A 288,358-nucleotide genomic window follows, 5' to 3' on the forward strand; every position below is an offset into this window, starting at 1 on the left:
TGCTCAGTTGTTTAAACATAAAAAAAAAAAAAATAATAATAATAATAAACAAAACCAACTGTTTTGTTACTTTTGTACCTAAGCCTATAAGCCAAAAATTTGATAATTTTGAGATTTCTACTTTTTATTATTATAAAAAAAAAAAATTTATTTTATTTTTTTTGAAAAAACCACACATGGACAGTACACTTTTTATTTTCACTTTATTCTTTGCCAAGGCTCCTGACTCCTGAATACTGATGGACAAAACTTTGTTAACAATTTTTTTTTTTTGTTGATAAATTATGATTCAATTAATTAGGACCACACACTCTGCACCAAAAATGTATTAGAAGTTAATCACGTGAAACAATAGCTTCAGCCTTCTTCTTTTTTCACGCCTAACCCCCCCCCCCCCCCCCCCCATGACACACTCATTCTCTCTCTTCTCTCTCCTCCTCTCTCTTTCTTTTTCTTTTTCTTCTTCTTCTTTCTGGCGAATCTGGCTTTCTCTTTCAGCCCCTTTTTTTTTTTTTTTTTTTTTTCTTCTTCTTCTTCTTCTCCTTTCTGGCTTTCTCTTTCAACCTTCTTCTTTTTTTCTTCATCTCCTTTTTTTCATTTATCTCAATTAGTCCATCCCCCGTGCTTCTCTCTCTCTCTCTCTCGACATCTCAATCATAGCCCACCCTCATCTCGCCCCTTCTGCCAAAACCTAGTCTCTCCTTTCTTCCTCCCTCCTCCACGGCCTCAGCCTCCCCAAAACCCAGCCTCCCTAAACACAGAAATCCCACCCAGCGAAAATTTCGCCGAAATTTTAAGGTTTTCGGGGAAATTTTTGAAATTTCGGCGAAATATTTCGAAATGAAAACGAAAATTATATGTTATTGTGATAAAATTTCGCCCTCTCCAAAAAACGAAACACATGTTTAATAATTTTTTGGGAAGATTTCACCGAAATTTTTGAAATTTTCGAAATTTCGGCGAAATTTACCGAAATTTATCAAAATTATCGAAATTTTCATATTTTCTCCAACTTCAGAAATTCACCAAAAATAGCTCGAGACTCTAAATAATTCACCGAAAAATTCTACGGACTCGTATTGATGAGTACTAGTTTCCTATAACTTAAAATAGTCAAATTGCTTTCAAAAAAATTATGAAAAATCCTACTCTTATAATTTAATTCTGAAAAAAATAATAATCGCCAAATTCTTGAACTTTCATTTTCTAAAATTCATTTCCACACAACTAAGCTCTAGAACCACAACCAAAGGTCTAAGTTAGTTAAAAGAAATTTAAAGAAATTTCTAATTCCATTAAACAAACCTTAAAACAAATTTGAAAAATTTAAGTAACAAAATTACTATAAGCCAAAATTTGGGTTGTTACACTTAGTGAAGACAAAGCTTGGCTAGGTAAGAGACATGGGAAAAAAGAAAGGAAAGATCAAAAAAAAAAAAAAAAGACTGAAGAGAGAGGCATGGGGAAAAAGAGTAAGGAAAGAAAAAATAAGAAAAAAAATGAGGGGGGGTTTGGGGCCTTTGGGCAATTGGAAAGAAAAAAAAAGGTTTGAGATTTCTTTTAGTTATTTTAAACCTTAAACTTTAATACATTTCTATATAAAAAAATAATTAAAAGTATCATAAAGGACTTAAAACCTAATATCCTAAAGAATATAGAGTATATAGGGTTTAATGTATAGATTATAGAGTATAAAGAGTATTAGGGTATATAGAATATATAGAGTATTAGGGTTTAGATTTTAGTGTATAATTAAATTATACAGTATAAAGAATATACTAATTTTGTTTATTCATTATACTAATTTTATTTAACAGTATTTGCTCCAGCGCGCATTATATTTACCTTATATCACATGAAACCTACTATATAATTTGATTTCTTCAATGTTTTTTTATCAATTTAGTAGATAATATATTAAATAAACATATGGTAAAGTTTCATTCAAAATTTTCGTATTTTGATAGCAATTTCCGTCATTTCCATCTAATTTCTGTCGAAATTTAAAAATCTTCGAAATTTCTATCGAAATTTTCTCGAAACCCAAAATTTTATTCCTTGCTTATATGCACACTCAAACAATTACAAAATCACCCTTCTTACTTAACTAACTAACCACTTTACAACTACCTAACAGCTTGCATTAACAAACTAATGCTTAGTAACTAAACTCAGCTGATACAAGCTTAAGATCATTAAATACAGTATTAACCTCTATCATTAATTACATATTATATTAATTCATGAGTAGACTGTCCTTGAACCAATTCAACCAACTAACTCACTTTTCCATGAAATCCATAACGTTTTGTTTTGCCCAAATTTTACAATTTAGCGTTTGGCAATAATTATGAAGAATTTGGCCAATTAAAAAAAGAAGAAAAAAACGAAAACGAAAAACTAACTAGCATATACATTCAAGAAGACATGTGGTGTACACTAAGCCATATAGATATGCGTGATTAATTCATCAATAATCATGTATATGGTGACGTGGAAATTAATCTTTAGAAAAAGAAAGTTAAAGAAGTAGGCTGCCAATATGTAAATTACTTTAAAATGAATGTGTTAATATTAATTCTCCTCGATCAGTTTAATATTCTGAGTTTGAGAAACCAAACAGAAGTAGCAAGGCTTAAACCCTAAAGATTGCTTTCAAAATCCTTCACCGTGCATAAGGTGGTAATCAATTAATAAACAAACCGCTAAGATTAATAAATAAAGATTAATTGCATAGAAATTAAGAAATGAAGTGAGAGATGATAACGCGATGATCGGTGGGCATACTCCGTACCGAGAGAGTCACCGCCGAACGTGGAAGGTGGCCTGAGTAGCCCCTTGGTGGTTGGAGGAGAGATCCCAACCAGAAGCTCCACCAACAGCCGAAACGCAACCGAACAAGATCGATGCGAATATCACCACGATCGCCTTCACTGCCCATCCTGGTCTCAATCCCTTCATTTTCCTTTGAATCGATCGATCAAATTCTAGAATACAAATCAAATTAAGCACCACATTAATTCACCGAATCAGAAAACTTATGGTCGATTAAGCTAGTTACATGCATGCTATCAAAGATTACTATACTATGTGTGTGTATGTGTATATATATATACAATTTACAGAAAAAGAATCGATCCGCATGAATTCCCTGGGAACTTCTATAGTAAATTAATGGAATATACAGAATTGTGATCAATCAAATATTGCAAAACCCTGGTATCTATTACCAGTCAGAATTGGACCATAACGGAATTTCGGTATATACGGGCATCATAATATCAGATTGGGGGGGAAGATTAGAATTAGAGATTGATAGAAAAGCAAGGATATGGGCTCGTGTGAGTAGGAAACAAAAAATATCTATTCTAGTTCTATCATTAGCTATGGGTTCGAATCTAAGAGAAATTCTCGAGAATGTTTGCTACCCTGAAATTTTCTTGTCTTTCCTGAATAGACAAAGGGCGTGCAGTAATCAACCCAGCTGCTGTGGAATGCAAATCACAACTTCTGTGCACGTTCTTGTGTCTCCAAGGTAAGGGAATTGTTATGAAAGTCAGATCCCAAGATTTCCACGATCCCAAAGCTCCCAGACTCTTTTGGTGAATTGTCTAAGGTTGAGTTACTGAAGAGTATATGCACGAGTGTTTATATATAAGTCTACCATCAGACTTTCTCTTTTTCTTGTGGTTTCCTAGAGAGAGTTATCAGAAGTGTGGTGAGATTGGGTCTCTGTTTGAATTCAAATTCAAAGACCACAATCCTCATCTGCCATCCTTATCTCTTAACTGAGATATGGGTTTTATCCAATCAGCTGAGACAAGATAGTATCCACCCCAAGTGGGCGGATGATTATTGAAATTACATAACAATAATTTCAGATAATTGTAACATCTCCCACTCGCCCACACAGGGCATGAAAAACACATAAGCATTCTCAATCTCTTCAGTACTCAATCCCTTCATACAGGAGATGGGACGTGCGACCTAACGAGAAAGAACGTACAGCTACGGGAGCAAGATTATTAAGTCATCACCTGACTAACAAAAATGCTACACCCAGAAGCATCTCGTATATATATATACCCCAGATAACTTGAACTACACCAAATGAAACACTCTTAATCCCTCATAGAAGCAATGTTACATCCCTCAGTATGTAATGTACTCATGACATACGTCGATAACTAATACAACGTATTCGGTGGCCAGCAATGAGTCATAAGACATGGTGTATTATCACAATTATCTTCCTTACGCACTTATGTCAATTCAATTAGACTTGACCACTTTCCTAGACATGCCCCTTAAGACCATATTAGTGAAGGTCCTAGTAAAACATGCTAAAGTAGCGTCATCAAGTATCCTCTGCATGACATATGCTTAAGTAACAAAGGGTAAAAATAAGATCAAAATAATGATCCAAGTGGCTCACACAGTGATGAAGCAGGGATTCATTCATCACTCCCACTATCGGTCAGCTATTGCATATACAGTATAAAATATATACTATGACGTATTCTCATAAAAAGAGCATGTCACGTGTCTAGATGATAGACGTACGCCATACAAACCTTAGTCTAGTCGCTATACAAGCGTCTAACCTGAGTTTTTTCAGCCCAGTCGCTCTCTAAGCGCCTGCCTGAAATCTCACGTTCGGCTCCAATAAGGCAACATAGAGTCATAGACAAGATCTCTATGATCGACCTTTGGTTAAGGTCTCATCTTAGCTCTGTCTAAGGCGACATATGATAAACATAGGTATATTATTATTGCTTGCCATCTTGGCGCCAAAAAATATATACACGTCCTAATGCGCTACCTCTGCGCTCAAGGACTTAGATGTCTCATCTTGCTCGCTACCTCAGCGCCAAGGCGAATCACCCGTGTGAGCAGGCTGATCCAAGCCTTGTGACATTTATCTAAAGTGCGTAAAATGATTATTCAAAAACAACACAAAGTAATGAATAACTTCTTATTAACAAACAAATAAAGTCAATTACAAAGAGGCAAATTAAAACACATCAAATCCTACGTAGTCCCATACTCCTAATATGAGAAAGGAATACATCCCTGGCAATGGACTTAGTCAAAGGATCATCAACCATACTACCAGTGGAGATATGTCTCAAAACTACCTCACCCTTCGCAACCTTGTCTTTAATAAAGTGATAACGGATGTCAATGTGTTTGGTTTTTCCATGATACTTAGTGCTATCTGAATAAACAAGCACAGGCTCCATAGCACGAGCAGTAATACCTAATCGTCCAAGGAATTTCCTTAACCAAACAGCTTCTTGTACAGCAGCCGAGCAGGCGACATACTCAGCCTCCATTGTGAATAGGGCCACGCAAGTTTGTTTCTTGCTACTCCAAGAAACAGCTCCACCTCCAAGGATAAATGCATAACCTGAGGTGGACTTGCACTCATCTCTATCATTGCCCCAATCTGCATCGCCATAACCTATAAGTCTTAGGTTCCCACCATGGTAGCAGAGAACGAGGTCAGAGGTTCCACGTAAGTATCGTAAAATCCGTTTCACCGCTTTCCAATGAGTGGGACCAGGGTCACTTTGATAACGGCTGACCATACCAACTGCGTAACAAATGTCTGGACGCGTACACAACATAGCGTACATCAGACTCCCAATCGCAGATGCATAAGGCACTGTGGACATATACTCTCTTTCTTTATCATTCTTAGGACATAAATCAAGGGATAAGACGCATCCTTTCTCCATAGGAGTGTCAATGGGTTTGGATTGATTCATGCGAAAACGCTCAAGGATATTCTTAATGTAAGTCTCTTGAGACAAACCCAGAAGTTTTCTCGAGCGATTTCTCATGATCTTAACTCCCAGCACGTAATTTGCTTCTCCCATGTCTTTCATTTCAAATTTAGAAGACAACCACTTCTTAGTGGCGACAATAGAGTCCATATCGTTTCCAGCTATGAGAATGTCGTCAACATACAAGGATAGGATAAGAATACTTTTCTTGGACCGTTTCAGATACACACAGTGGTCTTCTTCAATCATCTTAAAACCCAAAGAGACGATTGAATCATGAAATCTAATGTTCCACTGTCTAGACGCTTGTTTGAGGCCATAAATAGAACGTTTTAAGCGGCAAACTTTGCGCTCTTGTCCTTTGACCTCAAATCCAGTTGGTTGATCCATATAGATCTCCTCGTCTAGTTCTCCATTGAGAAATGCAGTCTTTACATCCATTTGGAAAAGTTCCAAATCCAATTGTGCGACAATAGCCAGAAGCAGGCGAATGGAGACAAGTCTCATCATAGTCTATCCCCTCTCGTTGGGTATAGCCCTTCGCCACAAGACGCGCCTTATACTTGTCAATTGAACCATCCGCCGTGCGCTTAATTTTTAAGACCCATTTGTTTCCAATGGTCTTGCGCCCAGGCGGCAGGTCAACTAACTCCCAAACCTTATTCTTGTCCATTGAGCTCATCTCATCCTGCATAGCAGCCATCCACTCATTACTGGCTGAGGAAGACAGCGCTTCTTTAAAAGAAGCAGGCTCATCTACGTCCATTGGCAAACATACGAAGGCAGTCCCTTCAACCTCAAAATGTCGTTTGGGAACATTTCCTCGTTTGCTCCTTCGTATTTCAGGATCTTGAGAATCTAGTGGTACACTCTCACTAGGAAGAACACTCCCACTATCTTCAGCGATCACAGGATTAGGAGTTAATTCCCCACCCTCGCTTGAAGATGGTAAAATGTCATTGCTTACCTCCAACTCACGGGACTCTATTTCAGTCATTCCTCCATCAGGATGTTCACCCAACAACACATAGCCTTTAGAGTTGTCACAATACCTTATAAAGATATGTTTCTTAGCTCTTGGGCCTAACTTCCCATATCTATGAGAAGTGTTATGAACAAAACCAGCTGAACCCCAAGGGCGCAAATGCTCCAAATTGGGCTTTTCGCCTTTCCATAATTCATATGGGGTTGAGGAAACTGACTGAGAAGGCACTCAGTTAAGGATATATGTCTCAGTCAATAAAGCATCTCCCCAAAAAGATATTGGGAGGTTTGCCTACGCCATCATCGACCTAACCATGTCTAATAATGTTCTGTTCCTTCTCTCAGCTACACCATTTTGTTGAGGTGTATAAGGAATAGTAAGTTGTCTGCGTATCCCCTTATTTTCACAAAATTCTTTGAACTGCTCAGATAAGTATTCGCGTCCTCGGTCAGTGCGAAGAGTCTTTAAACTCTTCTCTGTCTGATTCTCAACCTCTGCTACAAAACGCTTGAAACAATTCAAGGCTTCATAGCGGTGAGCGATCAGATACATATAACCATATCGCGTATAATCATCTATAAATGTTAGAAAATAAGAGGCGCCATGACGTGCCTTCACATTCATAGGTCCGCAAATGTCAGAGTGAACTAACTCTAGCGGTTGAGATGCTCTTACAGCCTTACCAAAAGGCTTTCTGATAGCTTTACCAGCCAGACAACATTCACATATTGGTAGGTCGACCTTAGCGAGTGAGCCCAAAAGGCCTTCTCTAGCTAATCTAGTCATTCTATCACGACCTATATGCCCAAGTCTAGCATGCCAAGTAACTGAATCAATACTAGCATTAACTACATATGATAAAGAAGAGTCGGAATTATTTAAATCCAAATAAAATAAATTATTCCTTATAAAACCATGACCAATTATTGTTTCATCTAAAGAAATAGATAAAACACTGGAAGAAAAATTGAAACAATATTCCTTATTCAAAAATGATAAAACTGAAAATAAATTATGTTGAATTCCAGGAACATATAGAACATCATGCAAAAGCAATTTGCGCCCAGTGCGCAGCTGAAGCTGATATGAACCAACTCCTAATGCCTCCAAATGATTTCCATCACCCATGAACACGCCATGGGTACCGCTTGGAACTCGACGATAATCTATGAATCCTACTCGATCTCGCGTCACATGTCTAGTTGCTCCTGTGTCTACAACCCAATCAATGGATGTATAAGCAACTAAAACATGAGAACTTACACAAATGTAGAGAGAGTTTGGATCATAATGTACCTTCTTCGGCTCAGTACAATCACGAGCGAAGTGGCCCATTTTCTCACAGTTATAGCATTTGACCTTGGACATATCTTTCTTCCCACCACGCTTGCCTCTGCGCTGCTTGGTGCCTTTATTAACCTTAGCAGCAAGGGCCTTCGCCCCACCCTGCTGGAATGCCTTTCCTTTGTCATTTCGCCTAGACCTATTTGTCTTACGCGAGCCACCTTGGGCGACAAGTACAGTAGCATTGGCAGCCTCTTTGCGCTCTGCTTCCAGCTCAACATGTCGAGAGATATCAGAAAAATTCTTGATACTCTCATTATGGGTCATGATCTGTTTCATAGGCCCCCATGATTCAGGCAGTGATCGGATGACAGCTTGAACTTGTTGCTCATCACTGAGATTGTTTCCAGCAGCTCTGAGGTCACGAATTAGACCAGACATCACCCGAAGGTGTTCAGCCATCGAGTGCTTAGGGTCCTTTCGGTACACCTCAAATTTCAGCACTAGGCTTCTGAGCCGAGTGGTAGAAGTACCACCAAAAGCAAATCTCAGCTGGTCCCACATATCCTTGGCAGTTTGGAAGTTCTCATACTCTCCAATAAGATCATCAGACATGCTGCTCAACATAATAAAGCGCGTGCTGCGATCTTTCTTAAACCAAGCATTGTAGGCCTCAAGTTCACGGCGGTGCTGGGCTGTTGTCCCAGTTTCAGGTTGGACAACAACATTGGTCAAGGTGTCCAGAAGCTCTTGCTCATTAAGAAGATACTGAATCTTCCTATGCCATATGTCATAGTTGGTTCCAATGAGCTTCTCACCCTTAGTGAGATCAGCAACAACATTTTTTGCAGCCATTGAATCTAGACAATATGCGAAAGATTTGACATTAGATTTGTTAAAATTACACACTTTCTATTTATTCTAAAGTTTAATTAAAACAACTTCTTTTCCTATGATTTGAGATCGAAAAATTGCTGTGCTCATAATCATCACTCAAAAAACATAGGTCCAAAAACAATTTTAATTCATCTTTGAAATAAATATCTAAGCATGAGTTCTCAAAAAAAAAACATGCTTCTGTCCATATAACTTATTTAGGATGCACATTCACAATAGCATATGAGTTTAGATGAGCCAAGCATGACCAAAACATAAAATTAAATATGGTATGTAATACATCATCAGCCAAACAAATCACTACATTTCAAGTTTTGCTCAGCACCCATCAAAAAAATAATTTCACAGAGAGTATAAAAAGAAAGACTCATCTTTTTATTTATTACTACATTTCAAGCATATATATATACGATATGCACAAAAGAAAGACTCTCTCTGATGGTTCTTCAAAGGAGGAAAGCCAAAAACATGCATCTTATTAAAGAGGCGAATCATCGAAGATGAAGCTTGAGGAAGTGAAATAGACTATAAAAGGAAGCTCTTGAGGAAGTGAAATAACATATAACATATATATATAAGTCAAGATCTATATATATATATATATATCAAAACTGCACAGAATCCTCCTATTTAATCATCAGATAGCATATTTCATAACAGATAGCATATTTCATTTCAGATAACATATTTCATATAGCATATATATATATATCAAAGATATGCATAAAAGAAAGACTCTATCTGATGGTTCTTCACAGGAGGAAAGCCAAAAACATGCATCTTATTAAAGAGGCGAATCATCGAAGATGAAGCTCTGATACCAATGTAATAGTTATATCAATGCAATAGTTTACATTCCGTAATGTAACAGTTGACATCTCATATAGCAATTAGTACAGCAATCGAATGTCAATTGGAAATCAAATGCCAATTGGAAATGAAACTCCAGTTCAGATTACTTACTGTGCGGAAGCGTCTTGAATTAGTGTAATCACCTCGATGTTATGGCCTCGACGTGCAGTAATCAACCCAGCTGCTGTGGAATGCAAATCACAACTTCTGTGCACGTTCTTGTGTCTCCAAGGTAAGGGAATTGCTATGAAAGTCAGATCCCAAGATTTCCACGATCCCAAAGCTCCCAGACTCTTTTGGTGAATTGTCTAAGGTTGAGTTACTGAAGAGTATATGCACGAGTGTTTATATATAAGTCTACCATCAGACTTTCTCTTTTTCTTGTGGTTTCCTAGAGAGAGTTATCAGAAGTGTGGTGAGATTGGGTCTCTGTTTGAATTCAAATTCAAAGACCACAATCCTCATCTGCCATCCTTATCTCTTAACTGAGATATGGGTTTTATCCAATCAGCTGAGACAAGATAGTATCCACCCCAAGTGGGCGGATAATTATTGAAATTATATGACAATAATTTCAGATAATTGTAACACTCCGTACCGAGAGAGTCACCGCCGAACGTGGAAGGTGGCCTGAGTAGCCCCTTGGTGGTTGGAGGAGAGATCCCAACCAGAAGCTCCACCAACAGCCGAAACGCAACCGAACAAGATCGATGCGAATATCACCACGATCGCCTTCACTGCCCATCCTGGTCTCAATCCCTTCATTTTCCTTTGAATCGATCGATCAAATTCTAGAATACAAATCAGATTAAGCACCACATTAATTCACCGAATCAGAAAACTTATGGTCGATTAAGCTAGTTACATGCATGCTATCAAAGATTACTATACTATGTGTGTGTGTATATATATATATACAATTTACAGAAAAAGAATCGATCCGCATGAATTCCCTAGGAACTTCTATAGTAAATTAATGGAATATACAGAATTGTGATCAATCAAATATTGCAAAACCCTGGTATCTATTACCAGTCAGAATTGGACCATAACGGAATTTCGGTCTATACGGGCATCATAATATCAGATTGGGGGGGAAGATTAGAATTAGAGATTGATAGAAAAGCAAGGATATGGGCTCGTGTGAGTAGGAAACAAAAAATATCTATTCTAGTTCTATCATCAGCTATGGGTTCGAATCTAAGACAAATTCTCGAGAATGTTTGCTACCCTGAAATTTTCTTGTCTTTCCTGAATGATAAGGAGAAAAAACACATATTGTACAACTTGAAATGGCCGGAGGAAAATTTTCTGTCACTTTCTCGGGAAAATTACTAATAAAAGAACCAGAAACTAGAATCGAATATGCATGCTTTAACTGTATAATTATAAAAGAAAAATTATATATATATAACTATATAAAGAAACAAGAAATGGAAACTACCTGAAGATTCTTGATCCGTTGACGATGGTGATGATGAGAGTATATATCAGCTCGCAGAAGAGAAATTAAGCTATATAGAATGCGAAGCGATGGATTAGAGAGCGTAGTGGTATATGTACTCTCAACTCACCCTGTTTGCCACCTTTTATAGAGAGAGACATTTAGAAAGAGAAAGATAGAGAGGCGACATTTTTTGTTACAGCATTGCTCGTGAGAATTCTGTTATAAGCACTGCACATTCCCCATTTCTGTTAGTTATATTTATGGCGCGTGCAAAATTTAAAGCACCCCAAATCTTTTTCACCAATCATCATTAACCTCATAATTACTTAATTATATACCATTTCTGTTCTTCAAAAAAACAAAAAAAAAACCATCATAATATAACAAACACTTATGCTGGACACATTAAATTATTGTATTAATGTACCCCAATATTTTATTTGTTTAAAGTAAACAATCTCATATCAAATTTGGCGGGCCACGCTCTGCTTAATTATAAAGTGTAGAAATAATGCTACAATTACCATATTATTCACCAAGTTTTTTTAATAAAAAATTGTAAATGCAGTTCATTTTTATTTATCCAAATTTGGGCACACTTTCCACTTCATTTATTTTAAATGTGTAAAATAGTAATAAGATAATAAATGAGACACCAACATGCAATTAGCCAAACCTCTAAATCTTATATCTAATTTGACAATATTTCATTTGTTTGATCACAATTTTGTCGATCATAAACCTCATTTATATACAACAACTAATAATCAACCATTTCTCATGTGTCACTTTCGTTGATAATCAAAATTTGAGATATATATAGTAGTTAGTGTCTTTAATTAGTAATATTATTAAATTATCGATCACTAAATTTTTATTAAAAAAATTTGTAATTCTCATTTTTCGTATTTTATTTCTGAGTTATTTGATCTCTGGTGATTTTTCTAGACTTATTTTAATTTTTGGTGATTTATCATTTGACTTTTAAATGTTATTTTGAATTTTTATTTGAAGAATTGGAATTTTCACAAAAATTCTGGAAATCAAAAATCAATTTTGAGGTCCTAGGAAAATAATACTTGTCTCTACAAGTCCGTAGCATTTTACGGAATATTTTTTGGAGTCCGGATGTATTTTTGGTGAATTTTTAAATTTGGAAATGATTTTCAAAATAAAAGAAAATGCGGAAAAAAGAAATTCATGCGGATTGCTGACGTAGTGCAACCTTGAACGTCAATCACGGACGATTCGACGAACATGAACTGGCCCTTGTATGTATACACTCAGACAACGTCTTCGGTGTGATCAAATTTCTGTTCGCAAGCACTAAACGATGTTAAATCTGGACAGTCACTAAAAAAAAAAAACATGTTAGGCGATGAACATAAATTCGTCGCCTAAAGACACTTGAAGCGACGAATTTTAATCTTAGTCACCTAAACCATACATGTTTAGGAATTTTCGTCGCCCAAAGTTTCCTTAGGCGACGGATCCAAACTTTAAGATATCGTTGCCTAAGGTCACGCGCCAAACTGATTAGTAGGTCAAACTTTAGGCGACGAATTTTAAGATTCGTCTCCCAAAGCTGCCTTAGACGACGAGATCTTAAGGTCAATTTGAATTCGATGAGTGAAGGTACGTTATTTTAAGTGGTGGTGGGTCTTGTTTCCATTTGAATTCGATGTGTGAAGGTACGTTATTTTCTATTACAAAATTTATAAATTTCATATAGGATTTGGGTTTAGGATTTAGGGTTTAGGGTTTAGGATTTAGGGTATAGAATGGCTTATGGAGACTGCATATTAGGTTTTAACTTTGAAATTTTGGACATAAAGCCGACAAACCAGGTAAATGAAAATATAGGTTTTTTTTTTTTCTGTTGCAAATTCATATAGGTACAGGTAGAGGTGAAAAATTCATATGGGTACAATGTACTTTTTTTCTTGTTTCAAAATTCATATGGGTACGCTTTTTTAGGCCTGTCAAAATGGCCCAGGCCCGATGGGTCGGCCCGAACCCAGCCCTTTTTTAGGGCTATGGGCTGGCTTGGCCCAATGTTTTGGGCGGGCCTAGCCCGGCCCGTTGTGTCAAGGGTAGGGCCTGGGCCTTACATTTGTGGCCCTAGGACGGCCAAGCCCAGCCCGATTATTTATTAAAAATAATATTTTTTAAAATAAATAAATAATATTATTAGTCTTAGAATTTTGGTCAATTTATTTATATATTATAATTTAATTCATTTGTAACGTCCCGAACTTCGGGTCCATAACACACTGAAAAACCTTACCATTTAAACCCATTTTCAAAGAATGAGCCATGCACTTAACATAATAAAATAAATACGTTTAATAAATCAGAGTGTGAGCCCAACAACATTTATGTAAAATCACTGTATAAAATCAGTTAAATCAAAATAAAAGGGATCTCATTGCCTCGTTTTCTCCTCACTGCCTCCTCAACCCGTTTAACCTGCAAAACACAAACAACCACACTGCACCATATCCATGGTACACCTGGTCATTCAAACAAACAATCCGGTAAGCTCACTAGAGCTCGTATGAGTGAAAAGACAAAATAATTATCCTCAATTTCCATACTCAATAAATTATCCACAATAAAATCCATAATTACTCAATCACATAACAATTTCATCGCCAATCATCCAACCATCAAGATAAACAACAGTTCCTCATATTCACATCAAATTCCACCAATAATAATCATCGTTATGGCAATTCCATTGCCTAATCATCTAACTATTAATTTCAACATCAAACATTTACATCCTAATTAATAACCTCAATGCATAATCACCATCATTTTCATCCTCAAGATTTAAGCTTAGACTTTACCAAGTCCTAGCAAACAAAAGCAATACAACACATAGTACAAACAAACATATATCTAATTTCACTCACATCGCTCTTTGAAATCCTCCAGCTTTAAAACCTTTTCTCAAATCCATTTTTAAATCATCTCAAAACTGTAAATCGACCTTTGAAGAACAATTAATACTCTCAAAATACTCCACAACTGAAACCTCACTCCACAAACTGTAAATCACTCGCCACTTCCCGTGCAGAGCGAATCGATGCACAGGCAGGCAGGTATGCTTGCCACTTCTTGTGCAGAGCGAATCGATGCACGGGTAGGCAAGTATGCTCGCCACTTCCCGTGCAGAGCGAATCGATGCACAAGCAGGCAGGTATGCTCGCCGCTTCTCGTGCAAAGCGGATTTATACACGAGCAGGCAGGAATGCTCGCCACTTCCCGTGCATAGCGAATCGATGCACGGGCAGGCAGGTATGCTCGCCACTTCTCGTGCAGAGCGAATCGATGCACGAGCAGGCAGGTAACTAGGCTCGCCACTTCCCGTACAAAGCGAATCGATGCACGGGCAGGCAGGTATTCTCGCACAACCACAATCACAACATTCTCGCAACCATCTCATAACTTTCATTGTTTCACAATGTATAAATGCCCCTTGTAATTCTTCTCAGAGGATATAAATTTTCTTAGGACCTTTTCTACATAATGGGATTGAGTGAGTATATACCCATCAGAATTTCTTTGAATTCTTACTCCAAGAATAATGTCTGCTAGTCCCATATCTTTCATATCAAAATTGGAATTAGCATTTTCTTTGTGGAGTTAATCACATCTTTATTGGTTCCCATTATGAGCATATCATCCACATATAGACAAACAATTATATAAGCATTTTTGTTTGCTTGATGTAAATGCATTTGTCACATTCATTGATGGAAAAACCATTCGACATCATAGTATGATCGAATTTTTCATGCCATTGTTTTGGAGCTTGTTTAAGTCCATATAATGACTTAACCAATTGGCAAACTTTATTTTCTTGACCCTTGACAATGAAACCTTCCGGCTGTTCCATATATATTTCTTCCTCTAGTTCACCATTTAAAAATGCCGTTTTGACATCCATCTGGTATATTTCTAGATTATGTAGAGCAGCTATTGCTATTAGCAACCGTATGGAAGTAATTCTAGTTACAGGTGAATATGTATCAAAGAAATCCATATCTTCTTTTTGACGAAACCCTTTAGCTATGAGACAAGCTTTATACTTGTCAATGGTTCCCTCTGGTCTTAGTTTCTTTTTGAATATCCATTTGTGTCCAATTGGCTTATTTCCAGGTGGTAAATCAACCAATTTCTATGTATTATTATGCATAATGGATTCCACTTCACTTTGAATTGCCTCCTTCCAATAAGTTGTTTCTGGTGACTCCATTGCAGCCTTATATGATTGAAGTTCTTCCTCTGTTAGGAAAGTCATAAAGTCAGGTCCAAAGTCCTTTGCAATTTTGGCTCTTTTACTTCTTCGTGGTTCAAAATTGTGTTCTTGAACCTCAGAAGTTGTGGCATTATTTTCGTCATTTTCAGCAAGCATTTTCCATCTTCATATACTTGTTTTTTTACTGGTATATGACCCGTCTTTGTATGGAAAAATATTCTCAAAGAATTCAGCCTTAGCAGACTCAGTTATAGTATTTATATGTATGTCTTCAATTGCTGGTTTGTGAACCAAAAAACGATAAGCAGCACTATTATTGGCATGACCAATAAACACACAGTCCACTGTTTTTGGTACAAGCTTTTGTCTCTTTGGTAAAGGAATTTGAACTTTTGCCAGACAACCCCACACTTTCATAGTTTTATATGTAGGCAACCTTCCTTTAATTCCAGATTTCATAAGGGGATTGGTCACTCTTTTTATGAGGAATTCTATTCAAAATTGTGTTTGCTGCAAGGAGGGCTTCACCCCACAGATTATGTGGTGCACCAGAACTAATTAACATGGAGTTAATCATGTTTTTCAAAGTTCTATTTTTACACTCAGCAACTCCGTTTTGCATTGGAGTATATGGTGCTGTCGTTTGATGTATGATTCCATGAGTAGAACAAAATTCAGCAAACTCATTGGATTCATACTCACCACCTCTATCAAACCTAAGAATTTTAATTCACTTGTCTAGTTGATTTTCAACTTCAGCTTTGTATATTTTGAACATATTCAAAGCTTCATCGATCTTTACTGTTAATCAAATAGACATAACAAAACTTGCTACAATCATCAATAAAAGAAATATAATAGTTCTTTCCTCCTCGAGTTGGAGTTGATTTAAAATCACAAAGATATATCACTGTGAATTAATCCAAGGACTGCATTTGTTTTTCCAACAGATTTATAGGAATGCCTTGCATATTTAGACTCGGTGCAAATTTCACATTTAGATGTATGATTCATTGAACATTTTGGCAAAAGGCCTAAACTAACCGTTCTTTGTAAAGAACGAAAGTTAACATGGCCTAATCTAGCATGCCATAATGTAGATGACTCAAGCAAATAAACAGAAGCACTAGTGCTAGCATTCTTATTAATAGCATCAATAGGTAGTATATTAAATTTGAAGAGCCCCTCAGCTAGGTAGCCCTTTCCTACATACATCCCACCCTTGGTGAGTACAAACTTATCAGATTCAAAAACTAATTAGAAACCCTTGTTGCTAAGAATAGAACCAGAAACTAGATTCTTTCGAATCTCAGGAACATGCAGCACATTTGTAAGTGCAAGCTCTTTGCCAAAAGTGAGTTTGAGAACCACTTTTCCTTTTCCTTCAACAACAGCCGTACTAGCATTCCCCATATACAGATTTTCTCCACCAGAAACTTGTTCATATGTTGCAAACAAATTCTTTTCAACATAAACATGTCTTGTTGCTCCTGTGTCAATCCACCAGTTATTGGAATTAGTCATTAAATTGACCTCAGATACAACAGCAACAAAGTGATCCTCTGCAATGTTTGCTTGGTTGGAAGGTCCAGCGTTCCCATCCTTCTTGTTGCGACAGTCCCTTGCTCTGTGTCCAGGCTTCCCACACACCTAGCAGCTTCCGTTAATTTTCTTGAAATTTTTAAACTTTGGTGCAGTGAATGCTTGCTTTGCAGCAGCCTTCCCTTTGTTTTTTTTGAAGCAGAGGACGCTTTCCCTTTGAGGTGCTTCCTTCAATGATGTTGGCTCCTGCCTCCATTGACACATCAGTCTTCTCATTTTTGCAATGATCTTCTTCCACATGAATTTTGAGAACCAACTCACCCAAATCCATGTCCACAGTTAGATGCTTAAGGTATATCTTAAAATCCTTCCAAGATGGAGGTAATTTTTCAATAATAGAACCAACAAGAAAATTCTCGTTTAGTTTCATACCTTCATCATCTAACTCATGAACAATGATCTGGAGTTCTTCAACTTGCTTGACAACAGACTTGGCATCATTCATCTTGAAATTAAGAAACTTCCCAAAGACAAACTTCTTTGAACTTGCCATTTCAGACTTGTACTTTTTGTCCAGAGATTCCCACAACTCTTTAGCAGTCTTGAATGATGAATAAACATCATACAAGGTGTCATCCAGAGCATTCAGATGTAGTTTCTACAAAGAAACTCGTTGTTATTCTAGGCTAGCTTCTATGGCCTTCAGAGTTGCATCAGGAATATCTCCCTCTTTTGGTGCTTGGGGAGGCTCAGAGGTAATGACATTAGCCAAGTTAAGAGTTGTTAGATAGAACAACATCTTCTGCTGCCATCTTTTGAAATCAAATCATGTGAATCTCTCAGGCTTCTCAACGTGTGACTTTACACCACTTGAACTTGATTGATCCATTTGAAAGTTTTTCTATCTTAGATTGTAAGGAACAATCAATTAATATGAGATATAAGTATTATTGAAAAACTGGAATCAACACTTGCAGTAGCAATAATATATATATCAGAAACAAACAAAAGCTAATATATATTAAAATATATGACATATGTAGTCAACACGTTATTATCAAATCACAATACTAATAATAAAGTATAATGATTCAACTACAAACTATAATATAAGATTAGTAAAAGCAACTACTATTATTGTATATATATTACAACTTCAACAATATTATAGTATATCTATCTATATTAATGATGTTATCAAGCATAAGTTACAATTGCAATAACAATTTTATATCACATATATCAAGTATGTAAGCCAACAAAACCTTCCGAATTTCAACAATAATGAAATCGGATACAACCAGAAGTAATAAGATAAGAGTAGGAGTGAAATTGGAAATCACTAACTTGTTTAGATTGATAGAGGCTTGCAAATGCAATCTCCTAAGACAGAAAATTCACCCTCTACACCTTGTGCAATAGATTCTTGGATGCCTATCTTGCAGGATACAACTATCAATTCGACTCTTTGCACGCAAAGTCGAATTCTAACAAACTTTACTTTATGTTTCTCTAAGAAAGAAAAGAGGGAAGAGAGTTGGAGGAAAAAATTAATTCATCTGGTCTGGTATGTTGTCGTGTTTATAAAGAGATGATCTGAGCAGTTGTGTCTGATCATTTCAACAAACCGTTGTAACTGGTGTCTGATCATTTGAACAAACAGTTGAAACTGATTGTTTGAATTTAAACTATTAGTCTCATCTCTTCATTGTAACTAACTTGTCTTATCCTAACTGATAATACCACAAAACCAAAAGATGCAATTTTGTTTTGCTTCTTTCGTAAGTCATCAGACCAAGGCTCACCTACTAACACAGGTGACTAAAATATATGTTCGATGTGGGAATTAATCCAACAAGTTCCAACAGATATATCAACTTTCACACCAAATGAGAGAGAACGATTATTGTACATAAAAATTGAAGTAGAAGTTCTACATATAAATGTAAAAGCCATAAATTATCTTGTAAAGAAAGCAACTAGCAGTATTATAGCATAAAGAAGTTCAAGGACATTAACAGAAAACAGGGGAGGTACTGTCATCTTCTCAACAAAGAAATAAATCCCTATTTTAGCAAACCATTGATCACAAAAGTTATAATATCCTTTAAGTTTTACATTTAGATCAGGATCGATGAAATAACAAAACATAACTCATAGAAGCAGAATAGCAGATGAACTGAAGCAGCAACAGAATTGCAGCAGTCCATATAATCAATCAAAATATTTCATTTTCTGCATTCATGAAATCACCATAACCATTTAAAGCATTTGCGCCCAAAAAGCTTCTCAAGGACCTAAACCAAATACCCACTCAAACATGTAATTAAATCTAAATAACCCAAAATTAAAAATTCTGCAATCAAAAGCATAAAAGGAAAACATAAAAATCAAAAGGTAGTACAACAGCTTAGTCAATTACTACAAAGCCTTGTACATTAGTTGACTAACTGAAAAAACCCATGATTCATAAATTAGTCTGGCTCAATCCATACCTTTTTTTTTCCAAAACCAAGAAAATAAGAATAGGACATTAATTTGGAGGTATTATAACACACTTTATCCACACACAATCATATCCATCATAATATGTGACCCGACGAACAAATAATTAAACTTGAAAAATCAAACAAATAATTCTTGGAGCAAAAACAGGACCCAAAGTGATTGAATTCACCTTCCTCTAAGCCAATTTTCACAGCTTAGGAACTTCCTCCATCAATCGAGCCTTGACCCGATGAACCTCCGCATTCATGGCAACCACAACAGCCCTATTACTCTCCAATAATGCCATATCCGCTTTCTGAACATTTGAAAAAAATCAAACACGCATTTTCTGAGCAACCAAACAAAAAATGGAAAGAAAGAGGAACCTGTTGAGTGGCCTGGATCAGGTCCTCGAACTGGGCATAGAGGCGAGCGAAGGCATTGTCGGCGTAGTGGTTGAGTTGGCCCTGCTTCTCGATGTTGTACTTGTCGTATTTCCTGCATACCATTTCGACTCAGGAGAGGATGTCGATGACGCTCATTTTCTTTTCCTCTCAGAGAGAGACATAATCGATCATCGCGAGAGAGAAGAAATAGATTTTCTCTCTCCTTCCAGAGGCATTGCATTTCTGCTCTTTGTAGATCTGTTGCAGAACGGGGGGAGAGAAAGGGAGAGAGAAAGATGGAGAAGGAGACGAATAGAGAGAGACAGATAAAGAAGGAGGGAGACGGAGAAGGAGGGAGATAGAGAGAGACGGAGTGACAGACAGAGAACAATGGAGACGGATGTGAGGACCGTTTTGGTATAAATTGGGCTTCCTTCGAACACAAAAAAATAAAAAACCTAGGTCTTAAAATTAGTGAAAGCCCAAGATTAGACATTATAATCATTTACTTTTAAATAAAGAATGCTACTATTTGCATACCTTTTTTTTTTTTTCTTTTTGCACACCCCACTTAAAAAAAAAAAAAAAAACTAATCAAAGAAAAAAGACCAAACACACCCTCCCTCTCTTTCCCACTCTCTCATTCCCACACCCAACACACCCCCCCCCCCCATCAATTCAGACCAAAAAAAAAAAAAAAATACAAAACCAGCAACCCCTCCCCTTCCCTCACCGGTCACCCCGACCATCTCCCTCCCCCAGCCCAATCTATCTCATTCTCTCTCCTAAAGCCACTCTTTCCCGAACCCACCATCTCCCTCACTCTCTTTCTCTCTCCTGAGCCTCACTTTTCTTCCTTGACGCCGTCGGAAACAATGAACTCACCGAAGAAGATGGTGGTTGGTTCGGTAATAAAATTTTTTTCAAGTGGTGGCTGGTACCGCCGAACAAAACCATAGGTTTCGGCACTGGCCCGCCGAACCAGCCACCATCTGCGTTTTTTTTTTTTTTTAAGGTGGAGAAAGAGATAGAGAGGGGGAAAGGGAGAAGGTAGTCGCAATCGGAAGGGCAGGGAGAGGGTGGGCTGGGGTTGTTGTTGGAGCTGGACAGAGACAGAAAATGAGGGAGGGGGTGGTCAGTGAGGGAGGGAGGTGATCAGGGGGTGAGGGAGAAGGAGGGGCTGGGAAGGGGTGGGTCGGGGTTGTTGTCGTCGGAGTTGGACAGAAACAGAGGGAGGGAGGGAGGGAAGGAGGGAGGTGGCCGGTGAAGGAGAAGGAGGGGCTGGGAAGGGGTGGGCCGGGGTTGTTGTCGCCGGAGCTGGACAGAAACAGAGGGAGGGAAGGAGGTGGTCTACTGGTCGGTGAAGGAGAAGGAGGCCGGGGCTGGGAAAGGGTGGGCGGGGGTTGTTGTCGCCGGACAGAGACAGAAAGGAAGGGAGGGAGGGAGGTGGTCGGTGAGGGAGGGGGAGGGAGGGAGTAAGGTGGTCGGTGAGGGAAGAGGGAGGGGTGAGGGAGAAGGATGGGCTGTGTATGTGGTTTTTTTTTTTTTTTTTGATAGGGTGTGTTGTGTTAAATTTTGTGAAATGAATAAAATAGGGGCATTAGGGTAATTAGAGAGGTGTGTTAAGAGAGTTTTTAAATTTTAAAAGAGGATAAAGGGTGTGTAGGAGAAAAAAAGAAAAAAAGGGTGTGCAAAAAAAAAAAAAAATGATGTGCAAATAGCAGCACTCTAAATAAAAGCGCCTCGTGTATAAGCACTCCAAAATAAGCCCTTATGTTATTCAATTATTTCACAACAGTTTGTTTATTTTTCGCTTACACGAGTTTTAGGCTGTTTAGGGTAGAAACCCTGCAACTAAACCCTGTGACCCTTTCTCTCTTTCCTCACTGGAATTTCCAAAGATTAAAGAAGCAGTGGTAGCCAAGTGGCTGTAGAAAACCCAAATAAAAATAATAAAAAACAAGAAAACAAAACAAAAGAAAACCAGAAACCCATCATATCTGATAATCGATTGGGTGATCAACCATGGCGAGCAGTAACAATGGCGGAAGCGGAGGAGAAGATCAGGATCTGCAACAAGTGGAGGAGCTTAGCAAAACCCTTAAAGAAGGAGAAAGAATTCTCGCGCCAACCCGACGACCCGACGGTACGCTCCGCAAACCCATCCGGATTCGGGCTGGATATGTGCCCCAAGAGGAAGTCGCCATTTACCAATCCAAAGGTGCTTTGGTATGATATCATTCCCTTTTGCTTACAAAACTCAGGAATTCTTCTAACTCTTATGCAATGTTTGGCTGCTGAGAAATCAAAAGAGAAGGGAAAAAGTATAAGAATTTTATAAGCCCATGTTTTCAATTAGTTTTTCTGGTTGGTGGAAATGTTCGAAGTTAATGTATTGCCTGTTATTTGAGTCCAAGAAAGTTGGGTTTTATATGAAAAGTAGGGTTTCTGTTTTTGTAATGCAGTGGAAAAAGGAGATGGCCTCGCAGGCTGGACCTCCAGGTTATGATGATATTTCTGTGGATGCAAAACCCAAGACTAAGTCGGTAAAGAGGAATGAAAGAAAGAAGGAGAAACGGCAACAGGTATGTCGGTTACTGAGCTACTGCCTGAGCTTTATTGCACTTTGTGTTTTGTTCTTTTATTTCTCAGTACACATTGTTCCTGGTTAAACGGAATTTGTAGACTTTAGCTAAAATCCTTTGTGCTTTGGTTTGTTGTGCAAAGTTAGAGAAACTACTAATAATTACAATTTTTTTAGTTTAATTTGTGTTTGTGTGTCAGAGAGGGGTTGATGGCAAGGTTCTGCAATCATGCTCTTCATGAAGCCAGAACTTTTGTGTGATTTAGGAGAAATTTAGAAGTACAGACAACCTTATTTATGTGTGGCCGCAGGTATTTTCAGGATGACTAATAATGTTGGCACCAGACTGAGCAAAATACGATGTAAAATCAATGAAGATTTTAATAATGAAAACTATTAAGACTCTCTTCAGTTTAGCCCTAGCTGACTCAAACCCTTTGAATATCTAATTACTCTTTTTTCCCTTAAATAGGTGCCAAATGGAAGCAAAGGGACAACCTTTATGCTCGCTTCACATTTCTTAATTTTCACCCTTGCAGTTCGCCAACATTTAGAAGCACTGAAACATGTCTGGCAATGATAAAAACCAAGCCTACGTATCTGAATCATAATTCTGTATGGATGAGTGGAGCTCTCTTGGATTAGTCTTACAAGTAGCACCTTCATTAGAAATGGTACATTTTCTAAAGATTAGGTTGTCCATTGTTAGAATACTAATCAGTTAAGAGTGAATAAGAGGAGAGTGCTTGATGTTAAATCTTTTTATATGGCTATGTTGAGGTGTTTTCATGCCCTTTTCCTTGGAAGGCAGATTCCCCTTGTCACGTTTTCTGTTTGGACAACTTTGAGAAAGATCATAGCTTTGGATTATCTGGTCAAGAGATGGCATGTGGTTCTTAATTGGTGTTTGTGTAAATATACAAAGGAGAACTCAGAGACTGTAACTACCTCTGATTGCATTTTCCTTGGCCCTCATGGGGGTATATCTTTTCTCTCATGGGAAATCAACATGAATGGTAAACAATTTTGAATTGTGTACGTCTTTCTTCTCCCAAAATATTCGTAATAGTTCTCCTATCTATTGTATTCCAAATATCCTAAATAGAAGCTTTCAATTGATGGAGCTTTTTCTATTTCTTCAATTAAACTTCTTGAGGGTTTCTCTGGTATTTTTATCTTAACTCTTAGGAAAAAATACTTTAGTTATACTTTCGATAGAATATACTTCCCTTTTTATTTATTTATTTTTTTTCTGTTTTCCTTTTCGATAGGTGTGATTGATGTGATTTGCTCTAGGGGTGCTGCTACTTGTTTCACTAATGATTGGGTGGTGCAGGTTCTCCATTACAGCATTTTTTTAAAAGATGAATTAGATAGGGATTTGATTGATGCTTTAGGGAAGTAAGTTTTAAGGGTGGAATTAAGATGAAGTAGTGGTGGTAACCAATCCATTATATGCTGCTTAGAGGTGGGGGCTGGGCGAGTTTCCAAGTGTATTGGGATTTAAGATTTTAGAAATTATTGGCATATGCTCAAGGTTGAAGGAGTTTAGAATTTCTAGAATATGTAGGCTGTGAATAAAATAGGATTTAGAGGCAATTAGGGAGCTGATCTTGTTAAATTTGGTTGCAGAATTTTCCAGCAAAGGAAATTTAGAGCTAACGATTGTAGATAGTTGGGTTTTTGATGTTTTAAATGCAAAAGAAGGAGGGTTTAATTTGGGGTTGTAAAGAGATGTGAAAGGAAGGGCATTGCTCAGGAATTATGAAAAGTATGGGTGGACAATAATGTGAACAATAAGAGAGAAAGAAAGAAGAAAGGAAGAGAGTAAACGAACTCAGCGGAATTCTTAAATTGATCCAAAGACTCAACTTCATTGCTCAATACACCAATAATTTCTAAGATTTAATAAATGATATAGATATTAAATTGACTTCTCTAGGACTGGGATTCCTAATTTGACTAGTACACCAAGCTATATAGGTCAAATATAGGCCCATGAAGTATGGTTAGTAAGGTATTTTTGTGAGTGCTTCTCTTCGAAATGCTGAAGTTAGTACCATCTTGTTAAAAGCACAAAAAAAAAAAAAGTGTATCCTACATATTTACCTAACACCACTTGCAGGGAAGCACCATTCTCTAACCCCAAAAATCACTTTTGTCTATTTCAGTCAAACACTGCAAAGAGTGCTTTTGGTTATTAGAAAATGCTTTTTGTCCTGTCATAAGCTCTCCCAAACACTGCCATTGGCAACTAAGGTTGATGCTGATAAATTGCCTTAAATCTCCAAAATACACGCATTACTTAATAGACCTGATGAAAGCCACATATAAAATAAAATATACTGATATTCTCTCTACCGTGAAACTTACTTTTGGACCAGAAATTTGTTGATGTTGTGGAACTCAAAATGTTTATTTTTTTATTTTTGTCCAAAAAACATTTATCTTTAAGCTTAAAAAAAGAAAAGGATATTTCCTTCTAACCAATCTAACACTTTTGTATCATCATTATTTTCTTCATTTTCTTGCTCATCTATTCTATAGAAACGAGATTAGATTTCTTCTGGAGAAAATTTTAGTGATTTCCATAACAGAAGAAAATCAATGTTATTTAGTACCCCTATTTTAAGTTCACCCCTTTTAGGGTTTTATTTGGGGTGTCAAAAGGTTTTAAATATTTGAAAGGCCCCAAAAGTTTTAAATATTTGATTGGGGCAACTGTGTGATCCATCCCACTCTAGATCCACCTGTGCTTCTCGATATTATACCTTGCCATTTTACATCCTCAACTTCCAGCCCTTCTGATTTTTTCCTTCCAGGATAGAAATTATGATTTAATAATGTTTCAAAGGAGCAAAAAGAATAGGTAAGGATCCATTTTTTCATCCATGTGTTCAATGACTTATTTAATAATGAGGAATCATCTTTGTTCTTGTTTGCTAACAATGCAGTGGAAATAAAAAACACAGTTATTTGGAAGCTCAATCTTACACTAACAAGTAAGAACTTTTCTTTTTAAATGAAGCAAAAAATGGTTTTCACAAAGGACATACTTTTTCTGTTCTGAACTCAGGCATTACTCTTAGTTGAAAGATAATTATAGTTTTTGGCATCAGTGTAAATAATACCAAAATAGTAGTTCATTGTGATTTTCAAAGTCGCTATTTTCACTCAAGCTTCTTGTTTTCCTTTGGTTATCTCTGTCCTGCAGGCTGCTCTTGAAAAGGAGAAAAACTTGGAACAAATGGAGGGTGGTGGGGAAACAAAGGAAGTAGAGGTACCCGTTGAAAATTTCGGTAATGTATCAGGATCTGTTGAGTCATTGACAACTCAGATGAACGAGCTAGGTGTCTCTTCTAATCCTTCTCCAGTTACCCCTCCGCCTGACTCAACAGAGGATTCGAATCCAGAAGGTCCGGTTCAAGATGTTGATAAAAGAATTCGAGCTCTTAAAAAGAAGGTATTATATATCATCCATTTACCTTGGCCTGGAAATGATATTGACTATCTGTGTTCCATGTTCTAGTAGGACTGTGAAACTGCTTTGGTAGTCAAGGAAATATGTAGCCCATTCCTTTTGGCGTGTCATAATTTTCTTCCTTTTATGTCAAATTGTCAATTAAACATCACAATCTTTGGGTGCCTAATATTCATGTCTTTTAAATAATATCCTCTAGTAGAAATGTAGAATAATTATCACGGCCAAACACTTGAGAATATAAGATCGTAAGGTTATAAAAAAATTTGTTTTATTGAAGAGTACTTGAAAGAAAAGAAACCAATACCATATGATGGCTTAGTAGAATAGTAGATGCCTTTCTTTTGCTTTAAATACTGTCCAGAAATCAGGTTGCCTTGAAATTAAAAATTAGCGAGAAGAAAATGTGATGATGACAATGATTGGAGTTGTCAGCTTATTTTTCGTTTGACAAAAGTATTCTTGGTTTGATGACAATACTTAGCCAGCCTTCATCTCATTTTATTCCTTTCCTGTCTGTTAGATGCCTGCTTCATTGTTAGTTATATAAATTAGTCCTGTGTACTGCAAAGTGATTACAGATTTTTGCCCTCTTGTTGTAAGTCTACAGTTTTGTGTTTGAAAAGTTATGCACTATGTTTTCACTTACATGAAGGATAACTTATGCAGATTCGGCTTACAGAAGCTCAACTACAGAAAACTCATAAGCAAGATATGAAGCCAGAGCAGTTGGACAAGTTGACAAAACTGGAAGATTGGCTTAAGGAGCTAAAGCTTTTGGAGGATAAAAAGAAGGCTGAATTGACTGCATCATGAATGAGGGTCTGTGTTAGTATCAAGAAACCATGTTTTTTTCCATTTGTGTTTTTCTGATGAAGACATGAATGCTGAATTGTGGAAACAAGTTCATCTATTCATACTGTGCTCTAATCAGCTTATATTGTGCTTTATATGAGCGTATGGGTTCCAATTTTGCACCTTAGCCACCACTCATAGGGTATACTGTACCATGTCTATTCATCTCTATGGTGTTCATTTTGTTGGTCTCCCCTCAATTTTTTGGCATGCCTCATGTGATACATGTATCTTTGTTGTGGTATTATAATTGTAACCTGGTGTTTTCAGATCAGTATGGTCTTTTAGTCCTAACCAAGAAGATATCTGAGGTGAGAGCCATATCTTGCTTATGGGTCTTGTCTGTGATGTGATATACAAGACACTCTAATGGCCATAAGGTGTGTATTAATCATATATGTATTTTTTTTTTTTTTTGGCCAGAATCATATTAGTCTGCATTGATTTTGTATATTAGAATATGGCTAAATTGACCATCTGTTCTAACATCTAATTTGGGTGCCTTTGGGTTTCTTTTTTTCTTTTAGTCGAAAGGTGCCTTTGGGTTTCCATGTTGTCCTCATTCTCTCATGTTCAGCTAAGAATGTGTTGGCAGAGGAAAAAGGCATGGCATTATTAATCAAAGTCGCTATGCTATCCAATTTGGCCGAGTTGCAAAACATAGTGATATGATTGTGAAGAATAGATAATCCATTTTGGTCAAATTTCGTTTTTGGTCCTTGTAGTTTGGGTCAAGTTCCATTTTGGTCCCTTTCAATTGTGTTAATTATGTTCATGTACTTTCCTAATAGGTGAAATTTGAGAACACATGTATAATTTCGTCAATTTAATCAAAAATAGTATGTGCATGATTCAAGGTATTTTAGATTGTGACAATGATGTTAAACCACCCAAAAGCCTAAAATACTCACCCGAGTGCTTCACATGCTATTTTCGTTGAACAAAATTGTCGAAATTTTGCATAGGTCTTCAAATTGGAATTACAAGCACAAAATAGACAATTGAAATTAAAGGGACTAAAGTGAAACTTGGCTCAACATACAAATATCAAAATGAAATTTGGCCATCCATTTTTGGTTCTTTTTGCAGTTGTGCTTTAAAATACCATAATACTAATGACAGGTAAACTGTGCTATAAAGTACTTTCATATCATCCCGTACGGGTTTCTCTGTCTCTTATTTTCCATTAAACTACTTCCCTTCATTTTGTGATGAGAAATTCCCAAACGAAAGCTATCCTTCCATCTGATGCATTATCTAAAGGGGGTTAAACATTGAATTATTTATACTTATACTCAAGGTTTATCGTATTTTCATATACACTCTAAAATTTCAAAAATTACACATACTTTTTGAGGTTTTAAAATTGTTGCACATAATCCCTTGTAAGATAAAACACTAGGCCATAATAAGAGGAGATGTCCAAATAAGAATGTTGGAGGGGTGCAAAGAGGTCGTGTGAACTTTTTAAAAGAAAGAGAAAGAGTGAGTGAAGGAGTCAATGCAATAAGGGGAAGAGGGTTATGTGCAACAGTTTTGAAACCTCAAGGGGTGTGTGTAATTTTTGAAATCTTAAGGGATATATGTGCAAAGACGATAAACTCGGTAAACATGCTACAGATTTCATAGTTTCATTATTGGATTAGCTTATTGTCACACCTTAAAATGGGGTCTAGCACTTTGGGCATGTGGCAACCCCATATTGGTCTTTAATCTCGACATACTCTCATTAATCCTAAGTAAGAACATGCCAAGATCAAAGATCAATGTAAAACTTAAAATTTAAATAAACTAAACTCCAAAACAATAGGGAATTTTTTTAAATTTTTAATAACAAATAATTAGAGTAATACCGAAAATGAAAACTTTGTAAAATGGTGAGCTTTTAATTATTTATTTTCCAAGATAAATCAATTTCCAAAAATAAAGATAGACTCTTTGTTTTAAAATCAATAAACAAGACATCTAGGAGTGTGTATGGTTTGAAAAATCAAACCACAAAAGCATAACCGTAACCAAACTAACCTTTTCGAAATAGCCAATTTGATAACCAAAATCAAACCAAGCCTAGCCCAAGTCGACTGGTTTAGTTAACCAAGAATATCGATTCGGTTGGTTCGGTTATCCGAAAACCGGATAACAACTGATATACCCTAAACGTCATACCCTATACTATATACCTTATCGCATATACTCTTATAGCATATACTAGTATACTCTATACCAATTACCTATATTATTATACTCTATACCCTAAATCATATACCTTTAATTATAATTGTTTTAGTATATATATACCCTAGTAGTATAGTATATATATACCCTAGAAGTATAGTATATACAAACTATAAATTATAGACTAATCCTGTAACGACCCGACCCAAATTTTTACAAGAAATTTAAATTTTTATTTAACTATGTTTTTAAGAGATATTTTTTAAGGTGTGGAATTTCATTTTAAAGATTATGAGATTTATTTGGAAAATAATAAAAAAAAGGGTTTTGATTTAAATATTTATTTTTGTTTTAATTTAAGCTTGACCAAAAGTTGACTTTTAAAATAAATGGGTTTTCGACTTTGACCTTGGGTCCATTAGATAGGTTTCGATCCCCCGAGTTCATAGACACGTAGCACGCTTCGATCCAAGTTACGGTTTGAAAGTTATGGGCGTTTAAAGCGAGGGGCAATTTCGTAAAATGACAAAATTGGGGTAAAAGAATCAGACTTTCTAGAAATTTCTCTCTCTCTCTAGAATCTTCTCTCTCTCCCTTTTTATTCTCTTTCTCTCTCTCACTCCCGCACACCCCTCTTTCTCTCTCTCTTCTTTCTTCCGCACCCCTCCCCGGCGCCCACAAACCAGCAGTCACCACCCTCGCCGTCGACCACCACTCGCCGGCCAGCCTCACCAGCGTGACCCCACCCCACCGCGCCGACCACCACCCCCCAGTCACCCCTTGCAGCCCAGCCCACTTGCGCGAGCGAACAAGGCCAGAGGAGGTCCATTTGCCACCGCCTGTAGTCGCCGGCCATTCTGGCCACTTGAGACCTCCGGCGAGCCTTCCCGACGCCGCCCATCTTCCCCGACGCCTCCTCCAGCTAGCCCAGCCACCTCTGCACGCGAATTCAGCCCGGAAAGGGGAGTGTTGACCGCTAGCTTCTCTTCCCTTCTCCGACCAGTTTTCCGGCGCCAAATCACTTCCGTCTTAGGTGGGTTTCGTTCCTTTTTCTTTGGGTTTTCATTCTCTTAAGCTTAGGTTGATTAATTTTGAGTAATTGGAAATTTGAAATTTTGGGAATTTTAGCCATTTCGGGATTTCTTTGGGTTTCTGGATTAGGGGCGATTATAGTTGTTATTTTGGGCAATTTTATCTCTAGGAAACCAAATGGATGTTTGGAAGTAAAGATTTAATAGATTTGAGAAGTTGGTTTTGTAAGGATTGGAACCCATTTCGGGTTTGCTGAGGATTGGCTCAGTCTTGGGGTAATTTTGGTGTGGTTTGGACAATCTCATGTTTAGGAAAACCGAAATTGGATGTTAGATGTGAATGTATTTGAAGATTGAGAAATTTTTGGGCTTGAAACAGCCACATTGGGCAGCAACCTCTATGGTTTCGAAACCCCCACTGATAATTCATACTTTTAGAGTATTTATGATAATTGGTTGATTGGGTTATCGTTAATAGTCACAGTGATTGTGGTTAGGTGGAACCGGGAAACCTTAGGGGCGTTTGTGGAAGTGTTATTGGTCGATTCGTGTAGATCGTAACCAATCGCATAGGAACGAAGTCGAGTGGGACGTTAGACTTTACGCACACATCCTTTAGAGGTCGTAAAACCGAGACTAATCTATATTTTGTTGTTTAATTATAGGCGAGACGACCGTGGCTCGTGACGATCCGGCGGAGGATCAAAGTTAGGATTCTCACTGTGAGTGGACCTTTCTTCCTTAAAATGATTTATGAAATTTGCATTTTTATCTTGGTTAATTGAATTTGTTTTAGTAATAACAAATGTGAGCGAACTTTGGTTTTCAAATAAATTCATAAAAGATTTCATTAATTCTGTAATGTATGATAGCTTAAATTTGATTTGGGATTTGAAGAAAATGTTGGATTTCGGATTTCAATGCTTCATAAGAAAGTTTTTTTTAAACATATATTTACATGTTGGTTTTAGTGAGTTGTTGGACTTTGGGAAAAGAATTTAATTTCTCATTTTATATACAAGGTTCATTTAATATTTCAGTTTTGTCGAAAAGTATTATTTTGATTTATGTATATCGATTTTTATTTGAATTTCGTATGTTAGCTTATGGATTTTAAGTTCCTTTTTGGGAAAATATCTTGATATTTATTCTTGGTGGAAAAAGGATTATGATTTGGTTATGGAAAATGGTTTTCAAAACCACCCTTTGCAGTACCCTACAGGTTATCAGATTTAATAGGTCTTTGGGACCCATCACGATGCACATATAGGCTTTGGGCCGTGTGTCGGGATGCTTCGCCCTTTGGGGGCCGCTCTGCGTGCACGTACGACCAGGATTTGCCTGCACGTGCTGATTTTATTCACACGTGTGTATGGCCAGGATATTGCCTGCACGTGTTGGATTTACTCCACACGTGTGTATGGCCAGGATATTGCCTGCACGTGTTGGATTTCACTCCACGCGTGTGTATGGCCAGGATTATTCAGGGTATATAGCATGGTGGAAAATAAATTTGGTTATTTTCAAAAATTATCAAATATGTTTTTAAGTGAGGGATTTCTTTTGAATTCCATCAAGGTTGTTGTTACGATGTTTTTACGGTTTGGTTGTTTTAAGAAATTGTTTTCTTGAGAAAATATATATCGTTTTATGAGATTCTTTAAATTTAAATAAACTTTATGGTTTTAAAACTGGGGGATTTCAGAGAGTGACGAGAGGTCTTGGTGCTAAATGTGGTTTTGAAAGATTTTCTGAAAAAGAAAGTTTACTTTTATTTTCGTTTTTATTAAACTGTCCACTCACTGAGTTTGTCTCACGGTTTATTTTCTTTTGTCTTAAATTGTTCCCCCCAGGTAGTAGCTTTGGTGGAGGTCGAGCCAAACGCGTCGAGGCATAGCATCCATTTTTTCATTCCCGGACCCTGTAGGCGCCATGTTTATTTTTGTAAAAACTTATTAGTAGCTCTGATAACCACTCCTAAGGTTTAAGTTGGATTTCTGTAAAATTGTTGGGTCTGAGACCCTATTTTGGCTGTGGTAGAGGTGGTTGCTGTTTAGAAGTGCATTTTAACAGGTATAAGAATTCTGGGTTAGTCCATTTTCAGGGGAGGTTCTGCCGAAATTTCGGTAGGATTTTCTTTAAATTTGGATTCCCGCAGGACCTCTTCGGGTTTCAGGGTGGAATCCGGGGGCGGTCCTGTCAAATCCTATATATAAAGTATAAACTATACTATAAACATATACTATAAACCTATAAACTTTACTATAAACTATAATAAATATATACAAACATATATAAATTATAATAGGTATAAACTATATAAACTTCTAAACTATATAGTAGTATAAACTATAAAGTATATAAACTATAATAATCATATACAAACATATATAAACTATAACAGGAAATTTGGTTTACTCTATAATAGGTATTGAAATCATATATAAACCAATTAATATATAAAAATGAACATATATTATAAGTGGTGGTTTGGTTCGGTTAAAACCAAAAATTTCAATATTGAAAACTAAAACCAAACCACTCATCATTGGTTTGGTTTGGTTTGTTATCCGAAAACAAAAAAACAGACCAAACCAATCCGATCGGTTTGGTTCGATTCGAAACTCGATTTTTCGGTATTTTTGCACACCCCTAAAGACATCTAATAAGAAATTGAAATCCAAGTGAGAGTGAGAACTTTAATTTAAAATCTAATTTTTTTTTTTTTTATATTTTTTTGTGTAAAATGAATCAACATAAAGAAGTATCAAATATTAAATAAGTAATTGAGTCATACTAATCCTTAAATAATCAAATTCACAGATTTCTCAACTAAAATAAAAATAGATAGTAACAAACTCATCCATGATTGGGTCATCTTCCTCATCACTTGAATATTTGGATGTGGGTGGTGTTGGTATGCTAATCTTTGGTGAATTCTCTCTACTTCCAAACCTTCATCCTTCGTTATCCGAAATCTCTATGAAGCTAACCATTCTTTTGTCCTAAAAGTTTCCTGCAACTTAACAAATTGTGTAGAGGTGAGCATCACCAAAACAGCTGATCACACACTCAACTAGTCCAACAAAACTCAATTAATTCAATACAATCAATTCAATAACAAGTAGGATATATCAAAGGCTTAAGTCCATGCCGAAATGGCCATTGCCAAAGAAAATAAATTAATAATCAAATGGTAACCTATTTAAAACATTTAAATATAAACCAAAAAATTATTTCTTTGAAAAATAAACATATCCATTTCAAAAATCGAAACCACAATTATACAAGCACAAGTATAATCAATTTCAATGCTAAAAAATACAATTTTACAAGCATAAAGTCATGGCTATAATTCCCAACATAAAACCATGCCTTTTCAGGTTGGGTATTATCAAACCATCATGCATCCATTTTTAATATGTATCCAACATCATTAATCTCATGAAATGCATATGCATGTTAAATTAAATAATGATGCAAGCGTACCTTTTTCTCCATGACATTGCAAACCTGTCAAAGTTCATAAACAGTGGACTTATTCCCTCATTTGTAAAATTAATTACCGCTATCCCTCATATCTTACTAAAGAGTAAGATCTATATATGGAGATGTTCTTTCATTGAAGTAAATAAAAACTCATTTACTTTCCCTCTAGCATATTCTTTATTTCTCATAACCACTCTAGACAACACATGTATGCATACTTTTAGGGAATTGAACCCAAAGATAGAGTAAGAACTATACCCCCTCATCTCTAATTAGGAAGTCCAAACACTTAAACCACATTAGTGTAAACATTCTTAATTCAATAAATATGAATTCTAATGTATGCCTTGGCAGCCCCCATGCAAAGCATGACTGCCCCTCAATGCTACATATGTATAAATGATGTCATATGAACATGAAATGACAATCCAATTATATAATCAATTCATTCCTTTCATTAATCATATAACATGTTTTATATCTCAATAAGTATAAAACAATATAGGCAATTAAAAAAACAACCAATTTTAGATTTAAAAAGCTTAAATCCGAAACCAATAACAAGGCCAAATAATCACATATTTCTTTTATTTGTTCAATCCTTTTTTATCCTTTAATCTAGTTTTTGAACTTTAGAACCTCCAAAATTAACAACAAGGTAAAAATTCATCCTTAATATTTTCGGGTACCACCAATTATGCAAGTCCTAATTAGTTTTAAGTCTAGGTGATCTAATACCCTTGCAAAACCACATTAAAATAACATGTAGTTTATTACTTTCCAAAATAAACCAATTTAAGTCCAATTAGAACCTTAAATCCTAAGCTAGTTTCTTTAAAACTAAACATGCAAACCTAGTAATTAAATTATCAAATAAATTCACTTAAGTCCACTCATTGATCCTAGAACAAATAGATTAACTCATTTCATCCTCACAATGCAAGTTGAAGTCATCAAGATGCATATCAAATTCAATTAATTCTCGGCTTCAAAGCCAATTGATTACCACATTTTAATACTAATTTAAAAATAAATAATAATTTCCTTTCAAGGTCAAATAATCTATTCAAGTCAAACATGGCAGCCAAAAGTACATCAAACAAATTAAAACATTACTTTGAATCCAAAACAAACATTTAAAATAACAAGCACATCCATTAAAATTATATTGAAACATAGAGTTTAGAAAGGACTAGCTCCCCCTACCCCAATTGAAGCTTCTCGTCCTTATGGTGATCCACCAAACTGAAAATCAATCTCAAAACACAAGGGAATTAGATTTTACATCCTAAAACTCAATGGGGGTTTTCTAGGGTTTTGATGTCGTATTGTCTAAGTTAAGTGGCATCTGAGACCTCTAACCTATAAATAACCATCCTATGACTTCAAACAAGTTCTAAATCATGTATGCAAACATAAATGGAAATTTAAAAATCAACACATAAGCCTTGGCCGAAAATAGGTATGCTGAAGCCTAGTTTTTATTCAAAACCATGGGGTTTTGACAACCCAAATTTCATTCCATAAGTAAATAAATTCTCTCATGCTCATAGATCAATCCTATGAATGATTTGTGACTTGTGTGAACCAAGCATTTAGGCCAAAAAGCCTTAATAACAAAAATGGCATTTTTGAGGTATGTTTGTTCCTTTAAAATCGCAAATGGGCAGCACCTACTCCCTGATTTTTATAAAATCACAAAAAAAATAATTGGAATGAGTTTTTCACAGGCATTTAGAAGACATACAAACACTAATGCAAAAAAAATTTCAAAGCAATTGAAGTTGTGCAAGTATGGTTTTTGAAAGCCCAAAGTCCACACCATGCAGAAAGATGATTTTGCTGGATTTTTACTGTTCACGCGAAGAAAATGCTCTTTTCGGGTTTAAGGCTCCAAATCAAGTAAAACCAATTGGTATAAATCAAAAATCAGTCCTACAATCTACCATGATGATTTCAAATCAAGTCTCTAAGTAAAATAAAATCCGAGTATGCAAACCTCAAGAATTTTCTTTGAAAAAGCTAAAGAAAATAGGCAGATTTTAGGCAAACTTTAAAAATGCATAACTCACTCAATATAAATGGGATTTGAATGATTCTTAGCTTGAATGAAAGGTGTATATGTCTAGTTTTATGAACAAAAATAGTTTTGCAAGATTACATCCCGATTGTTACAAAAATCAATTTTTTGTGATGCAAGGTCAGAAAATCCAAAAATAGCCAAACAAGGTTAGGTTATGAGACTCTTGGATATTTTTTTGGATGCACTTAACCCTAGCCATTCAACAAGGTATGAGGGTATTAAAAATCAAACTTAGAGGGTAGGGTGAGGGTTTTTACCAATTCTTGCTGAGTTTCCCAAAGAGCAATGCAAGTTGAACTTCTTCTTCCCTTTTCTTGGGTTGACCTTCCTCTTTGGCCTCCCTCTTCTTCTTCTCTTGTTCTCTCTCTTTCTTTAACTCTTTCTTTTTCTAGAACTCAAAAATTTCGTGGGTTGTTTGGTCTGAACAGGAGTTGATTTTATATAAGGGTTCTTGTGTCTGTTGAAGGGAAAACTGAAAAGACACTTCCTTTCTTACGTGAGAAAGGTTTCTGACAAAGTTTTGGGCTGTTTGTCAGAACTTTTGGTTTCCCAAGAGGCTTCTAATTAGTTGGCCAATCCCTTTGACCCTTTTTAATTGAGTGTTTAGCCTTAGACTCTAGATTAAACAGCCTAATAACCAATAAAAGGTTTTTACTTAACCCAAGTCAATTAATTAAAAACTATCATGACTTTTTATTGGGTATTCTTTCCTTATTGTCGAAAATCCACTCCATCTCCAGCCCTAGTCATATCCTTCATGCCATGCAATAGCCATCATTTTAATTTCTTGCTCAAGTAATCTAAGTTTCTAGCCCTAGTGGTCTAGTTTGGTCAAAGAAAATAGGGTTTTAAAGTCAATTTGCAACCCTTGATATTTCTAATTGTCAAATCATATTTCTAAACAAATTATAAGTCACAAACACAAGCAAGGGTGTGTGTGTGTGTGTGTAATCCGAAAATGGTCACCTAAGTAACCAAATAATTATTTAAAATCATGTTACTTAAATTAGGTGCCTTAAAACAATTCTTGGATGAAATAAAAACATACAAGTTCTTTAGCATTCCTTTGGATTTCGAAATTACCAATTGAATGGTCAAAGATCATATTCATCATCCAATTAACTAAGTGTAAGTAATTAAGTCAATTTAAGCAAATATAAGAGTGTTTTTGCATTAAATCCGAAATCACCATAAGTATATGAAAATAAATATGGTTCAAACAAGTGACATAATTTCAAATAAAGCATTTAAATAAATGAAATTCCATAAACTTGTCAATATGGAAATAAATCCACATTTGTGTTTGAAAGAAGTAACAATTAATTTCTAACTAATTTCAATTAGCCTAGTAACACTCATAACCCAAAATCAATAAAATTTGGGGTATTACACTTACATTACCAAAGGTTAGAGAAATGTTGTAGATCTGGGACTAAAAATCCTTTTTATGTTTTCAACGAGAAAACAAATATCAAACTTTGATGCCTCTGCCAACAGAGTTCTTGAAAGCAAGATTCTAGTTCTTAAAATCCCAAACAAAAACAAAATTGCTTCACTTAATGTTGTGAACAGCTAAAGGCCTGACAAAATCCTAACCCCACGGTATGAAGCCTCAAGAAAACCAGCTAAACCCCTCAGGCTTACGACCAATGGAATGTGTATCACAAACAAGTCAGAGCCTTTCGGTCTTTGAGAACTCCCGAAGTCCATGTAGGCCATGACCCCTACCAAACAAGATTTAGGGCTTTTGTTCTGCATAACAGGCCAACCACTTAAACAAGCCAAAAGGATATGTCCCTCAACCCATCGATCAATAGACTTTTGCAACAGACAAAAAATGAACCCTAGATGCATAGTACTCCCACTTTGATGACCGAAGCCTCAAAGAGAATTTCTGATAATTAATTGTACTTTCCATGGGGGGCATGCTCAATCTAATTAAAAAAGCCTAGAATTTTTAGATATTTGCTGACATTTGGTTAATAGAAACAGTGAAATTTGTTACAGTAACCAAAGATTTTACAAAAACCAGAAATACAACAGGTCAACACATATGGACCAAAAGTTGAAAGTGCAATAAGTTACAAACATCAGCAAAGCGATAAACCTAACTCAAAAATGGTGAAACGGTCTGCAAGAGAACAGGGGTAATTAACTACTGCAGCACCATTGTATTTCTTAGCAGTGCAAAGACATCATCATTCCCCACAACCACTTTCATTACTGTTGTATTCAAATACATATGGATCTCATATCAGCGCTTATGAGGATTCAACACCTGAATCAGCAAGTCCTGGAACATAGAGATCGAATTCACCAGGGCTCCATCTGCAAATTAAGTGAAGTCGGAAGGTAGCCATCTTGCTTCCCAACAAACGCTGTGTATGAATTAGGTCACTTGCATATTAGTTTCTATAATATTGTTTTTTAATGAATTTAAAAATTAATAGAAAATACATAACAACAGACAGCAACAGGAACAATAAGGGCAGCAGTAAAAACTAGAATTAGGGGTGGCATGGACAATATTAAAAAATGCAACATTTTGTGTGCTTGAAACTCAAACAAACAATTCTCAAAATAAGAAACTCAAAACTAACAAAAACGAAATAAAAATAACTATATATATATATATATATATATATATAGGCAGGATCAGGTTCAGAAGTCCAGAGCAGGCTGGCATTTTTTTGCGCTAGACAATCATCTGGCAAGCCATGGCCAACGGTCAATCAGTCGGTCAATGCAAAAAAAGTGAGCTTGAACAATATCAGATGAACAATATCAGATTTCATATATATATATATATATATATATATATATATACAGGGAGCTTCAAGTGTGGGATATATATCCTAAATGGCATTGCCCACTTACTCTCAAAGTAAATAGAAGATTCTGATCATTGAAAATAAAAGTTATACCTTGCTTGCATGGAAAAATGGATCTCAATTTGCTGATTAATGGAAACAAAATGGCATAATGCAACTTAAGTTGTATGCAAAACCAATATTGTCCAATGCAATTTTATGTATTTGAAACTTGAAAAGATCAAGAAAATAAACAAAATCTATATCTCCTAAATGGCATTCTACACTCACTTTTAGGTACATAAAGCTCCAGATCACTTCAAAATAAAAGTTGTACCTTTCTTGTGTGGCAAAATGGAACCCAATTTGAAAAATTGATGAAAAGAATGGCATAATGGAACTTAATCTAGCATCACAACATTTTGGGCTAATCCAAACTAGGATTAAAGGTGTACATATTTATATTTATATATATATATATATATATATACATACACCAAATACAGTTGATGGAAACGATGTGTGCATGACAAAACAGAGCACTACAAGTAAACCAACAAAGGATTCCCAGGTTTATAAAAAGAAAAAGAGAGAGAGTGCATTTTGGGCTAATCCAAAACAGGATTCAACAAAAATAGAGTTGATGAAAACAAGCACTACAAGTAAACCAACAAAGGATTCCCAGGTTTATAAAAAGAAAAAGAGAGAGACTGCATTTTGGGCTAATCCACAACAGGATTCAACAAAAATACGAAATAGAGTTGATGAAAACAATATGTACATGATAGAACAAAGCATTACAAGTAAACCAATAAAAGGAGAAAAGTCATCCTATTCCAAGGTAGGGAACCTAATACCAACAACAACATAAACTTCCAAGTCATGTAATATGAGAATGAAACAAACCAGTATCCGAGCTGACTCAGGTGACAAAGGCTTTCCTTCGTCACAAACAAGGAAGTCTGAAACAAGCTCCACAACACCTGGCAAGCATAAATAACATAAAATGGTTTACATTTAGTCTTTTCTGGCATGCATACAAGGACTAGCAAACATAGAAAGCAAATAGGTACCCTTGTTCAAACGAACAGGCATCCCTTGTTTTCGTAGAAAGGGCTCCATCTCATGGGTGAACTGCTCCAAAGGACCCTCCTTAAGCTCCACCTGAAACATTAAAAATCAAATTCAAGAGGTCATGATAGGATAATTGAAAGTTATCAAGTAACCTAAAAGCTATAACCTCAGAAATAACTCTAGTGTTTCAACCCTAACACCACAACTGTATGTCAGAATCCTACAGATATCAAATTCTACATCTTTCCTACAGATATCAAATTCTTTATCTTTAGCTACTAAAACCAAGCCAGACACCAGATTGCAGATATATTTGACTGCTAAGATCCTACATAATTTACTTATAAGACTAATTACACCATAAAAAATCTCAAATACCTTCTCTGTCGCAATGCTTCCTGTCCTTGCAAAGTCATATTCCTCATATTCATTAAATAACCTGCAAACATAAGAAAGTGTTAAAAATACAAAAGATTAAACCAGATGTATAACCACTTAGAAGAAATTTAAAAATTTGAAACTTCAAAAAGTTAATATTCCAACTCCCGAGGCACACCTAAAGATGAGAAAAATTATATTTTGCAAAATAATAGAAGTACCAAAGCTCTTCATTATTTTCTAGTTCGCCTTGGCTTTATACACTTGATCCCAAGAAGCATTAAGTTCCTCAATTTGCAGGCCACTCCCCAATCCTTTGTATGATTTGTTCATTCAAAATTAACTATTAATAAATTCTTTCTTTTCCTTCCAAATGAATTTAAAAATTATAAGGAAAATAACCATAAAAGTTACCCCAATATTCATTTTTATTTCCACTATTTTTCCAGGGGGTGGGGTTGGAATGTCAATGAGGTTTTTACAATATAGATAATGATGTATGTTTTTGTATCCACATCAAGGCAAAGCTCAAATATCGATCTCATATAATTGTACATCATACATTCCATTATATTTCAATAATGTACAAAAGTGGGAAGTGACTTATAAAACTTCATATCTGCCATCTTCTCTAAGTAGATAATCCAAATTCCGCAAACATAAGCTTGTAAACATGTCAATCATTGGACAGTTACATTGCTTAAGGTAAACAGAAAATAAGCTAAATTTTGGAATTCTACATTGAATGTTATTCACAGTTTCCTTTTTCTAATGTTTTCTTGAAAACCAAAAGAAACATAAGGAATTGAAAACACCGAAAATATGAACTTATTACCTTTCAACCTCTTCCTTTGGCAAATTGGTAAAACAAAGTCCAGTATCTCCATGCAGAACCTAAGAAAAATCAACAAATGGTGCAAGACATGAACTTCAACTAAAACAAAAGAGGACACTAGAATCCTTGGCTGCATAAAAGGCTTACCTTAGAAATTTTGTACATGCCCGGTCTGATCTCATCAGAAGAAGATCGACCTAGAGAAATTTGCATGACCTTGTTTGAACCAAGGAAAAATCTGAGAACAATAACGAAATCACTCATCATACTCATGCTCATGATGTTGAATTCATGATTGAGAAACTTTAGAGCATATGTGAATATACTTCAAGTTGGTAAAATTACTTTACTACTTTTTTTTTTTATAAGAAACAATCTTTCATTAAACAAAAACAAACCAAGCAGTGAACAAGTTGTCCACTAGCCTATAAGCTGCTACTAAAAATAAAGAAAAGACAAGAAAAACACATAAAATTACTTTACTACTGACGTCTTAGGATTATGAGAAATGGAACATCCAATTTGATTATCAAGAAATATTGAAATGTAGTCAAAGTAAATTCCATTTAATACAAGTAGTGGGACTTTTGACACATATAAATAGAGCTATTAACTCTTTGATGTCATAATTCTTCTGAAATATAACTGCAAACAGTCGTACTCGACATTAATTAAGTGCAAACATCAAACTGCACAAAAAACCTATTTCGATGTTATTAACTGCAGAGATAAGTAGTAGTACCAACTCACTGTTTCATGGAATTTCTAAATGAAAATTTTTACTTCAAATAATTGCATATTTACATTAGCACAAATAAACTGAAATAACCGTATGAGAACAGTCATTTTACTCCATAAACAGGATTAGTTTTCTCAAAGCTCAATTAGAAAAGAAAAATGACCACTAAGACGAAACAATGCCTTCCTCAAAATACCTGTTTCATAGAATAATCATAATTCCAAAGCTAAACAAAGAAAAAGACAATATCATCACACTCAAAATAAGATTCCCAACAAACATACAAATGAATCATTTGTGCAACTTTTTATAGGAAGAAGATCACTTCTCAACCAACAACTCGATTTTAAGTATGTTTGGCTGCCACTATAAGAGCGATTTGAAATCATTTTAAGCCCTTAGAACTTGATTTTGGAAAAAGCTACAATTCCCATCTTTTCCTGAAGTTAAATTTTTCCACAGCTTCAAAAGTCTCCAGCTACTGCAAACATCTACAAATCCATAAATGTTTCTCATTCTGTGATATCTTATTTGTTAGCTCAAATTGTTTTGGATAACGAAAGGAGGCAAGAAACAAAGAGGGCAGAACTAATCAGCAGAAAACTTTCTCTAGGCCCACATTTTACGTCTCTTTAAAAGTTGAGAGATATGGAAAGACTTTGAGAGTTTTAAATGTTCAGATTACAAAAACACCCCTATCCAAAGATACTCATAGCTTATTCCTTGGACAACCAGAAAAGCACAAGGAAGTTTTAGCTTCTCTACTTCTCTCTGTCATATCTCTTCTTTCTCAACTTAAATTTCCAAACATACTGTAAATAAACGGCACTCTCCTCAATTAGGAGCCAGATGAAAGTAAATGAAATAAAACATTGACACAAAGTTTTAGTCAACCCAATTAAGAACCTAAAACTACATGGTCAACTGGGGTTCTTAATTCTTTTGGGGTCCAAAAAGACGAAAGTTAATTCTTTTGGGATCCAAAAAGACAAATCAATTGCACCAAACTTCATAATGCAGGTTTCTTTTCTTTTCTCTAAATTTCACGACATATGTACTGAGTTACAACAAAAACAAAAGGGGCATTATGAAAATGAACTTGCCTGCTGGTTGATTTGAGCTGCTCTCTGAATTCCTTGAATTTGAGATTTCGCATGTTCTCAAAGGAGAACACATAAACTGAATTGTAATCTTCAACAGCTTGCCTTATCGCATTTACTATTGCTTCTTTATGTTCCCTTCCCTTCTTCTTTGTCTTGGATAATGTAACTGCATTCACAACCCCAATCAGTTATGAAATGGACCACAACACTATTCATACCATTCTCGGATCCAAAAGACCAATCATTCAATTGCTTGCAAGGTGAAAGAGTCGAAAGAAAAAATCAAAATCAAAATTTTTATAGTATTGATAAAGTCTTCGTTACTGAAATTTCTAGTTTCTAAAATTTTACCACATTCTGTCAGCAGCCAAAAACTTGTAAAAAAAAAAATAAAAATAATAATAATAATAATAATAATAAAACATTGAAAACAATCTCGAAAGTCTCCCCATTCCTACTATGAAGATCAACTGCAGCAATGGACACACAGAAAGCGAATTCTCCCGAGATTGGGTCAGGTTTATATATCCTATAGCCTTTAGTGTGGGTTTCATATTGAAACCGCATAAACAGAGAAAAAAGGTAGAAACAAGTTTCAAAATTTCAAACTCAAATTCAGTTGCATGGTAAACAGAATGAAAAAAATTATGTAAGGCCAAAAAGTTATATAACTCTTCTAGCTCTCTAAGTTCTTTTCAATTCTTAACAATTATGGCAAACCCAAGTCTAGACTGTTATCTTTGCTTCTTTTACATAACTCCAAGACAAACCCAAGTCTAGACATGATGTTTCAGCTGAGAGTTAGCAACAGCAAAAATGTAATAATAAGAAAATAAAAGGATTCCAGTTTTCCTTAAATTTTCTCAGGAAACAAACAAGACGAAGAGAAAAGGTGGACCTGGGCGATCGCGCTTAGACTTTGGCATCTTTTAGGGTGTGGGCGGCTTCTCGTTAGCTCTCTGCTTTGCTTCTGCAACTTCACAACCCCAACGAGCGGCAAAAACCCTTTTATCATGCTACTAGGGTTTTAATTAAGCAGTGGAAGCCGGGTCGGTTAAGCCGGGCCGGGTCATAGGTGGATAGATAGAGTGTAGCGTTAAACTGTTACCTTTGATTTTAAGTTGGGTTTTTTTTTCATATTTAGTACCTGAACTTTGACCATTGTCTTAATGTGGTACATAAACTTTTATTTGTCCCAATTGAGTACCTAAACTTTTATTTTGTGTCTAATAGGTACCAAAATGAATTTCTGTTAAAATTATCAACAAAAATTAGGGGCAATATAGTCACTTCAAAAAATTTATTTTTTATTTTTAATTTTTAATTTTTTTTGTTTGTTGTGTGTTTTTTTTTTTAATAATTTTAAACATATAAAGAAAATAATTAAAATATACTTTGACTATATTGCCCCTAATTTTTATTGACAATTTTAACAAAAATTCATTTTGGTACCTATTAGACACAAAATAAAAGTTTAGGTACTCAATTGGGACAAATAAAAGTTTAGGTACCACATTAAGACAAGGGTTAAAGTTTAGGTACTAAATATGAAATAAACCCTTTTAAGTTTTTAACACTCATTTGAAACTAACGGAAGGTTGTTAATTGTCACATTAGTGAATGTCTGAGTGGTTAATTGTTAAAAAAAAATTTATAGTTGGTATTTGCGCACACCCTCAATAGTATGAATGGTATTAGTGCAAAAAAGCCTAAATCATCATAACTTGATTTTTGTCTTCTCAATTATTTCTCACTTAATAATAAAACATTATAATAAATTACCTCTACCCCCATAAAAGCTAACAAATTTAACTACAAATAGCTAATCTAAAACTTAATGAGAAGGACAATAAGTCTATCAAGACTTTATCGTCTGTTACACATTTACGCTTTTTCTCTTTGTCCTCTTTCTCTCTCTCTCTCTCTCTCTCTCTCTCTCTCTCTCTCTCTTTCTGTTAATTTTGTTGATGAAGCTTTGTAGACCGTAGACGATGGAAATGGCAAATAAGGACAGATTCACCACCTTCATCATCCAAACAAACACCAATTCATCGCATCATGTTTTAATTTTCAGGGAATTTTATCTCTAGCTTATTTTTCTGATGATTTTAGAAAGAAAAAAAGAAAAAAATTTAGAATTTTTGTACAGACAAAGTTGGATTTTCGATTGAACTTGGAAGAGCGAATTTGTCCGATCGAAGCCGTCACACTGTGAAGAAGATGGAGACGTTGAGATTAGACTGAGAGAACAGAGAAAATGCTCAAGGGAAGGGATTTGGTGCTTGAGATGCAGATGAAAGAGCAAAAAAATGGAAGAGGTAACTCACTCGTTGTTATCCCTATTAGTATTTTAATTAGGTTCGGACTAATTATATATATATTTTATATTTTATTATATATTATATAAGTTATATATATTCAATAAAAAATGTGTAAACATTTTCTACACTTGCTGGGGTTCGAACCCAAGACCACTTGATAACAAGACTGTCTTCAAATTCCACCCTGGTACCCGAAATGATCCTGTGAGATCTAATACCAAGGAAAATTCTACCGAAATTTCGGCAGAATCTCTCCTAAAATCGGACTAACTCATACTTGTAAAACTCGTAGAAAAACACTTCAAATGTTCAACAACCACCTTTACCACAACCAAAAGGATCTCCGAAGCAATAACCATTCCACATTTATTAATGTTATTCACCCAAACTCAGGTTTGTTAAAGCATACTAAATTAACTTTACATAGCAAGGTATACAAACTAATAGAGGAAATTATTGTGCTCAAAAATACCGATGAACTAAAATTGGGGAAGATGTTGCCTTGACATGGTATGGATCAACTGTAACGACCCGACCCAAATTTCACTAAAAATTTAAATTTTTATTTAGCTATGGTTTTTTTTAGAGGTTTTTAAAGGATGTTGAATTGTATTTTAAAGATTTGAGATTTATTTGGAATTTAAAAAGGTTTTGGGTTAATTTTTAGTTTTTGTTTTAAATTTGGCTTGACCCAAAAGTTGACTTTTAAAATAAATGGGCTTTTAATTTTGACTTTGGACTCGTTAGATAGGTCTCGAACCCACGAGTTCGTAGACATGCGGCACGCGTCAATCAGAGCTACGGTTTGAGAGATACGAGCGTTTGAAGGGAGGGGCAAATTCGTAATTTTTCTTGAGTGGGTTTTAAATACCCAAAATCCAGAAATTTCTGGAGGACTCTCTCTCCTCTCTCCCCGTGCTCTCTCTCTCTCTCCCGCGCGTCTCTCTCTCGCTGCAACTGTGCAGCCGCCACTGTCACCGGCGCGTCCGGCCGTGGCTGACGACGGGACCGGCCCAGATCTCCTCACCGTCCCTCCCTCTTCCTTTCCCTGGCATCGGTTCAGCCCATGAATTCCCCAAACCAGAGACCCAGTTTAGGCCGTTTGTAGCTCCGGTGGTGACGCGACGGTTCCGGCGGTTTCGCAACCCAGCTCTGGCCCAGAAAGCTCCCTCTCGTCGAACCCGTCACGACGGTACCCTCCGATCATCCATCGGAGTTCGCACGACGGCAAATTGACCACTCAAGGCCGGCGGCTTCCGCCGCCGATTCCGGTGTTTCCGGCGAGATTTGGCCCTCGATCCAGTTATGAGAAATGATCCTCTAGGTACACGGGCTCAGAAAATCTCATTCCCGATGCCGTTATGCTGCCGGATTTGGTATCCGAGCAATGGCACTGTGAAGGGTATTTCGGTCTTTTACGTAGTTGAACTGTAAATGATACTTATCGGATTTTAATGTAGGGTATTTCGGTCTGTTCTGTGTGTTTGTTACTTTATGTTAGGAAGGCTAAGGGTAGGATTTGGATCATGAGAATGAATTGATGAGGATCTGAGATTAAGGAAATAAATTTTGAATTTTAGAGTTTGTCCTGAGGATAATTGCTGAATTAGGAAAGAAATGTTTATTGTCGAAGTAAATAAATGATGATTAGGCGATTATTATACCGATTTGATCGAATTGAGTATTGAGAAAGTATTAGTATGATTTGAGTGACAAACAAGTGAAGGGTCGTGAGTAGAAATCAATCTCGGAAAGGTTTCGGTGTAGTTCGAAGCAGACAGCGAGTGGACTTGGTTTCTTGAACGTTTTTATTTATTTCATGGATTTGTTCATATTTTATATCTTGAGTAATTGATTTATGAGTAGTGGGTTAGATTTTGTTTTTCTTTGAAATGATTTTTCATGAACTTTGAGATTTAAGTCATGACTATTATAATGAGTTTTATCCACATATGATGATTAGTGAGTTTGATCTTGATTTTAAATTGATTATGGGTTTTATGTGGTTATTTGCCTAATTAATCATTTGAAAAATCAAATATGAGATTTTATCTAGTTTCTTGTTTTATATATATACGCACGGATTATTGCATATTTTTATTTATGGTCAAACGTTTTGATTTGGTTTTATGTATTGGAACGTAATTTATTGAGTACTATTTTACTAGTTGTGTTTATAAATTTTGATTTGAGGATTAAAAGTTCTGAGAATGCTATAAAGTTATTTTCTATTGGTGGAATAAGAGATTTGGTTTGGTTATGAGAAATAGTTTTAAAACCACCTTTTCAGTACCCTCCAGGTTATCAGATAAATAGGTCTTTTGGACCCATCACGGCACACATATAGGCTTTGGGCTGTGTGTCGGGATGCTTCGCCCTTTGGGGGCCGCTCTGCATGCGTATGACAGATTCTCGGCTCTGCGCATGTATGACAGAATACATGGCTCTGCATGCGTATGACAAATTCTCGGTTCTGCGCATGTATGACAGAATATATGGCTCTACATGCGTATGACAGATCCTCGGCTCTGCGCATGTATGACAGAATATATGGCTCTGCATGCGTATGACAGATTCTCGGCTCTGCGCATGTATGACAGATTCTCCGGATAACTGACTGGTGTGTGTTTTCAATTCTTAAGTGTTTTAAGTGATGAGTTTATGACAGCAAAAGTTTTTAAGTAAGACGGTTTCAGTTGAACAGTTTTATTGATTTTCAATATAGTGAGAATGTTTGAGAAGAAAGTTTTCAGCTCAAGTTATTTATTTATACTGACAGTATCGATTTCAGTTTGAGAACTTGGATTTTCAAAGTTTGATTTTCAGCTTCGAATTTTATTATTTTACCGGGAAATGGTTTTAAAAACTGGGGGATTTCAAAGGACATCGTAAGGTTTTAAAGTTAAACATGTGTAAAAGGGTTTTTCTGAAAAGATATTTAATCTTTGATTTTCGTTTCCATTTAACTGTCCACTCACTGAGAGTTTTTCTTACATTTTGTTTTTGATGTCCCCCCAGGTAGTAGCGATCACCGAGGTCGGACCGTACCACGTCGAGGCATTCGAGTTCTCGTCTCCAGCTTATAGATATATTAGGATTTAAGGTTTCCCTTGAAATAAATAAAATGAGATATAATTGTATAGTGGATTAGATATGCTCTGATTGGAGTTGTATTACTTGTGGTGAGCTTGAGATCTTATTTTTGGTTGTGGTAGAGGTGGTTGCGGTTTAGAAGTGCTTTTTAATAGGTTTTAGAATTTCTGGGTTAGTCCATTTTCAGGGGAGGTTCTGCCGAATTTTCGGTATAATTTTTCCTTAAATTTGGATTCCCGCAGGACCTCTCCGGGTTTCAAGGTGGAATCCGGGGGCGGTCCTGTCATCAACCTTAGCGACCTCTAATACCTGGGGTGTAATGACCCGACCCAAAGTTGACTTTTAAAAATAATGGACTTTCGTTTTTGACTTTGGGCACGTTGGAAAGGACTCGAGTCCACGAGTTCGTAGACACGCGGCACGCGTCAATCGGAGCTACGATTTGAAAGATACGAGCATTTGAAGGAAAGGGCAATTTTGTAATTTTGTAGGAGTGGGTTTTAAATACCCAAAATCCAGAAATTTCTGGACATTCTCTCTCCTCTCTACCCGATCCTCTCCCTCTCCCGCGTGTCTCTCCCTCTCTCACTCTCGCCGATCTACCACCGGCGCGTGGCGGCGCGTCCGGTGGCGGATGGGCTAGGTTTTCGGCCCACCAGCATCGCCGCCCTCTCCTCTCTCTACCCCTGGCCTCCGTCCAACCCAGAAAAGCCCCGAAAACCCGAAACCAGCCTAGACCCGATTTGAGCCTCGCCGTCGATCTGACCGTTCCGGCGAGATTTGGGTGGCCGGACCCACTGGGTCTTGTTCGCCTCACCACGGCGAGTTCAGCCGTGGTGTCTTCCTGCTCCGATGATGCTCCACGACGGAACAATGAGCTTGGGAAGCCAAGTCGGCCGCCAGCTTCCGCCGCCGATTTCGGCCATTTCCGGCGAGATTTGGCCGTCGGTCCAGTTGTCAAAAATGATCCTCGAGGTATGGGCCTTCTTTTCCCCTTGTTACTGCGTGCCAATTTTGAGAATCTAAAAATTTGGAACTTTAGGGCTTGTACCCATTTCGGGTTTGCCTTGAATTGAGCCTACTTGAATGATTTCTGAGTTGTTTTTCATCCAATTGAAGGTCCTAGGTTAAATTTGGGTTGATTTTTAGTTGAAAAACCATTTTCTTAGATTGTGCCGCCGCAGCCACCACTGCCTCCGCCACTTGTGACGGCGGGACAGTGGCTGTTTGTCTCTTTTTGCCCACTTTGAACTTCTAGGAGATCCTTGGAGATTGTTTAGTGAGTTTCTGTGAAATTTCTGTGTTGTATAAGCCGGGCAGCCACCGTGTGCGGTGGCGGCCGCCCGTTTTGGACGATTAAACGACCAATTGTCAATTATGTATATATTTAAGTTGGTTGTCTGGTCTTAACAGGTACATGGGCCCGGGAAATCTCATTCACGATGCCGTTATGCTGCCGGATTTGGTATCTGAGCAATGGCATCGTGAAGGATATTTCGGTCTTTTACGTAGTTAAATTGTGAGTGAAACTTATTTGGTTATTCTGTTGAGTACCGTAGATGAATTGTCTGTCTTGTTTAATTTGTTGCTTTTTGTTAAAGAAGGCTAAGTATAGGATTTAGATCATGAGAAGGAATTTACGAGGATTTGAGGCTAAGAAATAAATTGGGAATTATAGGGTTGCCCTGGGGATTAATTACTGATTAGATGAGAAACGTCTATTTTCGAGGATCAAGGAATTGATGATTAGGCAGTTATTATGCAAAACGATCAAATTAATTAGTGAGGAAGTGTTGGTATGGTTTGAGTGGTAAACAAGTGAGGAGTCATGAGCAAGAATCAATTTCGGAAGGGATTCGGCATAGCTCGGAATAAACTTTGAGTAATAATTAAGTGGTTGACTTCTCATGTCGAATGGTTTTGTGGGTGGAGAGTAAATGTTTAAGAAATAAATTTTCTGACAGCAAGTGTTGATGGTGATGCATTTGTAGAGATGAATTTGAGGAGAAATACAAGGGGCATTTATACATTGTGAAACAAAGATAGTTTTGAGGATGTTGTGTGAGAATACCTGCCTGCTCGTGCATCGATTCGCTCTGCACGAGATGTGGCGAGCATCCTGCCTGCTCGTGCATTGATTCGCTCTGCACGAGATGTGGCGAGCATCCTGCCTGCTCGTGCATTGATACGCTCTGCACGAGATGTGGTGAGCATCCTGCCTGCTCGTGCATTGATTCGCTCTGCACGAGAAGTGGCGAGCATCCTGCCTGCTCGTGCATTGATTCGCTCTGCACGAGAAGTGGCGAGCATTCCTGCCTGCTCGTGTATAGATTCGCTCTGCACGAGAAGTGGCGAGCATACCTGCCTGCCCGTGCATCGATTCGCTCTGCACGGGAAGTGGCGAGCGATTTACAGTTTGTGGAGTGAGGTTTTGGTTGTGGAGTATAAATTGTTCTTCAGAGGTCGATTTACAATTTTGAGGGGATTGAAAAATGGATCTGAAGGAAGAGATTTTGAAAGTAGTTTGAAGGCTGGAGGATTTCAAAGAGCGATGTGAGTGAAATTAGATAGTCTATTTCGTTGCTTTGTGTGCTTGTGTGCATTTGTTTGCTAGGATTTGGTTTGGCTACGACTTGGTGAAGTGTAGGCTTGAATCTTGAGGATGGACATTGATGAATGAATTATGCATTGAGGTTATGAGTTAGGAAGTGAACGATTTGAGATTGAGGTTAATAGTTGACGTTTAGGCATTTGAATGGCAGAATGTTTTATTATTATTATTGATGAGATTTGATGTGCATTGAGGAGTTTTTGATTATCTTGATGCTTGGATGATTAGTGGTGGAATGTTTTGTAATTAAGTAATTATGGATATTTTGTGGATTATTTTTTGAGTTTGGGGATTTAGAAAATTATTGAGGACAATTACTATGTCACTTCACTTATACGATCTCTAGTGTGCTTACCAGGTTTGTCGTATAACCTCGTATACCATGGATGTGGTGTAGGATTTGTGTTTTGCAGGTTGCATAGGCTGAGGAAGCAGTGAAAAGAAGACGAGGTGGTGGGACCCAGAGAGATTTATTAAAAATGTTTTTGACAGAATTATATTTATTTATGTTGTTGTGCATGGCTCAAAAGTAAGAGAAAATAGATTTAACAGTTTGATGTTCAGTATTTTCATGGGCCCGAGGTTCGGGGCGTTTCATGGGGGAAATGTTAAAACAAAAAAATGAGAGAAAACTTTAGATAACCCAGTGAGTGGACAAAAATTTAAAAGTAAAGCATTAAAATTATTTATTCTTTCAAATTCATTTAAATAAAATTTTACTCTAAGACCTCACGTCACTCTTTAAAATCTCCCAATTTTAAAACCATTTCATAAATCCATTTCAAAATCTCCTTATAAACCACAATCATGCTTAGGGTATGAGGAAAGCGTATGAACATGAAATATTTCAAAACTTCAAAATGCCCAATGCATAAGAAAACTCGTAAAATAATAAATGTATAAGAATCTCAAAAGAATGTCATGCCATAACAAAAAAAAAAAAAAAACAAAAAAAAAAAACTCATCATATGCAAAATGTAAATAAATCATTCAACCGGAAAACCACTATGAAAAATATTATGCTTAAACATAAACCACAACTGATAATCACTTTCTGAAAATAAGAATACGTAATAAAATCTGTAACTGAAAATCATTCTCTAAAAATAACAAGTTCTCAAACTGAAATCGATATTATAAATCTGTAAATAAATATATTAAACTAAAATCTTTCATCTCAGATAATTCTCAATATACTGAAAAATCAACAAAAATTGATATCTCAACCAATGACCCTGAAAACTCACACCACACTAGTACCCGGAAAAAACTGCAGGCAAATAATCTAGCCACATCCCGTGCAGAGAAATCTCAAAGCATAGGCAGACTTATAATCTAGACACTTCTCGGGAAAACTTACGATCTAGCCACTTCCCAAGAAGACTCATGAACTAGCCACTTCCCGTGCAAATACACGGGCAGACTCATCTGGTCATACGTGCACACAGAGCTGTTAGCTCCCAAAGGGCGAGGCATCCTGACACACGGCCTAAAGCCTATATGTGTGCCAAGATGGGTCCCAAAGGCCTATCTGTATCACTGTCATGATAAGGGTAGAAGGGTACTCATGTGGCGGTTTGAAACCGCTGTCAAAAACTCAATTACAATTATGTAAATCAAAATTTTCCCAAAACATTTCACCAAAGCTCATAAACCCTGAATATTGAACTCAATCATAAATCCACTTAAATAAAATCGTTCTAAAATCATGAAAACTGCTTGATCAAAACCATTTCCAAGAAACTTGAAATTTAATAATAAAACTTCTCAAAATAAAATGTCAAAATCCATGTTTATCATTAAATTTTCATTACTAAATAAATATGGAAATAGTATATGAAATTCCTTAAATCAATAATAATGAAATGCTCATGCATGATTTTCACAAGGATACTTCTCAAAACTTTTAAAGCCAAAACCATGTTCTCAAACTCATCACTCTTTTTCCATGAATATTTTTTATAAACAAATTCTCAGCTAGAAAATCATGAAAATTCCCAAGAAACTCCAATTCGATAATAATGCCAAATAAAATCATATAAACATTTGATCTTGTTCATGGATTATATGCTAAATATTTAAAATCATCAAATCATTTCAAAAACCAAAGTCCAACTCACAATTTATTATTTCTCAATTAAAACTCAAGATAATCAATAAAACAAATCATAATGTTTATAAAATACTTCTAAAACAAAAGTCCACTCACAAATCATTTTTGCTCAAATGAACTCAAGGTAACCAATATATATCAAATCACAAAATCATAAAACATTTTTTAAAATAAAAGTCCACTCACAAATAGGAAGCCTAGGTTTAATCCTCCACTCTGATGGGTCATCTCTGCTCTCAGGGTTGTTGCCTATAAGAGAGATGATAACATATGAAATTAGGCTTGGTTCAATCATATTTAATGTGCATGTGTAAATCTAGACACTTCATTCAACCTTTCTATTTTCAACAGTAAATTTCTAAATTCTTTAATCCCATAAACTCAAATCCAATATATATCTTTCCCGGCTCAAAATACAACACTCAAACTTTTTAATCCATCAATTTTACTCAAATAAACTTCATGTACGATATACCTCGGCCGGGCTTTGTTCGAGAGGCGTTTCGATACCTAAAAAGTATACAATTAACGTCTAAATTGAAGTTTTGTCAACTCGGATAACTTCCAACTAACCAAAATCAATAACCAACTTAATTTGAGTCTTAATTTTATGTTATCCAAAGGAATTGACGGCTAGGTGGTCGGAACCATCGCCGTCGCCACCCACAATGGCGGTTCCTAACCCAAATATCATAAATTCTTCAAATTTATTTAAATTACCAATTCTAATCATCAATTAAATTTTCTAAGGGGTGGAAATTGTCCAAAAGATATCGAGATTAAGCCCCAATTTCGAATTCCAAAGGGAACCGAAATGGATGTTAAATCCCAATTTCAATCTTCCACAAATACTTAAAATTAATCCACCAAACTATAAGGGAATGAAAGCCCATAAACTAGAGAAGAAGAAACCCACCAAAATTTTGGGTGATCGGAGCCGAAATTTGGCTGGAAATTGAAGAAGAAACCGGCGGCAAAAGGTGTCTTCTGGGCTGTTTCTGTGCACGCAGGAGGATGAAGGAGGGACTGAGGGAGATGACGCTGGCGTGGGGGAATCATCGGTGGTGGCCGGAGTGATATGTTCATGAATTCACATCCTTTTATATTCCTCTTACTTAGTTTTTGTGAGTTCATTTGAATAAATACTTTAAATTTCATTTAGTTGTGTTTTTGGCTTTCAAGCAATAAATTATGAAATTGCACCATTTATTCTCCTTAATAGATTTTGACATGAATCCAATTGGAGATGGAAGCTAACACCTTGAAGTTTTCACAAATTTAATTTTGTGACATTTGAAGACTTGTATGGTGTTCATTTTGAATTTCAAAGTCAGCCCAAACTGCACCCGAGTAGAAGTAAGTCACCTCTATTGTTTGGGGCATAACGTTTTGGTCCGAGCTTAGATTTGGGCAAGTGACCTATGGTTGGAAAGAAGACATCCAAGGTTTTAATTTGATATATTAAACGCAATTTTTTGGGTTGTTTTGGGCACTTAAATTGCATTGCAAAAACAACTTAGAAATCCTATCAGTAAAAGGACAAATGGTCAAAAAGGCATCTTTGCATTTTGGGTAAAAGCTATCACATGATTTCTCATCCTTCGAACTTTATGCACTTAAGGTTTGCTATAACATGAATCTTAGGTAGTTAGCTATTACCTTAGTTTGGGTAGTTGCTAACATGAATGTGGATATGCTCTAATTCACCTTGGCCGGGGGTTAGAAGGGAATCTAATATATCTAATATGGCATAATCAATTAATGTATTGTTTGTTGCATGAAAAAGTTAGTGTGAACCCCTAATAACCCCAAATCCTTCATCATCATTGAATTTAACTTCTACTTGAATTTTCTTGCATTTTCATTAATTAGTTTCGAATTCTAGTAATACTTATCATCAATCAACTAAACAACAACTCAAGACTACATATTTTCACATACCATTATGCATAGTCTTGGCTTTGCATAGTACATAGTAGGTTGTTTGTTAGTTTTATAACCCTAAAATCAATCTAGCTTGTGGTTGAAGTCCCAATCCAATTTCTTGGGTACGACAACCCCCTACTTCCATTTCCATACTAAAACTTGACAACCTTGCACTTGAGGTAGAGAAATCAACACGGAGTGGGGCTTGGGTGTGCTCGCAGATGGGAGCTCGGTTGTGGGGGTCGGGCTGGTGTGTTGTGTCTTTCTTCTCTCTCTCTTTTTTAACTTTTCTAAACTGAAAAGTTCCAGAATATTCTGGTTTAATTTTGGGTGATTAATTCCAAAATTTCCACCATACCCTCATACTTCCCACACTGATATATTCTCGTACGAAACTCCGATTCAAGATCTGTTTTCGCCTATGCGTTCGTGAGCTCAAACTCTATTTAACCATGCCAAAATCACATTTTTTCAGGTATACATTTCAATTTATTTCCTTGAAAGCCCAAATTTTCCAAAAAGGGCATAAACTCTATCCAAAAATCTCCCGACAATTTACATAAAATTTCTTTGGGACCCACAACTTAACTTCCTTCTGCGCTTCTTAAGTCCACAACAATTAAGAAGTCAAATTTCTAGTGAAATTTGGGATAAGTTGTTACACTTGATCTTAGTCAATTTGTGAATTCCCACTACACCAGTTAGCCACTTGTGATATTCAAATACATACAATATATTTATAAGCATACTGATACTTGGATGCTTTTTTGGATAAATAATCTTTGAATGATTTCCTAAAACATAGACGGTTCTGATCATTGAATGGTGGGCTCAAGATAAGATGATGTTCTCATTTATATGTTATATAGGGTATAGGGTATAAAGTTTATGGTTGCTTAGGGTATTAAACCCCAATTTGCCCAAACCCCAATCTGGCCAAACCCCAACTGTGAGACCCCGTATTTTTACTGGGGATTTTATTTAATTATTTTTGTGAAGTTTATTTGATAAACAAAACGTTTTAGGTTAATTAAAATTTTTGTTTTAAATTAGTTTGACCCGAAAGTTGACCTTGTGTTTTATTAGGCTTTTGGTTTCGAACTTGGATAGGTCTCAAGCCCACAAGCCTGTAAACAAGAATCATTCGTGAATCAGAGCTACAATTCGGGTTTTAGGAATGTGTGAAGTGAAAGGCAGTTTTGTATTATTACAATCAAGATATTTTGAAATTTAAAATTATTTTTAAATTAAAACAAAAATTCCTCACTTTGACGTACACTTTTTTCTTTTCATTTTTTTTTCTTCTTATCTCTCTCATCTCTCATGTGCTCTCCTCCTTCTTTGCAACTCTCTCTCTCTCTCTCTCTCTCTCTCTCTCTCTCTCTCTCTCTCTCTCTCTCGCATTGGCCCTTTAGCTGGCAAGTGTGGTGTCGTCCGACCACGGGTGGTGACGAGACCGGTGGCCAGAGGCTTGTCGTCCTCTCCTCGTCTTTCCCATGGGCTTGGATTGCCCATCCAGCCACCGCTGAGGAAGGATCGATGCAAAGCAGAGCTGATCCCCTCCTCTATTGACTTGCCTTTTCTGGCCATCATGCTCGCCTCCTCCTTCTCTCTCTCTCCCTCTTGTCTCCACCTCCCCAAATCGAGCCCAAACCCGCTGTGGAGAATCGGACCGAACCAGACCTAAATGGTTTGGTTTGGTTTTCTCTCCTCCCTCCCTAGTTTTCAGCACCGAACCGGACCGGGGAGTCACTTCCGGAGTGGCACACGGTTCTAGGGGAGAATCGGGCCGAACTGGATCGTGCCCACCCCTAGATAACCCAGTTGTTGATGATCTGGATTGAGGTCGTGGGCGTGGCGTGGGCGTGGGCGTGGGCGTGGGCGTGGGCGTGGCACTTGCAGCTTGTCAGTTTCAGCCTTGCTATCTAGTTTAGATCATTTCTTTGGATCAGTGGTGGTATTTCTTCTTCGTCCTTGTAGGTGGCATTCCCCATCAGCTACCCATGAGTCCAGTTTGTTGCACCACTTTATAGATGGCTGAGTCGCTTTGGCATGAGTTGCAATATCCTGGCATCTTTTTTATTTCTATATTTATTTACTATTTATGTTGTTTATGGGTTTAATGTATATTGAACATATAACCCTCTCGTGACACAACGAAAATCTAAGGGATTCAAGCAAAACCCTAAAAGTAACAGATTCTGGAGTCCACCAAAGAGATTGAGAGAAAACCCTCGTTTTTAATATTGATAAACTAATATTAATCCTCCAGGCAATTGTAAAATTGCTTAAATATGTTTAGGAAAACCCTAGGGCTCTAACAACCTCATAACTAAAGCCCACGGACATTAGGAAACCCAAATAAAATAGAAGCGAAAATTAATAAAATGTCTGAAAATTTAGAAAATAATTAAAATGTTGTTTTGAGGCCATAAACGAAAGAATTTGGCCAAAAAATGAACGGGCTCATAATCATTATGAGTCTTGTAGATCTTGTCGTTTCCCTTGAAATTGATATATTATGTGCCCAATTCTAACACCAAAATATTCTTTACTGCCTTTTATGTCGCCATATTAACTGTATATGATTTGTTTCTTTATTTCGTGTCTTCTTGCTAATTTTCAGCCGCTTTCTTTTCCTGGTTTTATTTTTCTTAAATCGAACCCTAACTCGTCCTACATCATCTCGGGTTGGTTTATTTCTAATATATAATGAGGTATATTAAATAATTTATTCTGTTGCACTTTACTACTCTGATCCAACTGAGTACAACACCGAAAAGGGCTAAATCGTTTTAAGGAACTTGAGATTGTAATACTCGCAGGTAAGGAGTATTATAGTCTCGGGGTCTTTAGAACGGGTGCCGCTGTTACACTACCAGTTCTGGGTGTGACAATAAATGAACCTCAAAGTTGACCCATATGTGAATATATGAAATATTGCCTATCATTTGAGATCCAAATTTGGAGTATAATATATATTATACTTCACTAATTGCCCTGAAGTAGGTTGAAAACTGAAATGAAACTAAGGAATGAAATTTGTATTTGGATGAGAGTGGGTAGACATTAATACTTGTCATTGATTGACAGCAATTCATGATATATGTGATGAATCGAAAAATTTTGTTCAATCTTTATCACATAATTAAAAAGAAATAAAGATTCATTAAACTAGCTTGATTATTCACCAAAGAAAAGAAAATAACTAGCTTGTTCATTATGCAATTTAATGTCTTTAACTAGTAATGCAGGGTGAGTCGATCAACTGTAGAGCTGGCAACAGGTCGTGTTTTTGCGGATTCGGGTCAAACATAACATGACTCATTAAGCCAACGGGTAAAAAAAATGCCAACACGAACACGACACAAAAAATAACGGGTGAACAGGACACGATCCGTTTCACCCGTTAAGAAAAAAAAAATTTCAATAAAAAAATTTAAATTAAATGTATTATATTACATAAGTAAATAAATTTTATTCCATAAATGTATAGTTTAAACATTACACATAAGAAAAATCTAAAAAATGTGCAAATTAAATGATTAATATCATAAGAAAAAATCAAGTCAAATATATTTATTTCTTAACAGGTCACTAACGAGTTTTGCGGGTTAACACTAACACGACATGAACATTAATGGGTCACTAACGGGTCCACACAATTTCAACATGACACGATAAATTTGAACCCGAACACTGAATTTTTCGTGTCGTGTTAACGAGTCGGATAAGATATTGCCAGGTCTAGTCAACTCAACTGAATTACCTTATCATATTTTCCATTTGAGCGTTGTCTAAGTTGAATAGTCCAATTATCCCGCCATTGACACTTTTTGATTGACTAACTACATTTTCCGCACTTGAAGTCGATCATTTGATCCTTAGGATTTATTCTAGTATGTAACCACATATGCAAGCAAGTGAACATATATATATATATATACACAAGTATGCTTTAAAACTAATTAGTTAGTAAATTAATACAAAGCTAACCACCCTGTTGGGCCCACCGGAAAATGTAATCTCAAAATCTAAACCGTTCATTTTTTAGACCATACTTCAAAGATCATTTCTGTAAAAAATCTCAAAAATCGAAAGTCATTTAGCCATCTGATTATAATAACAACTATTTATATGTTTTTATCAAAAACAGTGATCGTCTATTTATTTGATCACAATTAGATGACTAAATGATTTCCAATTTAGTTGATTTTTGCAAAGATGATCTTTGAAGTATGACCTAAAAAATAAACGGCTCGGATTATGAAATTAATTATGTGGTGGGCTCAAAAGCATGTTTAGCTTCGTATTAACTTGTTAACATGTTAGCTTTAGAGCACTCCTCTCTATATATGCATACATATATATATATATATATGCAAGGGCCTTCCAATGAGGGATCCCTCATTTAGCACTAAATGAAGGATGTCCTTGTGGGGTCCACACGAGTCGTTTTGTGTTGATTCGAACGTTCATTTTTTACATCTACATTGATAGATCATCTTTGCAAAAAATCAGCCAAATCAGAAATCATTTGCCTATTTAATTTTGATCAAACAAATAGACAGTTCCATCGAAAATATTTGGTTCGTTTATTTGTTTGATCAAAGTTAGATAGACAAATAATTTTTGATTTGGCTAATTTTTTGCAAGGATGATCTGTCAATGAAGATGTAAAAAATGAACGGTTCGGATCGACACAAAACGACTTATGTAAGCCCCACAGGAGGATCCCTCATTGGAAGGCCCCTATATATATATATAATCCTTCTCTAGGATTTACTCATATATACATATAATCCTTCTCTAGGATATATCAGTCATTCTCTGGAGAAGATGTTGGCATTTTTCAAAATTTGTGGATGTCGACACAATGCCGACATGGGGTAGACAATGTGTTGACGCAAAATTTCAAAATTTGCTGTAGCACATCATCTGTGTCGATACATTGTCTATCCCATGTTGGCATTATGTCGGCATCCGTAAATTTTGGAAAACGAGGACATCCTCTCTAGAGAAAAATTATACGTGTATATATATATAGACACGTTTGAAATAATGCTTTTGATTCATAAATATATTTATGAATCAAAAGCATTATTTCAAAAAGCAGTTTACCGTACCTGCAAGTTTGAAGTATATGTGAACAAGATACAATTATATACATAATTCAATTAATTTAGAAATTTTTTTTTGATGGATCTTTAGGCATCCATCTAGTACAAAATATCATAATTTTTTTTTTGTCAAATAAAATATCATAAATTTAAAATTTTATTTTTTAAAATATCATAAACTTAAAACATGAAAATACATTTTTGGTTTACATACAACATCAAGGGTTAGTGTCGTGGCCCATATAGAGAAAAAGCATAGGAAAAGGTTAAAATGTAAATGTCAATAGTTTGCTATATAATTTCCAACTTTGTTTCCATAATTTAAAGACAAATCACACCCCAGTAGTTCACATTAATTAGAACGTTGAAATCAAGCATGAATCTCTAATCTAACTCAATCAATAAAATGAATGGAACTATGACGTGGTCATCCCTAGATTCCGTAATTTCTAAACAAAAACCTTCCAAATCCATATCACTTAAGTAATTTCATATTGATATCACTAAAAATATATTTAGAGTTAGATAGCTTTCCTTAGTAAATATATATCCCTTAGGAATAGAAAAAAAAAATCAATTAAACTAGCAAGCACACATTCAGTTTGTGGAAGATTGCTTTATTACATGTAATTGGAAGTGGAATTGTTCTCATCTATAATAATTTCAAAACTTTAAAAGTCCCACACATATATAAGAAAGTAGACATACCATATTCTTTCCCACTGGATCGAGTAACTACAGAATCACTAAAAAGTCGGTATGATAGTGGATTGCAGGAATTGCCTCCGTCGAATTTGTTTCCACTTCCTTTGATGGTCTTGGTGAATGTTGCTTTAGCCAAACATATTACAAAAGTAAAATAATTTTTCCGAGAAATATTATGTAATTTGACTAATTAAAAACTTGATAATCAAGTCATTTACAAAGACATAACTCAATTTACGACATAACCAAGTAATAATTAAGACAAGGTTTAAATAGAGATGTTGATGCAAAATTCCCGTAAGGTAGATGCAACAACTTAGGGGTAGTGACCTGGCTGATCCAAAGTCCTGCTAGATGATGATGATGTGATCTTCCTGTAGACAAACACAAGATCAAAGGAGATGGACCGGTGTGGTACCAGCCAAACACGCTCCGATGATGAAGTCAGTGATGTGTGTTTGATGGTGTTTGAATGGAAGTGAGGAAGAACATGTGATGAACTTGGGAGAATGGGAAGAACAAGGCAAATGTTCTGGGTTTATTCTCAGCAAGTCCAAGTGTGTTTTTGGTAAGCCAAAGTTTGTGCAAGTGTTTGCTTTGTGATGGCTGGATGGGTGGGGATCCTGGCTTTGTGCATATAAGTTGGTTTATATAGACAAGGGAAGGTGTGGAGAGTAAGTTACCTGCATGTGATTGAGTGGCTGAGAGAGATCCACGCGTTCGGTCATAACTAGTAGCATGCACAGCTACTCACCTCCTTTGCATTCAATGCTGCATTGAATGCAAGGATGGAAGATCAGGTGGAATGCCCCAATAGTCATGGCTGTGAGCTGGAATGTCTTATCTGTCAGAGAGTCACGTCAGGTGCACTTGAGTATGGCGGTTCGTCCCAACGTGATCTTCTTTAGGATGGCGGTGGGAGGCCGAGCCGATCCGAACACATGTCCTCACGTGTAGACGTGAAACCCATGTGTGATCGGATCGGATTTAGACAAGTCGAAGCCGATTAGGTAGATAGTGCAGTGATCCTCTCAAGTGAAATCCGGCCGCAACTAGGTTCTGAGATGACGATCACCAAAGCCGAGCCGATCCGAACTGGGAATGGAATGGACTGAGTTGATGTGGTGATGTGGAGATCCACGTTTGATCGTGATCGGTCATTGGTCCGGGCCGAGCCGAACCAATGGTTGAGATGATCAGGTGGTGACAAGATTGTCGAAGTGCGTCTGATCGTGATCGGTCATTGGGCCGGGCCGAGCCGAACCAATGGTTGAGATGATCAGGTGGTGACAAGATTGTCGAAGCACGTCTGATCGTGATCGGTCATTGGGCCGGGCCGAGCCGAACCAATGGTTGAGATGATCAGGTGGTGACAAGATTGTCGAAGCACGTCTGATCGTGATCGGTCATTGGGCCGGGCCGAGCCGAACCAATGGTTGAGAGGATCAGGTGGTGACAAGATTGTCGAAGCACGTCTGATCGTGATCGGTCATTGGGCCGGGCCGAGCCGAACCAATGGTCGAGACGATCAGGTGGTGACAAGATTGTCGAAGCACGTCTGATCGTGATCGGTCATTGGGCCGGGCCGAGCCGAACCAATGGTTGAGAGGATCAGGTGGTGACAAGATTGTCGAAGCGCGTCTGATCGTGATCGGTCATTGGGCCGGGCCGAGCCGAACCAATGGTTGAGACGATCAGGTGGTGACAAGATTGTCGAAGCACGTCTGATCGTGATCGGTCATTGTGCCGGGCCGAGCCGAACCAATGGTTGAGATGTGACTGGAGAAAGATGATCTCCAGATTTGAGCCGAACTGATGGTGTCCGAAAAAGATAATGTAACGCCCCGATCCTAAGGCCCAAAAATACACTGAAACTTTGTCCTTTAAACCTCTTTTCAAAGAATGAGCCATGCACTTAACATAATAAATAAATACATTTGATAAATCAGAGTGTGAGCCCAAAAACATGTGTGTAAAAATCACTGTATAAAATCAGTTAAATCAAAACAAAGTAGGTCCCACTGCCTCAACTTCTCCTCACTGCCTCCTCAGCCTGCTTAACCTGCAAAACATTAACCACACTGCACCATATCCATGGTACACCGGGTCATTCAAACAAATAACCCGGTAAGCTCACTAGAGCTCGTATGAGTGAAATAACAAAATAATTATCCTCAATAAAATTCTCAACTTCCATACTTAATAATAATTCACAATAATATCCATAAATATTCAATCACACAATAATTTCATCACCAATCATCCAAGCATCAAAATAAATCATAAATCCTCGAATTCACATCTTAAATCCCATCAATAAATAATGATCCTCATTCTAGCAAATCAATTGCCTAAACGTCAGCTATTAACCTCAATCTCGAATCATTCACATCCTAACTCATAACCTCAATGCATAATCCATTCATCAATTCCATCCTTAAGATTCACGCCTAGACTTACCAAGTCCTAGTCAAATCAAGTCCTAGCAAACAAATGCACACAAGCACACAAGCACACAAAGCAACGAAATAGACTATCTAATTTCACTCACAGTTTAACCACGTAAAATGACAAAAATGCCCATCTTGGCTCCTTTGCTCGGATCTCAAATCCGGCAGCATAACGGCATCGGGAATGAGATTTCCCGAGCCCGTGTACCTGTTAAGACCAGACAATCAATAAATACAATTCAGAAACACAATTGGGCCACTGAACGACCGAAACGGGCGGCCGCCACCACACACGGTGGCTGCCCCACCCCAAACAACACACAAATTCACACCAAAAACAACGACGGACCTTGAAAAGACTCCAAGAGTTTCCAAAGAGGCACAACGACCGAGAAAAACCACCAAAATCGCCGTCACACAAGGCAGAGCTACAGTGGCTGCGGCTGCAAAATAGGGAATTCAAAATCGAATCACAAGTGGGTCAAACTAAGTACATGGACACGAAGGAGACATCGAGAGGAGCCAAAACGATACCTGGGTCGACGGCCAATTCTCGCCGGAAATGGCCGAAACTGGCCGGAGAAGCCGTCGGCCTTGGAACTTCGATTCGCCGTCGTGGGAGGTTGTCGAAGCTAGGGAAGAGTACGGGGAGGCTCGCCGAGACGAGAGGGAGAGGATCCAAGTGGTGGGAAGTCGCGGCGTCGCCGGAAAATCGAGATCGCCGGCGAGGAGGAGCTCAGCTGTTCTGCGTCGTGTCTTCGTCGTGGGTGATCGGCCGGAGAAACGGAGGCCACTGGGAGAGAGAGAAGAGGGAGGCGAGTAGCATGGGCCAAACACCCAGCCCAGCCGCCGCCGGACGCACCGCCACGCGCCGGTGGCAGGAACGGCGAGGGTGAGGGGCGAGAGAGAGACTGACGCGCGGGGGAGAGAGAGAAAGATAGAAATGAGGAGAGAGAGAGGAAATCTGACTTTTTGGGTTTTAAAAACCACTTTCGTAAAAATTACAAGTGTGCCACTCGCTTCACATGTCCGTATCTTTCAAACCGTAACTCCAATTGACGCGTGCCGCGTGTCTACGAACTCGTGGGTTCGAGACCTACCCAACGGACCCAAAGTCAAAATCAAAAGCTCATTTGTTTTAAAAGTCAACTTTGGATCAAGCCCAATTTAAAACAAAACTTAAAAATTAAACCAGACCTTTTAAATTTCCAAATAAATCCCCAAAATCCTTAAAATAAATTCGCAAAATATTTAAAATAACTACTTAAAAAAATACGGGGTCTTACAATCTACCCCCCTTAAAAAATTTCGTCCTCGAAATTCCCAAGGGAAAGTAAAAACAAAACAGTTTCACACAAACACAAGCAAGCACAACCAACAACAATTCACACTTCAGAAAAACTCCTTTAGTTCAAAGAAAACTGAGAATAACGCAAGCAAAACAAAAAGTAAAATACGAAGACGAATCGAAACCTTCACTTGAGAACTGTAGGTAACGAGCTTGTCGTGTTCCATCCGCATCCGTTTTCCAAGATCTTCGAGTGCATCCAACTTGATCTTCGATTCTTTTGAGTAGCTTGCCTCAATCCTCGATGACTCTAAATTCTCCTTCTTCAGAACTTTCCTCTTCATGTGCGAGTCGCTCAACCACTTCTGAAGCGTTGCCACTTGAGATCGCAAAACAGTAACCGCTGAGTTCTAGCAACAAAACAACAGCCAAGTCCTACCTAGCTACTACCTCGAAAACCCTACTTACTCGGCGAACTAACTCTTCAACCAACTAAAAAGTACTACTCCACTAATTCTCTTGAACCTTTGGTCTCTAACTAATAATCTTACTCAAACCTTCCAACTCTTCTAAATTCAAACCTCTTACTAAGTCTCCAACTTCCAACTTTCTTGAACTTGCTGAGGAGCAGAGAGGCGATGGCAGTGCAGGGGACATTTCTCAAAACTTTCTCAAACATTTTCATGGCTCAAATAAAATACATTTCTGAAATCACTTGAAAATCATTTTCTTTCTCAAACTGGCTTTCACAAACATTTTCTGAACTGATTTTCTCAAACTGGTTTCTCAAACACTTTCTCAACTGATTTCCTCAAACTTTCTGTAACATCACCATTCCTGACCCGGGCAGTGTGGGATCACTCACTTCACCTCACCTGGTAGCTCGCCACTGCCTCGCGCAGCCGCCCACTCAGGGTCTTGGTCCCTGGGTCTTGCAATCCACACACTTCCGGCCGGGTCTAGCTCTGATACCATTTTGTAACGCCCCGATCCTAAGGCCCAAAAATACACTGAAACTTTGTCCTTTAAACCTCTTTTCAAAGAATGAGCCATGCACTTAACATAATAAATAAATACATTTGATAAATCAGAGTGTGAGCCCAAAAACATGTGTGTAAAAATCACTGTATAAAATCAGTTAAATCAAAACAAAGTAGGTCCCACTGCCTCAACTTCTCCTCACTGCCTCCTCAGCCTGCTTAACCTGCAAAACATTAACCACACTGCACCATATCCATGGTACACCGGGTCATTCAAACAAATAACCCGGTAAGCTCACTAGAGCTCGTATGAGTGAAATAACAAAATAATTATCCTCAATAAAATTCTCAACTTCCATACTTAATAATAATTCACAATAATATCCATAAATATTCAATCACACAATAATTTCATCACCAATCATCCAAGCATCAAAATAAATCATAAATCCTCGAATTCACATCTTAAATCCCATCAATAAATAATGATACTCATTCTGGCAAATCAATTGCCTAAACGTCAGCTATTAACCTCAATCTCGAATCATTCACATCCTAACTCATAACCTCAATGCATAATCCATTCATCAATTCCATCCTTAAGATTCACGCCTAGACTTACCAAGTCCTAGTCAAATCAAGTCCTAGCAAACAAATGCACACAAGCACACAAGCACACAAAGCAACGAAATAGACTATCTAATTTCACTCACAGTTTAACCACGTAAAATGACAAAAATGCCCATCTTGGCTCCTTTGCTCGGATCTCAAATCCGGCAGCATAACGGCATCGGGAATGAGATTTCCCGAGCCCGTGTACCTGTTAAGACCAGACAATCAATAAATACAATTCAGAAACACAATTGGGCCACTGAACGACCGAAACGGGCGGCCGCCACCACACACGGTGGCTGCCCCACCCCAAACAACACACAAATTCACACCAAAAACAACGACGGACCTTGAAAAGACTCCAAGAGTTTCCAAAGAGGCACAACGACCGAGAAAAACCACCAAAATCGCCGTCACACAAGGCAGAGCTACAGTGGCTGCGGCTGCAAAATAGGGAATTCAAAATCGAATCACAAGTGGGTCAAACTAAGTACATGGACACGAAGGAGACATCGAGAGGAGCCAAAACGATACCTGGGTCGACGGCCAATTCTCGCCGGAAATGGCCGAAACTGGCCGGAGAAGCCGTCGGCCTTGGAACTTCGATTCGCCGTCGTGGGAGGTTGTCGAAGCTAGGGAAGAGTACGGGGAGGCTCGCCGAGACGAGAGGGAGAGGATCCAAGTGGTGGGAAGTCGCGGCGTCGCCGGAAAATCGAGATCGCCGGCGAGGAGGAGCTCAGCTGTTCTGCGTCGTGTCTTCGTCGTGGGTGATCGGCCGGAGAAACGGAGGCCACTGGGAGAGAGAGAAGAGGGAGGCGAGTAGCATGGGCCAAACACCCAGCCCAGCCGCCGCCGGACGCACCGCCACGCGCCGGTGGCAGGAACGGCGAGGGTGAGGGGCGAGAGAGAGACTGACGCGCGGGGGAGAGAGAGAAAGATAGAAATGAGGAGAGAGAGAGGAAATCTGACTTTTTGGGTTTTAAAAACCACTTTCGTAAAAATTACAAGTGTGCCACTCGCTTCACATGTCCGTATCTTTCAAACCGTAACTCCAATTGACGCGTGCCGCGTGTCTACGAACTCGTGGGTTCGAGACCTACCCAACGGACCCAAAGTCAAAATCAAAAGCTCATTTGTTTTAAAAGTCAACTTTGGATCAAGCCCAATTTAAAACAAAACTTAAAAATTAAACCAGACCTTTTAAATTTCCAAATAAATCCCCAAAATCCTTAAAATAAATTCGCAAAATATTTAAAATAACTACTTAAAAAAATACGGGGTCTTACAATAATCTCTCAAATTCCTGGTGGATCCCAATGTCGGTTCGGATCGGACATGGATAACCCGGAGGTAAGAGCCGATCTCAGATGTACATGCATGTTGTTGGCATTTGCTGAGCTAAGATGATGACACAGATGGCTGGGTCTGACCAAGTTGACCATCAAAGAATCTGAGCAAAAATGGGACCTGGTGTGCCACGTGTTGGTCTGTGTTTGGCCATTGAATTCATGTGGATTTATCCACAAACAGGAGTCCCCCAACTTCCGATCCGAGCAGACTTGTGATGGATTGGAAGTTGAAAAAAGATGATGACCTGTAAGAAGTGACATTCGGCCTGACTTGGCCATTATGATAAAATGCAATGATAATTCCCAACTTGTTTTCGGATCAGCCTGATGTGCATGATGAAAATAAGTAGAAACTATAAATCCCTGATGATCTCAGATGGGTTTGATGTGTCCATTGAGATATTAGGAATTTTGTTTTTGAGAAAAAATATTCAAACTTACTTTCAGATCGGCTCGGTATGTACGATGAAAGTTTGAGTTTGAGGGTATATTTTTTTTTTTGGAAATATCATGTCGAACGTTAGGACTGTAGAAAGTCACTTCGGCTCGGACAGGGGTTTTTATAGACCTGATGAGTCTTTTCCTGTTGGGCGCCGGGACTGTGGCTAGTCGCTCCGGCTTGGACCAGGTGTTTTTAGCTTCAAAATCTGAGAATCAAAGTGGATCTAGATGTGTTCATCTATATTTGTCGAAAGAAGATCAGATCGGATAGTCCCCGATCTTGATCAAGTCAGAGGAAATGTTTAGAACACCATTGTAGAACCAGGCGAACACTTCAGTATTTGTGCGTAGGTATGCAAGTGTGTTTGAGCACTGAGCCGAGATGATCTGAGTCTTGGGCCGATCCGAACAGGTTGGTCCGATTTCTCCTCGAAAAAACCGGGACTTCTTCCCAATCCCTAATAGGAAGAGGCCGAACCGATCAGGTAGATAATGCAGTAATCCTTTCAAGTGAAATCCAGCTGTGACTAGGATTTGAAATGATGATCACCAAAGCCGAGCCGAGCCGAGCTGGGATAACCAAGAAAGGATGAACACTCAATTCTTAGAATATCCTCAGATCGGGTCGGATTGGATGTGGGGGATCCGCCGGGATGATCCGACCCGATCTGAAGGGCCAGAGGCGAAGTCGAAGGTCTCAGCCCTCAACCAATATGAGTATCTCTGGTTTCAACGGTGTTGGTGGTCCTCCTTGGGTCAGTGATCTTCACCCTTGGGGCTCCGGTCAGGAATTGATTAATCTTGCCAGCTCGGGCGAGAGTCTCTATTGCGTCGCAAAGAGAGTAGCAGTTGTTCGTGACGTGACCATGGTTGGAATGGTACCTACAATAGATATCTTCCTTGATTTTGTCCTGAGGTGGACCTCGAATCTCCTTAGGGACCGGGAGCAGATCCTTGATTTTGGAAAAGATATCCTCCAAGCTTGTGTTCAACGGGGTGAACTCAAGGTACTAGACGTAACGAGGCTCCCCGCTTAGGAGTTGGCTTGACTCCGCAGTTTTGGTCTTCTTCCCCTGAGACAGGCGATTAGGGTATGAGGTTTCTTCCTCCTTCCGCTTGGGAGTTGACTGGTTGGTTTTCAGTGCTTCCACTTGAGCGTTCCACTCTTCAGCTCGAGCCCATTTGGTGGCTTCAGCGGAGAGCTCGTCGTAGGTGGATGGAGGGTTCTTCATCAGATGGGAGCGGAGTCCCCCGGCGAGCAGACCTTGCATAAGAGCGTTCTTAGCCGATCTGTCGTCGCAATCATCACACTTCGTGTATTCGATGTTGAAGCAGATCAGATAGGTCTTAAGGCTCTCCCCTTCCTGCTGTTTGATGAGTGACATATCGTTCAAGTTGTAGAGTCATTCGGATACAACCCGATATCTCGTCAGGAAGGCTCTCCGGAGATCGGAGAAAGAGTCAATGGAGTTCGGCTGGAGAGTTCGAAACCACCCCCGAGCCGATCCCTTCAAGGTTGAAGGGAAGATTCTGCACTTCGTGGCCTCAGATGCCTGGCGGGCCTCCATGGCGTATCTGAAGCTGTCAAGATGATCGTAGGGATCTCTAGTCCCGTCGTACTGATCCATCTTGGGGGGTTTTGTATCCCGAGAGACCTCAGCATCCATGATCCTGCTGGTATATGGGAGGGGGAGCTCTTCCTCGTGATCGGTTCTACCGATGTACCCCCTGGAGACCTAGACTTGGCCGAGCCGATCGTGGACACTCCGGATTTGGCTTTGGACCAAAGTCCGGACAAGATTTTCCACATTGGGTGGGGTCGGCTCGGCCGCAGTTTCCCCTGAGCACTCGGTCCGGTTACCGAGTCTCTCGTTTACCGGCTGACGAGTGATCCTCTCACTCACCGGACGTCGGTCGGACATGACCATGGTTGGGCCGAGCCGATCCCGTGTAGGTTGTCTGCAGGTCTGGGTGCTGGAAGAGGAAGGTTCGGGCTCTTCTTCCGGGATTACGTTCGGCTGCGGACCAAGTCTACTCCTGGTTGGATTTCTTTGTTCGGCCGATCCGGTCCGTATTGGGTTTCCGAGTAGAGTCCCCAGTCTGGTTCGGATCGGCGATCTTGGTTCCTCGCTCGGATCATCATGGTAACTTCCGGGAGGTGAAGTAGAGTCTCTGACATAGGCCTGACGTTTTTGTTGGATGATCTGCCAAGCATTTAAGAACTCAAGCTGATCAATCAAGGGCATACTCTCGAAGCCAAGGAATGAGCAATCGATGTTCCGTCGGCAAGGGTGATTGTCGATGTCAGCCTGAGTGACTTGTGGGGGACGAGCTGGAGAAAGAACCTCGGGATCAGCTCGGGTCATTCTCGTGTTATTGCCGATCCGAACACTCATCCCTTGCTGAGCTCGGAGGCGTTGCAGTTCGGCGGTCTGTTCTGCCTGTTTAGTAAAAAGCTCATTGTTTTGCCTAAGAAGTTCGTTCTCAGCAGCAAGTTGTTCTTGATTTACCCTTCTCAAGAGCCTATTGGTAGCTCTGAGATCGGCTGGGTCATTGCTGATCCCAGCTCTTCCAGAGGGATTGGCTCTTCTCGTCTTTTCAGGTGTCTCAGGCTGATGTTGTTCATCATTCTGGGATCCTCCTGAGGAAGAGCTACTGTCGCGAAAGATGGTAGTCATGATGACTTGTGTGAAGGAAGAGCTTAGCACTTGTGGTGATGAACACAACGGCTGAAGTCGATCTTCCCACAGACGGCGCCAATCTGTTGATGCAAAATTCCCGTAAGGTAGATGCAACAACTTAGGGGTAGTGACCTGGCTGATCCAAAGTCCTGCTAGATGATGATGATGTGATCTTCCTGTAGACAAACACAAGATCAAAGGAGATGGACCGGTGTGGTACCAGCCAAACACGCTCCGATGATGAAGTCAGTGATGTGTGTTTGATGGTGTTTGAATGGAAGTGAGGAAGAACATGTGATGAACTTGGGAGAATGGGAAGAACAAGGCAAATGTTCTGGGTTTATTCTCAGCAAGTCCAAGTGTGTTTTTGGTAAGCCAAAGTTTGTGCAAGTGTTTGCTTTGTGATGGCTGGATGGGTGGGGATCCTGGCTTTGTGCATATAAGTTGGTTTATATAGACAAGGGAAGGTGTGGAGAGTAAGTTACCTGCATGTGATTGAGTGGCTGAGAGAGATCCACGCGTTCGGTCATAACTAGTAGCATGCACAGCTACTCACCTCCTTTGCATTCAATGCTGCATTGAATGCAAGGATGGAAGATCAGGTGGAATGCCCCAATAGTCATGGCTGTGAGCTGGAATGTCTTATCTGTCAGAGAGTCACGTCAAGTGCACTTGAGTATGGCGGTTCGTCCCAACGTGATCTTCTTTAGGATGGCGGTGGGAGGCCGAGCCGATCCGAACACATGTCCTCACGTGTAGACGTGAAACCCATGTGTGATCAGATCGGATTTAGACAAGTCGGCCAAGCCGATTAGGTAGATAGTGCAGTGATTCTCTCAAGTGAAATCCGGCCGCAACTAGGTTCTGAGATGACGATCACCAAAGCGAGCCGATCCGAACTGGGAATGGAATGGACTGAGTTGATGTGGTGATGTGGAGATCCACGTCTGATCGTGATCGGTCATTGGGCCGGGCCGAGCCGAACCAATGGTTGAGATGATCAGGTGGTGACAAGATTGTCGAAGCGCGTCTGATTGTGATCGGTCATTGGGTCGGGCCGAGCCGAACCAATGGTTGAGATGATCAGGTGGTTGACAAGATTGTCGAAGCGCGTCTGATCGTGATCGGTCATTGGGCCAGGCCGAGCCGAACCAATGGTCGAGACGATCAGGTGGTGACAAGATTGTCGAAGCGCGTCTGATCGTGATCGGTCATTGGGCCGGGCCGAGCCGAACCAATGGTCGAGACGATCAGGTGGTGACAAGATTGTCGAAGCGCGTCTGATCGTGATCGGTCATTGGGCCGGGCCCAGCCGAACCAATGGTCGAGACGATCAGGTGGTGACAAGATTGTCGAAGCGCGTCTGATCGTGATCGGTCATTGGGCCGGGCCCAGCCGAACCAATGGTCGAGACGATCAGGTGGTGACAAGATTGTCGAAGCGCGTCTGATCGTGATCGGTCATTGGGCCGGGCCGAGCCGAACCAATGGTCGAGACGATCAGGTGGTGACAAGATTTTCGAAGCGCGTCTGATCGTGATCGGTCATTGGGCCGGGCCGAGCCGAACCAATGGTCGAGACGATCAGGTGGTGACAAGATTGTCGAAGCGCGTCTGATCGTGATCGGTCATTGGGCCGGGCCGAGCCGAACCAATGGTTGAGACGATCAGGTGGTGACAAGATTGTCGAAGCGCGTCTGATCGTGATCGGTCATTGGGCCGGGCCGAGCCGAACCAATGGTCGAGACGATCAGGTGGTGACAAGATTGTCGAAGCACGTCTGATCGTGATCGGTCATTGTGCTGGGCCGAGCCGAACCAATGGTTGAGATGTGACTGGAGAAAGATGATCTCCAGATTTGAGCCGAACTGATGGTGTCCGAAAAAGATAATCTCTCAAATTCCTGGTGGATCCCAATGTCGGTTCGGATCGGACATGGATAACCCGGAGGTAAGAGCCGATCTCAGATGTACATGTTGTTGGCATTTGCTGAGCTAAGATGATGACACAGATGGCTGGGTCTGACCAAGTTAACCATCAAAGAATCTGAGCAAAAATGGGACCTGGTGTGCCACGTGTTGGTCTGTGTTTGGCCATTGAATCCATGTGGATTTATCCACAAACAAGAGACACAATATCAAAACTTTGATGCACGTATATAATCAAATTAAAATGAATTTTTCATTGTCTGCACTCAGCAACAAAACTAATAATTTCATTAATTTGCAAACACATTACTTGAAATAAATTAGAAGTAGGACTATAGGACAAAATGATTCTTGAGTATAATATTAGGCGTACCATGTTGGTCCTCATAGTAAAAATTGTAGTTTGAAAGATAGTGGTACTGCATCAATCTTGTATTTCGTTTGCTCTTTCTCTTATGGCCTTGGTTAATGTTTCTTCAACCCAACATATATTACAACAATAGATAGCTTTTCAGAAACATATATATGTAATATTCCACTAAAGATTAGGTAATTAATTAATTAAAGGGTAATGCTAGAGTGCCTTAATTGTGCCCTAATAACATGGAATTGCCACATAAGCATTTACATTGACCTTAATTTCCTTTCAACTTCTTAGTTACTGTACATGAAAAAGGGATGGAACCATGATCCACTAGAAATAGAGCCAAGAATTGATCGGTATACTGGCCTTTAAAGCTAATTATGACTACAAATTCACTACAAGAAAACTGTCAATAAATATCACCCATTTTATATCATATTTGAAATCGACTGATATTATAAAAATTATAATATCAGATAATTTTTTAGCTGATTTCTAAACTCTATTAGAAATCACATGATCTTTTTCAACTGATATATAATATTTTTCTTTTTTCTAGAATTTATAAAGACATTAGTCTAAACTGTCAACTGATATTATAAGTTTACGTATCCTCCTGCCACCCAAACACACCTAAACAAACCTGATATAAAATGTTTTTGTTTTTTTTATATTATTAACATATCAGTTTAATTAAAAGTCAACTGATATCTTAACTACATAAGTTGACCTTTGACCCAAAAAAAAAAAGTTGACCTAAAAGGAAAATTAGGACCACACACGCGGGCACAACACCTCACTCAAACGCACCCACACTCAAAGTCGCACATTCGCACCCAGTACGCCTCCCTACTCCTGCTCGATCTACCAGCGACTGTCGTTGGTCGCCAGAAAAGCTTCTCCAAATTTCAGGCTTAGGGTTGCGGCGTCGACTTCCAATTCGAAAGGTATGTGGGTTTCCCTGCATTCTCTGTCTTCCATCCTTCTCTGTCTTCAATTCTTCTGTCTTCCAATTCTGTTCATTTAGGGTTTCAAATTTATTTGATGTACTTTGATTTTAAGCTTTTAATTTTTTTAATTTCTAAGAATTTCCCACATCAATTTTGGGTCTGAATGTGGTAATGGCTGGGTTTTGGGATGGGTCTGTGGCTTAGAGCAGTTTTGCGTTTGATTTTGTGGTGGATTTGGATTCCACTGATTTTTAGAGTCACACACTCGCACCCAGTACGCCTCCCTACTCTGCTCGATCTACCAGCGGCTGTCGTTGGTCGCCAGAGAAGCTTCTCCAAATTTCAGGCTTAGGGTTGCGGCGTCGACTTCCAGTTCGAAAGGTATGTGGGTTTCCCTGCATTCTCTGTCTTCAATTCTTCTGTCTTCCAATTCTGTTCATTTAGGGTTTCAAATTTATTTGGTGTACTTTGATTTTAAGCTTTTAATTTTTTTAATTTTTAAGAATTTCCCACATCAATTTTGGGTCTGAATGTGGTTATGGCTGGGTTTTGGGATGGGTCTGTGGCTTAGAGCAGTTTTGTGTTTGATTTTGTGGTGGATTTGGATTCCACTGATTTTCTATTTAGTACACTTGCTGAGTTTTAGGACTCATAAAATACAAACTGTTTTCGAAAAATAGATCAAGCTTCAGAGAGTGAGAGAGAGAGAGGCAATGGAGGTGGAACTGAAGGAGATGCTTAACAACCTCGAATCTCTGAAGTAATCGCTAACTGATCCATCTCTTCGTGCTCCAATCGATAAGGTAATTTCTCAATTCTGAGTCATTTGGATCCAAAACTGAAATTGAGCTTTAGTCTTGGAGTGTTCTTGTTTTGATCGGACTGCTTGATTTTGGCCTGACATTGATCAATTTCAGATTTAATTGTTAATCATTCATTTGAAATTAAACATTCTGATTAAACAATTGTTTAACTGTTTAATCAGATATAAACAGTTGAGATGCACAGTGGTGAGATTTCATCTTTTCAGCTGTATATATATATATATATGTATATGTATGTATTTATTTATCTATGTATGTATGGACGTTTACATGTATAGTCAAGCATACTCACATTTGTTAGACATGCAAACTTTGTTTTGCATGATTTGCATTTCATTTTTAATCATAGTGGAAAATCATTGTGGTATCAAATCAATTTTGACTGCCTAGTGCATATTTATATAAAATAGGAATGTAAAGTCAAGGATATTCTCCCTCAATTCTTTTTTTCTCTGTCTTTCATTATAATTTAGACACTTCTGTTGCATGGTTACTTGGTCCATCTGCATATTCATTATTTTTCCTCGCATTTATTATATATCACTCCAAATATCCATTATTATTTATCAATTTATGTGTGTGTCTCGAGGGGTGCATCAAACGGCAAGTTTAATTGGCAAGGAGAAGGTGGAAATTAATAAAGCCATCGGTAATTGGTCGATTTGCAGATTATATTCTTTCAATAATTGGTTGATTAGGTGTTCTATATGTGTTTTGAGTTGATTTGCATATTATAATCTGCAACGATTATGAAGATGGCTTGTTCGTGGTCTAGTAAGTCATAATATTTTCTTACTTATATGTGTACACATGGGATGTAAAATTAATTTCTTTTCTGGGTTGTGGTTGTGATAATTGGAATTGGTTGTTGATCTCTTTCCTGATTTGAATTGGATTTTTATTTGAGGTGAAAGAATTAGTTCTATTGAATTCTGCCATTTGGCTTTGTTTTGTTTGGTTTTTATTCTTATGCAAGAATTGTGAAGTTGGTTTGTAGCTTCTGTTGGTGTATGGGTTGGGTTGTCTTGATTGTTGTTTTGCAGGTCAGGCTGACTGAATTAAGAGTCCAACCGCCTTTGTGCGAAGACACACCTAATGTTGTCCATGAATTAAAAATAGCAAGTAACATTCTTGACCCAAATCTATTGCTTCTTATTTTTCTATTATGCAATCCCTTAGACTTTATGTTACACCATATTAAATAAGCTTTTATAGTTCATTATGTAACCTAATTATATTTTACCAATAGTGTGTCCTAGTTTCAAGATTACTTATTCCATATTTGCGTTTCTACTTATATGCTTGCCTCTACTGAGACATACTAAGATACTGAAGTTATGTGATGGAAGAATTAACTTCCCTCTACTTGTTTTTTTAATTTTCTATTTCTATTTGAGACTGTTCTAGGTTATATAAGCATCAAAAGGGTTTTTTTGGTCATTTTAATCAAAGGCACACAAGGGTTTTGAGTAACTATATGTGGAAGTTGTTTACTTTTCCTTCGTATTGTAAGAGTTTTGAGTTACTTGGCTAATAATTTGGCATTGTAGCTTCTCACTACCATAAATACTTTTAATTTCCAGTTGCTTGTAGTTGTTTTGAGTTAAATCTTGGCCTTTGGGCTGTATCTAAGTAGCTTATCAAGAAATTTGGGACTTAATTGGTTTTAAGTCATTTTTTTATGAGTGCTATGCCTTTACACAAGTTCTAATGGTAATAGAAAATGTTTAAGTATTAATCTTTGAGAAGATTACGTGAGAGTTTTGTATGACTAGTAAAGATAACAGTATAAACTACCTTCCTATTAAACTGAAAACATGAAGAAAGAAATGAGTTACTTAGGTGTCCTACTATAGTACTTTAATACTTGTTTCCTCACCTCATTCTGCTTTTTTTTTTTTTTTTTTTTTTTTTTTTTTTTTTTCACTTTGAGTTTCATGGTAAATTGTATAAAAAAAATAACATAATTTTTGTTTATTTATTTCTAATCTAGTTATTACTGAATATGAAGCCATTTCTAAATGTACCTGCCTTTCCATTTGGTCTTGCTTGTCCATGATTTTATAATGTTTATAAATGGCTTAGTAACTTTGCTAAAGCTTCATGAATTGGGTATGTCAAAGTTGTAGATGAGTATCATAGTTCATATATTTTCTTGGTTGTGTTGTAAATTAACAACTCTTGATATTTTTAACCTTGTCAAAACCTTAATATATATATATATATTCATCACTATCAACTTTTTTATTTTTTATGTACAACATTGGATATAGATTCTTTCCTTGTGTGTATTGTTGTGATTTTGTTTTAAATCTTGGACCATTTGTTCAGTATATTAGCCAATAATATTAAAGACCATTGCATTATGCTTTTGTAGGTCTAGTGTTCATGAGAAGAGCTTATGTATATTTAGTCTCAATCAACACAACTTTAAGATGTGAATGATTCTACTCCACTAGCTAGATGAAGTTGTCTACTTTTGTATCTTCAAATTAGTACCATCAGTTATACCTTAGTAATTCTTTATGTATTTCCTTAACTATATAACTACTTGTTGGATATTATATTGTAATCCCTTTTTGGGTACTTTGAATGTTATTGGTGCTTAAAATATGAAATATATGGGAATGAAAGATTTTATACTTGCACAAATTTCAGGCCATTTCAAATTACAGGCACAATTGTATATTTAATTCATTGATATCCTTTTTAGGTGAAAAAAAAAACTAATATATATCATACATTCCAAATCTTTCTTTAAAACTTGAAATAATAAACAATATCAGTTTTGGTCTAAAAACTGAAACGTTATGTTATTTTGATATCAGATTCTCTCTCAGACCTAATATATAAACAATATTTAGATATCATAGTATGTTCCATACCTGATATTGATATTGAGATTACATATCAGATTTTATCATATACCTGATATTGATACCAAGATTTTAAATCATATTCTACCTCAAACTTGATATTGATATCATGGTTTTATATCATATTCTACCTCAAATACGATATGCATTGATCAGAATTATTGATATTCGGATTTTATAGATATAAGAAATAATATCAAAAATGATATATAAACAATGTTTACATATCAGTTTAAAACTGATATCTAAAATGTGAACATTAGATATCACGACGCGCTATATCAGATGGCTACCCAAATAGATATCAGTCCACGACTGATATCTATCGACATTTTTGTTGTAGTGTCTATGAACCAAAGTGAGGGAAAAGAAAAACTGCAAATACATAGCCATTTGAAGGGAGAAAGAGAAGTTGTGGCGGTGATGTGAGGTTGAAGAAGTCTTCTTTCTATTGGGTGCCGAGTTTCTATTTAAGGAGTAGTCAATAGATTGATGTTTGGCTTCTCACAATTCCTTTTGTTGCCTGATACAGTTTTCTTTATTTGTTACTAAATTATTAAATGAGCTATTTAATTTAGACTTGGGTTTTTTGTAATCTTGTACTTTAGATGGGTGTTATCGAATGCAAAGATCAATAGATAGAGAGAGATGCAACAATTTAATATGAAGAAAGATAATGGACTTCTCTATTAAAAAAAAAAAAGAAAGAAAGAAAGAAAGACTTCAGATGGAACATTGGGGAAGAAGACTGCATGAGAATGATAAATAATTATTAATTTAATTTATTTATAATGATGTGGTTGTTGAAAAGACCATTAGATTATGAATAGTTATTGTAGCCGTTTGATTTTTAATTGGGCAAGATAGACTTTTAATAATAATAATATTAATTTAATGTGAAAAATAAATAGTGACGTGGGCAAATAATTTTGTTGCATCAGATTAGGGCCCAAGATCTTTTCCCTTAATTAAATCCCTTAAATGAAAATAACTCTATTAATATGGTATCAACAAGTAAGACAAGGTCTAAATGTAGACAAAGTATTATACCATGATGCGGGTGGACATAACCCAATGCAACCCGACCAACCTAACCAAAATGGGTTGAGTTGGTTTGGTTTCTAACACCCAATTTAGAGAGGTCGGTTCTGTTGAACCATAAAAATTCAAAAAAATAAGGATAGAGCCCCACGTCAGATAGGTGGCTGGTGCCAAGTTGGATAAAGGAAAAACTGTGCATCAGCTTCACATTTTGAAATGCATGAAGTTGATAAATATGGGACTTCTATGATAAAGGATAATTGAGAGATAATTATCAACTTTGAACTGAAGATTATCAATCCCTGATAAGATCAGTTTGATTTCAAATGAGTTATCTCATCACATCCTCATCTCTTAGCGTCCCATAATGCCTATAAAATGAGGTGAGCAACTTCAGAAAGGGGGATCCAGAAAAAGAGAGAGGACGCCAAAAGGCTGAGGAAAGGGAGGTGTAGAAAGCAAAAGAGCAGTTGACAGAACAAACATTGCAAGTAGCTGTCCTTCTATGCCATTCATTTCATCTCTGTTTTGGGATTTAACCAAAATTCTCCTCTAATGGCATGTTGAATAAAGCCTTTGGATTCGTTTAGAATCCTCTCAAGACGGCCTTTGGATTCGTTTAGAATCCTCTCAAGACGGCCTTTGGATTCGTTTAGAATCCTCTCAAGACGACTTTTGGATTCGTTTAGAATCCTTTCAAGATGGATCTCTCATATGCCTCTCCCCCATCATTCAGCCACAAGCTCTGAATGGAGTCACCCAAAAGAAATGATCTAAAGCGATACTTATGAGCCTCTAAAAGAAATGATCTAAAGCAATGCTCATGAGCATTGCATTTCCTGTCTTTGAAATTGTTAGGTCTAAGACCCTCTTTGGTTGTAGTAGAGGTGGTTGATGTTTTAGAAGTGTTTTTACAGGTTTTGAAATTTTTGAGTTAGTCCATTTTTAGGAAAGGTTCTGCCGAATTTTCGGTATAATTTTCCTTGATTTTGGACCCCATAGGACCTCTCCTGGTTTCAAGGTGGAATCCGGGGGCGGTTCTGTCAATTTGGTATCATAGTATTAGGTTTTAGATTCCTTAACTCTGCACTGATTGTGCATCCCCATTTTTTATAAGTGTTTGGTTTTCATTTAGGTATTATGCCTCCTCGACGTGGCCGACTGCTGAAGACCCACCGTAGGGTTGCAAAAGGTGTCGATGAGACGGCACAGAGTTTTGAACAGTCTATTGATAGGCTAGCTGAGGCAGTGACTACTGCTGTTGGCATTAGGGCTTTTCCTGAGGGAGAATACAACATTGAGCATGCCCGTAAGCTGGGGGCCTCAAATTTTTCTAGTACTTCGGATCCCAGCGTGGCTAACGAGTGGATGATACAACTCGAGAGGATCTTTGAAGTTATGGGATGCCCCGATGACCAGAAATTGGTCTTTGCTACTTTCCTACTAGTGGGTGATGCTTATCACTAGTGGGACTCCGAGCGTTTGGGACTCACGTCAGCCGACATAACTTGGGACAAATTTAAGAGAGTCTTTTACGAGAAGTATTATCTGTGGGTTTATTGTGATGAGAAGAGGGCTGAGTTCCTGAGGCTTAGACATGGATCTATGTCAATAGTAGAGTATGAGAGAAAGTTTACTGAGCTTTCCAGGTTTTGCCCAACACGTGTGGCAGACAAGGCAGATCGATGCTCGACATTTGAGAAAGGTCTGAGAGACTCTATTCACATGGTGGTTACCACAGCAAACCACTCTACCTTTAGTTCTTTGAGGGATGCTGCCATGAGGGTGGAGAGATCTTTAGCGGAGCGGAGCAGGAGTGAGGCGAGACGTCGCCCTCACCAGGGTACTTTTATGGGTGGCCCTAGTCAAGGACCATCCAAGAGAGGCAGCTTCAGCTCTAGTTCTTCTAGAGTAGAGGATTCAGAGGTTACAGACAGAGTTCTGGTGGCAGTGGAGGATCTAGGTACAGTCAGAGTTCGAGTCATCCTCCAGGGGGTAGCTTAGCCCGAAACAGGGAACACTTGGGTAGACAGCAGAGTCATACCAGTGGAAGTTCACATGCCCCATGTCGCGGTTATGGTAGGTTCGATAGTGGGCCTTGTCAGAAAGGTAGTACTGGGTGTTATCAGTGCGGACTGATGGGCCACATTCGAAGGGATTGTCCGATGTTGCGACAGGGCCACATTCGGAGTTTCAGGATCAGCCATTCATCAGGGACAGACTTTTGGAGCACAGAGTCAGGGTCAGGGAGCCGTTCAGACTAGGGGTGCCACGTCTAGTAGTGGAGCACAGTCTAGTCATGTTGGTAGAGGTGGAGGACAGCAGAGGGGTCAACCAGGACGCCCCAGAGCTCAGGGCAGAGTCTTCGCCATGACGCAGCAAGACACTTTGGCTTCACCGGACGTCATTATGGGTACGATTTCTATTTTTGGACAAAATGCATGTATCTTAATGGACCCTAGTGCCACACACTCTTTTGTTGCACGTAGACTTGCTTTATCCGCCGATAGGGTATTGACTTCGTTGGAATTTTATTTAGTTATAGCTACACCCGTTGGGGTTTCACTCTTAGCTTGTTAAGTTTTTAGATGGTGACTCATCTTGATTGATGGCCATGAACTTGAGCCATATTTGATTATCTTGGACATTTTTGATGTTGACCTTATATTGGGTATGGATTGGCTTGCTGCTCATCATGCCTCTGTTGATTGTTTTTGGAAGATAGTGACTTTCAGACCTCCAGGGCGACCAGAGATTGTTTTTCATGGTGAGCGTAGAATCCTCCCATCTTGTATTATTTCAACTCTAACTGCTAGACGTCTATTACGGAAGGGTTGTACGGGGTACTTAGCCCACATCATTGATAGTCGAGCTAGTGAAGTGAGACTTGAGGACATACCTATTGTACAAGACTTTCCGGACGACCTTCCAGGTTTGCCTCCGGAGAGAGTGATCAACTTTGCTATTGACTTGGTTTCTAGCACGGCACCTATTTCCTTAGAACCATATAGAATGGCTACAGCCGAGTTGAAAGAGTTGAAAAATCAATTACAGGAATTGATCGAGAAGGGGTTCATTCGACCTAGTGTTTCTCCTTGGGGCGCACCAGTGTTGTTTGTGAAGAAGAAGGATGGAACTATGAGATTGTGCATCGATTACAGACAACTTAACAAGGTCACAGTGCGGAATCGATACCCCTTGCCTCGTATTGATGACTCGTTTGATCAATTGCAGGGCGCTAGGGTATTCTCTAATATTGATTTGAGATCGGGTTATCATCAATTACGAATTAGAGAGACTGACGTATCCAAGACTGCCTTTCAGACTCGATATGGACATTATGAGTTCTTAGTCATGCCATTTGGGCTGACTAATGCCCTAGCAGCCTTCATAGACCTTATGAATCGAGTTTTCCGTTCTTACCTGGATCGATTTGTCATTCTTTTTATCGATGACATATTGATGTATTCTCGGAGTGACAGAGATCATGTGGAGCACTTGAGAACGGTTTTGCAGACTTTGAGGGAGCATAAATTGTATGCCAAGTTCAACAAGTGCCAATTTTGGTTGGATAGAGTAGGATTCTTGGGACATGTGATTTCAGCTGAGGATGTTTTTGTCGACCCACAGAAGATTGAGGTAGTTATGAATTGGGAGCGTTCTACTAGTGTAACCGAGGCCAAGAGTTTCCTTGGTTTGGCAGGTTATTACCGTCGTTTTGTAGAAGGGTTTTCCAAGATAGCAGCACCTCTTACACGGTTGACCAGAAAAGGAGTGAAGTATGTGTGGACCAATGAGTGTGAGCAGAGTTTCCAAGAGCTTAAGAACCGACTGACTTCTGCTCCTGTTTTGACACTTCCTGATGGCAGTAGTGGATTTGTGATTTACAGCGATGCTTCACGCCAAGGCCTAGGTTGTGTGTTGATGCAGCATGGTAAGGTTTTTGCTTACGCTTCTAGGCAACTCAAAAAGCATGAGTTGAACTATCCAACCCACAATCTAGAAATTGCAGTAGTTGTGTTTGCTCTTAAGATTTGGAGGCATTATTTATATGGAGTGACTTGTCAGATCTTCACCGATCATAAGAGTCTTAAGTACTTATTCACTCAAAAGGAATTGAACCTGAGACAGAGAAGGTGGTTAGAGTTGATCAAGGATTATGATTGCACTATTGAGTATCACCCTGGGAAAGCTAATGTGGTGGCAGATGCTCTTAGCAGGAAGACATCAGGCTCTTTGGCACATCATAAGGAGATACACCTACCTTTATTAGTTGAGTTGAGGACTTCAGGAGCTACCTTGGGTGTAGATCGTTTTGGAGCCTTGTTAGCTAGCTTTCGAGTAAGACCAGTGTTGATTGATAAGGTACGAGAGGCACAGCTTCAGGATCCCGTGTTCATGAAGCTAAGGGATGAAGCGGGAAATGGGTTGAGAGCCAATTATACGGTTAGAGATGATGGAGTTTTGGTCATGGGTATGAGGTTGTGTGTGCCGGCAGATGAGGCGCTCATGAGGGAGATCATGGAGAAGGCTCACAGTTCAGCTTATGCCATGCATCTGGGTAGCACCAAAATGTATCGTACCCTCAGAGAACATTATTAGTGGCCAGGGATGAAAAGAGAAATAGCAGAATTTGTTGCAAGATGTCTGATTTGTCAACAAGTAAAAGCGGAACGCTAGAAGCCTTCAGGACTCATGCAACCACTTCTGATTCCCGAGTGAAAGTGGGAGCACATCACCATGGACTTTCTATACAAACTTCCACGTACTCAGAGTGGACGTACACAATGGTATTTGGGTGATTGTTGATCGACTCACGAAATATGCGCACTTCCTACCCATTCTTGAGACTTACCCTTTAGACAAACTGGCGAAATTATTTGTCAATGAGATTGTGAGATTGCACGGTGCCCCCTGTCTATTGTGTCAGATAGAGACTCACGGTTTACTTCACGATTTTGGGAGAGCTTACAGCAGGCTTTGGGTACAAAGTTACATTTTAGTACTGCCTTCTACCCACAGACCGATGGTCAATCAGAGAGAACTATACAGACCTTGGAGGACATGTTGAGGTCTTGTGTATTACAGTTTAAGGACAATTGGGATTCTCATCTACCATTGATGGAGTTTGCCTACAACAACAGTTATCACAGTATAGGACACTTATTTGTTGGGACGAAGTTGGTGAGAGAAAACTCATTGGGCCAGAATTTGTACAGATGACATCAGAGAAAGTACAAGTTATTAGGAGCAGGTTGAAGGCAGCTCAAGATCGACAAAAGAGCTATGTGGATATATGCAGGAAGGATCTTAAGTTTGAGGTGGGTGATCAAGTATTCCTAAAGTTATCACCTTGGAAGGGTGTAGTGCGTTTTGGGAAGCGCGGGAAGTTAAGTCCTCATTTCATTGGACCTTATGAGATTATGGAGCAAATTGGTCCAATTGCCTATAGACTTGCTTTACCTATGGAGCTCTCTCGGATCCACGATGTGTTCCATGTATTTATGTTGCGTAAGTATAGCCCGGATCCTTCTCATATTTTGGAGACCCAACCCGTTGAGTTGAGATAGGATTTGTCTAATGAGGAGCAACCTGTTAAGATTTTGGATCTTAGAGAACAAGTACTTCGTACTAAGACCATTCCTCTGGTTAAAGTTTTATGGAGAAACCACACAGTGGAAGAGGCAACGTGGGAACCGGAGGAACAAATGAGAGCTCAATATCGACATCTCTTCACATGACAGGTACAAATTTCGAGGATGAAATTTTCTTAACGGGGGGAGGTTGTAACGACCCGACCCCAAGTTCTCTTTTAATAAAAAATTAATCTTATTAGGCGGACTTTATTAAAATTTTGGAAGGGAATTCTAGTGTTTAGAGGGGCGTTTTAAAAAAATTCAAATTTGATGGCCTTTAAGTTCGATACGGCTAATTAGAACTTGATTTTCCAAACATGTAGGCGAAAACGGTATTCTAATTGGAAATTTTGGTAGGAAAGGTGGAGAGTTTTCTAGAAAGGGCAATTGGGTAATTTCAAAACCCAAACACCACAATTAAAATCAGCCCCCTTCTCTCTTTATCCTCATTATCTCTCTCTCTCTCTCTCTTTCTCTCTCTCTCTCTTCATTTTCTCTTCTCTCTCTCCCCGCACTCTCTTTCTCTATCTGCCTTCACTTCCCTGCAACCACCCATGCACACCAGCTGCCACAGCCACCACCACCACCTCGCCATCGACCACCACTCGCCGACCCAGGGCCCAACCGCGCCGACCACGACCTCCCTTGTAGCCCAGCCTTCACACCTAAGCGAACAAGCCAGAGGAAGCCATCTGCCACCTCCAGCTGTCGTCGGCCATTCCGGCCACCTAAGACCACCGGCGATCCTCCCCCGACGCGACCACCTCCCCCGCCCACTCCTCCAACTAGCCTAGCCCGCGCACCTAGAAAACCTAGCGGTTTGGCTCCCTTCTGTCTCGCCAAATTTTCGATGGAAATCCGACACCAATCACCTCCATACCGGGTGGGTTTTCCTCCATTCCTTATGGGCTTTATTTTCCCTTTATCTATCTTGACCAATTTTGAGCATTTAAAAACTTGGATTTTGATGGATTCAAGGATCATTTCGGGTTTACTTTGAAAACTGGTTTTAGGGATTGTTCTTGGACAATTTTTGGGTAATATCCACCCCTTTGACTCCAAACTGAAATTTAGAATTGAAAGGTTTGAGGAACTTGGAGAAATTGTGAAATTTAGATTTGGTGCTGCCACTTTAAGCGGCGATAGCGGGGGTTCCAACCACCCAGCTGCCACGTAAATTTACCTAGTGCTATTTTGAGTACCAAAACTAAGTTGGTTAGTAATTTTGAATAGGTGGCTGCGACTTGAGCGATGAAAGTTTCAATTTGGCTCGTGATCGGACACTTTGCGAGTATCGTCTTTAACTCTCGGACAACCCCAAGTAAGGTAGACCATTTGCAGGATTTCTTTTGATTTTGTGGTTGAAGTTGAGGAAGTGGGTGTCATAGTTGGAGCCAGGACGGATTTGGAATAGGGTGAGAGTGTATAGTTTAGAGAAAAACGATTTTTAACTAGTAGGAAGAACGTGAGTCGGGAGGAATGTTTAGGCTATGACACACACACACACACTATTAATTTACGTAAATTGAGACTAATTTCTTATTTTATTGGTTATTGTATAGGCGAGACGACCGTGACTCGTGACGATCCGGGGAAGATCGAAGCTAGGGCTATCTCTGTGAGTGGACTTTTGTTTCTTTAAATGATTTATGAACTTCGTGATTTATTTTGGTTATATAAATTTTAGTTGTGAAGTAGAAGTTTGAATGGACTTTTGGTTTTCTAAAGAATTCATGAAAATTCCATCAATCATTTCATACTTAATATTTTGGAAATTTATTTTGGGATTTGATCAATGGTATTAAATTTTGGATTTCAAATGTTATTTCAAATAAGTTTTCTTGTTGGACATTAGAAAGGAAACTAGTTTCTTATTTTTATACGTATGGATTATTTCATATTTTAGTCTATGGTCAAAAGATTTGATTGGTTTTATGTGTTTGAATGAGATTTATTAAAGACTATTTTACTAGTTGTGTTTATGCATTGTGGATTGAGGATTTAAAGTTTCTGGGAACGATAAAGATATTTTCTATCTGTAGAAAAAGATATTACGTTTTGGTTATGGAAAATAGTTTCAATCACCTTTTCAGTACCCTCCAGGTTATCGGATTGGATAGGTTATTGCGACCCATTACAGCACACACATAGGCTTTGGGCCGTGTGTCGTGATGCTTAGCCCTTTGGGGGTGGCTCTACGTGCACGTAAGACAGAATTTCTGGCTCTGCATGCGAACGACAGATTCTCGGCTCTGCGCATGTATGACAAGTTCTACGGGTAACTGACTTGGTGTGTTTTATTATAAATGTATTATACGGTTTTATTGCGATCGTTTATTTTAAATTTATAAGCTACTTGGAATTTTAATGTTTGAATTTTATTTGATAAAGGGTTTATACTTCGGTTTAGTTTATTGAATTATGATAGCAACTTTGAACGTGTTTCTGAAAGCGTATTAAAACTAGAGAATTTCAAAGAGCGACGTGAGGTCTTAGAGTTAAACATGTTTGTAAAGGGTTTTTCTGAAAAGATATTTAATCCTTGACTTCATTTCCATTTAATTGTCCACTCACTGAGTCTATCTCACAGTTTTTCTTGTCTGTCTTAAATTGTTTCCCCCCTGGTAGTAGTTTCGGTGGAGGTCGAGCTAATCACGTTGAGGCATTTTACGTCCATCTCCCTACTCGGACCCTGTAGGCGTCATTTTACTTTTGTAAAAATTCATTGTAATAGAATAGTGGCTCTCATAACCACTCTTAAATTTTAAGTTTATTTTCTTTGAAATTGTTGGGTCTGAGACCTTTTTTGGTTGTAGTAGAGGTGGTTGATGTTTTAGAAGTGCTTTTACATGTTTTAAAATTTTTGGGTTAGTCCATTTTCAAAAGAGGTTCTACCGAATTTTCCTTGATTTTGGACCCTACAGGACCTCTCTGGGTTTCAAGGTGGAATTCGGGGGCAGTTATGTCATGAAGGCCCCATTTCCTTAAAGATTGACTAAAAAAAGAAAATGCATAATTTAATGATATCCTAGAAGTGTTCAAACAAGTCCATATCAATATCTCCTTCTTAGATGTTGTAACGACCCGACCCAAATTTTCACTAGAAATTTAAATTTTTATTTAACTATGTTTTTAAGAGGTTTATAAAAGATGTTGGATTGTATTTTAAAGATTTTGAAATTTATTTAGAAAGTAAAAAGGGTTTTGAATTAAAGTTTTGATTTATTTATTTTCGTTTTAATTTAAGCTCGACCCAAAGTTGACTTTTAAAATAAATGAGTTTTCAATTTTGACTTTGGGTCCGTTAGATAGGTTTCGATCCCACGAGTTCATAGACACATAGCACGCATCATTCTGAGTTACGGGATGGAAGATACGGACGTGTGAAGTGAGGGGCAATTTTGTAAATTTATAAAAGTGAGTATTTAAACACCCAAAATCAGAAATTTTTTTTTCTGATTTCTCTCCATCTCTCTAGAATGTTCCACAATATTCTCTCTCTCTCTCTCTCTCTCTCTCTCTTTATTTCTCTCCCCGCACACTCTCTCTCCCGCAACCACCCCTGCACCCACAACCCAGCAACCACCACCCACCCTTGCCGACCCCTGGCGCCGGCGAACACCCTCAGCCGCCGACCACCACTCCCCCGAGCCTACTCTCTCTCTCTCTCTCCCCGTGTTTCCTCTCTCTTTCTTTTCTCTGTGCGCAACCAACCCTGCGCATCAGCCAACGTCCATCACTCAGCCGCCGTCTCTCTCTTCTCCCAGCCATCTCCAGCCACCTGAGGTCACCGGCGTACATCCCCGACGCCTACTAGCTCGCCGGCCACTCCAACCAGCCCAGCCCGCGCGCACAGAAATCCCAGCAGTTTGGCTCCCCTCTGTCTCGCCAAATTTTCGGTGAAATCCGGCGCCAACCACCTCCGGTGGGTTCTCTCCCTCTTGATGGGCTTTCAATACCTTGTGTTGTGGCTGTTTAATTTTGAGTTTATATTGAAGATTGAGTTTGGGGATTTTGAGCCATTCGGGATATACGAGAATTTCAGTTTTAGAAGGATGTTCTTGTGGTTTTATTTGGACAAAATTCTTCCCCATAAGACCTTAGGAATGTTTAGAATCAGAAATCTAGAGTAATTTGGAGGAATTTGTGCAATATAGTTTGGTGCCGCCACTTTGAGCGACGACAGCGTGGGTTATGACCGCCTGGCTGTCACGAAAATTATCTAGCGCTAATTGGGGTGCTAAAATTGAATTGGTTGATGATTTTGAATAGGTGGGTGCGACTTGAGCGACGAAATTTCAATTTGGCTCGTGATCGGACACTTTACGGGGATCGTCTTTAACTCTAGGAAGACCCCAAGTAAGGTTAGGCCCCAAGTAAAGTTAGGCCACTTGCCGGTTTTCTCTTGAATTTGTGGTTAAATTTGAGGACGTGGGTGTCGTAGTTGGAGTCAGGATGGATTTGGAATAGGGTGAGAGTGTATAGTTTAAAGAAAAACGATTTCTAACTAGTAGGAAAAACGTGAGTCGAGAGGGACATTAGGCTACACACACACACTCTTTAAATGTCGTAGAACCGAGGCTAATCTATGGTTTTATTGTTTTATTCTATAGGCGAGACGATCGTGGCTCGAGACGACCCGGAGGAGGATCGAAGTTAGGATTCTCATTGTGAGTGGACTCTTATTTCTTTACATGATTTATGAAATTCGTTATCTATTTTTGATATGTCAATTTTTAGTTGAGAAATTGAAGTTTAAAATAGATTTTTGGTTTTTCTAAGAGTTTATGGAAATATCACCAATTAATTTATATTTAATGTTTTGAAGTTGATTTTGGGATTTAATTAACGGTATTAAATTTTAGATTACAAATGTTACTGCAAATAAATTTCTTCTTGTTGGATGTTAAAACTAGTTTCTTATTTTTACACGTATGGGTTATTTCATATTTTAGTGTATGGACGAAAGATTTGATTTGTTTTATGTTTTTGAATGTGATTTTATTGAGGACTGTTTTACTAGTTGTATTTATGAAATTGTGTTGAGGATTTAAAGTATTATTTTGATTTATGTATATTGAATTTGTTTCGGATTTCGTATGTTGGCTTATGGATTTTAAGTTTCTTTTGGGGAAGTACCTTGATATTTATTTTTAATGGAAAAAGAGATCTATTATTTGGTTTATGAAAAAAATGGTTTTCAAACCATCCTTTGCAGTACCCTTCAGGTTATCAGATACATAGGTCTTTGGGACCCATCACGGCACACATATAGGCTTTGGGCCGTGTGTCGGGATGCTTCGCCCTTTGGGGGCTGCTCTGCGTGCACGTATGACCAGGTTTGCCTGCACGTGCTGATTTTATTCACACGTGTGTATGGCCAGGATATTGCCTGCACGTGTTGGATTTTACTCCACGCGTGTGTATGGCCAGGATATTGCCTGCCTGTAATTCCACACAGGTGTATGGCCAGGATTATTCAGGGTATATAGCATGGTGGAAAATGGAATTGGTATCTTCAGAGTTTAAGTATGGATTTTAAGTGAGAAATATCTTTCGAGTTTTATAATGATTTCGATTTTATTATTATTTTTACGACTTTGTTAATTTAGATGGCTGGTTATTGAGAAATGTGTTTTGAGTTATCTTTTCCTTGAGTTCCATGAGTTTTATAACATTCTTAAAGCTTGGAAATGGTTTTAAAACTGGGGGATTTCAAAGAGTGACGTGAGCTTTTAGAGCTAAACGTGTTTTTTTGAAGGTTTTTTTGAAACAGAAATTTTACTTATGTTTTCGTTTATTTAAACTGTCCACTCACTAAGAGTTATCTCACGTTTTCTTTATTTTGTTTATAACATTTTCCCCCCAGGTGTTATAGATCGCTGAGGTTGGGCCGTACCACGTCGAGGCAGGACTTTCAGTTCTTCGGCGTCATTTCCCTTAAGTTGTGGAGATAACTTTTATTTTGCAATGGAAGTTTAGTTTTGCTCTGATTATCATGTGCCTTGGTGAATAAGAGTTTTTTGGTTGTGGTAGAGGTGGTTGTTGATTTAGAAGTGCTTTTAACAGGTTTTGAAATTTCTGGGTTAGTCCATTTTCAGGGGAGGTTCTGCCGAAGTTTCGGTAGGATTTTCCTTGATTTTGGATTTCCGCAGGACCTCTCCGGGTTTCAGGGTGGAATCCGGGGGCGGTCCTGTCAGATGTCATCCAACAAGTGCCCTCTTATGCCAAATTCTGGAAAGACCTGTGTACGTACTATAAAAACAAGAACCAACGTTCCAAGGCAAGCCTTTCTCACCGAACAAGTCAGTTCAATTATCGAGCATCAAATCCTGGTTAAGTACAAGGACCTCGATTGTCCTACAATTGCATGCACGATATGAACTCATCATATAGGAAGAGCATTGCTAGATTTAGAAGCAAGCATGAACCTTTTACCATACTCCGTTTATGTGCAATTAGGCTTAGGAGAGATGAAACCAATCTTGGTGACTCTCTCTTTAGCGGATATATATATCGGTTAAAATTCCTAAGGGGATGGTAGAAGATGTCTTGGTCAAGGTGAATGAATTTTATTTTTCTATGGATTTCATTGTGCTAAACACCCAACTCATGACAAATGCTTGTGATCAAATTCTGGTAATTTTAGGACGTTTATTCTTTGCTACTGCCAATGCCCAATTTAATTGTAGGAATGAGGTCATGAATTTGTTGTTTGGGAACTTAACTATGGATCTTAATATTTTTAATATAAATCACCAACCACAAGAGAGTGAGGATAGCATTTGCGAGGTTAATCTAATCGAACAAATAGTGGTAGACTCTTTCCATAAGGATAGTGTTGAGGACTCACTAGAAGCATGATTAGCCCACTTTGTTTGTGACTTTGATCTTAGTGAAGCTATAAAAGAAGTCAATTCACTCTTGGACTCTACACCCATCATGAATACCACCAATTGGAAACCTAGGGTATAATCTCTTCCTTTTTTCTAAAAATTATCCACTTCCTTCCACCATTGGGCCACCCAAGCTAGATCTCAAACCATTACCTGATAACCTCAAGTATGTGTTTTTAGGATCTTCTGATACTTTGCCTGTGACCATAGCCTCCGATTAGATGTTGAGCAAGAATGTAAGGACCCGTTTGGTAACGTTTTACAGAACGATTTTTGAAAAACTATTTTACAAAAATTAAAACGAGAAATTAAATTATGCATATTCAAGATTCAAGATTCAAGATTCAAGAATGCGTTTGGTAGCATAATCTAAAAATATTTTATAATAACAAAACAGTAAAAACGTGTTTGGTATTAATATGTGAAAGTGACAAAAAAAACATAGCAACAATATCTTAAAAATTATACTTTAAGAAAATGTATCATATAATTCAATAAATATTATAAGTTATTTCTTTTATAAATTAATTATGTGATTCCCTGGACTTAATAATAAGACATTTTTATAATCTTATTAATATGGTTAGAAATAGTGAACAGAACTTTCTAGCAAAAACTCATAAGAATCATATCAGCCCTTCAAACTTTTTCTTCACTGGAATATATTAGAAAGAGATCGATGTTTGTAGCTCTTTGCTTCCCAATGCGAGTGATTCATCATATTAAAGCTGAGAGCATATGGATTCACCGTTTGTTGAGCTCAATTTATAACATATTTCATATCTTTAAAACTTTACATTTTAGTCCTTGAATGTTAGCAATTTTAGTATTTTAATTATTATTTTAACTAACTAATTAATATTGGGTAATTTTAGTTTTTATCTAATTCCTTAGATCTTACTAGGTTTATATAGAATTAATTTTTATGAGTCTTGATTATTTTTAGAATTAAAGTTTTTATTAATTAGTATTATTTAATTTTGTAGGTTTAATCAAAACAAGAGAAGAAAAAATGGCCCAAAGAAAAGAAGAAATGCAGCCGGCCCAGCCTAGAAGGAAGAAGAAGAAAAAGAGTTGCAGTCGGCCCAACCCAGTGGAAGCCGAACAGTCACTCGCTCAGCAGCCAGCCCAGCTCGCTTCCTCTCTTTCCATCAGCTCGACACTCGTCCCAGCAGCAGTCACGCCCAAATCAATTGCTTTGATTAATCTTGCCGTCATCGAATCAGACGGCGACACCTGGCCCACTCACCAGCTTTCCTATTTACGCCTCTCACTTTTATCTCATTAATCCTCCTCTCCTCGAATCAGTAGGCGACATGTGACGCAGCAACTCCTCTCTCTCGCGCTTTCCTAAGCACCAACATTCTCTTCTCTTCCTCTACACACGCGACACGTGTTGCACAGCTGCCTCCAGTCTTTCCCTTGCTGGATCACCTCATGTGTCGCCGCCTGTCCAAATTCCAGACCCTTCCAGCCTTTTCTAGCCCTCTCTCTTCCACATTTTGCTGTCCCAACTGTCAATACCCCCACCGCCTGATATTTTTTACCATGAGATTTCTCTATCAAAGTCTTTTGGCTATGATCTATGAAAAAGAATAAGAATGTTATTTATTTTGTTACACTTTTATTTAATGAAATAAAATTTTAATTCATATATCTCTTTTCTCTTCTCTTTGTCTTGTATTTACCTTATGCTATTTAGTTATTTATTTAATATTTAGTTGCTTATTTAATTATTTTTTGTTCTCTTTTAGTTCAGATGTTATTTTATTTTATATTATTCTTTTATTTTAGTTCTAAGCTCATGGGTGGTCACTAACCACCATGAATATTATCAAGTTGAGACTTCTATGTTAATTTTTCTCTTACCTAGATTCTACAAGTTCTAAGATCTTGTTTATAAAATGATAAATAAACTATCTTTCACCCATAATGTCATATATTATGGGTAGATAGAGCATCTTTCCACATTTTTGTTTCATGATATATTAATCTTTTAAACACAAACTTTTTTTGAATTCTAGTTGTTCCTTAGTTTTTGGTTCACTTAGGTTGCTTAAAGTTTGTATTTTTAAGCAAAAACAAGGTCTACCATTTAAATCTTTAATTTTTGTGCTCAAATCGATCATAAATATCTTTGGAAGAGGGCATCAAGTTGACTCTTGGGTGCCTTCCTTTTTGAGAAATTACTAAAAACCTCACTTAATGTGTTCATAGTGGTGTGAAACCTTAACCTTGGTTTTTATACTATTGTTTAATTTCCAATACTAAAAAGTTGTCATTTTTCCTCTATAGTTTTAATTTTAAATTATTGCCCCTTTATTTACTTTATTTTCCTTTCATATACTTTATTTGCTTTATATTTTAGTTGTATTTTGTTTTAAGTTACCTCACAAACCACAATCTTGCACGCTAAGTTAGTTTTAAATTTAGTGTATCTTTTTGCAACACTCCTTGAGATTCGACCTCATTAGTATACAACCTTACTACAAGACTCGTATATTTGTAAGTAAATAAAATTTTACATTAAGTTTTTGGCGCCATTGTCGGGAAGTGTTCAATACACTAGTTTAGGCTCTTGTTAGTTTAAATCTTCTACCAGCTTTTATTTACTTTGCTTTTCTAAAAAAAAAAAAAAGAAATATATATAAATTCGAATTTTCCTTTATTTTTGTATTTTATTTATTTATTTTCCTTGTTCTTTTTCCCACTTTAATAAGTGCCTAAAAAAAAAAAATTTCTTACACTTTTTTGCATCTCTTCTCTTGTAGGTTCCAAGAAAAGAAAAGAAAATTTATATTTATCACTTTTTGTTTGTTGTTTATTTTAAGTAGTTTTGTTTATTTTGTGCTTCTGATAGTTATAACCAAGGAATAAAATTTTGTTATTAAGGGGTATGGAAATTTTAACACCATACCAAATAAATTTCAAAAAATTTCGCAGAAATTTTCTGAAATCCTAGAAATTTTGGCGAAATTTTCGATGTAGAGGCCGGAGAGAGAGAGGGGAGGCAGAGACTGGAGGGAGAGGGAAGGAGAGCACCGTCGCCGGAGGGAGAGAAGAGATCGGAGAGGATGTTGCAGAGCCGCGTCGTCGTCGGAGGGAGAGGAGATCCGAGGAGGGAGAGGGAAGAAAGAGATTAGGAAGGGAGGAGGGAGAGGGAAGAGAGAGATTATGAAGGGAGAAGAAAAGAAAAACTGGATAAAAAAAAAAGAGGAAGGCCACTGCCTACTAGAACTGGAAGAAGACGAAGATGAAGGCCACTGGGGGTAGAAGAGGAAAAGGAAAGAAAAAAAAGAAGAGAAAACAAAGGAAAAGGAAAAAAAAAAAGGAAAGAATTTTTTTTTAAGGTAGATTGAGATTTGGAGTCTTTAGGCAATTGTAAAGAAAAAAAAAGGTTTGAGATTTTATTTGGAGTTTGATTTGGTTATTTTGGTGTTTCGTTTAGTTGTAAACATAAATTATGAAAAAGAAATTTATTCCCTTATCATGAAGTTTCATTTCCTTAATTTTTGGTTTTCCAATTTCGATAATTTGTAAAATTGAAATTTTAGGTAAACTGTTATCACCGCTGCTGCCATCAGATTGATTCTATTTTAACCTAATTCGGCTTAATTTAACTATCGAAGACAATTTCCAAGTCTCTTTGAGTAAGCTTTCTACTTTCCGTTGCCACATTGGTGATTTATTCGTGTAATTTTATTATGTAATTATTAATTAGTGAAGTATTTTTTTAACAGTATTGTCTCCAACGCGCATTATATTCATCACATATCACATGAAATCTACTATATTAATTGATTTCTTCAATGTTTTTTTATCAATGTAGTAGATAATATGTTAAATAAACATATGGTCAAATTTCATTCAAAATTTTCATTTTTGATAGCAATTTTCGTCATTTTTGTCCAATTTTATCGAAATCAAAATTTTAATCGAAATTTCCGCGAAAATTTCCGTCAAAATTTCCATCGAAAATTTTCTCGAAACCGAAATTTTACTCCTTGGTTATAACTTCTTGCTTTTATTTAAAATATTTATATATAGTTCCTCTTTAGTTGTAGCTTCCATATCTAGTATTTAGCATGATCTTTTATTTTTTTTACCACTAGCTTTGTCTACTTTGCCATATTTTGAAAAAAACAAAAACAAAAAAACAAAAAATACATAGCATATTTATTTTTTTGTTGTTTTTAGGTTATTGCATCTAGTTTCAACTTTTGAATTGTTCTTCTTGTTTTCATTTATTGTTAAAAAAAATCATATCTTTTGTGTTATTTAGTATAAATTGTTTAGATCTTATTTATTTTTGTTTTGTGCATATTGTTCATTGTAACTTTAGATAAGGTAATTTTTATTTCCTCTTGTTTCATTTCTCTTTTCCTATTTCCATCCCTTGTTTATTTTTATTTTTATTTCTATTTCTCTTTCTCCTTTTGTTGTAGTTTTTGTATTTATTATAGTATTTTTCTTTTTAGTATTTGCATTGGGGAGAAGTTTGCAAAGGTGTGGATCATCGAGAAAGGGGAATTGCTAGCAAAAGTTTGGTTGCCTTCCCCTAGTATCTTATGGCTAATGTCACCACACTACTAGTATACTCTAAACTTTTTATTTTTTAAGCTTTCTTGAGTGATGTTTGTCTAACTTGTGCATTTACAATTCCATATATCTTTGCTTTGTTGATTTTTGCATTTTTCAATTAACATCCTTGCATAATCAACTAGTAAGGGCATTCACCCCCAACAAGATAAGGATTGGATTTCATCACCACCTCCTTACCCATCTAGGCTAAACATCTCTTGCATTCGTTAATCTCAAACTCAATTAATTAAAATCAAGTAGACATTGGCCAAAGGGTTAACAAAGCTCATAGGACCCTCTTGGAATAAGCCACTTAGTGGATACTCCGGTGAGTGTTCGAAAAAATATAATGTCTAGAAAGGTTCTTTAAGGTTGCAATCATCTTGATGCTTAAAGCGGACTGGGTTTTAAGAGATACCGTTTGTGACTCCTCCACCCCCTCCGGAACCAGATTGGTTGTATTTTTGAGAGCCTTATACCGGTATGCCGCTAATTTGCTTTGAAAGAGAGGATGAGCTTGTCTAGTGCTTAATTAAGATTAGAATTGTCTAAAAGACATCTCTCAAGGCTAAATCAAAAATAATTGAATTGCTTGTTTGTATTAACTCTTTGTTGTGTGATTATTGGTTTTTGATTGCTTTGTTTGTTTGTTAGTTTGTCCATATTTTCGTTTAAAAATGGTAGTTAATTAAGTTAAAAAAAAAATTTGAAAAAAAAAATGAAAAATTCTTTTCTTAAAAGCCGTCTAGTGTATGTTTGGTCCATGTTCATTGAATCACGATTTATCACCTGTTAGACATTTAAGACAAAGAATTGAACCAGTAATTGAAATGGGTGAAAACAACATTGAAATTCGGCCGTTGAGAGAGTATTTTGCTCTCGTCATCATAGACACTCCTTCTCTTGCATAGTGTTGCCCACACTACCGCAACCCATTTTGAGATTAAACCTCACATCTGTCAATTGTTACCTTCCTACCACGGATTGGATTGAGAGGGCCCGTACACAAATGTTAAAGAATTCATTGAAATTTGCTCAATCTCTAGATACCAAAATTTTCCTGATGAGTTAGTGTGTCTCCGTTTATTCCCATTTTTTGTTAAGGACAAAGTGAAAGCTTGGTTGAACTCCCAACCCCCCGGTTCCATCACCTTATGGGATCAACTTGTTAAAAATAATTTGTCAAAATTTTTCCCAATGTCTAGGACTAACGCGCTTAGGAGAGACATTTCGGAGTTTAGACAAAAATACAATGAGCAGTTTTATGAGAGTTGGGAGCGATTCAAGGATTTAATTTTGAGATGTCCTCACCATGGTTTCGAGACGTGGTGTTCGGTGCAATACTTTTACAATGGTTTAACTCAAATAAATCGCAATATGGTAGAGTCCATGAAAGGGGGGGACGGGTGCGTTTTTAAATCTTAGAGAAGAGCAAGCCTATGATTTCTTTGAAAAATTGTCCGAAAATTCTCAACAATGAGATTCTCCAATCTACATGATAAACAAGCCAAAGAACCAAAGCATGGGGGGTTGTATGAAGTGAAAGGCGCTGTAGACTTAGGGTCTAAAATTGAGAGCCTAACTAGAAATGTGGAGTCCTTAGCCTTAAGTCAAACTATGAGTTCTGTTAACCATGTCCAAACTGAGGTTTGTTCTCATTGTGCTAGCCTAATGCATAATGTTCAAGCGTGTCCTTCCTTATATACTTTTTCTGAGAGCAATGTTGAGCATGCAAATGCTCTTAACAATTTTAGGAAGCTGTTTGTGAACCAAGGCACCTTTTTCGAGACTTACAACTCCAATTGGAAGAATCACCCAAATCTTTCTTGGAGACAAGGCCAACCCCAATCAAATTTAGGAGGAAATTCAATGCCAAACAATTCATTTCATCTTCCTAATCCCTCAAGGCCGAACAATTCATCTTATGTTTCCCATGTTCCTCACCCCACTCCACAAAGTGTTCCCCCACAACAAACTTCATCATTACCCTTAGAGGACACTCTCCAAAAGTTTATGCAATTGATTGGTCAAGCCTTTGTTGAGATTAAAGCTTCCACCCACCAAAATACACAAGTCATTGCGAAGCTAGAACATCAAATTGGTCAATTAGCTAACATTGTGGGAAAAAGGCAGGGTCTCTCCCCTCAGTGAGAGTTTTTCGCTCCTAACATTCTGTTAGGGTTTTTTCATCCCTAACCCTTGTTAGGGCCTCTACGGTGACGGCGAGCACTGGCTTCTTCTATGAAATATTGCTTGGCCTCCACGACATACACAGAGCAGTAACCAACATTTAGTCCCACTGCCTCTTCCAATCGAAACAGCGACCGGTGCGGGATGGAAGAGGTGCAGACGAGTTTTGCCAAAACCTTGATTCTCACGGAAGACGAAATTGATGAAGCACCTGTGGGTGAGATGGAAGCAGCGATGAATACCGAAACCCTCCGCCTGAGTGTGGTGGCGCAAGTACTTACTCTGAAACCTTTCAACAGGAAAGCTTTTAAGAACACGATGATCAAACTATGGGACACACTTGGTGTGGTACATGCAAAGGACTTGGGCGAAAATTTATTCCTTTTCACTTTTGCTTTTGCCCAAGATAAGAAGATGGTCATCCAACAAGGCCCTTGGACTTTCGATAGGGCTCTGGTGCTTCTCGAAGAACCAGACGGCACGATGGCCCCGTCGGCTATGATGCTAAAGTGGGCTGATTTCTGGATTCAATTGTATAACATTCCACTTCTTTACATGACAGAAGCAACTGGAAGGGTTATTGGAGATGCGTTGGGAAAGTGTTTAGATGTGGGTGATGGTATAGAGGCCGATCTTGTGGGAAGATTTCTGAGGGTCAGGGTTAGAATGGATGTGACGCGGCCCCTACCTAGAATCAAGAAGATCATATTGGAAGGTGGAGGCACCCATATTGTTGAACTGCGTTATGAACGACTCCCCACCTTTTGTTTTGACTGTGGTAGACTAGGTCACACTTTCAACCGATGTCCTATATCTACTGCAGCTCAAAAGAAGGATCTTGACAAACAGTGGGGAAAATGGCTGAGAACTAAGGTGGAGTTAGGAAAGTCTAAGGTCTCAGAAGATGGGCAAACCGATGAGGAAGATGAGAACGTGGCAGGGGAAAACAATCGGGCTGAATCTAATGTGCCAATCTTGGCAGATCATGGTGGGCGCAAGAGAGCCGAGAGAGAACGCACCCCCTCCCCATCGCTTTCAACGACCCCCTCCAGCACTATTGCTGGAACAACTGCTACACAACAAAAGGACGATAATGGGCTAACGGTACAATTTGCAGGAACCTTTGACAGGGGGGAAACAGAACGACATGATCACAATGGGGGGAGCTCCAAGGGTATTCAAGCTACAAAAACAGCTGCGGAGATGCTTAACTCTCTTGGAAAGGAAAACGCCAATACTAAAACTATCACAACCCACTCGCAGTCGCCCATACTGACGAGGGTTGATCCAACACCTCCTGCTGAGGTACAGGGGAAGGGAAATGAGGCTGTTACACGGGAGTCGGAGGATACTCTTTTATGCACTCTTCAACAACCAAAAATCTCGAAGGCGGCTTACGGGGGAGGCCGAGGGAAGGGTGGCCCAAAACAAAACAGTACAGCACAGGTTGAGGGGTCAGCTTTAAAAGCCACAGAGGGGAGCCGGATTAAAACTAGGGCTTGGAAAAGGCAAGCAAGAACAAAGGAGGGAGATACCTCTATTCCTCTTAATATAGCGGCCGTGACGGAAAGGAAGAGGAAAATTGATAAAGAGATTGAAAATACAGAAAGGAAGCTGAAGAAGAGCAAGACCCTGAACGATAATGAGACGCACCACGTGGTGGGACCGGACGCTCCGGCCCACCACGAGCAATGAGGATCCTCAGTTGGAATGTTCGGGGTCTCCGGCAACCTCGAACATTCGACTCTCTCAGGTTTGTGCTGAGAGATAAACGTCCGGACGTCATTTTCTTAATGGAGACGAAAATGACGGACAAACAAATGGAAAAACTTCCAGGGCGACTTGGTCTAAAGGGTGGGATTCGGGTGGAACGTCATGGTTTAGGAGGTGGTTTAATAATGCTCTGGAAGTCTGGGTGGAATTTAAAACTACTGAGCTCTTCTACAGGTCATATTGATATGCAAGTTGAGTCACCTAATGATTATAATCTGCGCCTTACAGGTTTCTATGGCCACCCATCTACGGCGGAGAGACGCCACTCATGGGAATTGCTTCGACGTTTGAATGGAGTCGGTAATGGAGCGTGGCTGGTCATCGGTGATTTTAATGAGATTGTTAATGCTTCAGAGAAGGAAGGTGGGCGAGACAAGGCGGAGTACCAAATGAGGGATTTCAGAACGGCACTTATGGATTGTTCTTTGGAGGAAGTCCCATTTCGGGGCACTCCTTTCACTTGGGAGTGCTCTCGAAATGGGGCGATCTTTGTGCGAGAACGTTTGGATCGATGCGTAGTAAATCATGCTCTTCGGGCACACTACCCACACATCCTCACGCACCACTTGGAGGTTCCTGGTTCTGATCACATACCGATCCTTACTGAAGTTCTTACACAGGAGGCCAATAGATATAATAACAGACGAAGCCGAAGATTTTATTTCGAAAAAATGTGGTGCAGGGAAGCTAGCTGTGAGCAACTTATAACTGATACTTGGAAGGGGAGGGTGAATAATGGGGAACAAACCCCGGCTGGTGTGCAACTCTGTGCACAAAAACTACAGGCCTGGAGTCGGGATTTTTATAGTGTTCGGAAGCGTGAAATTAAGACCCTGCAAGATGAACTTGGCAGAGTTAAAATGGGTCTCCAGAACGCTACAAGTTTTGCTCAACAAAAAGACTTGGAGCGAAAGTTACACAATTTGCTTGCAACAGAAGAGGATTACTGGAGACAACGATCAAAAATTATCTGGCTTAAGGAGGGAGATAAAAACACAAAATTTTTTCATGAACAGGCAAAGGAAAGGGGAAGGCGAAACCTCATAAAAGGGCTTTTTAATGAGCACAATGATTGGATTGAACAGGAAGAGAGGGTTGGCTCGATGTTCTGTGAGTATTTTAATTCCCTCTTCTCTATTACTGGTGGTATAGACATACAACGGATTTTGAACACTGTTGCTCCGAGAGTTACTTCAGCTATGAACGCCCGTTTAATGGTGCCTTTCACAAGAGCGGATATAGAAGAGGCTTTAGCGCAAATGTACCCTACAAAGTCACCCGGATATGATGGTATGCCCGCTCTCTTTTACCAACGATATTGGCCGGTGGTGGGAGATGATATCTGTAATTTTTGTCTGAATATTCTGAATGGAACTGCTAGTGTTAGAGGGGTCCATCACACTCTTATTGCTCTTATTCCAAAGATAGAACAGCCGCAATATGTCACCGATTTCTGGCCCATAAGTCTCTGCACCACCCTATACAAGCTTGTCGCTAAATCCCTTGCAAATCGACTGAAACAAGTTCTACCACAGGTGATCTCAGACAAGCAAAGCGCTTTTGTCCCAGGCAGACATATTATGGATAACGTGATGGTTGCTTTTGAAACCACCCACACCATTAAACACACTTCGGAGCTGGAGCCTCCAAAGATGGCTATAAAATTGGATATGGAAAAAGCTTATGACCGGGTCGAATGGAATTTCCTTGAGGCAATAATGCTCCGGCTGGGTTTTCACACGAGCTGGGTGAACAAAGTAATGGATTGTGTTACTACTGCATCCTTTTCTGTATTGTGGAGGGGTGCGCCCCTGGGACACATTGTCCCTAAGCGTGGCCTCAGACAAGGCTGCCCGCTGTCACCCTATTTGTTTCTCTTTTGCGGAGAAGGTCTCACTAGCCTTCTATGCGATGCCGAGAGTACCGGAGATATTATCGGCGTTCGTGCAGCTCCCCTAGCTCCTCCTGTGTCGCACCTCTTTTACGCGGACGACTGTATCATCTTCCTTCATGCGACACCTAAGGCCAGCTGGGTGGTCTCACAAATTCTAAGGGTTTATGAAGAAGTTTCAGGCCAAAAAGTTAACTTGCGAAAATCTGCTATCTGTTATAGCCCTGGGACTGACCACCTTATCAAAGTTATTACTTCCCAAGTGCTTGGCATCAAGATCACTGGCTGTCATGAGAAATACCTGGGACTTCCAACAGAGGTTGGACGAAAAAAGAAAAAATTGTTCCAACCTATAAAAGACCGAATCTGGAAGAAGCTACAGGGATGGAAGGAAAAATTACTTTCCAAGGCTGGGAAAGAGATTATGGTGAAGTCCGTAATACAAGCAATGCCCACTTATTATATGAGTTTATTTCGCATGCCTAATGGAGTCCGAAAGGAAATTACCTCTCTCATATCGCGGTTTTGGTGGGGAAAGAGACATATGAAACAAGGTATTTATTGGCTCAAGTGGGAAGCGATCTGCAAGCCCAAGAAAGAGGGCGGGTTAGGCTTTCGTGATTTGGAATGTTTCAATAGAGCTTTGATTGCCAAGCAGGGATGGAGGCTAGTTCAGAATCCAACTTCACTTATGAGTCAGGTACTAAAAGGGAGATACTACCCGACTGGATCCTTTATGGAGGCGACTATTGGCACACGCCCTTCACTAATATGGAGGTCTCTTATTTGGGCTAGACAGTTGTTGGAGAGGGGTCTTCGTTGGAGAATTGGAGATGGTATGTCCGTCAATATTTACGAAGATAAATGGCTACCACAACCCACAACCTTCCAGATACAATCACTCCCTTCCCTCCCCACTAATATGCGGGTTTCTCGGCTTATCACCCCTGAACGGCGATGGAACTCTGCTCTCATTTATGATCACTTTCGATTAGAGGAAGCCGATATGATCACTAGCATCCCCCTAAGTATCTCAGCACGACCTGATCATCTAATATGGCACTACACAAAGAATGGGCTATATAGTGTTAAAAGTGGATACTGGCTGGCGCTTGCTATGAGGCAGGAGGGCCAGGGCAGCGACACAGTGGCTAGGACGGCTCATGTAAACATCTGGAAAGACATTTGGGCTTTAAAAGTGCCTGGAAAAATTCAACATTTACTCTGGAGATGCAGCCATGAGACTATTCCATGCAACTATGCCCTCTACAGACGCACATTAATTCCTAATCCCAGGTGTATGCGGTGCGGGGAGACTATTGAGACTGCATTACATGCAATATGGAGGTGTCCTTTGGCTCAAAGACTTTGGCAACTCTCCGCTCTCGGCAATTTAATTGACTTGGACTTTGAGGGGCGCTTCGATGTATTCCTTCGGCATGCTATGATGGTGTTGACTGACAATGAGAAGAACCTTTTTGCTTTCTTATGCTGGGCCTCATGGAATGCACGGAATGACTGGGTGATTAATGGAATCCACGAAGATGCAGTAGGGCAGTATGATCGGATTCAGAAATTTGTGGAGGACTACACAGTGGCAAACAATACAGAGGTTCTATTCCCTCAGGCTGCACCACCTCAAAATCGATGGGAGAAGCCAATGGAGGGTTGGTTCAAAATAAACACTGACGGAGGGATGAAGCCAAAGACCAGAGGGCGTGGACTTGGTGCTGTCATTAGGGATAGTGCAGGGCAACTTGTGATTGCTGCCACCAAATCTATTTTCGGTGGCTACTCGGCGGAGGAGACAGAGATAATGGCTGGGATTTTCGGGCTACAGCTGGCTCAAGATCTGCAGCTCACTCAGGTCATGTTGGAGATGGATTCCTCACAGGTGGTACAAAGAGTTAATCGGCAACTCCCCTCAATGGCAGCTGATGGGGTTATTATCGAGGATCTCAAGACTCTATTGGCGACTTTTGATCACTCCATGTGTCAATTTCGTAGGCGTGAATCTAATAATGTCGCTCATTTATTAGCTCGTTTTGCTTTGTCTAACCTAGGGTGTTCCTTTTGGTTGGATGTGAACTCGGGACCTTCTTGGCTCGAGCATGCTTTGTATGAGGATTCCTCTCATTAATAAAAATTCAAAGCAATTTCTACAAAAAAAAGCTAACATTGTGGGAAAGAGAGAGAGAGAGAGTGAGAGAGAGAGAGAGAGAGAGAGAGAGCTAAGGGAAAATTTCTAAGTCAATCCATTCATAATCCAAAGGGTCAATTCCATGTTGATGCATCTAGTTCATCTAATACGTATGAGCATATCAAGTCAATCACAACCCTTAGGTCAGGTCAGCAAATTGATAATAAGGTTTAAATGCCCAATTTGGAAAAAGAAAATGACAAAAAATGAAACAAATGAATTAGGTGACCTAGAGTCTAATGTTGATCATAAGGTCAAGTCAAAGGAAAAAAAGCCTTTAATTGTTGATTCTTCTCCAACTCTTGTGTCCAAAGCCTCATTTCCTCATAGATTGACTAAGACAAAGAAAAATGCATAATTTAATGACAGCCTAGAAGTGTTCAAGAAAGTCTATATCAGTATTCCCTTCTTAGATGTCATCAAACAAGTGTCTTCTTATGCCAAATTCTTGAAAGACCTTTGCACCATAAAAAGGAGAATCAACGTTCCAAAGCAAGCCTTTCTCACCGAACAAGTTAGTTCAATTATCGAGCATCGAATTCCGGTTAAGTACAAGGATCCTGATTTTCATACCATTGCATGCATGATAGGAACTCATTATCTAGGAAGAGCATTACTAGATTTAGGAGCAAACGTGAACATTTTACCATACTTGGTTTATATGCCACTTGGCTTAAGAGAGATGAAACCAACTTTGGTGACTCTCTCTCTAGCGGATAGGTCGATTAAAATTCCTAGAGGAATGGTGGAAGATGTCTTGGTCAAAGTGAATGAATATTACTTCCCTGTGGATTTCATTGTTCTAGACATCCAACCTATGACCAATGCTTGTGATTAAATTCAGGTAATTTTAGGACGTCCATTCCTTGCCACAGCAAATGCACAAATTAATTGTAGGAATGAGGTCATGAATTTGTCGTCTGGGAACTTAACTATAGATCTTAATACTTTTAACAAAAGTTACCAACCACAAGAGGGTGAGGATATCATTTGTGAGGTTAATTTAATCAAACAAATAGTGGTAGACTCTTTCCATAGGGATAGTGTTGAGGACCTACTAAAAGCATGTTTAGCCCACTTTGATTGTGACTTTAATCTTAATGAAGCCATAGAAGAAGTCAATGCACTCTTGGATTCCACACTCATCATGAACACCACCAATTGAAAATCAAGGATAAAACCTCTTCCTTTTTCCAAAAATCCTCCACTTCCTTGCACCGTTGAGCCACCCAAGCTAGATCTCAAACCTTTACCTGATAACCTCAAGTATGTGTCTTTAAGATCTTCTAATACCTTGCTCGTGATCATAGCTTTCGATTTAGATGTTGAGCAAGAATGTAAGCTTGTGAAAGTTTTGAGGGAACATAAGGCAACCATAGGTTGGTCTATTGCTGACATCAAAGGCATTACTCCATCCATTGTCATGCATAGGATCCACTTAGAGGACAATACTAAGACTTCTCATGAGCCCTAAAGACGTTTAAATCCTGCCATGAAGGAAGTAGTGAGGCATGAGGTTTTAAAATTGTTGGATATTGGTGTCATTTACCCCATTTTCAATAGTCATTGGGTAAGTCCTGTCCAAGTTGTTCCAAAAACATTTGGCATCACCGTTGTAAAGAATGATGACAATGAATTGATTCCCTTGTGAGTGCAAACCAGTTGGCGTGTGTGCATAGATTATAGGAAATTGAACGTGGTCGGTCACTAGGAAAGACCACTTCCCTCTTCCTTTCATTGACCAAATACTTGAGAGATTAGCCGATCATGCTTATTATTGTTTCTTTGGCGGTTATTTAGGTTATAACCAAATCCTCATTGCACCCAAGGACCAACAAAAAACCACCTTCACTCTCTTATTTGGTACTTTTGCTTACTGTTGCATGCTCTTTGGGTTATGTAATGCACCCGCCACTTTTCAAAGGTGCATGATTTCCATTTTTTCTGACATGGTAGAGTGATTCCTTGAGGTTTGTATGATGATTTCTTCGTCTTTGGATCTTCTGTTGATGAATGCTTGCATCACCTTTCATTGGTCTTAATTCGTTGCAAAGAGAAAAATCTTGTTTTAAATTGGGAAAAATCACTTCATGGTCAAAAAAGGTATTGTATTAGGGCATATCATTTCTTATAAGTGAATTGAGGTTGATAAGGCTAAAGTTGATTTAATTTCTAATTTTCTACCTCCACTGTTAAGAAAATTAAATTATTCTTAGGACACGCCGGTTTTTATCGAAGATTCATCAAAGATTTTAGCAAAATTTCACGTCCCTTGTGCAATTTACTTGCCAAGGATTCCTTATTTGTCTTTGATGATGATTGTGTTCGTGCCTTTGATAAACATAAGTCTTTGTTGACCTCCGATCCCATCATTTGACCTCCCTGTAGAGTGAGCCCTTTGAGATTATGTGTGATGCATCCAATTACGCCGTAGGTGTCGTTTTGGGACAACGAGTTGGTAGGTTGCCCCATGTCATTTGCTATGTAAGCAAGACCTTCACTGATGCTCAACTCAACTATTCTACCACTGAAAAAGAACTGTTGGCGGTTGTCTTTGCATTAGACAAGTTTAATTAGGTCTTATCTTTTAGACACTAAGGTTATTGTTTATTCCGATCATGCGGCTTTGAAATATCTTTTGTCTAAAAAAGATGCTAAACCCCGCCTAATTCGTTGGATCCTTTTGCTCCAAAAATTTGACATTGAAATCCGTGACAAAAAAAAGTCCGAAAATGTGGTTGTCAACCATCTTTCTAGGTTGATTGTTGAGTCATGTGAGGAGTCCATTCCCATCTAAGACATTTCCCGATGAGCAACTTATGCATGTTTCCCAAACACCATGGTATGCGGATATTGTGAATTTTTTTGTCACTAATGAAATGCCTTCCCATTGGACCAAGCAAGATAGATCTAATTTTCTAACTATGGTCAAGCATTATTTTTGGGGATGATCCTTACTTGTATAAATATTGTCCCGATCAAATCATTAGCAGATGTGTCCCAAATAATGAGCAATCCAATATCATTTCCTTTTGCCATGACCATGCTTGTGGAAGCTACTTTAGTGCTAAGAAAACCGCCGCCAAGATCCTTCAAAGTGCTTTCTATTAGCCTTCCCTTTTCCATGATACCTATGTGTATTGCCAATCTTGTGAGAGATGCCAGAAGTTAGGGAATCTCACTAGGAGAAACATGATGCCTTTAAACTCAATCATTGTTGTAGAAATCTTTGATGTTTAGGGCATTGATTTTATGAGATATTTTTCTAATTCCTTTGACAATTTATACATACTTGTGGGTGTGGATTACATGTCCAAGTGGGTAGAAGCCATTATTGTAATTTCTGAGATTAATTTGGTAATAATTGAAATTGGGTGAAGAAAGAGCGGAAGGAAAATGAACAATCAAGTTCTATGTTTTCTATCTGTATCCCGTGTTTTTCAAATACGGTAGAAACGTCTATGACATGTTTTAAAAATTTACTCATAGAATTGGATTTGTATTCTAAAAATGATACCCCTTGCATTCTATAAGTATTTTTGAATTTGAAAAACAGAAAAATGTTTTGCAAAATGTAACCAAACGGATCCTAAGCTTTTGGAAGTTTTGAAGGAACATAAAGAAGACATAGGTTGGTCTATAGCTGACATCAAAGGTTTTTCTCCATCCATTGTCATGCATAGGATCCACAACACTAAGACTTCCCTTGTGTCCTAAAGACGTCTAAATCCTGCCATGAAGGAAGTAGAAAGGAGTGAGGTTTTAAAATTGTTGGATGTAGGTGTCATTTACCCCATTTTCGATAATCATTGGATGAGTCATGTCCAAGTTGTCCCTAAGAAGTCTAGGATCACCGTTGTGAAGAATGATGACAATGAATTGATTCTCATGTGAGTGCAAACCGGTTGACGTGTGTGCATAGATAAAGGAAATTGAACACCATCTGTAACGCCCCGAACCTCGGGCCTATAAACAATCTGAAAACCTTGTCATTTAACCCTTTTTCAAAGAATGAGTCATGCACTTAATATAATAAATAAATACGTTAAATAAATCAGAGTGTGAGCCCAAAACATTTATGTAAATTCACTGTATAAAATCAGTTAAATCAAATTAAAATGGGTCTCACTGCCTCGTCTTCTCCTCACTGCCTCCTCAGCCTGCTTAACCTGCAAAACACCAATAACCACACTGCACCATATCCATGGTACACCGGGTCATTCAAACAAACAACCCGGTAAACTCACTAGAGCTCGTATGAGTGAAATGACTTAAACAATAATCCTCAAATTATCCTTCAATTTTCATACTTAATAATAATCCACAATAAACCTTATAATTACTCAATCACAATATAAATTTATAACCAATCATCCAAGTATCAATATAAAACATAATTCCTCAAATTCACATCAAAGCCCACTAATAATATTAATAATCATTCTGCAATTCAATTGCCTAATCGTCAACTATTAACCTCAACCTCAAATCATTCCCGTCTTAATTTAATAACCTCAATGCATAATCATCCTCATTTCCATTCTCCAACATTCAAGCCTAGACTTACCAAGTCCTAGTCAAATCAAGTCCTAGCAAACAAATGCACACAAGAAATCCAATAGTTAAACTAACTAATTTCACTCACAGTCTAACCACGCGAAAAGACCGAAATGCCCTTTTTCGCTCATTTGCTCAGATATCAAATTCGGCAGCATAACGACATCGAGAATGAGATTTTCTGAGCCCGTGCACCTGTTAAGACCAGACAACCAACAAATTCACAAACCAGAAATACAAATAAGCCACTGTGTTAGTTTCTAGGATTTGTTATATTGGCTATTTTCCTTGTCAAAACAATTGTATTTATTTGTATTTAATCACTCACAAGCTTTAGGCTAGATTAAGGACAAGTTCAGCTGCATTGAAGAAGTCAAGAATGAACAAAGACACAAGGTATACTACACTTCATTCATTTCATGAAATTAATAGTTTTTTGTCTATTTGACTAGTCATTCACTGATCATAAAGAACAATGTTTTTCACGTACAGTGGTTGATACTTAAGTCACAGTCACTACAGTGGGGCCATTTCGGGTTTTACTTTTACAGCCCATTTCTTTGAAAGCCCATGTTCTGTTTTTTACTAAACATGCATGTGCATTGCACATGGCTTGGTTCCCCTACTGTATCAATCAGATCTGATTGCTCCTTTGCCATTCACGCCACACACCTTCACACATCAGCACTATTCATCATCTTCCCCATTTCTGATTTTTGCAAAATAAAGCAAAATTCCTTTTTACAGCTCCTCATTCCTATCCTTAGTAATACTAGGATACCCCTCTAGGACAAAGAGAATATGCCCCTCATTCGTCTCTTGTGGACAGCCATTGATTGGCTTCACGTGGCTCGGGCAAACATGAAAGTTGCGTGGGTGTGTACGGGTATAAGGTGCATTCTGTTCAGATTTTTTTGCTGGGCGTATGAGCATTTTGGGTATGTATTTTTCGGGTTTCATGCCTGGGTATTTTTGAGGTTAAGTGCTCATCTTTAACATTTTCAGAAAATGGTCTTTTAATTCTTGAAAAATCAAAAAGATTTTCTGAACTTGTTTTTTTGTTTCATCTAAAATTCTAAATGGGTTTGAGTGTTTAAATCTTCTTATACATTCTTCAAACACATTCATTTTAGATTTTAGTTGAAGGATTCAATATCAACCTTTTCATGCCTATAGTTTGAGAAGGTTGATCTTTGTTTTAGAATCCCACATTGGCATATCATGTTCATGCATTGATGAATCTACTGGGCTTGGTGCGAATTGGTGCCATGGGTTGATGAGCTTGGAGTGGAGCTGCCTTCTTCATGAATGACCGATTGCCTTGCTTATGGAAGTTGCACAAAGGGGTAAGAAAGCTGCCACTTAGTCTAGGACTTAGTGATTGAGCTTGTGTGCTGTGTGCTCCCTTTGTATTGAACTTCTTATTTAGTGGATTGCCTGGTCAGCTGGATAGACCCCCAGTTTTTACCCTTTGTGGTTTTTCTGGGTGAACATCTTGTGTGCATTTGTCTTTCCTGTTTGTGTTGTTATGCTTACTGACTCACTCAACTTTTAAACACAAATCTGTACTGTAGCTATATGCTTGAAATTGATATATGCCTTATATAACTGTCTAGCTAATCACACACCACTGTAGTTGTGGATAACACTGGGATGCCTACTGTGATGGGTCCTCTGAGTGTATAGGATGTCACTTGATCCTTGGTGTGTTTGATTTGTGTTGTTTACAGAAATGATTTTTGGTTTTTAGAAGTCAATCTGGAGTTTCATATTTTCGTTACTGAACCGTCTGAGTTGTGTTTGTTTGACTAGTTCGTGAGTGATCACATAAACCAAAAATTGGGGTCCGATCACTGAAAGTGAAATTAATCAAGTTTATTAAGTGAACAGATCACCTAAATTAAACTTTTACACTGATTTACCGAAACGAGCGGCCGCCACCACACACGATGGCTGCCCAGCCCCCAAACAACACAGAAAATGCCACAAAACTCACCGCCGGACCAGGAAAGGCTTCTGGTGGTTTCGAAGAGGCATACCGACGAAGAAGACCACCCAAATCCCCGCCACACAAGGCAGAGCTACAGTGCACGTGGCTGCAAAACGATGATTTTGAAATGGATTCGTAATTGGCTAAATCCTCCAACACAGAACTGAAGAGCATGAAGAGAGGAGCCAAATCGATACCTGGGTCGAAGCCAAATGTTGCCGGAAACGCTCGAACTCGCCGAAACAGTCGTCGGCCAGAAATCTTTCGATCTGCCGCCGTGGGAGGTCGCCGGAGCTAGGGAAGCACATGGACAGACTCGCCGTGACGAGAGGAAGACAACCCAGGTGATGGGAGGTTGCGTCGTCGCCGGGAAAACGAGATCGCCGGTACGTCTATATTTCAGCTTTGACTCGTGCACTTCAAGAATAATTTTTGATCAGTACATAAGGAGTTGAGATCGTGAAGTACTTGGGTGTTTGAGTTTAGTAAAAAAATTTCGAGGTTATGAGCAGGGGGTATTTAGAGTACTATTTGATGCATTTATAGATCAAAGGGTTAATCAGAGTGGCGCAGCGGAAGCGTAGTGGTGTACGGTCTAGCCATACGAGTAGAGGTGGAGAACAACAGAGAGATCAACCAAGACGCCCTAGAGCCCAGGGCAGAGTCCTCGTCATGACGCAGCAGGACGCTTTGGCTTCACCGGATGTCATCATGGGTACATTATCTAATTTTGAGCATGATACGATTTTTTCGATAGACTTCAGGACACACACACACACTCTAGTTTGGCACGTATTCTCGTTTTGAATGTCGATAAGAGATAAACTTTCTCGATTGGTGGGTTAGAGTGGTTTTCAAATGATTTAAAGGTTTTAAATGGATTTATTTCGTAATGGTTTTATTCTTGAAAACTTTATCTAGGGTTTGGCGTTCTATCACATTTTCAAGTTTTTATTTTTAAGGCTTACTTAATTTATTTATCTCGAACGGAAGAAAATGCCAAAAATTCACACATGTTTTAACTTATGGTTCCTGAAATGAGGTTTGATTTGATGGGTGATGAGAAGTTGCAACTACAATTCACTTAAATTTAAGTTTTCTACTAAATTTCGAGGACGAAATTTTTTTAAGGGGGGAAGGTTGTAACGACCCGACCCAAATTTTCACTAGAAATTTAAATTTTTATTTAACTATGTTTTAAGAGATTTTTTTTTAAAAGGATGTGGAATTGTATTTTAAAGATTTTGATATTTATTTGGAAAATAAAAAGGGTTTTGATTTATTTATTTTTGTTTTAATTTAAGCTTGACCAAAAGTTGACTTTTAAAATGAATGGGTTTTCGATTTTGACTTTGGGTCCGTTAGATAGGTTTCGAGCCCACGAGTTCATAGACACGTAGCACGCATCGTTTCGAGTTACGGTTTGAAAGATACGGACGCGTGAAGTGAGGGGCAATTTTGTAAATTTATATAAGTGGGTTTTTAAAATACCCAAAATCAGAAATTTTTCTGATTTCTCTCTCTCTCTCCAGAAAATTCTACACTCTTCTCCCTCCCCCTTTATCTTTCTCTCTCCCCCCCGCACTCTCTCTCTACTCCCTCTCTTTCCCGAGCCCCACTCCCCTCCCTTTCTCCCACCGGCGCAGCAGCTCCGGCCACCTTCCCGACGCCCCAAGACCACCGGCGAGTCGGCGCCAACCCCCCAGACCAGCCCCCTTCGCCAGCCAGCCACCACTTCGACGAGGGCCACAACACACAGCCTGCAATCCACCGCTGCACGCACCTGCCTCAGCCACCCAGCCGCGTCCGATCACTTTTTCGGCGACCTAAGGCTCCGGCGAGCCTCCCCCGACGCCTGCTAGCTCGCCGGCCACTCCTCTAGCCAGCCCAACCCATGCGCACAGAAATCCCAGCGGTTTGGCTCCCCTCTGTCTCGCCAAATTTTCGGTGAAATCCGGCGCCAACCACCTCCATACCAGGTGGGTTCTCTCTCCCTCTTGATGGGCTTTCAATACCTTGTGTTGTGACTGTTTAATTTTGAGTTTATATGGAAGATTGAGTTTGGGGATTTTGAGCCATTCGGGATATATGAGAATTTCAGTTTTAGAAGGATGTTTTTGTGGTTTTATATGGACGAAAATCTTCCCCATAAGACCTTAGGAATGTTTAGAATCAGAAATATAGAGTAATTTGGAGGAATTTGTGCAATATAGTTTGGTGCCGCCATTTTGAGCGGCGACAGCGTGGGTTCTGACCACCTGGCTGTCACGTAAATTATCTAGCGCTAATTGGGGTGCTAAAATTGAGTTGGTTGATGATTTTGAATAGGTGGGTGCAACTTGAGCGACGGAATCTCAATTTGGCTCGTGATCGAACACTTTACGGGGATCGTCTTTAATTCTAGGACGACCCCAAGTAAAGTTAGGCCACTTGCCGGTTTTCTCTTGAAATTGTGGCTAAAGTTAAGGACGTGGGTGTCGTAGTTGGAGTCGGGATGGATTTGGAATAGGGTGAGAGTGTATAGTTTAAAGAAAAACTAGTAGGAAAAATGTGAGACGGGAGGGACGTTAGGCTATACACACACACTCTTTAAATGTCGTAGAACCGAGGCTAATCTATGGCTTTATTGTTTTATTCTATAGGCGAGACGACCGTGGCTCGTGACGATCCGGCGGAGGATCGAAGCTAGGGCTATCACTGTGAGTGGACTAACTTTTAATCTTTTTGAAATATTTTATATGTTGATGATTAAATTCCATTACTTAGCTATATTGAGTTTGAATTTAAGCTAAAGGATTTTAAGTTAAAAATTTGGTTTTTAAATTCTTCTTTCCTAAATTTAAAATTGATATTTATGGTTTTTGCATTTCAAAGTTTCGTGGATTTATGAATTGGTTTTGTTCAAGAAAGTTTAGAAGGATACAAAAAGATTTGAGTTTTATATGTTTACGACGCGGTTGTGGAAAATGGTTTTCAAACCACCTTTGCAGTACCCTCCAGGTTATCAGATTTAATAGGTCTTTGGGACCCATCACGGCACACACATAGGCTTTGGGCCGTGTGTCGGGATGCTTCGCCCTTTGGGGGCCGCTCTGCGTGCACGTACGACAGAATATCCGGCTCTGCGTGCGTACGACAGACTCTCGGCTCTGCGCACGTAAGACAGAATTTGTGGCTCTGCATGCGTATGACAGATTCTCGGCTCTGCGCATGTATGACAGATTATATGGGTAACTGACTGTTGTGTGTTTTCAAATGTTAAGTATTTTAAGTGATGAGTTTATGACAGTAAAATTTTAAGTAAGACGGTTTCAGTCGAACAGTTTATTGATTTCCAATATGTTGAGAATGTTTGAGAAGAAAGTTTTCAGCTCAAGTTATTTATTTATAAATTGACAATATCGATTTCAGTTTGAGAACTTGGATTTCAAAGTTTGATTTTCAACTTCATATTTTATATTTTACTGAGAAATGATTTTAAAAACTGGGGGATTTCAAAGAACATTCTAAGGTTTTAGAGTTAAACATGTGAAAAAGGGTTTTTCTGAAAAGATATTTAAATCTTTGATTTTCATCTCCATTTAACTGTCCACTCACTGAGCCTATCTCACCGTTTTCTTGTTTTGTCTTAAATTGTCCCCCCAGGTAGTAGCGTTGGTGGAGGTCGAGCCAAACGCGTCGAGGCAAAGCATCCATTTTTCATTCCTGGTCCCTATAGGCGCTATGTTTATTTTTGTAAAAACTTATTGTAAATGATTAGTGGCTCTGATAACAACTCCTAAGGTTTAAGTGGGTCCGAGACCCTTTATTTGCTTGTGGTAGAGGTGGCTGAAAGACTTAGAAGTGCTTTTTAACAGGTTTAGAAGTTTCTGGGTTAGTCCATTTTTAGGGGAGGTTCTGCCGAATTTTCGGTAGGATTTTCCTTGAATTTGGATTCCCGCAGGACCTCTCCGGGTTTCAGGGTGGAATCTGGGGGCGGTCCTGTCACTAATCATCCACATCCATGAATTGTTAAGAAAATTAGATCATTCTTAGGATACATCGGTTTTTATTGAAGATTCATCAAAGATTTTAGCAAAATTTCATGTCTCTTGTGCAATTTACTTTCCAAGGATTCCTCATTTTTGTTTGATGATCGATGATTGTGTTCGTTCATTTGATAAACTTAAGTCTTTATTGACCTTCACCCCCATCATTAGACCTCTCGTGTGGAGTCAGCCCTTCGAAATAATGTGCGATACATCTAATTACGCCATAGGTGTCGTTCTGGGGCAATGAGTTGGTAAGGTACCTCATGTCATTTTCTATGCAAGCAAGACCTTCACTGAGGCCCAACTCATCTATTCTACAACTAAAAAAGAACTGTTGGCGGTTGTCTTTGTGCTAGACAAGTTTAGATCTTACTTTTTAGGCACTAAGGTTATTGTTTGTTTCGATCATGCGGCTTTGAAATACCTTTTGTATAAAAAAGATGCTAAACCCCGCCTAATCCATTAGATCCTTTTGCTTTAAGAATTTGACATAGAAATTCGTGACAAAAATAGGGTCCGAAAATGTGGTTGCCGATCATCTCTCTAGGTTGATAGTTGAGTCATGTGAGGAGTTCATTCCCATCACCAAGACATTTCTTGATATGCAAATTATGCTTGTTTCCCGAACCTCATGGTATGCGGATATTGTGAATTTTCTTGTCAATAATGAGATGCTTTTCCATTGGACAAAGCAAGATAGATCTAAGTTTCTTGCTATAGTCAAACATTATTTTTCGGATGATCTTTACTTGTATATTGTCCCGATCAAATCATTAGGAGATGTGTCCCGAATAGTGAGCAATCCAATATCATTTCCTTTTTCCATGACTATGTTTGTCGAGGCCACTTTAGTGCTAAGAAAACCGCCGCTAAGATCCTTCAAAGTTGTTTCTATTGGCCTTCCATTTTCCATGATGCCCATGTGTATTACCAATCTTGTGAGAAATGCCAAAAATTAAGGAGTCTCAATAGGTGAAACATAATCCCTTTAAACCCAATCATTGTTGTAGAAATCTTTGATGTTTGGGGCATTGATTTTATGGGACATTTTTCTAATTCCTTTAATTTGTACATACTTGTGGGTGTGAATTATGTGTCCAAGTGGGCAGAGACCATAGCTTGTAAAACCAATGACCAAAGGGTAGTGGTGCGCTTCTTCAATGAAAACATTTTTACTCGATTTGGGTCCCCACGCGCTATCATTAGTGATGGTGGTAAGCACTTTTGTAATAATTCATTTGAACACTTAATGAAAAATTATGGCGTCACCCATCGAGTTATTACCTCTTACCATCTCCAAACAAATGGTCAAGTAAAGATTTTTAATAGAGAGATTAAGCATATCTTAGAAAAAATAGTCAACCCGTCCTGAAAAGATTAGTCTTTGCGACTCATTGATGCGTTGTGGGTTTATTAAACTGCTTTTAAAACCCTAATTGGAATGTCTCATTATCGCTTAGTTTTTAGGAAAGTATGTCATCTGCCTGTTGAACTGGAACATAGAGCATTTTGGGCCATAAAATAGCATTGAAATATTTTAATATTTTAATTGAATGTTTTAATTTTTTTGTAATAAATTGAGTGATTTATTTTGGAGGTTTTGTGAGTCCCTTCAATTTTTGTGTAATCGTCGTCATTAGTGTGTAATAGTTTTAATCTTTATTATGTAACCTTTATAATGATTTTCATCTTTATTATAGCCGTTACTTTTAGGGGCTATAATTCATCTTTTCTTTTTAATAACTTAGAGAGATTAGATTTTTTTTACTAAAAAGAGAAAACCTACTCAAATTACGTGTGTTTTTCTAGCCAAAGAAGGGTGTTCTCTTGGTGGAGCTTTGGGCTCATCCACTAGTGCAAGTCGGTGTGAGCTACACAACATTTTGAGTTGGGTTGTTGTATCTTGGAGGGGACAAGTTAAAAGTGTTTAATCTGATGCACCAGTTCGTGGTCTTACCAAACCGCAGAAGGCTTGAATCTCCTTAAAGAAAGCGAGATTTCCACACCTCAGCCTTATTGTCAACATGCTACTCGAAGACAAATTTATATTTTCTAATATATATTTTGTATCTTCTACATCAATTTTAAAAGATCAAACATAGAGCCTACAATCGAGAAACCGTTGGAGAATGTCGAAGATCTCAACAAGCCTTTCCGATTCAAGGGAGCACACTTCAAGAGATGGAAGAGAAAAGTGTTGTTTTATCTCAACCTTCTTAAGGTTGCCTATGTTCATACGGACAAAAATCCAAGTAAGGAGAATACCGAAAACATGAGAGATGATGAACTTCTTGATCATGAAGAAAAAATCCAAAAGTTTGAAAATGATGAGTATAATTGTCGGTATTATCTCTTGAATTGTCTAGCTGATCATTTTTATGATTATTATGATACTACTTACTCTTCTGAAAAGAAGTTTTGGAAAGCCTTTCAGAGCAAATATGACACCGAGGAGGCAGGTGCAAAGAAATATGCTACAAGCCGTTTTTTCCGCTATCAAATGGTGGATGGAAAATCGGTTGTAGAACAAGTCCAAGACTTCCAAATGATTGTAGCTGAAGTCACATCCAAAGGCGTTAAAATTGGTGACAACCTCGTTATGGCTAGCATCATTGACAAATTACCACCTTTATGGAGAGAGTTTCAAAAAACAATGCGTCACAAGCAAAAAGAAATATCCTTGGAGAAATGTCATTATGCAAAAGAACAATGGTAATTTCTTCAAGGTAAATCTAGTCTCTTCAAATAATAATTCACCCAAAGGTCATTTTCCTAAAAATAATAATATGTAGCCTAAGAAGAAAATTGTGAAAAAGTTTTCTAAGCCTTACCAACCAAATAAAGGAAACCCAAGGCAAGTTTCTACTCCTTTAATTTGTTTTGTTTGTGGCAAAAGTGGGCATATTGCTCGAAATTGCAGGTACCGAAAACGTGAGCCTAATCCTCAAGCTCATGTTGTCGAAGAACCGTTTACGGCAATGATAACTGATGTGAATATGGTTCATAGTGTTGAAGGATGGTGGGCAGACTCTAGTGCCAATAGGCATGTCTACTATGATAAAGATTGGTTCAAATTGTATACTCCTTTTAAGGAGCCTAAAACAATATTGCTTGGTAACTCTCATACAACTCAAGTGCTTGGAAGTGGTGAGGTTGAACTTAATTTCACTTCTGGAAAGGTGTTGACTTTGAAAGATGTGTTTTATATTCCTTCCATGAGGAAAAATTTGATGTCAAGTTTTCTTCTAAACAAGGCTGGTTTTAAGCAAACTATAGAGTCTGACCAATATGTAATTACCAAGAAAGGCCTCACAAAAGTGTTGAAAGAAATACTGAGTTATTGGAATTGATTCATACAGACCTATGTGAATTTGAAGGAATTTTAACTCGTGGAGGAAATAGATATTTTATCACTTTCATCGATGATTTTTTTAAATTTACTTTTGTTTATTTGATGAAAAATAAAAGTGATGCTTTTAATAATTTAAAGAGTTCCTCCTTGAGGTTGAAAATCAATTTGGTAGAAAAATAAAAAGACTTTAAGAAGTGATTGGGGGCGAGAATATGAGTCTTTTGAGTTTAATTCCTATGTTCAATCTTTAGGAATAATACATGAGACAACTATAACGCCCCGAACCTCGGGCCAATAAAAATACTGAACATCAAACTTTTAAACTAGTTTTCTCTTTTCTTTTGAGCCATGCACATAAATATAACTAAAAACAATTTTACCAAAAACATTTAAACGAAAACATTGTGTAAAAAAAATTAAATAAATCTCGCTGAGTCCCACTGCCTCGACTTCGCCTCACTGCCTCCTCAGCCTACTTAACCTGCAAAACACCAACAACCACACTGCACCATATTCATGGTACACCGGGTCATTCAAACAAACAACCCGGTAAACTCACTAGAGCTCGTATGAGTGAAATGACTTAAACAATAGTCCTCAAATAATCCTTCAATTTCCATGCTAAAAAATAATCTACAATAAAATCTATAATTACTCAAATCGCATAATAATTTCATCAACAATTTAATCCAAGCATCAAGACAAATATAATTCCTCAAGTTCACATCAAATCCCACCAATAATATTAATAATCATTATGTAATTCAATTGTCTAATCGTCAACTATTAACCTCAATCTCGAATAATTCACATCCTAACTCATAACCTCAATGCATAATTCATTCATCATTGTCCATCCTCAAGATTCAAGCCTAAACATTGTCAATTCCTAGCCAAACCAAATCCTAGCAAAAAAATGCACACAAGCACACAAAGCAACGAAATAGACTATCTAATTTCACTAACTATCTAATTTCACTCACAGTCTAACTACGCGAAAAGACTGAAATGCCCTTCTTGGCTCCTTTGCTCGAATCTCCAATCCGACAGCATAACGGCATCGAGAATGAAATTACTCGAGCCCGTGTACCTGTTAAGACCAGACAATCAAATAAATACAATTCAAAAACACAATTGGGCCACTGAACGACCGAAACGGGCAGTCGCCACCACACACGGTGGCTGCCCCGACTTAGAACAGCACACAAAACGCACCAAAAACAACGATGGACCTTTGAAAAGACTCCTGGAGTTTCCGAAGAGGCACAACAACCGAGAAAAACTACCAAAATCGCCGCAACACAAGGCGGAGCTACAGTGGCCGTGGCTGCAAAATAGGAGAATTGGAATCGAATCATAAATGGCTCAAACTAAGTACACAGACACGAAGGAGACGTCGAGAGGAGCCAAAACGATACCTGGGTTGACGGCCAAATCTCGCCGGAAATGGCCGAAAATCGCCGAAGAAGTCGTCGGCCTTGGAACTTCGATTCGCCGCCGTGGGAGGTCGCCGGAGCCAGGGAAGCACATGGGCAGACTCGCCGTGACGAGAGGAAGACAACCCAGGTGATGGGAGGTCGCGTCGTCGCCGAAAAAGTGAGATCGCCGCCGGAGCTCCAAGGATCGGCCTCAGCTGGTTCGTGAGTTGGAGGAGGTTTCTGGGTTGCGCCGCCACCAGGGGGAGGAAGAAGGAAGAACGGCGAGGAGATCTGGGCCGATCCCGTTGCCAGCCATGGCCGGACGCACCGCCACGCGCCGGTGGCAGGCGCGGCGAAGGTGAGAGGCGCGGGAGAGAGAGAGAATGGGATAAAAATCTGGTTTTTGGGTTTTAAAACCCCTTTTGTAAAAATTACAAAATTGCTCTTTACTTCAAATGTCCGTAACTTTCAAACCATAACTTCGATTGACGCGTGCCGCGTGTCTACGAACTCTTGAACTTGAGACCTTTCCAACGTGCCCAAAGTCAAAGACGAAAATCCATTAGTTTTAAAAGTCAACTTTGGGTCAAGCCTAATTTAAACAAAAATTTAAAATAAAATCAAAACCCTTTTTATTTTCCGAATAAATCCCAAATCCCAAAATCCTTAAAATAAATATTCAAAATATTTAAAATAATTATCTGAAAAATACGGGGTCTCACAACAACACCACCATATTCTCCTACATCTAATGGTGTGGCAGAGAGGAAAAATAGAACTTTGATTGAGCTAACAAATGTCATGCTTATTGATTTAGGTGCTTCCTCTAATCTATGGGTTGAAGTAGTTTTAACTGCTTGCTATGTGTTGAACAAGGTGCCACACAAAAAGGCCAAAATTACACCTTTTAAGGTGTGGAAGGGCCATAAATTTGAGGTATTTTAGAGTGTGGGGCTTTTAGCTTTTGTAAGATTAACAGACCCTAAAAGGCCCAAATTGGGTGCTAGAGCTACTACTTGTGTTTTTATTGGTCATGCTTTGAATAGTACAGCATACAGGTTTCTTGATATTGAAAATAATATTATTATTGAATCAGGTGATGCTATTTTCATGAGGAAAAATTTCCTTTCAAATCAGAAAATAGTGGGGGTCAAGGAGTTAGAGAAAATGTCTTTTCTGAACCTAGTTCCTCTACTCCTAATTTACAAAGTCAAGATAATTTTGAAATTGAACCTAGAAGGAGTAAAAGAGCTAGAGTTCAAAAAGATTTTGGCCCTGACTATTATGTTTATAATGTTGAGGAAAATCATATTACTTTACATAAAGCTTTATCATCACCTAATGCTATATTTTGAAAAGAGGCTGTGAATGATGAGATGGAATCACTAATTTCTAATAGAACATGGAAATTAGTAGATTTACCAACAGGTTGTAAAACTATTAGGTGTAAATGGGTCCTTAGAAAGAAGCTCAAACCGGATGGAAGTATAGATAAATATAAAGCCAGACTTGTTGCAAAAGGCTTTAAACAAAAAGCTGATCTAGACTTTTTTGATACTTTTTCTCTGGTTACTAGAGTGACATTCATTAGATTGTTGATTGCTATTGCTGCAATTTATGATTTGATTATTCATCAAATAGATGTAAAAATAGCTTTTTTGAATGGTGATTTAGACGAGGAAATTTATATGGACCAGTCCAAAGGTTTTATTGAACCTGGCCAAGAGAACAAAGTGTGTAAGTTGACTAAATCTCTTTATGGTTTAAAGCATGCTCGTAAACATTGGCATGAAAAATTTGATTCATGCATAATAAAAGTGGCTATAAATCAAATGAATGTGATAAATGTGTCTATTATAAGTCTTGGAAAAATTCACATGTTATTATTAGTCTTTATGTTGATGATTTACTTATTTTTTGCTCAAATTTATTTGTTATTGATGAAACAAAAAATATGCTTAAGAGTCATTTTGACATGAAAGATCTTGGTGAGGCTAATGTTATTTTGGGCATGAAAATGACAAAAACATGTGATGGTACTTTTCTTGATCAGTCACATTATGTTGAGAAAATTTTGATAAAATATAATTATGTTGACTGCAAGCATGTGACTACTCCTTTTGATTCTAGTATTCATTTGTTTCCTATTAAAAATGAAATTGATGTGATTAATCAAAAGGAATATGTTAGCATAATCGGTAGTTTGCGTTATGAAACTGATTGTACTAGACCTGACATTGGATATGCAATTGGAGTACTTAACAGGTTTACCAGTAAACCAGATAGAGAACATTGGCATACCATTAAACAAGTTATGAAATATTTACTTGGCACAAAGAACTATGGATTATTTTATCAAAAATATCCTTATGTGCTTGAAGGTTTTAGTGATGCCGACTAGAACACTTTGTCAAGTGATTCTCTTTCTACTGCTGGTTATATTTTTAAATCAGGTGGTTGTGCTATTTGTTGGAAACCAAAAAAGCAAACCATTATTGCTAATTCAACCATGGAAGCTGAACTTATTGCTTTGGCTTCAGCTGGTGAAGAAGCAAGTTGGTTGAAAGATTTGTTGTATGAAATCCCATTATGGGAAAAACCAATACCACCTATTCTAATTAATTGTGATAGCACTGCTGCAATTGGCAGAGTGAATAATCGTTATTACAACGGTAAATCCAAACCCATAAGAAGGAAGCACAGTACTGTGCGATCTTATTTGAAAAGTGGTGTTATTACTGTGAATTATATTAGATCGAATGATAATCTTGCATATCCATTAACTAAGGCCTTGACAAGAGAAAGGGTTTGGAATGCATCGAGGAAGATGAGATTAAAGCCCATACATTCATGAGCCATATATGAGGACACCCAACCCGGTGATTAGAGATCCTAAGAACTGGGTTCAATGGGAAAAACAAATCATAAGGTGGCTATAAGAGATGCACTATTTTGCTCATCCTTATGGTGTAAGTGCATATATCCTGTAACGTTATTGAGATTGAGCTTATTTAAACTCTTAATAAAATCTGTAGCTCACATGAGTGGGATGTAATAGTTACAGGAACATCCTTGACAGATTTTACCTATGTGAGTGCGAGAGTGGGGCGCTCTCTATGAGAATTGGGCTTATTCTCAAATGCGCTCATGAAAACTGGGATCAACACAAGGCCGTAATGTGCTAGCTAATAAAGCTCATAATTAATACCTGAATTATTATGTGTGAGCAGTTATTCTTAATTTCCCTAAAGCAGTGATAGTTCAAGTCTGAGACCACTATTAACTCTGGAGTAGGAATTGTTGTTTCACTAATGAAGGTTCAATGCAGAGTCACACCTCCATGATGCATAATGATTCCTCTTTGGCCGGTAATTTCTTTTCTTTATTTTTTATATTAAAATGAGTGGGGGATTGTTGTAACATTTTAATATTTTAATTGAATGTTTTAACTTTTTTGTAATAAATTGAGTGATTTATTTTGGAGTTTTGTGATTTTCATCTTTATTATAGCCGTTACTTTTAGTGGCTATTATTTCATCTTTTCTTTTGAATAAGATAGAGAGATTAGATTTTTTTTACTGAAAAGACAAAACCCGCTCAAATTATGTGTGTTTTTCTGGCCAAAGAAAGGTGTTCTCTTGGTGGAGCTTTGGGCTCATCCACTAGTGCAGGTCGGTGTGAGCTATACAACATTTTTAAGTTGGGTTGTTGTATCCTGGAGGGGACAAGTCAAAAGTGTTTAATCTGCTACACAGGTTCGTGGTCTTACCAAACTGCAGAGGGCTTGAATCTCCTTAAAGAGAGAGAGATTTCCACGCCTCAACCTTATTGTCAACGTGCTACTCAAAGACAAATTTATTTTTTCTCTTATATATTTGTATCTTCTACATCAAATAGTTTAATTTTGCTTTATACAAAGCAGAGACCCATAAAAAGCTCTAGTTAAATGAGCTTGAGGAATTAAGGAAAGATTCTTACATTGTGCTAAAACCTACAAGGACCGTATGAGGTGTTCTACGATAACTACATTTTGAGGAAAACATTTTCATCTAATCAAAAAGTCCTTTTTATATAATTCTCATTTGCATTTGTTTCCTGGAAAATTGAAGTCTTGTTGGACTGGTCGTTTCCTTGTTCGCACTGTTTATCCTCATGGGGCGGTTGAAATTGAAAAATCCTAACAATGGTGATGTGTTTAAGGTCAATTGTCAAAGATTAAAACCATTTCTTGAGTTCAACATTCTGAGGTTAAGGAGGTCTTGCTTTGTGATCTGGTTTATCATGATTGATGTTCTTTGATTAGCTAATGTTTTAGGATTTTCCTTTGCTTTTTTTTTTTTGTTGTTGTGTTGCACACTCTCTCATATCTTTGGGAATTATCATTCATTATTTGTTGAGCTTCATTATTGGTAATTTCAAAGAAATAAGTGTATCATCTTTTAGATAATTTCTTGTAACCTTCTTCCTTCTTATTTCTTGTCATTGTTATGTTCTTCATTTCAAAACATTGAGGACAATGTTTGATTTAGGTTTGGGGGTAGAGTTTTGAACTTTCTAATATTTTCTTAGTTTAACAAAATTTTCTTCTATTAAAAAAAAACTTGTAGTTTTGTTTTTGTGTTGATTGCTTCACCATGATGAGATTGACTTTCTTGCATTCAATGCTTAGCTTTAGGAAATACATAATATTCTACTTTAATATTTTAGCAAAATAAGAATCTCTCTCATTAGATTTCATATTATTTTTATGATAGAATCATTTTTCAAAGTTCTTGAACTCAGAAAATTTACATTCACATGAGCCAACAAATGCATTTTAAAGTTAAAGAGTGAAATTTGCATTTTGCGATCAAGGATGTGGTAAGTTACCACAAACTTGATCCTGAGTTACCAATAACTTGAGCGAGATATCAAGAAGTGGTAACTCATCTAGATAGGAATTTTTTTGAAGAGTTACCACAAACTTGATTCGGAGTTACTAGTTCTTGAATAAACGCTCAAGAATATAGTAACTAGCAATCAAGAATGTGGTAAATTACCCAAAACTTGATTCAGAGTTACCAATAACTGGAGCGAGCTATCAAGAAGTGGTAACTCATCTAAATAGACCTTTTTTAATTTGAAGAGTTACCACAAACTTGATCCGGAGTTACCAGTTCTTGAATAAAGGCTCAAGAATGTGGTAACTAGAATGTGGTAAGTTACCACAAACTTGATCTCGAGTTACCAGTTCTTGAATAAACGCTCAAGAATGTGGTAATTAGCGATCAAGAATGTGGTAAGTTACCACAAACTTAATTATGAGTTACTAGTTCTTGAAGAAACGCTCAAGTAAGTGGTAACTAGCGATTAAAAATGTAGTCAGTTACCACAAATTTGATCCTGAATTACCAGATTCTTGACGGTATTGTATGCTTGTAGTCATTGTAGAATTTCGCAGTATTTCATACCTTTGTTTTAATTCCAAAACCCCAAAAGTGCTAAATTTCTAATTCTTCCTCCCTTTTTCCCTAGATCTATTTAGTTTATAGTCTATTGCATTTTACCTTATTTTCTTTGTTTTTTATTTCATCAAGAACCAACCATCAATCTCTTCAACTAGGTTAGGTTTAAAGTACGTAATATAAGTTTAAACTTGTGTATCTTTTTATTAAACACTTTTTTGGGTTCGACCTCGTCAACACTCAACTTGAATTTGTTTGATCCAAGCTGAGTTAGACACAGGTAAGGTAACTTAAAAACTCACTCAAACCTCAGTTATTTCATTTCTCACGTTCACTCAATCTAGCCCTTCACATTTTCTCTCAAAACCAAACACTCTCATCTCACTACTCATTTTCGGACAGTCACCTTGTGAGCCAGATATGACCACTTTCCAAGCTCTAAATGAGAAAACTCAAAATTTGTTTCTACCCTCCAAAAATCAAATCCATTCATTGAGTTATGAACCCTGTAGATTCTTCGTACTGGTTGTCACTCGGAGAAGACCCATTTCAGATTTTGGCTTTAATCTTCCTTTCCAGCCAGCCAATCTTCGAGATTTTTAATTCTCAAACTCCTAAAAAGTCAGAAATATTCAAGTAATGTTCTTGCATGTTGAAGATTCTTATTCAAATCCATAAAAGTTCATACTTTCTTTCATTTCTAAACATGAAAACTCATAAAGTCCTTGTTTTTGGTCTTGCATGTTGAAATCAAGGGGTTGCTCATCCAAATTCCAAACTTTCAGGTAAGGATTGGGACTAAATCCGATTGTATCTTGTTACCTTTGATCTTTGAAGTTAGATCCTAACTAGCCAAGAGGCTTCTCAAACATGCAAGGCAAGAATCAATGGCTAGAAGTGGAAATAAGACTCTTTTGGTTTCAAGTTAGCTATTAAGGCATATTTAAACAAGGTTTTGGGTGAGTTTTTTTGTGATTCTTAATTTGTTTTGAACTCTTTGGGAACCTGGTTTCATGTTGAGAATTTATTTTGAGTATCTTTTTAGTGAAAAAATCCCAAAATTGTGTTTACTTGTTAAGTTAGGGCATAACAATTGTATATATATAGATCTTGGGAATCCTGTCGTGTAAATTTTTTGTACACAATGATATTTGTCACTCAAAATGGGTATTTCATCACAGTTTAAAATCAGAAACTATCGTTTTAGATTCTCTACAACAACGGTAATTCCACAATACCTGTTGTCTCGGTGACTTATATACTAATGACACTGTTGTTCGCCACGTACATACCTAGACGATGGTATCAATTTTTAAAAGTGTCATTTAGAACCATTGTAAACAATGGTTTTGTATTAAAATGTAATGTTAATAGTCATATAGATCAACATATAGTCACTAAAACCATTGCCTAGGTGGATTATATACTATCATTTTGTTAGTTTTGTTTTTATTAACATACAACATTTTTTATTAATTTCATAGTATCATTGTTATTTTAACAATAATTTTTGAGGGCTACTATTTGCACACCCTTTTTTTTCTTTTTGCACACCCTTTTTCTCTTTTTTTCTCCTACACACCCCACACACTTATTTCAAATTCAAAATCTCTCAACACACACCCAACCCATTACTAAAATACCCTCATTTCATTACACACCCTTCTTTCTTTCCCTCTTTTTTTTCTCACGTTCACACCCCCCTCCCCCTGTTTTTTTTTTTTTTCTTCTTCTTCTTCTCCAACCCTCCCCCAGCCAGCCAGCCCCTCCACCCAACCCACCTAACCCCTCAGCCCCTGCACCGACCCCCCCCCCCCCCCCGCAGCACCACCTCCTCTCTCTCTTCCCCAGCCCACCCCAACCCAGCCCCGACCCACCCACTCAGCCCCTCACCAGACCACCTCCTTCCCTCCCGCACCCCAGCCCTGTAGCAGCACCACCTCATCTCTCTCTCTCCTCCCGCGCGCAGCTGCGCATCCGTTCGACACTGGCCCGCCGAAAATGTCACACTCGTTCGGCAGGCATCCGCCGAACGATGTGAGTGTTGTTCGGTAGGTACCCACCGAACATCAAGGACCCGTTCGGCAAGTGCTCGCCGAACCAGCTACTCGGAGAGAGAGAGAGAGAGAGAGAGAGAGAGAAAAGGGCACGCCGGTGGTTGGAAGCCGCTGCGCGCGGTGGCTGGAGGGCTGGGGTGGTCGGGGCTGGGTTTGGGTGGGCTGGGGCGGGGCTGGGGTGGTCGGGGCTGGGTTGGGGTGGGCTGGGGCGGGGCTGGGGTGGTCGGGAGAGATGGTACAGAGAGGGAGAATGGTGGTGGGCGTGGCTGTGCAAGCTTGAGAAAGATGGAGGGGTGTGTACGGGGGGGGATGGGAATGGGGTGTGTGGGTGTGTGGGTGAGGGGAGGGTTAAAGTGGTCTTTTTCTTGAGGCTTTTTTTTTTTTCAAAAGGGGTGTGCAAAAAGAAAAAAGAGGGTGTGCAAATAGCAGCCCTCTAATTTTTTTAGTCATAATATTGCTGATATTCACTCAAAATTGATAGAAAGTAATTTTGATATAATATTAAAATTCTTTCAAATGTATAAAGCCACAATATTAATGTAAATTTCAAACTGTTACCCACTAGAAATCAGTAGTTAGATTCCTTATTTCGCAGCAATCACACTCTTTGGGGGGACTTGGTATTGACTCTGACTCCGATTTCATTTTTTAAGTCATGATATTGTTGATATCCACTCAAAATTGATAGAAAATAATTTTGATATATAATATTAAAATTCTTTCGAATATATAAAGCCACAATATTAATGTAAATTTCAAACTTTTACCCACTAGAAATCAGTAGTTAGATTCCTTGTTTCACAACAACACACTCTTTGGGGGGACTTGGTATTGACTCTGACTTCGATTTCATCTTGAGTCATAGTTTCATACCAAAATTACCCTCAAAACTTTTTAATAACCTAAAATATAATGTACTTTGTACAAGGATGTTCACTAATTAAACGTACTCTAGATTAGATTTTAATTCATGATCATTAGTAAACGCATGAGTGACAATCATCTAAATTTTCATTGTGATTCTAGATCGTTAGTGAATAGTTTAATGGGAATGACTTCTCCCCACTCCAATTTCTTCTTTCCCCCATTCATTCTCTCTCCAATTCTAGATTAATACAAATGCCCTCAAAGTGTCACTGTGATGGAAAACACATAATTTTAAGAGAAAATTAGGGCATGTTTACCTAAAGGGAATGAGTGTAACGCCCCGAATCTCGGGCCCATAAACATACTGAAATATCAACCTTTTAAATCTGTTTTCTCTTTTCTTTGAGCCATGCACATAAATATAACTAAAAATAATTTTACCAAAAACATTTAAACGAAAACATTGTGTGAAAACAATTAAATAAAACTCCCGAGTCCCACTGCCTCGTCTTCTCTCCACTGCTTCCTCAGCCTGCTTAACCTGCGAAACAACCATAACCACACTGTACCATATCCATGGTACACCGGGTCATTCAAACAAACAACCCGGTAAGCTCACTAGAGCTTGTATGAGTGACATAACAAAATAATTATCCTCAATAAAAATCCTCAACTTCCATGCGTAATAATAATCCATAATAATATCCATAAATATTCAATCACACAATAACTCCATCACCAATCATCCAAGCATCAAGATAAATCATAAATCCTCGTATTCAAATCAAATCCCATCAATAAATAATAATCATCATTCTAGCAAATCAATTGCCTAAACATCAACTATTAACCTCAATTTCGAATCATTCACATCCTAACTCATAACCTCAATGCATATTCCATTCATCATTGTCCATCCTCAATATTCAAGCCTAGACTTTACCAAATCCTAGCCAAACCAAATCCTAGCAAACAAATGCACACAAGCACACAAGAAAACCAGCAAAACAGTTAAACTAACTAATTTCACTCACAGTGCGACCGCGTGAAAAGATCGAAATGCCCTTCACTGCGCCAATGCTCGGATATCAAATCCGACAGCATGACGGCATCGGGAATGCGATTTCCCGGGCCCGTGTACCTGTTAAGACCAGACAACCAAATAAATACCAATCAGGAACACAAATAGTCGCTGAACGACCAAAACGGCGGTAACCACCACACACGGTGGCTGCCCAACCCCAAACAACACACAAACATCATCAAATTCTCACCACCGGACCAGGAAAGGCTTCTGGAGGTTCCGAAGAGGCATACCGACGAAGAAGACCACCCAAATCGTTGCCACACAAGGCGGAGCTACAGTGCACGTGGCTGCAAAACGATGATTTTGAAATGGATTCGCAAATTGGCTAAATCCTCCAACACAGAACTGAAAAGCATGAAAAGAGGAGCCAAATCGATACCTGGGTCGAAGCCAAATGTCGCCGGAAACGCTCGAAAATCGCCGGAGAAGCCGTCGGCCTAGGAACTTTGATTCGCCGCCGTGGGAGGTCGCCGGAGCTAAGGAAGAGTACAGGGAGGCTCGCCGCGACGAGGGGAAGACAACCCAGGTGGTCCGGAGTCGCGTTGTGGCCGGAAAATGCAGATCGCCGGCGAAGCTCCAAGGATCGGCCTCAGCTGGTTCGCGGATCTGGGGAGGTTTCTGGGCTGCGCCGCCACCAGGGGAAGGAAGAGGGAAGGACGGCGAGGATTTCTTGGCTGGTCCCGTCGCCAGCCACGGCCGGACGCGCTGCCACGCGCCGGTGGCAGATCGGCGAAGGTGAGAGGTGCGAGAGACAGGGGCGCGGGGAGAGAGAGAGAGAGAGAGAGAGAGTGTGTTATAAAAATCTGAAATTTTGGGTTTTTAAACCACTTTCGTAAAAATTACAAATTTGCCCTTTACTTCAAAAGCTCGTAACTTTCAAACCATAACTCCAATCGATGCATGCCGCGTGTCTACGAACTCGTGGGATCGAGACCTTTCCAACGTGCCCAAAGTCCAAGGCGAAAGCCCACTAGTTTTAAAAGTCAACTTTTTGTCGCGCCCAATTTAACACAAAATTTTAAAAATTAACCCAAAACCTCTTTAAATTCTAAATAAATTCTCAAAATCCTTAAAATAAATTCTCAAAATATTTAAAATAAATCTTTTAAAAATACGGGGTCTTACAATGAGAATGGGGGAATGGGAATGATTCTCATTTCATTCTCATTCCTGTGTTTACTAACATTTGGGAATCATTCTCATTTTCATTCTCATTCATGTGTTTACTTAACAGTTGTGAATGTGAATCATTCTCATTCCCTTGTTTACTAAACTTGGAGCGAAAAGGGAATGCATGTGGGGCCCACCAAAATCAGGAATGAGATTCCTAATTTTGGGGGAATGGGATTCCTTAGGGGGGTCCCGGAATGAGGGAGGGGGAATCAGAATGAAATTTTCATGTCCAAAATGCTCCCACATTTTTTATGAAAAATAAAAAATATCCTTTATTTTATCATTTAAAATGAATATTTAAATAAATATTCATCTTTTTTAATATTTATCATTTAAAAAATTGTGATTAATAAATATAATAGAGTAAAAAATTGATAGAAATATAATGGATTAAAAAAAGAATTAATTATCCTAGGCTACCTTTTACTTATTGTTTTTACTCTCCAGTACAACAATTAATTTTATTTAACAACAAGGTAAGTTGCAGCTACCTGATTTATCTTGAAATATGATCAATTGCCATTTTATTTCCTTTTTGTCTTTCTCTTTCTTCTCTCTCTCCCCCCGCTATGTCTCTCTTCTCTTTCATCTTCATCATCTTCTTGTTCTTCTTCTTTGCAAAGTAAGCACCTCTGGGATGAACACCACCACCACGAGTAGCGCTGGTGTCAACGACCTTGAAAATCTCAACGCCGACCAAGAAGCAATGGATATGCTCTGAGCTCGATCGAAGCTTTTGGATCTGCTCTGACCATTCCGGCTTCTCCTCGATTGGGCATGATCACAGATCGTGGTAGACTCCTACTTTGATTTCATATCAGTAGAAGGTTCTTGATTTTTTTTTTTTTAAGCTCAGTTTCTGAAACTGCAATTTCTAGAATGTTGTAAGTGAACTGAAACTGCAGTTTATTGGAGTTGCAGTTACTAACTGCAGTTTCTGAAACTGCAGTTTATTAGAGTTGCAAGCTTGCAGTTGCAGTTACTAATTGCAAGTGAAACTGCAGTTTATTGCAGACTTACAGTTGCAGTTACTAACTGCAGTTTCTTACTGTAGTTTATTGGAATTGCAAGCTTGCAGTTGCAGTTACTAATTGCAATTGTAGTTTTTTTTGTAAGCTCAGTTTCTGAAACTGCAATTTCTGAAACGTTGTAAGTGAACTTAAACTACAGTTTATTGGAGTTGCAAGCTTGCAGTTGCAGTTATTAATTGCAAGTGAAACTGCAGTTTATTGCAGACTTGCAGTTGTAGTTACTAACTGCAGTTTCTGAAACTGTAGTTTATTGGAATTGCAAGTTTGCAGTTGCAGTTACTAATTGCAAGTGAAACTGCAGTTTATTGGAGTTGTAGACTTGCAGTTGCAGTTACTAACTGCAGTTTCAGAAACTGCAATTTATTGAAGTTGCAGACTTGCAGTTGCAGTTACTATAGATGGAACTGTAGAGATTGAACCTCTTTTTTTCGTTGTTGATGTAGTAGTTGCATAAAGATGCTTGAGAGTGAAGATGAACAATTGTCAATTTGGTAAAGTTGAAGAAAAAAATCGATTTGGCCAACAAAACAAGGTGTCTGCATGTTATGTTTTTGGGCTGGTGGAAAGTGTCCACATGTTAATAGAAATGGATTGAGTGTTTTTTGTTAATGTTTTGCTTTATTAGTACCTTATAATTAATAGACTCTTAAAAAAATTGTGAATATTAAATAGTTGATAGAAATAAATTGTAAATATAAATAGTTAGCAAATGGATTAATAAATAAAAATATTAAAATTGTGAATATTAATAAATACAAATATTAAAATTGTGAATATTAAAATTGTGATTAATAAATATAATGGATTAATAAATAGTTGATAGAAATATAAATAGTAGTAAAATGAATTTTATCATTTAAAAAATTGTGATTAATAAATAGCATCTAAAAAATATAATGGATGTTGTAGAAGGACATTTTAGTAATCAAACTCATTTTTATTATGATTCCTACTAGTTAGTAAACACGTTTATGGAAATCAACTTTATTTTCATTCTCATTCCTAACAGTTAGTAAACACGTTAATGAGAATGGCTGATTTCGATTCCTATTCATTATGATTCCTTCTCATTCCAATTTATTCTGATTCTTTTCATTCAAATTCCTTCTCATTATGATTCCTGCTTATTCTGATTTCTGCTCATTCCGATTCTAGTTTAGTAAACATGCCCTTACAGCTTACACCCTTGAGGTTTTATGTGTTTCACAACTTGCACTCTACTGTTTCATTTTTTTCAATTTAGTTCATAACATTTTGATTTACTTACAATTGACTACTGCTGTTTGTTTGATCATCTAATCAAGTATTAACTAATGACGTAGCAATTGCGGGTCCCAAATTTTTTCTAACTTGTAAACCTCCCAAATTATCCCATAGGAAGTGTTTTAGTTTTTTTATTATGGATTTTGGTTTTTCAACAACCTCCAAAATGCATATTAAACTTGATTTAACAAAAATGTCCATGAAGAGAAGTTATTTGGTCTTACATAGACAAAAATATGGAACTGGCAACTGTCACGTCATTAATTAATGTTTGATTAGACGGTCAAGGCATACGGTAGTAATAAACTGAAAGTAAATCAAAATGTTAGATAATAACTTGAAAAATTGAAATGATAGGGTGCAATAAAACACCTCAAACATTAGGGGTGAAAGTTGTACTTTGCTCTAATTTTAAGTATGTGTCCAACTTCATGCAAACTTTAAAATGAAAAAATAAAAATAAAAAATCAACCAAGCCCTTATTTATAAGATCCTACATTGACTACAATCAATGGGTTATAAATTTATAATAGGAAACCCCCTTCCAGCTGTATGGGAACAAAAAAGATTATAAAAATGAATAAAACAAAACAAATTGACAATCAGACAAAGTACAATTAAAAGATACTACCTAGACGAGTAGCAAGAGTTCGTCCTTTACAGAAGAACACAAGAAAGTGGAACATGAGACAAAATTAATGATGATTACAACTTAATGAGCTTTTCAATACAGAGCATTTTACATGATTTCATATACTCTCTTGAAAATGCTGTTCACAACCCAGGTTTTTGCATATATGACGAATGAAATTAGCTTTGAGAACCAGGACAAGAAATCTAGCAGCCTTTTGATTCTAATAGAAAGTAGCAAAAATTTTACAACACCTCTTTGCATGACAGGTGGAAGCAAATGCCCATTGCTTAGCAAATAGAAGTTGATAGAGGGGCATTGAGCCACGCTCTCCATGAGCTTGTATAAAAGAGGAAGGTTTTGAGAAACAGAATATGGTTGTCGTTGAATGTTCATTCCCTCTTATCTTCTTCTGATTCATCTTCATCAAAATCTTCGCTGCTTCCAACATTCTTCTCTTGCTTGACTAAGCTGATATCACCTTCTGGTTTGCCCGCAGTTAGAGATTGAGATTCTTCATCATCTGATTCTTCTCCAGCATTCTCAGAGTAAGCATACCTATGTACAGTTGGCAAAACAAATCAGCTCAGTAATGTACAAGGGAACTTGAAAATTGTATGCCATGAAAACATTTGCCTAAACGAGCCATAATGTCAGTTATATTTCATGTCGTTTAACTGGCCAGAGAAAGAAGAGGGGCTATGCACGGGGAAAACTTTCATCAACTGTATTAAAAAAAAAAAAAAAAAAGGACCATAATTAACTAAAAAAGCATGCAGACGATTGATGCTTTGACATAATGCTTTAGCTAAGAAGACTCTGTTATGGGTAGCAATACAATCTCCAGAAAAAGATGCAACTGAATCTAAGTCAGCTACATTCCTAGCCCACTCCTCCATAAAGGATGTCTTATTGACCTAACAAAAGGGGATGAGTTCTTCTAATTCCTTCATCTTATACGTATATATTTTTTCCTTCTATTTGAGTAGTATTAGCACATTAACATGTGCTTTGCACGAATTAGAGTATAACAAAGAAAAGAAAAGTGAAATATGTTGTTCTTTTTCTTTCTTTCCGATGTACGTTTGTTCTTGGTAACTAATTTTCATGCAACTCCCCTACACTTGAATTATGGAGTATGGTGATAAAAGATTACTTATCTTTAAAAGGTACATTACGCATAAAACAGAAACATATATCAAATTTACACTGTTTTTTATTAATTATGAAGGTTTTATATTTTCAGATTTTAAAACAAGAAATTTCAATACCAAATCAAGTGATTTAGTTGATTTATTATCAAGCATTAAATTTCTTAATAGAACATATATTGATTAAGGTTCCTAGTTGAGAAGAAAACCATAGTTGAGAAGAAATGCAGTAAAATATAGGAAAGTAAATTTTTGATTAGTGTTCTTTTTCCCCAAAAATATCATTTGATTGGATTTGTGGGATGGAAAAGTCCTGCCTATTAAATTATGGCTCCACAAAGTATCTCAAAATAATCCACAGCCTTGTCTGTCTCCAAAATATAAGAAACACTCCACCAAGTATCATGCGTCCCCTGATCCTTGCAAATATACTATCACAAGCCTCACATGGAACCAAGATAAATAACACCAGCAAATAACCTTTTGAAGGCATATTACCACAATGATATCATCCTAAACTGACCCTCCCTCCCAACCCTAAACCTACAGTACTTAAGAGAACTCATCCCAACTCCCCACCATTTTCCACCAGACTTACTAGATCTCTCAACTACAAACCTCCAAAGACATTTCCCAAATAGAGCCTTATTGGAAGTACTGATTGTTCAGAGTATTGTGATTTTAACTGACTATGAAACTGCTGCATAATGAGCTCACTTTGGCCAACCAGAAGTTCAGGAGACTTTATAGACAAGGAAAGAAAAGAAACAGAAGCATCCTATTGATTGGTTTAAAATTAAACATTATAACGCACCGTTGAGAGCTCTGAGAAGGTGCCCAAAGGTAGCAGATAACACAGAGCAATGCAAATGCAAGAATATCCCAGAAAGCAGTGATGACCCAACCAGTCTGCCACCTCTCATTGAATGGATCAGTTGCTTTAAAGTACACCTGCAGGTGCAAGCTTGTCAAATTCATAGTAGTTTAGAAAAAGATAAAATATTGAAACGATGAAACATAGGTATACAAAGAACCCATGTTTTGAAAAAGTACGAGAAAAAGAAACAGAATGGGGAAAGGGAAAGGAAATAGAGAGAGATGAGTCAATTGCATATTCTAACTAAAAATGGGCAATCCGCAAAATCATTTTAATGAGAATTAGGGAATTTTCATTTCTTTATATTTTGTGTCCGAGGTACCAGCTGTATAACTCTCCATGGCCAATTTCACAGAGGGGGACTTGATGGGGATTATGCTGGCCTACACACTCACTTTAGGCATAGGCACAAAAAAGTTGATTAGGCTATTTTATTTAACTTATATTTTCTTTTAATATCATTTACTAATTTAATACTTCCTCATTCTTTGGGGTTTTATTTTGGATTTCCCATATAAATAGGCCACCCGGCCCACCATCTTGTTATCGAATCTAGCTTGTGCCTATTGATTTGATAATACAAGATTAAAGTTGAATAAAGTTCCTTTAGTTTTTTTTTTTTAATTAATCTCTTGGTCTACATCACAATACTTCAAAACATCATTTTGGGATGATAAAGTTCCCCTTCACTTCAAGGTAAAGAACTATAACGAACCTAAGAGAAAGCAGCTATTCATGACATAAGGTCCATGAACCAACAGAACTTACAGAAAGGTAAACGAAATTATGTAAGAATGATATCTATCAACTGGGCCGAACTAAGCTAAAATAAGTTGAGCTTTAATTTTTAATCTTGCATGATGTTATTGAGAGCCACCTGAATGCAACATGAAGTCATACCAAAGCAATGAAGCTCATAGAGAGGTAATATATCTGTCAATCAGAGACATGTTTGGAGGAGAAGCAGATGCTGTTCCAGGTTTTTCAGTTCTCATGGAGGTCAATTCTGAGTGACTGCAGCTATTTTACAGCTTTAAAATAGCCTCTCTTATGATGCATTAATCGGAAAAAAAGAAAAAGAATGAAATTAAAAAGTTCAAAATAATAAAATTAAGTAAAAGACCTCATATCAGGTTGTAAAAGTATTTCATACTTCAGAAAAATCTATCTATTGCAAGTTTTGGTTTATTCTTCTCAGTAAAATCAAGTCAATACATATGGTAAATGTAACCGGATTTACTTTCTTTGGGTGATCTTGATGAAATCTATTCTTTCATGCGCAATCCAGAGAGACAAGAGAGATTTTGAAATAAATAAAAAGCAACCTTCCAGATTGCACTAACATAAATACACATGCATATAATTTTTAAGATATTCAAATCCTCAGTAAAGATGAATTGATCCCATTGCACACGTATTTACTAAAACCATACCTCATAAGCTATCCATGCAACTGAGGCAATGACTGCCACTGCTAATGCATTTGAGAACTTCCTATACATATCCAATTTAACAGAGCTTCTCTTTGCCTGGAAAAGAATATATAGTTCAGCAACTAAAACTTTCATGGTATGGAGAGAAAAGAAAATTGAAAGTGAACAATGCTATTGCAACTTAAATAGAAGAATTTAAAAGGCAAAGCAGAAACCACAGTTCTTTAATTAAATTGATTTACCTGTAGCTGCTCTAGTGTTCTTGAGAGAGAAGTAAAAATCCACAAAATCAAAAATGCGTCCAAGAACGCATCAGGAAGAACTAGAAATAATCTTGCTCTTCCTGACACGTCATTGATTGTCCCCACATACTCAGTAATATTAAGCAACTCTGTTGCCAGAAAAAATGTTATTCCAAGAAGAAGAACCTTTGAGGTAAGACCCCCAAGAGTGGGCCGTACTACACCATAACCCATTGAAACAATGAGAATAAGAAGACGGGAAACTGTTTTTCTTACAGCTCCAACTGTCACAACCAATGTTGTAACAAAAACTGGCCTCATCCCTGTATAATTAAAGTTTACATAATCGATATACCAAAGAATCATCTCAAACAGTCCAAGTGCAATAACAGCCGTGATGCAATGCTGAAGTTGCAGAATATCCTTCCAAAACCTCACATACTGAGTGAACCAAATTACACCAAGCAACACATAAGCAAGTGACATAAACACATAAAACTTCATTAGTGGAGCCATTCGACCAGGTAGATAACCATCGGGATTTCTCCACAAAGTCTTCCCACTCATTATAAGCTCCTTCAGTTTTGGATCGCATGCTACGAAAAACAAGTTATACATCCCAGTTTTTGTGATGAAAACCTCTTTATACTCCATATTGGCATATAGATAATTCCCACTGAATTGTACATTTATGACAATAGGCCAGTTAATATCTGTTGCAGATGGTCTCCTAATGACTTCACCTTGTTTACAACCTTCCATCTTAGCAAGATCAGGGGTGCAACATATAGCTCTTTGTCCTCCATAAGCAGAACCACCAATATTATTACGATCAGCTGCCTCAAAAATTATAACTTGTACCAACCCAGTACTATGCTCCATGTCTGTATGCTGGTCAGCAGCATCCTTGCTCCTCAAGAAGGTGATATTCTCGAATCTGTTCCACTTGAAAATGTCAGAGACAAGAGCAATGATAAAAGATTCAATTAGAGAGGAGAAACAGGTAATAAAGGAGCAATGCAGGCATACAACAAGAGTATATATGCTTCCAAATAAATTCATGTCATGTAAATGCAAAGAGGCTACAATTTAGTTTGACTTTCTGCAGCATATAACGGGTGCAGTGTCTCTAAGACTTCAGGCCAAAAAGTGTCTCTCAGATATTCAGATCCTTGCTAACAAAATGATTCTGCGCTTCGTGAATGGCAAGGTGAGGTCACTTAGAGACTAGGAAATGATGCTCACACTAAAGAAAATAGGCATTTAATAATAGGCCCCTGATAGGTATTTATTTTATTCAGATGTCTGTATGTGCTGATTTAAAAATTTTCAGTCCCTAGCCAGTGCCAACCTATCAGTTTATACCCACTGTCACTGCACTTTTAATGCCACTAAGTGGCAGTTATATCACTGCAATTACATGGATCAATCCCTGTCACGCAACACAGAATCTCAGGGGGAGAAAGTTATAAAATGCCGAAACTTTTGCCCTTAAATTTAAATCACCGCATGCACACTTGTGAGCACAGTAAAAACCAATCATGGACTAGGCAATAAATTTGTATAAAGAAAACTAACAAGGGCCGCATTGGTTGCATGAATATAGAATCCTCGACAAGGGTATTATAGGCCTTATTACAAACATCTAATTTAATTTCTTTGAAATGAACTGATGTGAAATAAAGTTTTACACCCTGTACTCATGGAGACAATTCCCAGAAATCCCTGTTTTCCTGTTCTTTGATGCCACGAGATCATAGTTCCATATATATTTTCTTCGATAAGTAGTTCCATATCATAATCCATATCACCATCGACAGTCATCATAAACTCTAATGACTTGGTAAATTTACTTAAATAAAGTACATATTGGTGCTTGCAGTGGAAATTATTTGATAACTAATTTGCATTAAAAACTGTATTGGGAAGCTACTAATTAAAAGCCCAAGGTTATAAGCTGAAAACTTAAATCTTGAACATTGTACCATATCCCTATGATCTACCCTGAGATTGTTACTACTGTTTTACATAATTTCCCACTTTTGGTCCATCTCCCATTCAGATAAATTGAACTAGGATGAGAATACACAACAATTTAAATCTAGGACACATTTTCTTGGCTACTAAACAAAATTGAAAAATCCACTTAAAAGTTGAAAATCCAAATCATGTTTTGTTTCATATTCCAATAACCCAGAAACCGAATGCAGAAATCATACTCTCAAGCAGGGCCTCAGATCTAACAAGAAGCTGAAAATGAAAGACGCGCATGCAACATTACCGAATATAAGAGCGGGCATCGTCGAGGGACAGAGAGGCGGCGATGCCTTCGCTGCCGCCGGAGAGAAGGTAAGCGTTGCCGACTTCTCTGAAAGTTTGGTTGTCGTAGATGTGAATTGATGCATTGGTGGGATTTGCAATTAATGATAATAGGAGGAGAAGCAGTGACCAGGTCAGGTAAATGCCATCGCTGCTGCTGCTGCTTCTTCTTCTTCTTCTTCGTTCTCGCTGGATTGTGAAATCCATCGTCTTTAGAGTTGCTGTGTTTTGGTGAATTTGAGGCTTAAACTGAAGATTTGAGAGATCCGGCGATGGCGATGGCGATGTTGGAGTGAGAGAGAAGCAATGTTCATGTCCCTCTCACTGACTCTGTCGGCCAGGCTGGAGTTAGATTTACGGGGCCAAATTGCCACCTCACCGGCAAAATGGTTTTTATTATGAGTCCATTAATTCCAATACATGACAATCCAAAAATTTAAATGGCTGAAATACATTCACAAATTATATAGATTATATTTTAAGTTGGTTTACAAATTATAAAATATTTTAAATTTCTTCATTAATTATAGGATTCATTTCAAGTTGGCCGTCAACTACACATACTAAAATTTGAACACATGACCACTTAAGGAAAGTCAAAATGTGAATTCCACTACATCATTTAACCACTTGTGATATTAAAGTACATAAAATATATTTATAGGCATACTAATATTTGAAATATAATAATTTATAAAATTAAATATATTTTATATAGCATTTCTTTTTTTGATATATTATTTTAAGCCTCTAAATAAATATTATCATTGCAAAAAGTCTAAAAATATTACTAGTTTATATTTTGGCTTATTCACACTATTGCCCCCTATAAGATACACTTTTTTTCACTTTGCCCCCTGAAACTTAAATCCTCTCAGTTTGCCACCTGAACTTCACAAAGTTGTTACAAAAGACCCTATGCCGTTAACTCTGTCAATTTTTCCGTTAAAATAGCTGACATGGCACCTATATGGCATGAGTGAGACCCTTTTTTAGTTATGTAAGATCCATGTAGACAAGCAAAATTATAGAAAATTGACATGGATCTTATTATTTTTAGTTTAAAAATTATTTTTTTTGTCCACATGGATTTTACATAACTAAAAAAGAGTCTCACTCATGCCATATAGGTGTCACGTCAGCTATTTTAACGGAAAAATTGACAGAGTTAACGGCATAGGGTCTTTTGCAATAACTTTGTGAAGTTCAGGTGGCAAACTGAGAGGATTTAAGTTTCAGGGGGCAAAGTGAAAAAAAATGTATCTTACAGGGGGCAATGGTGTAAATAAGCCTTATATTTTATATAATTTATAGTTTCTAAATTGTAAAAATATTACTAAAAGTCCAAAACGATAATTTATAATTTATATACTAAAATTATTATTGTATGGGTTAATTTTTAAGGTATAAGGTTTCGAACCTTATGGTTTAGGGTATAAGGTTATGGTGTAGTGTGAATGCACTTTGACTCTCTTTAAGTGGTCATGGGTTCGAACCCTAGCATGTATTGAAAACACCTTATACTTTTTTTTATTCAATATATATAACTTTTTTATAATATATAATAAAATATATAAATAGTCCGGACCGGTCCCCTTTTTTTTCATCAACCCAGTTTTATTTACCATTTTGTATGTTTTTTGTTAGTTAATCGAAAATTTTGAAATGCTTTATAGTTTGTGGATCAACTTGAAATGAACCCTATAGTTAATAGGGAAATTTGAAATGTTTTATAGTTCTACTTGAACCAATTTAAATTATAGATAACATTCTAGAAGGCCAAAGATAAAGAAGCCAGCGAAAAAACAAACCACCACGTGTCAAAGATAAAAAAAATTTCTAGCGTGTCCCTACTAATTCTTTCTTCAGTTCCGGGCTAAGAGAAAGCAAAAAACCAAAATAAAAACTTGAAACTAACACAAGCCCAACCCACCTAAAATTAGAGCGTGAAAGTCAACACAAACTTTGCAAAATCCATCTCAAGATAACCCTAAACTCATAATCATCTACTTATAAATTTGCAAAAAACATGAAATTTATGAGTTTTCTATTCTTATTTTGTTCTCTGTCACTTCTTGATGCAGAACAATTTCACAAAAAAAAAGTTTTTGAGTTTTATGTTCAAATCTTTAAAGTACACACCTAGAAGAACTTCATAAATAAGGTAAGATTTCAACAAAACCCATGTACAGTTTTAGAATTGAAGATAAACTCAACAAAATCGAGTTCAAAGAGTATGCATATTACAAAGACTCAAGAAAAAGGAAAAATACTATTTTTCGTGAAATTGTTCTTTATTTTTCGACTCTGATCAATTTTTTCGTTTCTAAATAACAAGAATGATCAATGTAGAATTATATTTTCAATAAACCTAAAACTTACTTCTTCTTTTTTTAATCTTTTTCTATAATTTCCTTTCCACACCCAAAATAGTTATTATTCATTTGAAAATCCAAAAATCCATTTACAGTTTCAATCTTGACAAAAAAAATGACATGCAAGTTATGCATATTCAATAACATTAAAAAAAAAAAAAATCAATATTTCTTAAAGGTTTAATTTCCTTATTTCAAGAATTTGACATTGGGCTGTGCTAGGGTGCCCTAATTGTGCCCTAATGACATGGAAATTCCATGTTATTAGAGTATTTAATATTTTTAAATACATCTCATATTTTAATTTCCACGTAGACTTTTGAAAAAGACTCATTTAACCTTTCTTACAATTTTACAAAATTTAAATGAAAAAATTATAAAAAGAGAAAATTTAAGAACAAACTAAAATAAGAAAAGAAACCCAACAAATCTGAGAAAAAAAATTTATGGAAAACAATCCAGCCACTGTAGTATATATAGTTTCAGAAAGATCAAAATTTTCGAATAAAATGGTAATTGCAATATATATATCAATATGTTTCCATTGATCAAACTTTTGAATAAAACATAAACCTAATCACCACCCAATTATTGGAGTTGGATGCTAGTGGCCACCCCACTTCTTTTGTAGGTCGGAGGAAACTAGTTGTAGGGGATTAAGAGCACTCCATGATTTCCCATTTGATGGCATACATATTATCATGGACATGACCATTGGCATGTAGTCTTTCAAATCCAATTTCCAAAGAGCACAGAAAATGGCGGATTGCAGATCAATGAGCCTTAAGTGCCAAAAAATTATAAAATCTTTGCAAAATAAAAATTAAAGTACAGCCCTTGGATTTGAGTTGGGTGAGATGGTCTTTTAGAAAAAATTATATTAATTTGATATAAAAAATAATTAATGATGTGTCTAAATTTTAAAATAAATAAATAGTGACGTGTACAATTTACTTTACCACATAGGATTAGGGCACATAAATGTTGTGCCCTAATAGGGCACAAAATCTTTTCCCTTTGACATTTTAGTGCTTGTGTTTATGAAAAATTAAACTATATATTTGAATGGTCTTTTTTTCAGGATATAGAAAGAACCAAGATTTTTGGGGCTTCAAAGAATTACTAGTGTTGCTTCTAATTTCTTCATATTTGAAGAAGGTGAGATATCAATTCTTAGATGGATTGTTAGTGTTTTTAGGTGTTAAAATTTGGTTTTGGGAAGAATATGTGTTGTAATACATACTCCTTAGTCAATCCTAATTGTTCTATTTCAACTAACCTAGAAGATCATCCTATATATGTTGGTTTTAAAGCTTCCAATTCCCATCCTAGGCTACTTTCATTAAAATGTAACACTTTGTCTAATAGTTTCAATTTGTCTAACAATTATGTCTCAATTCCTAAAAAAGTAAAACTCATTAAATTTTTGTACCACGTCTGATAGTTTCAACTACACTTGCTTTGTATGTATTTGCTTTAACATCCTTATAAAAGATTTCTTATTATGCAGATGATAGAAACAAATGAGACTCCAACAAAGGGAATATTCTAAATAGGGGCAAGGAAAATTGTTTCTAGTACATGGGAGGCAATAAGGGCATCCCCTAGAATAAAGAAACTCAAGGAAAATGCAGAAAAAAGGGATAATGAGGAACCTCTGCCCGAACAACCTCCAAAACAAAACAAAAGAAGAAAGTTAAACAAAAGAAGCCCCAACAACCTCCAAATTAAGTCTTAGAAGCAAGCCACCAAAAAAGAGACAACAAAAGCTTCAAAATCCAAAAAGGCATAACGTGAAAACAAAAGCATGATAAAAAAGCAAAAAGTCGTAATCCAGACTATATCCAATACAGATCAAACATGAAAACATTTGAGAAAATTATAAGGAGCCACGAGACAACAATTATGCAAAGAAATGATGTTCAAGAACTGTAGGAAATATGTGCCCTAAGGCCAATCATTGCCGACCTTAAGGACAACATTTTGGATAGTCGTCCGTCAAATAGACCTATTAAGACAGATGATACCTTGAAGCTATTTAAAAGGAGAGTATAAGTGGAATAAAAGTTTGTTATCCACAAGACTTATACATCTCCATTAATAGTTCTTAAACTGTTCCTGATTGAAGGGATTACTGTCTAGGAAACAGTATATTCGAGTGAGATCAGTATAGCTCTTTAGTCTACTCAAATGTGGAGGTGATCAGTCTCAGATTGCGCATGTAGAGTAGGGCAAAGAGTATGGGTGCCTATAGTGAATGGAGTGAAACACATGTCAAACAACATCTCATTAGTTGTAGTACATTTGAAATTAGTCTTTAGATCTGAGACACCATCGATTGTCTTATAAAACTAATTGATGTACTTTGGTGGTGCGATGCACATGTATCAAGGTACAAAACTCGGTAAGCTCATAGAGCTCATATGAGTGAAATAACTTAAGCAAAAATCTAATGGCATAAATCAACATTTCCTCAATTTCACCATAATTAGTATAATCCAATAATAGTATAAAAATCCAAGTAGTAAAATTTTGGTTTCGACGGAAATTTTGGCAGATTTTTCGATTAATATTTCGATTTCGACAAAATTAGACAAAACTGACGGAAATTGCTATCAAAATTAATACGAAAATTTTGAATGAAACTTGACCATGTGTTTATTTAACATATTATCTACTACATTGATAAAAAAAAAATTGAAGAAACCAAATTATATAGTAGGTTCGGAATTCCCTTCAAAATTTATTTGAGATTCTCGGAATAAGATTTGGAAACCTAGACAAAGAGGAAAATTGACAGAACCGCTCCCGGATTCCACCATGAGACTCAGAGAGGTCCTGTGGGAATCCAAAATCAAGGAAAATCATACCGAAAATTCGGCAGAACCTCCCCTGAAAATGGACTAACCCAAAATTTATTAACCTATATAAAAAACATTTCTAAAAACATCAACCGCCTCTACCACAACCAAAAAGGGTCTCAGACTCGCTCACAAAGCCAAAACAATAAGTTCTTATTCACCAAAGCACATGATAATCAGAGCATAACTAAATTTTCATTACAATATAAAAGTTAACTCCCCAACTTAAGGGAAATGACGCCGAAGATCTGAGAGTCATGCCTTGACGTGGTACGGCCCAATCTCAACGATCTATAATACCCAGGGGAAAATGTTATAAACAAAATTAAAAAAATGTGACCTAACTCTTAGTGAGTAGACAAAATATAGAAACAAAACATTTAAGTTATTCATCCTTTCAAATTCCTTTAAAATCAAATCTCCTCTAAGATCTCACGTCACTCTTTGAAAATCTCCAGTTTTAAAACCATCTTACGATCTTTAAGGATGTCATAAAACTATTTAAACTCCAGAAATTTAAATAAATCAAAATATAACTTCTCAATAAACAACCTTCTATAATAAAAAAAGTCAGAAAAACATTATAACAGAAATCCTGATAAAACTCAAAAAGGAAATTCTCAATCAAACTCATATTTAATAAATCCTGAAAATAACAATTAAATCCCACCATGCTTATACCCTGAAAAACCTGGCCATACACCTGTGTGGAATTCATGCATCGCACAGGCAAGCGATACCCTGACCATACACACGCGTGGAGTAAAATCCAACACGTGCAGGCAATACTGGTCATACGTGCACGCAAAGCGGCCCCCAAAGGAGAAATTTCTTTTCCCACTGATAGAAAATATTTTAATATCCATACGCGTAATGCAAATCTCAATTTAAGTTCAAATAGTATAAATTCAACCAATTCTTTTCGATTAAAATCGAAGAAATAAATAGGTCAAAAGAGAAATTAAGAAGCTAGAATCCTTTCCAAAAGAGACCCATCAATTTAAACAATCTGTCAAGTGAAACCATATTTTAAAACTTATATATGAGGGAAAATATGAAAAACCGAAACCTGACATTTATTTATCAAATCTCAGATCAAACTCAAGATGCTTAACATAATTAAAATAATGAAATTTCATAAAATTCGTTTGATAGGTCAAAGTTCATTCACATATATTATTTCTCAATCCAAAACTCAAATAATTAATATAAATCACGTATTTCATAAAACATTTAAATTCATGAAGTTCCACTCACAAAGATAGCCCTAGTTTTGATTCTCTGCCGAATCGTCACAAGCCACAGTCGTCTCGCCTATAAAATAGATAATAAAATAAAATTAGTGTCAACTCGACCACATTAAAGGTGTGTGTGTGTGTGTACGAAACCTAATGATACACATGTCTCTCGTCCGACACAACGATTTACGACTCACAATTTAAACTCACAAACACCTCCTCAATCACTCCAAGGCTTCTCGGCTCTAACCAACATCACCCAACCATCCAAACAACTCCTAAACTTAAAAGAAAATCTGCACAAGACTTGTTTGAGTCGAAAAGCTCGTTTTAGAGAAATTTGGTATCGGCCAACTCTCACATTTTCACCCCAAAATAGCATCGGCTTGTCCAACCACACTCTACATAGTCAAGCTCAAAAGCCCACTCAACAATTGCCCTAAAATAAACTTGCAATCACAAAATGATAGTGGGGTTTGAATTCATAGTGGGTGCCGCCCAAAGTGGCTGCCCCAAAACCAATATTTAGCCAAAAATACAAATTTCCCAAATCCACTTAAACTTTCACTTCTAAACAACAATTGGGGATCCTGGGGATGAAATTTGTCCAAAATCATCACCAAAACTACCCAAGACTCAGCCAAACCTCAGGAGACCCGAAATGGGTTCCAACCTTATAAATTCAACCACCCAAAACTTAAATTCCTCTAAATTTAGTCTAAATTTTGGGTTCTAAACGACAAATGGGTATCTCAGGGGTGAAATTCGTCTAAGAAAACAACAATAACAACCTACAATCCGAAAATTACAGAGGAACTCGAAATGGCTACAATTCCCAGAAATTTCAAATTCCCAATTACTCGAAATTAATCAACATAAGTCTAGGGAAAAGAAAGACCAATGGAAAAGGAAGAAAACTCACCAAAAATAGGAATGAAAGGAGCTGGGATTTATCCGGAATTCGGCGAGGGAGAGGCGGCAGAAATTGGGCATTTATGGATGATTTCTCGTGCACGTGGTGGCTAGTCGGAGATGGTGGCGGCTGGGAACTGTTGGCTGGCTGGTGGGGTTCATGTTGGTGGGTCATTGTGGCCGGCAAAGGCCAATGGTGGTGGCTAGGTTGGTGTGCGCAGGGGAGGGGATGCGGGAGAGGAGAGAGAGAACGTGCAGGGGGAGAGAGAAGATGAGAGAAAGAGAGAGGTTAGGGGAAGATGGCCGGCGCCGACGAGAGGGCTTGCCGGTGGCCTGGGCTGGTCGGGTGGTACGTGGTCGAAATTGGAGGGGCTGGGATGTACTGGTGCGTACAGGGGGGTGCGGCAGAGCAAAGAGAGAAAGAAAGGGAATGTGCCGGAGACAGAAAAATGAGAGAGAAGGAGAGAGAAGGGTGTAGAAAATTCTAGAGAGAGAAAAAAAAATCTGATTTTTGAGTTTTAAAATTTTAAAAGACCTAAAATGCCCTCTACTTTGGTCATCCGTAATTCTTAAACCGAAACTTTGTTTGACGCATGGTTCGTGTCTACGTGCTCGTGAACTCTAGACCTTCCTAACAAGCCCAAACTCGAAATCAAAAACCCATTAAATCGAAAGTCAACCTTCAGGTCAACAAATAAAAAAATTAAACTAAAAACTTTTTTTTCTGTCAAACAAATTCTCAAAAAAACTTCCAAAGTAATTTAGAAAAAAAATTTTGAGGTCGCACAACGGAATTTCCTTGAAAGCCTCTTAAGACCAAGGTTAAATAAAAATTCAAATTTCTAATGAAATTTGAGTCGGATTGTTACAAAAATGTATAGGACAAATAGCTTATGTTCATCCTGCATCTGGTGAATTGTATTATTTGAGAATGCTTTTGAATTTGCAAAAAGGCACCTTCAATTTTGATCACATCAAGACTGTTAATGGCATTCAACATTTGTCCTATCAATCTGCATGCAAGTCTTTAGGTTTGTTGGGAGATGACAAAGAATGGATTGAAGTTTTAGAAAATGTTGTTAGCAAAGCTTCATGTTCTGAATTAAGGCAATTGTTTGTAACAATATTTGTTTTGTGATGTGGCAAATCATCAGCACCTTTTAGATACTCACTGGGAAAACATGTGTCAAGATATATTGTACAAACTTAAAAAAACTTTTCTCATGCCAAATCTGATTATGCCAGAATTTGCTTGAACACTTCTAGGATGTCATTAAATTGTGCATTTTTCTTTGTCCTAACCAACATATGAAGAAATGAGGCTTTGGACACAAGAGTTGGAGAAAAATCAACAATTAAAGGCTCTTTTCCTTTTGACTTGACATTATGATCAACATTAAGCTCTAGGTTGCCTAATCCATTTGTTTCATTTTTGTCATTTCATCATTTTCTTTTTCAAAATTGGACATTTGAACCTTATTAACAATTTGCCTACCCGACCTAAGCGTTGTGATGGACTTGACATGCTCATGAGTAGTGGATGAACTAAATGCATCAACATGGAATTAATCATTTGAATTAGGAATGAGTTGACTTGGAAATTTGCCCTTCTCTTTCTCTCTCCCAGAATGGTAGCTAACTGACCTATTTGATGTTCTAGCTTGACAATGGCTTGTGTATTTTGGTGGGTGGAAGCTTTAACCTCTACAAAGGCTTGACCGGTCAATTGCATGAACTTTTGGAGAGTGTCTTCTAAAAGTGATGATGAAGTTTGTTGTGGGGCATCACTTTGTGGAGTAGGATGAGAAACATGGGAAACATGAGAATATGAGAGATTAGGAGGACGGAATGAATTGTTTGGCGTTGAATTTCCTCCTAAGTTCGTTTGGGGTTGGCTTTGTCTTCAAGAAAGATTTGGGTGATTCTTCTAATTGGGGTTGTAAGTCTCGGAAAAGGTACTTTGGTTCACAAACCGCTTCCTAAAATTGTTAAGGGCATTTGTATGCTCAAAATTACTCTCAAAAAAGCATACAAGAAGGACATGCTTGGACATTATGCATTGGGCTAGCACAATGAGAACAAACCTCACTTTGAACATGGTTAACGAAACTCATGGTTTGACTCAAGGCAAAGGCCTCCACCATTCTTGTTAGACTCTCAATCTTAGACCTAAGTCTACATCGACATTCACTTCATACAACCCCCTACACTTTGGTTCTTTTGCTTGTCTATCATATGGGTTAGAGAAATATCATTGTTGAGAATTTTCGGACAATTTTTCAAAGAAATCATAAGCTTGCTCTTCCCCTAGATTTAAAAACGTACCCACATTCATGGACTCTACCATATTGCGATTTATTTAAGTTAAACAATTGTAAAAGTATTGCATCAAACGCCACGTCTTTAAAACAAGGTGAGGACACCTCAAAATTAAATCCTTAAATCTCTCCCAACTCTCATAAAATTGCTCATAATTTTTTTGTCTGAACTTCGAAATGTCTCTCCTAAGCGCGTTAGTCCTAGACATTGGGAAAAATTTTGACAAATTTTTTTTAACAAATTAATCCTATGAGGTGATGGAACTGGGGGTTGGGAGTTCAACCAAGCTTTTGCTTTGTCCTTAACCAAGAATGGGAATAAACGGAGACGCACAGACTCATCGGGAAAGTTTTGGTTTCTAGAGGTTGAGCAAATTTCAATAAATTCTTTAACATACATGTATGGGTCCTATCGATCCAATCTGCGGTACGAAGGTAACAATTAAATGATGTGGGGTTTTATCTCAAAATGGGTTGCGGTAGTGTGGGGCAATACTATGCAAGAAGGGGTGTCTATGATAACGGGAGCAAAATACTCTCTCAACGATCGAATTTTAATGTTATTTTCACCCATTTCAATTACCGGTTCAATTCTTTGTCTTAAATGTCTAAGTATTCTCTCAATTTCAAGGTCAAAAAGTGTTAAATCGAGATTTAATGAACGGCGACCAAACATACACTAGACGGCTTCAAGAAAAGAATTTCCCAAAAACTTTTTCAAACTTTTTTTTAATTAGTTTAAACTTAATTAACTACTCGATCTTTTTTAGAGGAAAATATGGACAAACTAACAAACAAACAAAGCAAACACAACCAAGATTCACAAAACAACCTAACAAAAAGTTAATCCAAACAATCAATTTAATTATCTTTGATTTAGCCTTGGGTAGTGTCTTTTAGACAATCCTAATCTTAATTAAGCACTAGACAAGCTTCTCCTCTCTTACAAAGTGAACTAGAGGCGTACCGGTATAAGGCTCTAAAAAATACAATCAGGTCAGTTCTGGAAGGGGTGGAGGAGTCACAAACGGTCTCTCGCTCTTAAAAACGAGTCCCTTTTAAGCATCAAGATGATTGCAACCTTAAATAACATTTCTAGACATTGTATTTTCAAAAGACACTCACTGGAGTATTCACTAATTGGCTCCTTCCAAGAGGGTCCTATGAGCTTCGTGAACTCTTTGGCCAATATCTACTTGATTTTAATTAAATTGAGTTTGGGATTAAACAAATGCAAGAGATTGTTAGCCTAGGTGGGCAAAGATTTAGTGATTAAATCCAATCTTTATCTTGTTGGGAGTGAATACCCTTACTATTTGATTATGCAAGAATGCTAAAAAATGCAACAACCAACAAAGCTAGCAAAGATATATGAAAATTTAAATTGCACAAGCAAGACACACATCAATCAAGAAAGCTTAAAAAGATATAGTTTAGAGTATACCACTAGTGTGGTAACATTGGCCACAACACACTAGTAGAAGGCAACCAAACTTTTGCTAGCAATTCCTTTTTTTGATGATCCACACCTTTTTGGCAAACTTCTCCCCAATGCAAGCACTAAAAAGAAAAATACTAGAATAATTAAATACTAAAACTACAATAAAAGGAGAAAGGGAAATAGAACTAAAAATAAACAAGAGATGGAAATAGGTAAAGGGAAATGAAATAACAGAAATAGAAATTACATTATCTAATGTTGCAATGAACAAGATGCACAAGACAACAATAAATAAAATCTAAAAAATTTATACTAAATGACAAAAAGTTATGATTTTTTTTAACAATAAATTAAAACAAGAAGAAAAATTAAAAAATTGAAACTAGGGGCAACAACATAAAGACAACAAAGAAATAAATATGCTATTTTTTTTTTTTCAAAAGATGGCAAAGTAGACAAAATTAGTGGTAAAGAAAATAAAAAATGATGTTAGATACTAGAGATGGAAGCTACAATTAAAGAGGAAATTTTAAATATGCTAAATAAAAATAAGAAATTATAACTATCACAAGCACAAAATAAAGAAAACTACTAAAATAAATAAGGCAAAAAGATGGTTTTGGTCCATGTACTATGGATGAGTCGCACTTTGGTCCTGTAATTTCAATTTGAATTTTTTAAGAATCGTGTTTTCATTACTGTTGCAATTAGGTCCAATCTGTCAAAACCGAGACATAAAATGCTAACGTGGCACCACCTGATTGGCTCTGAAATAGACGATTTTGATGGATTGGACCTGATTACGACACTAATGGAAACATGGTACTACAAACGTGCAAATTGAAATGACGGGACCAAAGTGCAACTTACCCCAAAATACAGGGACCAAAAGTGACTTTACACCAATAAACAACAAACTAAGGTGATAGAATATATTTTTTTTTCTTTCTTTTCTTGGCACCTACAAGAGAAAAGATGCAAGAAAGTGTAAAAAAAGTTTATTTATATATATATATTTTCTTTCGGCACTTATAAAAGTGGGAAAAGAACAAGGAAAAACAATTACTAAATAAATAAATTCAATTTTTTTTTTGAAATATATATATATTTTTCTTTTTTTGTTTAGAAAAACAAAGTAAATGAAAACCTAATGGAAGATTTAAATTAACAAGAGCCTAAACTAGTGCATCAAACACTCCCCAGCAACGGTGCAAAAAAGTTGTTGTAAAATTTTATTTGTTTATTTTTCTCGCAAATATACGAGTTTTTATAGTAAAGTTCGTAGAAAAGAGGAGGTCGAACCCTAGGGAGTGTTATAAGGAGATACACTAAATTTAAAACTAACCTACATTAAAAAAATTGTAGGTTTTTGAAGAAACTAACACAAGATGCAACTAAAATATAAAGCAATAAAGTAATTGAAAGGAAAATGAAGTAAATAAAGGGGCAAGAACTTAAATATTAAATCTAGAGATGAAAAATGATAACTTTTAGGTGTTGAAAATTTAAACGATAATATGAAAACCAAGGCTAGGGTTCCACACTACTATGTACAAATCTAGTAAACTTCTAGTAATTTCCCAAAGAAAGGAAGGCACCTAAGACTCAATTTGATGCCCTCATCAAAAGTATTTATAGTCTAAGCACAAAAGAAATGGTTTTCTATTGTAGATCTTATTCTTGCTTAAAGATACAACTTTTAAGCATCCCAAGTGAAACTAAATTTTAGTAACAACTATAAATCAAAGAAAATTGCATTTAAACTTTAACAACTAAGCATAGATGTGAAAAAAAGGCTTCTAACAACCCATGATACATGGCATCGATCATGGGTGAAAGTTTACACTTTTCATAATTTATGAACAAGATCTATAATATTTTAAGGCATTAAAACATGAAAAATTAGCTAAAACTTAACTAGAGAATGTAACATGGTAGTGCTTCCCCTTACCTTGGTAAAAGGGTTTAGTGCCTACTCATGAGATTGATACTAACAAAATAAAAACAATGCAAGAAATAAACAAACATGTAATTTAAAGAACAAAGAAATAAATAATACTAATAACCATTAAATAAAATAAAGTAAAGGCCTACATAAAATAAAAGGTATAAAGTAAATAAAAGACAAGCAGAAGAAAGAAGAGAGACATGAATTAAAATTTCATTTCATTAAACAAAATGAGCAAAGATATAAAGATCTTTCCTATTCTCTCTCATCCAAAATAGCCACAAAGCCTAGAGAGAAATTCTAGGAAATACTAAAATAAAATGTGCAGAAAAAAATGTAAAGAAGAGGCTGAAGGCTCCCTTAAATAAGCAAAAGCTAGGGCTTGTGATGAGGAAATGATCAGCACAAAAGCTGGTGCAAGATTGGAAATAGCTGAGGTCTCTGCCACTTGTCGCATGCTGATTGGTTAGGAGAGGATGAATGTTGAAAAAAGAGAGAGGCGGAAGGAAAAAGGCCGGAAAAAGGCTGTGCACAGCCTACCCGCGCCACGTGTCAACCTGTCAGAGGATGAAAGTAAGATTAGTCAAGACCTTGGGCTTGACTGCTGTTTACACGGAAGGAGAGGCACGTGGCCTGGCTTGGATGGCTGGGAGCGGCTTGCTGCAAGAGAGAGAGAGAGAGAGAAGAAATTTGTGATGGCGGCTTGCGGCTAGGTGGCGGTTAGGCTCATGTGGGGCTGGAGTGGGACGCGTGTCGCAGGCCAGTGGAGAAATAGAGACAGACGGGAAGGTGCTGGGAAGCTTCCTAGCCCTGTGACTCTTTAGCTCCCATAGTTTGGGCTAGGCGGGCTGGCTGATTTTGTGGGCTTTGGACTTCAATTCTTCTTCTTTATAGGCTAGGGCGGCTTCTTTCATTTCTTCTTCATCTATTGGGCTTCTTTCTTCTTTTATGTTTTTGGGCTGTTTCATTTTATCAACCTACACAATAAAAATAAACTAATTAATAAAAACTTTAAGAATAAAAATAATCAAGACTCATAAAAAATTTATTCTTGATAAACCTAATAAAATTTGAGGAATTTAGATAAAAACTAAAATCACCCAATATTTATCTAAATATTGAAAATATTAATTAAAATACTAAACTTGCTAAAATACAAGGACTAAAATGTAAAGTTTAAGGATATGAAATATGTTATAAATTGAACTCAACATCTCCTCTTCTGATCGAATCAGGCAACCATCTGCTGAACGACAAGTTGTAAAGAAAAAAAAGAATTGTCTGAATAATTGTTGCTTTCCATCCCATCACCCTCCTTCAAGAAGCCTGTAATTACAGATGATCCAAAAGCCTGTAATCCAAAAGAAAGAGCCGCTTTGCTTTCAAAGGCGAATCTTGTAGTGAAGATAGCCCTTTTCAACTCTCTAAAACAACAAAGGAAGAAATTCAAAAGGTCAAATTTCTTACATTTCTTCACGTTCCTATTCAGTTTAATTGCCTACTATTTCTATTTAATTTCTAATAATAATTAATCCATTTTCTTTTTCCTACTTTAAGTACTGCTGCAATTAAAGAGAAGGCTGAGCAAACTGCTGCTCTAAAAGTTTCAGAACAAAGTAGTTCGGATTTCGACAATGTTCCAATTAATCAAGGCTTTCAAAATTAGAACCACCACAAAAAAATTCGCAATCAGGTTTGCTCTGGACAAAAATACAATACAAACTATTTCATTTGAACTCATATCACTATTTTTGTGCCACTCTTGGTGGGTTTCTGATCTGGTTGTCTATGCCTTCTCCACCTATCTTATTTCTCAATCATTACACTTCAAATGTTGTTATGGTGTGTTACCCGTGTAAAACCTAATCTTTGTCAACAAGTCCAACTGACTTCAAATCAGGGTTTCATATTATGCAAAGTGGAACTGTATATGATGTTTTATACTGTGTACATATAACTCTTTCCACTAAGGGCCATAAGATGTCTTATACAGATAGGGTTCACTTTTAGTTTTCTATCATTAGTATTACTTTGGAATAAATAATCTGTTGAATGCAAGTCATATATCAGCTTTAATTTTTTCTAGATTAGAGAATGTCTACCTATGATAAACCTCCTTATGTTGGCCAAATTTCATGATGTATGTCATCTTTTTCTGTAAGAAAGTGATGCATGATTATTCAATGTTGATTATACAGAAAAATCAATTATTATTTCATGTGATAACCATATCCTATGTGGGTGCTCAGCTATGCTATATGAAAAAATAAAATTTACTCTTCATTTTCCAATTTGTCAGCCACTTAATATGTTTGTTTTATGGTAATCCACATTTGGTAATGATTTTTGTTCAGGGAAACATGTTCTCGGTTTGGAAATTGTTGTCAATTTAAATTTCACATGTTTCTCTCACAATTTACTGTGCAAACTTCAAATCCTATCATTTTTTTTTTCCTTTTTCATCAACTCTGTATGCATTTTTTTAGTTGCATTCAATTTTCAAAACTTTTGTTCACCTTGCTTCATTGATTTATTCTCTACTTAGTAAAATTACCAATTTATTCCCTTTTTTTATACTGGGTGATGATTCTTAACCTCATATTAACTCAATTAAACCATTGTTTTAATCTACATTGCACAAAATTTAACTATTTACTTGCACTAACAAATATTGTTTTAAAAATTTCCAGTCAGGGAGAGCAGGACCCCCCCTAGCAACCAAAATTAATCCTGTTGTTTTGGAGAGTGAACAGGAAAAGAGTACACCTGCAGGAAATGCCAAAGAAGATGAACAATTCACCACCTGTGAAAATGAAAGCTTCCATTAACCAACCAATCAACAACCATCCTTATATTTTTGGCATAAATTCAATTTAGACATATAACTATATAAGCTATTTCAACGGGGTCCATGAACTTTAAAATATTTCAAATATACACCCGATCTATTATCTAAATTGAAAAATGAGTTTCTGTCCATTGATTCGTGGAGAGATTAGTTAAATGACAGCTTGGCTTTTGCTGACCCGGATTACTTGACGACGTGGTGCTATCTCAGCAAACATTTTCTGCCAAATGAGCAACACGGGCCCACAATTTAATAATAATATAGAGATAGAGAGTTTCTGGGCCCGTGTCAGGAGTTAGGTGGACCCGTGTCGCTCATTTCCTGCCAAATGAGCGACACAGGTCCACCTAACCCCTGACACGGGTCCACAAACTCATCATCTTTTTCTCGCTCGTTGAACACAAGTGAGGAATTTATATTCGAATTTGGGAGAAAACGTGATGTTTTTTGCATACTAAATGGTCAGGAGAGCGTTTGACGAGCATGAAAGAGGTGATGGGTGTGTGGGCCCGTGTCAAGTGGACATGTGTTGCTCATTTGGCGGGAAATGTATGCTGAGTTGGTGCCATGTCGCCAATTAATCCCCGTTAGCAAAAGCCAAGCTGACATTTAACTGATCTCTCAATAAATTGATGGACGAAATTTCATTTTTCAATTTACATAATAAATTAGGTGTATATTTGAAATATTTGAAAGTTCGTGGACCCCGTTGAAATAGCATATATAGTTATGTGTCTAAATTGAATTTATGGCTATATTTTTTGAACAATCTACAACTAAATGTTGCAAATGTTTTGTTTATGGACACATACAATTGTCCCACCAACTAATCTAACATTCTTTTGAGTGTGATATGAACAATATCTTAACAGAACAATCAGCACATAAAATTTCTCAATCACTCACATTTTGTAAGTTAAGCATGACAGCAAATGTTGATATAAATATTAAGTTTAACAATTTCGTTGATGTACTTATATTTCCATATATCTCTTCCAATTTCACTAAATCTTTCATATAATTTTAACAAATTTTATATGCATTTTATAAATTTCAAACACCTGTAGCAACGCGCAGGCAATTTTGCTAGTCAGTACTAAATCATACTCATTTCACTGTAATTGCTCATTCATCCCCATGGTCATCCTTCCATCTACCCATTCCATGTACCTACACATCTTCCATCGCCCAAATCCCATTACTAATTCCTTCAACATTATCATCATAATAATCACCACCATGAAAAATCACCAAGTCAAAAAAAGGGCAAGCCACAAACGCTTTTCTCTTGCTCTCCCACTTGCAAACTGAGCCTCAAACCCATCAATCCTTTTAAATAGCCTAGGGATCACAACCTTAGAATGCAGGCACATTTCAGAATCCATCCAAACAAAGAAATCACATGCTTTGTTTCTCTGCACAAACAAAAATCACCAGCAACTTAGCTCCGAAAACAAAATAATAATAAAAACGAAATCAGAGGTCATATATCATCGTAGACCACCTTGGACACCCATAAAACCTCCTCCCAGGATTCAAATTAGTCTAAGATGTGGAGATGCTAGCTACTTGTCCCCAGTGGCAACACATATTTGATTCTCATTCAACATCTGAGTTATGTGTCCTTCCTTGTTGGCTGTAGTAGCTTCAGTGGCTGATCCGGCTCATGTTGTGCACTTCAATGGAGGCAGAGACAACTGAAAGAGAAAATAGACTTTTGGGGTAGAAAAATGGAACTGGGGCTTTTTATTAATGATGAAGATGGGCAGAAATTGGTGATGCAGTGGGCGGGAAAGCTAAGGTGGTGGAGAGTGGGCCCACATTCAATCCTATGTGGCAAAAGTTGGTGTGTGAGTGGTCCATCGTCTTATTAAATGACCAATATAGGAAAAATTTTCAAACATGACACATACTTTGTTGAATATTGTTGGGTTGATTCAAATTAATTTCCAGCAATATATTTCTTTTGAATCTCAGTTATATTGGTCTAGTCGTTGCTTTCCTATATTCAGTGTTGTTGACTGATTCTAATTTTCTGTTATACCACTTCTTTATCCATTATTTATTAAGTTATTGGTTGCTACTTTTAAGGGCCACTAACTGAGATATTATCTAGCCATCAGTTGCTATTTTTGGGGGTTATTGGATGTGACTTATTTCAATCCAACGGGAAGACTCTTTGGCTGGACTTCTATATATTCTTGTTGAGCTACTCATAAAGTGAACACAGAGAGTTTCCTTTCCTCTCATCGTCCACATTACTTTCAAATTTGGAGTGTAATTGCTCAAGCTAAGTTCGACTCGACTAGATATTGGGTGTGCACCCTTATCTAAGAGTGGGCTGTCGAATCCTGGAGACCGGACGCCATCACCTTGCTGCATCGATTCAAGAATCTGAGGGGGCGAAATCGGTTTTAAGGACAACGAACTACCGTGCATCAGCCACCATCCGATAAGTTGTTCTATTGAGATTAATTTTTGAGTTTACTGATCCTTGTATTGTGTTCCTAGTATTCAGATATGCAACAATCTTAAACCGATTTCGACTATAGAACGCAACATCATAACTCAAGTTCCTCACATCACCAAATTGGAAGCATTTGATGGAACCAACTACAAAAAGATGGAGTGGCAAGCTATTGTTCATCCTTCAAACAATGAATGTTGATTTTGTGCTGACACAACCAAAGCCAGATGATGAGGAATATGGTGCTGAAAAATGGCACAAGGCTGAACATCTCTGTAAGAACTATATTCTCAACGGTATGGCCAATGAGTTCTATGATCTTTATTATAATTATTCTTTTGCTAAAGATATATGGGATGCTCTTAAAAAGAAATATATTGTTGAAGACGCTGGCACCAAGAAATTTGCTATTGATAATTTTTTGGATTTTAATATGATTGATGAAAAATCTGTTTCTGCCCAAATCCTTGAGTATTAGCGTCTTGTCAATGATATATTATCTGAAGGTTCTACTATAGATGAAACCTTTCAAGCTGGGGCTCTCATCAAAAAATTACCCCTATCTTGGAAGGAATATAAAAGTTCTCTCAAACATAAAAGAAAAGAATTGACCCTTCAAGAACTCATTGTCCATATCCGAATTGAGGAAACCAACCGAACTCGTGAAATCAAGGAAAAAGCCAAAGAAAACACTACAAAAGCCAACCTCGTGGAATCCAAAAGCAATAAGTCTTTCAATTCAAGAAATGGTCCCAACAAGAAATTTGAGCCAAAATTCAAGAAACAAGGAACCTTTGATTTCAAACAAAAAAAGAAAGGAAACTGTTTTGTATGTGGAAAAGCAGGTCACCATGCAAGTGAGTGCCGACATCAGAAGACCCAAGATTATACAAAGCCACAAGCTAACATTGTAGAGTCTGAAGAAGAAGTAATTGCAGCTGTTGTTTCAGAGGTCAATTTGGTTTCCAATGGCAAAGATTGGGTGGTGGACACTGAAGCTACCAAACATATTTGTGCTGATCAGAGTCTATTCTCTTCCTATGAACCAATGAAAAATGGATAGCACATCTTCATGGGGAATTCTCAAACCTCACCAGTTGGTGGTAAGGGTAAAGTTATGTTGAAGCTCACCTCCGGTAAGATCCTCCAACTCAATGATGTTCATCATGTGCCTGAAATTAGGAGGAATTTGATTTCTGGTTCTTTGCTTAATAAGGTGGGTCTCAAATTGTACTCACAAAAAATGTGCCTGAATTTGAATCTGACAAAATTGAACTCACAAAAAATGGGGAATTTGGGGGTAAGGGCTATTGTAGTGATGGTTTGTTTGTACTGAATGTTCTCTCTGTTATGAATAAAAATGCTAGTACTTCTTCTGCTTACTTGACTGAATCTTTAAGCATGTGGCATAATAGATTAGGACATGCAAATGCACAAACAATTAAAAGGATGCATAATGTAGCCTAATCTCTGACTTTTCTGATTCTAGTTTTGGTAAATGTGAAACTTGTGTTGAATCAAAAATTATTAAAAAGCCTTTCAAAGCTGTAGAGAGAGAATTTGTCTTGTTGAGTTTAATTCATTCTGTTTTGGGTGACTTTAAAAGTAATATAACAAGAGGAGGATAAAAATATTATATCACCTTTGTAGATGATTTTTCTAGATACACCAAACTGTATCTTTTAAGATCAAAGGATGAAGCATTTGAGATGTTCACCAAAAATAAAACTGAAGTAGAAAATCAATTAGATAAAAAAAATTAAAAGGTTAAGGTCCGATAGAGGTGGGGAATATGAATATGCAATCTTTACAAAATTTTGTGAAGATAATGGAATAATACATGAAACTACTGCACCTTATTCATCTGAACAAAATGGAATAGCTGAACGGAAAAATAGAACACTTAAAGAAATAATGAATTCTTTGTTGATTGGTTTAGGTTTACCAACAAACTTGTGGGGGGAATCGCATTCTAAGTGCTTGTCTTATCTTAAATAGATTGACAAGTAAAAAATCTAATATAACACCCTATGAGCTGTGGAAAGGTTACACACCTAGTCTAAAATATTTAAAAGTGTGCGGGTGTCTTGCAAAGGTTAGAATACCTGAGATTAAAAGGAAAAGAATTGGCTCTAAAACTAGTGATTGTGTGTTTATAGGTTATGCTGTTAATAGTGCTGCTTATAGATTTTTAGTTATTAAATTAGAGGTATATGATTCTAATACAATTGTAGAGTCTCGAGATGCCGAATTTTTTGAAAAATTTTTTCCAATGAAAACTAAACTTGACAATAAGGAAAAATTAGTTGAGGGTTCAACTAGTCAAAGTTGTGACCAAAATAAAGAACCTGAAATTAGACAGAGTAAAAGGGACAGGAAAGGAAAAGGTTTTGGTGATGATTTTCTTACTGCTTTCTTGGTTGAAGATGACCCAAAAACTTTTCAAGAAGCCATTTCATCCAGTGATGCTAATTTGTGGAGAGAAGCAATAAAAGATGAATTAGACTCTATCAATTCTTGCAAAGTTTGGGAAATTGTCAGCTTACCTCTTGGTGCAAAACCTATTGGTAGTAAATGGGTGTTTAAAAAGAAATTAAAACCGGATGGCTTCATAGATAAATATAAGGCTAGACTAGTGGCAAAGGGGTTTACTCAAAGGAAAGACATAGATTATTTTGATACTTTTTCACCTGTGTCAAGAATTACCACAATAAGAGTGCTGCTAGCTATTGCATCTATACATAAACTTATAATTCACCAAATGGATGTTAAAACAGCTTTTTTAAATGGTGAGTTAGATGAAGAAATTTATATGGAGATACCTGAAGGGTATGATATTCCTAGAAGAGATAATAAAGTTTGTAAATTAGTTAAATCTTTATATGGGCTGAAACAAGCACCTAAACAATGGAATGAAAAGTTTAATTCAGTTCTTCTCTCTGATGGCTTTATTGTGAATAATGGTGATACATGTGTGTATAGTAAAACATGTGATAATGCATATGTTATTTTGTGCTTATATGTTGATGATATTTTAATCATGGGAACTAATTTGGATGTTGTGATTTCGACTAAACAATTTTTATCTTCTAAGTTCAATATGAAAGACCTTGGTGAGGCAAATGTAATTTTGGGAATTAAAATGGTAAGGCTAAATGAAGGTATTGCTTTGTCCCAATCACATTATGTAGAGGCAATTTTAAAGAAATTCGGTCATCTTGAAAGTGAACCTCTAAGAACTCCTTATGACTCTAGTATACAATTGAAAAAGAATAGAGGTGAAAGTGTATCTCAATCTGAATATGCTAAGGCCGTAGGGAGTCTATTATATTTAATGAATTGCACAAGACCTGACATTGCCTATGCAATTCACAGATTAAGTAGATATACTCATAATCCTAGTGGGGATCATTGGGCTGCTGTGTGTAGGGTGTTTAGATACCTTAAAGGGACAATTAATTTTGGTCTTACTTTTCCTGGTTATCCTCCTGTGTTAGAAGGTTTTTGTGATGCTAATTGGATCTCTGATAGTGATGAACTAAATTCCACAAGTGGCTATGTGTTTTCTTTAGGTGGTGGAGTTGTATCTTGGAGATCAGTTAAGCAAACGATTAAAGCTCGGTCTACTATGGAAGCCGAGTTATTGCTATGGATATGGCAGGAAGTGAAGCAGATTGGTTAAGAAGTCTTTTAGTAGACATACCCATATGGACTAAACCTTGTCCAGCAATTGCTCTTCATTGTGATAACCAAGCAGCTATATCAGTAGCAAAAAACAAGATCTATATTGGGAAGAGCAGACATATACGCTTGAGGCATAAATTAATAAGGCAGCTGCTTAAAGATGGTGTGATTTCTCTAGACTTTGTGAGGTCAAAAGAGAATCTAGCTGACCCTTTAACAAAGGGACTTGCAAGGAAGCTAATTGAAGAGACATCGAGGGGAATGGGACTTAAGCCACTTGAATGAACCATCTGTGGCAGCAACCCAACCTTTGTGAATGGAGATCCCATGAATTAGGTTCAATGGGTACTAACAAGTCACTTAAATGGTAAGTATATGCACTACTTATTTGTCCCTTCCTATGGTGTATATGATATATAAAGATAGTGCTAACTGCAATATGAGTAAGGTTGAGTAATATACTCTTAATGGATCCATAGCCTTATTTTGGTGGTGTGTGATGTTGCAGTACACACTTGATGGCATCCACCTATTCAAGTGTGAAGGTGGGGCCGCCTTCTATGAGAAATTGGCAGATTCTCTAGAGCACTTGTGAAAATCCAGGATAAGATGCATGGCCTAAACGCATCAAACCGAGAACTTAGCTGAGTTTTAAATTTATTATGTGTGTGGTATGATTAGTGGTTTACCTCAAAAGAAATTGGGTTCAAGAAATTTATTTCACCCATTTTAGTAGATCCTGTCTGCTTACACTAAGTGTTGATTCAAGTCCAAAAGACATCAACATTAATGCACATCAATTTAGTTATTCAATTCACATCAAATTTGAATCATGTGGGGGATTGTTGAATATTGTTGGGTTGATTCAAATTAATTTCCAGCAATATGTTTCTTTTGAATTTCAGTTATATTGGTCTAGTCGTTGCTTTCCTATATTCAGTGTTGTTGACTGATTCTAATTTTCTGTTATACCACTTCTTTATCCATTATTTATTAAGTTATTGGTTGCTACTTTTAAGGGCCACTAACTGAGATATTATCTAGCCATCAGTTGCTATTTTTGGGGTTTATTGGATGTGACTTATTTCAATCCAACGGGAAGACTCTTTGGCTAGACTTCTATATATTCTTGTTGAGCTACTCATAAAGTGAACACAGAGAGTTTCCTTTCCTCTCATCCTCCACATTACTTTCAGATTTGGTGTGTAATTGCTCAAGCTAAGTTCGACTCGACTAGATATTGGGTGTGCACCCTTATCTAAGAGTGGGTTGTCGAATCCTGGAGACCGGACGCCATCACCCTGCTGCATCGGTTCAAGAACCTGAGGGCGCGAAATCGGTTTTAAGGACAACGAACTACAGTGCTTCAGCCACCATCCGATAAGTTGTTCTATTGAGATTAATTTTTGAGTTTACTGATCCTTGTATTGTATTCCTAGTATTCAGATATGCAACATACTTTAGGGTCAATTTTATTTTAGGATACACGTTTGAGTTTATATTATTGTAAAACACATATTTATAGTTTGTGTTGTTTTGGAACAAATCGTTATTTCCGTTAAAATTCCGTCCAAGGTAGGGACAATTTGGTCTTTTTTGTATATATATAATTTTTTTCAAACAAATTTTTTTAATTCTATTTCTAACTTAAAAAATATTAAAACAAACAATTAAAAAGATTAATACTAAAATAAGTTAAAATATTTAAAACTAAAAAATATTAGAATTGAAAAATATTAAAACTAAAATAGATTAAAACTTAAAATATATTTAAAAAGTTTAAACTTATAAATACAAAAAAACACAAAAAAAAAGATTGAAGAAGGAGATGCAGATCGCACCCCTCCATTTCACTTGGCCCCAACCACCTTCGGCAGTGGCCTTACCGCCAGCAATGACCCACCCCTCCTCTCTCTCTCTCTCTCCATCTCTTCATCTCTCCCTCTATTTCTCTCTTCCGCTCCATCTCTCTCTCTCTCTCTCTCTCTATCCCTATGTCTCTCTCTCTATCTCTTTGCTACTCGATGCGTAATTGCGCATCTTTCACACCTTCAGCCTTACTGCAAGTCTAAAGAAAGATGCAAACTCAATCCTCCATTCTATTATCTTTATCTATTCCTCTCTCTATCATTCCCATCCATGTTTGCTTAAAGATGTAGACTCAAAATTTTCTTTTGATTTGTAAATTTTTTTGACTTAATAGTGAGAGATAAAGGGGGGGTGTGATCTGTAGAGAAATAGAGAGAGAAAAAGAGACAAAGAGAGGAATAGAGAGAGGGGGAGAGAGAGAGAGAGAGAGGGGAGGGTGGGGTCACCGCCGGCAGGTAGGGCCACCGGAGGTGGGTTGGGGCTGGGCGGAGAAGGGGTGCGTTGCCACCATCTTGTTCTTCTTTCTTTTTTGTTTTAGCTTTATTTTTAATTTTTTAATATATTGTGGTGAATTGTCCATTGTGCCTCATGAAAATAGGTCATGTGCGCGCGTGACACATGTCTATTTTAATGGAATTCTTGACGGAGGTGACATTTTGTCCCATAAAAATACAAATTGTAAATATGTGTCTTACACTAACACCAACATAAACGTGTGTCTTAAAATAGGGTTGACCCCAAAGCAAGTGTCCTGAATGAAAAGTTTTCCCGACCAATATACCCTGTCACATAAGCGCTAGCTTAGCATCTATAACAACTATTAAGACGGAATTGACTGATTCAAATTAAGTGAGATACGAGGTATAATGTCAGGGGGTAAGTTGAGACAAATAAAAAGTCAGGGGTGAAGTGAAATTTCGAACTATGTTCAAGGGGATAATAGAATAATAAGCCTTTATAATAATTCAGTTACGTACTCCCTTAATAAGCAAAATCATCATCAATAATTTCTCAGGCACCAATAGCAAGAGCATGTCAAAGGAATCGAGAATATACCCACACCACTACAATTATATAAATAGACAACAGTCAATAGACAACGGTTCGTATTTTGTCCGTTATCTTAATTTAACACACAACGGATTTTAAAAAACCGTTACATGAAAGTATCATATCCAATGCTATTTGGTTAGATAGATTTTTCTAATTATTAAAAACAATAGTTTTAGGAAAAACCGTTGTGTATGATAAGTTATACAAAAATTAAAAATTTGCGGGTCTTTGTATTTAACAAGCGCACGCTAGCTTTAATGAAAAATTGACGCCGCCTTAAATATATTCTTTTGGGTCAAACCCTCTAACTTAACCCACTCATCAGACACAACACTACTCATCCCCCGTTCGAGAAGCACTGGGACTGAAGAAGCACTCAGCCGCCCCATCGAACACTCCATCTCCATCCTCAATCTTCACCCCAACCTCATTCGTACACTCATCGCTCAATCTTCACTCATCACTGGGACTGAAGAAGCACTGGTCGCTCAATCTTCAACACTTCTGCCATCATTGTTCCGCCATCGCTCAATTCCTAATCGCCCATCTTTGTTCGCCTAGCTCATTCCTTATCCCCCATTTCTGTGCCCTAATTTCAACACTAATCGACTAAAGAAGCACTCACGTTCATCATCTTCGCCTATCACTCAGGTAAATTTGGTTTAGGGTATGAAATTTATTAAATAAAATCAGATATATATCAATATGGGTATGAAAAATCAGATTTCCATTGGGTCTTTTCCTCTTTAAATAAAAGCCCCAAATTTGGGTTAGGGCATGCATTTCTGTTTTGTGGTTAGAAAAGCCCTAAATATTGGGGTTTTTTTTCTGTTCGATTTTGTGCTTTGTTTAGAACTTGATAACATGTCTAATTAATTGACTTTCAGGTGCTTTCTCCCTCACGTACTTTACTCTTTTGTTTTTCCTATGTGCTAGAGCTCTCACATGAAGTTCTCGGTTATTTCCTCTGTGCTAGGGATGCAGAAGAAGTAGCATAAAGGTAAGAAAATTTCAGTTTCTTTTTTTTTTTTTTTAATTTTAATGTGAAGACTTTATTGACATATCTAGTTATATTCCATTCTGCAATTTCTATCTTTAGATTGCTGCATGCATATTACTTGATAAGCAGTATTTGTAGATTTCATCATTTTTGCCACATGAAGAAATGGGTAAAATATCAGAACAAGAGAAGACAGGTTGAATAAACTCTATTAAGACATGAGAAAGGGGTTGCATTGATTATGCTTTCTTATTGGTTGAAAATATAAATACGTTCCTAAAAGGCTAAAGTGATATGCTATATGATATGGTCTTACTACATTGAAATATAGTTATGGGACAAAGGTGCTTATTTACTTTGCATGTCCTCTATTGCTAATCCAACTTTGAGTAGGAAAAGTAGTTTCCATGTTTTGGTTCATACTTCATAGATTGTGGATCTCTCTTCTTCATCTTTTATGGTGTTGATCATGAAAGCAACTTGGTTCATGCTCGGCCTAGCCTCTGCAGAACGGTTGACACACTTTATAGCCACCTGCAGCAAGTTCACCATCGTCTCCTCACTTGCACATTCTGAAAATAGGGACTTGTCAAACACTTCTGCAGTCCACTCCTCTTGAACCACTGAGTGAACCCAAACTGTCAAATCAACCCCATTTTGCTGCACAAGTTTGCCTGTAAGTAGCTCAAGAAGAATCACACCAAACCCATAAATGTCTGCTTTAAAGGTTCTGCTAGACCCACTGGCCCCAGAAACATTGCGCGGCAATAAGTTATGGTCTTGGTCATCCATCACCATAAGGCCATATTCACTTATGCATGGCTCCATATTCTTGTTCAGCAAGATGTTGGAAGATTTTAAGTTACCATGACCAATCCCTTCTTCTCTAAGTTCCTGGTGCATGAAAGCTAATGCTTCTGCAATGCTAGCTGCAACTGAAAGTCTGGTGGCCCAGTCAAATGCTTGGCCCCTATGGGTTCCTGAATCATACACAACACAAGATCGCATCAACAAACTTTGTATATTAATAGAGTAATGCTAGAGACACCAAAAGAAATCCCTAGATTTTAGATCTTTGTTAACGCGACAGTGTTTCATTTGTTTATATCTGATCATCGTCAACTATATGTACCGTGGATGAGCCTGAATAGACTTCCATTCTGCTGATATTCATAGACCAGAAGCTTTTCTTGTTTGGAACAGTAGAAGGCAACAATATAAGAATTTATTAATTGCACACTTTGCTTCTGATCTCAAGGACCTCAGTCAGCTAAATATAAGTTTTGATTTGGGCACTCCTTTTAAACCATTCAATCAGCTGTTGGGGGTTTTTCCTGCTGCAAGGTATGCTGTTGATATTTTCTTCTATGTTGGAAATTTTTCAACTAGCAAGGTACTAATGATTATACATGTGCAGTTCCCATGCCCTTCCTGAGCAATATAGGAAGTTGATGACTGATCCCAACTCACCTATTATTGATTTTTACCCTACTGGTATACTTTCTGGCTAAGATTGGTGTTCTAGATCTTAATTCTTTTTTACTTGCTTAGTAAGATGCTATTCTGAACCTTTGTTTTGTATCAGACTTTGAAGTGGATATGAATGGGAAACGTTATGCATGGCAGGTGTGTTCTCTTTGAATCCATATTGTACATGTATTTTTTTTTCCTGGTCATTTTTTTGGGATGACTCTCTAGTGGAGTTCTTGACATCTTTTTGCTGTTCTTAAGGGTATTGCAAAACTGCCTTTTATTGATGAAGTCCGTCTTCTTGCCGAGGTTGAGAAACTCGAACATACATTGACGGTATGGAATCTTTTTTGAGTTTGCACTACCGGCATACTTCTCTAATTTCGTATTTTTATTCTCAGAATGGTTTTTATTTTAATTCCACCTTCATTTCCGGGGTGCAGGAAGAGGAGACCCGGAGAAACAATGAGATGTTTGAGATGCTTTTTGTTACATCATCTCATCCTCTCTCTGTATGCATATATTCCCTTGATAATCGCTGCAAACAGTTGACAGACAAAGAGCAGGTTGAAGTTAAGGAACAAATTGATCCCAAGTACAGGTTTGTGCAGTAAAGTTATATTTACTATTTTCCAGTGAAGCAGTCGTTATATGGTATGTTCCATCCAAAAATGTTACTATAGTTTGCTATTTAGGAACTAGAGCTCTTAAAGTTTGACATGGGTAGTAAATGCGACTGCTATTTACTTTGCATCTTGGTGCAGCTATGTTCAACACCTGAGCTCTACTCCTAGCAGCTATCTAGTATTGACTGCTTGGTCCTCTTGATTGGGCAAAGATCATGATATTAGATAATATGGCCACTGTTACAAATAGGTGGTTTGGCAGATGCAAATTGATTTACTGATTTTACTGTTGAGAACAGGATCATGCTCTATTTAGGAACACTTGGTTTAAATATTAATATTTCTGAAATTTTCCTGATAAATCTAGTGGTCTAGCCAAAAGTTTGTTATATTTATAAGGAGATCATTTTCTCTGGCAGATGTTTTGTACCGTCTGCTACATGAACAGAAAGTTTAATTTCTGTTCTTTTTTTTTTTTTTTTCTTATTAACTATATATTTAAGAACTGTTTGGACTATTTTCTGATTTTATTTATAAATGGGTATTCGAATCTTGAGAAAGAAGTTAATGTATTGTTGCAATTTATAATGCTTTAATTTGTTTTGTGGCTGAAAGCTTGGAAATGTAGTTGAAAGCTTGGAATAAAAGGAAAACAAATTGTGGCTGAAAGCTTAGAATAAAAGGAAAACAATTTTGATGATCACTTGTGTTAATATATTGGAGCTTGATTCTGGATATAGGCCCCTATTTTATCTTGTGGATGCTAACTATATATATATATATATATATATATATGCTTGCTACTGGATGTTGAAACCTGACAGGGCATATTCTTCTCTTGCATGCCTATGTTTTTCAATACATCTACTTAGGGGCGCGCATGTTCTTTATTTTTTTCTTTCTGCTGGACTGTTTGCATTTTTGGTTGAATTTTATTTTTAATTAGTACTCCATGTTTGCCTTGTTTCAGTGGGAACGAAGGCAAGACAACACTTATACCCAAGAAGATATCGATGAAGTCCGGACTGAATGGGCAAACTTCGTGGGCCAGTTTATGTAGACATTTCTGGTTGGATTTTTGCATGACACCTTTTTTACGTAGGCCATATGTTTAGCTAGACTAGCTTTGGATATATATGATATATTGATTACTTTGCTAGATTAGCTTGAGATGATTGATAGGCTAGCTGCTGGATAATATTTTGATATATATATGGCAGCAATTAGGTTGATTCATTAGATTGATGCCTAGTTTTTTGGAAAGGTATATATGGAGGGTTTTTGTTTATGGCATATATGGCTGGTTTTGTGAATGAAATTGGGTTAAGGGAGCAAGGTACATATATACAATTACTACCTTTAAATATCTTATATTATTTGGTTATATTAGAAATTCCAATCCTTTATTATTGTGAATTGGTATTTTGTAAATGTATAATTTATTAGAAATGTTAATTATGAAGGGAATCAATTTGGAACAATTAATGGTTGTACCAAAACAACCTATCTCATCAATCAGATTCTGCATTGTTTGTTCATAATTGCATTGTGGTCAAAGACAATTGGGAGTTTCTAAAAATAGATGTAAACAGGCACATTATACAACAGTTTTTCGATCAAAAGCGTGGTCTGTGCCCTTGACTTACAATGGTTCAATATAATAAACCATTGTCTAATTCTTAAGCATACCACACAAATCTTAAGAAGCCATTGTGCTAAGTACCTTCATACAATAGTTTCTAATCCAAAAATCGATGTACCAAATAAGTATATACAACGGTTATATGGTTAATATTTAATTTTCTTAATGCATGAATACAACGGTTTCATATAAAACACCGTAGTTTGAAAAACCTATAAACATGGCAATACACATATTATTCAATAGATTAGACAACGGTTTTTAACAATAACCCGTTGTTTTAATGGCTATTTCACCTCGTGTTTCTACCTAAAATAGTTGTAAAACCAATTCTTTACTTAACATAACCGTTGTTTAACATATATATACACATCAGTTTTTAAATATAAACCGATGTTTAAATTGGCACTCAACAACAGTATCTTCCAAATCATTGATTTTAAAGGTTGTATATACAACGGTGGTACATCTATAACCGTTGTGTAGGTGCACCAGGACAACGGATTTTATCCGTTGTCTATTGGGGGTATGAATAGACAACACTCGATTAGACGACGGTAAATTATAAACTCAGACAACGGTGAATATCCGTTGTCTGATTGCTATTTTGTAGTAGTGCCAAATTGGCTCAAGCCCACCCTCGGATTCGCCGGAAAACAGCGGAGGAGCCGCCGGCCATTACCTCTTCAATTTGCCGCCATGGATGATTGGATGGGCAATCAGAGGGTATCATCATGCTCAGTAGGTGGAGTGGAAGCCTTTCCAGGTGGTCCGATGTCGCAACATCGCCAGAAAATCGTCGTCGGTGAGGTTGTTCGATCGGGTTTCTTGTCAATTCTCCGTCATCGTTGATCGATTGGACAATCTAAGACCACCACGTTGCTCATAGAAAAGAGGCGAGCAAAATCCAGTAGGTCCGGTGCCTCGTCGTGGCCGGATACGGTGAATTGCCGTCGAAGGATTCGTCGGCCTTGAGCTTCGAAACGCCGTGATCGGCGGTCTGATGGGAGAGAGAATGGTACGGGGAGAGAGAGGAGAATAATCATGGTGTTCTCGTTGCCGTCGGCCGTTGGACGAGAGAGTTCTCGCCAAAGATGGTGATCGGCGCGAGGGAGAGGGGAGGAGAGAGAAAAGAGAAGTGGGGGGGGGACGTGTGAGGACAGAGAAAGTCAGAATTAAGCAATCTGGTGTGCCGGTCCCATACAAAAACTATAGTCCTACGATCATCAACAAGAATGCTTCGAACTATTTGTAGAAACCATGTCCAATTTGCTGTATTTTCAATATCACAAACCGCAAAAACAAATGGAAAAATTTCTGCAAAAACCAAATCAATAACAAAAACAAATTAATAATGAGTGAAGCAGATGAAATAATGAGTGAAACAGGTGCACTAAAGAGTGAAGCAGATGCACTAATGAATGAAGCAGATGTACTAATCAGTAAAGCAGATGTATTAAAGAATGAAGCAGCTGATACACTAATGAGTAAACCGAATAAAAAAAAAAATTCAAAACAAATGCACTAATACATGAACCCAATCAATAACATAAATCAAAACAAATCCTAATATGATAAAAATAGATAAAGGAAATAATAATAAAAGAGTTCAAAAGGTAAATAAACATACCATTATTTTCATTTTTAGCACATGCAGTAAGTAAAGTCCCCTTGCATTTGTTCTTCAGAAAAGTTGCATCTACAAACAAAATAGGGCGCATGTACTGAAATTCATCTATACAAGCTTTGTAAGAAATGAATAAACGGACAAAACAATTATCATCATCACATTCAAGCTGTACAACTAACCCTGGATTAGGTTGCTTCAAAGAATCAACATATAAGCTTCAATATATCTAGCATAAGATGATCAGCTCTTATTACCATGAATGGAACGTTGTGCAAATATTATATGAAACATCCAAACCATAATCATGTTTCAAATTATTCATAATATCTATAGGCCTCATCAAAGGGTTTTTGCACAGACCTTCTCCTTCACAAGAGTAGAAACTGTCTGACGTCACCCCATCAATTTGTTTTTTAACTCATGAATTAAACTACCACAGGTATGAACATAATTCAAATTCCTAATGTATAAAAAGCCATTATTCAAGCACCTACAAGCATGCACACGCCATTGACAGCCTTTGGACTTATCAACACACACTATTCTTGACATACACGAATTTAAAACCAAGCTCGATCAACATAGTACTTCACCAACCCAAAACTCAAAGTAAATAAAACACTCAAAATTAATGAAGATAAAATTTCAATTAAAAAATTAAGGCATCTATGATTGAACATAAACAACAACCAAGCTACTTAAACCAAGCTAAATTACCAAAAAAAAAAAAGTAGTTCAACTTTCTTGGCCCAAAAAAAAAAAAGTTAACTTTCTTACTTGTTGTCTGCTATGTTTTTTCTTTTCTTATATGTTTATCTGTCGCTTTCTTTGGGCCGAGTCTCTTGAGCTGTTTGTGTGCCTTTGGGCCTCTTTGTTTTCAATTGCCCTTCGGGCCTTTCAATGAAGTACTTTCAGATAGAATAAAAAAAAACACAAAAAATAATAAAAAAGAGCAGTCTTCAGATAAATTGGGTGCCAAATCATAATTGGGTGTTTGTAGAATTTCTCAAGACAACCTCCATTGTTGCCTGTAGAGGTGGGAATGGGTCGTCTGTTGCATATCGATCAAACAACTGACCCGACCCAATAAGGTTGATAAGACAATTTTGATAACCAACAACTGACCCATTTAGGTTGTTGATAAAGTCGATATAAGTGGGTCGGTTGAAATTATTAAACCAACATTTTATTAATTTTAAAATCAACATCCGAACCAATTTTAATAAATTGGTTGATATTATAGTGCCTAATTTTAAACACCCTACTCACCAAAAAAATTTGTCTAAACCCCCACTCATCTAGAAACTCTTTCAAAACCCCCTAAAACTTATAATCCTAAATTACCCTTCTGACGCGCGCTGACGCATGCTGACGTCAATGTAACTGTATTTTGGTGAAACTGTTTTTTTTTTTTTTTGGAATTGAAGTTTTTGCTAAAACTCAATATTTCACTAAAACTAAAATCAATCACTGAAATTGAATTTCATTACACTGAAACTGAATTTCAAAAATTCAGTTACACTGAAACTGAATTTCAAGAATTCAATTACACTGAAACTGAATTTCAGAAATTCAGTTACACTAAATTGAAGAATTCAGTTATGAGTTCACTTACTGAAACTGAATAAAGTGATGAAACAATTACACCTCGACTAAAATGCAATTACACCTTAATTAAAAAATAATTACACCTTTACTAAAATAATTACACTTCACTAAAACAGTTACACCTTTACTGAATTTCGTTTCACTAAAAAGAACACAGCAACCTTATCAAAAAAAAAAAAACCAACAATACAACAAGTCATTGAGATGAGAGGAGTAGCCAACAGTACAACAAGTCATTGAGATGAGAGGAGTAGCCAACAATACAACGTCGTCCGATCACCTCACGCACGACGAGTACACGACAGTTGTAACGACCCGAACCTCAGGCTCATAAATGCACTGAAACCTTGACATTTAAACATCTTTTTAAAGAATGAGCCATGCAATTAACATAATAAATAAATATATCTGATAAATCATAGTGTGAGCCCAAAACATTTATGTAAAATTTTACTGTATAAATCCGATTAAATCAAATTAAAATGGGTCCTGCTGCATCGACATGGTACGGTCCGACCTCGGTGGTCGCTACTACCTGGGGGAACGTCAAAAACAAAATTTTGAGAAAAACTCTCAGTGATTGGACCAAATAACTCCAAAACTTTTCATTTGAAAACCATTTTATAAAACTACTCATTCTCTTTGAAAACTCCCAATTTTTAAAACTACGTTTTGAACTGATAAAAAGAATAACTAAAAATGTTTTTATCAAATAAAATTTTGTGGTAATATCGTTGGCCATATAAGTACCCATTCGACGGGCTCCACACTGGTACCGTTACAAAACTGTCGCACCAAGTGGATCGTCTACATAACCTTCCACCCGCACCGTCGCAACGCCGTCATGCGAGTGGACTACGGTGTCCCTTGTACCGTCGCAACGCCGTCGTACAAGTGGACACACGATGGCCCTTGTACCGTCGAATCGCCGTCGTACAATAAGCCAAAGTGTCGTACGTGCTCTTAAATTGCCCTTCCACCCACACCGTCGCAACGCCGTCATGCGAGTGGATTTAGGGTGTCCCTTGTACCGTCGAATCGCCGTCATACAAGTGGACTTATAGTGGCCCGTGTACCGTCGAATCGCCGTCATACAACAAGCCAAAGTATCGTACGTGCACTTAGATTGCCCTTCCACCCACACCGTCGCAACGCCGTCATGCGAGTGGATTTAGGGTGTCCCTTGTACCGTCGAATCGCCGTCATACAAGTGGACTTATAGTGGCCCGTGTACCGTCAAATCGCCGTCGTACAACAAGCCAAAGTGCCGTACGTGCACGTAGACTACCCCCAAAGGGCGAGGCATCCCGGCACACGGCCCAAAGCCTATGTGTGTGCCGTGATGGGTCCCAAAGACCTACTTAATAACCGGTGGGTACTTAGACGGCATTTAAATAATTTGTTTAAACATTTATTAACCCTTAAGCTCTAAAACTTAAAACATTTAACAAAACTTTTTAATATAACATAAGTACTCATAATAATTCAAATATAATCATTTATTTTCCAAATCGATAAGCTTCCGAGTTACTTTACTGAATAAATCTCAAACTTAAAAAGAAACTTGTCCGAGGCTCACTTCGATTCAGAAAGCTCGTCCTAGAGTGAAATCGGTATATTAAAACAATTAATATTTATTTTTATATTTGAACTAGCCTCACTGCCTTGTCCTCTCCACGCCGACTCCTCAACTTAGTTAATCTACAAAACAAACCCCTGGATCGTGGAATGGTTCATCGGGTTACACGAAACCCAGTAAGCTATGAAACTCGTGTGAGATAACTTAAATTAAACATAATCTCATGTGCATTCAATAATGACAAAACATCATCCATAAACCCGCAATCACAATGATCCAATTATTTAATTAACAAGCAACCCATCAATCTAATTCTCAAGTTTCAATTATGGAATCTCCAACTAGATCAATAGACCAAATAACATTTCATAATAATCCGGTTTCATTTTCCATTTATAGCAAAACCATATAACATTCCACAATAGTACAATTATTCACTTAGCATTCTATACTAATCCAATTATTCAATTCATACTGAATATATCATTAATTCAATCCCAGAGCTACCATTTGATTCAATATACCGAAGTTATAATTAACTGAGTCATCCTATATCTCAATTAACAAAACCAAACTAAATTAAATTCATTTAACCAGGAAATCAATTATCAATCCACAATCAGCAAAACCATTAACACCACTATTTCAACCATGGCAATTCACCTATTTCAATCAAATCAAGCTCAATGATGTCAGCGGCCCACAACCTAAATCAGAGTCCGTAAACAAATTACTATAAATATGAACAATGGCCGGAAATAGGGTCGGCTGCCACAAATGGTGGTTGCCCACACCATATTTCCTACTCAAACGCGAATTCATAATTCTCAAGCTATCAACCAGTTGCAGTCCATCACAAACAAACCCAAATTTGCAGAAAAGAACACAAAACCATCGAAATAGGATCACCAGCACTGTCACATGCGGCGGAGCTCGCAGTGGCAGTGGGTGCCTCACCTGCAATTTCCTAGTTTACAACTAATTACACAATTTTAATCCAGCCAATAACAAAAACACCCAGAGGGAAGCAAAACTCACCTAAACCTGCGGCCAAGAGTGGCCGGAATCGCCGCAGACGAAGGTGGCAGTGGCGTTTGGATTGGGGGCTTTCCGATTCCGGCCCCATTGACTTCATCCGAACACACCCATGTGTTCAGTTCAGCGAGAGGGGACTAACCATACCCTCAGAGCGGCAAGACACCGCCGGAAAAGCAGCATCGCCGCCGGGAGCCACCGACTGCTTCTCTCCTTCGAAACGGCGGCGGTGGAAGTCGGTTGGATAATCGGAGACCACCTTCAGGCTCGCCACGATGAGAAAAAGAAGACCCGACCGGTCCGACGTCGTAACTCCTACGGGATCGGTGGATTGTCGACGAGATCGATTTCTGTCTCGCGCCGATTCTCCGTCTTCGGCGGTCGGCCGACGATGGGAAGGGCCGCTGGGGGTCGGCGACGGCGAGGGGAACTCGCCGGTACCCGTCTCCGGTCGAGAGGTGGCCGGACGGCGAGTCTGCCGAGGGGAGAAGGCGGGCGGAGGTAGAGAGAGAAGAGAGAGGGGAGACGCGAGAGAGGGGAGAGAGAGAGTGAATCCAGAAATTTCTGGATTTGGATATTTATAACTTACTCATGCAAAATTACGAAATTGCCCCTCCTTTCAAATGCCCGTATCTCTTAAACCGTAACTCTGATTTATGCGTGCTTCGTGTCTACGAACTCGTAGACTCAAAATCTATCCAACGGACCCAAAATCAAAATCAAAAGTCTACTAATTTTAAAAGTAAACTTTGGGTCAATCTCCTTTTAAAATAATATTTATAATAAATCCAAAACCCTTTTAATTTCCAAATAAATTCTTAAAATGATCAAATAAATTCTCAAAATATTTAAAATAAAACTTTGAAAGATACGGGATCTCACAACAGTCGCCACTGCCTCGATCTGTTTCTACCTGCAAATTTGATTCATCATATTTCAGAACCATAATTTCATTCAAAGTTCATTTAAAACTCATGTTTCACGAACTGAAACTGTTTCAGAACTGAAACTGTTTCAAGAACTGAAACTGTTTCACGAACTGAAACTGTTTAATCAATAAATTAAGTAAATTTGTATATACTTATAAATCAATTAAAAAACCCACATTTCTATCCGATTAACATAATTAAGCTAGAACTGAATTTGGGGTGAAACTGAATTTTCAGAAAGTGAAACTAAATTTTCTAGAACTGAAACTGAATTTACACAGTTACACTAATTAAGTTAGAAACTGAAACTGAATTTGTTGAATTCAGTTGCACTTTTTAATCGCCGAGGTACCTGTTTAAGACCAGACAGTTCAACAAATCAAACAGGGTTCATAAAATTGATCGTTCAACGGCCGAGTCGGGCGGTGACCACCACACACGGTGGCTGCCCAGCCCCAATCAACACACAGAAAATTACAGAACTCACCCAAAAATATTCTCGGACCTCGAATTGAGCTTTTAGGATTCGGGGGAGGCTGAACAGCAAAAAAAAACACCCAACCCGCCGCCACAAGTGGCGGATCTAGCGGTTGCAGCGGCAAACCAACCTGAAAACCAAGATTTGAGTTAAAACAACCCAACCAATAGCAAGAGCAGGTCGAGGGGACAAAGATTGATACCTGGATCGACAGAAAACACCACCGGAATCGGCCCAAAAACCGTCGGAGAAGCCGCAGCTTTGTAGCTTCGCAAAAGCCGTGCCCAGTTGTGGTCGGAGTGAGGAAATGGCATGGAGAGACTCAGTGTGAAGAGAGGAACATATTGGTGCCAGAGCTAGGTTGCGACGCTACCGGAAAAGAGAGATCGCCGGCGGAGGCTTCGCTGCTGTTTGGCGTCGTTCCATCGCCGTCGAGGGTCGGTTGGATGATCGGTGGGCACCACCGTGTTCGTCGCGAGGAGAGGAAGCTATTGGTGCCAGAGTTAGACCGCGACGCTACCGGAAAATGGAGATCACCGACAGAGGAGCTTGGGTCTGCCTGGGTTGATCCGTTGCTGTTGTTGGGTTTCGTGGAAAGTGGAGGGCAAGGGAAGGAAGCGGGTACCAAAAAAAACATAATTAAAATTTTATAAAAATTAAAAGTAAATAAAAGGGGTAAAACTGGAAAATTAAAAGATAGGAAGTCAAACTTAGCTGGATATTAGTTGACTAGGGGGTTTAGGAAAATATTAAGTATAAGATTGGGGGTTATGGGAGAGGTAGATTTTGGGTGGGGGTTATGAAAGATTTTTTCTCTAATTAGGAGGTTTATAATTATTTACATTTGATATTATCAACTCAATTTGGTGGGTCGATTGTTAGTAGAATTATCGACTGACTAATAATAAATTTGTTAGCCGATAATGGCCGATAAAAACGAGCTATTCCCACCCTAGATTTGCCCGTAAGACCTAAAAGCTAAGACGTTAGGACTGTAGAGGAATTTAGAAACTAATTCCCATTTATTTGTACTCACTCGGTCTCTCCTTTATTTATTTCTACTCTACTGCTCTCTCCAATTTTCCATGCCTGCAAACATCAATCAGCTCCTGGTTTTGGTTTAGTTTCATCTACTTCTCAGAAGGTAACTCTCTCTCTCTCTCTCTGCGATTTTACTTATATTTTCTTTATTTTCTTTGAAATTAGAAAATTGCAAAATAATAACTAATAAGCCATTGTCACTACTACACACCTTGAGTGCAGCTTCAATGTCGACGTTCATGGCTGCTTCCAATCCAAATCCAAACAAGTCTTTTGAGGTAAGTTGGATGAAGTTCCAGTTATTCTTCAATTTTCTTGTATTTATGTTATTCGTTAATTTAGTTTGATTTTAATAGGTCGCTCAACCTCCAAGCGACTCCATTTCAAGCCTCAGTTTTAGTCCCAAAGCCAACATTCTGGTCGCCACCTCCTGGGACAACCAGGTTAGATTCTCTTCTTCTTCTTCTCTGTTTTCTTTTTCAGGTATATGGCTTTAGATTCTGTTTGGTTGCTCATAAGGTTATTTTAGCATTTCTGTGACCATGTTATCCGACTTGTGGTTAATTCAGACAACTCGGGTTACACGGCTATATGATGTTTACTATATATTATTTGCTACAATATTTTTATGTGATTCACGGTACGGCATTCATAATTTATTTTTCTTGGCAACCAAACAGAGGATTATTAGGATTTAGGAATTACTGTTGATATGCCTGCCTTTAGGTGCGATGTTGGGAGATACACCAGAGTGGAGCAAGTATTGCAACTATGCCTAAGACAGCAATGTCGCATGAACAACCGGTAACATATTTGATTCCACATTGTTTAGGCCAACTTCTCTATTTTATTTTGTTTGATTTTATTTTGGCTTTTATCTTAAATTTTATTTATACATAATGATAAAAGAAGTACTTAGTATGTTAAGGGTTCCTTGCAATTAGATTCTTTGCTATTGACCTATTCAAGTGAGGCTATATTTAGGTGTTAGATCACATTACTCTCTCTCTCTCTCTCTCTCTCTCTCTCTCTCCCTCTCCCCCTCTCCCCCTCTCCCCTTCCCCCCTCATATTACATTAAATAAGTTCAGTAGTAAAATTATTTGGTCGCTCAAGCATGAATTCCAATGTCTACTGAAATTATGAATGATGAAATATATATATATATATATATATATACTGTGGCTTTCACTGAGTCAATTATAAGTTTCAATTACAACAATGGTACGAGTTTAAAACACCTGTTCGGGTTTTAAATGATAGATGATCTGCCTTTACTTGTAGAAGTTGCACTTGGAACTTTTGACCCTGTAGTCAACTCCTCTTGTGGAGCTAGGGGAGGTTAGGTGTGGTCATGGCCCTCTTATACGATTCTTGGCCTTTCTAGCTATTGGTATATTTCATATTGTACCCCCAAGAATGAATTCTTGGCTCCACCACTAGTCTGCTGAAGGGAGTATTGTTATATTGGAAATTCGTAACTTCTGCTCTTCATAGTGACTCAGCCCTATCCTGGCTGGAAAGAAAGATATACAGTTTATGCTGTTTGCTTCTAGATATTGTGGATGCATCAGGGTCAGAACAGTGTTACGTGAAATAAACAAAAAGAGGATCATTATTTCGGAGAGATTTATACATATTTACTTAAAAGTGTGTGCAACGTGCATGTGTATTTAAATGTATTTGAGAAAATTGGATATTACAATATATGTCATCTAAGGAAATTCTGTGATATAAATTGTGACTTCTCTTTTCTTTTTCTTTCATTTTCTTTGTTTAAGCTGGTCAGCAGTTTATAGTATGATTCTTCACTCAGTATACAAATTGTAATATATGACTATCTATGTAGGTTTTGTGCTCAACATGGAAGGATGATGGGACGACTGTGTTCTCTGGAGGTTGTGACAAGCAAGTTAAGATGTGGCCTTTGATGTCTGGCGGCCAACCAATGACTGTTGCCATGCATGATGCACCCATCAAAGAGATTGCTTGGGTCCCTGAGATGAACCTCTTAGTCACCGGAAGCTGGGACAAGACTCTGAAGTAAGTAAGTAAAGCATATAATTTGTTGTTAAAATGATTCATTCAAGGTTATGGGCAGTAGCGCAGTAGAGAATGTTGTGCTTTACTCTTGCCAATCTACACCCTTTTGCTCCTACATTTTCTTCTATGTTACCTAATTGTCTCATGCTCTGACAACTAAGTTTCTTCAAGTTGTTGATGTCTTGTATATTAAAGCTTTGTCATTTTGCCTTGATATCGAGTTTTTGGCTTTTTTATGTATGATCTTTGCTGTCTGTCTTCAGATATTGGGATACGAGGCAGCCAAATCCAGTGCATACCCAACAACTCCCTGAACGCTGCTATGCACTGACAGTGAGATACCCTCTAATGGTTGTTGGCACTGCAGATAGGAATCTGATTGTTTTTAACTTGCAGAACCCACAGGTAACAAATTATTTTTCAGGAGTTATCAGATAACATTTATTTTATCCATTTTAAAAAATAAGAATAAATTTAAATTTAAAAGGAAAACTATTTCTTCAATAACTTTGTTTACTCTTAGTTTCCAGATTAACATTTATATTGGACTTTAATTATTTTTTGTGGGATTTTGAGGATGAGCTTCGATCTATTTTATAGTCTTCAACTTCAGTCAATCACTTTTTAATACAAAATTGCATTTGGGTATCTGTGAGATTCTCATATTTTATTTGCTTACTTTCATGGATGTTCTATGTTTTGCCTTCAATTCCAATTGTTGCCAATAACCAACAGACTGAGTTCAAGAGGATCACTTCGCCTCTAAAGTATCAGACAAGGTGTGTTGCTGCATTTCCTGATCAGCAAGGATTCTTGGTCAGTGTTAATGCCTCCTTTAAATCCTTTTTGCTCTTTCATTCTTTCTTTCCTTTTTTATTTCCTTCTTATGTCTTTTCAGTTTTCAGTTGGCTTCTAATAATCTCTCTGTCTGTGAATAGTTCTCTTCTTTCAAATAGCTTGCTTAGAATGTCAAACTGAATATCATATTCTTGCATGAATTTTCTCATTGAACATGAAATTTATCATTCATTGTATGCTTTATTATTTATGAATGGAATTTAATTCACGTTAAGGTGATTAGAGGCAGAGCTTTTATATAGCCTTGAAATTGGACATTGCCTGGGTGATTGTTTGATTCTTTAACATTGGGAACTTTTAAGTTTTTTCCCTCTTTTTTTTTTTTTTTTTTTTTTTTTTTTTTTCCTTTCTCATGTTTGTGCATGCTTGGTGTTGGGGTGAGTTGAGGGGGATGGTTGTGGAATCCCTTCTTTTTGTTGGTATTCATTAGTCATTACTGCAAGAAAGTAAATGTCTTTTCCTGCACTACTTTTGTTTCACTCTTTGACATAGAGTGAGGGCCGAAGGAAGTTTTAATGCATGTAAATTACCAAATGTTTGGACTATTCAGCTCAATTGGGCAGTCTTATCTCTTCAAAATGTATATTTCATGTTAATTTATGATTAGAAGTTTAGTTCTCTATGAGTATTAGAAGAAAAAAAAGAAAATACATGGATTTAGAATTCATTATGTATAGTTCTTTCAAAACCTTTTCAGATACAATTTTATCTAATGTTTCAAATATATGGGAGATGTGCTGTGATGGCTGTTTTGTGGGTAGTTTGGATGGAGAGAAATAAAAGGATTTTTGATGATGTTAGTGGGGAAGAGGTGGACAATTTGTGGGAGAGATTTCAGTTTTGAGCATCATTATGGGTGTCAGTTGCTCCAGAATTCAGGGACTTCTTGAATTTTGTAATTATGTCTAATTGGATGGCTTTTGTGTCTTAGGGCCTCGTTCTTGCTGATTTTGCTACACTGTTGCACTGTTGTACTCTGTTTGTTAGTCTTTATAATATCTTAGAGCATGTAATCTAGGATCATTTAGGATAGTGGACATCTTGTCCACCATATTGTATTCCTGCACTCTTTATCTTCATTTAATGAAAGCATGTTTGTTTTATAAAAAGATATAGCTCTTTGGTAATTTGTGCACATCACAAAAATCCATCAGTTCTATTGTCCATTATATTTTCTTTCTTCAATCATATCTATTGAGTTTGATATAGTATCACGCATATTATTTTTTTTTTCCCCTTTTTTCTTGATGATAAAGTTGGTTGTTTACCAATTTTCCCAAAAGCTTAAGTTAGGAAGTGGGCTAACTATTATTCTGTATTCTAACACTCCCCCTCACATGTGACTCCCTCCGCCATTAGAGCCCATTATGAGGAATTCAAATTATATTGGGAGGTTTTGCAATTGTAGGGATCTTAATTCAGGATTCTCACTCTGATGCCATAATAAAGTTGTTGGCTAACCGGGATTCCCAAAGTTTAAACTGGTAGGGTGTGGGCCAACAATGATTTGATATTCTAACACTCCCTTCCACATGTGCGTCTCTCACCGTTAGAGCTCAACATGGGGAATTCAACTTATTTTAGGGGGTTTTGCAATGGCAGGGATTCACTCAGGATCTCCGCGCTGATACCATGACAAAGTTGGTGGTTTACCTCTATTTCCAAAAGCTTAAGCTATATGTGGGCCAACAATTATTTTATATTCTAGCACTTAGTAACTATTATCTTCTCTGAATAATTGATATATTAATTATGTTTTGGACACTGTGCTTTGACCAGGTTGGCTCCATTGAGGGTAGGGTTGGTGTACATCATCTGGATGACGCACAACAAAGTAAAAACTTTACGTTCAAATGCCACAGAGAGGGCAATGAGATATACTCAGTCAACTCTCTGAACTTCCATCCTGTAAGATTTGCATTGCCATTCCTTTTCTTTTCCTTTTTCAGATATTCCTGGACAATTTGCTGAGTGTATACTTAATAACATTTTTTTTTTATTTATTTATTTTTTTAAATTAAAGATAGAGAAGGATAAAGGAAAGAAAAGAGATGATAAAGGAAAGAAAAGAGATGATAAAGGAGAAAAATATATTAGAAAGGTTGATAAACTAAAGTTAAAAACTAAAAACATTTCCAAGTAGTTTTTAGTTTTTAGTTTCACTTGATAATATGGCTGAAAAATTTTTTTTAATATATTTCAAGGTATATTTATACAGGATACATAATACCATTTAAGGTAAGTCAACTATACAGCTATGACATTAATTCCTAACTAAATAAGGAAAACCTATATACACGCTAACTCTCCCCCTCAAGTTGGTGCATAGATATCGCTCATGCCCAACTTGGATAGCGATGCATGGAATGGACCACTAGCAACAGCATGAGTCATCATATCAGCCAGCTGATCCGCACTCCTAATATAAGGAACCTCTATCACACCAGCATCTAGATTATCCTTGATGTAGTTCCTGTCAAGTTCAACATGCTTGGTTCGATCGTGCTGTACAGGATTATTAGCAATCTCAATAGCCGCCGTGTTATCACAAAAGAGCATCATCGGTTTTTGAGGACCATACCCGAGTTCACTTAAGAGAATTTTGAGCTAAGTAATCTCTGTAGTTGCATGATGAAGGGCACGGTATTCAACTTCTGCACTAGACAGTGATACCACATTCTGTTTCTTACTCCGCCAAGTCACCAAATTTCCTCCAACAAATGACACATACCCTGAAGTAGACTTCCTATCCAATCTGGACCCAGCAAAGTCTGAATCAGTGTATCCCACAATATCTAGGTGTCCATGCCTGGAGAACATAATACCTTTACCTGGAGAGGACTTTAGATAAGCCAAAATACGATTCACTGCATCCATGTGTCGGTTGCTCGGATTATGCATGAATTGACTCACAACACTAACTGCATATGATATGTCAGGCCTAGTATGAGCTAGATAGATCAACTTCCCTACTAGCCTCTGATACCTTTCCTTGTTTGTCGGAACCTGATCAGGATAGATAGTCAGACCATGATTCACCTCAATAGGAGTATCCACAGGTTCACAGGCAGAGTTACCAGTTTTAGCCAAGAGATCTAATGTATACTTCCGTTGAGAGAGGAAAATTCCTTGCTTGGACCGAGACACTTCAATGCCCAAGAAGTATTTTAGAGCTCCTAAATCCTTCATTTCAAATTCCTTAGCCAAATAACCCTGAAGCTTCTCTATCTTACTTGGATTACTACCTGTAACAATCATGTCATCAACATAAACAATAAGCAAGGTAATATCATCACCATCTCGTTTATAGAACAGGGTGTGATCTGCCAAGGCTTGCTTAAAACCATATGCCTTCATTGAGTGGCTTAATCTGCCAAACCAAGCCCTCGGCGACTGTTTCAGTCCATAAAGCGCCTTCTTCAGCTTGCATACCTTGCCTCCTTTCGGTGTAAATCCTGGAGGAGGATCCATATACACCTCCTCTATCAGATCACCATGAAGAAAAGCATTCTTCACATCAAACTGTCGTAATGACCAATCCAAATTAGCTGCAAGAGAAAGTATGACTCTAACAGTGTTTATCTTGGCCACAGGAGCAAAGGTCTCTCGATAGTCAATCCCATAAGTCTGGGTGTAACCCTTGGCAACCAGTCTAGCCTTGTACCCGTCAACTGTACCATCTGATTTATATTTCACTGTAAATACCCACTTACACCCTACTGTCTTCTTTTCCTGAGGTAACTCGACCATCTCCCAAGTAGAATTCTTCTGGAGTGCCTTCATTTCTTCTACCATAGCAGACTTCCACTTGGGATCTCCAAGAGCTTCCTGAAAATGACTAGGAACAGAAACAGAAGACAACTGAAGGGCAAAAGCAAGGTGAGACTTAGACAAACGATGATAAGAGACAAAATCTGACATAGGATAAACTACATTAGAAGATGATTTAGAGAAGCCCAACCTATCAGGCTCTCTACGTTCACGAAGGGGATATCTTCTATCCGGACCACCAACTTGTGAATCCAAGTCAGCAGATTCTGAAGTTACAGGGTTAGGATTCAAATCAGTATCTGAAACTGAAGCTATAGGGAAAGAAACATGTACCTCAGAGTCGATCTTAGAAGAGTCATCCGATGGCATGGTAGTATCATCAAGAGGAGTACTGAAATTAGAGGGAGGCACAGCAGTAGTAACTTTGTTTCTCCTAGTATAGCCTTTTTGGAACAACCGGGCCGGCCTTTCCTCAGGTTCGGATTCAGCCATCACAGGATCAGAACCCGAAACAGCTGAATCCTCCCCCTTACCCGAAATCCACAATCTCTTTTCATCCAACCACAATTGTTCCTCTTCCTTACTTCGAATCTCCCCCTGAAGAGGTACCATTGAGACCTCCCCAGAAAAATAAGACACACGCTCACAAAACTCAACATCCATGGACACATAGATTTTACCTGTAGGAGGATGAAAACATTTATACCCCTTTTGAGAATTAGAGTAACCAAGAAAAACACACCTAAGGGCACGGGGATCAAGTTTATCCCTATGAAGAGAGTGAACATGAACAAAACAAACACAACCAAAGACCCTAGGGCAAAGATTTAGGGCAGAAGGGATAGGGTGAAATCGTGACAACATCCGCAATGGGGTCTGATAGTCAATGATACGAGCAGGCATTCTATTGATAAGAAAGACAGCAGTCATGACAGCATCAGCCCAGAAGCGTTTCGGAACATGCATAGTAAAACATAAGGCCCGTGCCACCTCAAGAAGATGACGGTTCTTACGTTCTGCTATGCCGTTCTGTTGTGGCGTGTAGGCACACGTCGTCTGGTGGATGATGCCATGTTGTGTATAGAAATCAGTAAGTGACTGATTAACAAACTCACGACCATTGTCAGAAGGCTTTTTTACCCAAATAGCACCTGAACTACAGGGGGTGTGCTCAAATACCACCCAAACTTTTTTTCTTGCCAATTTACCATCTGAAATTATTAATATGTGCTAATTTGCCACCTAACATCCATTTTTCTGTTAAATCATCAAAAAATTTCTTAAACTTCCCATTTTACCCTTGAATACAATAAAAAAATATTATTATTTTAAAAACTTTTTTTAAAATATAATTAGAAAAAAAATTAAAAACAAAAAAAATAGAAAATGGAAATATCCTTTTTTTTTAGGGGGTTTAATTAGATTTTTTTTTTAATATTTAAAATGCTTTTTTTATATAAATGACGAAAATACCCTTGAAATAAACAGAAAATTTAACTAAAATGACGGTAGGTGGTAAATTAGTCAATATGTGAAAGTTCAGGTGGTAAATTGGCAAGAAAAAAAGTTTGGGTGGTATTTGAGCACACCCTTTATAGTTCAGGTGGTATTTGAGTAAAAAAGCCTTGTCAGAATGAAATACCTGAACCTGAGAATTAAACTGTGTGATAATCATTTTGTAAAATTTAGGAATAACATGGATAACATCACTTTTAGACTTTAGCAAGTACACCCAGCTCACCCGAGTACAGTCATCAATAAAAGACACAAAATATTTATGACCAGAAGCAGAAGGAGTAGAAAACGGACCCCAAACATCTGTATAAACACATGAAAAAGGAATAGAGCTTTTATTGAAACTCACTTTAAAAGGAACACGATGGTTTTTTGCATAAATGCACTGTTCATACCTTAAACTAGCAACAGGAATATTGATAAACAACCTAGGAAACAAACGTTCTAGATAGACAAACGATGGATGTCCAAGACGACAATGCCATAAAAGAATCTTCTCCCTTTCAGACCCTCCTCTTCCTACTTGAAGCCCACGGCTAGACTCTGACTGCAATTGTCGGGTCCCCTCTAAGTAGTAAAGACCCCCTCTCTCCCTACCAGTGCCAATCGTCATCTTCGTGAGATTGTCCTGAAAAACACAGTGAGTAGAATGAAAGGTCACAGAACAATTAAGACTTTTAGTAATTTGGCTAATGGAGAGGAGACTATTAGAGAGATTAGGTGCAAGCAAAACAGAAGACATGGAGAATGAAGGAGAAAGAGAGACAGTCCCGGCCCCTGTAATCGGCATGGGAGTCCCATCGGCAACCTGAACAGACTTAACAGGCGGAGGTATTAGAGAACTGAACAAGGAAGACTTACTAGTCATATGATCAGTAGCCCTTGAATCAATAACCCAAGTGTTAGTAGAAGAAAGAAATGCAAACCTCCTCCTTGGGAAGAAACTCGAGAGACCTGAGAAGCAGAAGAGGGACATGTGTCAACAAGGGCAGACTGAGAGGATTTCTTGTTCCTTCTCTCGGCTTGCTTAAGCTTATACCACTCCGAGTAACCATGCTTCTTCCAGCAAACATCCACTGTATGTCGAGTACTATTGCAATAAGTGCAGAGGCGAGCAGAAGGCTCAGAGGAAACAGCAGGAGGGGCTGGCCGAAAGCTGCTTTTTTGGGCTACCAGGGCTGAAGCCATAGAACTATCTTCAGTTCCCATGGTGACCTGTCGTTGTGCTTCGCGACGAACCAGTGAGTAGGCTTCTTCCAGGCTTGGTAAAGGAGAAGCAGCCAAAACACGACTGCTAACTTGATCCAAACTGTGATCAAGACCTGCAAGAAACATATAAACCCGATCCTCAGCTATACGCTTCCTCTGTTTCTCAGCATCAGCTGTACACTCCATATCATTAGGCCGTCGATAATCTAACTCCATGAAAATGGAGTTCAGCTCATTATAGTACTCAGTGAGAGGTCGGCCACCCTGACGCAATTGAAAGGTCTTCTTCATCAATTCATAAACCTGAGAAGAGTCAGAGGCATCAAGATAGCTCCTCTTAACAGCATCCCAAACCTCCTTCGCTGTTCCACACTGAACGAAATGAGACATGAGATTGGGCGTCATGGAGTTGATGAGCCATGACTTCACTATGGCATCTGCAGCTTCCCACTCATCATAGGTCGGATCAGTCTCTGCAGGTGCAACCTTCCTGCCTGTAATATAGCCCTTCTTATTTCTGCCGGCAATATGCATCTCCAAAATCTTAGACCAAATACGATAATTAGTACCATCCAATTTGATATGGATTGGAGAAGAAGTCTCCTGAAAAGTCACAATGGATGACATCTTGTTTTCAGAAATCACAGGGGTCTTGCTGGCAGAGGCAGTGATAATTTCGTCAGACATAGGATGCGGCTAGGATTTTTTTCAAAGAAAGATTGAGGCTAGGGTTTCGGCTTGGCTGATCGGCACCTTACTATTTGGCTAAGGTTTGTTGATGGTGTTTAGCTAGGATTTTAAGAAAGGAAGATAGGCTAGCAGCAGCACAAGAGAAGAGCTAGAGTTGCTCTTGGAAGGGTGCGGCAGCAGCAATTCTTCAGGTTAGGGTTTCAGCAAGAACAAAGAAATTTTTTTTTTTTTTTTCGCAGTACTGTAGCGGCGACACTGTAGCAGTACTGTAGCGGCAACACTGTAGCAGCGACACTGTAGAGCACTGTAGCGCAAAAAAAAAACTTTGGAAAACCTAGATCTCTAGGCTCTGATACCAACTTGATAATATGGCTGAAAAAAAAAATTTTAATATATCTCAAGGTATATTTATACAGGATACATAATACCATTTAAGGTAAGTCAACTATACAGCTATGACATTAATTCCTAGCTAAATAAGGAAAACCTATATACACGCTAACTGTTTCAGTCACATGTATTCTTCTTCACCTGTTTGATGTCTCATCTGCTTCCTTCTTTTCTCCCATATATTACCCCTCTGTCTTTAATTCAAACAAACGAAACACCGAAGTGTTATCTATTCCTTGGATTAACTAATTTTTAAGATTTTCATTTTTAATAATTAATAGAATTTTTTCTTGTTAGCTTGTCATAGTTTATGAGAATCCAATAATTAGTTTTATTATTATGTTTACTTTACTATTTTGTCTTACTTGGACTCAGGTGGATTTGGTCAAGTTCCATCACCTAAATTTGGGATGTCTTCTTTTGGGAATAAGAAATATGACCAAGAATAATGGAAACTATCAATTGCTTTAATTTAGTAATTCAATGAAGTTGTATATGTTCAATGCTACTCATTTCTCCTTCTTAACGAGACAGAACCACTTGAAGATGTCTCCACCAATAAAAATCATTCATGAGGTGTTTGTTGCTAGTAAAACTCCGGACCTTTTTTTTTAGTTAGATGTGCTGCTTCAGATACCTTAAATGCTCTGAAGTATCAATCTCAGATATCTTTAGAGCATCTTTCACTGCTCTTTCAAATACCAGAGGTGTCGTTACTGGATATGCCATAATAATAAAAGATTCTCATGAACAAGAACATTGGTTAGAGATATTGATTTAATCATGCATAAGAATTCTGGGAATGCCTTAATAATAGACAGGTGCAGGTTCTTTATGTCGATAGGAGGAACAAAAATTTCTGAAGTAGCCTTGTCGTTTAAAGATTGTGGTGTTTTTCTAAAATAACTTTATTTTGGATTTTGAGAACTCTGGTATGTGTTTTACTTTTCTTTTTGGGTAAACTACATTTTTGGTCCTTGTGTTTTGGCTAGAAATCACATTTGGTTCTCGTGGTTTCAATTTTACCAATTTGGTCCTTGTGTTTTATGTTGCTTGCAATCTTAGGATAATTTTAACAAAACCCAAATTTTGAGGATAAGTTATCCATTTGTTTTCAAGAATTATTTCATTGGGGGTTTGAAAAACCATCTTATGGGATTTCTAAAACTAATTTTAATTTTTGTATTTGTTTGCAAAAGAAATCGAGGCTCACAAAAGTTGTAGGGTTTGAACTTTAAGTTTGAGATTTCTTTGAATTCTTGTTTGGAAATCAAATTCAATGATACATACATGATTTTCGGTCACTCTGGGTAAAACTCACAAGTTTAAATAAGTTAATAGTTTAGATTTGAAAAAATTTTCATAAATGTACTAAGATTGCAAATGACATAAAACACAAGGGCTAAATTGGCAAAATTGAAACCATGAGGACCAAATATGATTTCAGGCCAAGACAAAAGGACCAAAAATATAGTTTACACTTTCTTTTTGGGGTTAAACTTAGAATAAGTAAGATTTGGTACCATTTTGCTTTTTCTGAGGTTAATATCATTGTTACAATATAAACAATTTTTTGCCTCATTATTACATTACTTGTATATCAACTAGCTCACTGCTATATAGCATCTAGAATTTTTTATTTTTTATTTTTATATGAATGGACAGGTGGACATATTCACAAACTTTTAAGTACTCTGTCAATATCTTTCAGTTGATATATTTTGTTCTATTATATGATGTCTCCTGGAACTTGAAGTACATTTGAATCAGTGATCATTTCACTTCAAAATTAGGACAGAGAATGCTTAATAGTTTTAACGTTTTCTATATGCAGTGCAAAATATTGTTTGCAACACTCATTGCCCATTCTCTATGGTTCTTTTGTTATGTATTTCAGAGAGATGTTAAATAAACTCTATGGATTCATTTTCTGTTTATTACTATTTGTCATTGAAGAGCTCATTTTGTGTCTGTTGTTTCAGGTGTATCATACATTTGCGACTGCTGGTTCTGATGGTTCTTTTAATTTTTGGGATAAGGACAGCAAACAGAGACTAAAGGTTTCTCCCACATCTATTTTATATTGTTTCGTTTGTCTTTGTATTATAGCCAAGACTCCAAGCTTCTTAATTATTCTGGATTTTGCTCTCTCTCTCTCTCTCTCTCTCTCTCTCTCTCTCTCTCTCTCTCTCTCTCTCTCTCTCAGTTAAAGGTTCTACTAACCTGTCAAATTTACTTTGTTATGATTAATTCTGTACAAAAATCATTTTCCTTTATGGTCTCACGTTGCCTATCTCTCTCCATCTTGGATATATTTGGTCTATAACTGATCATTTGGTCTTTTGTAGTTATATGCATATAGGTGCCTAATACGGGTTTTCCTGATTTTCAGGCCATGTCAAGGTGCAGTCAACCTATACCTTGCAGTACATTCAACAATGATGGATCCATATTTGCATACTCGGTAATTCTCTTACTTTGTGATTTTGCAATCAATACTCTTTATCTCTCTCTCTCTCTCTCTCTCTCTCTCTCTCTCTGCATTCACACATGCACACATAAATTCACACGATTCACAAATAACAAGGTATGAGGAATCTATAGCAGTATGTTGATGAGGCGCGCCTTAAAGTGTTGTGATGCTGCACAATTGTCGAAAGAGGCAGACACCCTTTTCTTAAAGGCTGCGACCTGCACCTTGACCCAAGAGGTGTATTGTGTACACCTCTTGGGTAGTTTCTTTTTAAAAACCCAAAGGGCAAACTACGTCCTTTGGACTGGATTTTTCAAAAGCAAATAAAAATGCATCAGATGTCCTGATCTAAGAACAAAAGCCCTCCTATCTCTTCCAGAAAAGAAAACCCCTCCTATAAAAATTAAAAAGAGAAAAGAAAAGAAACCAAAGCCCTCGCCTCCTGGTAGAAACAAAGAAATAAAAGCCTTGAAGAAAACCCAACCAAAGTCCTAATCAATTTCCTGTCTTTGCCAGCTCCAAATCCAAAACCCAACTTTATCGTCTCCATCGCTAGCAGCTCTAAGCCTCCACCCTCACTAATACCTCACTAATGGCATATCCTTCGTTTGTGTATGTGTATTTTTCTTTTTACCATTTCATATCTCTGCATTTTTAATAAGAAAACTACTTAAAACCCCCTAAAACCTTTTTGGAAGACTAAAAAGTGAGCGCATTTATTTTTGTTTTACTCACAAGGACAAAAACACATTGACGGATGCGCTTCCGCGTTGTTGTAGAACCGTGCCGATCAGCACTGTTCCCCGAGCGCTTGACTACTGTAGTGCAGTAACAGTTTCAAGTGTTACTGCAGCGCAGAAATTCTTTTTTGCCTCCTATTTTCTACATGTTTGTTGATAATTTTTTTTGGTTGTTGGGTCTTATTTGAGTGGGTGTAGGTATGATTTAGTATGTTTTAGGGGATTCATGAGGTTAAGATTTACAATTTTGAGATTTTTTTAAGGGATATATAAGGGTCCGTTTGGTACTCTATTTAAAGACCATTTTCTGTATTTAAAAACACAAAATTGTTTTTAAATTTTAAAAATGTGTTTGGTAGACTATTTTTGAAAATGAGTATCTGAAAAAAATTCAAAAACAACCCCTTTTCTAAAATGATTAAACATTGTTTTTCAAATTTTTTTTTTTTCTTTTGCACGTCTTCTCTGCCTCACCACCAACTCTGCTTCATGTCCCTCTATGTAGTTGGCCAGGATACACAGCACAAACCCACACTACCATCGAGAGAGAGAGAGAGAGAGAGAGAGAGAGAGAGAGAGAGAGAGAGAGAGAGAGAGAGAGAGAGAGAGAGGAAGTTTCAGATTTCAGAAGAGTCTCAGATCCAGAGGCAAGCAAAACCAATTTTCTGTTTGGTTGCTGAGAAAGCCATGGAAAACTTGCTAGTCGCCAGCCATGGTCATTCTGCTTCGTTTTGTTTTAGGATTAATGAGAATTTTTCATCACCTGTGTGCTTATTAATTGTGTGGGGGATAACAGAAATCATGAATTTACTTGCTATTTCATACCAAACAGATTTAAATTATAAAAATTGTTCCTCAAAATTCATATTTTCAAAATAAATCATAGTTTTTTAAAATAATTTTTTAATTACATACCAAACGGGGCCTCAGTGTAACTGCATTTCAAAAAAGTGCTACTGCGGTGCAGTGCCAAGCGCTCAGCCCATTTTTCTTCTCCTTAAGAATGAAAATCCTTCTTATGGTGGTTTTTGAGTGTTTTAAGTATGTATTAGGGGCTTTTCAGTCGAAAGCCCTTTTTCTTTGCATAAGTATTGGTTGAAATTTTCCTCTCTGCTCAGTATTATCAGCAGATCCCTATTTCTATAATTCATAATTACAATAATTTGAGTGCCAAATGTGTCAATGCCTTGAGAATTTAGCCTTACATTGCTAGTAACAAACGTCATTTTCAACCGTTTATTGAGGATTAAATTTCCCTTAAATTAGTATCATGTTCTAATTGAAATGTCATTTTCAACTGTTAATGTCATGGGACTCATCATGGTATGATATTTGTTAGTTTAGAAAAGAGAAAATACCATTCTTATTTTTCTGGATTTTCTCTTTTAAATGTGGGGGATGAACATGACTGGTAATTGATGTAGGACAATAGTAAGAGTAGGGAAGAGAATATAGAGATCCGGATTCACTCCGGCCTTTGGCATCACACCAAAAGTGTATTGGAATCACTCCAATAAAAAATAGAAAAATTCCAGCATCACACTGGCCTTCGGCATCTCACCGAAGGTGGCTTGGAATCACTCTAAGTCAACTCGTGCTTCACACACCAGCAGAAAAATCTGATTTCTTTCACCATAGGTTACAAAACCAGCCCTTTTATAGAGCCATTGATACATGAACAATAAGACCCACATTAATACGCCTATGAATTCTAAGAGACATAACTCATAACACATAATGTCTTGAACAGGTGACATAAAGAGACTCTTCATGTGTAAATTGCATTCATTAAATAAAAAAATAAAAAAACTCTTCATGTGGTGCTTGGAACTTGGATGGACTGATTTAAAAAACTTTAAACTTGGCTCCTGCATCAGTAATTGCATACAACTATACGAGTCATGTTCCCGGCTGGTATAAAGTGGTACAGAGGAGGTGTTAACTTACATTTTGGGGAACCGAGTACAACCATTTAAACCTTCATTTATAGGTAGTAAACTCTTTGAATATAAAGATGGCCGTTATTACCAAAATTTCTGTGTATACATTTTTGTCTTTGTTTTTATAAAATAATAATCCTTTATACAATCTCCTTTTGTACCTTGCCATCGTAAAGCTAGCTGCACAACATGCAAGCAAACAGACCACATATATTTAGTAATTTAAATATTAGATTGGAATTATTTTCCTAAATTGTTTTTGCAGGTTTGCTATGATTGGAGTAAGGGTGCAGAAAACCACAATCCTGCTACAGCAAAGAACTACATTTTCCTTCACTTGACACAGGTATATTCTGATGATACTTGTTTAATAATTTTCTTCCTGAAGGCCTGAAAATCTCAAACCTGTAGTGTTATGTGCTGCTTTGGCTGCAGGAATCGGAGGTTAAAAGCAAGCCACGAATTGCTGGTGGTAGAAAGTGAAGCTGGCCTGACCAGCTAGTTATCCTATGAATTATTCTAGTTTATACGTGACATTTTATAGTTACCAATGTGTGATTGAAGCTGATCATGGCTGGCCCTCTGAGTAGAAGTTTAGGTAGGAAGGTCGGGGTCATATTGCAAATGGCATTGATCGCACTGCAAAATTTTCCCTTTTTTTTTTTTTTTTTTTTTTTTTTTTTTTTTTTTTTTTTTTTTTTTTTTCAGCAAATGGCATACTATGAATTATTCAAATCAAGTTATGTGATTTGAAATTTTTCTTTGCGCTGAGAATCCAAGACCTTGTAGATTTTTGGGTCCAATTTTTGTTTCTCTAATTTTGGATCGTGAGTGGATGTAGTATATTATGTACATGTGTGAGTATCGTTAATTAATTCTCCTCTCCCTAATTAATCTTATTAGTTAGAGAATAAGTACTAGTGAGTTGGTTAACCTTTTACCCAATCCTAATTCCTTGAGTTCACTTTTTATCTCTATGGTGTGCGACTCTCCAGGTTCTACTTGATATGACAATGGAATCATTGTGATGATGAATTATCCACCATTATCACTAATTGAAACTCATTCCAATTAATTAGAAACTCTTCCTAATTGGTCGAGTACTCACCGATCACGAGTGACATTTAGCAACTCGTATCATGATTCCCAAATCAAATAGAAGTTTGAGAGAACTTATTTCAACGAGGCAGTATACGGTCCTTCTATTTATCAATGTCTAAGTCGCATCATTGGGTTATGGCTGGGTTCTTGTCAAAACCTTAGCGCGACTATATGCTTAATACTCTCATAGGTTGTGACACTTTGTGTTATGGCCAAAAATGCTTCGCTCATGGGTTGGGCTTAGATTTGATTCATAGGATTGATTTATCTATGCGAGAGGGGCATGCCACCAAGTAATGGATCGTACTTGGAATGATTGTAAAAACAATTAAAATAGAGTGAAATAAAATAAAAATAAAAGGGGATCAAACGACTATGGTTGGTTATTTTCTATGTCTAGGCATTCCAAGACTTTAAATGCTAAAAGCCTTTGTCTAAGTCAACATGTATTCATGTTGTTCATGGTGAATGAAATAAAATGAGTAAGTAAACTAAATATTAATCTGACAACAAAGTCAATTGGGATCACAGGCCATAAATAAAGATCACAACATTCAAGGAAAGAAATGAAAATGGACTAATAATAAACACTTAATGATTGAGAAAATAAATGCTTCCTTGATTAATTTCTCAAATGAAGGAACACATTAAATCTAGGAAAAAAAATGAGAGATATAAATAGAGCTATTAAATGTGCAATAACAAACGAAGTTGCAATAAACAAAAAAGGACCAAGGCATTAACAGTAATAGAAAGCAGACAAAATGAATGATTCAAATCATCTTGCAGAGAAATTCAGAGGCTAGTCTGGGTTTTTTGTGAGTTGTTGGAGAGAGGTCACTTTGGCAATAACTTTGGTATTTATACTCAGATTGGGGCCCTGAAACCCTAAGCAGTCTTCCTTTGGATTATCCCCATGTGTATGGCTCTAAACACTCCTGGGATCTTGTACTTATCCCTTTGTGATAGCTGCTGACCAGCTTTTGACATCCTTTTAAGCCCACGTGTCACTATACTAATAGTCCTAACCCATAAAATTCTCAGTTTGATGTAGCCGAAAAAACACTCTTTCGCCAAGGCATTCTATTCTCACAAAGGTCATCTCAAGTGGAACTTGAAATTGGGCTTCGGACTTGGGCTAGTAATCCCTTGGGCCTAATTTAAATCTTCTGAAATCCATGGTATAAACATTACTCCCCAAGTATGAGTATATTTCGGCTTGGTCTAGCCGAAAAAACGAAGACTTTAGTAAAATTCGGCTCGAGCGAACAAAAATGTTGTAGTGAACAAAGTAACTTTTGAGACTTTTATTTTTTATTTTTCGCTTCGAGCGAAAGACTCGCAGAGGAAGGAAACATTAACCCAGTATCATTAAATTCTCACAGCCGCTTTATCGCACGCTTCATGCCACGTGGCGCGGCCCGATTGGACGCGCGTCTCCTCGTATTGCAGAGGCGGCGTCACTTCTCATCAAAAAACGTGACCTATCATTTAAAATATGTCGCCGTTTCCATTAAAGTTCATCATCATTAACTTTGATTGATTTTGAACCTCTGCGACTTCTCAATAAATAAATAGCTGTTTAAATTCCAAGCTCTACACCCCCTCAAACCTTTTGCTTCAAAAATTGTGAGAAACCTTTTGCTTCAAAAATTGTGAGTATAAATACAACACTTAGTCGCCCTTTCTTACTCACGCTTTCAAAATTTCTGACTCTCATATTTCTTGAATTTTTTGATCATTCTTCTGCTTTTCTTCTTTTCTCAGAAATCGAATTCTCTTAACTTATACTTTTTATTCATCAAAAATGGTTTACCAAAGGAAAGTCGAGGTTTATGGGCAGATGGGTAGGGAAGCAGAGGCTTTCAATGAAGCCATTGTTACTGTCCTCTCCCCCTTCATGAGGATGGAGGTTCTTCACCATTCTTGTCTCAAGCTCACAGATTATCCAAACCGCACATCAACATTAGGCCCGAGCTTCAAAACCACAATCTCTCCTCCAGTCAATACCATCATGCAAGCCTCTTTCGTCGATTATTCCACATTTTACAAGGGTGGTCGCTAGGAAACTTGGATATCTCAAAAACCTCAAACCTTTTGGCCGACAGTCATAAATGAGTGGATTACCTGGTATAAACGGGTTGAGCAAGAGAAAGGAGAAGTCTGGGAATCCTTGGGGATTAGGAATGCAGTTGCTCTATCTGTGATTGCCCCTATTTTTGGTCGCCCATTGCTAGCCGCCACCTTATGCTTTTGGTCATCTGCAATGAATGCGATGTACCTCATGTATGCCCCTCTTTCGTCCACTATTTTGGATATGGCTAAACTTTTCAGGTTTAGGCCCCATGGAGAGGTCATTACCCTCTTCTTTGAGCAGCAAGCAGAGAAAAACAGTGACATTTCAGTGAATTGGCGAGGGGTTTCAAGACCGACTTACATAGCACTGCCACTCGCACTTGTTCAAGCTATGATTCCTTCTTTAGACGATATTGTCGCTCGCAAGGTTCTGTTTCTGAAGAAGAGCATTCTGCCTTTCTTGCATATTGGCTTAGCAAGTATGTGTTTTGCATGAGGAGCAATAAGGTTGTGCAAGAATTTGCCATCCTAGCTGATGCCTTAGCTTCTAGTCGACCCCTCGCACTGGGACCCTTTATGCTTGCCCATCTCTATCGGTGCCTGTGAGACATCACAGTTGGAAGAATGGATGTAAATGTTAGGGGGCCACTGTGGATATTTCGAGTGTGGTTGCAGGCGTATTTCCCCATCCTTCGCTCAAAATCAGCTGTTGTGCCTCTTGTTGACGAAGTCCTTGCCAGCTTCATTCCCCTTTTGCCACTAATGGATCACTCAGCTGGGTCGTGCTTTAAGTTCTTTTATTCCCTTACGGAGATTCGCATTGAAACTTTCCAAACTTGTGTGTTGGGCCACCCTCATTGCCTTTCAATAGATATTGACGAGGCCTTTCCTGAAGATCCTGAGGAATTGCAGGAAGTTTGCTATATTTGGGGGAGCATATTGATCAGCAGGGACCTGCCTTGGGGAAGCCCAACACTCTCAGCCAACAAACTCCAATTTGGTAAAGCTGGGGCCAAGGTGTATTAGGCGAGTCTCTTCGCTCAGCAATTTGGTTTGGCACAGACATTCCCCTTCTTCTATTTCCCATCAATCAACCATCTGTCATCCTGGTGAATAGATTTCATAGAAGGGGACAACTTCAATAGGGTTGCTGAATTTTACAAGGATCTGGAGCAACTCTTAACGACCAAGCTGCACAACTTGCTTAGACTTGATTTCTCGAAGCAAGTCAACTACGATCTTTTGACGGGCTTATCTACATGATAGGCAACTTGTTTCCCAAGTATGTGACTGATGATGTGAAGACAACCCAGATGATTGCCTTTGGGAACCTTCCCTACACCAAGGCCAAGGACAAGAAGCCTAGGGATTATGTCGCTTTTGTCTTCTCCAGCGACAAAGACACAACTTCAAAGGAAAAGAAGAAGATCGTGGTAATTGTTGAAGACCCCTCAAATGGCAAGGGAAATGTGTTGGAAACATTGGTCGCTCGCCAAGTTGATCCAAAGGGAAAAATGAAAGTAGCAGCCGAACAACCAGAAGAGGCTGAAGAGCCAGAAGTTTCTCCTTTGAAGAGGAAGAATAGAAAGCACCATGTTGATGCAGGCGAGGGTTTGCACGGGCAAACTAATACTCCCACAGGTAAGTACCTGTTATTTACAACAAAAGTTGTCTTTTACATACTACTTATATATATATATATTTAGAAATGTCTTTTTCATTCTAGCTTGCAACAGAAGATGCAATGTTCGTTAGAGAAACACAACTAGATGGTACATTCAAATTCCATATGGTTGGAAGCCCTGAAGCGATCAAAATGCAGTCCATAAAAGAACAAAGAGAGAAAATCCAGGCTGTTGAAGAAGAACAAGAATAAAAAGAAAGAGAGGAAAAAAGAAAAGAAGACAAGAGAGGAAAGAAGAGAAAGAGAGCTAGGAAAGAAAAAGAGAAAGAAAAGGCAGAAGAAAAGGAAAGAAAAGAGAAGAGAAAGGAAAGAAAAGAGAAGAGAAAGAGAAAAGAAAGACATTAGAAGGCCATGGAAGAGAGGAAAAAGAAAGAAAAAGAAGAAGAAAAAGTAAACAAAGTGAGGAGAACAGAGCGAAGGATTCGGCCACATCGTCCTAGCCAAAAGCTTTAGCTTCCGAGTCTACTCCTCGCCAAAAAAAGAGCATCGGCTAAGCAAGTGACCAGGGTATGTCCAATCTTCTAAGCCTTTACTCTAGGTTACCATTTACACATTGCTTAGACACAAGTATTTCGTTTTCTCTTTTCTTGTTTATTTGTCTAACCATACTTCTGTTTCTTCGTCTGCCTCTGGTTCTGGGATGGCTGATGCCGAGGTGCTACCATCATCATCAACTCAAGAAAATATTGAAGCTGTTGAGGTACAACTCTTCTTATAACTTGGTCTTTACCCCTGTTTGATTTTTTCCTGACATTTTCTCTCTTTTGATTTCCTAGGCGAATGTTGCAGGTGGTCAAATGGAAACTGAAGACAATCAAACCTCACCACTTCCAACACTTTCCGGGGCTGTTGATGCTTTTGATGTTCAACCCATTTGCTCGTACTCCCTTCACACCAAGCTGCTCACTTTTACTCCATTTCCAATAATTGTAAGTCTTATTCATTTCATTGTAGCCATCTACCTGTTGCTTTTGCTCAATCATTTGATTTTACCATTCTTATTTTTGATAGAACAACCAGACCCCTGACAAAGAGGATTTGAACAGAACTTTAGATTTTGCTGCTATCGCCTATAACGAAGGCCCTGCAGATCGTGGTCTACTTGCTGGGCTAGGCTTAGGGGATTGATATGTTTATGAATTCACATCCTTTTATATTCCTCTTACTTAGTTTTTATGAGTTCATTTGAATAAAAGCTTTAAATTTCATTTAGTTTGTGTTTTTGGCTTTTGGGCAATAAAATGAGAAATTGCACAATTTATTCTTCTTAATAGATTTTGACATGAATCAAATTGGAGATGCACGCTAACACCTTGAAGTTATTCTAGGTTAAATTTCGTGACATTTTAAAACTTTTAAGGTGTTCATTTTGAATTTCAAAGTCAGCCCAAAATTGCACCTGAGGAGAACTAAGTCAGCTGCATTATGTGGAGCATAACTTTTTTGTCCGAGCTTGGATTGAGACATATGATATATGGTTAGAAAGAACACATCCAGTGCTTTAATTTGATATATTAAACACAATTTTATGGGTTGGTTAAGACCTTCAAATTGCTCTCTAAAGGCAGCTCAGAAATCCTGTCAGCAAAAGGAAAAAGTTGTCCTAAGGCATCTTTCCATTTTGGGTAATTGCCTATCACATGTTCTTTTTCCTTCCCCTTTGTTCACCCATTCTAAGAAAAATTCAGAAACCACTTTGTGAAGGCTCCAAATGAAGCAAGTTGGGCATCTACCTATCTCCACATCTCTCAAGGATTATCCATAGAGGGATAAGACGCAATATTCTCATTTTTGAATTCACCAAACCTTATTCATTCATTTCCTTTTAATCCTAGCCACATATTATAGACATAACAACTCACAAAAACCATAAAACACTCTATCAATTTCGAGCTCCCTTCTCCATCCTCTCTAATTTCATTCATTACATCATTCATTCTATCATCTCATCTCAAAAACACACATCTCATGTTCCATATTTCAAAACCCTTGCTTTTTCTCATCTTTCTCCATCATTTCTTTTCTCCATCTTCCCTCCATCAACTCTTCCTTTCTAAAAAGCCAAATACCATCACAACACCCATCCACCATATTCATCACCATTCTTGCAAGAGGAGCTTTGAGGCACTTAGGACAAGAAGCTATTTTGGGCATTCTTGGAGGAGTGACACCCCTTGGGAGCTTAGCTTCAACATCTAGAGTTTTCTCTTTTCCCTCTTATTTGCATTTATGTTTCAATTTGTGATGTTGTTTGTAACTTTTATGGCTAGTGAGTTGTTTCTTTATTTGGGGCTAGGAATTTAACTCTAGCCCAACTATGTAATGACTTTGTGATTTGTGAAATAATGCCTATTTGGATATATTTGCTCTTATATTAGTTTAATAATCATGACTTGTATGTATGAACTTATCACTTGTGCATATGAGAAATGTTGTCATGTAGAAATTAGAGATTGATGAACTTTAGTTTCTAAAGTATGTTGCATAAGAGTGTGGTAATTTCAAAGCACCTTGATTGGATTGTTTTAATTGCATGGATTTATTATCCTTAGAACTTTATTATAACGCCCCGAACCTCGGGCCCATAAACACACTGAAATTTTGCCATTTAAACCTCTTTTTCAAACAATGAGTCATGCACATAAACATAAATAAATTCATTTCTTTCAAATAAAACATTTATGTAAAATAACTGTATTAAAAATATTTAATAAAACTCTGGTGGGTCCCATTGCCTCGTCTTCTCCTCACTGCCTCTTCAGTATGCTTAACCTGTAAAACACAAATAACCACACTGCATCATATCCATGGTACACCGGGTCATTCAAACAAACAACCCGGTAAGCTCACTAGAGCTCGTATGATTGAAATGACTTAAACAATTATCCTCAATAATTCATCAATTTCCATACTCAATAATAATCCACAAAAATATCCCTAATTACTCAATCACATAATATTTCATAACTAATTATCCAAGTATCAAGATAATCATAATTCCTCGTATTCACATCAAATTCCATCAATAATAATAATAATCATTCTTGCAAAACAATTGCCTAATCGTCAACTCTTAACATCAACCTCAATCATTCACATCTTAATTAATAACCTCAACGCATAATCACCATCATTTCCACCTTCATGATTCAAGCCTAAACTTTACCAAATCCTAGCAAACAATACATACAAACAACCAAGCAAACAATCAAACTATCTAATTTCACTCACAGTGTAACCACGTAAAAAGACCGAAATGCCATTCACGGTGCCTTTGCTCGGATTTCCAATCCGGCAGCATGACGACATCGGGAATAAGATTTTCCTAGCCCGTGTACCTGTTAAGACCAGACAACCAATCAAATACAATTTAGAAACACAAATGGCCGCTAAACAGCCGAAACGGGTGGTAACCACCACACATGGTGGCTGCCTAAATCACAGAAATCACAACAACGCTCATTCGAATTGGAATTTCACCTCAATAGGTTCGAGTGGTTGGAAAGAGGCCAAACACAAGGAGCTAAGTCGTCAATATCGCTGCACAGGGTGGAGCTTACTGTGGACGGACCTGGAAGATTGGGGTTTCTCAATTCTTCAAAAATTAGGAAAAACCAAATACATAGAAACAGAGAGCTTGATGAGAGGAGCTGGATTAATACCCAAGTTGACGACAAACACTGGTGAGCTCGCCATCCATCCCTCTTCCTTTCCTAGGCGCCGATCACCCATCTAAGCCAGCACCGCGACGAATCAGCGCAACACAGAGGAGACCTTCTTGCCGGCGATCTCGCTTTTCCGGCCACGATGCGACTCCGGACCACCACAAATGGACTCCCCTCGACGTTCCGAGTCTCTCCATGCCATCCTTTCAAGTCGATGACCACCGTGTGAGAAATGTGTTTATATTAATGGAAATAATTTGATTTACGAAGTGTGCATGAGTTTGGAAATCGTTTATGAAATAATTGTTTCGATATGAGTTAAAGAAATGAAGTTATGAGATCATGGCTCATTTTTTGAAAAAGGGTTGAAAGGCAGTGTTTCAGTATTTTTATTGGGCCCAAGGTTCGGGGTGTTACATTTATGCACCTAGGGTTTGTTATGGCATTAATCTTAGGTAGTTAGCTATCACCTTGGGTGGGGTAGTTGATAACATGAAAGAGAATGTGCCCTAATTCACCTTGGCCGGGGGTTAGGAAGGAATTTAATATATCAAATTTGGCATAATCACTAATTGCATTATTTGTTACATGGAAGGGTTAGTGTGAACCCCAAAACCCCAAATCTCATATCATCATTAATTTAAACTTGTACTTGAATTTGTTTGTTTTCCATTTAAATTAGTTTGTCTTTAATTTTAGTGTTACTTGTTATCAATCAACCAACCAAAAATCAAATACTACACATTTGCACATACCATTATGCTTAATCTCGGCTTTGCATAGTATATAGTAGGTTGTTTGTTAATTTTATAACCCTAAAATCAATCTAGCTTGTGGTTGAAATCTCAATCCAATCTCTTGGATGCGACAACCCCTTACTTCTATTTCCATACTAAAACTTGATAACCTTGCACTTGAGGTAGAGAAATCAACAGGGATGACTTAGGGTCTTCGCAGGCCTCACTTCGGGATGTGCCCCCTAAGGTCATACCTATGAGTCCAATTGAAGAAACACTACTTCAGGAAGGAAACCAAGAGCCTACTACTTTCCCCAATTTGTCTACACCGTCAAAGAATCCAACATCTCAGATACTTTTTCTATTTTTTTTGGTTATTTTCAACCTTGCTCTACTTTCCTTAGCTTTAATCTCTTTCTCATTTTCTTGTGCAGTCACCCATTGGTTCCCCATCAAATCTTCAAGAGATTCTTGCCATTGAGCCTGACGAAGACAGTGACGGTATACCTTTTTCACCAGCAGGTTGGGCTCTTTCTTGTGGCATAGTTCGCACAACGTTTGAGGAGGCAAAGAAAATGATGGCTCTACCTTTGCATGAAATTGTAGAAACAACCAAGTATGAATTCTTCTATGACACTCTCAAGATGCTGGCTGAAGATGGGCTATTTGGCAATCTAGACGATGCTGTTCGGACCAGGGTTATAAAACTTGGCGAATCCTTGCCCAAATTCCTTAACACTGAAGAAGAATTGCTTCGCTTGAACCAATTTAGCCAACAATTCGAAGATGCCAAGGGAGCATTCATGAGGAGGCAAGGGGCTACTGCTGCTTTGGTGAATAAACTCGCCTTACTTGACATAGAGAGAGAGAGAGTCCCTACGAGATCAAATTGTCAGCCTTCAAGCGAGATTGGCAGCTGCTGACCAAGAGCATACAAGGCTTTCTAGCGAGCTTCAGGTTGGTTCTGTACCCTTAGAGGCAGATGCTCAAGAGTCTTAAGGATTTAAAGGCCAAGAGCAAGCTGGTGCCAAGGAACAAAAAGAGATGTGAACATCTTCTCGAGGATGTGCGAGCTGAGTGGGAGTCTTTCCTGGCTTACTTGAAGATTTTCATTAAAGACTAGGACTTATCTTTTTCTTTTGTTGTAAAGCTATTTTGAACATCTTCGCCCTTCGGAGGCTCCAACTTATGAAATTATGAAATTATGGGATTTTTGTTTATTCATTGCATGTTTTTCTTTTGTTCATCCATGGCACACGTGGCACGGCCTAATTGGCCGCATGTTTGGCTGCTTTGCAAGAAACAACGACATCCTTAGTCTTTGTTGGTCCCAAAGTAGCATGTCCTGAGGCTCATTTATTGCTCTTTCCTTTCCAAGAAAGTAGACGCTCCCAAGATTACCCGTCCCCGAAAAACGTTTCGCCTGCCCCTTCTTTCTACTCAACAAATTTAGCACTTCAGCTCATTTTGTTTCCAAACCCTCAAAAATTTCAACTCCGTTCCTCATTTTTCTTAGAATCCCATTATAGCGCTTAGACTTGAGGATACATCCTTAGGAAAGGAAGACAAAGGACTTGCATCCAAGCAACTGAAATATGAACATAGACTCCTCCTTTCAGCTTGGCCTCACGCTTCAATTGGGTCAACTCTTTTGCTTTGTTGAAGGTTGGACTCCAGTTCTCAAAATTTTTGCTTTAGGATTTTGAGGAATCAATCCCTTTGGAGGGTAAGGCCAGCTGAAGGGAGAGGTTTATGTTGACAAAGAAAGATTAGGAAGAAATATGGACCATCGGGGCAGGAAGATAACTCCAGATGGACCTCCATGTTGATGCATTTTGAATTTTTCTTTGGGATTCTTTCTTTTCTTGTATTCTAATTTCTTTTCGCCTGGCCATAGTGCATTTTCTTGTAAGCTTTAGGCATCTTTGGCCTTTGAAATGAAATAAAATTAAATATTTGTGATCTGTCATTTGTTGGAAGGTTGCCACATGGCTTTGTAATATTTCTTTAAGTACCTTCTGTTAATTGGATTTTTCTTCACTTTGCCGTCCAAGTTCTTTAAACTGTATGCTCTTTTGCCCAATACTTGTTGAATAATGAATGGTCCATGCCAATTAGGCCTTCATTTCCCAAAGGGATCATCTTTGTCAATTGGCAAGATTTCCTTCCAAACTAACTTCCCTTCACCAAAAGACTTGCCCTTAACCTTTCGGTTATATGCTTTATCAGCTTCAATCTTGTGAAGTTTAAGTCTATTTAAAGCAACTAACTTGTCTTCGTCTAGTTGCTCCATTTCCTGCATCATTGCCTGGTCATACTCCGGCGATTCTAAACCAAACTGATGGGCAATGCGAACCGAGGAAGCAGTTATTTCAACTGGAAGCATGGCATCATGTCCATAAACCAAACCAAAAGGAGTTGTCCCAGTAGCTGTTCGCTTGGTTGTTCTGAATGCCCATAAAGCCTCAGATAATTTCGAGTCCTACTCTCTTGGATTGTTCGTCAACATTCTAGCAATTGTATTCTTCAAAATCTTGTTGCTGGACTTGGCCTGACCATTGGATTGGGGATAATAAGGTGTTGAATAATGTAGTTCAATATAATAATCATTCTGAATTTGGTCTCGGACTTCTTGTGACATAAAGTAGGCTACCATATCAAACATAATCATATCTGGTATGCCAAACCTGTGTATGATTTATTCTTTGAAAAATTTGATGATGGATGTACTAGTGGTTTTGTTAATAGGCTTCGGCTCCACCCACTTTGTGAAATAATCTGTGGCAACAACAATGTAATGGTGTCTGCCAGAGGAAGCAGGTTTGATCTCGCCAATAGCATCTATGCCCCATGCACGAAAAGGCCAAGGCTTTACCACTGGTAGCATATTTGTTGTTGGGACATGTTGAAAAGACCCATGAACTTGGCAAGGCATGCAACCCCTAGCGAACTCAATACAATCCTTTAACATCATTGGCCAGAAATACCCATGTCTTCTTAACAGCCAATGCATCTGGCCACCAGCTTAATGCCCTCCACAAACCCCTTGATGGATTTCAACAATAGCAAATTTTGCATCTTCTTCGCCCAGACATGCTAGCAATAACTCGTCTTTTACTTTTTGGCGTAACTGGTCATTAATTATCACATTACTCCTCACCCAGTATCTCACCTGGTGAGTGCTATTACCATTAGGATCCTGCAAGTATTGGATAATTAGATGTCGCCAATCAGCATCTCCAAGCTTTTCTAAATCAATAAGGCATGTCTCAGGCCAATAAACTTCTTCCTCGCTGGCAAACAAAAAACTGTTGAGCGAAGGAATTCTTCGTTCCATAGCTGACAACCCTTTTCGCTCGATGACAATCATTCGCTGGGATTGGTCTGAGGGAATTTCAAGTCCATAAGTAACTTAGGCCATAGCATTGGCCTCAAAATTTTGACTTCTTGGTAAATGATGGAAAAAAGACCGAACGAACCCTCAGCGAGGATGCCTCACCACTTCTACATATTCTGCTAACTTTTTGTTCTTGACCTTGAACTCGCCCATGACTTGGCTGATTACTAACTGTGAATCCCCAAAGGTTTCCACTTCTTCCACTTTGAACTCATGAAGCAGTTCTAAACCAATCACCAAAGCCTCATACTCTGTCTGGTTGTTTGTACAATCAAAGTCTAACTTGAACGAATAGTGATATTTGATGAGACTAGGCGAAATGATTAGAACACCTGCCCCTGCTTAAGCTTCTGTGCTAGATCCATCAAAATAAAGCTTCCAAGTTTGTAAAGGCATCGATTAGGGTTCGCATTTCACCAAATCCAACATGTTGATCTTAATGTCTTCAACACCTTCGATCTCAATAGACGGATGATGAGCCAAGAAATCAGCCAAGGCCTGCCCCTTCATGGCCTTTGAGGAACATAATGCAATGTAAATTCGCTCAGAGCTAATGTCCACTTACCAATTCAGCCATGTATCATAGGCCGAGTTAGCATATACTTTATCAAATCAGTCTTGGCAATCACATGCACATAGAAAGGCAACAAGTAATGTTGAAGCTTCGTGATTGAAAAATACAAAGTCAAGCATAGCTTCTTAATAGGCGAATTCTTTACCTCCATATTTGTCAAAATCCTGCTCAGTAGTACACTGCTTCCTCTTTGCCTTCGTTGTTGTCTTGGGCGAATAAACTCCCAATAGACTGTTCTGTTGCCGAGATATAAAGTTTCAATTCTCTTCCTCGCCTAAGCAGCATTAAGACAGGTAGATAAGTCTTTAATAACTCAAATGTGTCTTGAGGCTCCTAATTCCAAATAAACTCTTCTTGTTTCTTCAAACGAAGCAACAAAGTAAAAGGCTTGATTTTACCTGAAAGATAAGAGATAAACCGGCGAAGAAAATTAATCTTCCCAAGGAATGATGTAGCTCTTTTTTGTTTCTCAGCGGAGGTGCTTCCATGATAGCCTTGGCTTTGTTCTTGTGAATCTCCACTCCTCGTTGGTGAACCAAGAATCCCAAGAACTTCCCTGTCGAGACTCCGAATGCACATTTCAAAGGGTTCATCTTTAACTGATGCCTTCTCATTTTTTCAAACGCTTGGCGAAGGTTAGCTAAGTGTGTTTCTTTTTTTTTTTTTTTTTTTAATTTCACCACAACATCGTCCACATATACCTCCACTGTTTTGCTAATCAGATCATGGAATATGGCATTCATCACTCGTTGATAGGTAGCCCTGACATTTTTCAGGCCGAAAGGCATAACAACCCACTCAAACAGTCCGCCAGCACCTGGACATCTAAATGCCATCTTTGCTCGATCCTCTTCAGCTATAAAAATTTGAGCATGGCCATCCATAAAAGATAGAATTTCATGTCCAGTCATGCCATCTACCAACAAATCTGCGACTGACATTGGCTATTCATCCTTGGGAGTGGGCTGTGTTCAAATTCTAAAATCGACACATACTCGCAGCTTCTTATTCTTTTTCATAACAATTACAATGTTGGAGATCCATTGTGCATAGCGAATTGGGCGAATAAACCTGGCCTTGTACAAACGTTGGATCCCTTTGGTTATCTTCGCCTCTACTTCTTTTGAAAATCTCATCGCTAGCTGGGAAAAAGGCTTAGCTCCTTCTTTTAAAAGCAACCTGTGATCTACAATAGATCTCTCCAGCCCTGGCATTTCATCATAGCTCCAAGCGAAGTTGTCAGTATATTCTTTCAATAGGGCGAGTAAAGCTTTTGTTGAGAAGGACTTAGCAAACCACTGATGAAGATAGGCAGAGGGATGAAGATAGATAGAGGGTTTTCGTTAGTACCCAAGTTAAACTCAAGCAGAAGGTCTTGCACCTCAGCCTTGGAATCATCTAACCCTGTTGGCTCACAGTCTAAGTCCTCTAGGTGAATTTCTAGCTTTTTTGCTTCAGAAATGAACTAGGTAACAATTTCAATTCGCTGGCCTCGCTCGAAGCAGCTTAATTGAAATTCTGCTAACTTTGCCTCTTCTCGGTACAGAGACTCCACAAACTCTTCAAACATCTTGACCGGTTTGGCTACGGCATGCCCTTCGTCCATTGTATCACATATCACAAATATGTCTTTTCCTTGAAAATGTTGGCTAAGTCTGAAGGGATGCCCACATCGGTCTTCGCATAGGAAATCTTTGTTGGCAACCCATTCTGATTCATTCCTTCTAGCTTAACAACCCTAATGTCATCATCGTACACTCTTGCATGTAAAACCCTAAACACTCATACAAACTCTTGAGAGAATAACCCAGAAGTTCTTGCCTTGTTCTTCTATATTTTCCCAAGTTCATCCAAAGTTCATATTTTGTTCTTGTTGGTTCTTGCCCAAACACCTCATTTTGCTCCACTGACTTAATCATCAGAGCGTAGTTGGCTGGTTTCACACTGGTGCTACTTCCTTTGATTCTTTTTTCATGCAGGTCATCTTTGTTGGAGATCATGAGAAAGCTAGCTCCTCATCATCACCCTTGTTCATCCTCAAAGAAGGCTGAATCATCGTACACATCACCATTTTTAAGTTGTTGCATCATCAAGAGGATTTTTGCATCAACAGATTGGCATTGTCTATAGGAAAGGCATCGACAGTCATCGTATTCATCACCACGATCGCTAAGCTATTCCCTGCACCAACAATCATTACCTCTCAACTCATCCTTACAAAATGAGTAATCAAAGCCGTGGCTCTTCCTCATGGGAATCGGAGGATAACAAATGGTCAGTTCTTTTTGATACTCCCAATAGGGAGAGGGGTAAGTCCACCAAGGACCCTGCTAAGATCAAGGCTGCCAACAAGCTCCTAAGGGAGAACCGGCGACACTTAGTAGCAGAGAACAAGCTCCTGACCAAACAGGCAGAACAAACTGCTAAACTACAACGACAACAAGCTCAGCTAGAGATGAGTGGACAATTCGGCCCATATACAAGGATGACCCAAGCTGAGCTAGAAGTTCGCTCCCCAGCGAATAACCACTAAGTCACCCAGGCCGACATCGACAATCATCCTGCTCGGCGAAACATTGATTGTACCTTCCCCGACTTCGAAGATATGCCTTTGGCCGAACAACCTGAGTTTCTGAATGCTCACCTCCTCCTTCAGTAGAAGCGAGCAGCTTTTAGGAATGACTCTACCGAATCTCCTATAAGTAACCAAGCCAAGCCGAGCGGTGATTGACGATCACCAGTTAGGTCCATATTTGTTAGAGATTGGCTTGGACCAACAATGGTCATGTTTGCTCATTAACATGTGTGTGAGAGACTCGGCAACCGGGTCGAGGGATTAGCTGAAACCGTGCCCAGGCACGCTAGGCCCGACGTGAAGTACTTGGTTCAAGGATTGGTCCGTGATCAGACCGGAATATCCATGCTCGGCTGGGCCAAGTCGAAAAATCCAAGGAACATGTGAGATCCCGTATTTTCCAAGTTTTATTTTGAGAAGTTATTTTAAATATTTTGGAAATTGATTTGAGAAATAAAAGGTTATGGGTAAATTTTTAATTTTGTTTTAATTTGGGCTTGACCCGAAAGTTGACTTTTAAAATTAGTGGGTTTTTGGTTTGTTTGAATTTGAACTCATTGGATAGATCTCGAGCCCACGAGAACATAGACACGAAACACGCGTAAATTGAGGTTACGGTTTGAAAGTTATAAACATGCGAACTTATGGGCTTACAGTCCCCGCACTCGAAAGGAAACATACCCCAAAAGTCTAAAATACATGTGCCGAGCTAGAGTGCTATATACAGCCTGATGCTCGACATGAAACAGACTCAAAGGTCTATAAATACTCATGCCTGAGTCAGTGCGGCTTACGGTCCCTGCGCTTGAAAGAAAACAGACCCCAAAGGTCTATAAATACCCCTGGCTGAGATGGTGCGGCTTACGGTACCCGCGCTTGAGAGGAAATAAATCCTAAAGGTCTATAAATATCCCTGGCCGAGCCGAAGCGACTTACGGTCCTGATGCTTGACAGGAATCCAATCTCAATTTCCTTATGCTCACCATACTCGCCAAGCTGAGAAGCACTTGGTTCATTTTTAATTAAATTTCATGTGCTCATCACTTGATTTCATGCAGATCTCATATTCAACCAGGTCAGCTCGGACGCTCTATTCTCGGCCTTTTCAAAATCAAAGTTTGGTCCAGCTCAGCTATAAACATCCACTTCCACTGACAGTTCTCAACTTCCATTTCAAGTCTTGCACGCTGGAATTGGAAGTTGGGGGACTTCTGTTTGTGGATAAATCCACATTGATTCAATGGATAAATCAGATGATGACACGTGGCGCTCTGACTTTTTAACCATTGACTTAGACAAACCGACTATCCACATTATCACTTTAACTCAGTAACACACGATCTCGACTTCACCACCGATGCTTGGCATACGCCACCTTGTCCGAGCCGATCATAGCTCAACCATCAAACATCCTATGACACCGGAGCATCATCTCCAAGTATTCAGCTCGGCTCAACTCTGCCAAACAATGATCATGATTGTACAGCTCAGCTCAGCTCGGTCAGACGAGGTGATGATTGTACAACTTGGTTCCGCTCGGCTAGACAAGATGATCATTGTACACTTGAGACATTTACAAAGTTATATGTCTAGCTCAGTAGGCTCGGCCCAATGTCCGATCATGATCAGACTGGTTTGGGCAATTTTGCCACCATTGGATCACCTCGACCATTTGGCTCGGCCCACTACCCGATCATGATTAGACTGGCTTGGACAATCTTGCCACCATTGGATCACCTCGACCATTGGGCTTGGCTAGGCCCAATGCCCTACCTTTGCAATCTGGCACATTCGACTGTCTGATACATGAGAGATTCACAAATGACATGTGTTTGGCTTGGCTCGGGGACTACGATCCACCGCTCTTCTAGAAGGTCTGGATGATATCTTCAGCCAAACTCAAGTGCCTACTACTTGACACTCTACTGTACCTTACATTCTAGCTTGAGATGGGACAGTTAGGGCTACCCATGGCACCAAAGTCCCTTTCGCATTCATTGCACGCTTGCTTAGTAGTTGTGCATGACACTATTCTGAACTAACAACGTGGCCTCTTCTCCACCGCTCATCATCTTGCATGTAAATATATTATTTACCTCTTCTTTGCCTATAAATACACACTTATAGCCACAAAGAAGTGGTACACACACAAAACCCTAAACACTCACACAAACTCTTGAGAGAATAACCTAGAAGTTCTTGCCTTATTCTTCCATATTTTCCCAAGTTCATCCAAAGTTCATATTTTGTTCTTGCTGGTTCTTGCCCAAACACCTCATTTTGCTCTTCACTGACTTAATCATCATAGCGTAGTTGGTTGGTTTCACACCGGTGCTATTTCCTTTGATTCTTGTTCATGCAGGTCATCTTTTTTGGAGATCATTAGCAAACTAGCTCATCATCATCACCCTTGTTCATCCTCTAAGAAGGCTGAATTATCGTCCACATAACCATTTTTAAGTTGTTGCATCATCGAGCGGATTTTTGCATCAACAGACGAGTAAGGCCTTCCCTTCTATTATTTTGGTTTTCACTCGAAGTCACTATTTATTGTATTTGGAGGGAGAGGACAACCGTCGATTCAAGAATATTTGTCACCTATTGCTTACTCTTCTTCCAATGATCCCATCTTGCGTGAGTGGAATATTTCTGGTAGTAGTTAGATCATTGTTGGTGTTCTTAATGTTTGTTCGATGCTTTCGGTGGAGGTTTGTCTTTAGACTTTGTTTTTGTTGTTATTTGTGTTACCATCTTGTTAGGCTTGCTGTTGTGTGTCTTCGTTGCAGACTTTTCTGGTTGTTTTGTATAGTTTATCATACTTCAATATATTTTATTTATTTTGAAAAAAGTGAAAAGTGTTATATTAGAGTCACAAACTATTATTCTAACTTTTTGGTCCCAACTAATGTGGAGGTATTTCATTTGTTCATCACTAGGCCTACTTTGGACCTCATTACATATCATTTTCCAAATCAATTGGTGTTCTTTTGAAGGCCAGTAACACACTTGACGCTTGACTGTACCCCAAATCCATTTTTGAACAGTTCGGTAAGCGTATTTAAAGTCCTCACTTTTACATGTGTGAACTCTTGTCCTTCCTTGCATGGGACAGACATTCGCAGTCCCCCTCCCTCTAATCTAACCCCTCGCTCGCCCAGGCTTGCCCAACAAGTTGGAGGACGCTATAGAACCGCGTAATTGATCCATTTGCACTATTCAATAAAAATTTGGATTATTCTTTACAAAAAAGGTTTGTGATTCTAATGCATAATGGCACAACACACGAAGGGCTGGTATAGGGTTTCTTGCTTTATCTGGTTGTTGTCATTTTTGCATTACGTTATTTTAATATATTACTAGCAAAGGCTTAAGAACTCCTAAAATTACTAATAATTTTTTGGGAAAACCGGTGTGGCGTTTTGTTTGGATTAAGTTAGGATAATTTGGAAAGACTTGTTGGGTGTACTAATAAATTTTTATAATTTCTAATTTTTAGTTGGATGTAAAGACTGTGTTTGGGATAGAAATAAAAAAAAAAAATTGGGTTTAAATAGCAGCACCTACTGCAGGAACACCCACACCTATCCCTAGTCTACTTAATTATGAACCCCGAAAACCCACCTCCCAACCTTATACTGGAATCCCCACACTTATTTCCTAGACCTTCCTCTTACCTAATTCCTTTGGACATGATTAGGCATAGCCATCATGGAACACAAACCCTTAAGCAATACATTTCGGTCTTTGATTTTTTGCTCAGCCACATTCCCACAAGAAAGATCACAGATGAGGCCAAGAATCATTTTTTGGTGATTGGGATGAATGAAAGGTATAGGGAGATCTTCAGAGACTACTTCCCTTTCCCACCATACTAGAAGATGAGGGCAATGATATTGGCTTGGGGAGGGAAGAATGAAGCCAACCATGAAGCAAACAAGAAAACTGCAACTGCTAATAATGGCTGTGGATCAAGGAGGCCAAACTAGTGATCATGATGGTTAAGATCGACTAGTCCAAAAACAAAAACAATTATTTTAGTATAATTTCTTTAGTTTATATTTTTGCTATAACTGATTTGGCTTGAACAATTGCCAATTATATATTTTTGCTCTATGATCCCACTCTTTTGCACAGGTTTTTGGATTGAGTTTTGGGGACAAAACTCTTTTAAGGGGGAGAGAATGTAACACCCCAAATCTTATTGATTTTGATTTAGGTGGTGTTACCAAATTAATTTTAGTTTAGAACTAATGTATAGTACACTTTTCTTTGCAACTACAAATATGAATTTGATTCACATGTTTAGATCAATGGAAAGCTACTTTCTTTTATACACTTTTTACAATTGAAATTGTGTGTTTATGCTCATTTTTGAATTTCCATATTTGGTTCAATGGTTATGCATGCACAAATTGTCTTGTGGAAACAATTAAATTGCTTAAATACGTGTTTTATTAAGTATTCTCGGATCACATGTGTATTTGCACTTATGCACATGTGTAATTTTTACACTTGAATTAGGTTTAGAATGTCAAGAGTTGACTAAAGGAATACCAAAGGACCAACAAGTTTGACTTTGAAACCCTAGCATTGACCAGCCTACACAACTAAGGCTAAAATCCTAGGGTACTTGATCAATTGGAGAATAAATTGAATCCTAGGTGAGTAATGGGTTCATGGTTTAAGAGAGGTTGAGTACATGTATTTTCAGCAAAATTAAAATAAAAGAGAAAATCTAATGATGGTTTTTAATTAAGTGAATTAAAACAAGGAAAGACCATGGATTGGTTAATAGGCTGTTTAAGCCTAATCCAATAGGCTAATTATTCACTTAAGAAGGCCTTGAGGGATTTGTCAGCCAACCAAAACCCTCTTGGAAAACTAAAAGTCTGATAAAAGCCTTTTGTGAAATCTTGTCCACGTAAATTAGAGAGAAAACTGAAGAGGTGACTCTTCACTTTCCCACCAATGGCTACAACACTCTCTCTATAAACCAGCCTCCATTCAGACAAACCTCTTCCACAATTAATTCAATGTTAACGAGAGAAAGAGAGACAGAGAAAGGAAAGAGAAATTCAAGAAGTTCAACAAAAGGAGAAGGAGAAGTGCAGCCTACACTACCTTCAAAGGGATTCTTGGTAAGAAACCTCCAAACCAATCTCTAAAGCTCTTCAATATCAGTTTCAAGAATTAGAATGTTGATAGAATGGCTAGGATAAGTTGCATTTTGAAAAATTCATAGGTTTTAATGTTTTAAAAATCTTGTGACCTCACTGCCTTGTTTTGAATTTTTGTATTGTTTGGAATGGAATTTGGTAAAACTGTTTTATGGCGAGAAACTAGACATCCTAATCTTTCTTTCGAATCAAAAATCACTCAAATCCAACTTGTTATGGATTTATAGTGAATTTAACAATGTGCTGCATGTTTTCATAAAGAAAAGCCTTAGGGTTTTATACACGAATTTTGATACATTTGAAATTTTGATTTAAAATTGTTACAGTAGTTTTTAAATGTGATTTTAAAATTAATGCAAGTGGTTTCATTCAGTTTGGTTCAGTATACACAAAAATGAGATTTTTTGACCATATGAATATTAATTAAGCAGAAAATCAGTTTCATGTGTGAGTTTTGGCTCTTCGAAAATCCCACTTTCACTACTCCAAATGCTTTGAAAATTTTTGTACATGAGTATAAAATGTCTTCTAATTGCCTGTGAAAAATCTTGTTCAAATGATTTTTTTACGATTTTATAAAATTCACAGAGCAAGTACTGCTCTTTTGGTATTTTCAAGGAAACAATAGGGTATAAAACTAACCGCTTTTGATTTTAAGCCTTTTTGCCTATACTCTTAGTTTGAGCAAGTCACAAATCACCCCTGAAAATGTTCTGGGAACAGGAGGGAGTCCAATTACTCTTGGATCAAAATTTAGGTTGTCAAACCCCTTGTTTTTCAACTAAAACCTTGAAATTGGTTTCTGCGCGCAACATATCTTTTTTTTTTTTTTTGTTATGGCTTTTGTGGTGTCTCCAAACCTCCAAGTATGCTTTATTACCTAATTTAAGACTTGTGAAGAGTCAGTCCTTGACTATTTTTTATTTTGAAATCTCGGATGCAATTTAACTTGTCCAATAAGCCATTAAACCCTAGAAAATCCTAATTTTGTTTAGAGAATGCAATTTCTGATTCTGTTATGATATAAACTAGGAAAACAATTTTCTTGGAGTTGCAGCAAGGGTAGGAACTACATTTGAGGTAGGGGGAGCTAATCCACTTAAACCCTATGTTTTCCTTATACCTATAAATATATATATGCTTGTGCTTTACTGGTACTATGTGTTCTATGTGTGAAAATGTTATATAATGCTTTGTTGACACTAAGTATTGCTATGCACTAAAATACCTAAGTCACTAAACAAGGATTCGAACACTGCCTAGTTTATGTGGTTGTTATTGAGTGTTTGTTGAATTAAATCAAACTTATTTTGTATAAAAAAAAAAAAAAAAATCAACATGTGCGTGTTGATGACTTTAACTTGCTCTAGAAAGAAAACAAAGAATGAATTGGTTGTGTTATAACTAGGAATGCACTTGAGTTGAATAAAATGTAACTTGCAACCTTCTTTTATGCATGAACCCGAGACTAGTAATTGAATAACATGCCTCTTAATGGATTGTTGGCACCCTGCATAATTAGAGAGGTAAGTTAAACAATTAGAATAAATTGGAACCTAGTTTCACTACTTTGCTTTAATGTTGCATCATTATAGGAATGAAAACTAGTTAGGATAAAGGCTAAGGAAACTGAAACTGAAAAGACAGTAGTAACTATTCTACTTTGCTTTGAAGTGAGAATAATACAAGTCTGCCATTTTTGCATTATTGTTGGTATGATTACTGGTTTTAATTCCTAAATTATAAAGCATGCTTGTATCATTTATCTAATGAACTAAACATGCATATATGAAACTGTGACGCCTCAAAACCCCAGTCCATCACAGCGGCACCTACCTTGAGAATACTCGAAAATATAATACTCAAACCCCAAGTATTATACTCCCAAATATTTTCAAAATAGGTAAGCCTTATTAATAATAAAGAAGACTGGTTGGATCAAAGATAAATTGCCAGCGGAAATACAAAATGTAAATAAAGTGTTTACATTTAAACCAACCCAACAAGGTTACAGAGAAATTCAAAAGCAACCTCGAGAAACATACAAACAAAGATGTTCAAGATTTACAAAAGTAACCAACCCGAAGATAGATGTTTGATAATTTACAAAACAAACCCAAAAGACAACAGTGTGCTAATTTACATAGCAAAAGTGATCCACAAAGATCATAACCGACCTACCTAGAAAGAAAGGATCAAAGTCTGATAAATCGGAGACTTGACAAGTAACAAGACCTTGAGGAACGTAACGGTTGACGATCATAGCTTCAGTCCAAGTCGTCAACCGCTACGTTCTCTGCACTCAAAGAGTACAGTAAGGGGGTAAGCATCACATGCGATCATAGCTTCCCCTCAGGGGACCCTAACTAGGTTTTAAGATAGTACGAACATATTTATACTAAATAACTAGTGAAACAAATCAAAATAGCACAATGCACAACCAGAGAATCAATATCAGTTCGAAATCATTTGCATGCTCAAACAATCATTAAAAATATTTCGAAACGTTCCTAATACAATACCTGATGACCGAACTCAAAATTGGTCAACTACCACCCTACCTGGATTATTAGTAAAAATTGATTTGGTAGCGAGAGTATCCGTTTCTGGTTACTACAACTTTCGACTAGACGTCAAGATAAATTGACTGCTACCAGCCTAACTGTATAACCGCCTCCGAAGGTTTAGGGGATCGAAACCCAAGGTCAACTCTATGGTGACCACTTACTCTTAGGTCATCGTAACAATTCAATTATCACAATATAGGATTAAAAACCACGCCACAAATGACAATCACAAACTATGCAAATTTCTCATGCATTCAGTTTATACTAGCATAATACATGCAGTAAAATAGGGCCACTAGCAGGGTGTGAGATTCCCCCTACCTGGAATCCTTTGCCCAGCTTGATATCCACAATACAAATCCAAATTACAGCTCTATACTTCACCGTATCCAAATATTGGGAAACTGATGTAATCCTTAGTTAACGTCTAACCAAGAACAATTATTCTAATCAGAAATCTAAATCTAAATCTAAATCCAAATCATAATAAAATCTTAGTCAGAAATTAAATAACCAAATCCTCAGTTTGGAAATCTTACAAAATGATTGAGTAATCAATCTGAATCCACTATTGAATTCACTGTCGAATTCAATACGTAAATCATTGATTAATCTAAAGGAAAGTTTGCAGGTGAGGGAGTGAGGTTTGCTGAGAGAAAACTGGATTGCGGGTTGAGAAGTTTGCTGCGAAAGTTCAGAAAATGAAAAACTGGGGGGTATATTTATATTGGGCTGCCGAGCTCTCGGTGGCTCTGCCGAGCACGTGGAAAGCCTTGCCGATGGGTCGGTGGTGCTTTCCACTTTCTTCCACCGAGTTCTCCAATCTTCCTTCCTCGCTCCTACACGCCAGCTGCCCCTCTCTCACTCCATTTGGCTGTCAACTTCTAAGCCATTTGATCAACTTGATCAATGGTTGAGATCTTGCCATCCCATCCACTTATTTTCTCACACGTTTTCAACTTCAAACACTCACCAAAAATACAATCGGTCATCCAAAAATGTCCCGAAAAATGCTACGTACTCGTAGCGGCGAATACTAATTTCTTATGGACTTAAAACCAAATTTGGATTTCTAGGATTTACACAAAAATCCTAACACTTTCAATAAGAAATTCAAAGTAACCACAAATATAAAGATAACTCAGGAAATAAAACAAGAAAAATTTCCGGGGTCTCACGGAAACTGTCATCACTTGATTACATATGCATAATTGATATATGGTTCATTAAGGGCATAATCACCTTTATGGAAACTGTCATTGCATTTCATTAGCATTCATGTATATTGAATCAAGAAGAGAAATTTTATTCAATAACCCTTTTAAATACCCCTTAAACGTTTTTGACTCCTAGTCCCAAAACTAACAATAATGACCCTTTTTTATTTTTTAGACTAAAATACCCCTTTATATAAGAAATTGTCACCACAGTCCACCATGTGTAACCAAAAAATTTGACAAGTTGCTGCAGCAGCCAAACCCTCATCCACCGTCTTCCTGCAGCAGCCATGGAGGACGACCTCCCTGATCGGCCAATGACCCATCATCTCCTCTCTCTATCTCTCTCCCCTTCTCTCCTAACCTAAATCTATAAAAATTTAAAAAAAATTCGAAAACCCAGATCTGATTTTTTCTCTAAATGGCTTGGGAGGGAAGGGGAGAGAGAGAGAGAGAGAGAGGAGAGAGAGAGAGAGAGAGAGAGAGAGAGAGCGAGAGACAGACAGACAAAGATGAGAGATCGGTGGAGGATGGTGGTGGGCACCGGCCAGCAACCCAACATCTTCTCTCTCTATCTCTCACCCCTTCTCCCTAACCTAAATCTGAAAATAAATAAATAAATTTGAAAACTCAGATCTGGTGGAATGTAGCCAGAAGAGGAGAAAAGATGGTTAAATTTGTGGTCGCCACATGGTCGACACATGTGTCGACCATTTGTCGACCAAAAATTTCACAAAAGGGTCATGTTTACCGAACTATCCACTAAGTGCTATAGCACCAGCATATGTCGACCAAAAACCCAGATCTGAAAATTTTGCATCTTCTTCTTGTCCATTGTTGGGTTTTGATGGGTCTGATATGATCTCTCATAGAATTAACTATTTTCTAGGTTTTTTTTTTGTGGGCTTTGCTGGGCGACGAGGGGTTTTTTTTTGTTTTTTGTAAGTTTTGCTGGGCGACGTGGGTTTTTTTTCATTGGATTTTGTTGAGTTTGCTACTGCATCTGCTAGTTTTGCTATAGCGGCGGGGGATGGGGATATCGACAGCGAAAGGCGCTGCGTCGAAGGGGGCAGTGGTTGGCTGGGGAAGAGAAAGAAAAAAAAGAAGCTACAGTTAAAAAAAAAAATTATATGGAGGGTATTATGGGTATTTCACAAGAAAAAAGGTCATAAAAGTAAGATTTGAGGTTAGGGGGTCAAAAAAGTTTAAGGGTTATTGAATAAAATTTCTCAATCAAGAATGTATACTCTAATGTGGATTGAGTGTTTGGACTTCCTAATTAGAGATGAAAGGGTAAGATGAAAACTTTGTCCTTGGGTTCAATCCCCTAAAAGTATGCATACAAAGTGCCTTTAGAAAGTTATGTGTTTTAAAAATATGCTAAAGGGGAAGGAATAGACTTATTTGCTTCCACTAAAGGACATCTCACTATCTAAACCCATTGAAGAATATGATATGGGGATAGGGGTAATGCAAATTACAAATTAGGAAATAAGTCTACTATTTTATCTTAAAGCTTTGACAGGTAAGTTTTGAAATGGAAAAAAGGTACGCATTGCATTGTACTTTATTTTTACACATACATTTGCATCTCATGAAATGATTCATGGTTGATTATGATATTACATGAAATATGCAAATCATTTCAAGTGCTTGCATCAACTTGGTGAGGGTGGGTTGGTGCTCGACTTGGTGGAGTGGGTTGTGGCGACTTTTTGGCGAAGTGGTTGGACCATTTCATCGATGGCTGAAGTGGTTCGCGCAGGTGTGATTGGGTGAGTTTGTGATGGAGAAGATGTTGTGAGGGAGAAGATGTTGTGCATTTGGTTAGACTAGTAAGAGTTTTAAAAAGATGGTTAAAAGTCTTCAGAGGTCTCAAATTTGGGGTATTTTTCCAAATTTCTCATAAAATACATTGTAGGTTCAGATTATTCAAACAACCTAATTTTTAATTAATGTGAGGCCCTCCGCAACATATAATGAATGCATTATTATGGTGACAATTGTAATAGTAAGCATATTATACTAAAAAATACAGGGAAAAAGATTAAGAAAAAAGAAAAAGAAAAAACCTGCTATTAACAGAAACCATAAAACCTTTTAACGCTTTCAATACCCAAGTGAAGAGAAATTCAGTAGAAGAAAAAGGCTACCATTGTATAGCCTAGCCAGCAGAAAACAATGGACCAAAATAAATGATGACATGTATGGATGTGTAAGCAATATGGAAACGGTTCACCACAAATTTAATTGTAACACAATTATGCAGTGATCAAGGAAATCAAAGTTTATTTATTAGACAATCTTGACTAATTCCGGATACATAAAAATGAAAAGGTATGGGTGCTTTCATGGCCCTTATCCTAATTCCTGCCTTGTTTCTAGCACCATAATTTCATAATGCCAGTAGCAACCCCTATAAAATTATAGCAGCACCAGCTCCATTGTGTGATATAAACAGGACACTTCAAACCCCCCCAAAAAAAAAAAAAAAAAGGATACTAGAGAAGAATAAAATGGAAAAATAACAGCAAAGAAGAGAAGAGAAGATAATCATATGCACAAATGTGGTATCACTGAAATACAAAATGGGCCTTCCTAATTCCCAAATACCTCTTACATGTATACAAAGGACGGAATCATGGAGGACAGTATCATCTGGGACCGGATAACTCATCGGCAGGAATGTGAGATGTTGAGTCAATTATCCAATTAGTACTTGGATGGTGAATATGGTTGAAGTCTTGGCGGAACATCTCTTCTTTCTGCCACTCTTCCCATCTTTCAGCTAAACCATCACCTTCAAGCATTCTGACAACCTCCGACATCTTGGGCCGTTCCCCTGGGGAGCCTTGTGTGCATAGTAAAGCTACTTGGATCAGCTTCTCCACCTCTTCGTCAATGTAATTGCCATGTAGGTCCGAATCAACCAGTGTTTCCAACCTCCGATCTTTCAAAAGTCCTTTGACCTATAAACTTAAATATATTGTCAGGCAGTTCCACAAGTTGAAAAGAAAGAGAAAAACTGCAGTATTGAGAAGAAAGAGAAAATGCCCATGTAATATCAGACTTGAAAGGACAGTTGTCTCCAGTCAACCAGAGTGTTTAATAAATTTATCTTTATTCCACTATTAAGATGTAGCCATGTAGGACAGAGAAATAGAGAGAAAAGAGAAAAGAAACAGAAGAACAGGGAGAAAGAGGAGAGCCAAGATAAAGAGAGCAAGGACTCAGGTGGGGAAAAAAGTAGAGAGAACAAAGAGAAAGGGAAAATTAGGATTAACTCGGATCAATATGCAAAACTAAAAAACTCTTCAAAACTATCCATGATTCACAAGGACTCTATTTTTTTTTTATGAGAAACATGATTTCATTAAATAAAAATAAAGATGAACAAAGTACAAATCAGTGGACAAGATGTCCACCAACCTAAAGGATCCTAGATAACAAGCTCTGGGATATTATACAGACCATACACTACAGAAAACAATAGTATAGTAAAATATCCCTAGAAAACACATAAGCTCTAGATCCTAGTACAACAGCATTAATGAAGCCCTAACACACAAAAGCCTCCCAATAAGACAGAATTCTATAAAACGAGTAGTCCCTGAATGCTGGAGTGATTGACTGCCATAATGAATCCCAATACGAACTCTCTCCCACAGATTATCACAAGAAGGCCTCTATGTTGGAAATAATAATATAAAAAAATACTGAACTAACATAATAATTTTTATTAAAACTAGCAAAAGTTTACTCCCTATTTTAAACGTAGCAGTTTTTATGTAAATTTCAAGATAGCCAAAATATGGGATGCGTAGGGCCTGCACACTAAACCAAATAACCTACACACCCAATTTTTTTTCCATTTGAAATCTTTTACAAAACTACTATTTTCGAAAAGAGAGGGTAATAACTACTAATCAAAACCTTGAACTGTTATAAACAACTACACCTAAATTCTAATTTTAACTAATAAATTCTAAATAAAATGAACTTAATTTCTAAGCTTCTAGCCACACCTAAAATAAAAAAAAAAAATTTCTCACTTCCATTATCATAAATGCTTCTACAGAAATCTAAGAGGAACTTGCAAAATGTTCAAAGTTAGAGGATTTTTTATTATTTATATAGCGGTTCATTCTATTTGACCTCACAAATTTTCTCACGTAACCTATATTTTTTTTCTTAGAGTTTTTTATTCCAATATTACCCCTTAAAAATAAAAACAAAAAAATCAATAAAAAAACTTCCAGCCCTTTCCCTTTCTATTCCCCTCCTAGACCAGCACTCGCGTTGGTCACCTTGACTAATGCTAGTGTTGGCTGCAACTCCATCATGGAAATGGTGTTGCTGGGTTTTATTTTTCAAAGGAGAGGATAATATAACTGTTCATAAGAGGTTACAGATGGTTTGGAACAAAATCAAGAAGTATGGAGACCAATTAAGAGTTTATTATATTTGAGTGTGAAACTTCAATAGCACTAAAGGACACGAAATGGGTTTTGCCAAGATAAAAATATATGGCTTAATGTCAACACCATTACATTTTTTGTTAGCATTATTTTAGCTTAAGACAAGCTAAAATTGTGACAAGCTTAAGACAAGCCTTTACTGAGGGTTTTATTTTAGCTTAAGACAAGCTCAAGACAAGCTAAGATTTCTAATTCTCAAGACAAGCCTTTACTGATAGAAAATGTGAAAGAAATAATGGCAGATTTAGCTTGGTAAAATGTCATCAGAAGGTGGATACATTCAACTGTTATCTGAAAATAATCCACAAGGAATAAAAAATTAGCTACATATAAATATATAACAAGAAGGCATAAATGCATACCCAATCAAGTAACATGACATCGTCATCATTTGCAAGCCGAGCAAGATCAAAAGCTCTCTGTCCAGTGATGAGTTCAAGGAGCATGACTCCATATCCAAAAACATCAGTTTTCTCTGAAGACTTTCCAGTTGAGAGATACTCCGGTGCTATATGCCCAATTGTGCCACGTACAGCTGTGGTGACATGTGTATCCTTGTAATCCATGAGTTTAGCCAATCCAAAGTCTCCAACAACTGCTTCGAATTCTTCATCCAACAATATGTTTGCAGCTTTCACATCACGGTGAATAATTTTAGGATCACAGTGATCATGCAAGTAAGCAAGGCCCCGTGCAGCTCCCAGTGCGATGCGTTGTCGTATTTGCCAATCAAGTGGAAGCTGCGCCTCTGGACGGTCTACAGGAATGCATACACATGATCATGAGAGTATAATTACAAAGTACACACAATAGACCCTGTATGATTTCACAAATCATACATGTAAATTTTGGACTCTGCTTTTTTAAAGCAAATAATTAGCTTCTAAACTTTCAAATTTCAGCCAACTTCCAACAAAAAATAATTGAAATCAGTTACCTCGGTATTGTTCTCAAATTGGACAGTATTAGAGCATGAAATAATTATTGACCCATATCCTAACAATTTAAGCTTTTAGGAATAGGAGTAAACCTACAAACTTATCATGCTATCAGAGTAGGAGATCCTAAGTTCTTTTTTTTTTTTTTTGGCCACTAGGAGATCCTAAGTTCAATCCCATATTATTGCAACCTCCCAATTTTAAGTTGAATTCACATGTTGAGCTCTAATGGTGAAAAGAGAACAATTTGTGAGGGGAAGTGTTAAAATATAAAATAATTATTAACCCACATCCTAACAACTTAAGTGTAGTGAATTAACACCCTTCCCCATGACCTTTTTCTTTGATGTATTCTAGGATTAGACAATTAGCAAACACACACAATAACAGCAACAATAAAGCAATAAAGAACACCAAGATTTGTTCTCGAGGTTCGGCGAACTTTGCCTACGTCCCCGTGTGACCCTTAGAGAATCATAGCTGCACTATGTATAGAATAAGATTACAAGAACTTATTGAAATCCTAGACTACCCAACTCGCAGCCGCTCTCTTCTCTCTTGCACAAATAGCCCTCTTGTGTTTTTCCCTCTTGAAAAACCCCTCCCTTGAAGTCACTCACCCTTGAGTCTCTAACCCGAGTCTCCCTTTGAGTTTCTTCCCTTGAAGTCTCTTGCTATTCTTAATTTCTATGAGACTTGCAGCAGCCTATTTATAGAGCATAGGCTTACCACTTACAATATGGATTCCTAAACCTAATAGAATTAGGTAATCTACCTATTAGCTAATTCTATTCCCTTGTACACAAGGAAAACCCTTTAGAACTCCTTCCCACACTAGGAAAGTCTTGCGCAAGTCCTCTTGGTCTTTCAAAACCGTACCCCACTAGGAAAACCCAAAATCTGCCCCAAAACTCGACTCTCTGACTTCGGGCGACCGGTCAGCCAAAGCTTCAACCGGTCGGCCAAGGCTTCTAGTTTCTGAACTCTTCCAGAAACTCCCGACGAGGCACTTTCACAACATTAAGTTCTTAGTCAGTGGTCAACCAACAAACTTTATCAAACAGAATTGGAAACAACATTGAGAAGTGATCTTAAAATTGGAAAAAGAAACAAAAACACAGAAACAGAAAGAATTTATATCCCAAACCAAATTGGTAATTGAAGAAATGGATATATAAGCTAATCATATGAATGTAATTATATTAATTTATTAACATCATTAGAAAAAGAAAAGATTCATCAATATAGCAAAGGTCAAAAAGAGTACCTCTTAAACATGATGCCACACTTCCATTAGCCATATAAGGATATACAAGCAGCCTTTCTGTTGGTGTCATGCAAAAACCACGCAAACGAAGCAGATTTCGGTGGACAGCCATACTAATCATTTCCACTTCTGTTTGGAACTGTAGCTCCCCACCTTGGGTTCTCTCCTCTTTAAGTCTTTTGACAGCTACGAGAGAACCATCAGCTAAACGTCCTTTATAAACTTTACCAAATCCACCTCTTCCTAGAATATTTTTATTGCTAAAGGTATCTGTTGCAACTTGTAGCTCACGCAAAGAAAACCTTTTGAGCTGTCCCAAATGAACTTCTGGATCCTCCTCAGCTGCAAAGAGTGTAGATAAGTGAAACACACATTCAATACTAAATGTTACGATTGAGTTAAATTATTCTTTATAATTCACTAACCAGGTACATCAAAGAAATGATCCTGTGGTTTTCTTCGCCGCCACCAAGCAAGTGCAATTGCAGGTGCAGCAAACAGCAAAGCAGCACCAGCAGCAACTCCTCCAGCAATAGCCCCAGTAGCAGTGTTACCTAATATAATTCAACAGAGTTTAAACAGAGGTTAAACTAAATGAAAACTCATCAGCATCAAATGTTACATCTCTCTCTCTCTCTCTCACTCTCTCTCTCTCAGCCATACACCATCCAATCAACAACTTTTCTATCTATTTATTTATTTTTTGGCAGGTAATAGTGGGATTAGAAGGTGCGGGAAGTGACAAACTCATTGGGAAATGTTGATTGGGAGATGTAGACCCAGAAATGACTGAGATGGAAAACAACTACTGCGATTTTAACAATAAACCCAATGGCATCCCCTGATATTCAACCCTAAAACTGAGAACACAGTTTCATACATAATATTAGTCAGAAGAAGCAGGGACTTGACCCTCAAAAACTTTATATTGAATTGCTTGTGCATCCACAGATAGGTAAGGAAAAGTATAGAAGATTTCAGATAAAATGCAATCCTAAAAGTTGCTTCCAAAAGTACTGATTGCTTTATAAGTTTCATTATCTACAAATTAACAAAAACTTTCTAGGTCAAGCAATGTATCTATTAAATGATTGTAACAAGCATGTCATATTACGCAAAAAATAAATAAATAAATAATCACTACATATAAAAACTTGAGTGTCACAGGGGAAAGCCACAAAGTGCCTGGGAAACATGATAGATCCCCCTCTCAATAACAAATTGAGCTAATATAAAAAGAATAATAGAACTGGTAACAACCTGAAGAAGGACTTGGTGGGTTTGGAGAAACAGGAGGAGGTGGGGTGGCTGGAAGAGGTTGCAGACGAGGATTATTGGCAAAACTGCAAAATGGAAAATAATAGCAGTCAGCACAACATTTAAATAGGTCTTCAAGGACCACCACCACCGGAAAAAAATTGCTTCAACAAACCTGATGGGCGTAAAGAGTGAAAAAGAACCATTGACAGGAATTTCTCCTGTCAGATTGTTATTTGAAAGATCCCTGCATCCCATGGTAAACTATGTTAATTGCATTTATTGATGGTAGAGAAACTAATAACATAACTCCTCTATTTTTTTTTTCTTTTAATTGAGATGAATCATACAACACTTACAGGACTTGCAATGATGTAATCTTAGTCAAATCCCTGGGAATATTCCCTGACAAGCTGTTGTTGTTGAGACGCCTATTTCATGGAATAGAAATAGTTATGTCCCAAATAATCACAACAAAAACACATGATACTGAACATGTATTCATAACAGATTATTATTCAATTTTTATTTCCAAATAAACGTATGGTGTTCAAAGAGACTTAATCAATAGACTATGAATCCTAGTTTATGTTACTATATTTCTATCACATCTTTCTTGTCCCCATATAAACATGAGAAGAATGCATGAGTTCTGTGTGCCAATAGTGTCCAGGAAAAATATTCAAAGACGGCAAGGAGCTACAAAATTTTTAAAACATCCATAGAGCTTACAGAAGACCCTTCACTGGCTAGACAACACTATTCAAAGTAGATGTGACATAACTAACAGACAAGCTTGGGACTTTGTAATGTCGAGGTATAAAAAAAAAATGGCAATAAGCTGTGGAAACTTATATTATTTCTATCCTATTTCTTTGTTTTTCTTATTTCACGAAAATAAGTAAGATGAAAACAGTATGAAAATAGGGCTCTCTCTCTCTCTCTCTCTCTCTCTCTCTCTAATCTCATTCTTCTTCTTCACCATCAGATTTTGTTATTAAGTTCTTTTAACCTTTTAAACTAACAGCAGTAGTAGCCTAAAAATTAGTAAACTGACACCCCGCCCGCCCACCCCCACCCTATCTAGCGCCTTATTTAGAATCCTAATAACGAGTTCATTAAACATTTGGGTAATGCATCCTGCATAAAACACCTTGCATTTAGAATTCCAAGCACATCAATTTTAGCTGTACTGAATGAGCCAGTTCAAACCAGGGTTCACTGACAGTTAATTTTATGTATCTAGCATAAATCATCTTGTCTTTAGAGTCCCAAGCACAATTCACATCTTTTCCTACATTTTGTTGTCGTTTTGTATGTTGTTTTGTTTACCTGTTTCATATTATTTTCCCCCTTTAGTTAATTTGCTTAAACTTCACTTAGTCCCTTGACAACAGTGACATAATATTGGCAGATCATAGTCAGTAGTAATTTTTTGGGTTCAACTGGTACGAAATAATACACTTTAAGGAATAATATATACATCAGAATATCGAATAAGACAAACAAAATAAGATACGTTTTCTTTCTTTCTTTTATATTTGGTGCAGAGAAAAACACAATCTAAATCCAATAAAAGATATTTGAGCATGTAAGCTCACTTGTTTTTTGAGTAGACAAGCCAGAGAATAGAATTTAAAGGGTAAGTGCAAAGAAACCACATACAGGAAACGTAGTTTTTCAAGGTTGCCGAGTTTGTCTGGAATGGTACCCGTTAATTTGTTCAAGTAAAGATCCAAGCTCACCAAGTTTGCCAAATTGCCAAGCTCTTGTGGAATAGTTCCACTTATGTTATTGCTATAAAGCTCCCTGTGAGTCAAGAAAGAGTAGTGAGTTGATAAATCAGTTTTGGGTGCATAAACTATATAATATGGAAACAAGAAGAAGAAGAAGAAGAAACGAGTAGAGAGAGTGAATTTGGAATCTTACAAGTACTGCAAATTGGAAAGCACACCAAGCTGTGAGGCCAGTTCACCAGAGAGATTGGCATTTCCAAGATCACTGAGAAAGTCAATTATGAAATGAATTAAAGGAAGAAACCCAACAAGTGAAGTGTAAGAATTATAATTTTATGAATTTATGGCTGGCTTGCTTACACTCGTGTAACGCTGTTATCGCTATTACAGGTGACGTGAAACCATGTACAGGGATTGACCAGAGTAGGATCCCAACTTTGCAGAACATTGTTAGGATCAGCTAAAAGGCTCTTCAACGCATTCAATGCGTCACCTTCAACGTTGCCTGACAGTATCTGGAGGTGAACCAAACCAAAAAGCACAATCACCCATTTCCAAACACCCTTCTCCATTTCCCTTCCTACCTCACAAATTCAATGCAATTCAATTCAATTGCAAGAATCTAATTCCAATTCTGGAAGCAGCAGGTGGAGTTGACCGATCAAAATCTGGAGCATCTCGGCCCCGTTGACCCGAACCAATTCTGGAAGAAGATTCGGTTGCTTTTGCTTTTGCCTTGGGATTACACTGTAGATTTTGTTTGGCAAAGGAGAAAGCCAAAGAGATGAGTGTTCGTCTCTGCAATTCAGTTTCAGTCTTCAGTCTGCGAAGAAGGGAAAGGAGAAATAAAAGTAAAAGCTGGTGGGTTTGGATTTGGGAGCGGCCGATGGCTGTTAGTCAAAGTTGCTTCCAGACAGCCCACCATGTTAGAAATTTCTTTCTTCTTTCTTTAAATTATTTTCTTCATTATCTTTTTTTTTTATCTTTTTTTTTATCTTTTAAAAAGCTTTAATTCATTTGGGTTTTGGTTTGGAAAACAAAAAGAAGGAAACCAGTGGCGAAGCGGGTCAACCAAGCACGCGCGCACGCGCGCACGCACGCACCTTTGTCCCCACCTGTCATCATTCATGCATTTTTTACTTGGAGGGACTCGACTCCAGGGACTTAAGTACGTGCGGTTCTCCCGTTTTTGTTCTTTTGGAGGTACTTAAAATCAAGATTTTGAAGTTGAGGTAGGTTATAGACAATTTTTGAAATTGGGGTATTGACTTACAATAGACCTCAAACTTGAGATAGTGTTTTGCAATTTGCCCTTAAATGAAACATACTGAGCCAATACAGAAACTCCACAAGGCAGATGACGAATCTCAGCCAACAATCTGTGACACAAAAAGAGACCAGGCTTAAAATGGTGCTTCCATATATGCATCATTTGTTTTTCCTCCGTTCCCTAAAATTTCTCCTCTTGTACATAATGTGAATGCACTTACCATATTATTTGGGTCCTAAGTAACACATGTTGTCACACCACAAAAGTCTATATATGAGAATAACTCGTACGTTAAGTATCACAAAATGTCACATCTCAATATCTGAGTACATAACAACGGCATGTACTTTGAAAATACTTAATACTATAACATTCGTACACAGGGCTGGTACGAGAATTTAGGTGGCCCTAGGCAAGAAAAAAATTTGAGGCCCTTTGCCCATTCAATAACTAAAATTAATTGACCAAAAATCAATAAGCAATTTCTAATTTGATGCCCATCAATTTAGTAAGAGAAATTTAAAAAATAGAACTGATTTGAATTAATTGAGAATTTTTAAATACACAAAAGTTGGAGTCAGTTTTAAAGATAACTAATACATGTAGCAAGCTTTAGGGTGCAAGTAGCAAGCTTCTTGGCAATCTATATTCCAAATTCTTTGCTAACAAACCTTTGTTACCAAATTAGAGAGCTTCCTTATTCCTCGATATTAATTAAAGGAGGCAAATGATTAGAAGAATAGTCAATGGATGAAAGAGGCCTAAACTAAAAGTAGGAATAGTCAAAAAAGTTTTTTTTTTTTTTTTTTTAAAGAAGCCCAACTTAGAAGTTGGAGGCCCTGTGGGTGGGTGGGCTCTGAGTCGCCCAGCTCGCCTACCCTCAGGGGCAAAAGCTGGAGTCAGTTTTAAAAATAACTAATACATGTAGCAAGCTTTAGGGTGCAAGCAGCAAGCTTCTTGGCAATCTATATTCCAAATTCTCTGCTAACAAACTTTTGTTACCAAATTAGAGAGCTTCCTTATTCTTCGATATTAATTAAAGGAGGCAAATGATTAGAATAATAGTCAATGGATGAAGGAGGCCTAAACTAGAAGTAGGAATAGTCAAAAAAGTTTTTTTTTTTTAAGAAGCCCAACTTAGAAGTTGGAGGCCCTGTGGGTGCGTGGGCTCTGAGTCGCCCAGCTCGCCTACCCTCAGGGGCAAAAGCTGGAGTCAGTTTTAAAGATAACTAATACATGTAGCAAGCTTTAGGGTGCAAGTAGCAAGCTTCTTGGCAATCTATATTCCAAATTCTCTGCTAACAAACCTTTGTTACCAAATTAGAGAGCTTCCTTATTCTTCGATATTAATTAAAGGAGGCAAATGATTAGAATAATAGTCAATGGATGAAGGAGGCCTAAACTAGAAGTAGGAATAGTCAAAAAAGTTTTTTTTTTTTTTTTTTTTTTTAAGAAGCCCAACTTAGAAATTGGAGGCCCTGTGGGTGCGTGGGCTCTGAGTCGCCCAGCTCGCCTACCCTCAGGGGCAAAAGCTGGAGTCAGTTTTAAAAATAACTAATACATGTAGCAAGCTTTAGGGTGCAAGTAGCAAGCTTCTTGGCATTCTATATTCCAAATTATCTGCTAACAAACCTTTGTTACCAAATTAGAGAGCTTCCTTATTCTTCGATATTAATTAAAGGAGGCAAATGATTAGAATAATAGTCAATGGATGAAGGAGGCCTAAACTAGAAGTAGGAATAGTCAAAAAAGTTTTTTTTTTTTTAAGCAGCCCAACTTAGAAGTTGGAGGACCTTTGGGTGGGTGGGCCCTAGGCGGTCGCCCAACTCGCCTACCCTCAGGGCCGGCCCTGTTCGTACATCGAGTGGCATAACCTCAAATACTCTCAAAATAGGTTAAGCCCTTTAGTTTTAGTTAAATTGATTGGATCAAAGCAATTAAATACATAGCAGATATATATATAACGATAATTTTTAAATATTAGAAAAGACCAACCCCCAAGATTCCTATAGTTCAGGGTAACCTTGGAGAATATATAAAAGATTTGGAATAAAAGAGTCGGACAAAGGTTTTCAAAACGAACACTAATCCAAAAAATACAAAGAAATGAAATACAGATACAACTTAGGAAACAGCTGAGTGGGAATCACCAAAAGATTGACTAAAGCTGACAAGCATTGATGCTAATCTGTGTAACCTTCATCCAAATTGGTCTCTTCTTCCTACACCATACCTAAAAAGGACCCCAATATATGGAACAAGAAAACGTTGGAGGTCAGCATCACATATGTTCATAGTTTCCCCTCAGGGAACCTTATCTAGGTTTGAAAACATTTTTTGTAAATATGGCGTCGTTGAAAAATTCTTAAAAACAACAATACACAACAAAAACCTTAGGCTGAATTCTTTAAGAACCAAAACAATTATCATGCTCACACAGCTTTCACAAAACATTTGTCCAAATGAGAGCCCTTGAGAATTATACCTGTTGGAAATATGCTCTAAAACCAATGACAATTGGTTAACCAAAGGGGTTTGGTTGAAGTGACTCGAGGGATATTTCAATTAATGTGTATTACACATTAATACGGCATAACTACGCTGAAACTCTAGGATTATCGTGTAAGTGAATGAATGCGTCCATGGATGTCTAAGACAAGAAACATGATAAGCTTGAAGGTCATTGAAATTCATGTTATCGGATACTTAGATTCCTAAATGTTCCTAGCCGATGAAAAGAATGTTAACTGCACATTAACATTTCAATAAGTCAAGACTAGCACATACGCTTGCTCACTCTGGGATGGTGAATCTCATGCCACAGTGTAGGGACACTAAAGCAAGTATGTGGGTGTGTGTTTGGAGACATGTCCACTGAATTGACCGAACAAATCGAGAATCCTAGATGAAGCTTTATGGCATGTCAAATAGGAACTTTGTGGTTATGATAGATACTGATTAATTAGTCCTTAGACCTGAGACATCATTGATGTTTTGTGTGTGTGTTCAGTGTAGATGAGATTCCTAAAAGAAAAATTAAAAGAAGAGATTTCATAAAGTGAATGAAGATTTCTCTTAAAAAAAAATAATAACCGTTGGATATATATTGTCCCAAGTCACTTTACATAAAAGGTTTTCTTCTTAGCTATTACAATTTATTATAATAAATAAAGCATGAGACTTCATCCATTTCTCTAAGTTTCACTTGAGTTTTTCACATCCTCAATCATAACCTCGTCGCCTATACAATCTATTAGGGTGTGAGCTTTTAAGGCTCAGTAGGGTATAATGATCTCTGCCAATTACCACATTTAATCAATATTTTGATACAAAGAAAAAAAAAATAGACAATTATGTATTATGAAATGATGAGAAAATGTGTGTACTCACTCCTTATTTACCCCTGTTAACTCATATATAGGACAAACAGACCTACATGTCACATATCGTGAATCTTAATATTGTGGCCCCGAATGCCCTATAATATGAACCAACACCTATTATTCCCTATCTTTTAATTCTTCTTTCTTCCTTTCTGTGGCTGCCAAGACATCCACTTTCACACATGATTTGAATTTGAGACAAAGGAGATGGATGGAGTATATTAAGGATTACGAATTCCAGTTAGAATATCATCCGGGAAAGGCAAATAAGGTTGCTAATGCCTTGAGCAGGAAGCCAAGAGGAACGTTGGTGATGCTACTTCTAGTAGAAGAGAACTACTTCAAACTCTCGATGACTACGACATTGAAATGTTGTCTGATGGTGTTCTCACAGGATTAAGGATTGAGATACTAATAGAAAAGGAATTAAGCTATTGAGAAGCAAGCAGAAGATCATGAACTCCAAGAGATCAAGAGGAAGATCAGTTCAAGAGAAGAAATGGATGGATGGACATCACACGTAGACAATGGATTGCGATACAAGCAAAAGTTGGCAGTGCCAAAGGACGAAGAACTTCGTCACTCAATTTTGTATGAAGCTCATCGCTCTCGTTTTGCTATGCATCCGGGAATGCATAAGATGTATCGAGATTTAAAGAGAACTTATTGGTGGAAATGAATGAAATAAGAGGTGGAGGAGTACATTAAGAAATGTTCGGTTTGTCAACAAGTGAAAGCTGAACATCAAAAGCCGGCAGGAATACTACAACCTCTGCCAATATCCAATTGGAAGTGGAAGAACATCAGTATGAATTTTATCACTGATTTATCTAGATTAGTGAAAGGTTATAATGAAATTTGGGTTGTAGTAGATCGACTCACTAAGTCTGCACACTTTCTGGCAGTAAAGATGGATTCTCCTATTAGTTTTTTTGCTCAGTTATATGTTGGAGAAGTAATACGACTACACGGAGTACCAAAAAGCAATGTGTCGAATAGAGATCCTCGATTCATGTCTCGACTTTGGAGAACTTTGCAAGCACAACTCGGAACTCAACTCAATGTGAGTACTGCTTATCATCCACAAACAGATGGACATTGTGAAAGGGTAATTCATATTCTTAAGGATCGTTACAAGCTTGTATTTTGGATTTTGGTGGCAAGTGGAGTGAGTATTTACCATTAGCTGAGTTCGTGTACAATAATAGCCATCAAAGAAGTATTGGCATGTTTCCTTTTGAAGTTTTGTATGAACGACCTTGTAGGTCACCACTCTGTTGGACAGAAACTGGTGAAAGGGTCCTACTGGGACCAGAAATTGTCAAAGAAACGACTAAAAAAGTTAAAGTTGTTCAAGATCGATTAAACACTACTCAGAGTTGACATAAGTCTTATGCTAAGCAAAGACAGAAGTCGATTGAGTATCGAGTCAGAGACTTTGTTTTTCTCAGAGTCAGTCCGCAGAAGGGAATCCTTCATTTTAAAGGAAGAGGAAAACTATCTCCTCGATTTGTTGGACCTTTTAAGGTTATTGGGCATGTAGGGTCAGTTGCTTACAAGCTTGAGTTACCGCCACAGTTATCATACATACATAATGTTTTTCATGTATCCGAACTAAAAAAAAGTGCACCTGAACTTCAACAAATTATGCCTTGGGAAGATTTTCCATTGGAGCAAAATGTGTCTTATGTAGAAGGCCCTGTTTGCATTTTAGCATATGAGACAAAGCAGCTAAGAAGCAAGAAAGTGTTGTTAGTCAAGGTACAATGGCAACATCATGGAGTAGAAGAAGCAACCTGGGAATTGGAATCCGACATGAGGATGAAGTATCCTCACCTCTTCGAGTAAACAGGAAATCTCAAGGATAAGATTTATTTTAAGTTGGGTAAACTGTAAGACCCTAGATTTTACCGTATTTTAATTTTTCGATTTATTCAAATAGAATTTGGTTTTATTGTTAGAGTTGACCAATTTTTCTGAAGTCCAAGTAACTAAGGTTAGACCTTGGTGGCGTAGATCATGTTTTTCTGAGAATAACAATGTTTGGTTCGTCGAAATCGAAGTTCGGACAAAGGAACTACGAGTTTTCTAAGTTGGATAATTGTTTTAGATTAGAGAAAATTACAGATTTGGTCCACTTATTTTATACCTAGTTCAATTTTGGTCCATAATCTTTTTTAAGTTCTGTTTTGGTCCACTAATTGTTTCATTTGTTCAGTAAAGGTCCAGATTTGTGACTTTAAATCCTTTGGGTTGTGTTTTCTTCAATTATAATTGAACTATAAGTTATATTTCATCATTTCTTAGTCATAAAAACAAATTTGGAGTATTATAATCTAAAAGAATTGAGATTGGGTGAAGTTTGAAAAATTGGCAGTTTCGGGTACCCTACTTTGGGGTCAATTATCTTGAGTTTTAGAACTCCAATTTGAATGATTTTTATATGGTTGTAAAGAAGAAATACATAGCTTTAAAACAAGTATATGTTCGCTGAATTTGGGTGAGATTTGATAGGATAAAAAGCATGCCAAATTTGAGAAAACAAATATGGACCTTTACTGAACAAGTGGAACATTTAGTGGACCAAAACAGAACTTAAAAAAGATTGTGGACCAAAATTGAACTAGGTATAAAATAACTGGACTAAATCTGTAATTTCCTCTTTAGATTATAATTTGATTTTTTGAAATTTTATTTGGAGAAGTTGGATTTTTTCACAAACATTATGGAAATCAAAATAATGTTTTAAGGCCATAGTTAATTAGTCCTTAGACTCACGAATCTGTAGAATTTTTTGGGGAATTATTTGGAGTCTCGAGTTATTTTTGTTAATTTTTCAAAATTTGGAGAATTGGAAACAAATTAAGAAATTGAAAAGAAAATCAGAAGTTGACGTGGCATGATTTGGGCCGTCCATCTCACTCAATCGGACGGACAGAGAAGTGCCAGCGTATAATTTGGTGAGACATAGCACACGCAAGCCTATGTGCACCCGCGATCCTCAGCGCCCGTGCCAGCGACGTCAAATCCAGACCGTCCCTTTCTCGCACTACACGTCGTATGCGCCAGCCTTAATTCCAACCCGCTTGTCTCGCCTGTTTCTAGCCAGACTATCCGTTTTCTATCTCATTTAACCCGCACGTTGACCAGTGGGTAGCGCTCGACCCGACTCGCATTTCAGCCCATTCCGCCTGTTACACTCACATTAAACTCGTTTTCATCCCTAGACTCGGTTCAGTATTTCCCCTATCCCACATCGAAAATACACAAGCTTTTCCCACTTTTTCAAGCCAATAAATAAAAAACCACCTCCTCTCTTTCACTCCACACCTTCAACTGAAAACTTTGTGACTTTTCCAAAGTTTTCTTGAGACAAACCACTTGTTGGTAGTCTTTTAGTATAAAATATTTGTTTGGATTGTCTTCTTGGGTGCCTTTAAGGATTTTGCACCTAAAAATAGCTCAACAAATAATTTTAGAAAATTGTGGGGAAACTCTGCCAAATTTTCTGCTCACCTTGGTAAGGTCTTTAGGTAAGACTCGTAAGCTCGGTTAAGTTAATTTATTTTGAGGTTAATTACTTATTAGGCTTTAATTTATGTTTTAGCAATTCTATTGTGAAGATTAAGCTAAGAAGGTCTACAACCAGGTATTTAATTTCTATTTTCTCTTTAAGGTTTTTATGCATGATTAATTAGTTAAGTTGGATTTATTTACGTAATTAGTTGATTAAAGTAGGATTAATTATAATTAATTAATTATGTAAATTAAATTGGATTATAGAATTGTTATTAATAAAAGGAAATAGTTTTACTAAGAAGCATGCAAATAAAGTTTAAGTTGGATTAATTTATTTTGCTTGCATGACTAGTTACTCATTAATTAATCAATCTAATAATGGATTGAGGCCACCAGTGAAGACCCATGTTTTTGTTTTTAATAGAAAATTTTAATAAATTTATTGTTTTAAATAAATAAATTATGATTTTTTTTAAATTAGGTTGAACATATTAGAATTAAACTCATATTTCTCAAAAGCCCATAAAATAGCCCATTCCCTCAAAACCCAAAATCAAACCAAACCAAAAAATTTTAACATTGCAAACTCATTTTCTTCCTCTTGCTTGCTTGTCTCTGCAACGCCCCGAACCTCGGGCCCACAAAACACTAAAACATAAAAAATTTAAACATGTTTTCTCTTTCTTTTGAGTCATACACAACAACATAAGTAAATACAATTTTACCAAAAACATTGTGTAAAAACAATTAAATAAATCTCTCTGAGTCCCACTGCCTTGTCTTCTCCGCACTGCTTCCTCAGCCTCCTTAACCTGCAAAACACAAACCCTACACCAAAATCATGGTGTACTGGGTTATACAACAAACCCGGTAAGCTCGAAAGCTCATATGAGTGAAATGGCTTAAACAAATTATCCTCAATTTTCGTACTCAACAATAATCCACAATAATAACCAATATTTACTCAATCACATAATAATTTCATCACCAATCATCCAAGCATCAAGATAGTCATAATTCCTCAATTCACAATAATAAATCATTTTGGCAAATCAATTGTCTAATCGTCAACTATTAACCTCAACCTCAATCATTAAACACCATCATTTCCATCCTCATAATTCAAGCCTAGACTTTACCAAATCCTAGCAAACAATGCACAAGCACACAATACAAAAAATCATCTATCTAGTTTCACTCACGTCCCTCTTTGAAATCCTCCAGCTTTAAAACTATTTTAAAAATCTCTTCTTTCAAATCCATTTTTAAATCCCCTCAAACCGTAAATCAAACTCTGAAAAACAAATAATACTCTCGAGCTGTAAAACTATTAAAATGTCTAAAATAAAAACGCAATGTCTTACTGAAACTATCATTTAAAATATTTACTGATGTAATATCATTTCTCAAAATACTCCCCAATTGAAAACTCACGCCACACTAGTACCCGGGGAACTGCTGGTCATATACTGCCGAGTTATCTCTAGGCAAGTGCAAAGCAATATGTGATGCTAGTCATGCAACGCCGTCTAGGCAAGTGTAGAGCAATATGTCATGCTGGTCATACACCGCCAACTAGGCAAGTGCAGAGCAAATGCTGGTCATACACCGCCGAGTTATCTCGAGACGAGTGTAGAGCAATATATAATGCTGGTCATACACCGTTGACTGGGCAAGTGCAGAGCAAATGTTGGTCATACACCACCGAGTCATCTCTAGGCGAGTGCAGAACAATTGTATACCTGCTGAGGGGTACTAATGTGGTGGTTTGAAACTGCTTTTGGATATCTCAATAAACCACATCTCAGAAGTACTCATCCAGATAAAAACTGAAAATATAATTCTTTCAATAAATCCATTAAAATAAAATCATTCTGAAATCATGAAAGCTGCTAGATCCAAATCATTTCCAGAAACTATCCATATTCAATTAAATCAAGAAAAGAGTTGAATTATAAAATGTGCAAAACATTTCAAAACCAAAGATCCACTCACAGTCTACCCCGAGCTATATCGAATCCTTTCCAAAATTGATTCCTACTCATGACCCTCCACTTGTTTACCACTTCTACTCACAGTCTACTATATAATAATTGCCTAATCCTCATTCATTTACCTCGACAAAAAAACATTTCTTCTCTAATTCAACAATTATCGTCATAGCATCTCTATAATTCTCAATTAATCCCTTAGTCTCAAATCATCGTCACTACATTCTCATGATTCAAATCATACACTTAGCCTCCTCTAACATAAAGCAACCAATCGCACAAAACAGACAATTCATCCACAGTACTCAACAATATAACCAGATAAGTTTCACTCACAGTGCAATCACGTGAAATGATCGAAATGCCCTTCACGGCGCCATTGCTTGCATATCAAATCCGGCAGCATAACGGCATTGGAAATGAGATTTCCCGAGCCCGTGTACCAAAAGGAACTAGAAGGGTTCCTTAGACCTCAATTGGGCGGAATTGGGTCAAACGACCACTAACCCACCGCCAAAAGTGGTGGTTCCGATGGTGGCAGCGGTGGCAAAATCCTCGACGATCGATTATCGTAACTGGGTCGACGGTCAAAAGTCACCAGAAACGGCCAAAAATGGCGGCGGAAGCCGGCGGTTGGCTAGGCTTCCCGAGCTCATTGCTCCGTCGTGGAGCATCGTCTGAACAAACAGAGACCATGGCTGGACTCACCATGACCAGGGGAACAAAGCACAGCAAGTCCAGTGTCACGTCTTGGTCGGAAAAATCAAAGCGTAGGTGGTGGCTCCGTTTCTGTTTTGCATCTTTGCGTCGTCGAGGGGTGGCGGTGAGGTACAAGACTAGGCTGGGGAGGACGGCCGGCACAAGGGCTGCACGCCGGCGGGCTTGGGTTGCCAAGAAACTGGCCGAAAAAACTAGCCCAGCCTGCTGGTGTCGCGGGAGGGAGAGTGCAGAGAGAGAGAGAGAAAGTGAACTTAGGGGAGGGTGGTCAGCGTCGGGGTGCTCGCCGGAGGTCGAGCTCGGCAGTGGCTGGCCGACGATGGTGGCTGGGAGAGGGGTGTGTGCGCGGGGAGAAAGGTGAGAGAGAGAGAGAGAGAGAGAGAGAGAGAGAGAGAGCAAAGTCGGGGAAAGAGAGTGCGTGACAGAGGAGAGAGAGAAATGTAGTTTAAAAACTGATTTTTGGGTTTTAAAACCCCTTTGGTACAAATTACAAAATTGCCCTTTACTTCGAATGCCCGTAACTCTGATTTATGCGCACTTTGTGTCTACGAACTCGTGGACTCGAGACCTATCCAACGTGCCCAAAGTCAAAGACGAAAGCCCACTAATTTAAAAGTCAACTTTGGGTCAAGCCCAATTTAAAACGAAAATTAAAAATTAAAAATTAACCCAAAACCTTTTTAATTTTCAAATAAATTCCCAAAATCCTTAAAATAAATTCTCAAAATATTTAAAATAAATTTTTGAAAAATACGGGATCTCACAGTCTCTCTTCTTATCATCTTCTCATGTTTATCTTCTGTAATCATGACATGCTCACTCAACAACCTATGAAGAGCTGACTAAGGTAAGCTATATGCAGCTGGGTGGAACCTAGAATTAGCTAGGATGAAGATTATGCACTTTAGAATGGTGAGTAAGGCAAGCTATAGAGCTAAAGGTGTAGCTCTCTAAAATGGTGGTGGACAAGTTATGGATCTACATAACAGTAGGTGGAGAATTCTCAAAGAATAAAAAATCAAATTCCCTACTTCTTACAGCACATAGAACTCAATTTGATTTCTTTCCCTATAAATAGATAGGATGCCCTGTTATTATTTTCATTGACAAGTTCAGAGCTTCTTTGCACCAAAGTGAGGTAAACATAGGAAGGCTAGAGTTCTAGAGCAAGAAAGCTAATAAAAGAAAAGGTTTAATTGATTGTTTAATTGAATCAAGATGGCCGGAATTGAAGGACAAATTAATGGGGATTCCAATAGTAACTTTGGAGTGATAGCAGCAATCCAAGATATGGCCAGTGCGATAAGGGAAAATCATAGGGAAAATCATCATGAGGGTACAGAAGAACGGGTGATGAGGATTCAAAGTGAATTTCGTTAAACGCAGCCATCAGTATTTAAAGGTACACTAGACCCAATGTTGGCTAAAGAATGGTTGCGGCAAATGAAAAGAAATTTGAATAATTGAATGGTACTGAATGATCTGAAGGTAATAATTACTTGTACTTATTTGGAAGGACAAGTTTATCACTGGTGGGAATTAGTTCTTGCTACTCCAGATGTTAAAATTACTGCTTGAGAAGAATTTGAAAAAGTCTTTTTGGAGAAATATTTTCCAGATACTATGAAACAAACAAAGGCTCGAAATTTTATGTTTCTTGTTCAACGTGACATGACCGTGGCCCAATATCAAGCTAAGTTTGAGGAATTAATGCGTTTTGCCTCAGGCATTATACCTAATGAAGTTGCTAAAGCAAAACGATTTGAGGAAGGCCTTAAACTAGTCATTAAAGATAAGGTATCAATCTTGAAACTGAGTAAGTATACTGAAGTGGTTGATCGAGCACTTATAGCAGAGCAAAGTACTTTTGAAATTAAGAGGGCTTGGGACTCAAGGAATTCAAGTGTCAAGGTAATAAACGCCAAAATTTTGGACCCTCACAAAGTTCTCATCAACAACAAAGAAATTTTGGGACAACTCAAAATGCACGTGTTTGTTATCAATGTAGACAAACAGGACATTATCAAAGGGATTGTCCATGTACACAAGCATCTTAATATCAACCACAATTCCGTGCTCCTTTTCAACCTCAGCAAAATTGGCCAAGACAGCTGTTGGTCAACAAGCACAACCAGGTAGACCACAAATGCAAGCTAGTCCACAACACCAATAGGGGCAAGATGTCCAGAACAACTCACTCAAGGTCAAGTGTATGCTGCAGATTCAATTGATCCTGCAACGATGGAAGGTACATTCCTAGTTTATAATTCATAGGCTAGAGTATTATTTGATTATGGTACTACACATTCTTTCATATCAAAATCATTTAAATCTATTCTTGGATTAGAAACTGAGTTCATGAAATCTTCGTTATTAATTGGATCACCGTTGGGGAATAGTGTAGAAGTAAAAAGGGTGTGTAGATTTTGTGTAATAGAGCTAGATATCAAATCATAAAATTTCTTTTGATTTGATGGTAATGGAAATGCTTGAGTATGATGTTATTTTGGGGATGGATTGGCTAACACAGTACCAGGCTATCATTGATTGTAGTAAAAAGAAGATGACTATAAGTACTCTTAATGGTGAAACTTTTAGTTTTTATGGGGATAATGGTGCTTATAAGTCTGAATTAATTCTAGATACAAGACATCGCAGCTATTTGAATTTAATTGCTAATATTGTGAGTGAAGAGGTAAACGATTCCAAGATAGAGTCCATTCTTGTGGTTAAGGAATTTAGAGATGCATTTCCAGAAGATTTATTTAGATTACCTTGAGAGCGTGAGGTAGAGTTTGCTATAGAAGTATATCCAGGTACAAATCTATTTCTATACCCCTATATCGTATGGCACTAGCAGAACTAAAGGAACTCAAAACACAACTTCAAGAATTACAAGACAAAGGTTTCATCCGACCTAGTACATCTTCTTTTTGTTAAGAAGAAAGATGCATCTCTTCGAATGTGTATTGATTATATATCGTCAGTTAAACAGAGTCACTGTGAAAAATAAATACCCCTTGCCCATAATTGATGACTTATTTGATCAGTTAAGAGGTTCTCATTTCTTTTCAAAGATTGATCTTCGTTCTGGTTATATCAACTTCGAGTCAAAGCAGAAGATATATCTAAGATTGCATTTAGAACTCGTTATGGACACTACGAATTTTTGGTCATGCCTTTTGGTTTAACTAACGCACCAGCAACATTCATGGATTATTGAATTGAGTATTTCGATCTTACTTGGATCAGTTTGTGATTGTGTTCATAGATGATATTCTTATTTACTCTACATCGCAAGAAGAACATGAGCGACATTTGTCAATCGTTTTACAGACATTAAGGGAGCATAAGTTGTTTTCCAAGTTAAGTAAATGTGAGTTTTCGTTAACTGAAGTGAAATTTTTGGGACATGTAATTTCTAACAAAGGTATTGCAGTAGACTCTTAATTCTAAAGTAAAGGCTGTATTGAACTGGAGTCAACCAAAGAATGTCTCAAAGATACAAAGTTTTTTAGGATTGGCTGGTTATTACAGAAGATTTATAAAGAATTTTTCTTAATTGGCTGCACCGATAACCAAGTTAACACAAAAAGAGCGAAATTTATCTAGAATAGTCAATGTGAGAAATCATTTCAGAATTTAAAAGTTCGATTGACTATTGCTCCAGTGTTAATTATTCTTGAACGAGGTGTAGGCTACACTGTGTACACTGATGCATCATTACGTGGATTAGGGTGTGTATTAATGCAATCTGACAGAGTGGTAGCATATGCTTCTCGTCAACTTAAGCCTCATGAAAGAAATTATCCAACTCATGACATGGAATTAGCAAAAATTGTTCATGCTTTATTGACATGGCGACATTATTTATATGGTGAACAATTTGAGCTTTATTCTGATCACAAAAGTCTGAAATATATTTTTACACAGAAAGAGCTTAATTTGAGACAACGATGTTGGATGGAATATCTAGTGGATTATGAGTTTGGATTACATTACCATCCGGGAAAGGCTAATGCAGTAGCTGATGTTCTTAGCAGAAAATCACAGGGCTTTATTGCAACATTGCAAATCCGAAGATGGAAAATGGTAGAGTCCATTTGTGACTACAATGTATATGTTGACGCGCATGGAGAAAATGTTTACTTATGTAATTTGGTTACGCAACCAACTTTGATGGAAAAAATTATAGAAAAACAAGGAGATGATGCTACATCTATGGCAATTCGAAAATAAATTTCAGATGGAGAAGAATCTGAAGGTTGGACTTTTAGTGAAGACAGAGATTTAAGATACTTGGGAAGACTTTATGTATCTGCAAATTTAGAATTAAGGAATGAAGTTCTACGTGAAGCTCATTATTCATCTTATACTATCCATCCTGGAGGAACAAAAATGTATCATGACCTTAGTCGCCAGTTTTGGTGGAGTGGCATGAAGAAAGATATAGAAAATTTCATAAAGAAGTGTCTTACGTGTCAACAAATCAAGGCAGAACATCAGAAACCATCAGGAATGCTTCAACCACTTCCAGTAGCTGAGTGGAAATGGGATCATATTACTATGGATTTTGTGACAGGTTTACCACGTTTTCCTAAAAGTCGAGATTTTGTATGGGTTATTGTAGATTGTCTGACTAAGTCTACACATTTCTTACTGGTCAAGACTACAGACACAACATAAACGCTTGGAAAGTTATATGTCCGGGAGATTATTAGATTACATGGAATTCCTGTTTCAATTGTATCATATAGGGATTCTAAGTTTACTTCTCAATTTTGGGGAAGCTTACAATGGACATTATGGACATGATTGAATTTTAGCAGTGCATTTCATCCTCAAACTGATGGGCAATACAGAAAGAACTATTCAGATTTTGGAAGATATGTTGAGAGCATGTATCTTAGATTTTCATGGAAACTGGGAAGACCATTTGCCTTTAGCTGAATTTGCTTACAATAATAGTTTCCAATCCAGTATCGGAATGACACCATATGAAGCACTTTACGGCCAACCATGTAAATCACCTCTATGTTGGACAGAAGCTGGAGAAACAATTTTGATAGGACCAGATTTTGTACAGGCAACGACCAAAAAGATAAAGATTATCAAACAACGTTTGCTTACAGCTCAGAGCCGACAAAAGACTTATGCAGATCGAAGAAGAAAGCCATTATAATATGAAGTGGGTAATCATATATTTCTTAAGGTATCTCCACGTAAAGGAGTCAAGAGATTTGGAAAGTCTGGAAAATTAGCTCCAACATTTATCGGACCTTTTGAGATTCTAGAAAAAATTGGAGAGGTGGCTTACAAGTTAGCATTACCACCTCAACTTTCAAGCATTCATAATGTTTTTCATGTGTCTATGCTCCGAAAATATGAACCGGATCTAGCGCATATTTTAGATTGGGGAGATCTCAACATCGATAAAAAATTATCTTTTGAAGACAGACCAATTCAGATATTAGATTATAAGGAACAAGTGTTACACACGAAGACCATTCTGATAATAAAGGTCCTTTGGCAACATGGAAATGTAGAGGAAGCAACATAGGAATTAGAAATAGAGATGCAAAAGAAATATCCAGAACTTTTTAATAACTCTGGTATGTTATAAATTTCGAGGACGAAATTTTTTAAGAAGGGTAGATTGTGAAGACCCATGTTTTTGTTTTTTTGTTTTTTTTGGTAATAGAAAATTTTAATAAATTTATTGTTTCAAATAAAGAAATTTTGATTTTTTTTTTTTTTAAATTGGGCTGAACATATTAGAATTAAACCCATATTTCTCAAAAGCCCATAAAACAGCGCATTCCCTTAAAACCCAAAATCAATCCCAGCCAAAAAGTTTTAACGTTGCAAAACTCATCTTCTTCCTCTTGCTTGTTTGTCTCTCGTTTTATCATCTTCTCATGTTTATCTTCTGTAATCATGACATGCTCACTCAACAACCTATGAAGAGCTGACTAAGGTAAGCTATAAGCAGCTGGGTAGAACCTAGAATTAGCTAGGATGAGGATTATGCACTCTATAATGGTGAGTAAGCCAAGCTATAGAGCTGCAGGTGTAGCTCTCTAAAATAGTGGTGGACAAGCTATGGATCTACATAACAGGAGGTGGAGAATTCTCAGAGAATTAGAAATCAAATTTCCTACTTCTTACAGCACATAGAACTCAATTTGGTTTTTGATTTCTTTCCCTATAAATAGATAGGATGCTCTGTTATTATTTTCATTGACAAGTTCAGAGCTTCTTTACATCCAAAGTGAGGTAAACATAGGAAATCTAGAGTTCTAGAGCAAGAAAGCTAAGAATTCTGGAAGTGAAAAGGCAGTAAGGTTTGAATTTCATAACTTTCTTTTTAAAATTCTTTTTTTTTTTTTTTCTAAAAATGGTTTTGGGTGTCCAAATCGATTTTCAAAATCTTGTTTTAGATTCCAATTTTCATGTTTTTGTAGTCTAAATTCAAAGTTATGTTGTTATTATGTTATTCGAACCCCTTAGGTTCAGTTTTATTGCTTTAAGTTTGAAAAGAAGTGGAGGGAAAGATTTTCATAAATTCTGGAAAAAAAAATTTGTCAGATTCGGATCCTAAACTTTGGACGACGATTTCTGTCAAAACCTGAGCTCCGTTTTGAACCCAATATATGGTTGGAAAGCTGGTTGTATAAGCTTTCCAACGAGTATTTATTTGTCAAATTCCGTTGAGTTTTGATAGGTCAAAACTGGGTTCGAAAACAACTTCATGAAACTGCCAAAATTTTGCATTTTGGTTGAAGAAGATGATGAACAGTGTTACTGTTCATGCCTACTCGCACCACCGGAGAGTGGCGGAGCGTAGGGCTATTTCCGGCCACTTTGCGGCCAGTTCTTTGACTCATTCTCACTCCATTTTTCGTTCCGAATCCAATGAAATTGGTTTCGAAACCATCTAAGACCCGTAGCTTTGTGTGTGAATTACACTCTCTCTTTTTGGAGAGTAAAAATAAATAAAATAAAATCTAATTAATATTTTATTTTCTTTTATGTACTTGTATGTTCGGATTAGACTCGGAAGTGTTATTTGAAGCTCGTAATCAAGGTAGGGAATATTTGGAGAACTTCTACGATTGAAATTTTGACTTTATTAAATTTTGTGATATTATGTGAATTATGTGTTGAATGTTCTATCTCATTTTATTTAACATATTTGAATTTATTGTCAATTAAATTTTATTATATTTTTATTCGCATTTGGACATAAAAGTAAGTATGAAAGTTATTGGGAAAAGAAAAGTATGGAATTGTTGGAAGTTTTTGTGTAGTTGAGTTCGAACTCTCGGTAGGTACCAGATCCCAGGTCAACCCAGTTTGCACAAATGAGAAGGACAAGATGACTAGCAAAAATGAGAATTTAGGTTGATAGTATTTTGGGTGTTAGTCTATATATATATTGAAACACTCGGGACCACAATGATAAAATGCACGGTATGAGACGTGCGATCTGTTTGTTTTAATATATAAGTTAACGGGAATAGAAATAGTGGAGTTGGCATTGTATCAAACATTATTTATATTTATTATTTTCTTGTCACTTAGTTTAGTTTAGTCAATTGTTCATGAGAAAGGTTTCTCTATTGAACTAAGGTTGCTCACCTCTTTATAGATTTTGTAGGTACTGAAATGGAGAATTAAAATTACTGAAGCAAGAGAACATAATATATATATGTATAAAGTTGTGTGGTGTGCTAGAATAAGAGACTACCAATGAGTAGTTTATGTAAAATATGATTTTGTATAAATTATGTACAATATAATTAATGTAAGTATTTGTTTATTAATTGTTTTTGGTACTTATTTATTATTTCTGTCATATCTTGATCTTAAAAATTTTATTTCTTTAATTAAGATATGATTCACACCTTAACTCAATAAAATTAAATTAGTTGAGACGTGACGCCACCCTATTAAAGTAACCGAACACGTGATGTCGAGGTCAGTATCAGCTGCTGTTGCTCTGCTGGCTTAAGAATGCTAAGATTGATCCCCCAATCTCCCCCGTACTGACCTGGTCATGTTGTTGGACTTTAATTGGTTAACTTCCAGACTTATAAATAAAATTGGACTCTACGTAGAAACCCTAAGTCCCGAAAATATAGAGACTTAGTTTTAGCAGACTAGTTTCTGAGTTTTTTGGGAAGACATGACCGAAAGGAAATGTCATACCGAAACTCTGTCAAATTTACCGTTTGACTAAAGTCGTTATTCTGTCGGATTTGGATTTTCAGTTTCTCTGAGAAGGATTTAAGGATATCGGTGTTGTGGAAGTGCATGAAGGTTAAGCTTGGACACTAGGTAGGGGAATTCTCACACCCTGACTTTTGGGACTATTTTATGCATGTATGTATGATAATAAATATGTTACTTGTGAACTCTGTATCGTTTTTGTATGCAATGTTGCATGGCTTTGTTGTTGTTAATGATGATCTGAGAGTAAAGGGTCACGAAAAACGATGACGTTGGGTTTCGATCCCTTAAACTTCCGAAATGGGTACGTATGGACGAGCTAGTCGATTTGTCCTTATGGGGAGGTGTTTGGGCCATAAATTGCACGAAAACGGACCAAAGTGTTGCTTTTGGCCAACCTTGGCTAAAAACGAGTGAACATGAGGCTAGCTTAAAGGGTACTACCATGGTAAAAGATACTCTCATTACATTACCGAGTGTGGATGCGCACGGTAATTATTTGTATAATCCACTGACCATTTTGGTATTTGAAATTATTTTATTGATTTTTCTATAATTGGCCCTGAAAAAAAGAAAATTATTGGAGATAATCAAAGTCCAAAAAGGTTACAACAGTATTTATAGCTGCTTATGTGGCAAGGCCATACCATTTAGGTATGTCCTTTTGTTTTTGTTTTTTTTTTTTGTCTTTTGCATAATTATTCAACTGTTCAGGGTCTCTTTTGTGCTTATACCCTCAAATATTCACACTTTGTCATAATTACCCAAGGAATAAAATTTCGGGTTTTGAGGAAATTTCGATGGAAATTTCACGGAAATTTTGAAGATTTTTAAATTTCGACAAAAATTAGACAGAAACGACGGAAATTCCTATCAAAATACGGAAATTTTGAATGAAACTTTACTATATATTTATTTAACATATTATCTACTATATTGATAAAAAATATTGAAGAAACCAAATTATATGGTAGGTTTCATGTGATATGTGATGAATATAATATGCGCTGGAGGCAAATACTGTTAAATAAAATTAATATAATGAATAAATAAAATTACTATATTTTTTATACTTTATAATCTATACACTAAACCCAATACTTTATATGTCATAATATTACATTAAACTCTATATACTCTATATTTTTTAAGATATAATATAAAATATTAGAATTTATGCCCTTTAGAGTTTTTAATTATTTTTTATGTAGAAATGTATTATGATTTAGGGTTTAAAGATAACTAAACGAAATTCCAAAAGAATCAAACGAAACCCCAAACTTTTTTTTTTTTTCCAATTGCCCAAAGATCTCAAACCTTAATCTACCCTAAACTTTTTTTTTTCTCTTTTTTTCTTTTCTTTTCTTTTTTTTTTCTTTTTTTCTTTTTCTTTCCTTTTCTTTCCTTTTCTTTTTTTCTTCTTTCCTTCCTAATCCTGCTTCCACTTCTCAACGTGATGGCGTGAGCACTGAGCAGGACCTTTCTGCTTCCTTTTTGACTTTTTCTTCCTTTTTCTTTTTTTTTCTTTTACTTTCCTTTTCTTTCTTTTTTTCTTTCCCTCCTGGCTTCCATCCTGTGACCTTTCTTCAGGTCTTCCCTTTCATTTCTTCTCTCCCAACCTCCGCGACTCACTCTGGCATAATATCAAATCTCTTTCTCTTCTCTCTCCTTCTATCCTCCCTCTCCAGCGCCACTCTCTCTCTCCCAAGTCCCTCCCCGATCTCCCTCTCTCCCTCCCCGATCTGATTTTCTCCCTCCTCGCTCTCTTCTTTCTCCTTCCTCCCCAATCACGCGGTGGCTGAGTTTGTAACTGGCAAGGAGAAGACAGACAGAAAAATGGTGGGTTTGTTCCTCAGAACGAAATTTCGCCAAATTTCGGTGAAAAATTCATGAACTAGTGTTAAAATTTCCATACCCTCAAAAAACAAAATTTTCGGCGAAATTTCGCCGAAAATTTCGAAACTTAACTCCTTGTAATTACCTTCTCTTTCTAGGTTCTAGAGAATTTATTAATTCCATTCCATTTCTATATATACACATGCCAACACAAATTCTTTGCAATTCTTAGGCATTCATGTAAAACAAAGTCCGCATATTTTTTTTAGTCCTCCAACTTTATGCAATTTTTTCTATTGTTTATTGTAGGTTAGACAAAGTTCTAGAGTAGTTTACATTCTAAAATAATGTATAAGGCACAAACTACATTCACTTAACTTTTGATATAAAAAAAACTACATTCACTTAAAACGGTCTTGGCAATTAAACCAAGGACCATAATATGAAGCAATATTTATAGTTAAATAATAAATTCAATGCATACGCAAAAAAGAAAGAAAATATATATATATATACAGGCTCCTTCTGTTGAGGTATGACCTTATTGGGGCCCACACGAGTCGTTTTGTAGCGATCCGAACCGTTCGCAAGGATCATCTTCATTGATAGATCATCCTTGCAAAATATTAGTCAAATCCGAAATCATTTGTCTATCTAACTTTGATAAAACAAATGAACGGTTTCATAGAAAATATTTGGTTCGTACATTTATTTGATCAAAGTTAAATAGGCAAATGATTTCTGATTTGGCTAATTTTTTCCAATGATGATCTATCAATGGAGATGTAAAAAATGAATGGTTCGGATTGACACAAAACGACTCGTGTGGGCCCCAATAGAGTATACCTCAACATAAATAAGTTGAGGTATACCTCAACAGATGGAGCTTATATATATATATAAAATAGTAGAGGTCACTCGCATGCACTTCCGCGTTCGAGAGGGGCTAGTTACTAGTTACGAAATATAGTAAATTAGGATAAATCACATGAAATATATTTTTAATTAAATAATTATAAAGTCCAATTTTTAGCTTTCACTACTTTTAAGACCCAAGTCTTTTTTTGATTTTTGAAGGAGACCCAGTTTATACCAAACCGGTCCTTTCTTCTGTCTTTTATCATTCTCCATCTGCACTCCGTCTCTCTCTATCTCGCCTTCTCTGTCTCCCTCCTTCTGTCTTTCACTCTCTGTCTCCCTCCTTCTCTATCTGTCTCTCTCTACTCGTCTCCATCTCCATCTCTCTCTCCATTTGTCTCCCCGTTCTGCAACAGATCTACAAAGACCAGAAAGCCAAAACCCATTTCTTAACACCAAGCATGTTGTAGAGACCTCGACGACGCTGCGAGGGCACGGCCATGGGTGCCATCGTGCTTAATTGCTCTCTCCCTTTTTGTTCTCTACTTGACGTTGTTGTCATCGGCTTTAAGCAGATCCACTTGGATAACATAGAGCTTCGAATGGTGACCCATGCCACACCTCCATCGGTTACTCTCTGAATCCCCAAAACCAAATTTCACAAAAACTCTTTTTTTTCTTTTCATTTCCTTCACAGCTCCGACAGTGAAAGAGAGAGAGAGAGAGAGAGAGAGAGAGAGAGAGATTGAGGGTTTTCTGAACTCTCCCCCATCTCCCCCACAATCAAATTTGCTTCGAAATCGCTCCACAACAATCAGTAAGACCGCCATCCATTTCTCCTTTTTTTTTTTTCGTTTGATTCTTTCACTTTTGTTTTAGATCTTCATGTTAATTTTACAGACTTGTGCTCAAGATTTCAGAGGCGGGTCAGCTTTTTTCTTCTAAAGTTTAGATCTTTTGTCTAAAGTATGTATAGATTAGGGTGTTTTTTTTTTAGATGACATATGTTATGGTTGAGTTAATGATTGTCTGATTGATTAATTGGCCACTGGGGTTTAATCACTATTTTAATTTAGTTGCATAAGGAATTGAGTAATAACTTTATGACCTTGCAAGTTAGACATTTTTTTGTTTCTGTACAGGTATTGTACCTTTTATCATTATCCTTTTATGAGGAAATTTTGAATGTGATTGTATGTTATATATTCACTTATATTTATAGTATATTCACATTACTACTGAGGAGATGCCAAAATATTGTTGAGTTTTTGGTTGATTCCTTATGCATGGGTATGTGTGTGGCTTGTCTTGTACATATTCAGCTTGCTATTTGAACACATAGATGCAATTGGTGGATACATTAATGATCTTGAACCTGGGAACCTACTTAGTTTAATTCCAAGTGCAGTGGAATTAAACTGTGTGTATTTGCCTACTGAATTTACTATGTGTATTGTTCTTCAGGTTTGAGTTTTAGAAATGCATGCTGTTGGCTGTCATTATTGGCTATAGGCCAGGACACCTTCAATGCTTCGGAATTGCAGTCACATTGGCCAAAAAGAAAAAAAAGAAGAGCAAAGATTTTTGTTTAAGTTTATTTGTTTTTTATGTGTTTATGTTAGAAAAACACATAGATTTGTATATATATATATTGTTTCTGGGTTTTTTTTTGGCACAGTGAGAATAGTCATTGTTCGATAGTGGCAATAAATAATAATTGTCACTGTGACAGTAGCAATTAGGTGATTGTTACTGTGTGATAGTAACAAATTAGCAATCACCTGATTTGTTACTGTGTGACAGTAGCAATCAGGTGATTGTTACTGTATAACAGTAGCAATCAGGTTATTGTTATTGTGTGACAGTAGCAATCAGGTGATTGTTACTATCTAAATTTTGTGATTTTCTATGGTTTGAATTTTGGTGATTGTTATTGTATGACAGTAACAAAATATGTTAGTTATCTTCAATAGGTGATTGTTGTTATCAAACAATAACAATACCTGATTGTCACTGCTACGCAGTAGCAATAAATGATTGTTACTATCAAATAATGATAATACTTGATTGTTACTGCCGGGCAGTAGCAATAGGTGATTGTTACTATTCGATAGTAACAATTATATTTACTATTAAAACGTAAAAGATTATGGATGCCTCATCTTGATTTTTTGTATTTTATATTGGTTATTATTTAACATGTTTTATGACATGAAAATACATAAATTATTATTTGTTTTTTTTGGGTAGTTTATGTACCAATTGGTACTGAAATGGAAAAAAAAAAAAAAAAAAAAAAAAAAAAGGGGAAAAATGGCATCGTCACTGTAGCGCTGTTACTGTAGCACCGGTTTTTTAAAAGGTGGGCCGCTACAGTATTTTACTGTAGCGCTTGGGCCAGATGAATAGTGAATTTTAAAAAATGGACTTAAAAAAAAAACCCTTTACTAAGACAGTCACAATTAAATTGTGACTGGATTGATTTTATTTTATTTTAATACAATATAGTATAAATAAATGTAATATTTGTGATGTAATATTATTTTTACTTTTTTATTATAGTGGCATGTGATGTAATATTTGTAAATTTTAATACCTTTTACTTTATTATTTTGTTTGACTTTTCAACTAGTACCTAATTTAAAATACTATTTAATTTTGGTACTTAAACTAAAAAATTATTGACATTTAGTAGTTAAAATCAATGAACCTTTAAATCTATAAAATTTATTAATTAATTCAATTTACTCTTATTAATGAAAATGGCAGACTTTGTAATTACAAAATGGTTTTAGGTATGTTTTAATCCTAGGTGGCTGCAATTTTTGAAATTGGGCCTAATCTATGAACTAAAAAGTCAACGGGTTAGAGGCTTTAAAAAAAAGTTTGAAGGGTTAATAAATTAACCCTAGAAAATTAATAATACTAGCTAGGTAGGAAAGATGTTCCTTTGCTAGTTGTAGTAAGAAAATTAGGATTCCTAAAAAGGAAAGGGAAGGGAAACCAATAATATTAACGGTGTTGAAGTTGCAACACTGTCGACATGACCAAGATTAGGATTCCTATTCCTTTTCTCACTAGGATTCCTAATACTAATGCAACACATATCGACATGACCTAGAGTTCTGTAATATTATAAATATGTCTCTCTATATGCCCTTTATTTGACGTATAAACTAGAAAGTCTTTAGATTTAATTGAATTGGTAGAGACAGAGACACACAAATCCACTTAGAGTTTTGTTTTTTTCTAAAATGGAGGATGATAGTCACTACGACGAGTTTGGTAATTATACAGGCCCTGAAATTGAGTCTGATCAAGATAGCAGTACGGATGAAGATATGGCTGCTGCTGCTGCTGCTGCTGCTGCTAGTGCATGTGATGATGTTGATATGGATATGGATGATTACCAGGTCGTCCTTGCTTCTGATCATCACGACGAAAAAAAGTATTATCCTACTGCCGAAGAGGCTTATGGTGAAGAGGTTGAGACAATGAGACCTTGGTTATGGATGAAGATGCACAAACCCTTGAACAACCCATTATTAGGCCGCACCCGCATCATCATAATTTCAACAAGTTTGAAGTTGGCATCGTTAAGGATTCTTCGTCTTCGACCTATGTGTCGACCCAATTCATTGTAGGTCTCATGTCAAACCCGTCTCTGGTTCGGAATGTTGCACTGGTGGGGCAGTTGCAGCATGGATATGTTGGTGGAGCATACCCACCATGTATCAACTTTTGATGCAAGAAGCGAAAAGCACAGGAGGTACCTGTGCAACATCATGGATGGCTCCCGGTCATGTCAATTTCTCTGATGAGATGACTACTGCCCTCAGGCTTGCTGACCGTGCTGTCTTGATTGTGGATGCGGTCGAAGGAGTCATGGTAAATACAGAGAGGGCACTGCGCCATGCCATCCAAGATCGGCTGCCCATTGTGGTTGTTATAAACAAAATTGACAGGCTGATAACTGAGCTCAAACTGCCCCCAAGAGATGCTTATTTTAAGCTGAGGCATAGTCTGGATGTCATTAATAACCACATAACTGATGCCTCTTCAACTGCCGGAAACCATCAAATTATTGATCCTGTTGCAGGAAATGTTTGCTTTGCAAGTGCTACCGCAGGATGGTCATTCACCTTGCAGTCATTTGCTAGGCTTTATGTTAAACTCCATGGGATCCCTTTCGATGCAGATAAGTTTGCTTCTCGTCTCTGGGGAGATATGTACTACCATCCGGATGCCAGGGCTTTCAGGAGAAAACCACCTTCCAGCGAAGAGAAAGGTCGTTTGTTGAGTTTGTGCTTGAACCCCTATATAAAATTTATAGCCAGGTGATTGGAGAATGAAAAGTGTGTGGAGGCAACTCTTGCAGAGTTTAGTGTCACCCTAAGGGCCAATGCAGCTTGCAAATTGAATGTTAAACATCTGCTCAGGTTGGCTTGTAGCTCAGTTTTTGGCTCTGCTTCAGGTTTCGCTGATATGTTGGTCCAACATATTCATTCTCCTAAAGATGTTGCTGCAGCTAGGAGAGTTGACCACATATACACTGGAAGAAATAAAGACTACTCTTCGATTTACAAGGCCATGAAAAATTGTGATCCTAATGGCTCTTTGATGGTAAATGTGACCAAATTGTATCCCAAGTCCGACTGCAGTGTATTTGATGCATTTGGCAGGGTTTATAGTGGCAAGATTCAGACTGGGCAGAGTGTATGTGTATTGGGAGAAGGCTACTCACCGGAAGAGGATGAGGAGGACATGACAGTCAAAGAAGTGACAAAATTATGGCTTTATCAAGCTGAGATAGGATACCGATAACTGAGGCTCCTGCAGGGACTTGGGGTACTTATTGAAGGGGTGGATTCCTCTATTATGAAGACTGCCACGCTGTGTAATTGTGATGATGCTGGTCTTGATGAGGATCATACTGCTTACATATTCCGTCCTCTGCAGTTCAATACTGTCACAGTTGTGAAAACGGCGATTGAGCCTCTAAATCCAAGTGAGTTGCCAAAAATGGTGGAGGGTCTTAGAAAGATCAGCAAGAGTTATCCTCTTGCAGTCATTAAAGTTGAGGAGTCTGGGGAGCACACAATCTCTGGTACAGGAGAACTCTACTTGGATTCCATCATGAAGGACCTTAGAGAGCTCTATCTCCATTATCAAGTAGAAATTAAGGTTCCAAACCCTTTTGTTTCGTTCTGTGAAACTGTGGAGGAATCGTCATCAATGAAGTGTTTTGCTAAAACGCCTAACAAGAAGAATAAAATAACTATGATTGTAGAGCCATTGGAGAGAGGACTTGCAGAGGACATTGAGAAGGGTGTTGTAAGAGTTGATGATTGGTCCAAGAAGGATATAGGTAATTTCTTCCAGACAAGATATGAGTGGGATGTTCTTGCTTGCTGCATTTGGCCCTGATGATGATAAATATATTAGTAACAAGGGACCTAACATCCTATTAGACGACTCACTTTCAACTGAAGTTGACAAGATCAGAAATGTGAAGTTCAAAATAGTTGATGCAATTATTGCACCTGAGCCATTGCACCGCGGATTTGGTCAGATCATTCCCACCTCTCGTCATGTGGCCTATTCATCTTTCTTAATGGCAACCCCGCGGCTTATGGAGCCAGTATATTATGTGGAGATACAAACGCCGAAGGACTGTATTTCTGCAATCAATGCTGTTCTATCTCGCAGGCGTGCACGCCATGTTGATGTTCTATCTCAGTTTTTGATCATTGGGCTATAGTTCCTGGGGATCCTCTTGACAAAGAGATTGTTCTGCGACCACTTGAGCCTGCACCTAGCTCGTGAGTTTATGGTCAAGACAAGGCGTAGGAAGGGCATGAGTGATGATGTGAGCTTCAACAAATATTTCGATAAGGCCATGATGCTGGAACTGGCTCACCACTCAGCAGCCATCTGATCGATCTTCATCAGCAGATGAAATGCATGCTATGGTACTCCAGCTCCTGGCTTTAATTACATGATGTATTGAATACTGTTGGTTTTGTTGCATTTCGATGAGGCCATGATATATTGTGTACTATGTTGAATCGTTGACTAGTTTTGTAATTGAATATCTTGTAATTAGGGAATTCCCAATTGTTATGGGATTGTATTTTTCCTTCCTAGAATAGACTTTTGTATATTGTATAAATACCTTTTATTAATAGAGGCATATGGTATACTGAATTTTAAAACCCTAAATTAACTTGGTATCAGAGCAGCTAGTCCTAGGCGCTGTTTTCAATCAAATACCCTGCCAAAGCTTATTGCTCCGCCCAGTTCTCCACTGCAAGCCGATTGCTTGCTCTTCCTCTCTACCTGAAGTGTCTCTAAGAAGCCGACTGCTTCTTCTTTCTTCATTTTTATCCTAGAAGTCGATTGCTTCTTTCTCTTGCTACCAGTTTTTCTAAAACAACCTAAAGTCCCAGGAAAATGATGGATGATGTTTCCACTACTTCTCAGGCTCTTACTATTCCACCTGTGGTCATGACGGCACCGGAGCCAACATCCATTCCTTATGGGGTCAAATTGAATGGCCCGAATTTTACTCTTTGGTCTCAAGTTGTGACCATGTTTGTTGCAGGAAGAGGAAGGATGGGATATCACTACAAGAAAACAGGGTTTTGGCAATGACTGAAAGTCGTTGTCTAAAACTAGAAATTCCTTGCCTAAAACAATAGGCAATGAATTTCTACCGTTGCTAGGGTCGTTGCCCTAGGACCCTTGCCAATAACTATAGGCAACGATTTTGACAGTCGTTGCAAAATTAGCAACGACTTTGCAACGAATCATTTGTTGCATTTTGTGGCATTGAAATCCAAATTCATGGAGTTATGCCCAACGATTTATGCGTTGCCAATTATATTGTACAACACCATTTCTGTTGCCTAATTTTTTTAATAGGCAATGACTTTGTTGTTGCTAAATTTTTTTGTAATAATAAATTACTTTACCATTATTAATAGGCAACGAAGACTGAGTTGCCTATTATATTATGCAACACCATCATCATTGCCTATTCAATCTAAAAGCAATGACTCTATTGTTGCCTATCATTTTTTATTGCAATCTATATTGTTGCATATGATATAAAGAAACAACTCTATTGTTGCTCAAACTTGCAATATACGAGGAACGACTTTGTTGTTGCTCAAACTCTCTGTTATTTTCATTAATTTTTTTTATTTATATAAATAATGCTATTATTTAAAAATATAAAATTTAGAGAACCATAAAAGCTTCATAATATAATAAAACAAAAAATTACTTGACTGTTACATTGAAACTTGGCTAATTAATCCAAAACATAATTTTTACAAAAAAATAATTCCATCACATAATTTTTACAAAAAAATAATTCCATCGCAGAAAGTACCATTTCACTCATGCTGCTATGCACTTAAAACAGAAGCTCTAAATGGCATATGAAGGACTACAGCTTGCAGCTCCTGAAGACTTCAGCTATGACACATGTAACAACATCACTGGATACAACAGCTCCCCGAGAATCTTGCTCCTCTCATGCATGTAGGAAGCAACAGTCTTCACAAAATGTCACTTATTACTCATTCTCAAGATCCTGTTATAGAAATATTATTATCTATGAGAAGATTAAACAAACACAGTAGCAACAAAACAGGGTCAGTGCATGAGCCTTACTGACATGTCACATACAATACTAAACAGTTTATAACACAAGTCACCATTGCATATACACAAGAATAAATTTGGCCTCGTTTAACATGATCCTAAATATAAAGGTTACTACATAAAAGAACATGATACAAACCTAGAGCTTATGGATGCATGGTTCAGTTTAGAGATTTAAAGAAAATACATCTTCTCCTATGGAAAACTACTTCATGTAACCATAAGAATAGTAGCCTTTAATTGAAATCAAGCCAGATGGTACAAAGTCTATTGTGTCTTGAGAAAGCAATCAGATTAGAGTCTATCCCAGCAGAGGCAATAACAAGTTTTATTTACAACTAGTACAAACTAAAAGCGAATTGAATGATAGATTACATGCAGTCAAAGCATGGTTAAATGCTGCTGATGGTAGTGTCTAAAATCAGTTAACTGGTTTGGAAAGATATATCTTTTATGGAAGCCTAAAGCTAAGGTCGTTGGCCAAGATATCTTAGGTTCACAAACTTGAAGCGAAAACTAGGAAACTAAAGAGAACAATGAAAGCTAAAAATTAAGTAGCCAAGTGGTTGATGTTGAGGTGTGTAAGGTACAAATGCATTAGACAAGGGCATCACTTCAGTATGTAAGGTAAAGATGTAAGAAAAAGATCAAACTGAGGTCTTATATACAAAAAGGAGACCTACCAGCATATTGTAAAGGACATGTACAATTTATACAACTGCATATTGTGTGCTGACCCTGCACGCACACAACAAAATAAAATCACCCAATAATAAAAATAGAGTTTCTAAGTTCTCAAACAAAAGGGGCAAAAAATGGTTCTAGAAAACCCTTTATTCATGTTAAACCCAGCATTTCCAAAAATGAGTAGACTAGGCAAACATCTATGCTAATATGAACAACACCTATTTAGTGACAGAGCACAAGAGAGGAACATAAGAATGGAACACAGACGTTTTTCCACAAGTCTGCAAGAAGCCAAAACATGCTAAGAGTCATTGATGCTTTTGATGGTGACTTGCAAACACAAAAAATACTAAATGGATAAAATCTAAATATGAAAAGAATAAGCAGGCAACACCAAATATAAATATAACGCTAACCAATAGGAGATAACAAGAAATAAGATACTCAAACACAAAGAAAGCAAAATTAAGTACTTAAGCACTAAAATCTTTACAAATAAAGAAAAAGATACAACTTTCACATTGATAACCAAACTCAAAATTAAGTATAATTATAACCAAATCAACAAACAACCCAACATTACAATCAAATCCTCAACTCGTCTGCAAAGGCTTAGCCCAAATAGAAATTGCAAAATTAAAACCTTGCACAAATCACAACCTAAAACTGAAACCTAAATATCAAAATAGAAATTTAAAAACTCAAGTTAGGATTTTGTTACCTCAACAGAAACAGAAATTCTAATAATCATCTGGCACCAAACCTAGAAAATCACAAACAAATTCTAATAATCATAATTAACGAAACAAAAATTTAAAAATAAAAAAAGTGCAAAAAAAAAAATTACCCAAAAAAAAAAAAACCCAATCGGAAGGGCGTTGATGGTGGCTGGGGTTGGGTTTCGGTGGTGGCAGAGAGAAAGAGGAAAGGCAGAGAGAGGAGAGAGAAAGTGACGCAGAGAAAGAGGAGAGGGGCAAGGATGGGGATGTGGGTTGTCGGGGTGGGTCGTCGGGGCTGGGGGTTGGGTTTCGGTGGGCAGGGGGAGAGGGAACGCAGGGAGAAGGGGAAGAAGATAGGGGCGGCGGGGAGAGAGGAGAGAGAGAGAGGAGGATCAAGGTAGAGAGGGGCAGATCGGGCCGGGACTAGGCTGGGCTGAGGCGGGGAGCGGCGAGGCAGAGAGAACCAGGGGAGGAGAGGGAGAATGTGTTTTGACTGTTTGAGTGTCTTTGATTTTGAGATTTTGAGTGTTTTGACTTACTGGGGAGAGAGAGTGTGGTTTGGAAATGAAGAAGGTTAGAAAAAAAGATTAGAGAGGGAGAAGGAAAAAATCAGGTGGGAAATTGAAATTTTTCGCTGTAGGTTCAGGCGGTAATCCCAAAAACAAAAAATTTACAGGCTTACAAAAAATAAAGAATAAAAATAAAAATAAAAACTTAAAATAAAATTTTTCTGTAATTTTTAAAAAAGTTTATTATGTCAACTTACTTGATTACCGTGTTACCTAATTTCAACGATCGAAGCCGTTTATTTTCTATATTCATACTCAAAGATCATCCTTGTAAAAAATCGGCCAAATCAGAATTCATCTACCCGTTCGATTATCATTAGAAAAACTACGATCGTTCATAAGTTCGACCACCGTTACCTAACTCCTACATATCCGATTGAGCTAATTTTTAGCAGAGATGATCTTTGACAAAGGAACTAAAAAATGAACGGTTTGGATCGTTGAAAACACGATCGAGATGTGAGCTTTTACATATAAATACACTTGAAGAGTATTGTGCTATTAATTTTTTCGTTAAAACCTTGTTGTTTCAATAATTGTGAAGACCACAATGTGATTTCAACGATCGGAGCCGTTAATTTTCTACGTTTATGCTCAAAGAGCAATCCTACAAAAAATCGGCCAAATCAAAATTCATCTACCTATTCGATTATTGTTAAAAAACCACGATCGTTCCTAAGTTCGACCACCGTTACCTAACTTTTACATATATGATCGGGCCAATTTTTTGCAAAGATGATCTTTGACTAAGAAACTAAGAAATGAACGGTTTGGATCGTTGGAAACACGATCAAGATGTGAGCTTCTACATATAAATACACATGAAGAGTATTATGCTATTAACTTTTTCGTTGAAACCTTGTTGTTTCAATAATTGTGAAAACCACAACGTAATTTTAAAGATCGGAGCCGTTCATTTTCTACATTTATACTCAAAGATCAATCTTGCAAAAAATCAGACAAATCAAAATTTATATACTCGTTCGATTATCATTAGAAAAATTACGATTGTTTATAAGTTTGACCACCGTTACTTAACTTCTACATCTCTGATTAGGCCGATTTTTTTGAGGGATGATCTTTGACTGGGAAACTAAAAAATGAACGGTTTGGATCGTTGAAAACACGATCGAGATGAAGCTTTTACATATAAATACGAATTATTTTTTCTTAGCCTATATTCTTGTAAATAGGCAACAAATTCTTTTTTTCCTTGTCGATAACAGTAATGGGCAACGAACGACATGTTGCCTATTATTCTAAAGTTGCTGCAGATGTAAAGTTCAATATCTAATGTTCAATCGTTGTCCATGACCAACAATTAATTTTTCAGCGTTGCCTATTATTCCGTTGCCATTTCAAGTTTTCTTGTAAATAGGATTCGTTGCTAATGCATTTTTCAATACCAAATTCAGATTTGTTGCCTATGTGCAACTATTCCTTGTCTATTTGCAGAATAGGCAATGAATTTTAATTTCTTGCCTATTGTTCCGTTGTCGTTGCCTATTATAGAATAATCGTTGCCAAAATTTATAGGAAACAAATCCATTTTGTTGCCTAAACTCTTGAACATTCATTGCCTGTACGCATAGGCAACGACAAAAATAGTCGTTGCCTATTTTATATTCATTATGACACCAAAATTTCCCACCAAATAAATAGGCAACCACTTGAAAACAATAGGCAACGACCTCATCGTTGTGAAACTTCCCGCCTCCTTCTCGCCAAATTATAGGCAACCCCCTTTTTATTTCATTGCCTATTCTCATAATCCGCAACCAAAACATCGTTGCCTATGCTATAGAGATCGTTGCCTATGAATTATCCTAGATCAAGTACACGATCGTTGTGCATATAAAAAACTTTGTTGCCTAATCTCGTAATAGGCAACGAATTTTAAGGCGTTGCCTATTGTTTCGTTGCCTAATCCCGAATTTCTTGTAGTGTATCTTAATGGCACCACTCCTCAACCAGCGGTGACAAGTGCTACCTATAGCAAGTGGATAATGGAAGATGCCATTGTGAAGGGTTGGCTTATTGGTGCCATGGAGGCGAATGTGATGACGTTATTTATCCGTTTATCTACTGCCAAAAATGTCTGGGATGCTGTGTCCAAGACCTACTATGAGGGTGCTGATAAATCTATCTTATATGATTTATCCCGTAAGGCTATGGCGACCAAACAGGCTGGGCGATCGGTCGCTACCTATTATTCTGATCTTCAAATTATTTGGCAAGAGCTTGATCATCGCATACCTATTCCCTTTACTCAGGCAGATGTGATAAATACACGTATGACTGAAATTGGTGAGGATCGTGTTTATTTGTTTCTTGCTGGTCTTGATGATGTATATGATTCTATTCGGGGAGATATTCTTTGTACTGATCCTCTTCCCGGACCTGATGTGGTTTTTTCCATTGTGAGACGTGAGGAACTTCGTCGTCATACTATGATGAATCAAGGTGATACTTGTCTGATGGCTATGGCAGTAAAGAAGGTTGGCAACCGTCCTATCACATCGCCTTCTCTAATGCCTGTTGGTGGTCCTTGTACTCATTGTGGAAGTACCAAACATGTTGCGGAAACCTGTTTCAAGAAACATGGGTATCCTGACTGGTGGCCGGCTCATAAAGAGCGTTTGCAGGCTCGAAAAGTGGAAAAGTAGCGTTGTGTACCTCCATACCACTGCCGGCTTCGGTGACTCCACCATCCGCAACCCAGCCGCCGTGTGATCCAGTGGCTGTCCTGCCGACTACATCAGTGGACATGTCTCACTCTGTGGTAGATTCTACCCTTCTTCAACAGTCAGGTAGTGTTGGTCATGCTTTCCTTACAACTAGTTCCGGAAAAGATGTGGGTTGGATTCTTGATTCTGGTGCAACAAACCATATGACCTTCGATGCATCTTTGTTACGTGATAACTGCTTACCTAATTGTGTTACTGTTGCCAATGCAAATGGCATATCATATCCTGTTACTGGTGTTGGAAGAGTTGACTTAACTCCTTCTTTATCCTTGGACCATACCCTGTTGATTCCTGCTCTCTCTAATAATTTTTTGTCTATACTGCAAGTTACTGCTCTATTAAATTGTTTAGTATTAATCTATCCCAATTTCTGTCTTCTTCAGGATCTCTGCAACGGGGAGATCATTGGGCGTGGTACTAAGAGAGAGGGCTTGTATTATGTGGACGATGTCTGTGTGGGGCGGTCCTTATCTGCAAAAGGGTCATCTCGGGCATCTGAGGATCAGATTTGGTTATGGCATCACCGGTTGGGTCATGTCTCTTTTGGTTATTTAGAGCGTCTATTTCCTATTTTATTTTCAACATGTGAACCTTCGAATTTTCGGTGTGATACTTGCATTTTGGCAAAAAGCCACCGTGCTACTTATTCTGATAGTCCTAATAAAAGATCTGTGCCATTTTCATTGATTCATTCGGATGTTTGGGGACCTGCTCCTGTTACTACTTCTTCTGGTTTTCGTTGGTTTGTTTTGTTTGTTGATGATTGCACTCGAATGACGTGGCTCTATTTGATGCGACATAAGAGTGATGTAGCTGCAATATTTCGCACTTTTCACCAAATGATTAATACACAATTTTCTGCATCTTTACAAGTGCTTCGGTCTAATAATGGTGGGGAATTCGTTAATCAGGAGTTACGCACTTATTTTCAGACTCATGGTATTTTGCATGAAACCACGTGTCCTTACACTCCACAACAAAATGGTGTGGCTGAACGGCGAAATAGACAGATTCTTGAAATTACACGGCCAGGCTGCCCTCATTGGTGCACATATGGGGCCACAATTTTGGGAGGACGCCATTACCACGGCTGTTTATCTTCTCAACCGTGTGCCTACTCGTGTTTTGGAATTTCAGACACCGTTAGATACATTGGCATCCTCTATACCTCTTCCTTCACGTCTTACACTTCCACCCCGGGTATTTGGTTGCGTCGTGTTTGTGCATTTACAGAAGCATATGCGTACTAAGCTTGATCCATGTGCTCTCAAGTGTGTTTTTGTGGGTTATCATCCCTTACAGAAGGGATACAGATGTTTTCATCCTTCTACTGGTAAGTACTATGTTACCATGGATATTTTTTTTTTCTGAACATGAGATGTTCTTTGCTTCTCCGCTATCTCATTCCTTGCTTCCGAGGGAGAGCACTACTATGGAAGCTTTGAATTGGACAGAATTATTTCCGGATTCTATTCCAACCGGTCCGATTCAGGATCCGATTCAGGACACCACTATGGGTGAACATGAAGAAGGGACTGCTGAAGCCACCACTGAAGTCGTCAACCAGGTCCAGCCGAGTGTTAGTGTGGATTTGGATATTGCCGAAAGCCCTTCTCTCACTTCATCAACAGTACCCACTCCCAATTCTCCTCGTTCTCCTCGTGCAGCTATTCCTGAGGCAAGTATAGATTTTGTGATTAATACTAACAATATTTGTGAACATGAGCATGTTGAGGTTGATAGGTATCAGTTGCCACCAAGGAGTAATCGAGGAGTATCACCACCTGATAGGTTCTCACCCGAAGCTGTGAAGAAGGTGAAATATCCTATTGCTCAGTATGTATCTACCCATAGGCTGTCAGAGGCTTGCCGAGGATTTGTCAGTAATATGACTGTCGTCCATATTCCCACTAAAGTTCAAGAAGCCTTGTCAGATCCAAAATGGGCCACGGCAATGACTGAAGAGATGACAGCACTAGAAAAAAATCAGACTTGGGAGTTGGTTCCGTTGCCAGAAGGCAAACGACCCGTGGGTTGCAGGTGGGTATACACTGTTAAGTGTAAGCCGGATGGCTCAATTGATAGGTATAAAGCTCGGCTTGTTGCTAAAGGGTTTACCCAGACCTATGGGATTGATTATCAGGAAACCTTTGCTCCTGTTGCAAAGATCAATACCATTCGGGTTTTGATATCTCTGGCTGCAAATTTTGGTTGGCCCTTGCAACAGTATGATGTAAAAAATGCATTTCTACACGGTGATTTACAGGAAGAAGTGTATATGGCGTTACCACCAGGCTATGATGCTCAGAACGGCTCTAATGTTGTATGCAAACTACATAAAGCTTTATATGGTTTGAAGCAGTCTCCACGAGCCTGGTTTGGTAGATTCCGACTTGCCATGAAGAAATATGGATATGAACAGAGTAATGCAGATCATACTCTATTCTTGAAAAGAGTGGGAGACAAATTAACAGCACTCATTATTTATGTAGATGATATGGTGGTCACAGGTAATGATATTGAGGAGATGAATAAATTGAAGAACTATTTGTCGTCTGAGTTTGATATGAAGGATTTGGGTGGCCTCAAATATTTCTTGGGAATTGAAGTCGTCCGGTCTGAACAAGGCATCTTCTTGTCTCAACGGAAGTACGTGCTTGATTTGCTAGAGGAAACAGGCATGCTTGGGAGTTAGCCGATTGGGTCTCCTATTGAACAGAACCATGGTTTAGAAGAGCTTTCTGATCAAATTCCAGCTGACAAAGGACAATATCAGAGGTTAGTTGGGCGTCTGATTTATTTATCTCATACTAGACCTGACATTGCGTATGCTGTGAGTGTTGTGAGTGGATTTATGCATAATCCAGGGAAGCAACACATGGAAGCAGTTGTAAGGATTTTGAGATATTTGAAATCTACACCAGGAAAGGGTTTATTGTTTTCAAAACATGGGCATGTAGATGTTTTGGGATATACAGACTCAGATTGGGGGGGTAAAGGAGATAGGAGAAGATCAACTTCGGGCTATTTTACCTTTGTTGGAGGTAATTTGGTCACTTGGAAGAGTAAGAAGCAAAAGGTTGTCTCACTATCTAGTGCTGAAGCTGAGTACCGGGCAATGGTGAAAGGTATGTGTGAATTGCTGTGGCTTAAAAGGCTTATGGGGGAGTTGGGTTTTTCCTCTGAGAAACCAATGAAGTTGTATTGTGATAATCAATCAGCGATTAAAATTGCTGAGAACCCGGTTCAGCATGATAGAACGAAACATGTGGAGATTGACAGGAACTTTATCTATGAAAAGTTGGAAAAGAAAATAGTTGAGATACAATATGTCAGTACTACAGACCAGTTGGCAGATGTGTTGACCAAGGCTGTATCAAATTCGGTTTTTAACGATTCGCTCGTCAAGTTGGGCATTTGCGATGTCTATGCACCACCTTGAGGGGGAGTGTTGAATCGTTGACTAGTTTTGTAATTGAATATCTTGTAATTAGGGAATTCCCAATTGTTATGGGATTGTATTTTTCCTTCCTAGAATAGGCTTTTGTATATTCTATAAATACCTCTTATTAGAGGCATATGGTATACTGAATTTTAAAACCCTAAATTAACTTACTATGTTTAAATTCCTCTCATTTAAGATGTATGAAATCTCCACACTTGGATATGAATCATGAGAATATTTTCAGTTTTGGGTAATTAGTTAATTAGAGAATGATTTTGGTAATCAATATGTATAATATATTCTTGAATTGTAATGTGTTACTTAATGCAAGCTTTGCCACTTTTGGTGGCTTCTTTTATTTTTGCCTCTGCTCTAACCAATGTCTCCGTTTGGGAGTCAAGTCAATAACAAGGAGGGCTTATGTTGGATGGAAGGTGCATTTTTTTTATTTTTGTCTTCCAAAAATACATTCACTGCCATCTGATCTATGTTGCTCCTCTTTTTATTTTTCCTTTTTTATGTGTCAATGAATAGCTGATTTTAAGATAGAATAAAATGCAGTGTGTTTTCGTAAAAGCCGTTGGATTTCAAAATCACCTAGGCAGTCATTTCCGCAACTCAAGCCAAATGACAGAGAATTGGTGAGTGGAATCCCTAAGCTAAAATCAAGACCATTGAAATCACCGACCTCCCACCTGGTTCTTTGATCTCTCACTTCATACCCTTTTTTGGTTTTTTTTTTTTTTTGAATATCTGATTTCTCTCTCTCACTTCCCTCTTAATTTTATTCTTTGGTTCCTTGGATGAGCAGATGTCTCCTGTCTTATGCCTAAGAGATCTCTTTCAAGGATTCATTATAGAGGTTGGCTTAACAGGGTACGAACCTATGTATATATATATATATATATATATCTGTGTGTGTAATTGTATAGCTCATTAAAAATTGGGTTTTTATTTTTGTTACCTGAAATACATTTCTACAATTTTGGTATTTGTTGATTCCAGCTGTGTATATATTCAGTGTGTGTGTGTGTGTGTGTGTGTGTGTGTGTGCTGGTTTTGAATATTAGTTTTTGTGTGTTCTTTGCTGCATACAAGTTTGATCCTGGCATGATTATGGCTTTCTAATTGCTTGAATGTAGGAGTGGAATCCAGTTGATGGTGAATAGGCATAGCTACATATAAAGAAAACTGGTGAATAGGCATAGCTACAGATAAAGCAAACAGAGGAAATACAATAAGGAAATACAATCCTTTATTTTTTTTTGAGTGATCTTCTCTCTAATTAAAGAAATAAACGTCTATCAAAATTCCAGACTGGTGAAGACGGTTGACTAGTTGAGGGTTCTATCAGGTAAAGTTTTTGCCATAATTAATGCAATATGTTCATGAAAGATGTAACAATTGTATGTGAAAGATGTAATTTTCTTTGGAATGTTGATGATTGGCAGCACACCATATCTCAGGTGACCTTTTACACTTCATCACTGCATGATATTATTTCTCCTCAAAACTTTCTAGTAGTACTTTATATTTTATAAATTTAATGTGTTTAGATTTGATTGAGATTTGTGAACAATATTTTGTCAGACAAATTCTGTTTCAGTCCACATTATATATGTATATACAAGAAAGCATTTTCTACTGCCATTGTTACTCTTTTGATAGTGGGAAGCATATTGAGCTTCATATTGAACCTGAATTGACTCTGGAGTTTATGATGGCATCTAATTATCTCTATATATGAGCATATCATCTCTCCCCAGCCTCTTGGGTTACTAAGTCTGGTTCTAACGTGTAAGAAAACTTCTTGGAATGGTTTCTTGAGATATAAAATTATACATATATGTTTGTTTAATTTTAATTGATTAATTTTGATTGATTATTTTTCAGTTAGGTTGGATTACTAGGAAGAAAGAATTTGTTGGTGAGGTTGGTGAAGATTGCAGATAAAGATAATGAGAAGTTCTTGTTGAAGCTCAAGGACCGTATGGATAGGTAATCAATTAATTCACATCTCTTAGCTTGTTTAATGGGTTTCTTGAGAATGTTGTGTTTTACATGTGTATGAAGAAATGCATGTATCTTGGCCAAAAAAAAACAAAAAACAAAGAAGAAATGCATGTATAACCCATTTGCGTTGGTTTTTCTCTGTATTTCAAACTTTTAACTCAGAGTTGGACTTGAATTTCCAACAACTGAAGTGCGGTTTGAGCATTTGAATGTTGAAGCAGAAGCTTAATTATGTAGGAAGCAGGGCATTTACCTACAGTGTTCAACTTCTTGATCTCTCTCTCTCTCTCTCTCTAGATCAAGGGTGGCTAGGAAGCCACATCATGTAGTACCACAAATATGGTACAATAACATGGTCCTCCTAGCATTACCCCTCGAGTAATATGTTAAGAGGTAATTCATCTTTTAATTAAATAAAAAATATATGACCAGTTTTATGCATAATATGGATTCTTGCTCTTATGTGTAGCTTAAACTGATCACCTTATTGTACATAACACTTTTTCTCTCTAAAGGGGTTCTTGAATTAGGTACATATTCTTCCAAGTAGAAAGAAACCACTGCCACTCCTTCATGATTTAAGTGGAATTATCAAGCCAAAAAGGTAATTAGGCAGTACATGATCTCCACATACCAGAGTTGACAGTGAGAGAAACTTTGGCATTTTCAGCAAGATGTGAAGGGGTCGGACCACGTTATGGTTGTTTTTTTTTTTTTTTTTTTTTTTTTTTTTTTGTCATTCATGTTATCGTTGGTTAAAACACTGTAAAAGTTAACATATCCAATCTATTTTGAAGAATTCTTGAAAATCTGAGTAGGTAATTTGCATTTGGGAAATTTTCAGAAATGTTGGTAGAATAAAAAGTTTATACCATCACCAATACAAGGTAACCCCTATAGGTAAGAGAAAACAAATACATAAACAAGGACCCAGTGAGGGCAAATATGTTGAGGATGATAATAATATTCAGCATTGCACAAAAGCTCACCCACAAAGTACTCATCACACCCATCCAACGATCACTCACCACACCCACAACAGCTCATCAAGCATCCAGAACAGCTCATCAGAATATTCCCACAATAAGAGTGTGGATAATGACTGAGCCCACATATATTTCATACCCATTGTAAAAATATCTTGTAACGGAACTATTTCTTGTAGACTCTAGAATACTCCTATCAATTATATATATAGACTCTACTGTATATACAAAAACATATGAGATAAATTTATTCTTCAATACTGCTCTCTCTCTCTCTCTCTCTCTCTCTCTCTCTCTCTCTCTCTCTCTCTCTTCTGTTATCTCTTTTTCATTCTTTTCTATTTTTTCTCTTACTCTGCTTAAAACCTTTTATGGTATCAGAGCCACTGCCTTACAGCACACAGATCCAAAAATGCCTAACCAAGCAGAATCTCCCAGCCCCATCATTACCTCTCCTGAAACTACCTCCCAATCTCTCCAATCCTCTATCTCTCCTCAACACATAGCCACCCTCATACCCATTAAACTTACCACCGCAAATTTTCTCTTATGGAAATCAGTCATTACTCCAATCCTCGAAAATTATGATATGTATGGTATTATTGATGGGACTGACATTTGTCCACCCAAATCTCTACCCAACACCACAGATCCAAACCCAGCCTACACACAATGGGTCAAAAAAGACCGTACCTGTAGAATATGGCTCAATGCTTCATTGTCTGAGTCAGTTCTTTCCTACACCGTTGGATCTACATCAGCTCGAGGTTTATGGGTTAACCTTGAGCGTCGGTTTGCCACAATCACCAGATCTCATATTCTTCAACTCAAAAGCAAGCTTCAAAATATGCAAAAGGGTGACCAGATCATGACTGACTATCTTCAGAAAATCAAAGAAATTTCTGATGCTCTTGCAGCTGCTGGTGAACCTTTGTCCGATTCTGACCTTATTGCTCACACTCTTCACGGTCTTCCTCCTGATTATGACGCATTCTCTACCTCCATTCGCGTTCGTGCTGAACCCCTCAATCCTGATGAACTCCATGGTTTTCTCCTCAGCGAGGAGATTGAAGTTGCAAAGAGGACCACAGCCCTACTCCCTACACCAGAAGTCCACACTCACACTCAAGCCTTTTCAGCCATCACTTCTCAAAATAGGCCCAACCCCTCACAAAATAGAAACACCCGTGGCCCACATTCTTACCACCACCCACCCAAGCCCTCTTTTTCCAAAACCTCATTTCCACCCCAAAATCAGTCCACGTTTCCTTCCTTCTTCAGACCTCACCCTCCATCTCGGTTCAACAACTCCAATCCCACCAAAATTCGTTGCCAAATCTGTAATGGTAATAATCACTCTGCTATTAACTGTTATCATCGCATGAACCATGCTTTCCAAGGCAGAGTTCCAACCTCCAAACTTCAGGCCATGGTTGCTACCTCTGGAACTCACCCTACCCCTCCCACCTCATCTTCCAACACAGTTTGGTATGCTGACTCCGGTGCAACAAACCATATCACCAACGACCTCTCTCATCTCTCTCTTCACTCGGCTTACCCCGGCTCCGACAAAGTCGCTGTTGGTAATGGGCAAGGTTTGGACATTCACCATATTGGCTCTTCTCAAGCTCTTTCTTCCAACTCTGGCTCTCTCTTTAGTCTTACTAACATTTTACATGTTCCTTCAATTTCCCATAATCTATTATCTGTCCACCAATTTGTTAATGATAACAACTGTTTGCTGATTTTTTCTCCTTCTGGTTGCATTGTCAAGGATATTCCTTCGGGGAAAGTTCTGTTTCAGGGCCCTACTGATGGCAACCTTTATCCTATTCGATTGTCTTTTCCTCATCAACAATCTCCAACAGCCTTCATCAGCACAACTGCCTCCTCCTCTCTCTGGCATCAACGTCTTGGCCACCCATCTTCCTCCACACTGCAACACCTTCTCTCCCAGCATCAGCTCAAGGCTTTACATTCCAAGAACCATTTTTTTTGTTCTTCTTGTCAACTAGGAAAAAGATCAAAATTACCTTTTGTTAAATCTCTTAGTACCACTTCATTTCCATTGGAAATCATACACACTGATGTATGGGGTCCTGCCCCAATACCTTCTGTTAGTGGTTTTAAATACTACGTAATATTTATTGATGATTGGTCTCGTTTCACCTGGCTCTATCCTTTACATTCCAAATCAGATGTATTTAAACTTTTTCAGCACTTCAAACTTTTAGTTGAGAAACAATTCAACCTTCCTATTAAAGCTTTGCGGAGTGATAATGGTGGTGAATACACCAGTTCCTCTTTTCGCAACTTTCTAACTAGCCATGGTATTGCTCAGCAATTTACTTGTCCCCACACTCCCGAGCAAAATGGCATGGCCGAGCGAAAACATCGCCACATTATTGAGCTTACCCGCACCCTTTTTGCCCAGTCTTCACTACCTCTCAAATATTGGGTAGAGGTAGCTCACACAGCAGTTTATCTAATTAATCGATTGCCCTCCTCTTCTCTCCAAAATATCAGTCCTCTTCAAAAAAATTTTCATTGTACTCCTGACTACACCTTTCTCAAAGCTTATGGATGTGCATGTTATCCTTGGCTTAGGCCTTATTCACATCACAAATTTGATTTTCGCAGCTGCAGGTGTATATTTATTGGCTATGGTACCAATCAAAAGGGCTACCGTTGCCTTGATCCATCTTCCGGACATGTATATGTCTCTCGTCATGTTGTCTTTGATGAAAATTCATTCCCCTTTAAAGCCGCTCCACCTGCTCCTACTACATACTCTCCTGCCCCTCTACATCACCCCATTGCCTTACCTCTCCCACCCGCTTTCCAGCAACCTCCAATACCAGCACCTTCTTCTCCAGCTCCTTCTTCACCCTCTCCTTCCAGCTCTTCTTCCTCCTCTGCTCTTGATTCCACTTCCTCTCCACCCTCATTATTGCCCACTCCTCTATCTCAATCTCATTCCCCTCCACCTTCCCCTCCCCGCCCCACAAACACTCACCCAATGCAAACTCGTGCCAAAGACGGCATCTATAAGCCCAAAGCCTTTACCACTCGTCACCCTTTTCCCTTCCGCTCTCCTTTCTGCCAAATCATCTCCTCCCATACCCTCCACCTATCATCAAGCTGCTAAGGATCCCAATTGGATGGCCACTATGAACACTAAAATTGCAGCCTTGCACCAGACCTCCACATGGACCTTAGTTCCTCCCAACCCCACTCAAAATCTTGTGGGCTGCAAGTGGGTCTTTCGCCTTAAGCAACGAGCTGATGGGTCTATAGAGCGGTATAAAGCTCGTTTGGTCGCCAAGGGCTTTCACCAACAAGCCGGCGTGGACTACACTGAGACATTCAGCCCAGTTGCTAAGCCCCCCACCATTCGGGTCATTCTTTCCATAGCTGTCCAACATGACTGGCCTATTTCCCAACTTGATGTTTCTAATGCATTCTTACATGGGCATCTCCATGAAGATGTCTTTATGGTCCAACCCCCTGGCTTCCAAGATCCACTCAAGCCTCACTATGTTTGCAAGCTTCAGCGCTCCCTATATGGGCTTAAACAAGCCCCGCGGGCTTGGTATGAAGAGCTTCACAATGGGCTTTTATCTCTGGGTTTTCAAACTTCTACAGCTGATCCATCTCTTTTCATCAAGATTGATCACTCTGTTACTTTCCTCTTGGTGTACGTTGATGACATAGTCCTTACTGGCAGCTCTTCCTCCTACTGTCAACATCTGATTTCTCTCCTCAGCTCCAAATTTGCCATGAAAGATTTGGGTCCCCTTCATTACTTCCTCGGCCTTGAGGTACATCGTGATTCTTCTGGCTTATTTCTTTGTCAGTCTAAATATACAACTGATCTTCTTTCTAAAACTTCTCTGCTTCAAGCCAAACCCTTCCCTTCACCCTCCACCATTGCTAAATTAGACACTTCCACTGGTGACCCTCTCTCTGATCCTACCCTTTATCGTTCCATTGTCGGGGCTCTCCAATATCTCACATGGACTCGTCCTGACATTGCATTCTCTGTCAACCAAGTGTGCCAATTTATGCACAATCCCAGAAACCCCCATCTCACAGCTGTCAAAAGAATCCTTCGGTACCTTAAATCCACTCCTGATTATGGCATATCCTTCACCAAAGGCACTCCCACACTCACCATTTATTCGGACGCCGATTGGGCTGGTTGTCCAGTAGATCGGCGTTCTACCACTGGTTACTGCATCTTTTTTGGTAACAATCTCATCTCTTGGTCTGCCAAAAAGCAACCTACAGTTGCTCGCTCATCCACCGAGGCCGAATATCGAGCTCTTGCTCATTCTGCAGCTGAAGCTATTTGGCTATGTTCTCTTCTGCGGGATCTTCACATTTATCTCACTCACCCTCCCCTCTTCTACTGTGACAATATCAGTGCAATTGCCTTGGCTGCTAATCCAATTTTCCATGCTAGAACCAAGCATGTTGAAGTTGATTATCACTTCATTCGGGAACTTTTTACCAGCAAGTCTATCAACATTCGTCATCTTGAATCATCTGCTCAACTTGCTGATATATTCACCAAAGGTCTACCTTCCCCACGATTCAAAGAATTGAGCTCCAAGCTGATCACTCGACCTCCTCGCATCAGCTTGCGGGGGGATGATAATAATATTCAGCATTGCACAAAAGCTCACCCACAAAGTACTCATCACACCCATCCAACGATCACTCACCACACCCACAACAGCTCATCAAGCATCCAGAACAGCTCATCAGAATATTCCCACAATAAGAGTGTGGATAATGACTGAGCCCACATATATTTCATACCCATTGTAAAAATATCTTGTAACGGAACTATTTCTTGTAGACTCTAGAATACTCCTATCAATTATATATATAGACTCTACTGTATATACAAAAACATATGAGATAAATTTATTCTTCAATATTGCTCTCTCTCTCTCTCTCTTTCTGTTATCTCTTTTTCATTCTTTTCTATTTTTTCTCTTACTCTGCTTAAAACCTTTTAGAGGACATGTAAAGGGATATAAAGGATACTATCATTTTTCAAAAGAATCTAAATATGCAGGATACGAGAGCATTAAACTAAAATAAATTAATAAAAACTTAAATATATAAACATGTGAAATAGACATATATGTAACTTAAACAAGATTTAACAAGAAATTTGGTTTTATTAGGGAATCAATATGAACAGGATTTCTGATTACTAGCAGAGATAGAGAGCCATATGAACAGGATTTCTATTGCTAATGAAAAACATAGAATTTAAAGAAGTGGGTTTGATAGCATAAAGATTATAGTTACTAGCAGTGGAGATAGAAACCTAGTGTTTAAGGTGTCTTCCTAACAAAAATAGGACTACAAAATTCATGAAAGTGTTTGACAAAAATAAAGGCACCCAGCAATCTTGCTATAAAAATTCTATGAAAGTTTTTAACCGTCTGTCAACTTTCAGACTAAAACATAATGGCATATGAAATTATATAAAAAACATCAACGTTAATAGGGCCTAGAAAATCAAACCATATTGATACAGCAACTTCAGGTGGAGAGAATGCCTCATAAAACACATGAGAATGCCTTTCTGCTTCTATGGCCTCGGAAGCGGCCTCTGTAGAGAAGATTCTGCACAGAACACATGTTGTAATAAACCCCTATAAACCAACCATAGTTCTACTTTGACCATTTGACTTCGAAAAATCAAGGGAATAATTTCTAATAATTCTCCAAAATTTTCCAAAAATTATAAAAAATTCTATAAGTCACCTTAAAATTAAAAAAACCATAAAGTAAATCTAGAAAATAAAGTTAGATCTTTACATATGTATGCATTTGTTTTATTTTTACATATTAACTAACTTGTTTTGCACTAATTGCACTGATTTTCGCAAATGCACTTGTTATAATTTTACGGATACACTAATTTTTTTTTACAAGCACTACAAGAAAAAAATATTTGGGCGACGAACTCAAATTGGTCACCCAAAGAGGTTTTGGGCGACGAATTCAAACATTTGTCGCCGAAACCAATAAAGGTTTGGGCGAGGAATAATTTCGTCGCCCAAAGTGACTTTGGGAGACGAATACAGTGTTCGTCGCTTAAAGCACTTTTGAGAGACGAATATTGTATTCGTCGCCTCAAATTACGCCCCAAAATACTCTTAGACCATACTTTGGGCGAGGAATCTATATATTCGTCGCCCAAAGTTACTTTGGGCGACGGATATGTTATTCGTCGCCCAAATAGAGTTTGGGCGACGAAATTATTCCTCGCCTAAAGTGACTTTGGGCGACGAATATATATTCCTCGCTAAAGTGACTTTGGGTGACGAATATATTATTCGTCGCCCAAATAGAGTTTGGGCGACGAAATTATTCCTCGCCTAAAGTGACTTTGGGCGACGAATATATATTCCTCGCCTAAAGTGACTTTGGGTGACGAATATATTAATTCCTCGCCCAAAGTCACTTTGGGAGACGAATCTATAGATTCCTCGCCCAAAGTCCAGTTCATTTTTTATGTGCATTTATATTTAGGTATAAAAATACAATGCGAACATGTTTTCAACTATCTGAACCGTTTATTTTTTAGTTCCCTACTCAAAGATCATCCCTGCAAAAATTTAGCTCAATCAAAGATGTAGAAGTTAGGTAACGATGGTCGAATTGATGAACGATCGTGGGTTTTCTAATGATAATTCAATGGCTAGCTGAATTCTGATTTAGCTGATTTTTTGCAGAGATGATCTTTGAGTATGAACATAGAAAATGAACAGCTCTGATTGTTGAAATCACATTGTGGTTTTCACAATAATTGAAACGACAAAGTTTCAACGAAAGAGTTAATAAAATTATATTCTTTAAGTATTGAAACCGTTCATTTATATGTAGATGAACATATCTTGATCGTGTTTTCAACGATCCGAACCGTTCATTTTTTAGTTCACTACTCAAAGATCATTCATGCAAAAATTTAGCTTAATCAGAGATGTAAAAGTTAAGTAATGGTGAAATTATTTTATATTTGTATATATTTAAAATTATAAATATTATTTAGTAATTAAGTTAAAATTTAGAATCCTATTATATATTGTTAAGTATACAATCTTATTATAATAATTTATTATATATATTTAAATACTAAAATATAAATTATAAATTAGCAAAAAATAGTATTAATTAGGCCTATACTTTGGGCGACGAAGATATATTCGTCTCCCAAAGTGACTTTGGGCGAGGAATACATGAATTCGTCGCCCAAAGTCACTTTAGGAGACGAATATATATTTCCTCGCCCAAAGAGACTTTGGGCGACGAATATTTGGATTCGTCGCCCAAAGTCACTTTGGGAGACGAATTCATGTATTCCTCGCCCAAAGTCACTTTGGGAGACGAATTTATAGATTCCTCGCCCAAAGTCCAATTTATTTTTTATGTGCATTTATATTTAGGTATAAGAATACGATGTGATCGTATTTTCAACGATCTGAACCGTTCAGTTTTTTGTTCCCTACTCAATGATCATCCTTATAAAAATTTAGCTCAATTGAAGATGTAGAAGTTAGGTATCGGTGCTCAAATTAATGAACGATCGTGGGTTTAATAATAATAATTCAACAACTAGCTGAATTCCGATTTGGTTGACTTTTTGCAGGGATGATCTTTGAGTATGAACATAGAAAATGAAACGGCTCTGATCATTGAAATCACATTGTGGTCTTCAAAATTATTGAAACGACAAGGTTTCAACGAAAGAATTAATAGAATTATACTAATCAAGTGTTGAAACCGTTTATTTATATGTAGATGGGCATATCTTGATTGTGTTTACAACGATCAGAACCGTTCATTTTTTAGTTCCCTACTCAAAGATCATTCCTGCAAAAATTTAGCTCAATTGAAGATATAGAAATGAGGTAACAGTGGTCAAATTAAAGAACGATCGTGGGTTTTATAATGATAATTCAACGACTAGCTGAATTCCGATTTGGCTGATTTTTTGCAGAGATGATCTTTGAGTATGAACATAGAAAATGAACAGCTCTGATCATTGAAATCACATTGTGGTCTTCACAATTATTGAAACGACAAGGTTTCAACGAAAGAATTAATAGAATTATACTAATCAAGTGTTGAAACCGTTTATTTATATGTAGATGGGCATATCTTGATTGTGTTTACAACGATCAGAACCGTTCATTTTTTAGTTCCCTACTCAAAGATCATTCCTGCAAAAATTTAGCTCAATTGAAGATATAGAAATGAGGTAACAGTGGTCAAATTAAAGAACGATCGTGGGTTTTATAATGATAATTCAACGACTAGCTGAATTCCGATTTGGCTGATTTTTTGCAGAGATGATCTTTGAGTATGAACATAGAAAATGAACAGCTCTGATCATTGAAATCACATTGTGGTCTTCACAATTATTGAAACGACAAGGTTTCAACGTAATAATTAATAGAATTATACTAATCAAGTGTTGAAACCGTTCATTTATATGTAGATGGACATATCTTGATCATGTTTACAACGATCAGAACCGTTCATTTTTTAGTACCCTACTCAAAGATCATCCCTGCAAAAATTTAGGTCAATTGAAGATGTAGAAATGAGGTAACAGTGGTCAAATTAAAGAACGATCGTGAGTTTTATAATGATAATTCAACGACTAGCTGAATTTCGATTTGGCTGATTTTTTGCAGAGATGATCTTTGAGTATGAACATAGAAAATGAACAGCTCTGATTGTTCTTCACAATTATTGAAATGACAAGGTTTCAATGAAAGAATTGATAAAATTATACTCTTCAATTGTCGAAACCGTTCATTTATATGTAGATGATCACATCTCGATGTGTTTTCAATGATCTGAAACGTTCATTTTTAGTTTCACACTCAAAGATTATACATGCAAAAAATTAGCTTAATCAGAGATGTAGAAGTTAAATAACGATGAAATTTTTTTATATTTGTAATATGTAAAATTATAAATATAATTTAGTGATTAAGTTAAAATTTAGAATCCTATTGTATATAATTAAGTATACAATTTTATTATAATGATTTATTATATATAAATTTTAAATACTAAATATAAATTATAAATTTGTAAAAAATGGCATTAGGGCCATACTTTGGGCGACGAATTTATCTATTCCTCGCCTAAAGTCACTTTGGGCGACGAATATATATATTCCTCGCCCAAAGTTCAGTTCATTCAATTTTTTCTGAATTTTACTTAAAAAATTGGCGGGGATAACTCGTGCAAAAAATTTCACAAACTGAGGCGAGGAAATTAATTTTGTCGCCTAAAGAGAGTTTAGGCGACGAAATAGAACATTCCGTCGCCCAAACTCTCTTTGGGCGACAAAATTAGTTTCCTCGCTTAAAGTCTTTTCGATTAACCCTCCCCAGATCTGGTATTTCTTCTTCTTTATTTATTTTTTTCCTTCTCTCCCCTGCTAATGTCTTCTTCCTCTCCCCTGCTTCAACGCAGACCACCTCTCATTCTCTCCCTCCCCGACCACTCATCTCCCTCCGTGACCGCCGCCCTCCCCACCAAAACCCACCCGACCCACCGAAACCCAACCCAGCTCCTCCTATTTCTCTCTCCCAGAAACCCATCCCCGCCCCCTCCTCTTTCTCTCTCCCCGAAACCCATACCCACCCCCTCCTCTTTCTCCTCCCCGAAACCCATACCCACCCCCTCCTCTTTCTCTCTCTTCACGAAACCAATCCTCACATTCCTCGGCCTCCTCTTTCTCTCTCCCCTCTCCCTCCGTGACCGCCGCCCTCCCCACCGAAACCCAACCCACCCCCTCCTCTTTCTCTCTCCCCGAAACCCATACCCACCCCCTCCTCTTTCTCTCTCCCCGAAACCCATCCCCACCCCCTCCTCTTTCTCTCTCCACGAAACCAATCCCCACCCCTATCGAACCTTCCTCGGCCTCCTCTTTCTCTCTCCCCTTTCCCTTCCGCCTCCCTTGATTCCCCACCAGCAACTTATCCCCATCATCAACCCCCACCCCACCCTGGCCAGCAACCCAACCGGAACCCACCTGCAGCAAACCCACCCGATTGTGGGTTTTCTAATTTGTTTTTTTAAATTGTGGGTTTTTCTGTTTTTTTTTTTTATTTATGGTTTTATTTATGAGATTGTGAAGGATATAGGGTCTGGAAATTTTGGGGTTGCAAGGCTGGTCGGAGACAAGTGGACCAGAGAGGCCAGAAGGACTGTTTCATCTCCTTCACCTCTTATCTTCCTTTTTTTTTTTTTTTGTGTCAATTCTCTCACTTTGTTTTTCCTTTGTTTTTTATGTTTGAATTTTTCTGGGAATTGGGTTTTTTTGTTTTTCATTTCGTTGGTGTTGCAGATAGTCGAACATGTGCAAAGGGAGATCATGAACCACAGGTCATTGAAGCATCCAAATATTATTCAATTCAAAGAGGTTACTAATGAATTATGTGTATATCCATAAATGCGACTCTTCTATGTAGATTACTAATGTAGAACTAACCAACCTTTTCTTTTGCTGTTAATTGGTTGTAGAACCACTGTAAATTGGAACTCTTCTGTTAATTTGTTGTTATACTGCTATTTTTCCTTATGATCTTTGGTAGCGTTGATTGTAATAAGGAATTAATTCATTTGTGGCAGCAAATCTGCCATAGAGACCTTAAGCTTGAAAATGTACTCTTAGATGGCAGCACAACACCGTGTGTAAAATATGTGATTTAGAGTAATTATAAAATTTAGTTAATTTGTTAAATTGTTGAATTTAGTTTAATTGTTAAATTGTTATATTTAATTTTTTTGATTATAAGGTGGAAGGCGAATGCATGTGTTTACTTCCTATATGATTTTTTTGGTTCTGTATGGTTTGGCTTGGGTAGTGTCTGTTCCCTAGCTTTTGTTTTTAGCATCATATGGCTTTCCTTCTTTGGGTTGGCTGGTTTTTTTGTTCTTAGTGTTGCTTTGTTCTTTGTTTTTCTTGTTTGGGGTTTACCACTGTTTGCCTTTCTTTAATAAAGTTTCAAAATAAAAATAACAGAAATTTCTTAAATTTATGAATATATCGATTTCAATAGATATCGGTGTAAAGAAAATTAAGTTAGATTTTGTTCTTTTGTTGGTTTATTATTGATTAATTAGGATTAACGGATGAGTTTTGATCTGGGCTATATTTGGTTTGATTTCATTTTATTTTTCTTTTTTTTTCCTCAAATTTTAAAATTTTTTATACAATTATGACGATATATGCCGAGATGGTATCGATATTACCGATATTTTGTTAACATATACCGATATTTTTTTGACATATACCGATATCGAAAAAATATCGATTACAATTTATTTAAATATCAGTGGATGAAATTACGGATATCTCGACAATATTGTAGATACTTTCATCCATAATTTCATTTAGATAATAAAAACAAATATATATATATATATAATGTTTAATCGGGAAAACATCAATTGGCCCAAAATTTCAACGTCCACGTGAATGTATGGGTTGAGGATGTAAATTAATCCCCTACAAATTAGTTTCACATGCACTAGCACAGTCAAGTGCAATTGGGAAGTTTGATGTGCTACCCATAAGTTAGTGTGATGTGATCTGTATCATAAATTCATAAATTCATAATGAACGCGAGAATTGAAGCAACCATCTGTAGTATGACTGTATGAGGGTGAGGGAATGATTCCCAAATTCCCACTAAATGGGAGCCACAACATTAATGACAATGGATAACGGGCATGATATTCATCAATTTGTGTAACATCTTAGATTTTTACAATTCTATCATATTTTGACATGTGTTTTTAAATTTTGTTTGTACTTAAAAAGAGAGATTTCTTAAAAGGAATGAAGTTGCATTTGTCTTTTGAGTAACTAACTTGTACCATTAGAGGTTTAGAGTTGAGCTCTAGTACCCTTGAGTGTGATTTTGGTGATTATCAAATTGGAATTAATTTTTGAGAATTAAATTCATTGGAGTTGGATTTTTCATAATTTTTCTAGAGATCAATTTGTTGTTTTGAGGTTACAAGAAATTATGATTAATCATTACGAGTCTGTAGGATTTTTTGGGGAATTATTTGGAATCCCGAGCTATTTTTGGTGATTTTACGAAATTTGGAGAAATTAAAAAAAAAAAGAAAAAGAAAAAAGAACTTAATTTGTTTGCTGACTAGGTTGACACCGTGTGACGTGTCGTGCAAGGATTGGCCCAGCGCAGTGCTTACACAAGCGAGCTCACGCGGGCTACAGTAGGCGCGTCACACTGAATCTTTGCTCGGGTTTTAATTTGAGCCGTACGAGCTCATTAAAGGGGAGAAGATCTGAGCCGTTCGTTCCTTAAGAACCGGTCACTGTTCATGCCGAGTCAGCTTGATCCGCGTGTTTGCTGGTGGGTCGACCCGCGGATAGTATGTGAGTGTAAACGGGTATTTTGATGGGTTTTGTTGACCCAGTTCGGATTTTAAGCCTCTTTTGAGCATTTCTAGTGCAATTTGTCCTGCATTGGAGATTTACAACTTCTTCCAACCCTCTAGTGCCTATAAATAGAGAGCATTGTCCCTCATTTTCACTTGCACCACCAAGTGAAGTTCCTATCTCTATTTATTACGGCACTCTCGCTATGATAGCTGTTTTTCGTAGCTGACATCATAATTGTACCTAATGTGTATTAATCATTTGGTTTACTATTATTTATGAGTTTTTATGCATTTTTACCATATACTGCTGTATCTGAGGTGTTAAATCGATTTTATAAAAATGTTTTGAGATTTTGAAAATCAACCTTTCACAAGGAAATGTTTTAAAAGATTTTCAAACCTAGCAAGGTCCCTTGAGGGAACCTATGATTGTATGAGATGCTTACCCCTTACTTTTTTTGTTTTGTTTTGTTTCTCTTCTATTGCTTATTCAGATTTACTTCTTGGAAGAGATCTTGACTGAGGAGTGCGTAGCTTGGATTCTCTTGTCGGGTGTCTCAAGGTCTCTGTTATCATGTCTTTTACCATTGCAGTGATTTTTACATTCCCATGTGATTTTATATTGGGAACTCTTTTTGGAACAATGTTATTTTGTTTTAATCATTTTGTAACTTATGTGGGTTTTATTTATACTTTGGTAATTCCCTTCTTGGGGTGTTGATTTAACTATTCCAACCTAGCGGGTTGGTTAATCTTTATTTTGATTACTATTTATTTTGATCTTATTATTTCCTTAAAGATCATGTTATGTAATGAGTACTCTGATCCAATGCGATCTATTTAAATATAAAAAGGCTCAACCTTTCCTGGGCGTCTTGGGGAATTAACACTGTTTTGTTGGCATTAATCTCTTGAGATACTCAGGAAGGGTGCCTCTGTCACATACCCGAGTTCGGGGTGTGACACTTGATCATGTATTTTGATCTGGTAGTTTACAAACCGTTACAATTCAATGACATGTTAATATTTTCGTTCATCAAATCATCAAATTTATTGTACTTTTGGTCATATACTTGACATACCATTTTGATTTTGGACATATATTTCATATACCATTAACGATTCAATAACTAATTTAACAAATTAATGAATAAAAATCATAATCTATTTTTAAATTATAATAATTTATAAAATACATGACTAAAATTAGAACACAAAAATAAAAGTAAAACCTAACTCAAATTACAAAGATTGAAAGTAACTTTGGCCTTAATAATATGGTAAATATGGTGAGGAGCAAGTAGCTAGCCAGAAAGCTACACTTTGGTAATATATATGAGTGCCAACTGCATCCCAAGTTCCCAACTCATCAATCAGTAATCATCGTTGTATATATGTCCATATGCGATCCCCACCCGCACATATATTCTTTTCTTTTCGCAACAAGCCAAGTTAACAAAAACGTACCTATACACTTGTCTTGCGCGCCGTACGGTAGTGCATATATCCTTTCCATTAAAGGATGTTTTCAAATAATTTTATTTATCGGATTCTTTATTAGGCTTTTCTATTTAGTAGTTTAACTATCCGAGTTATTTAGTTTTTATGTTTCTATACAAAGAACATTTTTGTAAAAATTTAGGCAAATTAGAAACTATCAAGTGTTTAATTTTTTATCAAATAAATAGACGGACAAATATTTAAAATGATAACTACTTAATCAAACAGACAATGATTTTCGATTTATTTAATTTTTTATAAAAATGACCATTCACTAGAGAATTAAAATATATATGACTTTGATCATCAAAATACAATTTAGACTGGATCCCACAATTAATGACATAGCCATGAATTAATCATAATGGAGATATGATAACAATAAAAAAAGTTCTCAATATCATCCAATAGAAAAATTTTCGTCTGTCGTATGTGCGTAGTTTAACTTCTTGATAACTGTTGTGAGAGTTAACAAGCTACGATTAACGAAAAGATATGTCAAATCTCGTGCCATCTTTTTTTTTTTTTTTTTGTACATTACAGAGAATCGAACCTTGAATTTAGCCAACTCCATTTGTTTAGGAGACATAAAATATGTATTCATGAAATCACTGGGAAAAATAAAAACTAATTAAACTAATCAATAGAAACAAACATAACACAACCATTCATATTCAAATAATATAAAACCCATGTTCTGATGTTTATAAAAAATATGGTCTAATTTTTTGGTCGGAAATGATATTGGGGACAGACTCCAAATTATAGCACTGAAACAACCAGGCTATCGGGGTCAATCGACCCCAATGCCCCCATTGTGCCTCCGCTACTAGTCCACAATTGATCCCTTAAATCAATTTTTTAAGAAATTCCTTAATGTAAGTTTCTTTATATAGATATGTCTTTCCTTTAAAAAAGAAAAATTGTATATAAACCTATATGTATATGTAGTCCCTACTTCAATTCCAATCACCGGTCCGCGGGAACAGCCGGGAGCAGTTGAGCAGAGCAGCTTTTGTAGGCTACTTGACAATTGAATCATGGCCCAACCCATCCAATTACAAATTCCCTGTAGCCTTAAATTCCAGTTTTTTTTTTGCTAAATTCATAAACGAATTTATCATGTGACTAGCTTCCAATTCTTTTTATATATTTTGGTAAAAAAAAAAAAACATTTTTGGTTTATGTGTTTTATTCCAAAAACATATTTGGTCTATGTGGTTTCAAAACTCTATATTTGGTTCTTGTGTTTTATATTGTTTACAATTTTATGATATTTTATTAGGGCTGTTCTTTAGTTTAGTTTTTACCGAGCCGACCGACTACCGACCAAATTTTTTAGTTTAGTATACCAATTTTCACAATTCGAAAATTGGAAATCCGAAACCGAAAAAATTAAAAAAAAGTTGGTTTGGTTTTTGATAAAAACAAAAAACAGTTGGTAAACCGATCGATTACCGAAAATTATTACTAAAAGAAACCGAATCGATTATTATTGAAAAAACCAAAATATATACCCAAAAAAACTGAAACAATTACCAAAATTTAGTTATATATTCTTATATAATACTATTATATTAGTGGTATAATAAATATTAAACCACTAATATCTTAAACAACTATAAGAAATATAATTGTATAATGTTATCATATTAATATTATTAAAAGTGTGAGTTAAGATATAAAGTCATTCTCTAATAAAGTAAATGTTATTATTTTTAGGAAAATAAGAATCTCATTTTTAGCTAAGTAATGCATATATATATACTCATATTTATCGGTATATATACATACTAAATTAACAGAATATGTACTAATACATATTATTAAACTAATTATACTAGTATATATTATTACTAATATTAATATTATTGCAATTAATATTAGTACTATACTAAACTACCAATATTACTCGTGTAAATATATATTCATCAAACATTATATTTTATGCATCATATTTGATTAAATTTTAATTTATATTGGTTTATAATAATTAGTATTATTATAATTAAACCGAAAATGAACCGAAAATATACTGAAGTAAATCGAAAATAAACTGAAGATATCCGATACCAAAATTACTGAAATCGAACCAAAAACTGAAGTTTACAAAAAATTACTGAATCGGAAAATACCAAATTTTTTGGTTTTGGTTTGGTAAGCCCCAATACCAATCCGAACCGACTGATGAGCAGCCCTATATTTTATAATCAATTTGAAATTTTTTTTCTCAAATTAAAACTAAAACATGTTTAGACTCACAAGTTTTATTAAAAAATGACAAAAAATCTTGTATGTAACTTTTAATTTGATTTTAAACAAAAATTGAAATTTTGAATTTATTAAAATTATTCTCATATTGCAAATAACATAAAACGTAAAGACTAGAATTTTGAAACCACATAGACCAAATCTGTTTTCAGAATAAAACACAGACTAAAAACGATTTTTTCTCATATATTTTTATATATACTACTTTTTGGTATATACATATGTGTGAAGCATGCATGACTTGAATTAATGAAGCTAGTTAGATAGCTATATATAGTCGAGGATTGAAATAGTTGTGGGGTAGAAGGGTGAAGCAGACCTGCCAACCATTTAAAAACCATCATCCAAATGCAATGATATATATTCTTCCTATTTCTGTAGTCGAGTGAATGGAAAGCAAAGGAAGCCCATGTGACCCTTGTTGCCATGTTGTCATTGGCTTCTAACTTACTCCATCTTTATCACTCGCTCAGTCAGTAGCTGTGGATATTCTCAATTCTGATGATAAAATAGTTATCAGATATCACAACACATCTGTTTGCTTTCTCTCTTTAATAATCATTATCTTCTACGAGCTAATAGCAGGGACCATTTCAAAGTTTCAATTGTTTTTTTATTTTAACTATCAAAATTTTTATGATATTTCATTTTAGATACCAAATTTTAGTTTAGGTACCAACTTTAAAAATATAGTTCTACTGAGCACTCGACACTGTTTACTGACGCTCGAGAGATTTTTCTTTTTTACAAACTCAACTGTGACTGTTATATAGTCACAACTTTTTTAATGATGTGTTATTTTTTCTGTGTTTGGGAGGCTTAAGCTTTAATGTTTAAACTTTAAGTTGTAAGACTTCATCTCCAAGCATAAATCAAAAGCATTAAACCCTTATAAATTTGAATGTTTATGTTTCCACACAATCATAACTATGGCTGTTTGACAGTCACAGTTACATAGTAAAACGAAAAAAAAAAAAAAAAAAAACCCAAAAACCATCGAAGGCTCGGTACTTTGGCCGACCGATCAATGTCTCAAAAAATTTACGTTTCGTATAGATTAGTAAACTAATCCAAAATATTTTACTCTAAATTAGTATCTAAACTAAAAAAAATAAAAAAATCCTAGCGTCTTACTGCTTTATTGGAAAAGTATTGAAATTTAATATTTAATCCTAATTTTCTATATTTATAATAACAATATGTAAACTAAGAACAAAAAAATAAAATAAGCCATTGATATAGAATAGCCCAAATAATTTAATTAATTCTCAATTGATTCAATCCTTCTCTCTTCTTTATTTTAACATGTCTTTTCTTAGGAGTGTGAACTCTTAGGTTTGTTTTAATCCAACAGTAAGAAATTGAATTTTAATTCCATATTAAAATTCTAATTATTACTCTTTCTAATTTATTTAATTAGAAATGCGCTTTTCTAATTTTTGAGATTTTATTCTTATTAAACATTCACGTATCTCTATGCATGTGTCACTAGACCCGATTAATACATGGACTATACTAATTTATAAGGACATGTCTGATTGTATTGAAAAAGCCTAGTAATGCATACACAAGATAAATGTGACGCCTCAATTCTTTGGATCAGTTGCATTATTACAACTTAGGGCTCTTACTTGACAAGTGTGTAAAACTCCATGCAAGTGCTCTATTATCTGTGGTCATATTTAGTTTATTATTCTCTAATAAGCATAGATGTATTGGTCTCCTGGTTCTTACATCTTGGGACGCTATCTATTAAATTTTAAATTTTAAGTATGCATTATATATTCACAATTTAGATATGAAGTAATGAATGAATAACATGTACCATTTATTAATTAATGTTGATGCGTAAAATTCGTCACGCAGTCAAAGACGACCTCTAACCTCCACGCCAAGGTTCTTGTAAGCCTACACGTCACTGTCTTTCTATGTACAAAATACCAAACACTAAGCGTAAGGGGGTGTCGGTATGGTACTGGCCAAGGACACTTCAATGCTCAAGTTAGCAATCACCGCTATCTAAGAATATTGTTGTGTGGCACCCGAAAACTGGGCATGCAACAGAGGCACCTGTCTTGAGAGCCTTGAAAGGATAATACTCAAAGAACGAGCATTAAACTTCCAATTTTCCCAAAACGAGTTAAGTCTTTTGGGTTTTAAAAGAGTCGGGTTGGATAAGAGTAACTCGTGCACACAGAATCTGAATGAAATACATCGATTGAAATATTTCAAAACAAACCCGCTAGGGTTATAAGTTCTGTCCAAAACAACCCTTGTGAACATCACCTGAAACGATTGTGACGTTCCAAAGAAGTTAGTAAATAGGTTAACTCAAGACATCATAATCAATAAAGTTGTATGAAGAGACTATAAACTGGAATAATAATATGGATAGCATGACGGAAGAAAAACTAGACTACAAAAGACACGATACTGGAACTAGCATAGAGAACTTCGGATGCACAACAAGGATCCAAACACCACACCCCAAGAATCAGTCAAGATCGTAAATTGGGAAATGATCTGCACTAAAACAAAAAAGTACAGTAAGGGGGTAAGTAGCACATACGTTCATAGCCTCCCTTCAGGGGACCCTAGCTAGATTTGAAAATAGTAGGTAAAATATTTAATACATATATCCAGTAAGAAACAGTTCGAAAAGAATCACAACCAATCCAAAATCAATAATAATCGTTGAAATCCATGAATGCTTGAGTATAAGCATATAACCTCTTATAACATAACGAGTACTCAAGTTTAGGTTTTTACCAGATGATCAAACAAAAAAATGGTCAACTACACTTACTAAAGTAGAAGCTTGGCACTGTAACAAGAGTATCCATTACCTGGTAAGTATTTCTTAAGCTAACCTCCCAATCAGACAAGTCGACTAGCTCGTCCATACTACCTTTTCCAAAAGTTCAGGGATCAAAACCCAAGGTCATCACAAATGATACCCTTTACTCTCAGATCATCAACAACAAATGATAATGAAAACCATAAAACATGGCATTCAAAAAGAAGACAACAATATTTAATATCATACATACATACAGAAAAAATGTGCCAATAGTCAAGGTGTGAGAATCTCTCTACCTGGTGTCCAAGCTTAACCTTTGTGCACTTCCACAACACCAATGTCTTTAATCACTTATCTAGGTAACTGGAAATCCAAATTCGACAAGAATACCGACTTAGTTAAAAGGTAATTTTGACAGAGTTTTGGCATGACCTTTCCTTTCTATCATATTGTGATACCCGATAAATGTTCACTCTGAATTTTTCACGATATCATTTTACTTTAGGTCACACATACCTTCTTTTGTTAGCTAGACGTGACCACTAGTTTTGATTGTGTTGTAAACGTGACTCATCTACTTTTGCTTATTGATGAAATTACCCTTGTCTTTGTTACCGTTACTTTTTATTTTATTTTATTTTGTTTCTCGTGCCTTGTGAGTGAAGTAAGGATTAACGGTGACTAACTTCGGAGCGATAATCTAGTAATTTCACACCCGAAGCCCTTAGACCCAAGCTTGAGTATGACACGTGGCAAGTGGGTCCAGTTTCCCATTTGTTTGGAAGCCCATTTATTTTTCCTTAAACCCAATTAATTGTTTTGGACCCTAGTACATAAATCCAAGCCTAATTAATTTCCTATGGGATCAATTTTGGTAAGTTCCTACCTTTCATGTCATTCTCTCACCTTTTGATCCATTTGAAAACCCATATTTTGAAGTCGAAAGTCCAAGCTGAGTTCTCTACTAACTTCACCATTCTTTTTGTTGTTGGAACCTTGTCATGGACAAGAGAGCAAGAGTAGTGGCGCGTTGAGGGGATTTGGACCTCCTAACCCTCTCATATCTTTGGTTTCTTTTCCCAACGCCCTCAGCCGAAACCCTCACCAATAGAGAATCAATCTCGGAGTGGTACTCAGAGAAGGCTAAGGTAAGCCATCTACTCTCAAAACCCTTTTATCTTACTGACAATGCCATGGATTTGGTATTCCTAACACCCGATCACTCACTTGGATTGTTTTTGGTGCATGCATGTGCAATCTGAGAGCAGGTTTGCTCTTCTTGGTAAGTTCCTACCTTTATTTGTGAGTCAAGTTCCTATTTTGCCTTGATTAGAATAAGTAGCTGTTGAAGGTTTCATCTTTGTTGCATGCAAAGCCAGAAAAGGGATTTGGTGGACTTGCATGTGAATTTGGGGTTGCTGTCTTTTGAAACCGATCGAGTTGTACTTGTAAGACTTATTACTGTACGTCTTAAGCTGAAAGAAATTGGTCTTCTAATCACATTAGGATTAAAAGGTTTTAGTGTTGATTAGGAACTCATATCAACTAGTGTTTTAGTTCTTGAATGCCATCAATTCACGACTGCAATACAAGGACTTAAGGTTTCCTACTTATTGGTGGACTAGGATTACCTATTGGTATGCAATAAGGTTACTCAAGTGTTCCTTGATGGGTACAACACTTGAGAAGATGCATTATAAATAGAGGTCCCTTCATAATCGATATATACACTCTAAGGCATTCAAACCCCATCTAGAATCAGAGTTCAAGGCATCGAATTGCGAAGAAGATCTCTATTACTGTGTTCTTATTTTCTGGTAGTTGCTATTGTTCTTGGTAAATTTGTTGCTGCAGTTTTGTGATTTTGGGTGTGTGGACTCACTGAAATCTACCTCGAGCTTTGTTTTTATGTTTGGAGGTGGTGCAGTGTCATGGAAAAGTGTTAAACAAACTTTGGTAGCTGCATCAACAATGCAAGTTAAGTTTATTGTTTGTTATGAGGCTACTGTGCAAGCAATGTGGCTAAAGAACTTCATTGCAAGTTTAAAGGTAGTGGACTCAATTGAGAGACCAATTTAGTTGTGGAATGACAATAGTGCTGCATTTTCTTCACCAAGAGCATTAATAGGTCTTTAGGAACTAAGCACTTGGACATCAAGTATCTATTGGTTAGAGATAAGGTTAATCAAGGGCATACTAAGCTTGAACATATTGATACA

At 37.4% G+C, this 288,358-nt stretch overlaps 10 protein-coding genes, 5 long non-coding RNA genes, 2 other non-coding genes and 4 pseudogenes across 22 annotated transcripts; 10 read left to right on the plus strand and 11 right to left on the minus strand.

Annotated features, from left to right (window-relative positions):
• Positions 1-17,171: 17,171 nt before the first annotated feature.
• Positions 17,172-17,952, minus strand: LOC147280257 (uncharacterized; annotated as a pseudogene).
• A 3,791-nt stretch (positions 17,953-21,743) lies between these two features.
• Positions 21,744-27,698, plus strand: PYM (partner of Y14-MAGO). Of its 3 annotated transcripts, XR_015123404.1 has the most exons (6): positions 21,744-22,165; positions 22,402-22,521; positions 25,735-25,983; positions 26,671-26,823; positions 27,127-27,236; positions 27,384-27,698. XR_015123404.1 is itself a non-coding variant. In XM_086251141.1 (5 exons), the coding sequence occupies exons 1-4, from the start codon at positions 21,962-21,964 to the stop codon at positions 26,815-26,817; spliced, it is 720 nt and encodes a 239-aa protein (XP_086107267.1). In that variant the 5' UTR covers positions 21,744-21,961; the 3' UTR covers positions 26,818-26,823; positions 27,127-27,698. The 3 variants fall into 3 exon arrangements, 2 of the variants coding, with proteins under 2 accessions (XP_086107267.1, XP_086107266.1); XM_086251141.1 differs by having other exon boundaries at positions 27,127-27,698; XM_086251140.1 differs by lacking the exons at positions 27,127-27,236; positions 27,384-27,698 and having other exon boundaries at positions 26,671-27,117.
• Positions 27,699-29,669: 1,971 nt separating this feature from the next.
• Positions 29,670-31,993, plus strand: LOC147280259 (uncharacterized). Its single transcript, XR_015123636.1, has 3 exons — positions 29,670-30,064; positions 30,728-30,784; positions 31,916-31,993. It is a non-coding gene; the product is annotated as an uncharacterized LOC147280259 (long non-coding RNA).
• Positions 31,994-37,588: 5,595 nt separating this feature from the next.
• LOC147280260 (Ribosomal protein L10 family protein) lies at positions 37,589-43,565 on the minus strand. Its single transcript, XM_086251155.1, has 8 exons — positions 43,472-43,565; positions 42,574-42,739; positions 40,879-40,969; positions 40,732-40,790; positions 39,897-39,957; positions 39,518-39,608; positions 39,351-39,427; positions 37,589-38,012 (listed from the first exon to the last, which is right to left on the minus strand). The coding sequence occupies exons 1-8, from the start codon at positions 43,497-43,499 to the stop codon at positions 37,896-37,898; spliced, it is 690 nt and encodes a 229-aa protein (XP_086107281.1). The 5' UTR covers positions 43,500-43,565; the 3' UTR covers positions 37,589-37,895.
• An 18,785-nt stretch (positions 43,566-62,350) lies between these two features.
• Positions 62,351-63,840, minus strand: LOC147280261 (uncharacterized). Its single transcript, XR_015123585.1, has 3 exons — positions 63,447-63,840; positions 63,014-63,355; positions 62,351-62,543 (listed from the first exon to the last, which is right to left on the minus strand). It is a non-coding gene; the product is annotated as an uncharacterized LOC147280261 (long non-coding RNA).
• A 1,342-nt stretch (positions 63,841-65,182) lies between these two features.
• LOC147280262 (uncharacterized) lies at positions 65,183-129,417 on the minus strand. Its single transcript, XM_086252164.1, has 5 exons — positions 129,399-129,417; positions 128,594-129,017; positions 128,402-128,501; positions 65,894-66,000; positions 65,183-65,423 (listed from the first exon to the last, which is right to left on the minus strand). The coding sequence occupies exons 1-5, from the start codon at positions 129,415-129,417 to the stop codon at positions 65,369-65,371; spliced, it is 705 nt and encodes a 234-aa protein (XP_086108290.1). The 3' UTR covers positions 65,183-65,368.
• Positions 79,385-82,846, plus strand: LOC147280263 (uncharacterized). Its single transcript, XM_086250086.1, has 5 exons — positions 79,385-79,669; positions 79,712-80,207; positions 80,442-80,755; positions 80,870-81,474; positions 82,012-82,846. Exons 1-5 carry the CDS (start codon positions 79,385-79,387, stop codon positions 82,844-82,846), a joined length of 2,535 nt encoding a protein of 844 aa, XP_086106212.1.
• On the plus strand, positions 82,888-83,985 carry LOC147280264 (uncharacterized; annotated as a pseudogene).
• Positions 96,570-96,676, minus strand: LOC147280265 (small nucleolar RNA R71). The gene has a single exon (XR_015123716.1). It is a non-coding gene; the product is annotated as a small nucleolar RNA R71 (small nucleolar RNA).
• LOC147280266 (uncharacterized) lies at positions 107,445-108,198 on the minus strand. The gene is made up of 2 exons (XR_015123608.1): positions 108,057-108,198; positions 107,445-107,602 (listed from the first exon to the last, which is right to left on the minus strand). It is a non-coding gene; the product is annotated as an uncharacterized LOC147280266 (long non-coding RNA).
• A 2,794-nt stretch (positions 129,418-132,211) lies between the features above and the next one.
• LOC147280267 (Lung seven transmembrane receptor family protein) lies at positions 132,212-138,707 on the minus strand. The gene is made up of 5 exons (XM_086250585.1): positions 138,297-138,707; positions 136,016-136,952; positions 135,774-135,869; positions 134,278-134,414; positions 132,212-132,870 (listed from the first exon to the last, which is right to left on the minus strand). Exons 1-5 carry the CDS (start codon positions 138,539-138,541, stop codon positions 132,705-132,707), a joined length of 1,581 nt encoding a protein of 526 aa, XP_086106711.1. The 5' UTR covers positions 138,542-138,707; the 3' UTR covers positions 132,212-132,704.
• Positions 138,708-143,290: 4,583 nt separating this feature from the next.
• Positions 143,291-146,143, minus strand: LOC147280268 (uncharacterized). Its single transcript, XR_015123607.1, has 3 exons — positions 145,731-146,143; positions 144,828-144,884; positions 143,291-143,861 (listed from the first exon to the last, which is right to left on the minus strand). It is a non-coding gene; the product is annotated as an uncharacterized LOC147280268 (long non-coding RNA).
• A 1,982-nt stretch (positions 146,144-148,125) lies between these two features.
• Positions 148,126-148,232, plus strand: LOC147280269 (small nucleolar RNA R71). The gene has a single exon (XR_015123720.1). It is a non-coding gene; the product is annotated as a small nucleolar RNA R71 (small nucleolar RNA).
• Positions 148,233-164,644: 16,412 nt separating this feature from the next.
• LOC147280270 (putative inactive receptor kinase At2g26730) lies at positions 164,645-165,496 on the minus strand. The gene has a single exon (XM_086251822.1). The coding sequence runs from the start codon at positions 165,354-165,356 to the stop codon at positions 164,766-164,768; it is 591 nt and encodes a 196-aa protein (XP_086107948.1). The 5' UTR covers positions 165,357-165,496; the 3' UTR covers positions 164,645-164,765.
• LOC147280271 (5'-3' exoribonuclease 3-like) lies at positions 165,496-167,860 on the plus strand. The gene is made up of 6 exons (XM_086251823.1): positions 165,496-165,692; positions 165,766-165,842; positions 165,934-165,974; positions 166,080-166,154; positions 166,262-166,419; positions 167,415-167,860. The coding sequence occupies exons 2-6, from the start codon at positions 165,800-165,802 to the stop codon at positions 167,557-167,559; spliced, it is 462 nt and encodes a 153-aa protein (XP_086107949.1). The 5' UTR covers positions 165,496-165,692; positions 165,766-165,799; the 3' UTR covers positions 167,560-167,860.
• Positions 167,861-176,260: 8,400 nt separating this feature from the next.
• Positions 176,261-192,924, plus strand: LOC147280272 (protein RAE1). Of its 3 annotated transcripts, XM_086250354.1 has the most exons (12): positions 176,261-176,489; positions 176,609-176,664; positions 176,743-176,829; positions 177,113-177,190; positions 178,235-178,428; positions 178,692-178,833; positions 179,164-179,244; positions 181,066-181,194; positions 188,844-188,921; positions 189,254-189,325; positions 192,280-192,360; positions 192,450-192,924. In XM_086250354.1, the coding sequence occupies exons 2-12, from the start codon at positions 176,614-176,616 to the stop codon at positions 192,495-192,497; spliced, it is 1,041 nt and encodes a 346-aa protein (XP_086106480.1). In that variant the 5' UTR covers positions 176,261-176,489; positions 176,609-176,613; the 3' UTR covers positions 192,498-192,924. The 3 variants fall into 3 exon arrangements, with proteins under 3 accessions (XP_086106480.1, XP_086106482.1, XP_086106481.1); XM_086250355.1 differs by lacking the exons at positions 176,261-176,489; positions 176,609-176,664 and having other exon boundaries at positions 177,067-177,190; XM_086250356.1 differs by lacking the exons at positions 179,164-179,244; positions 181,066-181,194; positions 188,844-188,921; ... (1 more) ...; positions 192,280-192,360; positions 192,450-192,924 and having other exon boundaries at positions 178,235-178,432; positions 178,692-178,832.
• Positions 192,925-219,018: 26,094 nt separating this feature from the next.
• LOC147280273 (BRASSINOSTEROID INSENSITIVE 1-associated receptor kinase 1-like) lies at positions 219,019-227,397 on the minus strand. The gene is made up of 10 exons (XM_086251101.1): positions 226,821-227,397; positions 226,654-226,725; positions 226,390-226,533; positions 225,084-225,155; positions 224,900-224,971; positions 224,728-224,810; positions 223,893-224,021; positions 223,468-223,809; positions 221,625-222,019; positions 219,019-219,753 (listed from the first exon to the last, which is right to left on the minus strand). Exons 1-10 carry the CDS (start codon positions 227,030-227,032, stop codon positions 219,439-219,441), a joined length of 1,836 nt encoding a protein of 611 aa, XP_086107227.1. The 5' UTR covers positions 227,033-227,397; the 3' UTR covers positions 219,019-219,438.
• An 11,161-nt stretch (positions 227,398-238,558) lies between these two features.
• LOC147280274 (uncharacterized) lies at positions 238,559-239,397 on the plus strand (annotated as a pseudogene).
• A 12,123-nt stretch (positions 239,398-251,520) lies between these two features.
• Positions 251,521-254,260, plus strand: LOC147280275 (110 kDa U5 small nuclear ribonucleoprotein component CLO pseudogene; annotated as a pseudogene).
• Positions 254,261-255,535: 1,275 nt separating this feature from the next.
• On the minus strand, positions 255,536-257,872 carry LOC147280276 (uncharacterized). Of its 2 annotated transcripts, XR_015123529.1 has the most exons (4): positions 257,472-257,872; positions 257,346-257,387; positions 256,621-256,675; positions 255,536-255,866 (listed from the first exon to the last, which is right to left on the minus strand). It is a non-coding gene; the product is annotated as an uncharacterized LOC147280276 (long non-coding RNA). The 2 variants fall into 2 exon arrangements; XR_015123528.1 differs by lacking the exon at positions 257,472-257,872 and having other exon boundaries at positions 257,346-257,440.
• Positions 257,873-259,140: 1,268 nt separating this feature from the next.
• LOC147280277 (uncharacterized) lies at positions 259,141-260,578 on the plus strand. The gene is made up of 2 exons (XM_086252165.1): positions 259,141-259,188; positions 259,799-260,578. Exons 1-2 carry the CDS (start codon positions 259,141-259,143, stop codon positions 260,576-260,578), a joined length of 828 nt encoding a protein of 275 aa, XP_086108291.1.
• Positions 260,579-288,358: the final 27,780 nt, after the last annotated feature.

The sequence above is a fragment of the Dryas octopetala genome, chromosome 7, assembly GCF_963921425.1.
Source record: "Dryas octopetala chromosome 7, drDryOcto1.1, whole genome shotgun sequence".
Taxonomy (NCBI): domain Eukaryota; kingdom Viridiplantae; phylum Streptophyta; class Magnoliopsida; order Rosales; family Rosaceae; genus Dryas; species Dryas octopetala.

Excerpts from the sequence above, each read along its gene's own strand:
- PYM (XM_086251141.1), top strand. The coding sequence starts at position 21,962 with ATGGCGAGCAGTAACAATGGCGGAAGCGGAGGAGAAGATCAGGATCTG. Across the intron at positions 22,166-22,401 it reads ACCAATCCAAAGGTGCTTTG|TGGAAAAAGGAGATGGCCTC; the intron begins GTATGATATCAT and ends TTTGTAATGCAG. Across the intron at positions 25,984-26,670 it reads TTCGAGCTCTTAAAAAGAAG|ATTCGGCTTACAGAAGCTCA; the intron begins GTATTATATATC and ends TAACTTATGCAG.
- LOC147280260 (XM_086251155.1), bottom strand. The coding sequence starts at position 43,499 with ATGCCAAAGTCTAAGCGCGATCGCCCAG. Across the intron at positions 40,791-40,878 it reads GCATGTACAAAATTTCTAAG|GTTCTGCATGGAGATACTGG; the intron begins GTAAGCCTTTTA and ends GATTTTTCTTAG. Across the intron at positions 39,958-40,731 it reads CCAAAGGAAGAGGTTGAAAG|GTTATTTAATGAATATGAGG; the intron begins GTAATAAGTTCA and ends TTATGTTTGCAG.
- LOC147280263 (XM_086250086.1), top strand. The coding sequence starts at position 79,385 with ATGCCTCCTCGACGTGGCCGACTGCTGAAGACCCACCGTAGGGTTGCA. Across the intron at positions 80,756-80,869 it reads TTGCTTTATCCGCCGATAGG|CCATATTTGATTATCTTGGA; the intron begins GTATTGACTTCG and ends CATGAACTTGAG. Across the intron at positions 81,475-82,011 it reads GATGACTCGTTTGATCAATT|AAAAGGAGTGAAGTATGTGT; the intron begins GCAGGGCGCTAG and ends ACGGTTGACCAG.
- LOC147280262 (XM_086252164.1), bottom strand. Across the intron at positions 128,502-128,593 it reads GACATTTGGCTTCGACCCAG|CCACGTGCACTGTAGCTCCG; the intron begins GTATCGATTTGG and ends ATCGTTTTGCAG. Across the intron at positions 65,424-65,893 it reads TCATTTTACGTGGTTAAACT|TGTGGTTAATGTTTTGCAGG; the intron begins GTGAGTGAAATT and ends GATATGGTGCAG.
- LOC147280267 (XM_086250585.1), bottom strand. The coding sequence starts at position 138,541 with ATGGATTTCACAATCCAGCGAGAACGAAGAAGAAGAAGAAGAAGCAGC. Across the intron at positions 136,953-138,296 it reads GATGCCCGCTCTTATATTCG|ATTCGAGAATATCACCTTCT; the intron begins GTAATGTTGCAT and ends CAAGTGGAACAG. Across the intron at positions 132,871-134,277 it reads CCTTCTCAGAGCTCTCAACG|GTATGCTTACTCTGAGAATG; the intron begins GTGCGTTATAAT and ends AACTGTACATAG.
- LOC147280270 (XM_086251822.1), bottom strand. The coding sequence starts at position 165,356 with ATGCGATCTTGTGTTGTGTATGATTCAGGAACCCATAGGGGCCAAGCA.
- LOC147280271 (XM_086251823.1), top strand. The coding sequence starts at position 165,800 with ATGACTGATCCCAACTCACCTATTATTGATTTTTACCCTACTG. Across the intron at positions 165,843-165,933 it reads TATTGATTTTTACCCTACTG|ACTTTGAAGTGGATATGAAT; the intron begins GTATACTTTCTG and ends GTTTTGTATCAG. Across the intron at positions 166,155-166,261 it reads AACTCGAACATACATTGACG|GAAGAGGAGACCCGGAGAAA; the intron begins GTATGGAATCTT and ends TCCGGGGTGCAG.
- LOC147280272 (XM_086250354.1), top strand. The coding sequence starts at position 176,614 with ATGTCGACGTTCATGGCTGCTTCCAATCCAAATCCAAACAAGTCTTTT. Across the intron at positions 179,245-181,065 it reads CTGATCAGCAAGGATTCTTG|GTTGGCTCCATTGAGGGTAG; the intron begins GTCAGTGTTAAT and ends TGCTTTGACCAG. Across the intron at positions 181,195-188,843 it reads ACTCTCTGAACTTCCATCCT|GTGTATCATACATTTGCGAC; the intron begins GTAAGATTTGCA and ends CTGTTGTTTCAG.
- LOC147280273 (XM_086251101.1), bottom strand. The coding sequence starts at position 227,032 with ATGGAGAAGGGTGTTTGGAAATGGGTGATTGTGCTTTTTGGTTTGGTT. Across the intron at positions 224,972-225,083 it reads ATTACATCATTGCAAGTCCT|GGATCTTTCAAATAACAATC; the intron begins GTAAGTGTTGTA and ends CATGGGATGCAG. Across the intron at positions 224,022-224,727 it reads CCCACCAAGTCCTTCTTCAG|GTAACACTGCTACTGGGGCT; the intron begins GTTGTTACCAGT and ends GAATTATATTAG.
- LOC147280277 (XM_086252165.1), top strand. The coding sequence starts at position 259,141 with ATGGGCAACGAACGACATGTTGCCTATTATTCTAAAGTTGCTGCAGAT. Across the intron at positions 259,189-259,798 it reads ATTCTAAAGTTGCTGCAGAT|GCAACGAATTTTAAGGCGTT; the intron begins GTAAAGTTCAAT and ends ATCTCGTAATAG.